The 276,650-nt window shown below is 42.0% G+C and overlaps 1 protein-coding gene and 3 long non-coding RNA genes across 13 annotated transcripts; 3 read left to right on the top strand and 1 right to left on the bottom strand.

Annotated features, from left to right (window-relative positions):
* Nucleotides 1–45,858: 45,858 nt before the first annotated feature.
* On the top strand, nucleotides 45,859–228,752 carry CHD7 (chromodomain helicase DNA binding protein 7). Of its 10 annotated transcripts, XM_070221514.1 has the most exons (40): nucleotides 45,894–46,210; nucleotides 54,644–54,858; nucleotides 102,062–102,878; nucleotides 103,692–103,897; nucleotides 144,453–144,883; nucleotides 158,545–158,686; nucleotides 164,336–164,473; nucleotides 165,525–165,590; nucleotides 171,410–171,465; nucleotides 178,463–178,577; nucleotides 181,777–181,860; nucleotides 183,348–183,485; nucleotides 183,582–183,703; nucleotides 184,077–184,320; nucleotides 185,494–185,670; nucleotides 190,333–190,476; nucleotides 191,658–191,913; nucleotides 197,883–198,093; nucleotides 198,624–198,819; nucleotides 199,122–199,289; nucleotides 199,791–199,970; nucleotides 202,912–203,022; nucleotides 203,112–203,317; nucleotides 206,591–206,790; nucleotides 206,961–207,120; nucleotides 211,227–211,316; nucleotides 211,773–211,876; nucleotides 213,217–213,346; nucleotides 213,741–213,813; nucleotides 213,968–214,025; nucleotides 214,949–215,177; nucleotides 215,416–215,624; nucleotides 215,747–216,418; nucleotides 217,293–217,453; nucleotides 219,861–220,088; nucleotides 220,323–220,766; nucleotides 223,773–223,994; nucleotides 225,036–225,176; nucleotides 225,387–225,491; nucleotides 226,782–228,752. In XM_070221514.1, exons 3-40 carry the CDS (start codon nucleotides 102,236–102,238, stop codon nucleotides 227,694–227,696), a joined length of 8,175 nt encoding a protein of 2,724 aa, XP_070077615.1. In that variant the 5' UTR covers nucleotides 45,894–46,210; nucleotides 54,644–54,858; nucleotides 102,062–102,235; the 3' UTR covers nucleotides 227,697–228,752. The 10 variants fall into 10 exon arrangements, with proteins under 10 accessions (XP_070077614.1, XP_023504318.1, XP_023504319.1 ...); XM_023648547.2 differs by lacking the exon at nucleotides 54,644–54,858 and adding an exon at nucleotides 99,841–100,067 and having other exon boundaries at nucleotides 45,880–46,210; nucleotides 102,062–103,897; XM_023648546.2 differs by having other exon boundaries at nucleotides 45,885–46,210; nucleotides 102,062–103,897.
* Nucleotides 228,753–245,020: 16,268 nt separating this feature from the next.
* On the top strand, nucleotides 245,021–250,607 carry LOC111774943 (uncharacterized). The gene is made up of 2 exons (XR_002810295.2): nucleotides 245,021–245,141; nucleotides 250,100–250,607. It is a non-coding gene; the product is annotated as an uncharacterized lncRNA (long non-coding RNA).
* A 14,362-nt stretch (nucleotides 250,608–264,969) lies between these two features.
* Nucleotides 264,970–271,648, top strand: LOC111774941 (uncharacterized). Its single transcript, XR_002810293.2, has 5 exons — nucleotides 264,970–265,080; nucleotides 265,718–265,767; nucleotides 266,258–266,358; nucleotides 270,787–270,894; nucleotides 271,207–271,648. It is a non-coding gene; the product is annotated as an uncharacterized lncRNA (long non-coding RNA).
* Nucleotides 265,326–268,113, bottom strand: LOC111774942 (uncharacterized). Its single transcript, XR_002810294.2, has 3 exons — nucleotides 267,982–268,113; nucleotides 267,184–267,285; nucleotides 265,326–266,818 (listed from the first exon to the last, which is right to left on the bottom strand). It is a non-coding gene; the product is annotated as an uncharacterized lncRNA (long non-coding RNA).
* Nucleotides 271,649–276,650: the final 5,002 nt, after the last annotated feature.

The following is a 276,650-nucleotide window of genomic DNA, read 5'->3' as shown; positions in this document are numbered from 1 at the left end:
TGACTTCAACTCTCTTCAGTCTTCCCGGAAGATTCAGCAATGCTGTGTCAAAGCCTGGACACGACTTGTGGGAAATCACCTAGTGCATCTTAATTTGGCTTTGACTAGCTCCTGGAGGGCAGAGGGAAGGGTGAGAGGGAATCGAGTTTCTTGAATATTTTTATTATACACTTTTTCTTCCTTAAAGCGGTCATATCAAATTCACTGATCTTACTCCTCGCTCTCTTCAGTGACGTAGGAAAAGTTAAGACAACTAGGACTTGGTCTGCGCTATACCGAGAAGAGGATGACTCTTTGCAAATGGTTGTTTTTAAACTGCTGTTAACTTTTCCAGACGGTTAATGTTTATTTTCCATGCTGTCTCCCTTAATTCTTTTATAAATCAAGTATAAGAAGAGAAACTAATGGTACAGCAAACCAGCACATGTATTTTAATGCCCTAAGAAAAGATGGAGCTCTCAAATTACAGCTCCTACCGCAGCATCCGTCATCTGCTTGGTCTCGGGCAGCAGGGCCGAGTAGTGGACGTCTCTGTAGTTGTCACCACTCTCTCTACAAGTCTCATCTCCCGTGAAAGAATATACGGGATTTACGTCAGCTGACAAGGCAGTGTTACCGTCTGGTTTCTACGCTGTGCTCGTTTTATTATCCCTATCACAAATAATGTACCATTGGCACCTGTAATTGAATCTTTAATATTGTGTCTGAGTCTAATTGATCTTTGATCAATTTTTGTAGCAGCTGTAGACATGTTTTAAGAGCTAGAAAATCAGTCACTAAAAAAATAAATACAACTTTTAATGTCTCAAGATGTAACATTCCGAAGTTGTAATCTTCAAAAAGTCAATGTTACTGTTTGTCTTCTGAATTTAAGACAATTGAGGAAATTTTTGAAAGAGTAGCATATAATTAGACACACAATTCAAACAATATGTGGGAGCTAAACTGGATCTTCATACACAGTTTGTTTTTAATTTTAAAATAGCCTGTTAGCAGGAAAATAGTCCCTGTTGAATCTTCTAATAGTCAAGAGGATAGGAATGTAAATGATACTGAAATGTGTCTAATCACTCAAAAAGTGATCTATATCTGGCTTTGGGACATATTAAATATTCTCTCATATGTAGTAAAGCCCCATCTAAGCTCAGTACTGAGGTTGGCAGCATAGGGTTTGACTGAACTAAAAATTAATACAAAAAGATAACCCTGTTTCATAATAAACAAGATTGACTATACATAGACAAACCAACGTACTTGTGTTTCTTAGAAGAAAGGGTTTACATGTGCTTTGGTGTTCAAATGAAAATAGATCCTAAGCCCGTAGGAAGCTTCTCCTTGCATTGATGTATACTAGATATTGGCACTTGGTTCAAGTCATGATGGGAAACGTTCAAGTGCCAGTGTGTATATTTAGTATTCATTAGCTTTACAAAACCATGAAGCCAACTCTCGAAAATTGAAGAACATGAGACCAAAATCCTGATAGAAAATGGAAGAAGACAAGTCAATGAAAAGAAGATATAGAAATGTCTCTCAAATATATTTTAGAAATTCAAGCATAGAGAAATGCAAATTAAAACTGATAAACCATTTCTCACCTGTGAGGGTAGAAGAAAGTTAAAAGTTTGTCAACATTCCATTGGTGAAACACTCTCCTGTTGCTGGTGGAAGTGCAGACTGGTGCTGCCTTTCTGGAGAGGAACGTGGCAATACCTAATAAAACCAAATAGACTCACTCGTTGACCCAGCAGTCTCACTTTTAGGAAAATGCCCTGATCATCCCTCCAACAATGCAAAAGCACGTGTGCACAAGGTTGCTCGCTGCAGCATTGCTTGTAAATGCAAAATAATGGGACGTAATCTAAAATCTATACATAAGAGAGTTCAGTAGACTATGGTACACGGTGGAGTCCTACACAGGGGTGAAAAGTATGAGGAAAAGCTCTGTGAGCTCATGCCATGATTTCCAGGATATATTGTTAAGTGAGAAAAGCAAAGTGCAAGAGTGCCTACGGTTTAACTTCCTTCATGTAATAAATATCTGCCCATCTGTGCAAAAGAAACACAGGAAGAATAAACTAGAAATTAATGAGACTGGTTACCTACAGAGGGTAAGTCCAGAGTGCAAAGTAAGGAGGATTGGGAATGGGGTATTTGGGCTAAGTGACACCTCGCTCAGATACATTTTTATTTAACTCGTCTCGGAATTCTAGTAATGTTCCACATACTCCAAAAAAGAAGAAATTAAAATCAACCATGGTGTGCAGGGAACTCAAAACGAAATAGAAACTGAGCAAACCTACCTAAATTACAAATGAGTGACATTACCACACTGAAGGGGTCAAAAAAAACCAGGGCTGGCCCGGTGATGCAGCAGTTAAGTGCACACGTTCCACTTCGTCGGCCCAGGGTTCACCAGTTCAGATCCTGGGTGCAGACATGGCACTGCTTGGCAAGCCATACTGTGGCAGGCGTCCCACATATAAAGTAGAGGAAAATGGTCAGAGATGTTAGCTCAGGGCCAGTCTTCCTCAACAAAAAGAGGAGGGTTGGCAGCAGTTAGCTCAGGGCTAATCTTCCTCAACAAAAAAGAAAAAAAAGCAACTTTGGAAAAGGGGATTTTTGACTGTATAATGTAAAGCTAAAGATGAACTGTACACAAATATACTCTGGCTAGTAAAGAGATGTGGCTTAGCAATTCTAAAAATGCCTTTTGCATGTTAAGCAAATAAATATATAGTGGACAATGAAAGATCCATAATGAAAGCAAAGCTTCTCATTATTGAGAAAGTAGTTACAAATAAAAGTTGGGAAAGTCTAGAATGAACCCTGTGGTGTTGGATTGGAATTGGAAGTGTTAGAACTCATGGCTTTTCTGTGTACAGATGGATGAGAAATACAGAAAGCAGAATGTATGAGTATACATACATGCTTTGTCTACTGAGAGGGGCTAAAAGCAAAAACACCGTGGGACCGGTGAGCACAGCTAGTGCTCAGTTATTGGTTTCTAAATACCATTCTCATAAAGGGAACTAGCGCTCCTTGGAGAAATGATTGATTTCAGGGCTGGGGCAGGAAAATCAGAAAACGAGCCTGGAACACCTTGTGATGCCAAAAAGGGAAGTGTCCGTAAAATGATGGGGCCGGGGGAGCATAACAAAGGACACAGGAGGAGCCAACTTGTTGCTTTTGATGGCCAACTCTGGGACGATTTGAAAAAATAACTAATGCTATCAATGGATTGTAAACCATGAAATAAAATATCCATGATGTAAATAAATGATTGAATAAATAAATGGGGCAAGGGAGCACATTTCCTCACAGGAGAATACCAGTTACTAGAGGTAGAAGGCATGATGTCATCAGGAAATCATTCAACACCACAGTAATTATTAACGATGGGAATCATTAGTGAGAGCTAAATGCAGTGGGCAAAAGCGTGACAAGAAAAAAGACGTGTGCATTGTCTCAGTGTATCCCCACAAGGCACTATCACAGAAGGAAAAATACCGACTTGGTTAACTTGACATCACCTTCCTCAGGTGACCAGCAAGACATGAGGCCATCATGTGCCAACTAATGGGATGCACTGAGAAGGGCGCAGTTCTGTGGGATTCTTGCCAAAAATGGAAGCTAATCATTAGGAAACCTCAGAGAAACCCAAATTGAGGACCATCCTACAACGTAAGTGTCCAGTACTCTTCAAAAATGGAGAGTCATTTGACAAAAAGATAAAGAATAAGGAACTGTCACAAACTGGAGGAGACAAGGAGATGGGACAACTAAATGCAGTGTGAAATGCTGGAGGAGGGTTTCGCTGAAGGAGGGGCACCGGGGGCTTCTCTGGTACGAGCAAAATTCTGTTTCTTGACCTGAGTGGGAGTTACGTGGATATTGCTTTCTAATTCTTTAAACCATACCTATGCATTTTGTGCACTTTCTTGTAAATAAGATTGTCTTCATTAAACAAAGAAACATGCTGCCTTATGAGTTGCCCTCAAAACTTAAATGTGTCAAGTTTACCTTATCCCTTGTTTTGGGTTGAATTGTGTCCCTCTCAAAAAATATATGCTCAACTCCTAACCCCCAGTACCTCAGAATTTGTCTGTTTTGGAAATAGGATCATTGCAGATGTAATTAGTTGGGATGCAGTCATACTGGAGTAGGGCGAGCCCCTACTCAGTATGGCTGGTGTCCTTGTAAGTAGACAGCCGTGTGAAGACACAGAGGCACACGGGGAGAAGGCCAGTGACCACGAGGCCCGAGACTGAAGTCATGCAGCCTCCAACGAAGGAAGGCCAAAGATGGCCAGCAAACTGGCAGCAGCTCGGAGGGAGCGAGGAAGGCTTCCCCTCCGGGTTGCGGAGGGAGCACAGCCCTGCTGACATCGGGACTTCGGGCTTCTAACCTCCAGAACTGTGAAAGAATAAGTTTCTGTTGTTTTAAGCCACGCAGTTTGTGGCACTTTGTTATGGCCACCCTAGGAAATTAATACATCCCTTATACCCTATGAATGAAGACACTTTTGAATAGGTTGTCTGTGTACCTTCAGTGAAATGCGGTGTTGAAGTGGGCGAATGGGAAGGTGGCAGCGGCTTCACTGCTCACACACGTCGAGCTCATCCTCAGAGCAAAGTTAATCTCTAGGAGTATTCTTTTTGCATCCTCCTGCCTCAGAATAATTTAGTTTACTCATCAAGTTACTATTCAGAATATGAAATATTGGTCCATAGAGGTTTTATGAGAAATCATAGATACAACACACATAGGACTTTCTTGATACAACACTAAAGATAGAATTTTTAATGTCACTGATGCCCTGACGTCAGTTTAAAACTGAAGCAGGTGTCAAATGTATACAAGTGTGATCTTATGACAATTACGATGATGACAATGAAAGTGGAGATATAACATAAATTCCAGAAATATCCTTCCTGTTGTGGGAATAAGCCAGTAAGAACAAATCAAAACGTGGGTGCAAGCTGACTAAGAGGGGTTGTGTTTTGGGTTTGAGATACTGAAATCATTCACGGTAATTTGAATATTGCTAACAAAGTACAGAGCGTCGAGGACAAGAGTTAGGGCGACTAGCCTGAAGCTGAGAGACTCACTAGGGAGAAGATTCCAGTCTTCTTATGTTTGACAATTAATTTTGCATTAAAATAGCCACATACCAGGTGCCAGGAACCGCTGCTGCAGAGAATTCACATTCACAAGAACTGAGTAAACGGCTAGAGTCTTTCACATGCGCCAAGGTGCGCATTGCGAGCTGCCCAGGTCCAAGTTATGTGCACCTTGTTCTATGCCTTTCCCTGAAGCAGGTGGAGATTTATGTCAAAGCACTGATACTCAGCATCCTCTGCAATCAGTATCATAAAAGCGTTTACTAAGGACTGTGATCGTAGATGGTTCTTCCGGGGCTGTGGCCACAAAGTTATTTATTCTTGGGACTTGTCCTGTGGAAACTTACCATCTAAAAAGAGCATGAGTTTATTTCATGTGACCAGCCACTATACGATGGGTGAGGTATTTATGAAGGTGATGTGCATTTCGAGGGTGAAAACGAGGATTATTATACAATGTTGTATTAGTTTGCTAGGACTGCCGTAACAAAGTATTGTAAACTGAGTGGCTTAAACAACAGAAACTTATTGTCTCACAGTTCTGGCGGACAGAAGTCCGAAATCAAGGTGTCGGCAGGGTGGGTCCCATCTGAGGGCTGTGAGGGAGGGATCTTTTCCAGGCGTCTCCTTGGCTTGTAGACGGCCATCTCATCCGTGTGTCTTTTCCCATCGTCTTCCCTTTCTGTGTGTCTTCATATCAAATTTTTGGCTTTTTATAAGGACGCCAGTCCGTACTGGATGATGGCCCCCCAATGACCTCATTTTAACTAGATTGTCTCTGTAAAGATTCTATCTCCAAATAACATCACATTCTGCAGTGCTGGGGTTTAGGATTTCAACATGAATTTGGGAGAGAGGACAAAATTCAGCCTGTAACAAATATGGTCATGGAATATGGATTTTAGAGGGTAAGAAAGGAAAGCACTTGGCGCTTTAATCAGCCCAGTGTGTGTTTGTGATGAAGCTGGCATTTGGGGAACACCACATATGATATGAACAAGCTAGATGTCAAGAGATTTTAAAGGACGCTTTCTGAATGTTCCTTGTTTTCGTCTGTATCTACTAAATCTAGGGAAAATCTCGGCACCTGCAATACTCCCCTTCCTGATTTTGAATGTCTCACTACTTAAGACCCATTGGAACCCTGCCCTTTGCCGCTTGAGGCTCCACCACTTTGTGGGGCTGCCACACATGTCTCCATGGTGTCACCTGGTCTGAGGACCCTGTGTCATCCTATCAGGCAGCATCGCCCGTCTGCGTAATAAAATTCCTGAAAACATAATACATGCAGTGGTACTGAGCATCCTAATTCTTCTTGCCTTCCTTCTCCACTCCTTTCTCAACCTGCATACTTTTTTCTTTCTTCCTTTTTTTCAAACTGAGGTGAAGTTCACATAACATAAAATTAACCGTCCTTAAAGTGAAAAATTCAGTAGCATTTAGTACATTCCCAATCTGTGCCACCACCCGCTCTGTCTAGTTTCAAAACATTTTCATCACCACAAAGGAAACCCTATACCTATCAGCACTTACTTCTCATGACCCCCTCCACCCAGCCCCTGGCGACCACTAATGAGTGACCTACCTATTCTAGATGTTTCATATAAAAGGAATCATACAACATGTGGCCTTCTGCCTCTGGCTGTTTTCATTTAGCATAATGTTGTCAAGGTTCATGCACGTAGGGTGTATCAGTCTTCGTTCCTTTTACGGCTGAATAATATTCCGTTGCGTGTATAGACCACAATTTGCTTATCCATTCAATCACTGGTGGGCATTTGTTCTCTTTCCACCCTTTGGCTATTGTGACTACTGCAGCTGTGAACAAGTGTGTACGTGTATCTATCTGGCTATCTAATACTACTTGTCACCAACCTAGTTCTGGTTTTTCTACATTTAAACAACCAAAACATTTCTCCAATGTTTTATTAAAAATTCAGTAAAATTACGTATGCACACAGTTCTTAAAAAGTTGGATCGTATTAGAAGGCTTACATAAGAACTGCCAGCCCTTGTCGAGTCCATTCGCATCTCACAGTCTCCTCCCAGAGTTCTCAGCCCTGCTCCTCACCCGCTCCTTGGTGCCTGGCATCCCGGCTCAACCTCCAGCTCCCGCGCAAGGAAGCACGGAGGTGGGACCCTGGCTATGTGGTGCTGAGAGGTCATGTGGCCAGCCCCTCCCTCCAGCTCACCTTCCCTGGTGACTGGCTTCCTGTTCACAGATAGTCCACTCTGCTAAGTCCATATATCGTTAGCCTTTCTTGGACACTATCATCTCCTTCCCTACTCTCTTTGCCCTTGTGTATTTGTACACTTTATTCCTTTGATGGCATTTGTTGAGGTATCCGGAAGGAGACAAATGCATGTGTTCAATCCACCTAGTTTAACTAGAAGTCTAGTAAATACCTTTTAAAAAAAAACACCTTGTCTTTCTTTATAACTTGTCAGAATGCAGTATATTTGCTACAGAAAACATAAAGACAATGTAAATGAAAGGAGAAAAATTTAAAATGCTCCACATTTGGACTCCCCACAAAGCCAACTCTGAGACAAGGTTTCAGTGCAACTAATTTTGGGGGGAGTGACCCCAGGGGCACCATGAGGGCGTGCGGAAATGAGATAGGGCGAGGAGAAGAAAAAGCTAATGAAGGTGCGTTATCAGACACGTTACCGCTGTAAGTACCCCTGGGCTTGTTCCCACTGGGGACCCTCTGAGAAACTGAGAAGGACACACCCGGAAAAGGCTACCCTCTGTCATTGGTGGGCTCCTGGGACCTCAATTCCCTGGCACTCTGGCCTGCCCTGTACACCGCCAGACACACTCTTAGGCAGAGAGACTAGGAAACTCTTGGCCTGTAATAAAGGACTCAAGGTGGTGACTTGAGGGTGGTGACCAGGGTACCAATAGCATCTGCTCAAATCACCTAGAATCTCAGCATCCAGAAAAAACGATTTAACATCTTGCTGTATTTCCTGGTTTTTTCTATGGTTATGTATACATGTATTCTTTCTTGAAAATGGGATCACACAGTGGATACTGCTTTTTTTCACGCATTCTATTTTATAAATCTGCCAATGTTGTTACATACTCTCCTTAGTTGTAATCATTAGGAATGGGAGCTCAGGAGCCCCACGATCTGGTTGAAATACTGGCTTTCCCACTTACTAGCGAGGGATTGAACCACCTCATCTATAATATAGAAGTATAATCGCCCTGTCTCATACAGTGGCGGGAAACACTATCACATGTAAAGTTCTTAGAAATTTGGGGGCCGGCTCCGCGGCCGAGTGGTTAAGTTCGCGCACTCTGCTGCGGCAGCCCAGGGTTTGGATCCTGGGCGCGGACATGGCACAGCTGGTCAGGCCACGTTGAGGCAGCGTCCCACATCCCACAACTAGAAGGACATGTAACTAAGATATACAACTGTGTACGGGGGGGGGGGGGGGGGGGGGGTTGGGGAGATAAAGCAGAAAAAAAAAGTTCTTAGAAATTTGCTTGGCACATAGTAAGGACTCAATAAATCTTACCTCATTGTTTCTCTACATAATTTTGATGGCTGTGTACTATTTCCCCGTGTGGATGTGATATAATTTATCTCATCATCCCCTTCTGTTGAAGGTTTGTAAATAATTTAGACACAATAATCAACACTCAGTTATCCTTATAGCTAAATCGTTGGGCACATCAACAATTATTTCTTCAGAATACGTTCTTAGAAATGGAATTACAGGTTCATAAAGTACAGACATTGTTTTAAAGATTTTTTAGGTGTAATTTCCCTCCAGAAAGGAACCGATTTATATTCCAACTAGAATTTGAGAGTGTTCTGTTTCCTGTACTCTATTACCAACAATAGGAATTTTTATTTAAAGAATATTTTTGACAACTTGATGGGCCCCCAAAATCTTTTGCTTCGGTGTCATTTATTACGCAGTTCCTCTTTTCTGCATTACTTTTAATTATTTGATTTCAGACACAATTTTTATATGCATGTTTGTACTTGTTTCTGACATTTTTATTGCCTCACAGATTTCTACATTTCTTTGTTAGCACCACCTCTCAAAACCTCCAAAGTTCTATTGGGATTTTTAAAAATTGTGCTAAATATTTAGTTTAATTTGGGGAAAAATTGATACTGTTATCATCCGAAAACAAGATATGTCCGTCTGTGCCAAAAAGACTTTAAGATAATGACATTCATTCCAGAAACAGAGTTTTGAGGAGCTCAGTTTGTTTGCAAAATCTAAAATTAGTCTTACTTCTGCATTTTCGAATTCAGTGCATTTTAGGGAGGAAATTTCTGCCCATTTTGCTTTTCGTTTGACCAAATCTAAAGCATTTTACAATTTCTACTAATTATTATCATTTCTTACCTATTTTTGTTTTTCAACTGCTTGTTTTCTCTTCTATACATCACTTAGTTTGTTATCCTAAAAAATAGCCTTTCTGTTCTTTTAGCTATAAAATGTAGTCCAAAAATAAACAGGAAATATCCACTCAGTACACATTTGATTCAATCCAACATGAATGAACATTCAGCAAACACTGAGTATTTGCCAAGTAAATATAGTAAATCACATTAATGTGCTACTCGAAAATATAATGTGATATTCTTTCATATTTAGCATCCAGATCATTGAAAAGTAATGACTATCTGAGTCCTTGCTCGTGGCTTCATAATCAAGTTTTCCACATGGTATCCTGCCCAGCGGGCTGGCTCTTCTCGACTTCTCTTAACCTTGTCCTCAAGACAAATTGCATTTGAGTGGCTCCACGGTGTGTTCCTTCCACCTAAGAGAGGCTGTGAGGGTGCGTTCTTTCTGTAGACGGCCTACATCCCACCCTAGTGCCCTCAGCCCTTCTTTCTCTGGCTGTTTTGGTACTTCCTGCGGACGTCCTCATCCCTCTGAACCTCAGTTCCTGCCCTTCTCTCCTTCGGGCTTCTTGCCGTGTCCCTGGGATGTTTATTACAGCACTATGTGAAACAGCAAAACATTGAAAACAGCTTAAACCTATCGATAAGAGAGTTTTAAAATAGCATTTTAATCTATTTTGCAACTGACTAGCAGTGTGATCTTGAGTAAGTTAATTAACCTTTTTCTACCTCAGTTTCCTTTGTAACATGGGGATACCCCTAATACTTCTTCCATGGGGTTGCAATAATGATGAAATGGGCTAGTATTTGTGAAGCACTGGAAGGGTTCCTTGTGCACAGTAAGCAATGTATACGTGTTGATTTAGTAGAAAGAGAAAAAAAGAAAAAAACTTCATGGACTACTGAACAACGGTAAAAAAAAAAATTCAGGGTTCTGTATATATTATTAAGTAAAACCGTATATACAATATATAAATCTCTATATAAAAAACATACTGTTAAGTAAAAAGTGTGATGCAGAATAATCCATATAGTATGATCACATATAAGCATCTGTACATATATATGTGTATTATATATGTACATATCACACACAGAGAGAAAATTAGGCAGAGGAATACTTCCCAAACTTTTGACAATGATAACTAATTTCTGGATGGCGAATGTTTACTTTTAATTCTATACACTTCTATACTGTTTGCCATTTTTTTTTTTAAGATTTGATATTTTTCCTTTTTCTCCCCAAAGTCCCCTGGTACACAGCTGTATATTCTTCTTTATGGGTCCTTCTAGTTGTGGCATCCACCTCAGCGTGGTCTGATGAGCAGTACCATGTCCACGTCCAGGATTCGAACCAACAAAACACTGGGCCGCCTGCTGCGGAGCGCGCAAACTTAACCTCTCGGCCACGGGGCCAGCCCCCTGTTTGCAATTTTTAATGATGATATTACATTAATATATTACTTGTATAAGTGAAAAAATATTTTAAAAGAAAAAATAGGCAAAGGGGATGAACAGACAAAAGTAGAAATACAGCTGTCTCCAAAGCTTATGAAAAGATGTTCAAGATCAGTAAAATATAAGTTGAAACAAAGAGATGCCAATTTTTTTTTTTAAAGATTTTATTATTTCCTTTTTCTCCCCAAAGCCCCCCGGTACATAGTTGTATATTCTTCGTTGTGGGTTCTTCTAGTTGTGGCATGTGGGACGCTGCCTCAGCATGGTCTGATGAGCAGTGCCATGTCCGCGCCCAGGATTCGAACCAACGAAACACTGGGCCGCCTGCAGCGGAGCGCGCGAACTTAACCACTCGGCCACGGGGCCAGCCCCAAGAGATGCCAATTTTTGCCTATCAAATAGGCAAAAAATAAAAATGCTTCAGAAGATCCAGGCTTAAGGACTTACTTGTTCATAAAATGTTGATGGAATTTAAAGGGGAAATTTTATATATGAGTGTGTGTGTGTGCTGGCACATGTGTATAAAGTGACCCAATGTTTGTAATTCTATATTTCTGACTATCCTACAGAAATTTTAGCACACATGCATATAAACAAATGTGTAGAATGTGTACTTAAACAAGATTTGTAATAACAAAATCACTTAAATTTCCATGCTAGGAGAATGTATACATTATGGAATACTATACAGCCTTTTAAAAGAATACATTTTTTATGCACTAAGCTGAAAAGCCCATAATATATATATTTTTAATTATGCAGCAGGGGCCCTCCAGGTGGCACAGAAGTTAAATTCGCACGTTCCACTTCTGCTGCCCATGGTTTGCGGGTTCGGATCCCGGGTGTGGACCTGTGCACCGCTTGGCAAGCCATGCTGTGGCAGGCATCCCACATATAAAGTAGAGGAAGATGGGCATGGATGTTAGCTCAGGGCCAGTCTTCCTCAGCGAAAAAGAGGAGGATTGGTGGCAGATATTGGCTCAGGGCTAATCTTCCTCAAAAAAAAAATTATGCTGCAGAACAATATTTATGGTAGGATCCCACGTTTGTAAAAATAATAACAAAAAATGAAAAACCTGCTTCAGCATAAATATGCTTTCAAACCCTAGAAAAAGGATGTCCACCAGTTTGCAGATGAACTGAGTGGTGACCAGGGTCAGGATGGGAGGCAGGGAAAATGATAATATTTATGCTACACAGGTCTGCATTGCTTGTTCTTGTTTCTGTGCACTTCCATTACTTTTGAATTTTAAAGTTGTGGGTTTTTTAAAAAAAAGAATCAACATTTAAATTAACAAATCTATGTGTAACTGTATTTTCATAAATGACAGCATTGAAAAACAGACATGGGGGTAGGGAGCATATGGGAACCTCAATTTTGCTTTGAACCTAAAAATGCTCTAAAAGATAAAATGTTTTTTTAAAAGCCAAATGCCAAAAAAAAGTTATGCAGGACATTAAAATTTTTAACTGTGTATTGTACTGTCAAATACAAATTCCTAAACTGATAAACTCCTATCAAAAAAGAAATTGCAGGGGCCAACCCCATGGCCGAGTGGTTAAGTTCGAGTGCTCCGCTTCAGCGGCCCAGGGTTTTGCTGGTTCGACTCCTGGGTGTGGACATGGCACCGCTCATCAGGCCATGCTGAGGCGGCGTCCCACATGCCACAACTAGAAGGACCCACAACTGAAAATACACAACTATGTTCCCAGGGGGCTTTGGGAGAAAAAGGAAAAACAAAAAAATCAAAAAAAAGAAATTGCATACAATATTTTAAGATAAAATGTCATGCTGCATTTTATTTTTCTGCATTTTAAATTTTACATAAAGGGAAGAGTTTCTTGAAGGAAAAATGTAAAAGTTAAAGTACTCTTCTCATATGATCCTGCAGTAAATCCCCTTAGTTTTTACCCACGTAAGCTGAAAACTTATGTGCACGCAAAAACTTGCACACGAATGTTTATAGCAGCTTCATTCATAGTCGCCAAAACTTAGAAGCAACCAAGATGTCCTCTAATAGATGGAAACACAAACTGCGGTCCGTCCACAGAACGGGATAGCATTCTGTGCTAAAAAGAAACGAGCCATTCCCAGACACGGAGGCAATCCAAGTGGCCGTGGATGGATGAATGGATAAAGAAGATGTGGTACACACACACACACACACACACACACAAGGGAATACTACGCAGCCATAAAAAAAACAAAACCATGCCATTTGTGACAACATGCATGGACCTTGAGGGTATTATGCTAAGCAAAATGTCAGACAGAGAAAGACAAATACTATATGATTTCATTCATATGTGAAAAATAAACAAACAAACACATAGATGAGGAGAACAGATTGGTGGTTACCAGAGGGGAAGGGGGTTGGGGGAGGGCGAAAGAGGTAAAGGGGCACATAGGTATGGTGATGTATAAAAACCCGACTATTGGTGGTGAACACAATGCGGTCCATACAGAAATGGAAATATAATAACGCACACCTGAAATTTACACAACGTTATAAGCCAATATCACCTCAATAAAATAATTTAAAAAAAAAAGAAATGAGCTACTAAGCACGAAAAGACATGGAGGAACCTTAAATGCATATTGTTAAGTGAAAGAAGACAACCTGAAAAGGTACATACCAGATGGTTCCAATTATATGACATTCTGGAAAAAGAGAAAACTATGGAGACAGTGAAAAGACCATTGGTGGCCAGGGGTTTGTGGGGAGGGAGGGGTGAATAAGCAGAGCACAGGGGACTTTTAGGGCAGTGAAATTATTCAGTATGACACCACCATGGTGGATACATGTCATTATGCACTTGTCAAAACCCACAGAATGGACAACACAAAGTGCAAACCCTGAGGGAAACCACTGACTTCAGTTAATAATAATGTATCGATATGTATTCATAAGTTGTAACAAATTATCACACTAATGCAAGATGTCAATATTAGGAGGAATGGGGATGGGTGAAGGGATATATGAAAACTTTTCTATAAACCTAAAACTGCTAAAAAAAAATAGCTATTAACTTTTTTAAAAACAAATCAAAATGCCTGAAGATTGAGGATCATGCTTCTCAGTTAATCTCCTGATGGGCGAACCCTGGGCAGAGCCTCAGTACTTTATCACAGCTCAGCTGCTGCTCCGGCTCAGAGGCGTGCCCAGAACCTTGGAGAAGGGAGGAAGCATTCAAAGGGCAGACAGCTTTAGCTGGTTTCTTTGCCTGAACAGAAACCCCATCAAAAAATTTAAAATTACTCTCTTCTCTGCTCCTCGATATTCCCCCCACACACATCCTTGCCACGCATCTCTTGCATTTTTACTCACACCTGGACCAAATTCTACTGTCACACTCTGCTTCTCTAGTCCTGTTCAGACCCGGGCACAAAGACCTTCAGTGAGTCCTACCGGCCCAACCACTGATCAGTCCTGGGCGAGGCAGGTGGGCTGTTTCTAAACTCATGCCCGTGTTCGTATCCCATGTGCCTGGAGTACAACTGAGTAACTCCCAGCCCACTGAGGCATCCTCTTCCTTTAGCTTCTGTCGGCTTTTCCCAGTTCATTTACCTGGACTTCTGCATCCCAATATCACATTCAGTTCCCACAAGAATGTAAAGTCCAAGAGGGCAGGGAACAGTGTTCTCACTGTTTCGTTCTCTGCTGTAACTCCTGCTCCTAAAATAATGCCTCATTTATAAAAGGAGTGTAAAAAATACTTGTAGAAAATAAATGGACGAATAAAGAAAGGAAAAATATATACATAAAATTTTCCCAACTATTCTATTTTTGGAAAAGGCTTTTTCTCTAAGATTAAGTCCTTCCTACTTTGGTGTTAAAAATGGCTTTTCTTGGGCCAGCGGGTGGCGCAGCAGTTAAGTGCGCATGTTCCACTTTGGCAGCCTGGGGTTTGCCAGTTGGGATCCCGGGGACAGACATGGCACTGCTTGGCAAGCCATGCTGTGGCAGGTGTCCCACATAAAATAGAGGATGATGGACACTGATATTAGCTCAGGGCCAGTCTTCCTCAGCAAAAGGAGGAGGACTGGCAGCAGATGTTAGCTCAGGGCTAATCTTCCTCAAATAAATAAATAAAAATGGCTTTTCTCCAGTAATAGTGGTTGCCTCTGTGAGAGGGACATTTACTTTTCACTGTCATCCTTCATATCTTTTGCTATTACTTATTCAAAAATAAATAAATAGGAATTCAAAATAAAATAATTTAAGTGTTTGCTTTTATGATGACTTTTTTTTAAATGTCCATAACTGCCAAAATAAAAAAATGTTAATTGCAATCTTATATTTATTTCCTAAGTTTATTTGTTTTGTTCTGGTTTGTTACTAATAGCAAAACCTCCAAATACCAAGCACTGAGTACAATGTTTTGCACATCCTTGGCACTCAAATATTTGATGAGTGAATAAACCACCTCTAGTTTGAAATGCTTGAGGTTGTATATGGACTTCACAACAATGAAAGTGTCCCTCATGACACCGTTAAGGGCCCTTGTCACCTGTCTCTGTACTCTAACAGCAAACTCCTAATTGCTTTCTCCACGACTTTGTGCTCTCTGCTGGATCCATTCTCACACTGCCCGCATGGGCCACAAGCACACTCGGGGGCCACTCCGGCAGGGTGCAGGCGCAGGCTGGGAGGGATAGAGACCTCCGCAGCCATCCTGATGCCTATGACAGTGGGTTGCAAGGAAGATTGTGTCTGCCTGTGTCAGAATCCCTTGGGGCTTGTTACAAACACAGGTTCCAGGGCCATGGAATCAATGGGAGTGGGAGGTGGCCCAGAGTCTGCTTGGAAAGACACCCTGAAAGCCCCTCCTGCTGCTACACCCTCCCCCTGACTTGGATCCCCTCCAGAGGCCACGTCTTCCTCATCTTAGGATCCCCAGGTCTAGCAGAATGCGACCTTATTTGGAGATAACATCGTTGCATGTGAGGTCATACTGGAGTTGGGGGGAGAGGGGACTTCATCTGATATGACTGGTTTCTTCACAAGAGGAAGAAAACACCATGTGAAGAGGCAGACACCCAGGGAGAGTGCCATGTGCTGCCACGGCAGAGACTGGAGCGCTGCAGCTGCGGATGCAGGACCCACAGAGCTAGGAAGGGGCAGGAAAGAGTTCTCTCCGGGGTCTCAGAGGGAGTGTGGCCCTGCCGACACCTGGATTTCAGATGTGGAGGCTGCAGAACGAGAGAATGAACTTCTGCTGTCCCCAGTCTGTGGTACTTTGTTAGGACGGCCCTTAGAAAACTATATAGACAGAAAATACAAGACTTCACTGAAGGACAATCACCCCCACTATAGTTTTTCGTTTTATTGTGTTTTGTTTTTACCTTGAAGGTGATATTATTTGAACTACATGTATTGACTCAGCTCTGTGAGGTAATACTCCTTTTTGATTCCCCCCCCCCCAAAATCTTCCACTCCCTGGAAACTTATGCTAAAATGATATACACAATACACAAGGCGGTTCCCAATTCAGCTGCTGTGGGCGCTCCTGCTGCATCTTAATCTGGACGTTCTAAGCCAGGCTTCTCATGCCATGTGAGCCCACAGTGCCTGAGGACCTTGTTAAGATGCAGATCAGATTCCAGAGGTCCAGGTACAGCCTGAGCATCTGCATTTCCAATACGGCCTTTGGACACCTGGCTGCTGCTGGACCTCAGACACACTAGGAGCAGTGAGGCTATTGGTTCACAGCCCATCCAGGTCCTGCGGAAACAGGGGGCTCTTTTAGAAGAGAACGAGGTCCGGATTCGGCGAAAGGAGGAAACTGGCTTTCCAAGCCTGGGGTGTGAAACAGGGCCTAGACCCTGGCCAGCTCTGGGATGGTCGCTTTCCCAGTGACGCAGGGATTACAGCCCTTCTCCAGGGTATTTATTTTTTACTGCCAAGGTCTTATCTTCTGGTTTCCAGTTTCCTGATGAAGAAACAGTTAAAATGCCTTGCGTGAAATCATGGAACTTTTGTCATCAGCTCCACAGTCACCTGCTTCTCAGTGCCTCTGACTTCTCTCTGGGATTTTAAAGCTCTTCCTAAGTCCGGGTGCTCTCAACATTTAGGGAAACTTTAATAAGAACAATCATAATATTTAAATTAAGTAATAATTTAAAGGGAAGTCTGAATTTTTTTTCACTTGTCAAACATCTAATTATTAAAGCAGAGAAATTTATTGTTGGGACCCTTTACCGCCTTCTTAGGAGTGATGGTGGGGTAGGATAAAACATAAGCTAACGTTGCTTTTTTATGTTAACCTTTGACAATGTGAGAAATGGATTTCCTCAGATCAAGAACAGCCTTGCCGATACATGAGAAGCATGTACCTCGAATAAGCTTTTGTTCCCTCTGAGGACACAGCATTAAATTCAACCGTAACCTCCCACTTACATCACTAGTGAGGAGTGCTGGCCGCGGAGATGGCCACACTGTCCTGGGACGGCCTCTGTGCAGATAAGGCTCGCTGTGCAAGCCATCGATTGCATTTCTTCAGTGGGTTTTATTACTGTGAAGAAAACCTTTTTATTTCTACCACATGATTTGACACTAAAAATTATGAAAAAGAACTTAATGAAACCAAAGCCACAACAAGAAAGCAATGTGTTGTGTATGTATCACTTTTATGCTTGGGACTGGTTTTATTATTTTTGGAACTAGTACAAGACTTCTGTTAAACATGTTGAATGGTAAGAGGAAACAGACTCTTGGCAAATGTGGAAAACCAATTACAGAAAACGTCTCTGCTAGAGCTCGAGAAACACAAGGGAGGGCCCGGAGAAGCCTGTTCTCCCTTCTCTGACCGGTGAAGACACGGACGGCGGAGTCGCCTTGAACAAAAAGACAACTGTTACATCGTTGTCTTTATTTTTATATTTACAGGCAAAAGACAGTAAAATGATACTTCTTGGTTAAATCTACTTATAATATAGTAGAGTACAACATAGAATTACTTTCCTTAAGACAAATCTGATGAAAGAAAAGTAGTATTTCCGAAATAACCTAAAGAATGACTATTTGCTATACAAAAAAAAAAAGCTTCACCACAAATAAAGACATCAAAAGACATCAAATTACCTCAAATTTTAAGCACTTGAATTAGAAATATTACTCAATTTTTGAGAGCATATCTGTTGTATACAGTGTGGTAAAAGCATGCTATCATGTAAATATTAATTAAATGATATAATTTTATCTGTGTAAATACTGACAAGATGGGGATAAATGAAACTTCAATTTGGAACTGATTAAATTTTGAAAAACTAGAAAGTTGGGGGTCAGCCGGGGGCTGAGGGATTAAATTCACACGCTCTTCTTCAGGGGCCTGAGGTTCACTGGTTCAAGTCCTGGGCACAGACCTAGCACCACTGATCAAACCATGCTGTGTTGGTGCCCCAAATAGAAGAACTAGAATGACTTACAACTAGAATGTGCAACTATGTACTGGGGCTTTGGGGAGAAGAAAAAAAAAAAAAGAGGAAGTTGGCAACAGGTGTTGGCTCAGGGTCAATCTTCCTCACCAAAACAAACAAACAAACAAAATCTAGAAAGTTGATCTAGAAAAAGAATCAATAGAGGAAATAAAACTTATTTTCAATTATTATTTAGCTATTATTTCGTGATGTTTTCCCATGTGTGAGGCACTGTGCTAAGCACCAAGACGTACAGCCGAATAAGACATGACCTTTGACCTCAAGGAACTTCTGGTTTGAGAAAGCAAAGCAGCAATTCAAATACAATGTGGTAAATGCAATAAACGAGGCAGCCCATGTGGAAGGAGCCCGGGGAAGTCTTCATGCAGTCTTCTTGACAGAAAGGACAGCATCCTCAAGGGTCAAAGTGTATGAGGCGGAAGGGAGGAGTCTGCTGCATGAGAGAACAAGGAGGCAGAATGGAAAGGCCACAGCCTGACCTGGAGGTGTGGGTGGGAGCCAGATCAGGATGGGTGTCTGAGGCAGGTGCCACAGAGGAGGAAAGGAGAGGCACATTCACCTGGGCTTTTCAAAAAGACTTTTAAGAAGCGTAGGCAAAGTGAAAGGAATCAACAAAATAAGGCATCCGAGGACCAGCCAGCGTGGGAAGCCACCACCACTGCGGGGCTGAGGATTAGAGGGAAGATGGCATTACCAGAATCTGGTGGCCTGCTGGAGCCAAGGAGGAGAGGTGGCCACCTTTTGAGTACAAAGATAAACAAGAGTAGGTGCTTATCATTAAAGTATTTTTACACATTTGTAAAATCTTTTAATATTTGGATTTGAGAAATATTAGATGGTAAAAGCTCTATTATGGAACTTGGTAAAACAAAATAAAAAGACAACCACTGGTTAACAAGAGGCCATGTAGTTCTCTTTAGTCGGGCCTGCCTCTCTGGGCCCCTCGGGTGTTGAGACACCGCGCAGCCAGGGCTGTCACCCACTGATGGCAGTGGGACTGAGTCAGGCTTGCCAGATGCTGTCCTGTCCTCCACGCTGCTCTGGGGGCTTCCCTGCCAGTGTTTCACGCGATGGAGAACCACTTGTTGGCCAAGGACAGAGCGCTCAGTGCTAGCGGCGGGTGTGGGTGGGAGTGGGAGGATGGCCGAACACAATCCTTTTATTTCTCTCAGCCCCCAGAACATCAAATCCTAACGCTGATCCTTAATCACAAAAGTTAAACAGACTTAGCCAACTCAATTTTCAGTGATAATGAGCATCAGAAATCACATGGATTAATGAGTCACAAATGATCCTCTTCAGAATAATTTTATTTCTAATTTCTTAACCCTCCTGATTCTGGCACTGCGAACCAGCAGTGACAGGGATGGATTTGAGACTGACTGCCCTCTTGCCCCTCTCTGGCAGAACTACAGATGAGCATGATAAGGGCCACCAACTACAGAAACAATGGCTAAAGGGACCAAGGTCAATATGAGGGCAGCAACCTTTACCCTTGATCGTCATTAAGGGTACGCCGCTTCTCAGCCGAAGGTACAGACTGAAGAAGAAAAGCAAAAAAAATGTGTGAAGGGCACAGTCCTTTGTCTCATCTTTATGCTACTGAATCCCCAAAATTCCTGTCTTGCATTCTTGGTCCCTCCTCCCTTCTCGATCTTCTGATGGACCGGGTCTTGTAAGCCTTCAGCCAATAACTGAATGACTGAGTACGCCAGCACCTCTTCTGGGACTGACACTGAATAGATGTAGAAAACACGGCCAGCAGGTATTATAAAAGTCCTATGCAGCGATGTGTCTGAAAGAAGACAAAGAGGGAAAGAGAAAAGACGGAAGAGCGGAGGGCCAGAGGACCCACGCAGCGCTCTGTCCGTGTGCGTGTCTGTTTAAAAGAGAACAGAAGATGTAAATTTAAGGGAGTGTTTCTGTTAAAAAATTATAGGCACGCTTGACTTTCTGTAGCAAAATAAACACAGACAGCAACCTCATATCCACATGGCCACCTGAAATGGAAATGAATGAAAGGGCGAATGCAAAAATATGTAAATTTGCAACTGTCGAAAAGATCCGATCAAAAATGGATTAATAATCACATCCATAGAAATAAGTAAGTCTGCTTAGTGAGTGATCAAGAACACAGACACAGGGCTGGCCCCGTGGCCGAGTGGTTAAGTTCGCACGCTCCACTGCAGGCGGCCCAGTGTTTCGTTGGTTCGAATCCTGGGTGTGGACATGGCCACTGCTCGTCAGGCCACGCTGAGGCAGCGTCCCACATGCCACAGCTGGAGGAACCCACAACGATGAATGTGCAACTATGTACCGGGGGGCTTTGGGGAGAAAAAGGAAAAAAATAAAATCTTAAAAAGAAAACAAAAAACACAGAAACATGGCTTTGAACAGAGTCAGACAGAATTAAAGGCCTGATTCCCAGCTCTACACCCATCAACTGCCTGACCTTGAGCAAGCTACCTAACCTTTAGAGCTTCAGCATCTGACTTTAAAATGGGGATGAAAATTGTGCCTGCTCCCTCGGATACTTGTGACTCTAGAAGATACTGAGAATGATATTTGGCATATACCGAGAGTTCCATAACTCTATACAGATTAATACACAGCAATTTATTAATACAGTTCCATTACTCTGTATAGATTAATCTATAGTTATAGTATACTGAATACCAACGCAAAAATCCTAAGGAAAAGACTTGCTGGAAAAGTCTCAAACTTCTCTGGCAAGACATTTCCTACCTTATAGACTATATTAGATCACCTGCTGCTCATATTTACTATCAATAACACTTTTAGTTCCCTCAGCTTAATCTCTAAGTTTTAATCATTTATTCAATAACTTTTAAGTAAAATCCGTTGAACGGTAAAAATCAACAATTTAAACGCTAAAAGTTTAAATAATCAAAACTAAATTTGCTTCACTCACAGACATCCACACAACTATGCACGTTTCCCTTCCAGAGACAGCTGGAACCTGTCTGCTGATGACTTCTGCTTTTTACTCCTATATTATGCTGGGCGAAGACGAGGAGCCTGGAACCACCGTCATTTGAGGAAGCTGCAACAATGTTTTAAAATTTTCCTTGTATCCCTTCCCTTTTTCATACCCCCCTACCAAAAGGACATATCAAATTAGTATAATTTTGAGGAAAGTCTGTAAGATAAATTTATTTAACATCAAATCTGGTTTAGTGGAAATCCCTCTAATAAGGAGTGAGGTCATGTCTCTTGCAATGAATCATGTCCATTAAATTTATCTTCTTTTCTGGATGCTTTCCTTCCTTCATTTATTTGTCATTTCCAAGTCTCTAATTCTTGTTGATTGCTCAATTAAATGAAATCACTGATTTTTTTTTTTTTAATTTTGAAGAGGGCATGAAACTGAAGCCACAAAATATTATCTATAGCAACACAAGTCTGCTTTTAACTCCACAATACTTTCTCCTACCCAATTTTTTAAAAAGCAAATGCCAACTTTATTTTATTCAAAACGCTCCCAATATTTGCATTTGTATATCTCTTATTTCATACGCGTCTTCTCTCCTTTGCCATCTTCCTACCCCTTTGATACTGGGAACAAAATAGGAAAGATGGCTATTCTTTATTATAATATTCCACTACCTGGAAAACTTCTTTAGGATGAAAGAAAACCCTCCTCTCCACATTGACTAATTACTGATTGATCTTAGATTTCTCTACTGCTCTCATTTTCCTTTACTCCAAAATTATACACTACAAGATCACAACTCTACTCAACTCCCACATATTTGCAAAGACAATCTGAGGAGATCTATAATCTCCTCAAGGGCTCTTTAAAAAGTCTCATCTATTCCAGGGCCTTGAGATACGATCCGATATAGGATATATCAGGATTTGAAGTCTAGAATCAGAATCAGTGTGAATTTAACAATGGAAGCAAACTTGGACAGCTCTCCAGTCCAGCGTCCTCCTTTTACACACGTGGAAACTAAGACCAGAGGGGCTGGACTGTCTAGGACGTTATTTTACTTAAAATTTCATAAAGGATATTCAAACGAACAATCATAGATCCTAATTAAAGAAATCTTGAAGACAAAAGGTAAGCCGTGTTTATAACAGTTGGCCTTTTTCAATTACTTTAAAATATTTCTCATCTCAGAGGAAACCTTTAAGTCAAACACAATGATTTCATTTCCTCGTTGAGAATGATTTCGTATTTTGAAACTGCACCTTTATGCCCTTCTCAGCATCCGTGATCTGTAAAAGTTACGCTCTCCCACCGCGGTGTGCCCACCGTGGACAAGACCCCCGGGCCGGGGGAGCGGGCGGGCCCGGGCCCTCGCTCCGCACCCATTTTGATCCGTGCGAGGGTGGCGGGCAGGGACAGAGACGGCCGCGACCAGACAATGTCCTGCATTCACGGCGGCCTCGGCCAATCACAGGCCGGCGCCTCCAGGCCCCGCGCGGCGCTACCGGCCACGGCTCGGGCCAGAGGAAAACCTGGCCTCTGGGCGGCCATCTGCGGCCATCCGGGGGAGGGCGCGCCGCGCTCCGATGACGCCCGGCCCTGAAGAGGGGGCTCGGGGCGGCGGCGCAGCGGCCCCTCGGGGCAGGGGTCGCGCACGGAGGGCAGAACGCAGCGCCCCCTCTGCCTCGAACGGGGCGCTGTCCCTTTAAGACAAGCCTCCTCCCGGGGCCGAGAAGCGCGTCGGCGGCCCCGCCGCGGGGGGCAGCGACATCCGGGCTACCGGGCTGGCGACGACGACGGCCCTCGGGCAGCTCCCAGTCCTCGCGGGACGCCCAGCTGGCCGCGGCTGGGGAGCGCCGCCGAGGCCGTGGCAAGAGGGGGTCCTCGGCGGCACGCGACCCCTCAGCCTGGGGGCGCCCAGCCGCCGCCTGCCCCCACCTCGCGGACGCCCGGGCCGGGACGCCGAGGCTGGCACGCGGGTCACGGACGCTCCGCCCGCGGGCCCGCGCCGCGCGCGCCTGCCTCGGGCCCGCCCCGCCTCCTGCGCGTGCACAGGGGCGGGGCGCCGAGGAGACAGCCAATCAGCGCTAGCCGGCCTGGGACCGCCCCTAAAGTCCTCGCGGGGGGCGGTGCGGGAGGGAGAACTTCGTTGGGGGCGCGGCGGGGTGAGGCGGGCGGGGAAAAGCTGGGGTGCCCGAGGGGCTGGGCAGCTGGGCGCGGGGCGGACCGGCCCCGACTCTGAAGCTCCGCGGAAGTGAAAGGGGCGGGAGCGGCGGGGAGGGGCGCGGGCCGCGCGTGAGAACCGGCGCGGGCGGGCAGGCGGGAGGAGGGGGGAGGCGCCGGGAGCAGGTGGTGCGGCTGGAGGGGGGCGGGGAGGAGGGGGAGGAGGGGGAGGGCGGGCAGGGGCGAGCAGGCGAGTCCTGGAGATCGGAAAACCAGGGATGGACAGGCCGAGTTAATGAGCGTAAAGCCAGAATCTGTCAAGGTTAATTTATGCAGCACAGAGAACTTAAAGAAGTTCTATGCTTACTGGTAGAGATTTATTCTAAGATTTTCGTCTGTCCAAGTGGTTTTTTTTTTTTCTTTAAAGGAGAGTGGTTACATATTTTTAATGTCTGGTGATATGTATTAAAATTGAAAGTTGATCACTTAAAATTTTTCGTGAGGCTTGGAGAAAGAGGAACAAAAGGCATTTAAAAAGCGAAATCCATTTCTGTGCTCTACCAAATATATGTTTCAGCTATCGGGTATATTGAGTTAATTTGTAGGGAGTAGGGGGTGTATTGGCTGGGAGACGAGTTCAAGATTCACTGCCGGGTGATCATGAACAACCCCCAAAGTCTCATTTTCCCCACCTGCAAAATTAGATCAATGAATTCCCCTACCTACCTCGCAGCATGTTTTGTGATTCAATGGATATTTGAAGAAAAGTGGAATATAAGCATTGTCTCGCCATATGGGTAGGGTTCCCTGGGGAACTGTCCTGGGCCGCCTTCTCCTCTGTGCACGCTCTGGATGGTCTCGACCACTCGCAGAGCGTCATCCTGCTTTCCAGACCACCCTGCCCTGAGGTCCAGGCATATTTAACTTGAATGCCACAGAAATCTCATAATTTGTGTGTCTTAAACGGAACTCTGCACCTTCCCTCCAAACTTCCCGGGTTTCCCCTCTCAGTAACTGCATCACTACACTTAGCCATCAGCCTCCCACCCCATCCTCCAGTCATTAAGCCCAGGATCAATTTTACTTCCACAGTTCTTGTCTGTTGTCGCTCCTGCCACTCTCTGACTACCCGAGTGCAGGCCACCAGCGTCTTCCACCTGGATTAACGCAGTTACCTGCTCACTGGTCTCTCGGCCTTGGGTTTTGCCCCTCCCCCATCTCGACATTGCAACCAGATAGATTATTTTAAAGTAAATCCGATCATGTTACTCCCGTTTAAAATCTTTTAGGGGATCTCTGTTGCCCTCAAGATAAAATCCTCTCTCTTTAATTTTGCTTTATAAAGCCCTGCTAATCCTGTTTCCGTTTACGTCTCCAGCTGGGTCTTGTACCACGGGCCACTCCTCCCTGAGTTCCAGTCTACCTGATTGCTTTCACTTCTCTAAACGTGCCGAATCCTCTAACTTCTGCAACACTGCCCTGTCTCCTTTCCTGAGAGGTGACTTCCTTCCTTTCCCTCGCCTCTCTCTCCAAAGTGGGGATGAGGGGCGCCCATTGCATTCCTTCCTCTACAATGCACCCTTGCCTTGCACCGCGGTCGCCTGTCATCCTGCCTGGGTGTTACATCCCACGCCTTCGGAGGAAGCAGGGACTGCATCCTGCTCACCCTTGTTCCCAGTTCCCACGATGGTCCTGACGATGTTGGTTGGAGCCCAATAACCCCCTTTTAGAATACACATTCCTGGGTGCAGGAAGCCAAAAATAACAAGCAGCCTTAGATGTCTACTGAGAGTCATTTTATGTATTGCTGTACTTTTCAGTTTTGTATTCCTCCTCTCTTAGTTACGTTTCTCTATAAGAATAATGTATTTTAAATATATATTTATAAAATAAATTTTACTTAAACCAATCTGGTGTTTTTGTCACAATTAACTATAAATCTCTTTTTAGCAGAAATAGTGTGTGTGGTTTGTGAAGCGAAATTCTGGAACAGTGGCTGGCTGTTCAATGCAAATGGGCAGAAATGTGCATTTTAAGCTCAGACTCTCAAACTTTAAAACTGAGCTGAAACTAATGCCCCAATAACGACTGAGGGAAAGAGTGGAAGGAAAGAGTATTAAGCCAAGAGTTCCGATTCCTTGTTTATTATTATTAATTTTTAGGGTGGCAATTATCAATATGTTAAGAAATTGCTCTGATACGGACTTTGAAAAAATCCTGATACTCTTGATATTTTTCTTTTGTTTTTCTTAATGTTATTCTTTGTTTACATGAGATGTCAGTGTAACAAATTGAAATTCTCATTTTCCTTGTGGTCACTCACGGCTAGCAGTCCTAACATATGTACATTTAGATCTGTAGTATTTCTAAACACCACTCTTTCCAATAAAGTTAAACAAGAATTCTTTGTTGAGAGATGTAATATTTAGAGGGGAGGATAGGGGAATAAATCTTAACTACTACAAATTGTTTCCCTTCAGCCTCACTCTGAAGGAGATCCTTGTTGGTTTTCTCATTACTGTACAACCAGTGTGTTGACTTTGTTACACTTTGGTGGAAGGGAGTAGAATTTAGTAAGAAATAAAAATTTTTGAAAAGAAGGGAGGGAAAGTTTGTTTATCTAGCAAAATAAGCAAAAGCTAGATGAGATTATATAAAAGTAAAAGCAAGTAATGTGTTTAAAGTATTTAAAGCAAAATATATGCATTATAATTACTTACTGTTTCTACAGAGAAGTATTCTCCCAGTGTGTATCACATCTGTTTACAGGACCTGCCAAATGATTATTATAAACAAATGATAAGGGAAAAATAAATGCTGGAGAAATGGTTCCTCTTGTGTATGTAGGCTTGGATAATTTCGAGTTTAGAAAATATTTTAGGAACTGTGATTAGGATAAAGTCCTATTGTACACTTTACTTACATTTTAGCTAACTGTATTTCAGTTTTTAAAGCTTTTTCAAAATCTTATTTCCAAAGTTTATGGAGTGGTAAAGGATTTTTCAAAAAGTTTTAGTAAACATTTTTTTAAATAGTTGATTTTAAGAGTATGTCTACAATGAAATACATTTCAGCCTTAATTAAACCCGTTTAGGTGGCCACTTGAAAGAAACACACATTTAAGATGAGATCTAAGATTGCCGTTTGCTACATTTGTTGGTTTTAGCGGAGATTTCGGGTTAATTGGGCATTGAAAATAAACTGCCAGTCTAGTAGAGATATGCAGATAGTGATGACGAGCACATTGTAGAGTGGAAAGAGGGTGAGATTTAGAATTAAAAGACTCATGTCTAAATCAGCTAGGTTTATACCTTCTCCAAGTTATATCTGAGACTACGTTTCCACATTTATGAATTGGTCCACTATTTGCCATCTTAACCACCTCGCAGTGCTGAAGTGAGCATCAAATGAGGATAATGTATATACTGCCAACCTTAAAGTGTTGGACAAAGAATAGCTATCAGTACTCTTCCACACATTCTGCTTTGGACTTGGAGACATTTGGTTTTCATGGAAATCATAAAAATAATATCTATATATATAAATAATATGCATATAAAATATAAGCAGTATGAAAAAAAATCTAAGAAGTTATTTCCTTCTTCATAGTTATTACGTTTTCATATTCTGATTCCCTAAGGGGGATTCATATGGACTTGCTTTTGTTCATAGGTAATAGCTGATGTTAGAGACAGTAAATGCACTCTCTATAAAAAATAATCATTGTAGTAAGTTTACAGAGGATTCTGGGATAGTCTAGATTTTGTTATGCTCTACGTGTTATACAAGAGCAAGGTGACATTTGTGTGCGTATAAAACTAATAAAAGTGGATATAGAAAAATAAGGCAAATATTTCATGAAGGATATCTTGTTCAGTGCTCACTGTAGAAGGTTGAGAGTTGAAGATATTCTTCAATGACAATATTTGTTTGTTATTATTGACCAAGGATAAATCTGAAGGATAAAGTAGCAAAGTAGCAACAAAAGCACTTCTATCATCCTTGACTCCTTCACCCAAGTTTGAAGTATTTGGCCAGCAGCTTTTCACCCTCCCAGGTTTGACTGAGAACTGTATTACGTGCAGAAAGCTTTGGTGCACGCTGTATGGATGGTAAAATAAATACAAGATGCATTTTCTCTCAAGGAAGCTAAAATCGAGTTCTGAGAAAGAAAAAAACACAAAGCCCTAATACGTTTGTGAGCAAGCCTTCAGTCTGCAAGAGGAGGAGAGCTTGGGGGACGGGGGACAGGGGGCAGGGAGGCAATTCCCCAGCTGCCTCTGTTTGCAGCCTTCTAACAAACCCCACCAGCAAGCAGAGGAGGTGACTCCTGCCTGAACATCACCCCACCCTCTGCCATTCTACCATTAGAGTCTCATTCTCTGAGGTCCTAAAGTTTTCAATTTTCTAAAGTTGCCCCTTAATATATAAATCTCCCTGGAGGGGGTGTAATGTGGTACTTTAAGCTAAGACCTGAATAATCTTTTTACCTGCTCAGCAGAGACTGTTCTTATCCTGCTGAGATGAAGAAAGGGAGCAAGATGGATACGTAAGAGAAGAGAATGTGAACAGCAAAGGGAGAAAGGGAGAAAGGATCAATGACTCCGTGAGGAAGGACCCACAAACGCTTACACAGTTTTGCCTGGAAACAGTCTCTCCAGCTCCATTTCGGTGTCCGTGTGGCATCATGCCGTGGGATTCCAGCCTCTGCTCTCAGGCTTCCAGGAGCTCTTCGTCTGGCCCTACCCATATTCCTTGTGTGTTGTGGAATTCAGTTGAATTCAGACTAGCCTGGTGAGGAACATGGTACTAGAAGGAAAAACCCTCCAAAGGTTAGTAGACTTGAGTTCTTTGTGAACTGAGCCATTCAGACCTTCTACAGACTTCCATTTTCACACTTGTAAAAGAAGAGGGTGGATTACATTTCTATTTTGCTCTGAGTTTCTCCCTTTGCCTGCTAACTTCTCTCCCAACTCTTTCTGGGGTAATTAAGCCTCCACCACAGGTGATAAAAAACATGGCAGCTCCCAAAAGGTGGAAACCACCCAAATGTCCATGGAATGAATACATGGAGTGAATACACAAAATGTGGTATAGACATACAATGGAATATTATTCAGCCTTGAAAAGGAGAAATTCTGACACGTGCTACAACATAGATGAACTTTGAAAACATTGTGCTAAGTGAAATAAGCCAGACACAAAAGGACAAATACTGCATGATCCCACGTATATGAGGTACATCAAGTAGTCAAATTCGCAGAGACAGAAAGTGCAGCAGAGGTTGCTGGGGCTAAGGGGGCGAGGGAATGGGGAGTTAGTGTTTAATGGGGACAGAGTTTTAGCATGGGATGATGAAAAAGTTCTGGAGATGGACAATCGTGATAGTTGCACAACAATGTAAATATAATTAATGTCACTAAACTGTACACTTAAAAATGGTTAAAATAGTACATTTTATATTATATATATTTTACCACAAAAAATATTTTACGCAAACAAACCTGAAAGTCCACTGTGGGAACCCTGGCTGAAGACCTGTTTTGTGTGGTCTGCCTAATGCCTTGCTTTACCTGACTTTTCCGTGCAGCTGTTTGAGTTATGACTCATCCTCAGTGTCTCCCTGTGTGACAGGATGCCCTCCATGGTCCTCTGCAGAGAATGCTCCTCGTTCTCCCTCCACATACACCCTCCAGAACCTGGTCTAGTATCTGCATGCCCCCAGCTTTTCTCAAGCAAAACTCTCTGCTATGGCCCTCTGCTGCCCCTCTGGAGCTGTCGTTCCAACCCTATGTCTTGCTCTCCCACGTTCCCTAGGGAGAGTGCCTGGAACTGCCCCACTTCTGAGGTGCATCCATGTGCAGCCTATACCCACAGCTTCCAGCCTTCCCCATGACTCTGATTTTGTTACACCTGCTCTCCAGCCTCACAGGGACCCCATTCCTTCAGCCTCTCCCTAGGACCTGCCCTGTCCTGCTTCCCCACCATTTACTCCTCCCTTCTCTGTCCAGCCTCTTTTTGCTCCTAAACGCTACAAAGTGGTCACACAGTTGTGTGCACTGGCGCCCCTGCACATGTCTTATTGTCTGCAACCCAGACTAAACCCAAAGTGAAGTTAGCAGTCCTTTTCTGTAAGTCTAGTGGTCACTTCCTCTTATGTTCTTTAAAACTTCACTTCCTTTAAGCCTTATTCCCTATCGCTTTAGGCTGCTACGAATGCCATGTAATAATAGCACACCGGTTTGTCGTGTTCCAGCATAGTTCTGCTTGAACAAACCTTGTTTCTAATTGTCTTTCTTGCAGCCCTCCAAAAGGACTATGCTTCTCTGTTCCAAGTTTCTGCACCAGCAGATCCCACTGCCTGGCATGCTGCTTCTCTCCTCTTCTTTTTCTGACAAACTCCTATTTGTGATTCAGGTCTCAGCTGGGACCTCCTCTCTGAGAAAGTATTCCCTGGTCCCTACCTCAGCCTGCAGGAGGAGGGGACGTGTGCCCGTAGCACCCTCTGCTTCTTCCTACTAATTGTCTTACAATTTCCCCAGATGTGAGATTCCTACTAATTGTCTTACAATTTCCCCAGATGTGAGATTCATGAGAGCAGGGGCTGTGGCTTACTCCTCATGGCATCCTCAGAGTCTGATACAAGGCCTGATGCAGCAAAATAGGTTCAATAAGTCGCTGAATTTACTTTTAAGAATACATTGTTATAGATTTGGTCTAATTGATGATAATTTGGCTTACAATTTTACTTCTGTGATTTTATTATATTCTTATAAACATCAAGTCATTACCTTTTATCTTATCTCTTTTTTGTTTTTACCAACAGCTAGTTAATTTTACTACTTTGTACATCAATTAGGATTAGGTTTGGCTGCACATAACAGAAAATCTTCAAATGGCATTGGCATAAAGAAACCCGAAGTTTTATCCCAATCTTGTGCAAGTTCAAGGACAGACAGTGTTAGGCTAAAGTGTGTCTCACTCCAAATCTTCAGGGATCAATTCTCTTTCAGCTTCACTTCCCCATCTCGAAGCTGTGCTACCGTCTTTGTGGCCTAAGATGAAAGCTAGACTTGAATTCCAGGCAACAGGGTGGAGGGAGGAAGAAAGGGTAAAGGGCAAGCACGAACTGTCTTTCTGGAAGTTCCTCAGAAGCTCACATCCAGCATTTTTGCTCACGTACTATTGGGCTGACTTAATCACACCCGTCTGCGAGCGAGGCTGAGACACACAGTCTTTCTTCAGAGCAGCCACATACCCAGGGAAAGATTCTATTAATGTCAAAGAAGAGGAGCAATGAATACTGGGGAGCAAAAAGAAGGCAGGCCATAGCTAAGTTGAAAAAGAGATATATATGTGTCACCACCATAATCCAGATGAATCTAGATTTCACGTGTATTCTTCCCAACTCTTAAGCTCCTTTGTCAGAATGTTATGACATTTAGACTCAGGAGTTTTTATACCAAGCAAGTCACTAAATTTCCAGGTTTTTTCCTATTATCAGATAATGTAAGAAATAACTAGTCCTTAGGATGAGGCTCAGAGATGAGGTGATGGGCAGTGGAGGTGGAGGTGCAAGCAGGGTGAAGGGCTCAGTAATGGCAAAGAAGGATTTGACATTTGTGTACTTCTAGTGTGACAACCCTTGAGACTCGCTGGCTGGGTTTGCTTTGTCCTGTGTTTTTCCCTGGCTCTCTGGGGAGTGGTCATATCTCTTCCCTTCATCTAGCACCTGCAGTTCCACCCCGGGAAGCTGGAGGTCTCTATTCCACCACGGGCCACTGGGGATGCAGATTCAGCACCGGGTGTCAGTCGATGCCCTTCTCTGATCACCGAGAGGAGGTGTCATCCAGGCTACAGAACAACCTCTGCAACAGCACAGAGTGCAGGTGCTGCCTGCTCAGGACCCCAGGCTGCACCCCATCAACTTGCTCCTGATTAAACCAGCCTCGTCGTCCTTATCATCCTCAGCCACGAGCCCAAATGTCAAGGCCTTTACTCACCCATTCTCTCTTTTCCCCTCCTTCCCATACTTCTCTGTGCTTCTCCCTTCCCCATCTGATCTTTTTTCCTTCCGTTATTTTTCCTCCTTCACAATCCCTTCCAGTGTTCTCGGAAACCCTGATTCCTCTCGTGGCTTTGTCCTGTTTTTATTCTCTAAAGCTATTCCACTGTGCATCAACTTCCCCAAATCTCTAGCCTCACCACAGAGCTGGCCCTCCATCTCTCTTCCTCAGCTGAGGACACTCTCCTCCTGGCTAGCGTCCCCCATCGCCCCCTCTCCATGGCTTCCTGCTCTCTCCCTGCAGACTTGCGAGAGCTCCCTTACTTTGAGAAAGGGCTCCTGTGTCTCTGCTGCTCTATCCCTGTCCTTTCTTTCATTGCCAAATAAGGAAGTACACAGTATCCCCTGCTCCCATTGCTTCACCACCGCTCCTAGCTCATCCTGGTCATCGGGTTGCACTCGTCTCATCTTTATGAAACTAGCATGTTGACATCGTCATTGACCTCCAAATTACCTAATCTGGTGAAGGCATCAGATTCCTTGATAATAATGTGACATGTGACACCATTGTCCTTTTATCAAACTTTTCTCTTGCCTTCTGTCACGCTACATGCTCTGGTTCTTTTCTTACCTTTTATGACCACTCTGACCAATAATAAAACAACAGTGCTAATAGCTAATGTTTAATGAGCACTTTTGTGCCAGGCAGAATGTAAGGTGCTTTATATGCATTATTTCACTTAACCCTTGTATTAACTCTATGAGGCTGATGCAATTATTATCGCCACTTTACTGATGAGGAAACCGAGGTTTGTAGGCTTACAGAGGTAAATGATGTGCTCAAAACGACAAAGCTAGTAAGAATTAGAGCTGGACTCAAAGCCAGGCTTGTTGAATTCCAAACCAGTGCTTTTTTGCCAGCAGAGCATACTGCTTCCACTCTCCCTGCTGTTCCTCTTTTCGTGATTTCACCTTAAACATGAGGCCTTCCAAGGATCCTCTTCTGCACTACCTGCTCACCCGTCTATAGACATTTGCTTTCACAAGAAAGTGTTTGACTTTCATTGGGTAAACTCCCTCCTTTATTTCTTTCTTTATTTCACCTATTTATTATGTAACATTTTAAACATACTCAAAGATAGAGAGAATTGTGTAATGACCCTTCCTCGCCCCAGAACCATCACTCAAGCCCAGCAACCATCCATTTATGGCCACTGTTGTTTCATCTGTACCCCGCGATTCCTCATGCCCCAGCCCCTCTGGATTATGTTGAAGCAAATCTCAAAAATCATATCAGTTTATCTATAAATATTCCAGTATGCATTTTTTAAAAAAGAACTCTTTTTTTTAAAAAAAGGCTTAACCGCAAAAACATTAGTATGTCTAAAAATGAAAAAGAACCCTTAATATCAGCAGGCATCCAATCAGATCAAATTTCTTCAATTGTCTCATAAATTTTTTAAAGAATTGGTTTGTTCAGATGAGAATCTAAATAAGGTCCACAAATTGCACTTGTTGACGTTACTTTTTAAATTGCTTTTAAACTTTAGATTCTCTTTCCCTCTTTTTTTCCCTTGCAATTTATTTACTGAAAACACCAGCTCCCTTGTCCTGTGTAATACTCCATATTCTGGATTTTGCTGATCACATCTCCACGGTGTTGTTTAAGGCATTTGTTTCCCCTCCCCACCAAATTTCCAGTCAACTATAGTTAGATCTAGAGGTGTGATCTGATTTAAGTTCATTTTTTGGTAAGAAGATTTCATAGGTGAAATTATATATTTCCATAAGAAATCTTGTTTATTTAGATCGCTTCTAAGTCTGTATTCAGCTTCATTCCTTTATCTTTAGCTAACTGCTAGATCATTTCGCTTCTGCCATCATCTCAAAATCAAAACGTCTAAAAACAAATTTATCTTCCCCTACACAAGCTCTCCCTCTTGACACCTTCTCTGTTTCTGCCATTTCTATTGTCCTTCTTAATCACTTGCGCTCCAGATCTCAGAGCCATCCTCCACTTTTCCTCAGCTCCCATATTCAATCAGGAAGACCAGTTCTCTCTCTATGGTTTAGCATCCTTTCCTTTTGATTCTCACACCTGTTACCCTAGTACAGGCTTTAAAAGTATTGTAATACTCTCCCCACACTGGTCTCTTTTTCCTCAGTTCCACTCTGTAAACTGCAACTGGATTAACTACCGATACATCGTGTGCTCCTTTTTATATGCTTTCTACTCACAAGCCTTCAGTGGTTACCCATTATTTATGGAATAAAGTCAAACTTCTGAGAGTATTCCAGCACAATCTGGTCCCAACCTACGTTTCCAGCCTGCCTCACACAGTTCATATTGCTCAGCATTAGATGTTTTCTCATAGCTGTGGAAACCAATTGACTTGAAGATGTTTAGAGCAAAGTCATATCTGATGTCCACTTTTAGTGTTGAATATTTAAGAGTCAAATGAACAGTTATCTAAGCACTGGAATAAGGCAAAACTTCTGAGATAATCCTGGATTTGTGTCAAGGGACACCTGTGGTCTCACACTGGAGGAAGGGGAAATTGCCTGTCACCCTGGCAAAACACGGTTTGCTAGCTTTCTCAATGTTCCTAGTGAGATGTTCACACATCTACCTGTTTGGTCCTAAACGTGTGACTGGCCCTCAACCAGTAATACAGAACGTCAGCCACCAAGGCTCTGCCCTCAGGTCATCTGCTCTCTGGCTCTCATGATAAGCCAACTACACCAACACCCAACAACACAAAGCACTCTCAGCTGGGAGACATGATATTCATCCACTCTTTCAATAACTTTGCTAAAGTAGATCAGTGAACATGAGCATCCTGGATGACCTTCATCTAAGATGCCCTTGAATGTTATCCTGGCTTACACTGATCCTGCCCAGCGCCATAACTCACTGTCTCCTATGTGAATTCCCATGCGACACTTTCTTACAAGATTTTACAGAAAGGACTGGTACTCAAAGAGCTGGTCTGCCAACCCTTATTTCACAGGAAAAAACTATGTATTTCTAGTTTTCCTTTTTACTCTGGCCATCAGGAGGGTCAGATACAACTGCAAAGCTCAGTAATTGGTTAATCCTTTTGGATAGAAATTTTATATTTTCCCATAGGTCCTGATTTCAGGTTCTATTTCTACTTTAATAATTTTGTGTTGTTATTCATCTTATAAACTTCTTTAAATGCATTTTGGAATGAGCTGGTGTATACATTAAGCAAATAAAATACTACTACATTCCTCCACCCAGGCAAAGGTCAATTGATTTACCCCATACGACTCCAAGTTTGCTTATTCTGTGCCTTCTACTTGGAATACTGTCTGGCCCTCTCTCCCACCAGCCCTCCCTCTCCTCAGAGGCACCCAATCTGTATAGCTCAGTTCGAAGGCTCCCTCCTTCTCCATGAACCCTCCTGACTGCCCCAGCCTAGAGCAAGCCTTCCTTTCTCTGAGAGCCTTTCATGTTGTTTGTATACTATTCATTTACCACTTCCCACACACTGTCTTTTACTGTTAGTTTTATAAACATTGTTTAAATTTGAAAGTAATGTGTGCACACAGTAGAAAATTTAAACTGTACAAGAGTGCTTGCACAGGAAAATGTTCTGTCATCCACAATTGCCTCAGAGGCAACTGCTATTGCTAGTTCTTTGTGTATTATTCCATACATACCTATGCATTTACACACACACACACACATGAATACACATATAATACATCATTAAAACATATACATGTAGATACATGTGTGTGTACTTGTAAATCCTTCCATCTTTTTTTTCCACAACTATCAACATACTGTATACATTCTTCTGCAACTAGATTTTTTAAAATATATATGACAGTATAACTTGGAGATTATAGCACATTAGTACATAAATATCTACTTCATTCTTTCTAATACCTGTATAGCTTCTATTGTAAAGATAAGCAATAATTTATTTGGTTAGTTATGCCATCATGGTCCACATCTCTCTGATTAAATATGCTCTTCTGAGGGCAATGGAGGGACTGTGTCTAAATTTAGCACATTCTCCCACAAACCCATAGTGCTATAGACTACAGTACTTCCCACATAGGAAAAGCTTGAGAGATAACTAATTGTCAATTTTTGTCAGTAAATAGTCAAGTAATTCTATTTTATAAAAGTATTTTAGGAGTAACTGGAGGAAGTCTTCTAGCTTGTCTAATCAGCCATGTCTGTCTTTCACTGGAATTCCCCAGGTTATAATGTATCTTTGTTATTATGCACAGCACGTTTCGAAGGGCTTGACAAAGTTTCAGCTCATGAAGACGAGGGCTGAGGGGGCCCGATCCTGTGGCAGTGGCTCCTAGGGAAGACACTGGGTCCAGCCAAGTTCCCACAGCTAGAGACAGGAGCAGAGGATGTGCAGGACCAAGAGACCCCCTCCAAGGAGAGAGCACAGCAGCACACAAGGAAGCTGGCCTCAGTTCTGCTTACAGGAGGTGAGGCCTTCACCATGGAGTGGGCAAAGGGACAAGGGGAGCTGGTGTGGACCCGTCTCAGGGAAGGAGGTGTTATGAAGTGCCAGGACCTTGGTTGGATGGGTCCTAGTCTTTGAAAGGATGAGGCTACATCCATATGCATAGCAGCATTATTCATAGTAGCTACACGGTGGAAACAGTCCAAGTTTCCATCAACAGATGAATAGATAAAGAAAGTGTAGTATATAAAGGAAGGAAATTCTGACACATGCTACAACATGGATGAACTTTGAAAACATTGTGGTAAGTGAAATAAGCCAGATACAAAAGGGTAAATATTAAGTGATTCCATCTACATGAGGTACCTAGAGTTAGCAAATTGATAGAGACAAATGATAAAATAGAGATTACCAGGGGCTGGAGGGAGGGGAGAATGGGGAGTTCATGTTTAGGGGGTACCGAGTTTTTGTTTGGGATGATGGAAAAAGTTGTGGAGATGGACAGTGGTGATGGTTGCACAACCTTGTGAATGTACTTAATGCCACTGACTTGTGCACTTAAAACTGGTTATAATGGTATTTTTATACCATGTATATTTTATCACAATAAAAAAAGAGAAGGCAAGGGAAATATGTACACTCCAGAACGTGGTGTTGTTCCCCCAAATCCAGTCATTCTTGTTCTACTACTGTGATTGGTGCCATCTCTGAGCCCATATGTACTGTTTTACCCTTGGTGACTCAGGTCTGGTAATATTACTTTTTTTTTCCCCTGAGAGAGGTAACAAATAGGCTCTTGGCGAAACATGTGAAACCATACTGAATCAACTTGAGACCCAGGTGACTTAAGAGTGCCTCAAGGTCAATGGCTTGTGAGGGCCCCACAAAGCACTGTGAGGACAGGAATGGGAACAGGGTGGACAGTGGGCAGCTCTGCATCCAGCCAGCCTGTGTCTTTCTGATCCCATGCAGCTCCACGCTATGAACCGAAGTTAGCAGCAGCATTCCATCCTGGAGAAACTCCAGAGAGGAGCTTAGGAGATGGGTTAATATGAATTCTTGCTAGCTTTCTAAATGAAGAGCCCCAGGATAGCAGCTCAATCATATTATAAACACATTATAAACATATTAAAAAGTAATTACTTTGGAGGAAGTTAACTGTGTTAAAATACAAATGAAGATAAAATTAAGAATGTTGCTCCTTCCAGATTCAAGTACGCAGAATAGTTTTTAAAAATTATTTTTGCCTTTCTGTATCCCGTCATCGAGTGTCTTAAATACAACACTCATTCCACGGCCGTTTGCCTCCTATATGCCAGGCGCTGCTGGCGTGGAACCAACCACTCGCGGATCTGCGTGGTGTGCTGAATAGGTGGGCCGTGTGACTCCCATATTTCAACGTGGAGCAGCCAGGCAGAGTGGAGTTAGTGTTTCCACCCAGGAGAAGGGATTAACCATAAATGGTTGCATAATTCTCAAGTCAGTCTCATCCAGAGCTGCAGCCTAAGGCAAGATCTTATGAAAATCAGGGTGCAGACTTGTCAGTCAAATGTGACTCTTTCCCCTTTAATGCAGAGGAGAGTGTAAACAATTGGATGTAAGGGAGTTCAGTTCCCAGTGGATCCTGAGAAAGACAGCTAGCCTTTTGGCAGTTAGTAGATTTCCTTTTGGGGAATAGCACTGATCAGGGGTTGAGAAGACCTCGGTTGAGATCCCATCTCTGTCATTCACAGCAGGGCCCCATCTCAAGCCTCAGATTCCTCATCTGTAAATGAGGGTTGTATGTACACGATCTGCAAAAACCACATCTACTATTCTATCTCCTGTGAATATTTTGACTACGGAGGAAGAGGACTGGAGTATCACCTGCTAGCAGTCGTTATTGGCAAATACCTAAACCAGAGTTAAGTGTAGGAGCATCATGAGTTCTCCCGCATGAGATATGGAATTAGGCAACCTTAGATTATGACCTGTGCTCTTTTTACATATCGAAGTGCAACTTTGAGTTTGATATAGTTTAGCGTAGAACTGTCCAAGAACTTGCAATGATGATAGTCTGTCCCACCGTATGACACTGACCCTACTAAGATCACCAGAAGAAAAACAGCACCCAAAGCCTTGGCCTGGTTAACCCGGGAATCCAACCAAATGAGCCAACCAGCCACCTAGGGATCTAATGGAATAGAAGGAACAGGAGACATGCTTAGTTACTTCTTTCTTGTTGCTGACATATTTATTTCCAAAAAAAAAAAAGGATGTAAGATGGCCAGAAATCTCTATATATCATGTTATATCCACATACAACTCATGTCCTGCATTTAAATAAAGAACCTGTGATTGTGGCTACTTCGTGGCTCCAGGTAACAACACAGCCTGATCTTGCCTGGTCCCTGGCCAACGATGCTTCTGTGTCTCCCCAGAAGTGAATGACTCCCCTGGGTGAATCTGGTAATTCACCATTTGTACCCCTTTTTCCCAGGGGTGAACATCACTTAAGAAAGTTGCATAACGGGCCGGCCCAGTGACACAGCGGTTAAGTTTGCACATTCTGCTTCAGCAGCCTGGGGTTTGGATCCCGGGTGTGGACCTACACACTGCTTGTGAAGCCACACTATGGCAGGCGTCCCACATATAAAGTAGAGGAAGATGGGCACAGATGTTAGCTCAGGGCCAGTCTTCCTCAGCAGAAGGAGGAGGATTGGCGGCCAATGTTAGCTCAGGGCTAATCTTCCTCAAAAAGAAAAAAAGAAAGAAAGTCGCATAATGACTTAGTGCTGCTACAATCTCAGCTTAGGACTCCAGGAGTCTCAGGACTCAGTGTGAGTTCTTTCACTTTCTTTTTGCAGCTTCTTTCTTCCTCAGGGGGACTATTCCAAAACTTGAACACTTTCCTCAAAACTCTTGACCATCCATGAACATTTCAATCTCAGTTGATGATTAACTGCTGAATTAATAAGAAAAATAGAAGCTATTATAAATGAGTTTGCTTAACTTTCTGTCATCTCTCTCTACCTCAACCTATAAATTGACTGCCATCTTCACCAGCCTCTCCTGGGTTTCAGAAAAGCAGGTGTCACTCCCATCAACCCTGTGCTTGACCACGTCCTCGCCCAAGCCTCGCTCTCCTGTGAAGCTACCCTCTTCCTCTCCCAGCTCCTGTCTCTTACTCTAAAGCAATGCCTATCACCCTATTTTTTTAAAAAAACAACTACTACCCCCTCTTTAATGTGAGTTCTTCTCTAGATATTACACCATCTCTTTCATTTCATAACCAGCTTCTAATAAAAGTGTCTGAAGTCGACACCAGCTGCTTACACTTCCTCAACTCCCATTAACTTTCTCACCCTGTGCGTCCCAGCTTTGACCCTCAACACTTGAAACTGAAAAGGTTAACAAAGAGCAAATCCAATAACCACTGTTCATTCCTTCCCTACTTGTTCTCTCTGTGACATTTGACACCGTTGCCCCTTCTTTCTGGAAACTCTTCTCCCTTGATGTCTTACTTTTCCTTTCCGACTGATCTTCGTGAGTTTTCTTCAATGGCTTCTCTTTGGATATCTCCCTTTATTATTTTTTCCGCCTATCTCTTAAACTTGTGTTTTACATGGATAAGTAATGTTCCCCATTGAATCATTCCTCTGGGCAGTCATGCAGTTTCCTGCTCCTGTCACATTGATTCTGGGCTTGACCATGTGACTTGCTTTGGCCAGTCAAAGATGAGCAAACATGAAGCCAGCAGAGTCTTGATAAGTGCTTGTGTTTTGGGGCTTGCCTTGTTGGAATGCTCCTCAGCGTTTGCTATGTCATCCGGATGACTAAGATGAAAGACCAAGTGGAGAGAGAGAGAGAGAGTCAACTAACCCAGGTTTTCCAACTGAGCCCCACATCCAGGCAACCCACCATATGAATAATAAATTTTTGCTTTAAATGACTAAGTTTTGGGGTGGTTTGGTATACAGTAATAAATAACTGAGAAAACATGGTATTTTAAGGATTCCTGTTATCAGCCTGCTTTCGTTTCATGTTGCATGTTTTCCCAAGCAAGGTCATCCATTCCAATGGATTTAAGTACCATTCATACCTGTAACTCTTACACCTACATTTCTAGACTAGATCAATCTTCTAAGTTCCCATCTTACTTAATGGGCATCCCCAATGAATATTCCACAGACCACCTCGAATTTCCCCACCAAAGCACTGTGTTCTTCCACGAACTGGTCCTGCCCTTTATTCCTTATCTTGGTTAATAATGCAACTAGTTAACAGTCACTCAAGGAGGAAACTTAGAAATGAATCTTCACTCCTTCCTTCCATTCACTTACCAACAATTAATCATTCACCAAATCTTATCAAATATGTCACCTAAATATCTCTCATTTTTATTCCTTTTATCTCCATCACCTCGAATGCTGCACTGGTCAAGAGCCCTGCCTGTCATGTTGTCCTTTGACCATCACTCATGTCTATTCACTGTCTCCTTGCTCTGAGGTTTGGTCCACACAGCCAACACATCCATATTTGTCTTGATCATTTTCTTGCTGACTATCTTTTCGGGGCTCCTTATCACCTATGGAATAAGGTGAAGGTTTCTTAATATGCCACAAACCCTTCCTGACTTGGCGATACTTACATGTCCATCCTCATTTCCTGCCCTTTCCCTGTGTATGCTGTGTTCTGGGTCAAATTACTTACAGTGCGGACACTAACCATCTGCCCCATGGGTGTCTGGGACAGTTTTCCTGCCTGGTATACCTCCCCACCTCTGCCATCTGCAGAGTCCTTGAAGACTCAGTTTAAATGTTACATCCTCTGTGAAGCTTCCCCGTCTATCTGGGAAGGAGCAAAATTAGTAGTCCCTTCTTCAGAGATATCACTGTAGCCAATAATACCTCTCTTGTCAATATGTCAATGTAATCATGTGCTTAAATGTCCGTCACCCATAATGAGCTCACAGGTCTCCACCAGGACAGGGGTTTGCTTCAGTTTTGTTTTTGTAGCACCCAGCACAGTGTGTGGTGCACAGCAATTGCTCAATAATTATCGAATGAATGAGACACTATATTTTCCCACTTTAAATGTCTTGTAAAAGTATCTTATTGTAATTAACTAAGTTAGCACTATGAATTTCCATTTATTAGTCTAGAAATGGAGAAAATGAGAGATTTTAGGTATTGCCTAATATTACTCAGGATAAGTTTGGTGACAACAAGTCATGGAATATTGGAGCTGGGAACTGAGGGGAGAAGAGGCGAAGTGGCTGTTTCAGGTTGGCAACAGGGCCACGTTGGAACCATGCCTTTCCATCCCCATCTGTCCTCCTTCCAGATGGAGCACTGCCTTCCTCCACCACAGGGCAGAGTGGTTCTTCAGTTCTGCCTTGTCTTCCCTGTGGGATGACAGGCCACGTGACAAGCATTTAGTAGTGTCTTGAGTCTGAACAGTACAAAGAAGTGGTAATTGCTTTTGTAGCCGCCTTTTTCTTCTCTTAGGAGGTTCTCCTCACCCCTCTCTGCTTCAGGCCTAGTTTCCCACACTGTTCACCTTATCACAGAGCTTTCTAAGTACACATCTGACTTGTCACTGTCTTGCTGAACTCTTCAAGGACTCTCCAAAACCTTTGGGGTGAAGTCTAGAACTTTCCTTATCTCTATCTACTTCTTCAGTCTAATCTACTATCTCTCCACCCTCACCATTTATATAAGTATGGAAGCATTTACCAAGCATCTTATCCATGGAAGGCTCTACACCAACTGGAGGTACTAAAAGACAAGACACAGTCATTGTCCCCAAGTAGTTCACAACCTAATGAGACGATAGGACAGGACTTAATTATAATTTAATGTAAACCAGTACAGATGGAGATGAGCACCTTTGGGAGGACAAGGGAGGGACAGCCAACTTATTCTGGGGGGAATCAGAGAAGACTGAGGAGGGAGATTGGCTCATCCTCCACGTTCCACTCAGGGTGTACTCACCAGGCTTCGAAACCATGGACCTCTTTGTTGTGTGTCGGGAATGCCTCTGGCCCTTCCTGTTCTCATGAACTCCTGTGCCTCAAGATCCAACTTAAGGCTCCCTTCTTCTAGGAAGCTTGCTCTGCTGTCCCAGGCAGCAAGAATCACTCCTTTCTTTATGATGTCACAAACCATGAGCTCCTTGAAGACAGGGAGCTAACCTTGTCCTCCAACGCTAACAGAGAGCCTAACACTTAGTAGGCATTCAATAAATGTCGCCTGAAGAGAAGTAGGCATTCAACAAAATGTTTGCTAAACCTTAGCTAAACATGCTGTCTTTGGGAGGGGTGGCCTAACTGTAGCCCTAGTGGCTGTTTTTTCACCTGATAACTTGACCTTACCAATCCTGACAGTTGCCAGCAAAAGCTCACGGCAAGCGGTTCCATTACAAGTGGAAAATGGAGGGTGAGCTTACATATCGAACTGGATTCCTTCCATTATGAAAAAATTACAGAGGAAGGTTATGCTTTTATTCCATCGATGGAGGAAATGCTTTTTAGACTTTTCTTTCTGGTGCTTTCTTCAGCATTTATAGCCCACTAAATGTCTATACATTTCTTTTCTAATATTTTCAATGGCAGTAAATCTTCATCAGTTAAAGGCAAAATATATTGTTTGGAGCATGCTAAAATGATTTGGATGCAATTGGTAAATGACGAAGTAGGATAATACAGGTTTTAGTGGAAAAAAAGAGATATGGCTCTAAAGAGAGTTATTTTCTGACTTGCAAACTGATTCTGAACACAGTTTCAAAAGATGAGTTCCAAAAATGCATCAAAGTACAATCTCAACACTGGAATTAGTGTAATTTATGTAATATTTTTAAGTTCATAACATTTGGAAGAACAGATAGGGCTCCAGTTTTAAATAGGAGGTATTCTAAAGTTTGGGTAATTTTCGGTTATGTTGGATGTACAACTTATCCTCCCCTTTCCTCTTCCCTCTCCCCTCATGGAGTATTCTAGGTTGATACATTTTGGCTGTGTTCCCAAACAGAGACAAATATTTATTTGTCCAGGCAGTAATGTAGCTGAACTATAGGTCAGTTAGCATTAGTTTGAGTTCTTGGAAGAGACTGTTTTCATTCATTTCATGGCGCCTAGAAAACCTGTCTGTAACAGATCAAGTTATCTTTGGTATTTTTCTCAATTGCTTTCTGCTGGCGCCCCCTCCAGCCTTTAATGCCCCACCTCTCAGGTCCCTATTACCTTTCCATGGCCCTCTGGCTACAATGAACTCAGACCTATCCTGTTTCCCAAGGGCTCAGACTCCAAAATTACCATTTTCTCTTATTACTAAACCAAAACTAAACCAAAACTACAGTAGACTGTAAACTCCAAGAGGGCAGGAATTTTGGTTTGTTTTGTTCTCTACTGTATCTCCAGCATCTAGAGCAATGCCTGAAACCCCTTAGGCACTCAGTGTTGAATGAATGAATAAATCTCTAAATTTGTTAGTTTCAGCTAGGTGTTGGGAGGAAAACAATCCATTGAACTAATTTACACTCATCTGTGAATGACCAGGAGCCCCTTATCTCTCTCTAAGGTATTTACATACTTAAAGGGAAAGCTTGTGAATTCAAATTATTCTCATTTAGGAAAACTTCAATAGTGAAGCAAATGGAGAGAAAACATTGGAGGCTAATGGGTTGTGGGGGCTGGGAGTTAGGACTTAAGGAGGCCAGAGCCGCCCAGGAGTTTGCCCCTTGGCTTTCTGCTTTTCAAGGCCCCTCAAGCTCTGCACTGGTACGGTACAACTTCTAAAGGCTTACAGACTTCTCCATCATGGCCGTCAGGACAGTGGTGGGGATAGGGAGGGAGAAGGAATCAGAGAGGGGCTGCAGGACTGTTTGTTTCCACTTGGAGTTTTATCTGTATTATTTTACCATTTCTCATATGTTTCAAAGGGAAGTGTCCTAACTTTCCAGTTAAATATACAAGGGCACAGGGGAACCTCCTCATAGTCACTTAATACTATTTGTTGATTAAAGGTTAACTAGTATACTTTCACTATATGTAGATGTCATTGTTTTAGATCATAAATTGCCTTGAAATATATGCACATCTGACAATGAGCTGGGCTATACTGCAAAAGATAAGAAATAATTCCTTTTATGCCACTTTTACCTCCTCTAATATAGTCAGGTGCTAGTGATTTCTTTGTAGACATCGTGTCCTGTCTTGAATATCTGTCTTTCTCTCTCTCTCATACACCCCCCCTCCCCGGTATGCTTTCATTGAGAGATATAAACTTAATGGAAATGTAAACCTAATGTCAGAGTTCTGATTCTTGGTTCATGATAGGGGACTACAAAAAAAGGTAAAAGTTGATTTTAGTGTTTTCCAATTTTTTCATGTCAGAATTTTCTGTAGTGTCAATCTTCTTTCTGCTGTTTATCTGTAAATCCCTTGAATGAAACATTTATCTCTTTTAAAACACCATTCAAATATATGAGGAAAGAAAGTCAAAACCAGTGCATTTCAATAGACGACAATATAACGTAACAAATATTTACAAAATTATTACTGATATTAGGAAATGTTTTAGTGATTAAGTCCAGGATAATAAACAGTTATTGAATAGTTGTAGAAGTTAAATAAAATATTTCTGATTAATCTTTTGTTCAAATATAAATATTGTGATTATAGTCTTAGCACTACAGGAGGCGAGTGTGGAGAAAATACAATTTGCATAGTTTTGCAATTCTCTCAGTTTATTTTGGAGTCCAGTAATAGCAAGTAGCTTTACTCTGTATCTATTATAGGACTATCCTTGGTTCATATAATTTCCTTCCTCGATTTAAAAATAAACGTAATCTTTAACTTAATGAAATCATCATAAAGTGTACAATTATTGATGGGTTAAAGGAATTACAATTGCTCAATATTTTGCACATAGAAGGCGCTTGATAAATATTTGTAGATTTCTCTCCTAAAAGGAAAATTAGTAAAAAACCAATCTCTCCATGTTTAATATTCCTATTTGTACCGGGAAGAGAAATAGAATAAGAGGCTGGGATATTTAAGGCTAGGATATATAAAAGTGCCATTTTGGCCAAAGAATGATTAAAACATTCTAGTCCTGACACGTTTAATAATGGGCACACAATCTATTTCTTTGTTTCATAACCATTGCGCTCTCTCCCTTTTTTGGCACGGGAACAAATTCAACACGATCAACGCCATCTAGTCAAACTTTTTGATTTAGTAGTGGATCCGGCTGTCCTGTCAACGCGGAGGTAGGAAAAGCAGTGTGGACAGGCAGGAGAAATCTATTTGAAATGGAACGTGTCCATTCGAAATAATTTCATGTGGGAAAATCATTCCAAGTTGAAGGATAATTACAGAACAGACATCCAGCCCCTTCGAGCCGCTGCCGTCCGCGTCGCGTTGGAAGCCCTCGCCGCGGCCGAGGGGACCGCAGCCGGCTCCGAGCCGCCGCTTCCTGCCCCGGGGCGGCGCACCCTGACTCCGGGAGGGCGCTGCGCGGGGAAACGAGGCACCCTCTCCAGCCCGCGCCCCGGGCGCTGCCGCGGCGGCCGAGCGCTCCGATCCGCCCTGCCACAGAGGCGGCGCGGCGGCCGCGCACCGGCCGGCGGCGAGTACCGCCCGCAGAGCCGGCGCCCGCCCGGGGACGGGAAGTGGCGCCCAGCCCGCCCTCCGCGGCCCGCGGCCCCGCAGCCCCGCGCCGCCCCCTTTCTCTCGGCCTCTCCCTCGGCCTCCACCACCCCGGCCGAATTCTTGCATAAATTATGCCAGGCGCGCCTGACGTCAGGTGGCGGCGCGCGGGCGCGGGCGCGGCGCGCAGGGAGCCGGCGGCGGGCGCGCGCGGCCCCGCGGCCTCGGGCGCGCGCGGCGTGCCGGGCGCGCGCAAGCGCTGGCGTGCTGGGGCCGCGGCGGCGGCGGCGGCGGCGGCGGCAGCGGTGGCGGCGGCGGCGGCGGCGCGGGGGTTGAGCCGTGGTAGTGCGGACGCGCTCGTGCTCGGGAACTATCGGATTAAACTTGAATCGAGTGAAATTACACAAAGGAGCGCCGCTGAGGAGGCGGCCCGGGGACCTGGAGACCCTGAAACTCGCCAGAGCCCCGTTCGCCCCCGGCCAACTCCGCGCCCGTGGATTCAGCCCCCTGGCCGCGGCCGCCGAGCCAACTCCGGAGCCCGCTCTGCGTTTTGTTTTCCCCTCGGCACAGGGCAGCGGAGGAGCCCGACCGACCGACCCGGTGAGCGCGAGAGTTCGCCGGGCGCCTCCGGGAGGGGCGGCGGCGGCAGGAAATCGCTCCGGGCCGGGGCCGGGGCCGCGCGAGGAGTTGGGAGCGAGGAGTTGGGCGTGTGCGGGGCGCGGGGCGAGGGGCGAAGGCGGGCGGGGGCCCCGGCCGGCGCAGGAGCGCAGCGCCGCCCGTGCCGTGTCGCCGGCGTCGCCGCCCGCGGGGCCCGAACCCGCGCCCCGAGCGCCGCCCGGCGCCCCAACTTTTGCCTGCGTCCGCGGGGCCGGCGGCGGCGGGGGCGCGCGGTCCGGCCGAGGGTCACTTCCTCGCATGTAAATGGCTTTTTGTTGTGCTGCCGGCGTGGGGGGGGACGGGGGACAGGAGGGAGCGTGTCTGCGCGCAGGGGAGCGCGAGCGCGTTTCCTCCCGCCGGCGCCGAGCACGAGTTGCCGGCTCCATTCGAAAGAAAAAGGAAGGAGGAAAAGTTGGGCTCCAACTCAAGAGCGAGTGGGCGATGGGCGCGCGGGCGCGGGGCGGCTGAGCGGCGGCGGCGGCGGCGGCTCGGGGACGGCGGCGACCCCCGCCTCCCGCCCCCGCCCCCCGCTCCGGACCGACCACGCCGCGCTCGCCGGGAGCGGCGGCCGCACCGGCGCGAACAAAGTGCGTCCCTCCTGGCGCGGCGGCGCCGGCCCGCGCGGGGACGGCCACCGAGCGAGGTGGGTCGGCGGCGGGGAAAGTGCGCGGGGCGCCGCGTGGGGCGGGGGCGGCGCGAACACGCGGCGCGGGGGGCGTCCCGAGCCTAGCCCGTGCCGGCGGCGGGCGCGGAGTTGCGAGCCCGGCGCCGGGGGCTCCCGGGGCTCCCCGGCGGCTCCCAAGTGCGCGAGGACGAGAAGAAAGGGAGCGGGGCCGGGGAGAGCGCGGGGAGGCGCGGCGAGGAGGGGACCCCACCTTGCCGAGCTGGCCGGCCAACGGCGGCGTCGGCTGCATAATAAAGACTTTAACCCCCCGGAGGCAACTCGGCTTCCCCGCCCCCGAGGCCGCCGGGGGTCAGCGCCGCGGGGGGAGAGTCACCAGGTGGCCCCCGAGGTGGCCCGGGTGCGCTCTGCCCCCGCAGGGCTCCGCGGTTCGGAGCGTGAACGGCCGAGGTGGCTGGAGGCCAAGCGGTCAGCGGGGAGAGGAAGGAGGGCGGCGGGGGACGCCTTGTTTGTTTGGTTCGCACCGGGGCTGGGCTCGTCGGGGTGCGGGGGCGCGGGCACCCTGTGGGCTGCGGTGCGGGGCGGCTGCGTCCGCGCGGGGCGAGCGCGGCCCCGGGAAGGGGGGCCGGCGGATCACAGGCGGGCGGGGTGGGGGGGGGGGTGTCGGGAGGCTCCGGGGAAGGAGCCGCCGGCCCCGAGCAGCCATCATTACCGAGCCGCCTTTCTCCGGATGGCTCTGCCTCGAGGAGCCCCGCGCCGTGGGAGCGCACCCCAAACTCGCGGCCGGCCGCCCGCTTTGTGAGCGCCCCCGTAGAGCGGGCGGCGCGGGGAGTGCTCCTGCAGTGGGTCGGACGGTTTTCCCGGAGGTCACTTTTAGAGACTGTTCACGCCTCGGTTTTAAACTAGTTTTTTTTCCCCCCTCTTCTGAACAGACAATGGACAAAAGAAAAGTAGCAACCCACATGGAGAGTTTCCTTTTGAATTGCTAGAATTAGATACACTATCCAGCTCTCCACTTGCGAAGTATACTTTTTAGTTTCCCATTGTACATTATCCAGCAATCGATTTAAATAACTTATCTTGAAATGTGTCCATCCTCTGGGCTTGGTTTCTGGGATATATTAAACATTTTAATTTGTTTTTAAGGGATTCTGTGAAGGCCTTGCTTTTTATTTTCTAAAAATACTAATTTAAGCCGTCTTTGCCGTGGGCAATACCTTTCGAAGAGGTTGAGTGTATTTCCCCCGAATTCTCTCCCCATAAGGGTGGGGGGAGTACTCACTATACGTAATAATCAGATAGAGAAAAGAAACTTCCCTTTATTTCCTTACACATCTTTTCTAACGATGACAAAAAAATCTTAGTGACGATGACCTTAGCAGCATGGGAACCTGATTTATCACAGTTATAATTCCATTTAGATTGTAGTAATGTGTAAGTAGTAGCAATTCTTATTTCAGAAATAACTTGAGCCGTGATTTTATGAAGTTGAATCCGTCTCCCAGCCCCCGGAGTACATCTGTCGCAGAGTGTTTTTGTCTTGCTGTTGCACAACAGAAGCCCTCCAGTCTTTACCCTAAAATGGCAGCTTTCATTTGACTGGGGCCCATTCATTGACAATGATAATAAAGAGGCTGAAAGCTAGATGCTTGGGGCACCGAGCAGGACTCGGTTTGCCTTTCTAGGTGATAATAAGTAGGAGACATTTTATGTCTTCCAGATTTACTCGGGAAAAGTTTATTTTTCCTGAAAAATCTGTGCTGTAGAAAAAGTTACAAAGTAAACAGCATTTGGAAGTAGAAAGGGGCTTGCAGCAAATTTTAGGCACTAAATTTTCTTATTTTGGGTAACAGTGGAAAAATAGCATTCCCCCCTTTTTGGTAACCCGATAGAGGGACATAATGGATTTTTGTGAAGCTTGTAACAGGTGAATTTCCTCACCGTAGCACTCAAGAATTGTTTCTAGCCCTATGAGTTTTATTATTTATATTCTCTTGATATTTTCTATTTTTTTCTGCCTCTGTGCAAGCCAGTAAATTGAAGCTTGATGAATTCTCTTCTGAGGTTTCCAAGATTCAAATGAGTTTCTAGATAGGAAATGATTAATAATGAAAAAGACTGGCATGTGAATTCCAAACTCTAGTTAAATTGGTTTAATCAGTGGATTTATTTTTAAATTAATTTTAAAAGTTACTTCCTTTTCTATCAATGTGGAAGTCAGGATAGAGCAATGATACAGGATGTACAGGTGACAGTGATGGTTAAAAACTCAAACATTATTTTCCTCTTTTGAGGAAAAATTACACTTTTTTCTCAAGTTGAAAATATAGAAGTCAAGTTTAAAATAACGCCTCTAGTAACTTAGTTTTAAAATGGTGCTTTTATAGGTTCACCTGTACTCAGTCTAGTTTTTAATCAGTTTGACTTATCGGACCATTTCCAAAACTTTTTTCATGAGAGTCTTAACTTTTATTGCATTAAAATGAATACCATGAAGAGGACCTTTATAGTACTGTAGCAAAGAAATGTGACAACTTTTTTTCATACAGATGCAGTCAATAATGTAATATGTATAGCATAGTTTTTAAGCCATTAGGTAAAAAAAAGAATATTTTCATTTATGTGAGAATACAATCTGAGTGTTTCTCTGTACATGCTGTGTAACCCACATGAACAACGTAAGTGCCAAGTTTCGAGTAATTTCAAACCTGGGCTTACTGCACTTTATTCCCTGTGCTTGAGAAAGTTTGCTTTCCATACAGTTACCATGCCTTTAGTTACTTTTGATTCAGCAGTCTTTGGCAAGCGCTCAGTGTGTAAAATGACCAATAAGAGGCAGTGCTTTCCCTCAGTTTACCAGCTAGTAGGAGAGAGAGTTCTTTTCGTAACTAAATACTCACATTTAACTTCTAAGATTAACTTTGGAGGTAATGGTTGTCTTTCTTCTTTTATTATCCATGTATGGCCTTTCAGGTTTGATAGTAGACACCATGGCTAGCTTATAAACATCTCCTATAAATAAGGCATTGCAAGAACAAAAATGCTTAGTCAGGCCTGGGCGAAGTGTGTGACTACAAAAAATGGCCCTTAAAACTTCAGCTTTGTAATAAAGTGAATCACTTCCAGTATTCAAATGGTTTCTAGATGTAAACAAACAAACGCTTAAGTAGATTTAGGTCACGTGGCTAAATCCACTAAAAAGATGTGGAGGAGGAACATTTTGGGTGATGTTGCGATGATGTCCGGAACATGTTGGCCCTGGGTGACTCTTTGTCTTCATCATTCACTTGGACACATTTATGTACTTTTTTTAAAAAGCTATTTTTTTATGCCATAGAAATTCAGAATTTAGTATTTTTATATCTTAGGTTTGTGAAACCATTATAGCTTTATTGGTTTGATAGAGAAAATTTTCCTTTTTCTCTAGAAAACTATTATTTTGTCTTAGTTCTAAAACAAACCTTTGACATTCAAAGGTGGTAGATGATGTTAAAATATAAGCGGGATTGAAAGTAACCAATCACTTAATTTTTCTACAAAAAATATGAACATGTAATGATTTATTTTAATTTGGATATTCACAGGTTGGGTTGCAATTATGGCAGAAGTCCATAACTGATTATGATGGTAGTTAAGAGCGGGGAAGGTAATTAAAAACATTACTACTGCCCTTTTATATTTTACTTTTATCAATATATTAAAATTTTTAAGTGAAACCACACTTGTGTGATAAAAATAATAAGTAGAAATAGGAAATCATAATGGTATTGTCAAGTTGAAATTCATCTTACAGTCATTATTGAATCTTTGGCTATTTAGAGCGTGAGGACCTTAGAGATCTAGTCTAACTTTCTCATTTTGCAGCTTAAGAAACTAAAGCCCAGAGAGATTAATTAAGTGAGCTCCCTCTGGCTGGTCACCCGGTTATCGCAGAGCTGTCTTGGTCATGACTGTCTCCTTGGTGCCTAGCTCGGTGTGGCTGTGTGGGAATTACTGGGTTTGTCTCTGTTGGAGGACTGAGCTGGCTCTGGAAGGGTCTAGCTCTCCCTCTTATGTTCTGACTCAAAAGTGTCTTTTGGCTTAAGAATCCTACAGCATATGCTCACATAGCTCTTAAAGGTGTTCTTAAGCCAACAATAATTTATTTGCCTCTACTGTGTAATGGTTTGGAGGTTTTTTTGCGGGGAGTGGGGAGCTATGATTATCCATCTAGAAAAATGCAGAGATAATTATTCCAAGATTTGATTACTGTTTTCATTTTGGAAGCATGTATTCATTACCATAGCTAGATTCCTGTGCTTTTTAACTAATGTTAGGTGACTGCAAACATGATTGTTTTCCCAGTGAAGTACTTTTGGAGCGTTCTGTTTTGTTTTTACTTTGAAAATTAAAAAGTGTCTTTTAAAAAGTAGAAATAACGTAGAATAGTGATGAAGAAGCATGACTTGTAGTAAAAGGCTGCTTGGTCCTTGGGCTTGTTTGCTCATGCCAATATGGAATCACAGACACCTTCCTAGTGGCCCTTTTATTTTAGCCTCACACTACTGCTGTCGGTGTCAGGCTTGGCTCTAGTGCAAGTGACTCTGGACTGCGATCACTTTCTTGTTTCATCTGTTTTCTTGTTCATCGATTCAAGTATTTATTGGGTACCTGCTACCTGAAAGGTGCTGTGCTGTGTATGAGTTAGGAATACAGTGGTGCCATGAGAAGACAGGGTAGACCCATACAAAAAAATAAACAGCTTTTGCAGTGTCGTAGGTGCTATGTGGTGGGTACCGGTAGGACTGAGAATGGCTTGGAGATTCAACCAGTGGTGTGGCACATCACCTCTTAGGAAGTGGCCTTAGCACTGCCATCCAAATAATGGTAGAAGAAGGGGCAGCAGTAGCCAGCCTGGAGGGAGGCAGCACATTTGAGGTCTACAGAGAGCAGCTAGATGAGAGTCAAGAGGCAGGCAGAGGCAGGGCTTACAGGATATGGAATTTGGGCTTTTTAAAAAAGCAGCAGAGCCACTGAGGAGTGTTAAGCAGGGCTTGACATGAGTAGACTTGTGTTTTGAAGAACGTTGAATTGGTGGGTGAGGACGAGGAGCGAGAACAGGTTGGGAACAGCATCCTGCCTGCTGCTATTGTGGTCCAGGGATGGGGAGATAACATGGTTTGGACTAGATTGGTGGCCATGGGGATGGAGAAGAGTGGACAGATTTGAGAAGTATTTACGAAGTTCAATGAATAGAACTTGAGGATAGATTAGTTCTCAGGGAGAGGAAGGTGTCAGGGAATGTAGGTTTCTAGTGTATTCCCTGCCTGGCTGGCTGGTGATGCTGTTCACTGAGGCAAGGAGCATCTGACAGGGACCAGGTTTGAGGAGGAGGTTCATAAGTTCTTGTAGCATGTGACTGAAGTAGCTGATAAGGGACCCTGATACCATTGTTTCAGCCTTCTTTCCATTGCTAGTGGTATTCCAGAACTTTCCAAAATAATCTGCTAGCTTCCCCCAAAAGATATTGGTGTATGGTGAGCCCACCAAGGATTGCTTGCTGCTGCTGGTGGTGGAGGTCAATGAAATGGAAGAGGGAGGGAACGTTTGTTTCTTGCCTAATATGTAGCACTTTGTATGAGTTTGTTCATTTTAGACTGAGAAGAGAATGCCGTAGTAAGCAGACTCTGCCACGTTTTGTTCTTCTGGATCTCCACATTCCCGACGCTTCTTTCTGTTGCTAGTTATGTACTGAGACAAGGTCCTTCAGCTCCCAGCAGATAGCTGGTGAGTCCCCTGTGCTCTCAGTGGAGGGAGTTAGCTGTATTTTGGGAGCTGGGTGCAGTCATACGTGGGTGTGGTAGAAATGAATACATTACTGAAATAGTTGTGGAGAAAAATACCATCATTGGTCAGAATACTTACCTGTTTTTTAGTGGAGTGTGTGTAAACTAGTTTAATATGTAAATTATCTTAAAAATCACCTTGTTCAATTATTATAAAAAGTGGTTTATATAGCATGGTTGGGAGCAAATGAGAATGCTAACTGATAAATCCAGAAAAGCTTTTAAGTTCCTCACTTTAATAGTATATGAGATCAATTATGAAAACCCTGAACATTTATCTTGAAACAGTTTTGGGGGAGAAGTATTTGTATTTTTGTTTTTTGCCAGTTGATAGAGGTAATGATATCATCCGTTTATTTTTGTTATAGGTCAGGCTTTGATCTTGGTGTGCGTAAAGATATTCTTCTGGGGCCTCGTTGTCTTTGGTTAGGGGGTCTGTTCAAAGGTGCTTTTATTGACGTTGTTCCTCATAGGCCTTTCTGGTGGCCATTGTGTCTTGGTCAAGTCCACCAGGGTCCTTCCTGTCTCCTTCAGGGTAGGCAGGAATGTGTGGCTTTACAGGTTAATTCAGGGACTTCCATTGGCCGGAGGTTCATCTGAAAGTCTTGCTCTCACCTCTAGTGGTTTTGAGGGATTATGTGGATAAACTGAAAATTCAGGAGTTCCCATGTGGTGCCAACTACTCTGGCAATTTGCTTCTAATACTGTTTCTTCAACTTGCTAGTTTTAAAAATATGTTCTCTTGTTTGGCCCTATCAACAGTATATTCTTCGGTTTAGGAAATCATTGCCTGCTCAGAGGTGTAGACACTAAGTGGAAAGCTGCTTGCAGGTTCCTGTGATGTGGGTTTTAGTGGAAGAATAAAGAGGATGTTTATTTGCCCCCCTCCCCCACCTCAGCAGTGGCCTGTGAGGAAGCAGATTTGAGTTTTCCACCATGTATCTCATCAACATGGGGGGCAGGGGCGGCGAAGAGCCGCTCTTGCTGAGCACATGGGACCTGGGTTGCCACACCAAGCCTTTGTGTAGGGAAAGGCAGGGAATCAGACACGTGTGTTAGTTTTGATATGTCTCGTACTCTCCCTGGTATCCACCACTTAGAAGAGGTTTCTACACTGTATTTGCAGTACGTCTAATAAAGGGTACATGGTGCCTCGGTGATTAATTTTTCCCCTAGTTCTGCAACAAGTTGGGGGGACTACTTTAACCAATTGAAGAGTCCGCTTTGTTTTCTTTTTATCCTTCTGAAAGAAACCATAAACATTTTAGAATCTGTTCCGTTGATATTTAAAACATAACTAGCAGATATACGTATTATTGCAACACACCTAAAAACTATCGTCTTTAACATGATACTAGGCAGACAAATAGTGAGAAGTCCCTTGTAGAGTTATGAACATGCCTTTAGTTTCCAAGGCAGCGCCTGCCATGGCACTAAGTGAATAATAAAATCAATTTGAGCACAGTTAGGTGTACAATCAAAAATATGCCTCAGTTGGTGAGTATTTTAAAGTGAGTGGGTCCAGAAATTACTTTATTTATGGATGGGGCTAACAGAATATTGAAACAGTTAAGCCTAGATCCTCAAGGTGAACTTTTTTTTAAACATCTCTATTGCAGTATTTTATAGTCTTGTATATTTGACCTTGTTTGTGCTTGAAATTTTGCTTTGGCCAATTGCAGGTGTATTGATCTTGTCAGAAAAATTATGCAGACTCATCTTGAGAGTTTAAAGTCTTGATTAGATTTAGAAAGGGTTTATTTTCTCTATTAGGTGTATGTTAGGGCAGTCAACTAAAATAGTGCAGAAATAACACAACGTTAAAAATAATGGTAATAGCCATAATGCCTGACAGTTAGTTATTGAGCATTTCCAGTCAGGTAGGTGTTAAACTAAGTGTTGTGATGGGTTGTTTCATTCACTCCTCAGAACGACTCCAGGACGCAGTAGACTTATCAGCCCCGTTTTGCAGATGAGGAGACTTGGCCTGAGAGGTGAAATTGCCAGGGCCGTACAACTCTCGCAAGTGGTGGAGGAGGAATTTGACTCCAGATTGGCCAGTCTCCGGAATCTGCCTGCATAACCCCTGTGCTACCTCACCACCTAGAGCAGCTCTCAGGCTTGCATCATTGCTGTCTTAATAGGTAAAGGTCCATTAAAAATACTGGCAACACCCTGCAACCCTATTTCACACTCTCTTACTATATCTCTCAGCCCTGGTTATTTCTGTCTGCACCTCCTTGTTTGCGCCTGCTGTATTTGTGGGACCTTATGTCTTGGGATGTCTTCCACCTAAGATGACCAGGTTCCATACCTTTCGCTCTTAATGCCCTTTCTCTTCCATCGAGATGAGAACAGTTGTTCTTGTGGAAGTTTTCTTCTGTGGTGGCTGAGAACTTGAGTTGTGACATCAGACAGATCAACAAGTGAATCCTAAAAATGGAAATAATAATACCATCAACTACCCAGGGTTGTGGCGAAGAGTGAGTGAGATATTCCACCTAAAGCATGCAGTGTAGCATTTGGTATCATATTTGAGTAGTTGTTATGATTATTAGCTCACTCTTAATCATTGAACTTGCCAAACCAGGTATCTTAATTTTATTTTTAATTAAAAGTGTTTCCATAATCCTAAATTATGACTAGGAAAGGATGAGTGGCCTGAAATGGTGATTGGCTACACAATTTCCACTTTTTCTCAGGCGTAGACATCAAAATGAATGTCTGTATGTGCGTTTGTCCAGGTGTAGATGTGAATTATCTAATCTGCTTGTTGCTTATGCAGAAGTCATTCAGATATCCCAGATACTAAAAATGACAAATTTCAGGGAGCACTTCTTCATTTCTAGCTGTAAAGATATTCGTCTGCTAACTGAATTATGGCTGTCTTGCTGGTGGACCAGTCATTCCTTCTTTTCTCCAGACCTGCAATTTTCCAAAAATGGTGGGTGCTGTTATCCTAGGTGATCACTGGTGGGGCATATTCAATCAGTTCTGGAATATTAGAACTTTCCTGTATAGATCAGAGAGGCACAGAGTGTTCTGAAAATCTGTAACTGTAGGTCCTCAAACCTCTGAACGTTGGATTTCGTCCTTTCCTCCCAAATTCCATTTACTGCTTGAGGAAGAGACAAGATGGGATCAAAGTGAGAGTAGGTGTGGGGTTGGATCTGGGATATGAGGAGCAACTAGAAGATGAGAAGGTGCCCTTCCTCTGGAAAGTTGAGACTCTGGGGTACCTTCTTTGGAACTTCACCTCCATCCAGATTGGCATGAAAATGGAAGAGAGGAAGTGTGGACAACTTTCATCTTATTTTATTATATTTTATTTTCACTTAAAAGTGACTTTAAGGGGAAAAAAATGGGGCACAGTGTAAACAGTTGATAAATATGGATATATGAGATTTTCTTGTACTGTTCTATCTTTACTCCAAGTTTAAAAAATTGTGTCAAAATCAAAAATTTCTTAAACAACAGTGACTGAGGGCTTGATCTCAATAGCTAACATTTATGGAGCATAGACTTTATGTGAATTTGCATTTTGCTAAACTGGTTATTTACATGGACTGTTTTCACTGAATACCAAAGTAAGATTAATCAAAATGCTGAAGTAGGAGCAATAATTGATATTTTATAGGTGAGGAAATGGAGTTTTAGAAATTGTTTAATAAATTTACCCAAGATCACAGCTATTAATGGTGGAGTCAGGACTCAAATCAGGACAGGCTCGTTTAATAGCCTGTAGCATTAAACTCTGCAGAAACTGCTTTGGATGGTCTCATCAAAATGACCTAGGCCTTAGAAGGGTAGGAAGAGCATATATCAAGATCTTACACACCTGTGCTTTCAAGGGCTCGCTCCTGGGGAGAAACTGAGAAGCTCAAAGGGGTCTATTAATGGATTATAGTCCAAGAGGCTTCTTTTCCTCATATGTTGTATCTTATCCAGTGCAAACACTTTCAACCTAAAAGACACAAGACTTACTGTGTTCCAGCGCTGTTTTCGTTTGTCAATCCAAGGAATAGCCAACATCAAAATAGCTTGCTACAGAATTGGCTTTCCTCGAAGTTTCTTTCTAGTTTTTATTCACTTAGCATCTTTTTCTCACTACACAGGACTTGAGTTGCCCAGGAAAGAACCCAAGATGGTGCTTAAGGTCACAGTCATAGCACTCGTTCTGCATAGATACAGTAACTTGGGTGAACATGCAGCCTCTAGGAAGTACTTGCAAACTGCTGCTGCTGAGGCGAGGCTGCAGGCCCCCTTCCACAGCCATGCTCGATGTGCTTTAAGTAGTGTAAAATCTGAAGTATAAATCAGTAGACTTACATGTTATGGGGTGGACATATCCTTTTTCAGAGGCTTTAAAAAAATGATAACATCCCACCTCCTAGTACTACTTTGCCTCATAGAAATATTCTGTAGTGTCTAGAATTTGTATATGTTTATGGTTTTTCCCTTTACAATTGAATAAGCTGTCAACTAGCCTGAGTACAGTGAGCTTCTAGTTAAAACTTCAGTTTTGCTATTTTTGGCACTAAGAATTTTAGTTTTTCTTTTGATTTAGAGCTAGGTTTATCACCAGAATTAGCATTTTAAGTTTTCCATTTTCCCTCTCATTAGAAAACAAAAATAAAAATCCGGGCTGGTGTTTGTAACAAACTTCAAGTTTATGAAGAACTTCGTGGCTAATATGGGCTGCTGAGAGCCATTGCATTTAGGATCCAGCAGGATAAGGACAACTCTGTCCTATGTGCTGTCAGATACTTTCATCAGGACTCGATACAATAACGTAGTCAGGTAACTTCCCCACAGGTGCTGACACTGCTATAACTGAATTGCTGGCTGGCAGGCTGTGCCACCATGCTACAGCTGGAAAATATGTCGCAGTGTTGTTGACTGTCTCGGTGTGGTGGACGAAAGGCAGTGTACCGTCTGAGTTGCTGCACAGAAACCCAGGCTTTTGCTGGCAGAATGGTTGACATTGAGGACGGGCTGTCGTCCTCTGCAGCTCAGGCTTTCAGGGCTTCGGGAGATGCGCACATCAACGGCATTATCCTCTATGGGTCACTGCCATGATAATAATAACATTAATAATAATATCTTCACTTGGCAAGCCTGAAAATGACTCTTTACTACCCTCACCTCCTCTAAGAAAGACTGCTTGGGCTGGCTGTTGAGTTTCGTGAATGATTTGATTTGTTTCACCTACCAGCTCTAAACTAGAGCTGAGAAAATGGGTCTTTGATTCAAAGAATTACAGCGCTAATTCGTATCCTTATGAAATTTTTTTGTATATATCTCTTACTCTTCCAGTATTCTTTTTTCTGAAAGGAACTCCAGCTTCCCCTTTTCTCTCTGTTGTGAGACAGTAGCATAGAAAATGCTTGTCCGTCATTCCCGGGGAAGAGAAGCTAGGGGAATAGTGGCTGCTTGTTGCTGGGGGAGGAAGGAGCAGCCGGCGAGCTGGGGCGTCTCCCTTGATCTGCAGCTTTTCAGCAATGTTCTTATCCCTCTCCCTTCCATCTCACCAGGATTCAGTAGGTTCAAGGGGGTTTTGCAGATATAATGCATCCATTGGTCTTTAAGGAAGAATAGAATGGTGAGCTGAACTCAGATAGCTTTTTCATCTGTTGTCTCTGAGGGACCTGTAAAATGGGTCTGTTTAGATGCCTTTAAGGATCTTATGTAATTATTTAAAAAGTTCATTTGGTAAAATTAGAGTAACTAATAAAATAGATATTTATTGGGCCTTAGACTTAACATAGTCAGCTGGGGTACTTGTTAAAAATGTAGATTCCTCAACTCTGCACCAGGTTTGCTCTGTGGGCCATCTAGAATCTGAATTTTCATCTAGGTGCTTCTCATGTACTCTAAAGTTTAAAAAGCCAGATGTTTAGACCAATATGTTGGTTATATGATAAGCATACTCCGGAAATACAGAACAATTTAGAAAAATGGTAATTCATATTTTTGCAATATTTCTTGGAATTTTGCAAGTAATGTTATTCTTTTACATTGTAAATGAGTGAAATGTAGCTGCTATTTGGCATGCCAATTAATGTAAAAGGTAAAAATGGACAAACGGTTAAGAGTTTGAAAGCATAGTCCACTTTAAAGGTGGTGTTAAAAGGGATGGAGAATAGCATGTTTTGTATTTATTAAATTTTATTTTCATTTCTGCCACAGAATAATTAAAAACTTGTTTTATGTGTAGTTCTAGTTTATGTGGTGTGAAAAACGAGTAGATTTAACATGCAGCAGTAACTGTTTTCGGGCCACTCATTTCAAGCCGATATTCCTTCCAAGGGCATGTCATAAATTTAAAATGAGAGTCGTCTCAAAGGTAATTTGGTGAGGGGGTTAGTGCTGTCTTTGAAGACTTGGTAGCATAATTCTCTGTAAGAGACAGGATGCTCCTGTGGAAGGTAAAAGGAAGCATTTACGCGGAGCTCTTTTCTCAGCTCTCCTTCTCCCTCCCTTTCTGATTTATTCCTCATCACCACCCCATCCTCGTGACACTCGTCTCCCTGGACCTTGGCACCAGGCACTGTTAGGGTCCTGTGCCCTCCCTCCGATGCTCTCTCAGTTGCTCATTCCTCTTCCTAATCACTAAATGCAGCCTTGACTCAGGGTTGTGATCTCGGCCTTGTCTGGGGTCTAGTTCGGGCTCACAGCCTCAGCTCCTGTTTCCATGTGGTTAACTCCTAAATCTGTATTTTCATTTCCAGTATCTCCCCCGCACTTCTATCCTTAACGTTCGCAACCTAAAACCCAAGTCTTCCTAGCACCTCCTCCTTCCTGCCAAAGCGTAACAAAAGCCGGAACCGCCAAGCCCAGCTCTGTCTCTTGAACCTCGGCTCTGCTTCTCAAGCCTGCACTGATGTCGTCGCTTCCTGGCTCCCTGGGTTCTGGCTGTTGCTGGTCTGTTGCAGGCTCCTTCTCTCCACTGGACACCACATCCTTGTGTCCTGGCTTCCTTGCTCCTTCCATTACATTGCACCCTCCCTGACACCCGCTTGGCTACTAGAACGCAGTCCCAGGCCTTCTGGGCCATTGCTGTCATTGTTATTTGCACTGGAGGAGAGTGGAGCAGTGACCAGTGTCTGGGGCAACCTCCCGTCCCTCCCTCCCTGCTCTTCTGTGTCCTCCTTCAGTGCCTGGGCAGTCACTACCTCCCCACCCTGACTGTGAGTTTAGAGGGACCCGAGCTCCTGCACCGCAGCCCCTGTTGGACGCGCTACTGCTTGTGGGGCAGCCTCCGGGAGCGGGGCCTTCGCCTGCCGCTGAGCCTGACCAGGTTAATGTTGAGGCTCTGTCTTGGGCAGTGCAAGGTTGCCCCGTGCCTGAGGCCTGCTCCTCTCCCTGGCTTCCTCAGTGACGGGTCCAACTCCTACTTGGCTGTCTCCCAGTTAGTTCAGAATGTGGGTGGGAAAGAGGAGGTGAAAGTTTTTCTGGCCTTCTCAAACCCCATTACCATGTTCCTGGCATTCGAGGCGAACGTATTTTCCCATGGTAGCATTGTTTTGATAAGGTACTTAAGATGTACTGTGGCTTAATCCACTGCTTTTGTAGGTTAGCACAGTAATGTCTATATTATAATATTGTGTTGGACGGCAAAGTATTAACTTGCAACTGAAATCCTTTTGGGAGGGAATCACTTGCTGAAGAAAGCATGACCTAAGGAACCGTTTGGTGACACTGGAATTGGGGCAGATGCCTGCCTTACAAGCCCGCTGTAGTCCAGCAGGTTTTCAGGAAACTGGACCTATCCAAAGTCATGTCAGAGTGAGCTTTTCAGAAAGGGCCATACCCAAGGCAGCCCCAGGAAGGACTTTGTGAATGCAAAGACATGGCCTGTAATGACAAGGAAAAGATTCGATGATGTTTTCAGATTTACATCTCTAAGGAGTAAATGGCATTCAGTGTGTGAGACTTATAATAAAATCTTTTTGGTATTTGGAAACGTGGATGTGCCTGGTGAAAGCTGTTATTTTATTAACTCCTTTCAAAGATAGGCAAGAATTAAGAGTGTGCTGATCTTTAGAATATTCTTACTAACTTTTGGGTATGACTTTAATGTTTGTGATGTTGTGCTTGTGTAAAACTATAGCTGCTAAGTTCTGTGGCAGATACTAAAAATGTTACCACAGCTGGGAGATGCAGGTTAATACACGTGACTGTGGAATAGGGCAGCACAGTATGTCATCAGTGCTGAAAAGGGCGATGCTCTCAGTATGTTGCAGCTGGGAGCGGCCAGTGCAGGGCTGGGTATTAGAGAAAGAAATCAGGAAGTATGACTTACACACTCTCTTTTGATAGGTGGGAGAAACTGAAAAATAACATGAACAAAATTATGGAGATACTGTGGGCTGAGGGTCCTGGTAGGAAACAGATGGCCAGGCCAGAGCAAACTGCGGGGCCAGGACAGGGACCTTCTTCTGCAGTGCCCTCCCAAGGAGAGCGGGAGCTGGGGGAGAGGCACTCAGCCACTGCCACACACTCGCCCCTGCCTCCTCTCAGCCTCCTGGGACAATCAGCCTGGGCTCAGGCAGGATCAGAATTGGCTGGGAGGCAAGGGGCAGGAGTTGGAAAAACAAGAGAGGGTGGGCTATGGTGAAATTGGAAGTTCAGACAGTGATATCCTGACTTACATTACGTGATAGAAATGGAGTTGAAAGGTTAGTTTGGCAACGTGTGATGAATTGCAGTTGAAGAGGCAAAAAGTCAGAGGCTGTTGAAGGAGCCCAGCCAGCAGGCAGGGAAAGTTGAAGAAGAGAGGGAGAGACTCATGGAGAGCGTGGGGAGACGGGATCAGGAACAGGTCATTCTCAGGGGCCCGGCATGGCGCTGGGAATGGTTTCGAAAACTCTTTTCAGGAGAACTAAGGTCTGATATTTTGAACTTAGATTAGATCCAAAAATAGAACACATCTGAGGAGGGTAAGATGGGTAAAAAGATAAAAAGATCACTTTAGAAAGGTTCCAAAATAAATCTACTTCACTGATGAATTTGTGCAACTTGCAAGTCAAGAAATAGCAAAACATTAAACTCTTAAAAAAAGATAAAGTCAGGATCTTTTAGAAATGATTTTGGAACTCTGAAAATGTAGTTTTACTTTATTTTTATAAATATCCTCAGAACACGGTCACAGTCAGAATAGTTTGACAGAATTCTGTAGAATATTAACATTACTCTTTTGGAATCAAAACAGCATAGTAGTGACCAGATTGGGAGTATGTATGAGGGCTTTAGAAATACAGTTTCTACAGAGTTTATCAGTTTATTACAGTTCAACTTTCTTTTAAATGTGCGTATTCTGATATTAGGAAGACGTGTCTCCTGTTTTATACTTCAGCCACTCTCCTGTGTGCATGTGGGTCTTTTAAAAAGACACATCTACATGTTCTGTGAGAGAATACAGTCGAGAAACAGTTGCCACCCAATAGAAAAGCAGGAAAGGATATAGGTAGATAATGTATAGAAAGAAAATTTAATTGCCAATAAACATGAAAACTTACAGATTATGGAATAATAAAAGAAATGAGAATTAAAATGAGACACTTTTTTTACCTTATCAAATTAGCAAAGATTTAAAAAAAAAATTTTTTTTTGAGGAAGATTAGTCCTGAGCTAACATCTGCCACCAATCCTCCTCTTTTTGCTGAGGAAGACTGGCCCTGAGGTAAGATCTGTGCCCACCTTCCTCCACTGTATATGTGGGACGCCTGCCACAGCGTGGCTCAACAAGCAGTGCGAAGCTCTGTCCCTGGGATCCGAACTGGCGAACCCTGGGCCGCTGAAGTGGAATGTGTGAACTTCACTGCTGTGCCACCGGGCTGGCCCCTTAAAAAATATTCTTGGTACTGACAGAATATGATGAGACTTGTCCATTCACTGGTGTCTGAAGTTCAATAAGTGCAAACATTTTGGGAAGAAGTTGGAGATAATATGTATCAGGATCTTTATAAATAGTTATTCCAGTTGTATCAGTCATCTGTGCTAAGGAAAAATCTGAAATCTAATCAGCTATTATGAATAAGAGGTCACAGCCTTTTTTCTGACAGTGAAAAATTGAGAATGGTTAAATTTGTGCTATATTCATATCGTATGTTAGAATATTTTGCAGGCATTACAAATCATGTTTTTTAAAAATATAAAGCTTAAAAGAATAGAGGACAAAATAATATATTAACTATGGTCTCAATTTTATGCAAATTAAGTCATAAGCCCAGGAAAGGACTAGGGAAAAATTCATCAGTTTTAAAAATGAGTAGTTTCAGGGATTAGCATTTTCACTTAGTTAAAAGCTCTGCTTTCAGAGTTAAACAGATCTGGTTTGAATCCCTGCCCAACCACTTACTGGCCATGTGACTTTGGACAAGGGTTTCCCAGCTCTGTGACCACTGGCCAGTGTTTTAACTTCTCTGAGCTGTAACGGGGATGATAACAGTCCGATGTCTCGGGCTTATTTGGATTAATGCAGCAAGGCATCTAACTACTTCACCCAGTGCTTGTGGCATGTTAGCACTCAGTAAGTGTTAGTTATTTAGATTTCAGGTCGTTTTTATTTTAATCTTTTTTTAAACAGTATTTTGTAAACGTCACACTGGAAGGTACTTTTACAATCAGGAACACCCCCACCCCCGAAGCTCTCTGGTACCTTATGTGGAAGGAAGGACTCTGACAGTTTTCCAGTATTTTGTAAGAACAGGGTCATCTTTTTAAAAAAGTGTTCTTAACTAGTTCTATTTCTGAAACAAATACTCTCAACTTTTACCTCTTAGGATTTTCTTTTTTCTGGATCACTTAGCAGTTCTGGCTTCTTTTTTCTGTGCCAAAGAAATTTTGTTCTACAGTAGGTTGAATTTAAAAGACACCCCCCCTTTTGCTTAAGTTTTCTGAAGTCAAAGAAAACAAGAATCGTCTTTTTAAAGATTTCTGTAGATGAAATCTGAATTTGGTTAATATTAACTGCACATTTAGCACTCAAATTTCAGACATATTTAGTGCTAGCTTCTGTACATCTCACCTAATTGTTTAAATATGTGAGCATGATTTTGATATTTGGGAGGTAGGAGAAAACCCCGTGAGACTTTCGAGCTTGAGTTAAAAGGCTTATTGTGTCTTGGAGTGAGTTGATGTAAGCTGGTAGGAAGACTTTAGCATCTGGAACTCTTTCACCTTGGAAGTGTGTCTTTCTCATAGAAGAAACACATTTGGGCTGCATACAGCCTGGAGAGACTTTCAGGCTATATTTTCTTCACAGGAGGGTAACAGCTTTGCACTTATAATAAAATAGCTTCAAAGCTTTTGTTTCCTTGAAGTTATGTTACCTTTCATTTTTCTCAAACATTCTTTATTATATCTTCTATGGCAAACAGAGGAGGATAAGGAAAGGAAAAACAGAGATGAGCTGTTAACGTTGTCCCCTAAATCAATTATGAATGAATGGATTGATGGTAGTATAAAACTTGGAAACCATAGAATCCAGATTACATGTAACTACATTATTATATTTCTTCAAATCTAAGATGATATCAGTTGTAACATAGATCCTTTTAATGATATATTGAAATGTGAGAAAAGTATGTCTTAGAATCGATAACATATAGTAATGAGTAAAAAATCAAGAAACCTTCAGTTTGCAGTCACTTGTGTTTTTCAGTTTTGTTTACTGAACAAAAAGGAAAATCACCAGAATGCACCTGAAATTGGAACTTAAGCCTTTAATCTTTATAGAAAAGATTTCACAGCTGTGTGTCACTTTAATCACACCCAGTGCCACCCCTTACACACCTTGCTCCATACCTGGTGAACTGCACGTAGAATACAGCGTAGATGGACTCATGAATCAGGAATTTCAGCATTGGACCTAATGTAAGCAGACAGTGGGCAACTTTAATAGTGTTAATCTGCCAGACTGCTGTCAACACACTGGGTGCCGTAAAGCAGTGTCACCAAGACTGTTTCACAAGAGTCATGCCAAAATCTATTAAAACTCATAGTAAAACGAGAAATGTACTGTAGCCACTGAGAACCTGGTGACAAACAATCAAGTATTTGAGTGTAGATTCTGAATTTAGTACCATGCTAATGTGTACATTGTCCACGTGCAAAAGCAGTGAAACGGATGGTTCTTGTTTATAAGGAGTTTAAAACCTGATTACTCAGTGATACAAAGCAAGCAAGGGTCCCCTTTGTTTATTTGTATCCAGGATAATTTGAGAGGATTTTGCATCAGATAGTGTGAGGCCAGTATGGAAAGAGTACAGGGTAAGTAGGCTTCTCCAGACCCGAACGTGGACCTCTTATAATGAACTCAGAGATTCCTCCTCCACCAGCCATAGAAGGAAAAATTTCAGATAAAATGATAGAAATTTAAAGAATCCTTAAATAGAGAGAGTCAGAAAGGTAGCATGGTGTAAAGGTGAAAGCCAGGAGCTCTGGAGTCAGATGGCCTGCGTTTAAAGCTGAGTTGCAACACTTCGGGACCTTGTCAAGTGAATTAACCTCTGTCCCTCAATCTCCTCACTTATGACATGGGTTAATAATAGTGCCTTCTTCAGTGCCTGGCACATAGCAGTCACTCATTAAAATGAGCAATTATTAATACTGTTATGGCTTGCCTTGTTTCTTGGTAAAGAGAATATGAAAGTGAGAGGTGTCAAGATTTGAGCGCCTTGCTGACTATTAGTATGACTGTGGCGGTTTCAAATAAAGATGGTAGATAACGCCTTTCTTGGCGTCATGGTGAGCATTGTGCAACTTGAGAGCAATTAGTTATTAACATCTTTAAAAGAAAAGGTGGAAAGTATGATTGTGGCAACTACCTGTAGAACATTTTGCTGGTAATATCTTGGTCAGTGTATTCTGGATTTCCTCGTGTGTCGTGTAGTTAAACAAGGAATGGTTTTAGCATGGCAGTGTGGATTTAGGTTATGATGATGTGTAGGAATTGCCCTTCGTACAACATAATGGGCTTCTCTGTTTTATCCCATAGATTCCTAAATATATCTTAGGTCATATAAGCAAATATTTTAATATAGCCAAAAACTTATGGAAGAAAAGTCAAGAAGAACTGAGATGATTTGAAAATTGCCAAGTATTGGTATTTCAGTTGTTTTGTTTCTAGTCACCTAGAGTCAGCCAGGGTTATGTAATAGGTCCTGTTTTATGAAAAAAGCCTAGGATAGCCTGTTCTGCTGTAGCCAGCACAGTGTCTCCTTCCTTGCTGTGGAATATGTCCCAGCTCCTCTGTTTCCTTCCCAAGAGCCTCGTCTCCCTTATTGGATGGGGGGAGGGCAGAAGAGGGAGAGCATAGAAAACTAGAATAAGAAATAGGGCAAGACTTTAAGGAGCTTATGGTTGGGTTAGCTTTCATCTCCTCTTTACTCCTGTGCTCCACTAACTTCTAGGATCGTCTCTCACATTAGACTCAGCCACATCATGGGTTACATGAAGTGTTGTTTTTTTTTTCTTGTTTGCTGTTGTTTCATAGCTAGAGATTGTTTCTGTGGAAATATTTAGATATCGAACAGCCAGATTTGAAAAGAATAAAACTAAATACTAAACTGATACTTGGTGATTGCTTGCTTTAGGCTCTTTCCAGCCATACCAGCAGTTTTTCACCTTCACAAATTGAAGCTAGGACATTTCTAGAAGCTTAGCATCTTACAGTAATTATAACAGTTAATGGCCATTCCATAGTAGATATGTGCTATCTAACAGGTTATGGACCTTTTCACTTAATGCTGTATGAGACTGGATAGTGACCTGACGAGAACCAAGGGTCCATGTATATCTCAATCCAAACTAGATGAAGACAGCATTAAACCCAAAGGAATCAGAAGCATAGAATTAGGAGAATACTGTGTTTGACCTAACATGGTGAGCTGATGCCACATGAGGTGACTGAATAGTTGTAGAAACTTAAGAATATTGCCAGCTTTGGTGCTGGCTAGGTACCCATTTAAACCAATCAAATGGTCTGTGAATACAAGAGTTTCAGACACTAGGTCTGCTGTCGATAACCATTGGAGGCAGTATAACCTAACAGTTAAGAGCGTGGGTTCTGGAGTTAGAACCTGGTTCTAATTTAGACTCCTCGCTGTACCATGTGACCTTGGGAAAGCTACTTACACTCTCCAGGCTCCGTTTCTGAGGAGAGGCCAGTGCCTGACGTATGCGCTCCAAGCAGAGCCACGGGGATGATGACGATGAGGATGACGGAGTTGCAGTTTTGGCAAGTCTGTCATTGCCTCAGAAGGCAGTGCTTTCCGGAAATGGTGGGCTGGTTTCACAGATTAGAACAATCTGTTCATTTGAATCTTGAGCTGAGTGAGGCTTGTGAATAATGTATGTTTGGGCTGGAAAATAATCTGATGGAAAGTGAGCACACATATGCATGCAGACATAAACCTGAGGTAATTCAGAATATCTTCTGTGATAGGACCAGATATATAGCTGCCGTTCACCAAGTCGGCAGACTGTAGGTAAAATTTAAAAAGTCACAGTTATGCATCTGTATAAGCAGCAACCATGGTTTAGTCCCTGTATGTGGGACAGCATGTGTACGATGTCCATGAGAGTATCCAGCCCCGAGGACTCGATAAAGTGCTCGGGAAACGGTAGTCACGGTGGAAAAGATGGGCCTAGAGAGCCAGGCTTTTCAGCATGGATTCATTAACCTGGAGGAAGTCTTACCTTCTCAGTATCTGCAAATACCTAAAGAAAAAATAAAAGGGATAACTGTCCCTTTTATTTCCTCAAATAAGTGTAAGTCCCTTAAGGTGAAGTGGGTTATTTTTTCCTTCTTCTATTTCTCTGTGTAGTTATATTTGGGTAGGTGGTTGGGAATGAATGGGATTTGCTAGTTAGGATGGGGCAAGTGCTTTTCACCCAAAGATGATATTGTGGCTGCTCCACATATACAGTCATTACAGTATGGACTATATTATTGTATCATAGTTCTTTCTTTTGTGTAGCTGTCTACACTATATAATGGGACTGTTTCTTAATATAGTGATTCTTGGAACAACTTTTTATAGGTAATTACAACTTTTAAAGAGTGGATTTTATTTGGAAAGGTGGGTTTGGGTGAGAAAAAAACTCTGCTCCTTTGAAAGGTATTTTGTTTAAAACAGCTCCCTGGGAACGTATGAGATATTTTTAACATTCCTTGGGATTTTACAAGCTGCCCCCACCCCCACTCTTTGGAGAGGAGGCGCCCATCACCACGGTGGCTTGTTTGGCTTCTCTGTAGAGGATGTTTACCCTCCCGTAGGGTTGTTTTCTGCTTGTGCAAATCCTTCAGCCGCTGGTGTAGGGCTCTGCACGGAGTCGATGGGAGCAAAGACTTGTGCTTTCCCCCCTGTGATGTGGGTTTTGGAGACAGGATAAAATAAAGGAAAAAGCAGCTCCTCCACTCCCTAGTTTTGTGGTTTGGAAATTGCTTTACTTGCTTTGATTTTGTTTTCCTCACCTACAAAGTATGGGCAGATAATACTTCAGAGGTAGTGTGAGGATTATATGGGTGGGGGGGGGGTGTGGTGTGTAAAGCACTCAGTGAGCTTAGTGCTTGGGCCATAGTGAGCACTTACTAAATGGTAGTTACTTTTTTCACCTGCTTTAATGCTAATTTTCCATATGTGGTGGGTGTATAATCCGGGAAATATAGGATTTTTTAATTCAAATATTAGGCTTTTTTTTAGACTAGGTATTCCTCCTGATTTCTACACAGATAAACATGGTTATTGTATCCATATTATACCTCGCCGCTTGTAGCTCTTACTTTGGTTTCCTTTTCAACTTGACTGTCCATTCTAACTTTATGGAATAGCTGGAATCTGTTTAGTCCCCTAACTAAAGGAAGCTTTTTATAATAAGACTTCCCAGCCACAAGCTTGTGAGAAGGTGGAAACTGTGGTTTTAGTTGTAAACTTAAAATCTCCTATGTGTGTCCTTTCTCCTTGAAAGCTTTTCATTTGTTGTGAACAAAACGTGAAAGTGGCAAGGAATTAGCTTATCCTCTTAGATGCCTCTAACTCGAGTCTCATAGTGAACCTGTCAGTATCCTCCCCCATGGCCAGGCAGTGTGGGAGGGACTACTCAAGGGAGGTGTGAACAAATTGGGGCCATCACTGCAATTATCTTCCACAGTGAATGTGTATATCTCTTAATTCTTTTATAAAATGCCTTTGGCCAATTGACTGGTGATAATACTGAAATGAAAGGACTAGAGGAGAATGTGCTAGAATTTCATTGCTTTCTCTTCCTCTCTCATTGGTCAAGGTAGGGTTATGGGTAGGAAGCAAAAGAAGAAAAAACAAGAACAGGAGGCTGTTTGTGCTTTCATCACCACCTCCCCCCAACCCCCGGCCCTCCATTTTACTTAAATCCTAGAAGCTGTTTTAGGATAAGTTCTTGAAATCCTATTTGGTTAAAACTCTTGTCAATTCAAATTACAGTCTCTACTCCATTTCCCCCAAGGAAAAAGATAAATTCATGATGCTTTAGTAACTGAAACCACTGCTTCAGCTCTCATTTTGTTTAGCTGTGTCATAAAATTTATAGTGTGAACTGAATATTGTATTGTTCCACCCCTCCTAGAAAGGCTGTCCCACCGTCCTGGTGCCATGTTGGACAACTTCAGATTTTGATCTCCCAAGCTGCTCTCCTTCCTTACATTTGGCCAGTTGTTGAGCGAGGTCTCTTGTTGTTCTGCCTCATCTCTGCAATAGCTCATGACTCCTACCCCTTCCTGTATCTGACTTCATTCTGCCAAATTAGTCTTGATTTAAGCATGTCTCAGCTCCTGGATCTACAGTGTAAATTTTCACTTACTCTTTCAAGGCCCTCCTCTTCTGTCCTTCCTTCTGTTCCGTTCTCCCTTTCCTTGCCTGCACGGCCCCACTCCACTCGCCACTCATGCTGTTCTCTGAACTGTGCCCAGCCTTAGGGCCTTTGTTCCTGATGCTTGTCTCCCCTCCCCCCCCTTTTTTTATTTATTAAACCCACTCATAGTGAAAGTTCTCCCTTGTCCGAGTTTCTGCAGTACTCATGTACTTGATTGTATGTTTTATTTCACTCTCCCTAAGGTATTGGCTATAGAATTAGTTGTTTCATGTTTATTTACTGATCCAAAAAGTGATTATGCGTCTTTGAGGGCTGGGCACCATGCTGAGTGCTGGGATAGGGAGGTGAGCAAAACTATACTAGGTGCCCGAGGCTAGTGAGATAGGTGGATATTAGTCAGATGATCATACGAACATGTAAAAGTGCAACTGTAACAATTGTTTTAAAAAAGGAGCAGAATGTGATGCTATGGAGTGGGTAACAGGCATTTTACTTAGATGCAGAAAGACTGACTCACCTGAGGAAGGTAAGCTTGAGTTGGGGTCCTCCTGCCTGAAGACTCAGTGGCCGCACTGGGGAGAGCTTGGTCTGTACCCCAAGAACAATGGGGAGCAGTTACGTGCACATGGATTAGAAGGGCTGGAGGTGGTGGGGAAGACTACTACCTAGTCCACTGAGAGGGAATAGTGATTCGATCTAGTGTGGTGGTCATGGACATGGACAGAGGTGGATGAGTCTGAGAAAGATTTAGCTGATAAAATCAGTATGATTTGATGACAGCTTGGATGTGGGGAGCCGTAGGAGGAAGAAGGTGTCCTGGAAGACTCTTGGGTTTCTGGTTTGCCTAAATGGCTAGCTGGGTGACTGATATTCATGGGGCCACTCCTAGCTAGCCTACAGGGTGCCTGCGCAAACTAATAAGAGATGCCCTTTCTCTAGGACATGTGGCTTGGCTAGTGGAGTATTGGCTAGAATTTTACATCCACTTGCTTCCCCAAGTCCCTTCTCTGGTCAAAGGACTGTACAATATCACACCTGACTGTCGCAACCCCTGGCCAGTTAACAAGAGACAGGCTCACGAGCTTTTTTCTCCCCTCCAAACTACTTTTTCTTTTTTTGATCAAATAGCAGAGACTTAAGTGTGTAAAAGCAAGTGGGAAGGACCCAATTGAGAGATGGGCTATGTGGGTCTGTATGGGAGAGCAAAGGATAATTGATGGAATAAGATTCTTGAGAGGGGGAGAAGGGAAGAGTCCAAAGGTAGAGGGACAGGCCTTAACTGGGAAGAGCATAGCTGCTCTGTGGTGGCAGGAAGGCAGGAGCAGTGGGTGGGTATAGATGTTAGGGGGCATATTTAGCCTTTGGAGGGCTTCTATTTTCCCTGTGAAGTAGGAAGTGAGACTGCTTATTTATGCCTTGCCCCTCCACCCAGAGTGTAAATTTGTTGAGGAAAAGAGGTATTTATGTATAAACATGCTTATTTGTTTCTTTTGTAGCACGCAGGTTGGTAGTTAAAATTGTTGAGTTTCACTGAAAAATTGGACTTCCTGAAAATTTAGACTTGTTACTTAGGGTTAAATATGAAATTATATGTGAAAGATAACTCATTATTTTATCAAATTTGCAAAAATATTAAATCTGTAAAGATATGCCGTACTACATTATTCTTAACTACTTCTGAATGTTGCCAACTTACTTTCTAATAAGGTATCCGTGAATAAACCTCATAGAGTAAAAATGGCAGGATCTTGCTAATGGTTTGATGCCTGGACTGTAGAGAAATTCACACCACCCACTCTCTGAGATTTAGATATAAAGTACAAAGATAATGGGGACACATGTAGAAGAGACAAGTTACATGGGATAATCGTTCTTTGCTGGAACCCCTACGCACTGATCAACATCATATAGTAAAGTGAATCACATTTGTACCATGTTGTATTGCTTACCAGGCACTTTAACACTCATTGGCACTGTAATCCATGTGTCATTTTATAGAAGAAATTTAGGATTTCTCCAAAGCCATATGCATAGTCAATGGATGAGATATACTTGATTCCAGTCTTTATGACTCCAAAACAGAATCAAATGCCTTTCCACCATGGGCATCCTGAAAGGATGAATTACCCTTTTTCTTTGTAGACTCTAGCTGTGCAGTTCCAAATATCATAGAGTATCTAATACACACACACACACCTTTTTATACTGTGGTGATTATGCTCATTTGGTCTCATTGCTGTTGAGTGATGGAGCAAGTTTTCTGATTATTTTCTAATTATGCCTGTGCAGAATTATTTAAAATGGTTAAAATTTGAATTCAAATTAGGTTGCTGAGCTATTATGAATTGTTTAAATTGGTAACATTCAGGAAGTAGTGGGAACAATTTAGTATGGCACATATGTATAGTTTTTAATATTTTTAAACATTTGGTAAAATAGTTTTATGATACCAGGGAGTATTTTTGTGCTTGACTAGAATTTCACATATAATTCTATAGAAATAATTTAAACAGTATGCTAAAATGAATGCTGAGCAATATAGGTGATGGAAGAATAAAGAGTGATAGATCACTTGCTATGTGACTGCATGTTCTGGAACTTCTTGTTAATAGAGGGTCTTACTTTAATTGTTGAATAGTCATAATAAAAAGTCAGAATTAGAGTTGTAACATGTGAAAAGATAAATTAGAGAGGTAAAGATTTATCTTCAAATTATGAGGACAAAAGTATAGTAATTTAGCTATGATTTGATGATTTAAGAAGTTTTAAATGTATCAGTTAAAATATTTTGCCCTTTACAAAAAGTCAACATGCCAAAAGTTAATCTTCATATATGAAGAAGAGAGAAGTTCTTTTTTTTGAGGAGGATTAGCCCTGAGCTAACATCTACTGACAATCCTCCTCTTTTTGCTGAGGAAAACTGGCCCTGAACTAACATCCGTGGCCATCTTCCTCTACTTTATATGTGGGATGCCTGCCACAGCATGGCTTGCCAAGTGGTGCCATGTCCGCACCTGAGATCTGAACCGGCGAACCCCAGGCCGCTGAAGTGGAATGTGCAAACTTAACTGCTGCCCCACTGGGCCGGCCCGGAGAGAAGTTCTTTTAATATTGTTTACTAATCTACAAAGATCTTTAAAAGTACATATTAATATATTAGGATTCTGTATAGGAGCTCTGAGTCTATGATATAGAATCTGGTAAATGTTAATAAAAAACACCTTTGATGCTGTCTAGTATCATCTTGGAACTTGATTATTCCTGCATCCACACAGGCTGAAATATGCAAATATTGACAAAACTAGATTTATCGATAGTGATTTCAATTACAATATTGTGAGTCTGTGCCTCCAGGAGTCTCCCTTGACTGGCAGCTCTCTCTATGGAAAGAAATTTGACTGCTTTCCCCGAGTGACTCTTCTCTAGTCCTGCTAAATTTGAAGATTGTGATTTACTGTCTTAGTGTTATGTCAAACACTTGTTCCCCCTGACGTGGTGCAACTTAGATACATCTTTCACCATAATGGCTGTCTCATAGACTGATTAATGTATTAGATTAATGAAAAAAGTTTCCAAGTTACCCTTCTATAAGAGTTCGCTTTGGGGGATTTTAATAGGAATCATGAAGAGTTGATTATCGGAATTGGGTATCTATTGATAGATAACTCACCCAGTACTTATTGACAGCCTGCTGTGGCAAGGCCAGGTGTATACCAATTCATATTTGAATTAGACACTAAGGGTATAGTCCGTCAAAGCATTAAGACCTTAAATGTTTATAATGTTTAACCAGTTAAAGTGTTGGGGAGAGGTCCTGGAGGAATTAGCTTTTGTGCAGCATTTAAAGAATGGATGGTAACTGGGGAGAGTGGTGGTGGAAAGGGGAGGAAGAAAAACGTGAGGAAAGCTGCAAAGCATTGTATTTAGGACACAGGAAGAGTTTGGTCTGGAGGAAGTAGAGGAGATGTGAAGATTAGCTTAAGGAGGGCTTTTTGAGTGAGCCTGGCTTTATTTCATAGAGGGATCCCTCCAAGTTCTTCACACTAGGGTGGAGGACATCAGACCTGTGCTTTGGGTCAGAATCACGTCTGGCTGAACCCCCAGTGTGCTCTGAGTCATCCAGGAATACTGTCTGCCTTTCGCTTTCTTCCACTTTGACTTTGTCCTTGCAATCCTCCTTGTGCAGAACGTTGGCAAAGTTTGTGGATTTGTAGATTCTATCTCCCTGACATGGCTTCTCAGACCCTGCCCATATTTCAGTGTCTCCTGGCCTTCTGTGTCGGACTATTGGAAAGACTTCTTACATGAATTCTTTGCCTGTGCATGCTCCGGAAGGCTCTCTAATGCCCACATCTCCTCACTTCACTCTTCTGTATACGCTTCTTTGTGTTTCCCCCTTGAAAACCAAATTGACTGCCTCCGCCTGGCACTCAGATCTTCGATTCTTAATGCCAACCTAACTTTCTAACCATAGTATCTACTCTTCTTTAAATGTATCCTGTAATCAGACTTAACTGGATTGCTCATGGTCCCTAAACACCCAGTAGTTTCCCTCTTCAGTGCCTCTGCTCTTGCTTGCCCTATTTCGAGTACCTTTTTGTCCATTCAAACCCTTTTTGCCTCTCAAAATCCTGCTCATCTTCAGATTCAAAGTTTCAAATGTTACCTCTTCTGTAAAGCCATTTCTAGTTCTTTTCAACTGAATGCAACTTCCTTACTTTATATTGTCTTCTCTTTCTAGTTATTTGGGGCGCATGTCCCCCTTGTAGGCTATTCAGTCAGCAAACACACAAGTGAGGTGCAAAGGTAAATATGGCAACATTTTGCCCCCGTGTCACCAGGGTGTCCTTGTGGAGTCTTTGCTGGCACTTTCTTCTCCTGGCAGGACTCCTAGGCATTGCTCTATCCTTGGTGCTCTGTCTCTGCCAGCAGCAGAATTCTACTGCTTTTGCAGAATTTCTAAGATTATATTGCCCTTAAGTATCTACATTCTTAATTTCTTCTTTTACATCATAAGCCCTTGAAGGCGTTCTAGGGCTATTTTAATATTTCTTGTTGGTATTTTCCGGATTATGCCTATTAAGGGTTAGGGTCTGATTTCTGAAATGGGTAGTCATATAGTACATTCTCTAATAGATAACCAAGGAGCTTTTGTATAGCTTGTAATATTTTAACTTGGTAAAATGGTGGATTCCTTTAAAGGAGGGAACCCTGTGTATGCTTGACTAGAATTTAGCGTAAAGTTAGAGGAAGGTGGGCAAGGTCAGTATAGTGTGAAAATCACCAAAGCTTATTCCTTATTTTTGTATCCTCATAGCAGCCAGCAGGCAGCCTCTAGGAGTAGATTTACAGATTTTGGTGTAATGAAAAGTTAAATAAAAACTCTTAGGTGGCAGGTGTTATCTTATAATTCAGTTATTCTGGTGCTAAGTCACATTGTGTCACTGTTATTTTCTCTTGTTTGTGCTTTTGATGAGATTGAGTGCATCAAGATATTCTTCCTTCCTTTTTATTCATAGGGCCTAGAACAGTGTCTCTCGCATCCTATACACATTTGAGTTTTTAAATAGAAATTGAAACTGTATTTAAGGGTGAAAGGAACCTGATTACAATTCTTGTGTCTAATAGCAAGGATAATAGAAATTGACACTTAAAGATGTAATTTTTTTATAGAGGAGTTTAAAAGGTGTCTCATAGTAATCATTTGTATAAATTCAAGTATTTTAAATTTGTTATTAGTAGTAAGGTATTTAAGACTGGAAATTCATAAATAAAGGTTGGTAGAAATTGTTTTGGAGATTCTTTTAAATCTCAGGTTTTAATTCCCTTAGTAACGTTGCTTATGGTAGTTCTTGAAGTGATTACAGAAATTCACTCTTTAGTTTTTGTGAGAGAATTCTCCAAATAGCAAAACAAGGTTCTTCTTTACATCTTGTGTAGATGAAAGGTTCTCTTATGTTCATAAAATGGAGGGAGAGGTGAGATCCTTGAAAGAAATTTTAGATATCAGAATACATGTTCTTTATTCGTTATAACCACATAGACGTTTTAATTGTTAAAATTTATCTTTGTCTTACTGATGATGTTAGTTCCAGCAGCAAGATTCTTTTCAGTAACACAAAACAGCACTCATCCTTGAAGCGCTAACCTGGTGGAGGGCTGGTGCCATGCCTGCCACGTGGTTAGCCAAGTGATGAGTTAACTGCACTCCAGATGCACCGCGGAGCTCCTTCGCTGCCTTGTGGAAAATGACGTCTTGTCTTTCTTCACGGCACCAACTGCACTAAAGTTGGTGAATTACCGTTCTAACATACAGTTGATTTTGTCAAGTTTAACATCAAGTTCTAATGAAGACTCAGAAACTCAGTGTCTTCTTTTGTTGAGAACATAGATTTGTTTTTATCTGTTCTCCACTCTTCTTGACATTGTTTTAAGAATCATATAATGCCATACCTAAATCCTTAATCTTGAGGTATTTTAAATGGGAATATTTGTGTCATGGATGATTAGCCCAAAACTTTCAGGATTTAAGTGGTGCATTTTTCTAAGACTAGAATGAAATATGTCCCTCAAAGAACGGTGTGGTTGCAAGAAGGCGACACTAAAACTTCACTCAGAAACGGCTCCTTCTGAGATGTTAGTAGATGTCTCTCATGTCCACCTCCTAGATTCCTGCTTAAAAAAGGTTGGAAAAGTATGTGATGTGTGCAGACACATCTGTGTGTGCTCATGTAGACGGGAAAGGATACATAAGAAACTATTCGGTTGATAATCTTTGGAGAATGAGACTAGGGTTGATGATGGAAGAGAGAAATAAAAACTCATTTTTCAGTTTTTACTCTTCTCTGCATAGCATAGGTTATTTTTACACTAAATAAAACCAGTTCACCTCTGGTGAAAATGATCAGTGATAGCGCAGTGTCTCTTCAGTTCCGCTCCATGTAGTCCCTCCAAATTCTTGTCAACAAAGGGGAACTGTGAAAAGGCTGCTACTGTTGAGCTTTATGGTAAGGTGTAAAAATTGAATGCTGTTTACGTTGCATTAAGGACTTACTCATAGACTTATGTACAGTCCCACATCACAATTTTAAAGGAAAAAAAGGTAGCTCCTGGGGAAAGCATCTCTGAGGCTTGCCGAATTCCGTTTACGTGTGGCTGAGACGAGGAGGTTATAATGGAGTCCAAAGCAGTTTCAAGGCAAAGTGTGGCAGCCTCATCAGATACAGCTTTGTGGCCTAGTGACTTATAATGAGGGTGGCATGTAATTAGAAATTGTCCCTGTCTTTTCTGAGTGCTGATGAAAACCATGGCGCAGAGGTTAATTCAAATAATAATTAATATTGGTCTCTGTCAGCACAGGGTGGTAATGAAATCTTTCGTTATTTGATGACTTTGACTTTAAATGTTGGGCGAGGAGTGGAAATGGTTTCATTCCTCACATTAATTGTGGGGAAGCTCCAACAACTGAACACAGGATGGTAAAGTACGCTGTTGGGAAGGTGTTGAGCACAAAATTTCTTTTTAGCCTGTAATTGCCTACAATAGAAGCGCTAACATGACCCAGAGATATTGGCGTTATTTTATTTCCTAAAGTGATAATTATTGAGAGTGAGATATTAGGAAGGCACCAGTAACTGATCTGCCACCGTGGGCTGAGGATGCTTTCCTGGGCCTTCACATTTCCGACTGTATGGAGTGTACGTGGAATGCAGAATTAAATCACCTACTAAATCTTAACAGATTACATATGCACGTTAATCTAAAGACAAGAACATCAAGTGGCTGGTTGACTAGAGAACCTCAAATGTCCTTTTCAGCCTTGAAAGTCAATGATTCCATAAGTCGGTGCACCACATTTACTGAACATTTTTCATATTTCCGGTTGGGAGTCACAAATGAAGTAGAAGATATATTGTTGATGTAAGAAGATTATTTGGAAATGGGTAAATATCTGTGAACACAAATCAATGGTAGCTTACAAAGCTGTAAATGCCAAGTAGAATTATTTGACTGAAATAATTTTGGTGGAAGGAAGATGTTTAGGCAGGACTGTTTTTAAAAAATAATTACAAGTGCTTCATTGAGCACCTTGTCTAAAATCTGAGTTTTCTTTTTTGAAACGTTTGTTGATGAATAACTCTAGCCTAATCTCTGAGGGTTCTGTTTGGCATCATTCTAAGCAGCAGCATCTTTTATACGGAAAAGTCACGGAACAAAGGAAGAGAACTTTATACAAAGTTTGGGGGCTCTGAGATGCTTCAGCTGCCCGGGTAGTAGAACCTTTCTGCTAACACTGTCTGTCACACAGAGGTGGACAGAATAGTGGAAGCAGCCGTCGTGGACCCTTCACCGGCTTCATGAACTCACAGCCTGTCGTGTTTCATTCCCATGCTCGCCAGCCTCCGCCATGTTCTGTATTATTTAGAAAGAAATTCCAGCATGTTATTTTATTTTGAAATATTTCAATATGTATCACTAAAAGGAAATGATTCTTTCCAAATTAAACAGCTATAGAAGTTTGTGTGAACATTTTAAGCCAGTTTTTTTTGTTTTAATTTAAAGGCAGTGCTCTATTTGAGGAGCGATTTGTAAGGATGTTTTCTTAGCTAGAATATAGTGGGTGATAGGCAATTGTTGTACGGTTAGTAGGTTTAATTTGGTTTCAGGAGCAATCACAATTCTGAAATGAAAACGACAGGGTCAAAGCCTTGTTTTGTTTATAAAGGCAGTGTTACAGAGGGTGTGGGAGGCCAGGGGCTCTGGGGGAGCTGCTGAGAGTTGAAGGGGAGCTATTCTGGGGCTGTCGCTATGTGGGGTAAACCAGCAGAGGTTCTAGGAGGGGGAATCCAAGAAGGGGCATCACACTATCATCAAAGTGACCTTTCCCAGAAAACCCTGATCTTACCTCTTCTTTGCTTGATGCCCTATGTCAGCTCCTCATTGCCTTCATACAGACCAGGAATTTTGACGTGATTTCTAAGGCGCTCTCACTCTTAGCCCCTCCAGGACCCTCGTCTTGTCCCTTGGCCTTTCTGGTTAGCTGCACTGCCCTCTTTTCTCATTCTGCTGTCTCTCTGCCTCAGGTGCTATACAGGGCACTTCTTCCGCTTAGAGCCCTGCCCCCTGCCTTCCCTCACCTGCTGGCTCCTGCCCCTCCTTCTCACCTGGTCATGGCTCAGGGAGAGCCGCCCTGGCTGCAGCCTGGTTAGGCCCCCTTCTCTCAGCCTCAGCTGTCATAGTCCTCATCCCGCTTGTAACTATGTTTTCCATGTCTGCCTGAGGGGAGATGGAAATCTCAGTGCCTAGAACGGGCTTCGCTTGTCAGAGATACGCTCAATAAATGAAGGAATGGAAGGACTTAACAGGCTGGTAAGGGTGGTGAGGGTGCAGGTTGCACAGTTTTGGGGAAGGGAAGGCAAATTCTTCTGGCAGCAACAAAAGAGTCAAATATTCTGTCTAAAGCATTTGTTTTTTGTGTTTTTGGGATAGCTAAATGCATTTCTTACGTGATCAGTGAGAAATGTGACTGGAGGAAGACATTAGAGTTTTTTTACAGGTGTTAAGAAACAGAAGCAACATTGACGTGATTTGCCTCCGAAAAGAGATCAGGGTGAACAGCGGACAGCTTGCGGCTAAACTTTGGAGTGCTTTTCTGATTAATAGGGATGGACGAACCGTTACTGTTCTTCTAGTTGAGTGTTTCCGTTATAGAATCAACTGGTCTCCAGCCGAGTGAGAGAACTCCTCAGCATACAGATGGCCCCACAATGACCAGCTTCTGTCTGGTAAAGGGAGCTTTCCAACCCCTGGCTGCAGATGAGTTCACATTCCAAGCTCTTGGGAGCAAGGTAGCCTTTGTAACACCCTAGAAAAAGGCTTCTGCATTTTCTCTATATGGGAACCCTCTATCTTACGAAAATAAATGGAAAACAAAAAAACAGCCATATGATATAATGGAAAAAACCCTAAACCTGGGAGGGAACCTAGGCTCCCGTTTTGTTTCAAACACTACTGCATGTGGACAAAACACTTACCCCTTCAAGCGTCCTTCCTGTGTTTGTGAAAGGCGGGAACACTGACCCTTCACGCGTCTCGCAGGACCGCAGTGCAAAGTGAGGTGGCGTCGGATAAAGTGCTTTCCGACGTCAGCATTGCTCTCAGAACCTTCTCACACTGCAGGCCTAGATGGAAACCTTGGGACCTCTTTGGCACCTCTCTTTCTCTCACGTGCTGCATCAAATTTGTCCTCAGATCCTATTGGCTCTACCTTCAAAGTATGTCCAGAATGCAACAACTTCTCCCTCCACTTCTACCACCCTGTCCGGTGGCCTGCTGGTTTGCCTTGCTGGTCTTGCCGCGGTAGGTCCCTCGTTGGTCTCCCCACCTGCCCTTGCTCCCTTCAGCTTTCCAACGGAGCAAGGTGTTGAAGCTGAGTCAGATCGTGCCCCTCCTCTCAAAGTGCCTCTGGAGACCTGCTCCCTCAGGGAAAGCCTCAGGCCTCCCAGAAGAGGCCCTTCCTGCACCCTCTGCCCCTGCCGCCCTCGGGGACACTCCTGTGGGTCCTTGGGATATGGGAGCAAGCTGTCCCCTGGTCTCTGCACTCACTATTCTCCGGGAACGTTCCTCCCGGGCCTCCCTGCTCAGCTCCTTCCATGGCTTTGGAAGAGCCTTTCCCCTGGGAGCCTTCCCCGAACCACCCACTTTAAAATCGCATCCCTTCCTTCAAACTTCCTGTCCTCCTTTCGTGCTGTAGTTTTTCTCCTGTTTTATGTTCTAGTTACTTATATTTTACTTATTTACTCTCTTTGACTCTCTCCTCACTAGAATGCACTTCAACTCCAGGAAGGAGGGCGTTGTTGTCTGTGATGGTTACTGATGCATCCCCAGTGCCCAGAACAGTGTTTGACACGTGGCAGATGCTCAGTAAATATTTGTTGCATGAGAGTATATGGAAGTTAATCATTGGGAAAACATCATCAGTTTGCTTCTTTCTGGTACATATCCTTTGGCAAGGTACAGCAGATGAAACTTTATGAAGGAAATTAAATACTGTTATACGATAGTGGCTTTCAGAAATTAGACATCTTTTCTCTTTGAGATGGTCAAAATAGCAACCTAATTAGCAAATTAGACTTTTCTCCCTCCTGTCTTGCTTTAGGTTAAGCCTTTTCTTGCCTGAGTGATGCACAGGTGATGGTGTGTCTTTCTTCCGGGCAGCATCTCGGGGTGCATGACGTCTCTGTCCCGTTGACTGGTGATGTTTAGTTTGATCATTTGGTGAAGGTGACACATTCTGCCTTGAAAAGGAAATTGTTAGAATTTCACTCATAACTTTATTGTCAAATTAGAATTCTGGTGATTTGCCTGCTTGAAAATCAAAGTGTATCATTCTGATATTTTCATTTAGCTACTTGTTGGACATAATGTAAATGGTTTGGTTAGTTATTAGACTTGGCAGTATCTTTGTGTAGAACTTTTTCAAGAGCTCAAAATTATTTCACGTTTGTTATTTCACTGTATATTTTTTGTTTCTCTAGAGAGAGAGTTACTATGGTCTTGATATACATGGGGTCTTGGCAATCGTACAGGAATTAGCCCCAACTTCTTCTCTTGGTCATGCTGTCATTCATGTGGTTATGTAGTTAAGTCTTAGCTATGTTGGCAATGGGTGGGTTGGATGAGTTGAAAAGTGTAAAGTAACTAGGTGTAAAAGTTGACTGATTTAGGTTTGATCTTATGTTCATGTATAGCATCTTGCATTCTGCACTGTCACTTGAGTAATGCATACCACTATTTGGATATGGGAAAGAATTTGTCACCCATGGGGTAGGGAACTTTAGAGATGACAGACTTCCTTTTTGATTCAAATAAGTCTGAATTATTATTTCAGATGAGTGGACTGGAAAATATGGACATCTTTCATTTTGAACTTCCACAGTTGTTAGGAAATTTAGGTAGGTAGATCGATTTTATACCTTTGAAATATTTGGAATGTGTGTGGGGTTTCAAAGATTCATAAACTTTTTTCCAAAATTCCCTTGAAAGACAAATATATATCAACGTTGTCTGACACATTATTGTATTGATTAAGTATGCTAGCTATAGATTGTCTTGTTCATAAATTACTTGATCAACTCTCTGTACTAGGCACTCTGGGGGGCCCTGGGATAATGAGGGTGCACAGGGCACAAAGCCCCGCCCTCAGGGAGCCCCCATCCCTGCAGAGCCTAATCACAGCATGCAGGGTGTGAGTGCAGCTCGGGTGAGCGCTGTGAAGGAAAGCAGAGAATACATTCCAAGAGCAGACAACAGGCGTCCTCCTCCCATGGTTGCTCCTGCTTACCTTTAAGGAAATCGAGGCTTTGTGAAATTTCATCACCCGGCCAGCGTTACCAGCTAGCAGAACTTGGATAGAAGCTAGATAGTTTGACATAGGAAAAAAAAATTGCGATAAATTATTTTTCTGACATCTGGCTGATTGTAAGTATGCTTATTCCAAAACATTCATACTGTAAAACATGTATAAAGTGGGAAGTGAAAGCTCTCATCCCCAACAAACTCTGGAACATTAATTATTCCTCTAAGCTTTTTAGCGGGAGAAATGTTTTCAGAGGGCGAACATATACGTATGTAACTCCCCTTTTTCAGAATACTGTGGCTGATCTTCTCATATCAATACATAGAGCTCTATGTTACATTATCTTTTCAAATACCTCAAACAATGACATCTTGTTTCCTATAACGTCACTAACCTGTCCTCCTTTAACAGACATTTAGGTCATTTCCAGTGTTTCACTATTGAAGACGGTGCTGCCGTAAAGGTTAGCCCTTTAAATACATCTCCTTGGGCCTTTAGGATACATTTCTAGAAAGGGGTACTATGAGTCACAAGCTGTGTTTGTTTTCTGTATGGTGCATGTTCCTGGAGTGTCCTGAAAGGCCATATCAGTTCACAGTTCTTTCAGTGGGGTGGGAGTTGCCCCTTTTTTCTGGACTTGCCAGCTTGAGACATTATTGTCCTTCGCCAATTTGGTAGGTGCCCTAATTTCGTTCTCAGTGAAATCGAATATCTTTCCAAGTATGCGTTGGTCTCCTGTGTTTCCTTAACTCCTGTCCTCTACAGCATTGTGCTGTCTGGCCTCCAGCGCCTGGAATTGCTTGCTCTCTGTGATGGAGGGTTGACATGAGCTTGTGCTCCTCTTCTCTCCCTTCTGGTAGAGAGTAGAGGTTAAGACGGTGGCTCTGAAAGCAGTCTCGGAGATTATTCCCATTGCTGCCGCTTGCCAGCAGTGGCTCCTTGGCAGGCCACTTAACCTTTAAATTCTTCGTTTCCATTCCTGTAATGGGGGTAACAAGGGTTAAACGAAAGAGTGCATTTGAAGCCTTAGCACAGGGCCTGGCACAGGAGGAAATGCTCAGTGTTTGCCACTCTCAGCATCAGACACCAGTGTGGGAAGTGACTTTCCCTCCTTCCTCTTCCTGTGGGAATCTCCTCAGTCCTGCTCAGCTTCTTTGGATCCCTGTCCGTGCTGGAATTCCCTTGACAGAGGGGGAATTCCCTTTCTCTTTGACCCTCCATGTCATGGGTTCTGCAGGTAAGGTCCTGGACCAGCAGCAGCAGCCTTGACGTGGGGCCTGAGCATTTTCCTTCTGAAGTTGGTTAGGGACAGTGTTCCACCAAATTCCTATGTTGAAGCCCTCATCCCACTGTGACTGTATTTGGAGATAGGGCCTTTATGAAGATAATTAAGGTTAAATGAGGTCATATGGGTGGGGCCTTAATCCCATAAGATTGATGGCTTTATAAGAAGAGGAAGAGAAAGGTTCTTTTCCTCCCCCCTTGTGTGCACAGTAAGGTCCTGTGAGCACACAATGAGATGGTGGCCAGTACAAGCCAAGAGAAGAGGCCTCAGAATGAAACCTACTTTGCTACTTCCTTGATCTTGGACTTCTAACCTCCAGAACTGTGAGAAAGAAATTTCTGTTGTTTGAGCCACGCAGTCTGTGGTGTTTTGTTATGACAGCTTTAGCAGACCAATTAGTTGTCTTGGTGGATGGGTGCCTGCCTGGGGTATCATTATTTCTAGGCCAATGGTTCATACATCAAAATGACGTGGAGGGCTTGGTAAAACACAGATTGCTGGGGTTCACCCCAAGAATTTCGAATTTAGTAGGTCTAGGTTGGCCTGGGGAGTCACATTTCTAATAAGTTGCCCCGTGGTGCTGATGCTGTAGCAGCACACCAGGAGAAACTGCTGTCTAAGTAGTGTGTGGAAGAGGTTTCAAACAGGAGCCCAGAAGACTTGGGTTAGGGGTATTGGTTCTCCCACCCAGCAGTGGAAATCTTTGAAACACTTAGAGACTGTTTTGCCATCTGTACAATGGGAATAATATTTATACTGCTTGTCTCATCAGGTTATTCAAGTTCAGATACAGAAATAAAAGCTGTTGAGTTTTCCTCTGATCTTCATACAAAGTGGTGAGAGTGGGGATGGGGTGGGGGATGTGGCATTCTCCTAAAAAGAGAAGAACAAATGGGTGGATAGCAAAGTATTTTAATAGTAAACTACAAAGCAAAGCAAAAGTAAGCTATTCCCTTACTTTCTCCACTGAACACTGCCTGGCCATTTGATTTGCTGGCTGCTGGAACTTTTTCTTTACCCACTTCTCTTCTGTTTGTTCCCCACCCCAACTTCTTTTGGAAGCCAGATGTTTTAGCCAAGTAGCCTTTATCATAGAGTCGGTGGCTCCTTAGAATGGCTCTCCCCGTCAAGGGTGTCTGTGGCTTTTTTGGTGGTTGCGGCAGTGGAAATGACTGAGTTTCTTGTTCTTCATGGGTAACTTGTGGCCCTGTTTTCGTGTCCAGGGTAATGTGTTTTTTGGTTTTATTTTTTTAGTTTTATTTTTTGTTTTGCCATGTTTAAAATGTTTTATGATGTAAAAGTTTTAAGCATATATATAATTATAGATATATTACATTTTCAGCAATGTTGTCAACCAATAATCAGGATGCTAATCATTTAGAGCTATGGTTCTCAAATTTTGTGATCCCAGGGCCACTTTATACTCTTATTGAGAACCCCAAAGAACTTTTGTTTATGTGGGTTATATCTATTGCTATTTACTGTATTAGAAATTAAAACTGTTTAAAAATTTATATAAAAATAACATTAAGTCCATTAATGTTAATATAAATAATGTAACTTTTATGAAAAATAAATATTTTCCAAAACAAAAGTTTAGTGAGAATGAAGGGTATTACTTTTACATTTTTGTAAATCTTTTTAATGCCTGGCTCAAGGGAAGACAGATTCTGATAGCTGCTCTGCCTTCCATCTGTTGTAATATGTTGTTTTGGTTGAAGAATGTGAAGAAAATCTGGCATGCAAATTTATAATTGAAAAGGGAAGAATATTTGAATAGCCTTTTCAGATAATTTGATACTGCAGGGAAACTGTAAGGACTAGTTTCTTAAAGGTTAGTTGCAATGTGGAATCTGAAATCATAGCAGTAAAATTTTTGTACTTGGTTTCATTAAAATTCATTGTGTATCTTGCACTTTGAATGGATCTTTTCTCCATGCATTGTTTTGTAACATCATGCATTGATAATTTGGAAAATATTAGTTCAGTGAGTTACATAAATCTTTCAAATGTTGACACATTTCATTATACAATATGTTAAAAAATCACAGTTGTGAATATTACCTCTTATCTAATCAGAAAAATCTTTTAAGTATTGTCACGTTCATGATGGATTCAGATTTTCCAAAATTGTGATTTTTGCTTGAAAGCTCAAATTTCATTATTGGCAACAAAACTGTCAATTGTTTTCCTTGAAGTGACAGACTTATTTTGTTCATTTTTGAGAAAATGCCTGCCAAATGCTCAAGTCTGAATAACCATAGCTTGTTGGTCGTTTTTTTTCCCCCAAGTAAATATGGTGTTCTTTGAAAAAAGTTTGCAATTCAGTTGCACAGCCTGTTGCTCCATTTACCTTGAATCAAATGGTTTCTGACATTAACCACCATCTAAAAGGATGCAGGCATAGAGGAATGATGGCAGAAAGGGCATCTTTGTGTGTAGAAGGGCTACTCAGAGACATTTTGGGGAAGCAAGTACTCTGCTGGTTAAAAGAAAAAAATTTTCATAACATAGTTGACTTAATACACCAGAAATTATGCAAATGAATGTTGTTTCCTTCAGCATAGTGACCTTGGAGACAGAACACCACATTCAGTGATAACACCAACGGTTAGAATGTTTTCAGAATGCCACCTTATTTGGAACTGCTTCAAGTTGTGACTTTTGCTTACTCCATAGATTGTTTTTGGATGGTACTGTTTTAAAATTGTATTGCTTCAAATATCTGTTAACATTTTCCCAGTGATAAATAAATACAGTTGTCTAGTCTGAGAGGATGCTGTTGCCTAACTGAGAACAAGTAAGATACATTCTTTAGCAGTTTCGGGTATTTATTACAGTAGGACCCGGTACTAGTCTTGAAGTCTGAGACGTGTGGCTGAGTCTTTGCTGGAGACGTGTGGCCGAGTCTTTGCTCTCTCTCTGACTAGCTGGATAACCTTGAACAAAGCATTTACCTTCTCACTGTTTGTCTGTAAGGTCAAGTACTTGGATTAGGTCTTGAGTCTTTTAGTGCTCATGTTCTGTAATTCCCAGATTGTGGAGGCATGAAAGCAAGATTCCCCTCATTGTCCTGGAAGGTGGCTGCTGAGGGACTGGCTCTGCACTCTTCCCATCCCTTCCTGCTAGCTGTGTCTCTGCCCTAGCAAGGTAGCAGGCTTCCTATGGTTGTGAATTTTAAAAGGAGTTTTGATTGTTAGTAGGGCAGAAGAGTCAGACCTTGGTATAACACCCTTTGGGTTTTGTACTGTCAGCTCCTGTAGTGATGTGCAGTATATTTGGTGAGTGAAACTGGGAGCAAGGAAAACTAGATGACTGGGTTGAGGTCAGTGCAGAATGGGGGGGAGAACAACTGACGTTACCCTCTGTCTTCTGTGTGCAAGGCATTCTGTAATGGCCCCTGGTAACAGTTAGATGAAATCACTATTAAGCAGCCCTTTGAGGGAGGTGATGGGTTACTTATTTTCGTAGGTGAGGAAACTGAAGTTCGGAGAGTTGCTTTAATTTGCCTGAGGTGGAATGTTTGAGCCAGGTCTAGCCGGCTTCGTCACTGTCCCCACGTTTCTAGATGCTGTTCTCTTCTACCCTCCTCCCCATCATGATGTTTCTTTCTTCATTTTTTCTCTATGACCATTGTAAGCTTTTCTAAAGTGTTGAAGAGATGTCACAATTAGACATTAATCTTTGATGAGAGGTGGTGACTTTATAAATAAACTTTTAACTTTTATAAACTTAATTTTTGATATTGGTCAATAAAAGATAAAGAGGAGAAAATGCTGATGTGACATCGTAAGCTTGTGTTGAAATAGGGTCTGCACAGGCTTTGTGTAAAATTGAGGGCAAATAAGCTTTGGGGTGAGTTCAGAACAAATGTGCAAATACAGTAATCACGTATGTCCAATTTGCCTTTCCAGAACTGGAAACTCAAATTTTTATGGATTATTTATTGAAAAAGAACTCTTATTTTTTATTCCTTCAGCAAGCGTGTTCATGCACCTGCTTTATCTTAGCCACAGCGAGAAGTACTGGTGATAAAAAGTGGAGGTGTGAGCAGACCTCGAGGTGCACAGAGCCCAGGGGCAGCGGGCACAGGGTCTTGTTGGCGGTGGCAGAGGTCTCCCAGCTCCTCGCCGTCTCCAGGGAGGCCCTCTCCCGTGGGCTTGCGTGCGGAATCCTGCAAACCACAGATGCGGGCTCTGCATTCCACATAGGGGGTGATGTGCTGATGGTGGGTTGTTAGGGAGGGAGATGTTTTAAAGAAATGTTCTGTGATCTCTTCTGAAAGTTTTTAAAATTGTGGAAGCCTAGATCAAGGACGGTTTGAAGATGAAGTGTTTTGTGGTTTCTGATGAGAGAGCTCTTCATCTGCACAGTCAGGAAGTCTGAGGAAAGAAGAGTCCTAAGCTAGACCTTCAAGACTAATCATAGTGGAGGGTAAAAAATTTATATATATATTTTTTATGTTACGAAGCATATTTTTAGTAGGAATTAGAAGTAGTTAAGTCATCCTCACAGCATCCCTGAAGATGACAGTTGACATTAACCTATCATGTTGTTGGAAAAGGAAATAAAAGAGATTACTTCCCACTCCAGTTTGTTCGGCAAATAAATGGGAAATGGAAAGAGTATGTTTAGCGTCCAGTTCTTACTTCGGAGCTTTATAGGATGCCTTGTAGCTATGTTCTGAACTCTTCAATTGTGAATTTAATGGAACGATTCTAGTTGTGTGGCCAGGAGCTTGTATTGTTGGTGATTAAGGAGAGATTGTTCACTGCCAGTCCTGTTTAGGAGCAAAGGTAGCATGAGGTTTTGCTCTTCTGAGAAAGTTGCGTCAGGTGACTGCTTGGTCTTGGACCACCGCTCCCGACATTGAGGAAAGGGCCTGGGAGGCGTCTGAGGCCTGTTTCATAGAGGTGGTGCCTGCAGGTGTCCCACTGCCCTGACTTCTTTCTCGGTGGGCTGAAGCAGAGGGATTTCCTGTGATGCCCCTTCGTAGCGTTACAAATGAACACGTTCTGAGGAATGATGGTTTCATCATCTGTGTAAACCAGGTGCTCATTTACCTTTCTGAAGAACAGTTACTTTACACTTACCAGCGGTTCCTTGGTAATTTTACACTTAAAACTGAAGCTTCACTGAATTATTTATGTGCTATATGTGTTCAGTTTGTGTAATCACTTTTTATCAATTATCTCTGCTACTTGAAATTGTGGTTATTTTTCTGTCATTAGAAGTGTGGATTCCAGAAGAGGACAGGTATACTTTGCATACTTCTAAGTGCAGAGCTACTTAGGTTAGTGTCCTAGAGTGGAGGGATATTCGCCATTTTGTGCAGCCTTCTCTCCAACTCCTCACTCTACAGATGAGAAACCAAGACCCAGAGAGGCTGAGTAACTGCATCAAGGCCTCACAATCTGGTCGACATATTTGGCATATTTAAATTTCTCAGGTTAAAGGAAAAAAGTGTTTAGTCATCTGCATTGTGTACTAATTATGTGCCAGGTGCTGTGTTTAGTGCTTTATCTATATCTAAATCTAATTTAGTCCTCATGAATTAGAAGTGGATGGTATTATCTGTATTTTACAAATGAGAAAAGGACATTCTAGAACAGGATGCCATTTCAGAGTTGGTCTCGGACCTTAGTGGGTTCATAGTGCCCTCTGTTTATGCCACTTTGTTCTGTTGATTCTTGGGGTCTTTTGTGGTTTTATACAAATTTTAGGGTAGTTCTATTTCTGTGAAAAATGCTGTTTTTCTTATCTTGGAAAGATAGAGGATGCTTTTATCTTCTTTCTCTATAGCGTTTGAACTTGTTGATCACTTCCTTCTTAAAGCTCTTTCTTAGTATTTGCTTCTGTCTTGCTGGCTGACTCTTCTGCCTGCCCTCTGTGCTGGTATTCTTCAGGATTCTGTCCTTGTTCTTTTCTCTTGTCACTCTAATTGTATTCTCTGGGTGATCACATCTACTCCAAGACTTTGCCTTCCTTCTGTTTATCAATGAGTTTAATAGCCATATCTTCAGCTCAGCTTTCTCTCTTGAGCTCTTCACTTTTATATTGTACTGCTTAGTGGATATGTCTATGTGGATTTTCTCTACAACTCTCCTCCACCCCTCATAAACTCTACTGCTCTTCTCCATGTTTCAGTGAATGGTGTTACCATCTGCTCAGTTACCCAAGCCAGAGTCTTATCATCCTAGACTCTTCTTTATCCTCCAATATCCAATCAGAAACCAAGTCAGATAGTTGGGTAGTTCTGTTTCTTGAGGGCCATATCTCTGCCTTCTTCTTTGCTGTACCACTGTCTCTTACTCGAATTCTTGTAAGAGTCTTCAAACTGGTCTTCTTGGCCCTAGTCTTGTACCATTCCCACCCCTCCCAATCTGTGATCAGTATTTTAGAAGGGGAAATTCTTTCTAAAATGTACATCTTTCTAAACAGCATAGCTTAGACTCTTTACGGTTACTTCTCCATGAGTTCAGAGTGAATTATAAGGCCTTTCATGAGCTGACCTCCACTTAAACCATATTGAAGTATTTGCAGACATCTGAGTATGTTCTGCTTCCCAGAGCCTCAGGATTGGATTTTTCAGTCCTCTCTGCTTCCCTCTTGCCTAGATCCTCTACCTGCCAGTCTCCTATTTGCCCTTTAGGTCTCAGCTTAGACAGAGTCCTCTAGAACAGCATGGCCTGTGAATTTTCTGTCATGATGAAAATTTAACTGAGCTCTGTATTTGCTGCATTGGGTCCAGTAGCCACTAGACACATAAGGCTGTTGAGCACTTGAATGTGGCTAGTGTGACAGAGGAACTGGATTTTAACATTTATATAATATTAACTGATTTAAATAGCCACATGGGGCTAATGGCTCTGGTACTGGAAGCATGGGGACTGTTGGGAGGGGTGCCTGTGTGCTTCTCGGCATTCTGTTATCTCCGCCAAAGCACTTTCCCCACGAACAACAAAACAGCTGATAGTATTGGAGGGGCCAGAAAAAACTCACAAAAAGCAAACTGAAGAACTCAAAGTGTATTTATATGAGGACCTAACAATATTATAATGCAGAAAAATAATCTTACTGAAAAATGATTTTGATTTATCAAGAACTGTTATTTTCAGCATATTCATGGTTACTTGTTTTATACTGAATTTACATCTGAAATGCTTAAATTTAAGCTGTGAACCAAAGGAGCCAGGTGAAATTAACAATCAAAATTTATTTCAAACATTTAATTGTGGATGCCAGATAACATTATACTTGATATTGATACTTGATATTGGATTGTTAGCAAATATTAATGGAACCTAAAATAGGCAAGAAAGCAGTGTTTAGAGAACTTTGGACTTTTTGGAGAAAGGGTGTTCAAGTATAAGTAATAAATAGCATTAATGCATTTCTTTCTGTGCAGCAGAGTATAGATAAAACGTAAAGTGGGGAGAAGACCTTGCTGGGTTCTTTGGACCCTGTTGTGATGGGAAGTGCCCCAGGCCACATTGCTCTGGGAGGTTCTCTCTGAAGGCTGGAGTGACTCATTACACAAACAAGGAGTTATAAAGCTAGACAATTGTCCCCAGTATGCTGTTCTCCTTGTTAATGGCACAGGATCAGTGGAACGATGGAAAGTGCTTTAATTCCCCATCGCAACCCAAGCCCCTCTCCTCTCTCCTGTGAATAAGTCTTGGGGAGGCAGTGCAGTTTACTGACTCTCCCATGTCTATGTGGCTGGAAGAGGGGCATTAGTAAGAATACTGAGATATTATGTAATGGCTAATTCCTTAAATATTTTTGAGGCACTGGGTCTGGCATTGTGGATACAAAGTGATAGACTTAAATTGCAGGGTCTTCCTTGGTGCCCTCAGCTCTCTGGGCACATGGGGCGTATTTTTGGAGTTGTACTAGGGGAACATTTAAATGGTTCATGAGGAGAGAAATACTGAAATACAGTCTAAATTCGTAAGTTAACCTTTCAACAGGATTTCATTTATTCCAAGAAAAATTGGAAAAATGGAAAGAATTCTTTCAAAAGTAAAGTAACAGAAAATTTAAATTCATCCTACAAAAAAGTTATAAATGATTCTGAGCTACTAATGACCTAGTTTATACACCACCAGTAAAAATTATTCGGATACTGATTTGGATACTGATCTAAACAATTTCAAGTACCATATGGCATTTGAAAACTTTTACCTTTCCCACTGTGAGAAGAAAACGTTATTCTTGCCGTTGTAGGATGGCAGAGTCAGTGCCCAGGAGCCTCGGCAGCCGAATGTGCAGAGCTCTTGACAAGTGACCAAACCCGAGCAGAGGGCTTGTAGGTATATTTTTGAGTAGAAACTTGAGATACGTGGTCTGTCAGAACATTTTTTGCTCTTTCTAGGTGTAAGATCCAGTCTGGAAGATGTAGTGTAGGCAGTAAAGTTTTCTATTTAATGGGGCACCTTGATTTGCACACAGAATCTTTAAGGCTGTTTTAGAAAATTTGAGGTATGTTTGTCATAGCCACTGGGCTTTAAAGGCACTAAACTCTTGGTAGCATAGTTAGGAATCTGTATTTGTATTCTTCAGGATTGTTTTATAGGAAAAATTGTGACTACTTTCAAATCCTCTCTGAGAAATGGGCATAAAGTAGAGGATTTGTTATGTTCAGAGATGTAATAGATATGGAGAGGAAACTTGAAAAGTGTGGTTAAGTATTATATGGTGTAAATATTATCACAGATGAGACTTAATTATTTAGATATCCTTGTTTGATCATAATTTTGTTGGTAACTGAGACGTAGTGGGTAAGTTCATTAAAATCTCACGAATGGGTGGCTGTGGCAGTCTGAGGCTTTAGTAAGCCCTGTATTTTAAAGCTGAGCAGGTGTCTGGTTCTTTTTGTATTCTTTGATTAAACCGAGTACAAAATTCAATTATAAGCCTTCATGGGTAGCCTTAAATTATCTTGAGCATCCTCATAATGCAGAATAAATGTTGCACCTGGAGTAGCTCATCTTCTCACTTTGCCTTTTCTTATTTTACAAGCTCTTTTACTTGCTAACTTGAGGTGAACTTAATATTGATCTATGAGCAAAATGGACACAATGTAGAAGTTTATAACTACATAAGTAGGATCCCTTTTCAAACTGAAATAGAAAGTTTACCTGCAAGTTAGATTGATATTCTAATAACAGTAATCTTGTACACTCATGTAAAAAGTACTTAAAATTAGAATTGGCTAATTAGTGATTTTTAGGGGAAATATTTGAGGCAGAAACAGATCATTACAATCAGCTTTCAATGCTGTAGAATAGTATGGTTGTGCAGTAAAATAATATAAGAATTTGTTATAGAATGCACTGTCGATTTTTTTTGAAACAGATTTAGGTTATGAATTAATTTACTTAGTATAAAAGGTATTTCATAAAGTTAGTTTTCCCCATGGAGCACAGCTGACTGGGGGAAGGAAGCTCTGCAGATTTTCAGGTAGCGAGGAGAGGGGCCGGTTGAGGGCTCAGCCTTTGCTGTGGATGCAGGAAAATGGAAAAGTTAAACATACAGAGTTTGTGGATAAAACTTTTGTCTTTTACCCTATGCTAATATGAATGAAGACATTTAATTTGGCTAAAAGATATATTAGGCTTATTTAGCTGCATGAAATTGATAGTTTTGATTATTAGTAGTTATTTTAATAGTTTTTGATAATAGTTTTGATTATGGTCACGTTGTAGAACCTACTGGCATTTATGATAAGTGTAGGTATAGAAAAAGTGTTTCCAACTGTGTTATAAGTCAGAATGATTGTGAAATAATGGATGTGAAACTGTTTACTGTATATTCCAGCCTTAATTCCATTTCCTTTGTCAAGTATAATTTATTTGAAATAGAAGTTTGGTACTGTAGTCACTGAATACATTACATTTGTTCCCTTTTTTTCCCTGTGGATTTACCTTTTTCATACTATGTGCAGTTTTCCAAAATACTTTCTCTAATACTCTTCTAAAGACTTCCTCAATCTTCCTTTACAGTTCTGTTTCGCTTTTATATTGCTTGCTTTCTTGATGGAAATTTGCATTTTTATAATTCCCGTGTATTTCTCTTTTGCATTAAATATGGCTTCTTAGAAAATTGTCCAGGTTACTGTGTGACCTCTGCCCTTGGTGTCCTGTGACACTTTGCCTGTCTTTATGCTCAGGTTTATTCATGATGAATAAGGCTCCCTTCTCATCTCCTGTGCTCTGCTCTAGCAGAGAAAATAGAAAAATTATTTTCAGCTCTGGTGTTGCTGAAGGTTTTTTTTCTTTAAGGAAAAGAATATTGGTAGTGTGTTATCAGAGAAGACTCAGAGGAGTCTTCTCTCCCTGCATTTCAAACCAGGCAGAATTTGGTAGAGTTTAAACTCCCCTTGGAATATGAGACAAGATCCCCTTTTCTGCTTTCCGGAACCTTTAAAATACAAAAGAATGTAGGAAATTGCCAGATCAGTTATTCAGTGACAACTGTAGTAAGTATACAAAAAGGATGATTCTTACAAGAGCAGTTGACTGCTGTTTCCTCAACTCCTCAGCATGTTGCTCTTGTCCCACCTTCGCATCCTTCCGTGGTTTAGGGTCACCTTTATAGGAGTTTGTGGTCGCCAGGGTGTCCCTAGACAGAGGGTGGCCCTGGGCAACCCCTTCCTTCCCTCCTACTAGCCTTTCTCACTTTTTGTAGGCTTTGACAGTCACCCGAGACGTGTGTGTGTGTGTGTGTGTGTCAAGTCAGTAGCTTGAAATAGGTCTAGAGTGAGTGGGAAAATATATTTTCAAATGATGATTTTTATTAGGCTAATAAACATGTGGTGTCATTTGCCTTTGTAGACCAACCAAGTTTTGTTTGTTTAAACTATCCCAGGATATTTTACACTGTTAAGCAGGATATACTAGCAATCACCAAATTTTGTAAAATTTATGTTACTCTTCCATTAGTCTGCATTATAAACATCCTTGCCAGGTGGGTTGAAATACATTTCTGAAGTTTAATTTTTCCCTGTCTTAAATAAATTACACTAAAAATAATTTCCATTATTTCTGGACCTGTCTTCATTTGCTTTCCCCTCATCTAAAATAAAATTAATTAGGATAGCATTAAAAGATATGGGATAGATCCACATATTTTACATAGATACGTATCTTATTTACATATATAGATATGGTATTACAGATGTGTATGTAGATGTTTGTCCTCATTTCTCTTCTGCCACGTAATACTGAGTACTTTCTGTGTTATTAGAACGTGTCCTGGTCTATTGCTGAGCCATGCTAAGTTGTGGATGGGAAGATCATCGCCCTGATGTGTTTTCCTAGTGTCTCTAGGGGGATAAACAGGTCAGCTGTCTGCTGCCTGACTTCTCAGTGGGCTTAGTCTTTGAAGGAGTTAATTTCAGTGTTGAATTGCAGAGTGTAAAGGTTGTTTCCTAAAGGATGTTGATTTCCATGATTCTTCTGCTTTAGTGGCACCATTTACTTATAGGACAATATGCGTCTTTTGATCAATTTAGAAAAAAATTAGTGCTGTGGCCATGCACTTGGTATAAACTGTTAGCTGAATGCTAATACTCAATTTCCTAAGTTGCCTTGGAAGAAAACATATTAGCCCCAGCACTTTTATGTAGAAAAAACTTGTCTTTATCTGAAAGGCAGCTCAGAATATTCAACTCCTCAAAGTTATGTAGAAATAACTGAAAGATTTCTGCAAGAAACCTGTGAAATAGTGTGTTATGTAACATGGCATTAGATATTAATGTTAACTGCATCTTTTTTTGTCTTGCAAAAATGATTGGCAAGCAGATGGTCGTATCTTTAAAATTAAACCATTTTTAGATGTCTACTCCTTGTGAACCGTTACAAGTGAAAATTCGTCACTAGGGTTATTCATATTTCTATGGATGAAGTCATTATTTCTTTATCAGTCACAAATGTCAAGACTACCTTTGCTTAAAATAAGATAGCATATCTTTGTATTACTTGCTTTGTAATTCTTTGGGACAAGTTATTTGTTGTCAGTTATTCATTCTTAGGTTGACTGAGGAGTAGTTGGAGCTATGGTGCAAGAGGAGCTCAGAGGCAGAGCAGGACTTGCACTTCCACGTGGGCAGGAATCACCGGAGGTCTTTGCTAATAAAATGCGGATTCTGGGTCAGGAGGTCTGCAGTGGGCTCTGGATTCTACGTCTCTCACCTAGGGTTTGCCATTAGTCCCAGGACCCGTGTTCAAGTGGCAAAGCTCTTGTCTGCAGGGAGAGGCAGGTAAACAGACAAGAACAACAATGCGCTTGGTGCTTTGGTAGCTCTTGCCCCTAGTGCAGTGGATATGCTAGTGAGGGCTTCTGAATCAGCCCGAGGGTCAGGAACCCTCACCAGATGGGCGGTGACAAAGGAAAAGAGAGAAAAGAGGCCAGACTTGCACAGTCAGGGGTTGAGGAGGCAGGTGTAGGCAGGGAGGGTGTGAGGAAGTGAATGGATGATTGTTGGTAAACTTCCAGTGGTTTGACAGACCTGGCCTGGGTATTTGTGAATGTTTCAGGGGGCAGACGGAGGGAACTTGGGGAGGTGAGAATGGAGAGGTTGACCAGGACCTGATTACAAAGTGCCTTCCACCCTGCTGAATGGAGCATTGGGACTTGATCCTGAAAGCTGTGAGAACTCCTTTCAGGATTTTAATCAGGGGAGAGACATGATGTGTCTTGTGTTTTAGAAGATCATTGAGTCAGCTGTGTGAACGTGTTGAGACTGGACTGGGGAGAACTATTCAGCCTTTAATGTTTGTCCTGCACTAAACCCTGAAGCCCAGACCACTTCAGAGACAGTCTGAATCCCCAGGAGGAGGAGACTTGTGAGATACTTAGGAGGCAGAATTAGCAGTTTGGTCCACGGGTTGAATATGCTGGATATCCGAGGGGGATTTATTAGAACGGCAAGCTGCACAGGGCAGGGGCCACGTCTGTTCTGTTCGACTCTACACCCAGTGTCTGTTAAATGCCTTATGCAAAGTAGGCACTCATTAAATACTCTTTAAGTGAATTATTGTCGGGAAGAGGGTTATTTTCCATCATTTGACTGGGTTGAAGGGGTGGGTGGAGATAGCATTAGCTGCTATAGGGACTGCTGACTTACAACATCGGTTCCAAGCATAGTTTTCCCTGTAAAAAATATATAGCTCTTCAGTTACTATGAGCAGAATTCGAGGTTAGTTAGTGATGTAAGTGGAAGCTCACTATAAATGCAGTTCTTATGACTTTTGTAACTTTTTGTATTGTACCTGGACTGCCATAGACCTTCGGGAGGTCTTCACATCCTGTTTGGTTCTGTCTACATACTTTTCTTCCAGTAAAATAGTGAATGAAAATAATGCACAAAGCCTATAAGAAAAATAGTGGCCTTACTATAACTATGTAAATTTTTGGTTGTAAAAATTAAACTTAAAAATACTTTATTAAAGGGCAATCGTAATGTGGCAGTTATAAGGGAAAAGGTTTGAAATTAATTATTCTGAAGTGTCAAAACTTTGTATAGTTGACAATCATTCCTAACATAAGAATTATTTATTAAGAAATAGAAATATATGTTGGGAGATATTACAGAAAGGAGAAATTTTATAGGTTGAAAATATAGTTAATTAACATAAAATATGATATATGGAAAGACTACTCTAAATTTCATCACCAGGGGTAAGTATGGACCTTTAAAAGAATACTAATCTCTGAGCAGGAGAAATATTTTTCATCAAAGAGAATTGCTACTATTTAATATTGTCTTTGTCTAAAAACGTTACTTGTAAGAAGAAATATATAGCAGCACTGTCTATAGAAGTTTCTGCACGGAAATGTTCCATATATGTGCTGTCCATATATGCACAGTAGCTGCCAGCCACATGTGGCTGTTGGACACTTGAAATGTAGCTTGTGCGACTGGGCATCTGAATTTTAAATTTTATTTCGTTTTAATTAATTTAAATAGCAACAAGTGGCTAGTGGCTGCTGTGTGGGACAGCACAGTCATAGTGTTTCGGTACTGCCTTGCTGTACTAATGAGGAAGAAAATGTGGTCTTGTTCGGGGGCCGGGGCAGGAGGTGGTGGTGGTGAGGGGGTGTCCAAGAAGGGCATCATTCAGTCCATGAGGCAGATCTGGAAGTGACTCATGTTGGTAACTTGGAGGCATTTCCTGATTCTTTATCTGGGTCGTTGTCCATTGGATTGATGCCTTCTTCCACAGCAAGCATTGGCCTGGCTAGACTTACCTCTTTCCCAAGTGGCTCTTGGGGGCCTTTGGTGGGGATCGGTGTCCAGAGGTCTCATGATCTAACTGAAAGGACTTTCACTGTGAATAGAAGCCCAGCAGTGCTGAGCCCTTTATCTTCTCTGTATTCACTTAGCAGCTTGTGAATCCTTCCCCCTCTTGATATGATTTGTGACCTTGATGATCGACAGGCGTCTTCATGGGGTGTGCTGAGGGCGGTGATGTGTGTTTTTCCCACTGCTAGACGCTCCCTTGGAAATGCTGACACATGCTTCCCGCAATCCCAAGATCATTGTCACGGTTATGTTGTATACCCCAGGCTCTTCGGAGCAGGAGGAAAGAGATTTAAAGAGAACAGTTGCAAATCCAGCTATATAACAGTAAAATAGTCTCCAGCATCTAAAAGGCAGTCATCCTTTCACTTCATACTCGCCCATATTTATTGGATATTTATGGAAAAAGTCTCTTTAGATGGCCTCCTGCTTAGACAACTGGATAAAAAGTGGTTGACTCTAGAAGTATTTTGCACGTGAAAGGTGTTTTGTCTTCACCTATCTCCTTGCTAGCGGTCCAGGTAACTGTGATACCAGGTCAAAACTTGGCTACACCTATGCCTTCCTACTTTGAGGAGAGCACAGTAGTTAAGCATTGTTTATGCAAGTTTTGAGAGGTTAGAAATTCACTTCAAAGTATTCTTAGATATTTTACACAACTCCTTTCTTCCGTCTCAGTTTGGGTGCACTCTTTGCGGTTGTCCCTGATTCTCTGTGTGCCATTTACCTGTTTTTTGGATCTACCTATTTTTCATCCTGCTTATTCCCAATAAAATTAACCAGTAGCCTCAATATAGTGCTAATATGTGCTTGGTTCCCAAAAGTTACAAATAGTATAAATAAATGTTTTAGAAAGGAAACTCTCTTCTCTTTGCTGGTCTCAGTAATTGTTTTAGTGACTTATCTCTAAGTAAAATGAGCCCAGTTTGGGCCTTTCATATTTTGCCACCACTAGTAAGCTGCCGTTTCATCTGTACATTTCTCTTTCATCTTTGGGAATTGTTCGTCATTAACGTATTTTGTGGAAGAGGTTTACTCCTCTCACTCTCTAAAAGAGTTGTTTTCATCTCTTAAATGAAGAGGGTGTTGGATTAGAGAGTCTCCGAAGTGCTCGCCAGCTCTGAAGTTTCCGTCATGGGTTTCACAGTGAGTCTCTGCATTGTTGATGATTCTCTTCCTTGAGCTGCCCGCTTGTGCCCCTCCTCACCCTCAAACACAGGCACCTTCTGAGTGTCCTCCTCTCAGAAAATACTTGCCAGTGGGGCACTGAACAAAAACTTAAATTACTGTCTCTTCATTGTATGTATCTGTACTGTTTATAGTATCACAGTTAAAACAGTTGTCATCATAAATTATCAATATTTTGTAAAATGGTATCCTAAATTTTCATCTTTCTTCTTTTTAACAATCTATGACTGTGTTGTCCAGTATGGTAGTCACTACCCCCATGTACACATTCTTGACTTGCAGTGTGGCCCATAGGAATTGAGATATGCTGTAAATGTGAAATACCTGGAGGGTTTACATTTTTTGGTACTATCTAATTCATTTTTAAATATTGATTGCATGTTAAAGTGATAATATTTTGCATATATTGGGTTAAGTAAAAATTATTAAAATTAATTTCACTTTTTGGGGGGATACTTTTACATATGGCTATTAGAAAATTTAAAATTACATCTACAGCTCTGATTCGATGGCTCATTGAACAGTTGCTGATCTAGACATAGAAAGTGTGGATACTGAATGTAGAGAAGAGGCAAATTTCCAAAAGGAGTTTTAAATGAATATCTTTGATAGAAATAAAATTATATATTGCAGCTGTGACTTGGGAAAGTGGGTATTCAAATGGTCTTGATCAAATTAAAAAAGACCAAAATAAATTAATTAGATTAGCTTAGATCAGAAATATGAAATCCAGCTACCAGATGGATTCCTAGCATTGTCGCCAGCTAGTCTTGAGGTCAGATAAGGGGCAGGAAGGCAGGGGTGGCGGTCTGAGCAAGAGTGAGTGGTCACTAGTGACAGACGAAAGCCATAGTTTTTGAACTTCTCTGCCCGGGTTCACCTGATTGTGGTTGCAGTTGTGATGGGGGACGTCTTCACTTGATACCAGGTAGTGCTGTCGTTTTTCGTGCTGCTGGGCGATGGACTGAGTGGGAAGGAGTAGGGGACTGGAATCCCAAGTGTCAGACAGGATTCCTCTGAGTGAGTGTTCTGTTTTGTCCCTTCCCCTGCCTTCGGCAAGTTCTTTTCCCCCTTCTGCTCAGCCTTAAGCTGATAGAAAGTAAGCCTCAACTCTATCTCTGCTTCTCCAGGCTGCCTATGCCTCTGCCTCCCGGCTCAGAGGACAAGCTGTGTCCCCTCTCTGGGCTCCTTCTCCCAACCCCGCTGGAGCTGGCTGGGAACCCCATCCAGTCAGTAGCATTTCCTCTCGTGACATGTGGTGGAACCTAGTGGATGACGCCGTTATCCTGTAAGACACGGCCATCCAGGACATACAAGTAGACGCTACCTTCCTAAGCTAATCGGAAAGGTTATTTTGGTAAGTGGTTAGTCTGCACGGCTGGTTTAAGCTATTATCAAGTCCATTCCAGTAGTTATTTCTTTGAAAGCTAGAATGAGCCTTGAGTAAATGAAGATTGACTGCTTAGGCTTTTGGGGATTAAATTCAATTTATAAATATTTGTTTCATTTGGCACTGGAGAGTTCTCCTTCTCTGTATTTTGGATTTTAAAGGAGTTGTATAGTAAAGCAGCATGTCTGTAAATAAAGCGGCTTTCATGCTCACCTTATTTTCACCCATCTGACCTCTGTTTTCGGAGAAAGTCGATCAGAAAATTCATGGCAGTTAGCGGTGGAGTGAGGAGACCTTTGACTCTAGCTGACAGCTGTCACCTGAAAACTACAGACCTAGAGACCCTCTCAGGTGTTATGTCTGTAGTTCTGACAGCGAACAGGAATGTTGTTTATATTTTCTGTAAGCAAAATTCTCCCCTTGTTAGGAATATATTAGAACAGAGCAGACAGAAACTGAGTTTTTATCTGTCTTAAGTTCTCAGCAGTGTTGGTTGGCCCATTGTTCGTTCCCATGCTCATATAGACGTGTGTCAGTAGAATTTATGACTGAGCCTGTTTATAACATCACTCTGGAAATTCTTCAACAAGACATTGTTTTTTCAAGTTGGGCAGTATCACACAATGCTTAATGTGCTTATGAAAGAGAAAAAATGAGTTAAATTCCAAAGATGTTTAAGATTTCAGACATTTTTCCTATGTGAATTAGTTCTTTATTAGGTTGTTGATTTAATTAGCATTCAACAAAACCACTTTTCTGTTTTGATTGTCAAAACAGTCTTTAAATTGGTTATTTTAATCTGATACCAAATCTGTTAGAAACTGTTTGAATAAAATGCGAAGCATTAGGTAGGGTATACTATGTTCCGTAAACAGGATGCTGACGAATATGTCTACCCATTGTCCCCCCACCTGCCTATGTCCTGCTTTTTCCCAAAAGAGGTTAAGGCAAAGGTGAGGGCTGCATGGATATTTTGAACTTGATTCTGTTAAAATAATTTTCAGTTTTGACCGGTTTGAGGGAAAGTTTTCTGCTCGTACTGATAAGAATAATTATCATCTAGAAACTGCCCATCCAGCCAGAGTCTCTGTAAGTGGTCACATGGGCTCCTGGTCCATCACCAGAGCCCGGCCGGCATCTGTGGGTGAATAATGAACCTGTGATTGGACTTCCTGTGCCGGCAGCGCAGACAGGGTCTGCGGTGGGCCCAGAGCCATGAGTGAAATTGGTCCTCTTAGAGAATGAACGCTTTCTTCTGGTCCCTTTCTGAGTCTTGTATATTCCTGCCATTAAACATAATGAAATTATGAATTTATTATACTGTTTGTGAGCTTGCTTTCCAGCAGCGTTATGGATGCTTTCTTGTTCGACGCCTCTGTTGCCGTTACATAGTTATACGTGGGCCGTAAATATCTAATTTGTACGAAATGACTGATTTTGGTATTTGTATAATCCTCTAGTCAATTTAACTAAGTTGGGCTTTTCACAGCCCTCTGTGCTGCGGCTGCTCATCTGATTACACTGCTCAGGGGAATAAGGTTAAGGGCGGGCTGTTGGTAACCAGAGCATTTCCAGGGCTTTAGTTCAGCAGATGGGCTGCTTGGCTATATTCATACATCTGCTTGCCTGCTGTGGCAGCTGCTGCTGCTTCATGTTGTGTTCTTTTGTTCTGTTCCATCCAAGAACGGAACGCTAGGAAGTGTAGTGAATGGATTAATTTAAGGTTAAGGTTAGTGTTTTGCTTGCTTTCTAAGTAACCGATCATAATAATGCTTCTGGTAGAAGCTAATGAGTTTCTCTTAAAGTGAACTAGATTTATAAAATACAGCTCAGCGAGGGGGCTAGATTAGTATTGTTGATGGAAACCAAATTCACATGCATAAAATACTGGCAGTTTTTATCGTTTGTTCCTAATTCTTTGTTTTCTTCCTTCCTCCTCCCCACCTCCCACTCCCTTCTAGGACCTCTATCCAGACTTTGCCTGACACTGCAGGGTCCAAGAGAATTAAAGAAATATGGAATGACATGAAGAAGATTAGTTAAGGATTATAGGCTTTGAGGACACACACCTCAGTGAAGTGAAGCACAGACAAGCTCCTGAGCTGTAGTTTGGAGGAGCCGTGTGTTGGAAGAAGATGGCGGATCCAGGAATGATGAGTCTTTTTGGCGAGGATGGGAATATTTTCAGTGAAGGCCTTGAGGGTCTTGGAGAATGTGGTTACCCTGAAAATCCAGTGAATCCCATGGGTCAGCAAATGCCGATAGACCAAGGCTTTGCCTCCTTACAGCCATCCCTTCATCATCCCTCCACTAATCAAAATCAAACAAAGTTGACCCATTTCGATCACTATAATCAGTATGAACAGCAGAAGATGCATCTGATGGATCAGCCGAACAGAATGATGAGTAATGCCCCTGGGAACGGACTCGCGTCTCCTCACTCGCAGTATCACACCCCTCCCGTTCCTCAGGTCCCTCATGGTGGCAGTGGCGGCGGTCAGATGGGAGTCTACCCTGGCATGCAGAATGAAAGGCACGGGCAATCTTTTGTGGACAGTGGCTCCATGTGGGGCCCCCGGGCTGTTCAGGTACCAGACCAGATCCGAGCCCCCTACCAGCAGCAGCAGCCGCCGCAGCAGCCCCAGCCGGCTCCGTCGGGGCCCCCTGCACAGGGCCACCCTCAGCACATGCAGCAGATGGGCAGCTATATGGCACGTGGGGATTTTTCCATGCAGCAGCACGGTCAGCCACAGCAGAGGATGAGCCAGTTTTCCCAAGGTCAAGAGGGACTCAATCAGGGAAATCCTTTCATTGCCACCTCAGGACCTGGCCACTTGTCCCATGTGCCCCAGCAGAGTCCCAGCATGGCACCTTCCTTACGTCACTCAGTGCAGCAGTTCCACCACCACCCCCCTACTGCTCTCCATGGAGAATCCGTTGCCCACAGTCCCAGATTCTCCCCTAATCCTCCTCAACAAGGGGCTGTTAGGCCACAAACCCTTAACTTTAGTTCTCGGAGCCAGACAGTCCCCTCACCTACTATAAACAACTCAGGGCAGTATTCTCGATATCCTTACAGTAACCTAAATCAGGGATTAGTTAACAATACAGGGATGAATCAAAATTTAGGCCTTACAAATAATACTCCAATGAATCAGTCCGTACCAAGATACCCCAATGCTGTAGGATTCCCATCAAGCAGTGGTCAAGGACTAATGCACCAGCAGCCCATCCACCCCAGTGGCTCACTTAACCAAATGAACACACAAACTATGCATCCTTCACAGCCTCAGGGAACTTATGCCTCTCCACCTCCCATGTCACCCATGAAAGCAATGAGTAATCCAGCAGGTACTCCTCCTCCGCAAGTCAGGCCCGGAAGTGCTGGGATACCAATGGAAGTTGGCAGTTATCCAAATATGCCCCACCCTCAGCCATCTCATCAGCCCCCTGGTGCCATGGGAATTGGACAGAGGAATATGGGCCCCAGAAACATGCAGCAGTCTCGTCCGTTTATGGGCATGTCCTCAGCACCGAGGGAGTTGGCCGGGCACATGAGACCAAATGGTTGTCCTGGTGTTGGCCTTGCAGATCCACAAGCAATCCAGGAACGACTGCTACCTGGCCAACAGCATCCTGGTCAGCAGCCGTCTTTTCAGCAGTTGCCAACCTGTCCTCCTATGCAGCCCCACCCGGGCTTGCACCGTCAGTCTTCACCTCCACACCCGCATCACCAGCCTTGGGCACAGCTCCACCCTTCACCCCAGAGCACCCCGCAGAAAGTGCCTGTGCCTCAGGTAAGGGAACCCGGATCCTCCCTGCTTTACAGGATAAGTGTAACATTGTGAATTTACCTAGAAGGATTTTCCTTCAGACTTCATGAAAAGCTTTCTCATTATGAGTTCCTTAGTTTTTATTTTGTAAACTGCCCCAGAGTCTCACTTGTTTCTATTACTCCCTTTATTTACTCTGTCACTTATTGGCTTCTGTGTTTATTCACTTTTTCAAAAGTCTTGCATGCTGCTGTCTCAGGAGTTGTGCTAGGTGCTGAGGGTGCGTAGCTAACTGAGCTCGAGCCCCTGTCTGCAAGGAGCTCTGTTGTCACTGCCAGAGGAAGATGGACTTTGGACTCAGAGGAATCGTTTTTTCCTTCTCTTTCTTCTTCTTTTCTTTCTCTTTTTCTCTTCCTCTCTTTGTTTTAAATACACACTGAAACTTGGCTTCCAGCAAAGTTTTATGTTGGTGGTAGTCTTTCCCACCACTTCTAGAAAATTATAATTTTTTTCTTTGGGAAGTTGCAAAATGTGTTCTTCTGTAATATTTATTTTACCAACTCTTGAATGTTACTGTGAACTTCAATTTCAAACTGTGGAAAATCACGGTAAATAACCCACAGAAAGTGTTTGGTCTCTAAGAGGTTTTGGTACCCAGCACTGAAACAGGAATCTTCCTTTACATAAGCTGAGATTTTCGTTATCCTGCAGAATTTATAAGCAAACAGATTTAAGTTTTAAGCTCTCGTATTCACAGAGACATCTTTCCATTATAAGTGTTGGTGTTTGTGCCCTAGGTCTAGGAAAAATAAATTAATACCTGTATGTCCAGATTATTCTGGTGGTTATTCAAAAACACGTATTGATCTTACACTCTGAGTTTGGGTGGCACAGTTGGTGATTTTAGAGCTATAAGGCACCAGTCTTGTTTTTAATGAGCTTTCAGTCAGTTTGGGGAAACGTGACCAATATGTGAAAATATAAAGCAGAGTAAAAGACCACGCTTGGTGATGTGACAAATGTCCAGAGACAGGAAGTACCCGTGGATGAGGGTGCTTGGAATTTGGCTGGGGCTTAGCCAGGAAAAGTGAACCAGGGATGAGGACGACATCTCAGGTTGGGGGATAGTTCCTTAAATGGGGCACGGGATGCTGAGCTTGCTGCAGGACAGGGCCAGATGGTAGAGGTCTTGTATTCTCTTTTAAGGAATTTGGACTTCAATGGGGAGTCTGTGATATTGATTAGACAGTCTACAGGATGGCTCGGGAACCAGAAGATGAATTGTGAGCCAGTGGTCCAGGCCTGTGAGGACAGTTTGGACCAGGGATTGGGGAGTGGGAACAGAAGGGATTGAAGCAGTGTGAAAACAAAGGGTTTGGTCAGGAGACAAAGCCGTTGGGGGCATCCCCAGTGGAGAGGCATTTAGAACAGAGACTCAGACACTTCAGCCTTGGTGGGACAGGGGAAGTGGAGGTCAGGAAGCCTCCTGGGAACCTCAGGACACAGGACATGTAGGGATTTGTAGGCGTTTTGGGGAAGCTGCCCTCAGCAGTCCAGGACACTTGGAGATTCTCAGGAGGGAGAGGAAGGGATGGAGGGAGGAAGGGAGGGGCCGGTGGAGAGACACCCTGACCCCTCCCGGGGTCTAATCTGCAGCCAACAGGATGGAACCTGTGATTCCCAGACCATGAGAAAGGGGAGGTGAGAAAGGCAATCTGACAAGATGCTGGAGAGCAGAGGGCCTGGGGGAAACTTAGGCAAAGGCGTGAGTGGAGATCAAACCCAGCTAATTTGTTTTCCCTGCTATAACTTCAAGGCAAAATGCTCCCCCTCAGAATTGACCAAAGGTGCTGTCCACAAGCCCGGCCGACCTGGGGGGTTCTAGGGCAGAATTAAATGTGGCTTAGTTCCCAGAAATTATTTTTTTCTTATTCCGTAGAAAGTTTCTTATTAAACAAGGCATCTTTTCAGAACAGTGGTTCTCAGACTTCTCCTTGCCCAGCATCTTCTGTCTTCAGTGGAGGGTAAGCCCAGTTTGAGGGAGACGCCTGTGATTATAATCTGGTCCCTGGATGGGAATTCGTGGTCCCCTCTAGCTTCCCCTAGTGTTAAGAGTGGATCCCAGTATATCTCAAGGGCATTTCAGAGGACGTGTATGACTATGTGGCGTTTGAATCACTGAATGCTGGATGGCTCCGTATGTGCCGTCTCCTGGCTAGACGGTGGGGATACCAGGTACATTTCTACTTTGCTCCAGCTTCCTGAGTGTGCCGTTATAGACAAACTTGGAGTCGGTTAAGGGAAATGAGGTACTTTCATCATAAATACAGTTGCGTTTTTTTATTTCACTCATGGTATTTGATTTCTTATTTCTTCTTAAGTTTGCATCCTCTTCAGATTTTGAAGCACTCAGTTTTGAAGATAATACTAGGGAGGTGTAAAGTCTTGGGAATAGCATGGACTTTAAGGTCAGAAAAGTGTCTGAATCCCAGCTCTATACTTATTAGCTTGGTATCCTTGGGCGACTTACTTAACTTCTCTGAACCTCAGATTCTTCATCAGTAAAACAGGAAAAATAGTACCCATCCTAAAGAGTGTTGAAATTCAGTTGGGTAATATATACAAAGTGCGAAGTATACTGTTCAGCCCATGGTGTACGCTCCTATGTTCATTCTCTTCTAGGTTTCAGTTTCTCATCTCCTGAAATGCAAACCTTGCTTTCTAGTTGTGTCATTTAACGTGTAAACATAGTGTAAAATTATTTTAAGGAACAGGTAGATATTATGAAATATAGCCCTAGTTATGAAACTAAATTTCATTTGTGCAAACACTGCCCCCTTTTAGCCCATATTGCAGTGTGTGATGAGGATAATCGTATGGGTGATTCAAAATGCTGTCTCAGAATCCTAGAGATCTCTCTCCCTCTGGATGACTCACCTGCTACTCTAGCAAATATATCTATCTAATCATGTTTTGCCTTAGAATTACTAAAATTATTTTGCATTTCTTGTATGATAGAATGTTGGTTCAAAACCATGCTGTGTAACAGAACTACCAGATTAAGTCGAAATATTGATGTGATTTGCTGAGTTATCACCATTCAGATAGGTTTGCTGACTTTTGTCTTGAATTTTTCACTTTTTAACAATAGATGTTATGCTTTTTAAATGTTTCATAGGTTCTGAACAGATACTTCTAAATTATATAACACATTTAAGTATCTTTAAAGATAAGTATATTGAAGAGTCAACGAAGGAAAATATCAGGAAGGCCAGAGTTCATCAGACCTTAGTGCTCATTGTGGTGTGTGGACATATTCTTTAATGGAAGCTCTGGACCATCCTGATTATTTGATAAAACTTACAGGGAGAGAAAAACCCTTGCTTATATTTCTTTCCAGTAGCTGATTAGAACAGTTGTTCTTGAACTTTTTCATCTCAGACCCACTCTTAGAAATTATTGAGGACTCCAGAGATCCTTGTGTGGGTTATATGTGTTGATATTTACTGTCTTGGAATTTTAAACTGAGGGCAGTTTGAAATATTTATTTGTTAATCATTTAAAAATAATAAACCATTATATGTTAACATAAATAACATTTTTAAATGAAAAATTACTGTTTTCCAAAACAAAAAAATGTAGTGGCATTGTTTTACATTTTCTCGAACGTCAGGTTCTCACGTCTACGTCTGCGTACAGTGTGCACACAAGTCCTGAGCCTCTGGAAAAGCCAGCCGTACCTTTGGAGAGCATGAGAGGGAAAAGCAAATCGCATCTCAGTGTCATTATAAAAACAGTTCTGGGGGCCGGCCCGGTGGCATTGTGGTTAATTTTGCACATTCCACTTCGGTGGCCCAGAGTTTGCTGGTTCAGATCCTGGGTGCAGACCTACGCACCGCTTGTCAAGCCATGCTGTGGCAGGTGTCCCACATAAAATAGAGGAGGATGGGCATGGATGTTAGCTCAGGGCCAGTCTTCCTCAGCAAAAAGAGAAGGAATGGTAGCAGATGTTAGCTCAGGGCTAACCTTCCTCAAAACAAAAAAACAAAAAACAGTTCTGACCGCCCAGAGCCCAGGGCCCTGGACTCCTCTCCTTTAGAACCGCTGGTACGAGGGGAAGAGTGCAGGCTTTGGAGTCTGTAGCTTTTGAGTAGAAGCACCACCAACTGGTTACTGACTCTGTGACTGTGGGCAGGTTACTTAACCTCAGGGCCTCGATGGCCTTATCTCTAAAATGAGGGTTCATACACCTTCCTGGCTAGAGGCATAGTGAGATTAACGGTAACGTCTTTTCTTTTAAATACCTAATGTGGTGTCAGACGCATGGTGGGGACTCAAAAATGATATGTTATCATGGGGGAAATGTACAAAATTGCCTGTTGCAAAATTTTAAAAAATAATCTCAAGCACTTATTTTAATGTTAGCTATTGTCAGAGTTGTTTAGCTTCATTTCTTTGGTGTCAGGGAACAGTTATTAAATATTGAGGCTCCCTGTATGCTACTCATCAGGAGAGAGAGAAAGATCTTGCTGGGGGCAGGGGAGGTGGTGCAGGCCAGGATCTGCCGTGGAAAGCACAGCTCAGAGAGAAGCACTGCAGACTTTGGGGGCAGCTCCTAATCCAGTCTTAGGGTGGGCGAGGCTGGGGTCTGGGAGGGTGTTCTGGGGGGAAGTGATGTCTTTGCGGAGGTGTGAAGGATCAGTCCAAGTTGAGAGGAGGATGGGTAAAGGCAGAGGGATAAGAATTTAAAGCTTAGGAGATAATGAGTGTGAAGCTGAGAGAGCCCGTGGGCCCCGAGTTCTCCTCAGTGTTATTGAAACGTAGGAGCTTGGGCATGGGAGAGAGAAAGTCACGCAGTCCCCCTGCGGGACCTTGTCATCATGGTGTCAAGCTTCGGCTGTGTCCCATGTCCATGGGCTGCGCTGGGTGGTTTTCGGCGGGGACATGGCACTGGCAGGGTGCTCTGCAGCACCTTAGGCATGGGGAGAGAGCAGAGAATAGAGCATTTCTCATACATGCTGGACGTAGGTGAGAACAACCTAGAAGGAGAGCACACTGTCAATTTTGTTCTCTTAAAGAGCTTATCTATGAAAGACTGTGGTTAAGTGTATTGTCCTTCAGGTTATAGGCAAATCTCCGAGTTTCTGAATAATTTATACTGCACACATCTACGCAGCTATCTCTGTGTTCATGGATAACGCTCTCAGATGGGCAAATTCTGATGGAATTTTTAGGATCTGCAGCATTGTATCATTAGAATAAGTATGTTTTGGATACATTTGTGCCCCATTCATTAATTTGGTCCTGAAATATAGTCATGGTGAAAAAGAGCAGAGCAGAAAAAATTTTTAAAGTACAGCTAAGATCGAGGTGATGGGTAATAATTTCTCTGTGTCCTAATTTTCCCTTGGGAGATTAAGAAAAAAAATAACCTAGAAGAATCAATGGTGCAACTTTTCCAGTTCTTTCTCTTTAAATAGCCTTTCTGGGAAAACCTTTTCCTGGTAAATCTCAACCAGAGTCAATATTCTACTGAAATTCTCTCAGTTCCCCCAGTAAATACAGAATTCCAGACGTTAGCAGAGCATTTGGCAACTACTAAATAAATTTTTAGGGAAAAAGTGGCCATGCATCTCAAGCCTCAATTATGCAAATTGTGATCAGAGGTGGAGAAAAACGCCTTTTTAATAGAGAGTGGATGTATCCATATGAATACTCCTCTTGATGTACTTTCACACCCCTGAAGATGTCTGGGAGAGACGGGGAAACAATCTCCCTAAAGAAAGCCCAGCTTTGACCTCAGTGGCATTCCAGAGCTGTTCTAAGTGTACCCACGTTCAGAGAACAGGCACCCTACTTGGACCTCGTTGGAATAGGCTGCCCCTCCAGTGCTCCCAGAGGAAGGTCAGAGGAGTTACCACTTTCCCCTGTGCTCATGGCTCACTGGTTATTTCTCCACGACACCTTTGGTTGAAGCCAGCCATCCAGCCCTGACTGCTCTCTCCTTTACTGGTCGATGGGCAGCCAGGGGTTTTTCATGAAGACTGTAATATGTTTCTTCTGATCACCTTAATTTGTATATACACAGCTTAATGAGCACCTCCCTGCATTTTCCTTCAGTGTATCTGGTTTATCCCAGAGATCAGAGCCTCAGTGGGTTAAAATGGAAAATACCAAGTGTGTAGTGTTAAAGTAAAGGAAAAATTTCTACTCCATCTATTTTTTCACCCCAGGATCTGAAAGCATGAATGAGCCATGTACTACATGGTAGCCTTGCCTCTTAGTGGATTTTATTTTGTAAAAGAGTGTTGTTTTCTATGACTATTGGAAATATGTGGGCAGCAAGAAGTTAGTTTTTAAATTTGCTTTCAAAGCCTGGATATTAGCCAGCTACTAAGTGTCCCAAGTAGCTAATGGATTTTCTTAACTTTTAAAAAGCCACTTTTAGATACTACATTTTAATCTTGTATCTTGGTTGCCTCCATTCAACTACAGTCAGGAATTATTTATTGCCTGTTATGTGCCAAACACTATATTAGGGACAAAGATTGGTGACATGGTGGAAGGTGGTGAGGAGATCAAGACCTTCACTAAGGTGGGTAGGGAATTTTGTTAAGTGTAATCTTCTGGCCATCATGTCTTTGTTTACCTACTATGTTCTGGACCAGTGCTGTCCAATTCAAATATAAGGGGAGCTGCAAATACAAGCTACATTTGTTGTTTTAAATTTTCTAATAGCCACATTAAAAAGAAAAAGAAATGGGTGAAATTAATTTTAGTAATATGTTTAACCCAGTATATCCAAGATATTGTTCTGACACATAATCAGTATAAAATATTACTTATGAGATATTTGACACAAGTATTTGGAATCTAGCGTGTATTTTACATGCAGAGCCCATCTCAGTTTTGTTGAGCTGCGTTTCGGGCATTCGGTGGCACTGTGTGGCTGGCTGGTGGCTGCCATATTGAACAGCACTGTGCTGGACTCTTTCCTTAGCAGTTGCTTCAAATTCTTTTTGAAAACAAGTCAGAGTATAAATTTATGCACCTATAAATAAATTAAAAATTGCTTAGTCTAATTATGACAGTGAACCTCCCAGATAGGTGTTAGCACCCTCATTTTGAGGTTGGGAAAGGAGTAGCATTTTTTTAGGTATCAACAATACATGTAGTGTTGGAGGTGTGTGTGTAGTATCAGTATCAGCTCATGAAAAGACAGATTACTGAAGTGAAATTTCATTTGTTTGGGTTTCTTAGAAGCCTGTCTGAATGTCTTTCTATTCTATATGGGGAAAAAAATGAGTTTCTGTGAAAGGTGGATTATAACCATTTTCAAGATTTTAATTTCAGGTTGTTTTTGGATACTTTTAGTAGTTATGTAGTAGTTATTTTTTCCCCCTAACTCAGAATCTCTCTTTGCTTCTGTCACTAATGCTTGTTTCTTTATGAGATTGATTCTCTGAGGATAAGGGAGAAAGCCTTCATTTTTGTTATTATGCATGCAGGGGCCTCCCCCTGCGTTTTTCCGTTTCACCTCTTTCTTCTCTGCTGCTTTCTTCTTCGTTTTATCACTCATTCAGAAGAGCCATGTCTGGCACTGCGGGCAGTCGTTGTCTGGGGAAGGAGATTGGGAAGGGGGTCAGGGGACTAGGGGAGAAGCTTCACTAGACCTCATGTGGAAAACTCACCACAATCTTGACATCTGCATATTAATCTCCCTTCTTGGTAGTTACAGCTGTCAATCTACAGATAATCTCTAAGTAACCAGAGAGATGGCCCTTGCTCTTCCTTTGTCATTGAACGCAGCCACTTGTTCTTGTAGCAACTTGTACTTGTGCTTTTGCCTTGCAAAACTAGTCAGTCGGAGCATCAGCATGAGTGAGGTGTTGTGTTTTCTTCACTTAGTGTAAAAATTATAGGAGAACCTTCTAGGGGCTGGGGCATGGCCTGGAGGTGGCGGTGCTGGTGGAGAATTTAAAGGAGGTTGGCAAAAGCCAAGAAATTGGCGCCATTTAAAAAAGTCAAAAGTCAACATACATAGAGGAGAGGCAACCCGTTATCCTGCTTGCTTTTTTCCTGGTTTGGATTGGATCGTACAAGTGATGGTCAGGTAAGGCTGGAAGGTGTTTCCTTCTGTCCTCTTTTAGTGATTGAATCAGAATCATCACCCAGGCAGTTATTTGAAGGAAACATGCCATTTCGATGCTCCTTCATGAAGAGCATAGTATTTCTGATCTGCTCTGTAGTGTATTTGGCCTGTTCTCCTCCACTCCCTTCTGTGTTTAATTCTAAATAGTTCTCTACCACAGATTTCAGGAGAACTGTTAGACTTTAACGCTGTGTGAAAGCAAAAACAGTTGTTTTCAGCTGGAAGTAAGAGGCCTTAATCTCGAAGGCATTTTCGTTTTGTTCGTTTCCTTTAGCCATGGGCATAAAGTGTGGGAGAACATTTTAGAGGTGCAAGTAGGGATGTTGGAAACCTGTTGAGAGTTTCTCAAATGATGTTCTGCTTAACTTGTGCCCCTGCTTTCTCTTCCTGGGATGGCTGGAGCAGGTTTGCAGCATTAGCATAAGAATTCCCCCCTCCCCCGTGAGGTGGGGACTTACTGTAGGGTTAGGGGCGGGGCCGGGGCTTTCCCTGCCAGTGAAGAGGCAAGGACTTTCAGACCATCCTTTCTCTGAAACTTTTTTTTGAAGTTTCTTTTCTGAATGTACTTTTTAATGAAGGGGCAGTGTATATAGACTTAAAGTTCTTATTGAGTATGGGAATCTTTGAAATTAAAGTTTAATTTTTAGATCATGCTTTTTGATGGACTCATAGCCTGAACATTCTCTTTACCTTAAAAAAAATCAGACAATTGTGGGATTATTCAGTTATGATATACTTTTACTGTTAATGTTAAAAATAGCTCAAAATGTCAGTCTGAAGAGATGGCCAAACTTTAATAGCACTGTGGAGGTTGGCAGAAATGGACAGTGGGGACTAATGGAGAATTTACCTTAATCTTGGCATTTTATTGTTACTGTCCATTCTCTCTAGTTACAGCAGTGAATTTACAGATAATCGGTAAGTAACCACAGGCAGGGGTGGAACTGGGGCAATAACCAAATAGGATGTGCTGACGATGCTTTAAATTGGCCCATTTCTAAGCTGGCTGCTCCAACAACGCAAAGGTATTTTCACAAAGGAGAGCTTTGTGAACTGCATGGAGGCATAGCTTGGATTAAAGCAGGTAAGTGAGAAATCTTTGGCGGAAAAGTTTGATGATATAGGAAGGAGTTATTTAGTAAGTCGTATTTCATTTTTATCAGCTACATCTCTGAATGTTTTCTCTTCTCACTTTAACTGTATTCAGCTGAACAATGGGAATGTTAATTCACCCTCCAGGCTCTTGTCCTCAGTGTCGCTTATAACCCAACTTCTGATTCAACCAGGTGTCCCTCTTACTTTGAAAGAATGATGGAAGACTTAGCTTAAGGAAATATTCCAGGATCTAATTTGGGAGCCGAGCTTAAAGCTTACTCACAGCTTTAGTATTTGCGAAAAAGTTAAAAACCAGTATTTACATATAAATAAGGTCTCTAAGATAGAGTATCGTTGTTGAGGGGGAAAAAACCAGTAAGAGACTAGTCGTTCGTAGAGCAAAAATGATCAGTTTTAATAGGTTTCCCTCGTTGAAGACTTAAGTGAGAATACTTTAAATGCCATGCCATGTTAGGAGCTAGGTTAGTTAGTATTTCATATCAAATAGAAATGTAATTTCAAGAATAAGTTAATGGGAAGAGGTGAGTGTCAGTTTACTTTCTCATTTAGTGTTTTTCTTGTCATTTTTTAAACATCTCACACCCCTGCTATTCTGTCTGTGGGCACACACGGGGTGCTGTGGCCAGGGCTCAGCCCCTTGCCGCTGGCAGGAAGAGTGCTGGGGAGACAGGAGCGCAGAGCTGGGAAGGCCCTCAAGACCTGCATTTGAATCTCACTGTTTTGACTTAGGAAAAAATTGGACGCTTACTGAACTTCTCTAAACCTTAGTTTCCTGAGGATAGTAATTATACCAATTGCACAAGATTGTTATGAGAATTAAATGAGATAATGGCTGTAAAGTTTGTAGCACAGCATGTAGCATGTGCTGAGTCCCCAGGGAATGTTAAATATTTTATTATAACTGTTGTTAATGTGGTTGTTGAAATGAGCTCTTGGAATTCCCCCCCGCCACTTTCTACTCTTGTATCTTAAAATAGAAAAACTTTCTCTTATTTTGTAAAACAGAACATTATGTATCAATGCCTTAAAAATCAAATTATTAGAATCTCCATAAAGCAAACAGAAATTCATAATATTTTTGGGGAGAGGCTAAAATTGCTACCACACTACTGTATTTCTTCTTAATTGAGTCTCTAGGAAATGGGATACAACGTATAAAATATCAACTTGTTTCTCAGTGTTTAACTTCTCACTTTCAACCAAAGTGAAAAGCATCATTTAGTTTTTAGAAACTTCTAGTGGCAGAGGTGAAGTTGGCATCCTGTTTTGTATTGTGAGGGAGGTTTGCTAGTATTCCCTCCAGCATCCAAGAGGTTAACCCACTGAACTATATATGCACCTATATATAGTAAGTCTTGACGTTGTTAAATATAAGTTTAAGCTTACAGCTGTTAACCACAAATTCAGTGATCGTTGTTTTTGCTAGCATCTTCCTGTATGTTCAGGGTGTGCTCTCGCACACCTTGAGGTGGTGGTACAATTTTATTTAGTACGTGTGTTCCTGCTAAGTAGCACTGAGGGCAGTTTTGAACTCTGTTGGTTTGTGAGGGCCATACCACTTAGGATCATTGTAATGTTTCTTTATCCTAACCTATTTTTTCTTTAAAAAATAACTTTTTATGTTTTAAAGTGAGACAATCACAAAAGAAAATAAAAGGATTGTTGCAGTTAGATTTTAAAAATTTTAAACATATTGCTAAGGAAGGTGATTCACATTTTGAGTATGTGAGGTTTACAATTTTGTAGATAATTTTTATCCAACTCGTAACACTGTTACCACTTTCTAAAGTTTACTATTTAGAGCTGTAGAATTTTAGAGCTAGAAGAGGCTGGCGTTAGAATTGAACCTGGAGCCCACAGTTTTGTTCTTCTGGAAGGATCACAGTTATGTCTTTGCTCCAATTTGAATATAAGGGAAAAGGCCCTTTGCTTATCATCTTCTAAACACTCAAGTTTTTTCCTTTTTATAAAAATACTGATGAAGAAAACGAGATTAAAAAAAGTAAATGGAAAACCTGTTATTGTCTAACGTCCACAAGATATAATGTTTACCAAATACCATGTATAATGTTTATATATGTTACTTAATTGAACCATAATCGATAGCCATCTGTGTACAAAATTAAATGCTCCCTTCGTATTATGGACATACCACAGAAGGTTGCATTCCAGGCCTGTTGTATACTTTCATTTAATTCAAAGTTTAGGGGAAGAATCTTTCTAAATATACTTAACTGTAACTGAAGTTTGTCAGAAAGTATCTAATGTTTTCCAAACTATTTTTCAAAGAAAGTGTGCATGTTCTTTATATCACACAAATAGTGTGTTTGTGGAAGATGTACGACCCCTTACTGTCCGTGAACTTTCTGTGATGATGAGCAGGTTCTGTATTGGCTCTGTCCAGGGCAGTAGCCACTAGCCACGTGTGGCTGTTGAACACCTGAAGTGAGGTAGTGAGTCTGAGGAACTGTAATTTTCCTTTTATTTGATTTTAGTTAATTTAAATTTAAATAAGTATATGTGGCTAGTGACTTACATATTGGGTGGCTCAGGTATAACCAAACAAGACAAATGATTGAAATCACCAGAACATAAGATGTTGACCCCAACTAGAACTAGACAAGAGAGTGTTTTGTTGTCCGTGTAATCAGTGCACACTTTGTGTTTCTACTCTTATTCTCTCTCACCTCTGGCCAGATGGCCTTACAACCATGCGTATTCCGTATTTTTGGCCCTGACAGAAAGTGATAGGATATAGGGGCCATACATGGCAATGCTGACACAATTCACTTTGTTATTTTGGGAATAAATCTTTGCTGTGTACCAGCCAGTTGTTGCTAAACACAGCTACTATTTTAAGTAATGTGAATAGAGTCTCTTGTTTTAAAGTATGTGATATTTCAGAAACTTATTGTTTAAATTTTTCTTCCCAAAGAAGTCCTAGTCACAAATGCTTTATATAAAACATTTATTATTATTTGGTTTCATAAGTTAAAAGCTATCACAGTTGGTAAAATAGTTTTTTTCCTTGAAAAAGATTTCTCACAATTTGGTATTAAATTCAATCTCCTCAGTCCTCGAAGAAAAAATTTTAAAATATTTTCTCAAGTGCTTATGGCTGACAGCTGTATCTTCTTTAGTGGTCTCCTAAGCTACACTTTTCGTATTTCTGGGTCAGTGTGTATACCTGTGTGGATGGATCTCTTTAGATCAGAAGGTGTTAGTGTCTTTATTTAGCATTGAAGACAAGCAGAGAAATATTAGTTGTTCTAAGACGGTACTTTAGGGTGAATTAATTAGTCCTATACTAAGACTGATGTTGTTGTCCCCAAGTATATGACTAGTGGCAGAAGGTAAATGGAATTAATAAAAATCTAGGTTATACTCCTTAGTTGATAGTTTTCACAAAGGATTTGAGAGAGAGAGAGAGAGAAAGAGAAAGTGCGTGTGTGTTAAAAGAAACAGGAAATTGGGTCCTGGAATGGAAGAGCAAGGCATATACTAATGATGGCCTTGGTTACTAGGACTGAGCATCGAATTATATTCTGAGATTCCTGGTGAGTGTGCACAGTGAAACATGGCAAGGTTTATAATTCTAATCATCAAAAAGAAGAAAAACTTTTTTCTGAGAGCAGTGTTTTCTTTTTTCTGGCATCAAATCCTAGAAGAAATTGTGTGTGGTATATTTTATATGTAGGAGCTATTGGCTGGCATCACAAATACTTTTCTTGACAAGAGTAGTTTTACAACAAATGTAGAAACAGTTGTGGGTTTTTTTTTCATATGACAGTTCCTTCTGTGCCACTCGATGAGTCCATCTGAGGGTGTATCACTCAGGGCTACATGATGATGGCCGTCCTGTGAGGGTTGCATTGATCCGGTCTAGGGTGCATCCCAGAGATCCTGCTTCGTAAAATAAGTGGACTGAAGATGCTTGAGGTGGATGCATTGCATGCCTTAGGCAATCTCCCCTAGATTTTTGGTTTACTAATTAGGTCATGGGTAGAACCTCAGTAGAAGAGGATTTGACAAGTTCTTTAGGTCATCAAGAGTCTAAATTATTGTGAATACATTAAATACCACTGAAGTGTTCCCTTTAAAATGGTTAATTTTATATTATGTGAATCAACTCATAAAAAAAGTCTAAAGTACTAATGTGGTATCTTATGACTTGTGTTGGTTGTTAGTATCTTCTGCACACCAGGGTCACCGAAATGTTATCTCTCCAAAGATGCCTAAGCAGCTGGGTTGGGCCTCATGGTTTGTGTTGTGAAGAAGCTTCTTCGGGACTCGGGTGTGCCTCAGCTGGGAAGGGCTGCCTTAGGGTACAGTCAAGAGAGTTTGGGCCTGAAAAAACTTCAGAGCAGGTTTTACCACCCACTGTGCGTCTGTGTAGAAAATCTTTCGTAATTTTCCCCTAGATTGTTGAGTAGTATAGCCTGCTAGTACATCTACTAGGTGAATTAATAGAAACTAGACCCAGGTAACTGAACAAGTTGATTTACTGTATAGACTTATTTGGTACAGAATTATTACCTTTAGAAAATAGATACCAAGGATGTCAGTGTTAGTTCTGGTAGAATGTATTTTGAACTATTCTCTTTTGATGTTTAGATTTCAGTATTATTGTAAATCATAAAACATGGTATGAGCATAAGAAAGAACACTTATCTTCCTGTTGCCGAGGCAGGAGGCCATTCATCCAGATCATCCAATAAATGATACAGATATCTACAGGTAACTGCTCATCTATTTACAGCTCTGTTTTGTTTAAAGTAACACTCTTAAATATTGAGAACCTCAAAGAGCTTTTGTTTATGAGGGTTTTTTTAAAAGATTTTATTTATTTATTTATGTATTTATTTATTTTCCTTTTTCTCCCCAAAGCCCCCGGTACATAGTTGTATATTCTTCGTTGTGGGTCCTTCTAGTTGTGGTATGTGGGACGCTGCCTCAGCGTGGTTTGATGAGCAGTGCCATGTCCGCGCCCAGGATTCGAACCAACGAAACACTGGGCCACCTGCAGCGGAGCACGCAAACTTAACCACTCAGCCACGGGGCCAGCCCCTATGAGGGTTTTTTCTATGCATCTTTAAGACATCAGAAATTAAAATTTGGAAATTTAAAAATCTTTATTAGTTCGTTAAAAAATAATCATAAACCCATTACATTAACATAAATAACATATTTTTTTAAATAAAAAATAATTATTTTCCAGTAAAAAAGTTAGAAAGAGCAGTGGCATTGTTTTGTATTATTTCTAATGTTTAATGTCTAGTGTAATAGAAAACAGCTGGATCCTGTGTCTGCTGCTGAATTCAGTCTGTGGCAGTCTGTTGTTTTGCTTGAAGTATGGCAAGATAATCTGTCCTCACACGTATACATAGTAGGAAAAGAAGGAGTATTTTAATACCATTTTAGATAATTATGGATATTCTTTAATACTACACCGAAATTCAGCAAGTGGTAGTTTCTTAAAGGTTAGTTGGAATGTGGGATCTGCAGCTTTGTCGGTTAGCTTTTCACACACTGTTACATTAGAATCCATGTACTTCAGATAGCTCTTTTAACCGTGCATGATTTTGTAACATCGTACATTGATCATTTAGAAAATATTGGTTTGTTGAATTATGCCTATCTTCCAAATATCGACACATTCTGGTATGCAGTATTAAAAATCACATTTGTTAATCACTGCCATCATATCAGAAGTCTTTAAAGATTGGGAAGTTGTCAAGTTTATTGCTGTGGTCACAGGTTTTCAAAATTCTGGATTTTGCTTGAAAGCTCATATTTTAGCATTGGAAATAAACACTGTCAGTTACTTTCTTTGAAGTGACAGGCTCAGTTTATTAACTTCAAGAAAATTACTGGCAGATACCTGCCTCTGAATAACTATGGTTTGTCTTTCATTTGTTCTTTCAAATAAAAATAGTTCTTTCAAAAAAATATGTCGGGTCACAACTCAGAACCATTGCACGGTGCTTTCCTGGTGATAGCCTTGGAGCTTCGCTGTGCGGCAGAAACCTTCACCTGTGCTTGCCGTTCCTCTAGAAGATGGAAAAGATGTGTACTCAGGGTCAAGAATAATAAAGATCAGTTTTTGCTGTTTCATTCAGGACTTTCTTAAATGAACTGCTCTTTTTTTAAATGTGAGTTTGTGGCCATGAAGTAATAATGATTACTAGTACACTTTGCTGTCACTGCCTTGATTGTGTTGATCCCATCAGTGTAAATGTCAACACAATGAAAAAGGCAAAGAATGTCTTAGTATGAAATAGTTTTGACTTTGCAGATGTCCTGAAAGGGTCTTGGGGATTCACAAGGCACCAGGGTCCACACTTTGAGTATATCTGGTTTTAAGGCAAATTCCAAATATCAGCTTTTCCTTATAAAATTGAAAGTCTTTTTATCCAGAAATAAATCTAAACTGTGTTTGGGAGTGGGAAGGTAAAGCGGCATCAGGGTACTGACCGTCACTCCCAGGTCGTGTCTTGAGCTGGAGTGCGTCTGGTGCCTGCGAGAGAAGGGAACAGATGGGTGGATCTTTGCCTTCGAGGGACCCGCGGTCTCTAGCGCTCTTAGCTTGTTTTTTACAGCCTTTTGGTGAGAGAGCATTTATGTTGGACGCTCACTTTAAACTGGGGCCTGGCCGAGCAGTTGGAGAGCATTTCTATTCCAAGGTAGAGATGAGCCCTTCAGTGACGCAAGCACCCCTGCTGCCCCGGGGAAGTAGAAGACTCTATAGCTGCCTCTGTTCTTAAGTCTTTAGCATGGAGTTAAAGATTCTTCTTGTGAAAACCGAGTGTTTAATAGCTTGTTTAAGCTAGAGTGTGAAGAAATATGGCTGTTGAGAAAGGAGGATGATTGCCCAGGTGGGCCTCAGAGGATGGCTGAGTGTCAGTGGGTCATTGGCTTGTTCATTTGTTCATTCATTCATCACATGTTTAGCAACTGCCTAGTATGTGATAAATGCTGAGAATGTGAGGATGAATGATTCCTTTTTCTTGCCTCCGAAGACCTCAGTTGTAGCTAGCACCAAGTGGTAAGTGTGCCTGTATTGTATGTAGTAAATGTTGGTGAAGAGCGAGTGCCAGGTTGAGTTATGGCACACGGATAAACCATTCTGTTTGGGTTAGACAGGGCTTCACAGAGGTTTCCAGCTTTGGCAATCTGGAATGCATCTACATCCAGCGTTGATTAGCTTCTTTGGGATTGACTCGATAAGACAGTGCTAGGACCTGATGTATGAAGACAGTGGATGCCTCTTTTTGCTGTCAAGTTACACGACCGCCCAAATTCATAATTAGACCTTGTTTTATGAGAATGCAGTAGGAACTGAGGGCGTTGATTTTCTTGAGGTTTATTTTATCTGGGACTTTCATGCAGGCTTCCGTGTTTCTCTGTCCACACAACAGAGCTCTTCTGGGTTGACATTTTTCTTGTATCCTCTGGACTCTGTTGGCTAAATGGCTAAATTAATGTTCTTTGGGCCCCTGGCAGACTATCCTCCTCCTGATAATACCATCTTTCTCTTTTTTTGGTTTGATAAAAGTGATTATTTGTGCAACTTTTAATTTATTTTTCTTGAGTGCACTTGCCGGTTGGTGTTTCAGAAACTCATTTAGGTACCTTGTTACTATTCTTTAGGGTATGTTGCTTTGGCAGATATTTCTATCATCTATTTGTTTTTATTATTTCAATAACAGCAAATATTTATTAACTGCCCATTCTTTGCCAAGAGTTGTTCTAGGCATAGCCGTGATCATGGAGCTAACGTTCTAGCGAGAGAGGCAACCAGCCAACTAATGAAAGTTGTGTGTGCATGTGTAATATTAAGTAATATGAGTTATGAAAAAATAAAACTGAACGAGGGGATAGAAAGTGATATTTTGAGTAAGTTGGTTAAGGAATGACACCTTGGGAGGTGACACAAGCAGAAAATCTAAATAAAGTCAAGGGAGCAAGTCATGCAAACATCTAGGGGAAGACAGTATAGTCTGTGCAAAGGGCGTGAGGCAAGAGTGTATTTGTTATGTTTGGGGGCCGCAAGGAGGCCCATGTATTGGAGTGTAGTGAGTGAGGGGGAGAGTGGTGGGAGCTTTGGTTAGAGGACTAGCTGGGCGTCAGCTCAAGTAGGATATTGTAAGCTATAGTAAAGAGTTTGAATTTTACTGTGAGTGAGGTGGACGACTATGGAAGATTTTAAGCATAGAAGTGACATGATGTAGTGTGTATTTTAGCAGGCTCTCTGCTCTTCTATGTGAGGAATAGGTGGGAGGGTGAATGTGGTGGCACAAGGGGACAACTTGTGGTAGCACAAGTTCATCAGGCAAGATATATAATGGCTTAGACTAGGGTGGTGGTAGCAGGAAGTGGTCAAGGTAGCGCTGACAGGATTTGCTGGTGGATTAGGAATGGATTTTGAGAGAATGAGAGCTGTCAAGGTGTTGGCTTGAGCAGTCACAAGATCTGGAACACTGGGAGAAGCAGATTAGGGTAGAAGACTCAAGTTTGGTTAATATGTGTTAATTTGGAGTTGCTTATTAGACTCAAGTGGAGATTTCAGACAGGCAATTGGCTATAGGAATTTAGGAGAGAAGTTGGGCTGGAAGTATGAATTTAAGAGTTCTCATCGTATAGATGGTATGTTCTACCGTAGTCCCGAATGAGGTCATTTAGAGCGGATGGGTGACAGAGAAATGTGTGTGCAGTCCATCCTTTTGTGCTCTAGACTAGAGGATTCAGGAAAGCATGGTGAGAAGAGCAGTCAGGAGGAAGACCACCGTGAGGTTCCCGGAACCCAAGTGAGGAAAGAGGTGCAAGGAAGGAGTGATCGATTGTGTCAGAAGATGCTACTGTGAGGTCGAATAAGGTGAAGACTGAATCTCACCAGTTTCGGTCTCAAAGGTTAACCTTTTTCATGTTCTTACATGCTTCCCTACATCATAACAAATTTACTCTTTTTTTAGTTGTTGAATTTTAGAGGAATTCTGAATTGGAGATAGCAGTTCACCAAGAGATAGTTGTAATAGCAGTTAGCATCTACCGTGTACCAGGCTGTGTTGGCGCCTGAGATACAAAGGCGAACGAGAAAACCCTTGTAAACTTCCCACACTTGTAATCTTAGAGAGAGAGCATTGAAGTTTTCAGTGCAATGCTTGGCATGATAAATATGTGAAGACTGAGTGAACACTGTGGAGAAGCCAACGCTGAAACAGTTGCAGCTAGTTGGTGGCGAGACCAGTATTAGAACCAAGTCATTGACTTTCAGCTCCACTCTCCTTCCTCCAGCTGGCACCATCTTTACATGTGTGAAAAATAACCAGTCTTAAAGCTTATGAAGATATTTACGGGAGGATGTCCACTTGAAAAACAAAGTTACTGCACTTCCAAAGTACTGTGCTTCAGTAGATATCTTTCAAGTCAGGATAAGAAACCAGATTCTCAGGAGGGTCATGGATAGGGGATCGTATTTGTTTTTATGTCTTGTTTGTCCCACATTCCTACCATGTGCCACCACTAAAACTAAAAGCAAAGAAAAATGAACCAGTGTGTGGGTGTGGGTGTGGGGGGGGGGCGGTGTCTGTGGTGTTCCTTGAATTGGCAAGGTAAGCATTTCTTTTAAATCCCGCGTTTCATCTGACGTTCAGGATAAGTCCTGCTGGAGGAGGTGCCTTCTGGGCTGACTTGTACCTGGTGGGTGGACTAAGGGTCCCTGGGCAGCAGCCTGGAGGTCTCTGGGGAAGGTGGACAGAGAAGATGAGACTGCAGAGGTGAGGCCAGCAAAGAAACCGAAAGTTGTCCTGGGCAGTGCCGTCCAGTGGGAACAGGTGTGAGCCATATGTGTCAGGTAAAATTGTCTAGTTGTCACATTAAAACAAAAAGAAACAGTGAAATTGGTTTCAATATATTTTATTTAATGTAATATATTTAAAATACTGTTCCAGCATGTAGTATTTTAATATTCCTTCAACAAACAATATTTAGTATAAAAGTAATAAGATAGTTGACTTTTTTTTCTTTTGGTACTAAGTCTTTGAGATCTGGTGTGATTTTACGATTCCAGCACATCTCAGTTCAGACTGGCCACACTTCAAGTGCTCCGTAGCCACATGTGGCTGATAGCTGCCACATAGACAGCACAGCCCTTGGGAAAAGACAGTTGGGAGGTAATGGGTCTTGAATTAAGGCAGCAACAGTGTGGAAGGAGAGAGATCGAGGAGATCAAGTTGGACCACCGTGTTTCTCAGTTGGTTGCTAGGCGAATGATGGCCTCTCAGGTAGAAGGATTCAGGAAACAGAGCACGAGGTTTTCTTGTTTTGTTTCAGGAATAGAGTGGCAGGAGGCAAGGTGGTGAATTAAGCTTTGGAGTTTGAGGTTTAGGTGGATGGAGGTAGGACATTGGGCTTCACAGATGCGGAGCTTGGTCGGGGCTTTATGATCTTGGGGCCTGGGAAGTGGGACTGAAGCTCCTTAGACCCAGCACGGACCCCTAGGCTGTGGATTCCCCTGCCAGCTGACTGCCCGCTCAGGAATCCTCTCTCTGGCTCCCACCCTTTCTCTGGTTCCAGAGTAAGATAGATAATCATCCCTCCACCCCCCCCAGCAGATGGGCTGTGGTCAGAGCAAAAAGGAGAGGCTTGCATGCGTCAACATTTGCAAGCGTGCCTTAACCTTCCATCTCAAGTCACTGAATATCTCACAGTTCATATGCCAATAGAATTTTAAAGTTTATTTTAAAATTTACCTATGGTAAAATCATAAGCCATTTTGATAAAAATATATCATTATTGTAGTTTAACAGTTACTGGAAAATGTCTTTCTTTATTTTTGGAGGTCAAATTCTGAGAACTTTTTCTAGGTGTCTTTCCAGGGAGTGCTTTTGCTCTCCAGTGGGAATGAGATGAGTGAGGGTAAGTAGCTCATGGTAGATAGGCAGCATTTGTTGCCTGCTGAGTCTTATTTAGGATATTCAAAGATGAGGTGAGGCCCTCATCCTTGCATTCATTCATTCATCCATCCATCTATCAACATTTTGTTTTTTTATTTTTTTGAGGAAGATCAGCTCTGAGCTAACATCCACTGCCAATCCTCCTCTTTTTGCTGAGGAAGATTGGTCCTGAGCTAACATCTGTGCCCATCTTCCTCTACTTTTTATGTGGGGTGCCTGCCACAGCATGGCTTGCCAGGCGGTGCCAGGTCCGCACCCAGGATCTGAACCGGTGAACCCCAGGCCGCTAAAGCGGAACGCACGAATTTAACCACCAGGCCGGCCCCCAGTCAACATTGTTGAGTATTTACAGTGTGCCTGTCACTTTGTGAGGTTGTGAAGGTATAAATATGAGCTATTCTCCCCTTAAAAAAATCCCAGTTATAGTGATGTAACTGCAGTGAAAAGTGAGGGCTTGTATGGGAGGAGACATGCAACTTAATTATTTGCAGGGCCAGGTAGACAGGCGATACCTGAGTCAGGGAAAAGGGGTGATGAAGGGGAAATTTGTGCGGGCACAATGCAGAACATGGTCGTTGGGAAGGCTGGCAGATGTTTCACCCTTGCCTTGGACCAGTCAGCAAAATGTGCGTTCGTTTACTTATGCGTTCATTAGTTCCGCAATGGTTTAAGGCCCTCTTCTGGGCCCCTGGGAGGTGCAGCTGCTGCAAGGTGTACGTGAATGAGGCAGCAGGCGTGCCCAGAGAGGACAGGTGTGAGCAGGACATAGGGTGGAAATGTGACATGCCCGGTAACATTTGAAGGAAGCTTGGGGAAATTCTCATGTTTGACCAATGACTACTAAGCCCACAGTATGTATAGTCCCTGCTTTAGGTGTTGGAGATTCACACGCACACAAATATACATATTCCTGTATAATTATACTCCAGTATATATATAAACAGGAGTCTGATGTGCAGCTGTCCTCCTAGGGCCTCATGGACCAGGGGACTAGAAGGATCTAATAATAAACAGTCGAGCAGTGTGGTAAATGTTACCTGTCCTTGTGAGCGTATGTGATTCTGCCTGGAGCAATCAGGGAAGGCCTCAGGAAGAGGTTCCGTTGTAACTGAGTTTGAAGATTGAGTAGGGTTTAACTGGGAGGAGAGAGTAGGAGGGGACATTCCAGGCAGGAGGAGTGACATGTCCACAGACACTGAGTTGGGAAAGAGCAAAGCGCCTTTATGTGACTGCGGTCCTTAGGCTGTGGGCCAGCGTGTGTGGTGGAGAGAGGCAGGAGGACGGACGGCTGGCACGGTAGGCCCGGGAAGACCCGGAGCAGCCACGCCGGGAGCCTCAGTTTTCAGTGTAGTTGGTGAGGAAGCATTGACAGATCGTGCGAAGGAAAGCAGCACAGGCGATGTGCGTTTTAGAATGATCTCTTTGCTACGATATAGGAAGTAGCCTGAAGAAGGCGAGCCCAGTGGTAGGAGGGCCAGCAGAGAAGCCCTTTGGCACAGGCCTGCACTAGAGAAGCAGTCTTAACCACCAGTCGGATGTGGCCAGTTAGGGGGAGGAAGAAACAAGGTTGGGTGACTGGGAATCGCAGTGACGTGAAACAAGATGGGAAAGCAAGGTTGCTAGTGCAGGAAGGAGATTTGACGTTGGGGCTGCTGACCCTAAGGTGCCGGGAGAAATATCCCACCTCAGGTGGAAACAAGCATCTGGGTCTGCTGGACTACGTCATGCGGAGGATGGAGTCCTGAGGAACACCAAAACCTAGGGGAGGACATAGAGGAAGAGAGTCAGAAAGGGGCGGATGAGGGAAGACTGGTCAGAGACAGGGTACAAAAGAGAATAATGCTGTGGTAGCAAAGAGGTTTTCCGCCTCCAACTTTGATTTTTGAATCTACAGAAAAGTGGAATAATGCAATGAACACCTGTTTATCCTTCACCCCAAATCATCAATTGTTAGCATTTTGTCACATTTGCTTTAATCTGTTGCTGCCTAAGCCTTCTTGAAGGAAGCAAGGGAGGCAGCCCTGGAGGTATTTGGGTGAAAAACTCTAAGGGCAGAGGCAGCCTGTGCAAAGGCCCTGAGGTAGAAGGGCCTTTGCCCTTTGTTGTTTGGCAATAAGCAGGAATCACTGTGGTTGGAGTGGAAAAGAGCAAGGGGGAGATTTGTAGATGAAATTAGGGAGGTGGTAGGAGTCTGGATCATTTAAGGCCTTCTAGGCCATGGTGAGGACTTTATATTTTACTATAAATGAAGTGAGAACGTACTGGAGGTATTTGAATAGAGATATGACATGATCTGATTTACATTTTTAAAGGATCATTTAGACTGGGGTGGAAGGCAAGGATGGAAATCAAGGATCAGTCATAGGGGTTGTGGCAGTAGTCCAGGCAAGGTCTTACGGTGCTTGGACCAGCATAGTAGTGGGAGAGGTCCTCAGAGGGTATTTCCTATCTATAGTGAAGGAGGAGCCAGCAGGATTTACAGATTGGATTGAAGGTGGCATGTGAGACTAAATGCAAAGGTAGGGATGACTCCATGTTTTTGGCTTCTCCTGCTGGTGGAGTAACAATTTATATAGATGGTGTTTGGTGGAGAAATCAAGAATTCATTTTAGAATGCATTAAGATGCCTATTGGGACATCCAAATGGATATATCAAGTGACAGCTGGCTAGAGAAGTATCGAGTTCAAGAGTGTGGTCTGGGCTTGAGAAGGAACTTTGGGATCCACCAGCCTGTAGGTAGGTAGTATTTAGAGCCGTGATACTCGCTGAGGGAGGAAGCATAGAGCTGAGATCCAAACAGGAAGGCTTGGAGCACCTCAGAAGTTATAGGTCGAGAAGTTGATGAGGAACCAGCAAAGAGTCTGCAAGGCAGGAGAGGGAGTTGTCCTGGAGGCCACTTGAAGAAGCAAGGCGTGCCCAGCTGTGTCAGATCATGTTGATAAGTCAGGAGCAGCGAGAGGGAGAGAGGCGGCCATACAGGTGGGCTTAAGGACAGCCATTTTTGTAGACTATTGGTGTGGTTGGATAGAACAGATTCCAGAGTGAATGGGAGGAGGAGAAAGAGAGCAAATATTGTCACTCTTTCAAGCATTCTGCTCTAAAGTGGAGCAAAAAAAGGTGTCAAGAGCTAGGGGAAGAAGTGGACGTCAAGAAAGTCTCGAATATTTGAAACACAATGAGGATGGAAGTGGCATTGTAGGTGGAGAGAACTGTGGAGAGGCAGGAGGCAAATCCAAGAGTAAGTTGGTAGATAAATTTGGAGGATATCGCTATTTAAACCATTCCGTGGGGTAGACTTGTTTTAAATTGCTGTCTTAAAGAGTGTTGCTACAAGGGTGTCATTTGTGGGGTGATTTGAAGCCAGTGAAGGGTCTGCTGTGGCTGGTGCTCCTCGGCACCGAAGCTCATCGCACTGTGCTGGTGAGTGTGGTGAGTGTCTCTGCACTGCAGCCCTCGCTCTCAGCTGTGCCGGGAGGAACTTGGGTCTCCTGAAGATTCTCTGTCCTCGCCTCCCTGAGTTCAACACTGCCCCACTCGAGAAGTCTCAGCAGACCTCTTCTGGCTGAGACAGTTCCCTGTCCAGTGGGTCTCGTGTGTGATTTCTCATGGTCCTGGGGCTCGTGCTGAATGACTTCTGTTTTCTGTTCTTCTTGCCTTTCCTTTGTTCTTCCCCCTACCCCCTCACCTCGCTGTCATCTATTTGGTATGGATCTGCAACTTCAGAGGCTCACAGACATGAATGAATTTTGTATACCTAAGCATTATTATTGTGTGCATCCTAAGATGTTGAGTAAATAGTATGACACATCCTTTTGAGCAGAGACTGAACTTACTGTGAGAAAATCTAGTAGATGATAGTTATGTATCTGCGAAATGAGATGATGTGCCTTTGGACTGCTGTTCTGAAAGTGCTCCTGTTTTTAATGGGGAAAGTAAATTGTGTATTTTAAGATTTTATTTAGATTTCTAATTCTGGTATATCTTATTTAATTTGGGGCTCTCTATTGTAGGTTTTCAAGTCAGTTTTATTTTTTTGTGTTTATCTGAGAAATTTCCTTAATACTTCTCTCTCAAGTACTTCCCCACTCCACCTTACAAGCGCTCATTTCTATTAATTGTGTGGGGTAGTTAACATTTGAGGAGGACTGAAGCCAGATTTTTTTTTCTATTTTTATATTTACTTTGTCAGTTATTTGACTGAGGTCATATTGGTTTATAATGTGTAATTTCAGATGTACATTATTATATATCAGTTTCTGTGTAGACTGCATCGAGCTCCAGCAGTAGTCTAATTTTTATCCATCACCATACATATGTGCCCCTTTACCCCTTTCTGGGATAACTGAATCACATGGTATTTCTATCTTTAATTTTTTGAGAAATCTCCATCTTGTTTTCTGTAGTGGTTGCATCAGTTTGCCTTTCCACCAGCAGTATATGAGGGTTCCCTTTTCTCCACATCTTCTCCATCATTTGTTATTTTTTATCTTGATAATTACAGCCATTCTGACAGGTATAAGGTGATATGTCATTGTAGTTTTGATTTGCATTTCCCTCATAACTAGTGATGTTGAACATCTTTTCATATGCCTGTTGGCCGTCTTTTTGGAAAAATGTTGTATCCTCAGCCGATTTTTTGATCAGATTGCTTTTTTGTTGTTGAGTTTTATGAGTTCTTTTTATATTTTGGAAATTAACCGCTTGTTGGATATATGATTTGCAAATGATGTCTCCCAGTTGGTAGGTTGTCTTTTCGTTTTGTTCATGTTTTCCTTTGCCTTGCAGAAGCTTTTTAGTCTGACGTAGTCCCATTTATTTTTTCTTTTGTTTCCCTTGCCTGAGTAGACATGGTATTCGAAAAGATGCTGCTAAGACTGATGTCAGTTTACTACCTATATTTTCTTCTAGGACTTTTATGGTTGCAGTTCTTATATTCAAGTCTCTAATCCATTTTGAGTTAATTTTTTGTATATGGTGTAAGATAAGGGTCTACTTTCGTTCTTTTGCATGTGACTGTCCAGTTTTCTCAACACCATTTGTTGAAGAGACTTTCCTTTCTCTGTTGTATGTTCTTGGCTCCTTTGTCGAAGATTAGCTGTCCATAGATGTGTGATTTTATTTCTGGGCTTTCAGTTCTGTTCCATTGATTTCTGTGTCTGTTTTTCTGCCAGGAAGTACCGTGCTGTTTTGATTACTATAGCTTTGTAGTATATTTTGAAGTCAGGGATTGTGATGCCTCCAGCTTTGTTCTTTTTTCTGGGAATTGCTTTGGCTCTTTGGGGTCTTTTGTTGTTGCATTTAAATTTTAGGATTCTTTATTCTGTTTCCATGAAGAATATCATTAGGATTCTGATGGGGATTGCATTAAATCTGTAGTTGCTTTTGGTAGTATGGACATTTTAACTATGTTTATTCTTCCAATCCATGAGCATATAATATCTTTCCATTTCTTTATGTCTTTGATTTCCTTCAATAATGTCTTATAGTTTTCAGTGTATAGGTCTCAGTTAAGTTTATTCCTAGATGTTTTACTCTTTTTGTTGCGATTGTAAATGGAATTGTGTTCTTGATTTCTCTTTTCTGCTACTTTGTTATTATTCTATAGAAATGCAACTGATTTTTGTAAATTGGTTTTGTACCCTGCAACTTTGCTGCAGTTCATTATTTCTAATAGTTTTCTGGTGGATTCTTTAGGGTTTTCTATATATAGAATCATGTCGTCCACAAACAGCGAGAGTTTCTGTTCTTCCTTTCCAATTTGGATACCTTTTATTTCTTTTTCTTGTGTAATTGCTCTGGCCAAAACCTCCAGTTCTATGTTGAATAGGAGTGGTGAGAGTGGGCACCCTTGTCTTGTTTGTGTTCTCAGAGGGATGGCTTTCAGTTTTTCACCATTAGGTAGGATGTTGGCTGTGGGTTTGTCATATATGCCCTTTGTTATGTTGAGGTACTTTCCTTCTATACCCGTTTTATTGAGACCTCTTTTCATAAATGGATGTTGAATCTTGTCAAGTGCTTTCTCTGCATCTATTGAGATGATCATGTAATTTTTATTCCTCATTTTGTTGATGCAGTGTATCACATTGATTTGCAGATGTTGAACTCTCCGTGCATCCCACTTGATCAGGGTATGTGGTCCTTTTAATGTATTGCTGTATTCGGTTTGTCAATATTTTATTGAGGATTTTTGCATCTATGTGCATCAACGATACTGGCCTGTAGTTTTCCTTCTTTGTGCTGTCCTTGTCTGGTTTTGGTATCAGGGTGATACTGGCCTCATAGAATGAGTTAGGAAGCTTTCTGTCTTCTTCAATTTTTTGAAATAGCTTGAGAAGGATATATATTAAAAATCTTCTTTGAATGTTTGGTAGAATTCTCCAGAGGTTCTGCACTTTTAGTTTTTCGGAGGTTTTTGATTACTGTTTCAATTTCTTGTGATTGGTCTATTTAGATTCTCTATTTCTTCTTCGTTCAGTTTTGGGAGCTTGTATGAGTCTAAGAATTTATCCATTTCTTCTGGGTTATCCAATTTGTTGGCACATAGGTTTTCATAGTATTCTCTTTTTTTCGGGGGTGGGGTGGGGGAGGAAGATTAGCCCTGAGCTAACATCTGCTGCCAATCCTCCTCTTTTTTGCTGAGGAAGACTGGCCCTGAGCTAACATCTGTGCCCATCTTCCTCTACTTTATATGTGGGATGCCTCCCACAGCATGGCTTGACAAGCAGTGCATAGGTCCCCATCCGGGATCTGAACTGGCGAACCCTGGGTCACCGAAGTGGAACGTGTGAACTTCACTGCTGTGCCACCAGGCCAGCCCCCATACTATTCTCTTTTAATCCTTTGTATTTCTGCAGTATCCATTGTAATTTCTCCTCTTTCATTTCTAGTTGTATTTATGTGAGCCTTCTCTCTTTTTTTCTTAGTGTGTCTGGCTAAGGGTTTGTCAGTTTGTTTATCTTCTCAAAGAAGCAGCTCTTGGTTTCATTGATCCTTTCTACTTCTTTTTAGTCTCTATTTCATTTATTTCTGCTCTGATTTTTATTATTTCCCTCTTTCTGCTGACTTTGGGCTTTGGCCTTCTTTTTCTAGTTCTGTTATGTGTAGTTTAAGGTTGCTTACTTGAGATTTTTCTTGTTTGTTGGGTTGGGCCTGTATTGCTATTAATTTTCCTCTTACAACCACTTTTGCTGCATCCCATGAGTTGGTATGTTATTAAACAACATGTTCCTGAATAACCATTGAATCAGTGAAGAAATCAAAGGAGAAGTCAAAAAAAATACCTGGAGACAAATGAAGCCAGATTTTAACAATAGAGACTTAGAGTCTTAGAGTTAAAAGGGCGTTTGGAGATCAGCTCATCCAACTTCCTTATCTTACCACTGAGGAAGTTGAGGCATCTTGAGATGATTGTCTTCCCACTTGATTGTTAAAGCTCCTACAGAGTAAATGGTTGGAACCAACCCTAATAGTGAATGCTTTAGTCCATTGTCCTCTTCTTCCATTTGACAGCTTATCTAAAAAGAGCTGTCAGCACCTAGAGGAATATATCCAAGTGAGTGTCTGGTGCTCTCCATCTAATGCTAGTGTACTCATTGGGAGCCGCAGACCCACAGAACTCTTAAGAGTTGGAGACCTGGGCTGCCTTGGTACCACTGGGCCAAGGCTGCTCTGTGGCTGCCTCCCCTCCCTGTTAGTCTGGTCCTTCCTGGTGGGAGGTAAATCTATTCTTCATGTTGCTTCCTGTTTGCCAGCTGTCCTGGGGATGGTGATGGTAAGAGATACAAAAATTTGTGAGATTATTACCATGATAATTTCTGTTTACATTTCTGAATTTGCTAGAATAGAAGCTAAAGAAAACATCTTTAGGTTCTTGGAATTAGAGAAGTGATTAGTGTTGGACTAGACGTTAGATGATTATTAAATGTTGCAACTACAGAGCTTATTATCCTAATACTTTTGAATAATAATGTTAAACTATCCTGAAAAAGCCCCCTCCTTTGTTTTCTGATATTCATTTAAATATTCCTGAAATACACCATTTATTGTGAATAATTACATTCTTATTCGTCCCCCCCTAAATCATATGTCAAAAGAGAATAGGCACAAACGATGATGTTTTGTCAGGAGTCACCTTAAGTTATGCATTTTCAAAATGGATAAAATTTTTGATATAAATATTATAATAGAAACAAATTACTTAAATACAAATCACTACATAGTAGTGTCTTTGTAGCATTTTCAAATTGTTCACATATTTTCAAACAAACACAAGTATCTAAGAACTGTAAAGAAGCCTGCCCGAGAGGGTGTCGACGTTAAGGCGCAGGGTAAATCACGCAGCCGTTTAAGCTAAAACAGCTCAGTTCAGAGGCTGCTGCTGTTTTATAACCATATTTAAAAATCTGTTCCTCTTACTCCCTCAAACTGAGTTCAGGGATATAATGGATCCCATTATGGGTAAAAGGTCTGTGACTCAGCCATCGAGCTACTCAAACTCTTGGCTGTTTTAATTGCCACCATTAAAGCTTTAGTAGTTTTATCTCATAAAAATAGATATCATTGATGTAAAATGTGTGCCTGTTGAAGATACATCTGTATCTCTGCCCTGATGGTTAGCTAATCACCCATTTGTGTTTGAAGTTAGTTAGGTTTTATGCATGCAAGAACTTGACATCAATCGCAAATATGTTCTGATTTAGTGATTTAATTAAGAAAAAATTTCATGTAATAATAAGGGTAACATCTAGCTAGAATATCTTCCAAAAAGAAACTTACTTTGTTTTGGTTTGCATTTTAACTACATTTAATTGATAGAAGGATGGTGGATTTTTACCAAGCTCATTCTTGAACCGGAGTAAGTAATAATATTTCTGATTCTAGTACTGTGACTTCAACAATTTAAAGGAAATATAGGAATCACTCTTTTGTCCCTCTGTGACACATCATTGTAAACTTAAGTATGGAAATTGGCGGTGTTTCTCTGCCTGTTTTCTGCAGAGGGGAAAATACCAAGGTGTGAAGGAAACTCCAAGAACATAGTGGGAGCTAAATGTTAAAACGTGAAAAGCTACTTTGTTCTGGGCTTTGCCCGCCAGAGTGCTAGCGAGTCAGTCATTCATTATTCATGTCGCAGTGCACAAGGTAAAATGTCTCTAGAAGAGATCTAAAATGAGTTCATCTCAACAAAGTTTGACTTCCTAGCCACCATGTACACATTTATTTCTCTGTAGTAAAAATGGAATAGCAAATAATTGGTGGAGTAGTTCATTAAGTTATTTTCTGTTCTGCAGTTGTAATTGTGGAGTTGTATTCAGATAAGAGGAAAAAAATCTGACTATAAAAGGGACTCAAATCTGAAACAGTTCTAAAACTAAAACCTACCCACACTAAGCATTGTGAACTAATATACATAACCAGGCTTCTATTCTTGCCCAGCTGTGTAGATTCAATTATAATAATTTTCTCAGTTGCATAACATTGCTGTTTGTTTATTACTGCGTTATTAGTCAGTGAATGAACCTCCCTCTTTTTTGACCCCTCAGCAGTGTTTATATTAATTGCTTTGGTATCTTCTGTTTCATGTGTAATTCCAGCTGGAAGGAGTCATGGGGACACAATCCCCTTTAAGTGTAACTGACTGTTTCTAATGTACAGTAAGCTTACTTTTAAAATAAGTATCAGGAACCTTTAATATTGCTTATAGTGCAGTTTCTTTCTTTCTTTCTTTTTTTACGTGAAAATGAAAAGATTTTGTTTTAAAAATCCTCTCCCTGTCTAACAATGTCAGGCTCCAGCTTTCCTGTAACATCCACACCCTTTAATTCATCTGGTCTCACTGTCTGAATGGGTCCCACTTCCGTCCAGTTGTTGCCTTACACCCCGCTTTCTTTGTCGGCACATCTTCCTCCTCTTTGTAGAAGCTGCAAGAGGAGTGCATGAGCTAAGCAATTAGCTGGTAGGCATAATGGTTGAGAATGTGGTCTCTGCTGAGGGGTTGGCTGGGTTGAATCCTGACTCTTATTATAACCAGCTTTTTGTGACTTTGGAAAAATTTATAAACCTTTGTGTGCCTTAGTTTTCCCGTTTATAAAATGGAGATAATTTCATAAGGTCATTGTGAACCTGGAACAGTGCTTGGCACAGAAGTGCTCAATGTTACCAGCAGCAGCAGCAGCATTACGAACATATGAGGAAATACTCTTGTGCTGTCTGTGTCTATGTGGAAGGATAAATGTCTAGCATGGAAAGGAAGATCCTGGATGAAAAGAAAGACTGAACAAATTTCAGATGAGAGTTTCAGAGGATTTTAAGGTATGCAAGTTGTTTATTGCTGTGTAACAAATTACCAGATTTTGTGGCTTAAAACAGCGTCCCTTTCTTATGTCCTGGTTTCTGTGAGTCAGGGTTTGAGCACAGCCTGGCTGGGTCCTCTACTCAGGGTGTTGCAAGCCTACAATCAGGTGTCAGGACTGCATTGTCATCTGGGGTCTGGACTGGGGAAGAATCTACTTCCAAGTTCATTCGGGTGTGGACAGAATTCATTTCTTGGGTCTGTATGATTCATGGCTTTAGTTGTCACTGGCTGTTGCTCAGGGCCACCCTTTGCTCCTGCAGTCTACCCACAGTTCCTTACCATGGGGGCTTCCCCACTGCAGTCGTTTGCTTCCTCACAGCCAGCAACAAAGAGAGACTCTCTGGCCCTTGAGAAGGGCCCACACCCTCTCTGCAAGTCCCCTTGATTAAGTCAGGCCCACCCAGGAAAATCTCCCCTTTGAGTAACTTAAAACCAACTGACTTAGGACCTCACACTCGTGAAACCCTTTCACTTTTGCCATGTTCCGTTGGCTAGAAGTCACAGGTACCCCACAGTCAGGAAGGAGGCACAGATCATGGGGCCATCTCAGATTTCTGCTTCCTATAAGACGTGAATGAGTCTTTATAGGACCAAAGTAGTCCATCAATAAGCACTTATTGCTAACTAAATTTGCTGGACTCAGGGTTGCCGAGTCCTGGAGAACTTGCCTAGAGTGTGTAAATTAGCTTTATCACTAAGCTCCTTATAAATGAATTTTTTTCCCCCTCAAAGATTGTTCTATTTCCATTTCTACACAACCCCCTGGGACTGTTCAGTGTTAAAGGCACAGCTTCTTTTCAGTCTATCGAAGTTTGACTTTTAAATTCATAGGAATGGCATTGTAACTTACTTTTAATGTTGACCTTTTTAAAATAGTGGAAACCTAAATGCAAACTTGGTATCAATTGCTTTTCCAGAGCCAGACTCCATGCGTTGTACCTTCCCAACTGAAGAATCAGATTTGCTCTTAGGTGTGCTAGTGATAGCAAATACAGTGTAAGTGTACGGTAAAAAATGGTTGAATTGAGCTAAGTTATTTTTAGTATGTAAATTTGGTCTTTGTCTTTAGTGTCTTTGAATAGGATCTATTTATGTGAAACATTTTGACTGGCCTGGAAGCACTGCTGTCTCGTGTTTTGCTGAGTTTGTTCCCTGGTAAGCTGGGTAGCTTCAGGTCTGGATGTCTGCTGCCAAATTCAAGCGTCCAGACACCCCTTGAGAGCGATATGAACCTTAGAGCTAACTTGAAGTAAGCCAGACAAATGCCTGTGAGCTGGGAATTGGTTCTATAGATTCTCATTCGCTGCTCTTTCTTGAGTGGAGCCTACTAAGGGAATGGCACCATATGCAACCTTATGTGGTGAAGAAAAGAAAGAAAAAAGAGAGAAGGAGAGAATAAAAATGACTTTGTTGAGGCTCCTGAGTGTATTCATTATCTTGTCTGTTTTTACTTCTAGAAAGTAATGTCTGGTAAAAGATAGCACTTGATGATTTACTGCCTTAAGGAACTAAGAAATTCAGAACAGAAGGGTGAAAGTATGACTGTATCTCAGATTCCTCTAAGGAGTTCATATTTTAATTTGCTTATTGTAAGTCAGAGGCACGATGACATCCACATTGCAGACCCTGCTTTTTCGTGGGAGGCTGCTGTTGGAAGAGAATGGGGGTGTGGTGTTTATAGCTAGGCGGGCCTGCTGCCTACAGGGGGCCACCCATCTGCTGGTGGCCCAGGAGACCGGAGAAGTTATTCACTGTTACTGTGATAGGCTTTGAATTGTGTTAAATTTGTGGTTGTTTCTGTTTCTCCCCTCCCAGAAGTAGTGATGGGTTCTCGTGGCCTCTCTACATTTCTCTTCCGTCTACTTAAAGTTCTTCAGGAATAGGAGATTCTCCAGATCAGGAACACAGTCTGATTACCTGCATGTGCTTTTTGGAAAACTAACACATACGTGTAAAAGCATCATTCAAGTCTTGTATAAACAATCAAGCTAATTTTTCTAGGCACTTATGGAAAAACATCAAAAGTATGTTCAATTTAGCCTCAGTTCAGCTCTGTGCCCTGGGGGTGTGTGTGTGTGTGTGTGTGTGCGTGCGCGCATGTGCGCGCGTGCGCAAACACATCATTTCACAACATGGACCTTAAATGTGTGCCTTCTACTTCATCTGGTGCTCAGAAGTAGAATTGATCTGTTACCCAACTGGAGAAAAGGACTGACTATGTTAGATTCCTTAAAATAGAGTAGATCGCATTAGAAAAAATCGTCTAAGCTGTTCTTTTTAGGTGGTTTTGGGAGAGTTTTCAAGGTAGGGCAGGAAGTGGGCTTATCTTTTTCTGGTTCTGGAAGACTCAGTTCAGTTCCTGGAACAAAGCAGATTGATTGATTTGAATTCTACTTCTATCAAAAAGGGTGATTTTGAGTCAAACTGGATAACATTTGCTAGCCGCAAAGCACTATATGAATACCAGTTCTTACCCACATTTTTATGTTTCAGTGAAAAGTTAGTGATTTGTCACAGCTTTAGTTTGGAATTAAACTAGAGTTCTCCTGTAACCCTTCAAAGGTAAAAATTCTAGATTTATATTCAATTAAAAGCCATTTAAAGCTGTAGATTAGGGTTAGGGTCTTAGAACTAAGGCCTTTCTGGTTTTGGAGAAAGACTGCAGGCTGCTCCCCTGGCTTGTGCTGTGACCACAGCTGGGCCTGGAGGACGCCTTGCCATCCCTCTGCAGCATGGATCATGGCTCTGGGTGCCTGATCACATTCACACTGATGCTGTAGCTTCATCTCTTGGGTTAGGGTTCCAGGTTTGCCGTTTTCTAGCTGTATAACTTTGGGTGGGTTCATCTTAAATCTTCAGTTTCCTCAATTATAATGCGGCAATAATATCAGCCACCTCACCACCCTCATGGGGTTATTATAAAGACTTGAAGGTATGTAAAATGCTTAGCAGAGCACACGGCACATCTAACTGTACAATACGTGGTTTAAAAACATCCTTCAGTACTGTGTCGCAGGGTTGCCTCTGGACTTCGTGCAGGTGGTGGTGTCGCCTCCCTAACACCAGGGCTGTTCGCTGCACCCTCTTCACCCTTGCCGAGAGTGGGGCCAGGCTGGGGGCAGCCTTGCAGGCTCTGTAGCCCGCAGAGCTGCACCTTCTGGCTGGCACCTCCCATGGCTGCAGGGTAGCACCCAGCCCAGGGTGACAGGTGGGTAGAACAGAGACAGGGAAAGGCAGAGAGTGAGGGACAGTGGACAGATGCCTGTTCTCCTCCACAGGGATCCACTTAGGATTTCTCAGACACTTAGAAAAGGGTTTGGCATTGGTGGAGTTTCACTGCTGTGTTGTTCTAGTCAGACTGACTGTAGGAACACCACACCACCACAATAGTGTTTCACACATGAAACATGTTGTATAACAGTTCCTGTGACATAGTTCTACTTCTGAATATGTAGAAGATGGTCAGCATTCAATATCTGATGTGAAAGTGTTTAACATTAAATTTAACATTACCAGTTGGTTCATTATTTTGGACTCGACTAGTTAAAAATGTGTATAATTTAGATGCCATGAAAGTGGCTTGTATTAATTTGTAGCTGTTTAAGATTTTGTTTGTATGGCACATCTATTCTAAAACACAAGCAGAAAACCACAGGTTCAAATATGCCTTCAGATGATTGTTTTTAAGTCTTCAGCTCTAAAATTTAATAATTCTGAGGTACACACTAACATAAATTATGTCATGATATTTCAAAGTATATTTTATTTATCTTGGTAATTATCTTGGCTATATTATAACAAATTGTGTAAGTCACTGTTATATGATTATACTAATATTCCTATTTGTTGCTACACATGAGCATAAAAGAAACTGCCAATTCAGTAAGCTCTTTCAGTGCATTTTACATAAAATTATATTTGTTCATAGTCATACGCTGTCTTTTAAAGCATTTGATAACCACTGCTTTGAGACAGTCTCTCTCTTTTTCTCTCTCTCCTGTCATCCCCCTCCACAGAGGTGATGGATTTGCCCTGCTTTACCTCTGTCACTATCCATAATCCAGAGTATATTTTGAAGAACATTTTTATTCAAGAGATTCTTGGAAAAAGGATGCTGTGGCTAAGTACCTGTAGGGCACACTGTGTACCGTCCCCCTCAGAGTGCAGTAAGGGCTTAGAGCTTTTGGCAGTAAACAATACTGTTTAACTTTGGTTAGCCTTGAATTCTCAAAATTCATGTGACCCAAGTCCTCTTTTCATGTAACACCTTTTAAAATCCTAAACTTAAAAAATGTTGTTCTATACTTTTTGCCTTCTCAAGTCGTATAAGCAACAAGCCTGATATCGTTATTTTTGTTTGTCTTCATAAATATATTCATTCAATAAATAATTTTTCCTCAAAATTATTAAGATCGAGCTGAATAAAACTAACAGGCATAGAAAAGGCTTGGACTTGAGGCCCTGACTCTAATGCAGTAGTCCCCCCTTCTCCTTGGGGGACACCTGCCAAGACCCCCAGTGGATGCCTGAAACTGAGGATAGTACTGAACCCTATATATACTGTTTTTTTGTATACATACATACCTATGATGAAGTTTAATTCAAAAATTAGGCACAGTAAAAAATTAACAATAAATAATAAAATAGAACAATTAGTACACTGTCATAAAAGTTACTGTAGATCTTAGCAACCTCAGCGTATGATTTTTTTTCTTCCGTATGTTGAGAACTTTCACCTTTTCTCTTGAAGCACTTTGCAGCTTCTCTTTGGCATATTTGAAATGCCAGCATCACTTCTCTTGTGCTTTGGGGACTGTTATTAAGTAAAGTAAGGGGTACTTGAACACAAGCATTGCGATACCACGACAGTCCCATCTAATAACTGAGACGGCTACTAAGTGAGAACGGGTAGGCCGCGTCCACTGTGGATACACTGGACAGAGGCATGATTCACCTCTGGTGAGACAGAGCAGGACAGCGCGAGACTTCGTCACACTACTCAAGAGTGGTGTGCAATTTAAAACTTAGAAATTGTTTTTTTCTGGAATTTTCCATTTACTGTTTTGGGACCACAGTTGCCTGTGGGTGACTGAAACCGTGGAAAGTGAAACTTTGGACAAGGGGGAACTACTGTACCAAGCAGCAATGTTAGTCAAGCAGAAGATAATTCAGCCCTTGATTCTCTTCTTAAGAATGTTTCTTTGCTTACTATTTTATATCAAAGAATCAAAGTTAAAAATTATTTCAATTGACCATTCAAACTCATATCTCCTGATCTGGATCTACTCTCCCACAAAGAGTGTTTTAAAAGCTTGCCTGTAATGTGTTTTTATGCCTCTGTAACCCATTGTCAGGATGATTTGTTGTTCAGACTTGGCCCATTGAGGAAGGGACCCCCTGGCCAGCACCTGCCTCCCCAGCAGTCCAAGACTGGCTGACTTTTTTCAGGAAGCTTCCTTCGTGTTAGCCTGGATTAGGTGCTCTGATCTCTCTTGGCAGGTACTGTGGCTGCCTTGTTTTACTATTATATCCTCAAATATTTATTGAATGAATAAATGAATTTGGCACCAAATTGAATGCATCTTCTTTTTATCAATGTCATTGACAAGAAAAGATTGTTACAATCTGAATAGGACTTAATTGAACCTTTGCTAAATGCTCTTTGACCCCTTGTACACTCTTCTGAATGAAGATTGAGCTTCAATTGTCATACTTGAATTCCTTTTTAAAAGAGTGTAGATGGATCACAAACCTGGGGAATACTGGAAAAATAAAAGTGAAGAATGTCAGTAAGAGAGATATGTCTCCAAAACTGTTACAAAACCAAAACACAAGTAGTACTTTTCAGTCTTACTACTTAATATTTGTATTTTTACAGGCCATTTAAATCCTGGTTTAGTGTGTTTTAAGCTTGTGTTTGTTGTTACTTGTGTCTTAGTTGGCCTGCCACTTTTCCACCAGAATCTTACTTTCCCCGAGAGCACAGGTGCCTGTTGAGCTTAATTTGTGGGGAGGGCATGTCTCCCAGAGTTACCATGTTACTCTTGTCCAGTTGGCAGTATCTTTTCTTTATTATAAAGAAGTATTTTGATTTTAGACTTGTTTGTATCACTCAATAAAATAAAATGTTTGCCCATAAATGTCTTATGTTACAAAATGTTGGTTTTGCAGAGACTACACACATTGGAAACATTGCACACTCTTCTCATTAGGTTGCTCGCTTACATTACTCGACATTGCCAACAGGTTGAGGCTTCAATAATATAATTAAGGCAAAATGTGATTAAATAAGATAACTTTTTAAGCCAGAAAATACTGATGAATGTTGGAGGGAAAGCATGCTTCAGATAAATGGTGTTCCTTTTTACATACTTTTCATTTTCTTTTGATGAATGCTCCTGAGCATTTTGGGTCGCATTTGCTTAAAGATAACACAGAGATTGCCCTTACTTCCCCCACCCCAGCTCTCCTTTGGTTAAATTTGCATCCTGTCTATTCTCTGCTGTTTTATACAAGATAACTTGTTTGTGTGTTTGTTTAATTTATGTTATGAACAGTGAAGTTAAGGATAAAAACAATTATCTTTAGTTTATGGTAATTTTTTTGACAAGGTACACTCATTGAATCATTTTTATTTATAGTTTAAATATCAGTCATTCTCTTGTAATTCCAAAAGTCCGTGGCACACTCCTTATATACTCCATAATGATCCAGAAGGCATATGGAATTATGATAGAAAATGTGTCAAGCAGAAAGTCCTATAGGGTGTATTTCAAAATACCTTTGGTGTCTAACATTCTCCACGTTTGCTCTAATAAATGAGAGGTTTTAGGAATGCCCTATATGGTAATATCAGATGCTAATGGCATTGATTACCTGCCAGGCAGTGGGAATTGATGGGAAAATGTCCGCTGTAAAATTAAATAGCATTAGAGGAGACTGTACCACGAGTGGTGGGGGGCACGCGGGGCCTGGGAGACTGTCAGGGTATTACTGTGAGCTCCAGGTTTTTCCCCCACATGATTAAGGCAGGCCATCTGTTCTTTGTTAAATGTTTACAAAAACAGCTTTTCTCTAAAAGATTTAAGGAGATGTGGGTCTGGTAAACACTATAATATTTCTGAGCACCTTTTTCACCCTATTCCAAATAGTAGCAAAACATAATTCTGTGTATCAAACAGGATTAATATCTTTTTTGTATTTAATCTTTACTTTTTTTCTTCTTATGGAAGATTAAATTTTTAAGGGATACTAATTTATGGCTTCATTTATTACTGAAAGGAGCATCTAAAATGATTTGTATGCTAAAGTGTGTAGATAAATTTTCAGTCATTTTGTATTACGTGTTATATGCTTTTTCTAAGTCCTAAACGTGTGCCAGGTATCTCTCATTAGGACCTGGCACTTTGTGACTGGAGTTAATGCCATGCAGATTAAAGAAAGGTGCACGTACTTGGAATTAATTCACTGTTCTAAGCTTTAAGCATTGTTTACTGGTAGCCTTCCTTCCCATTCCAGGAAATCCTTTTTCTTTCATTTCCTGAAAAATAACTTGTCCCAAATAAGTTTGATCTCTGTGTCCCTCATAAAAAGATATAGCTTTTTCCTACATTAGGAAAATGTAACAATTAACTTGAATTCAGCAACTTAAATATAATAAAACAGTTAAATCAGACCCCATTAATTCTCAGGAAATGATAATTTGGACAGCGCCTGTTGACTTTTTTTTTAAATTGAGGTTGTGATAGTTTACAGCATTGTGAAATTTCAGTTAAACAGTGTTATTTGTCAGTCATCTTATAGGTGCGCCCCTTCGCCCTTCGTGCCCAACCTCCTCATCCCTTCCCCCTGGTAACCACTAACCTGTTCTCTTTGTCCATGTCTTTATCTTCCACGTGTGAGTGGAGTCTGTTGGCATTTTTTAAGAGAAATTTTGAGGGAAAAATAGAGGGTGGGTGCGAAACTTTTTTCGGGGTTTGGTTAACTGTGTTGTCCCTGTGTGGAAACCTGCTCGTGAAGATGTACATCCCTGTGTTCTTCCTCAAACTTCTGCCCTTGCTTCTCTCTCTTCTTGTGTATCCTTACTTCTTGCAGGTTTTTCTCTCTCAGCTATCACTAAGAAAGGCCAATATATATTTTAAGATTTTCTAATAGCCTAGGATTTTGGAAGAGAATTTGGAAATCATGTAGCCCAAACCCTTCATTTTGCAGATGAAGAAAGTGAACCCTGGATGAGTAAAATGACTTTCCCCAGATAATATAGCTAATGGCAGGGCTGGAACTAGAATTTTTATCTCATACCTCATAGTCCTGGCCTCTTTCTTGGCTCTTTATCACAAGTACTAGTATTTGAACTAGTGCAGATGAAGAACTGAATGTACAGACAGTGATTTTTTGAACACTTTGGAAATCAAATGAAACCCATGGAGCCTTTCTCAGCAGGATGCCCATGTGTAAGATTTCAGGAGATGGTCAGGGCCAGAAAAGGACTGGATTTAGGAAACCTAGATTCAAATCTCAGCTCCGTCCCCTCCTCTGTGGTCCCACAACCTCCTCACACTTCACTTTCTTCCAGAAAGATGGGGGCTTATTGTCACACTTTGGTAGTGCGAGTCAGGTGAAGCAGTCCTGAGAGCACCTGGCATGAAGCAGGTGCTCAATCAGTGTTGGCGGTGCTGGAATCTAATTTACAGTACTTTGCTGATGGTGAGCCATGGCTTCTGGGTTACTCTTGAGTCCTCTGCAGACCTGGACCTGGGCTCTCCTGCCTGTTCTGCTTTTGGAGGTGGTGTGATGAGGGGCATGGGCTCTGCAGCCATCAGCCAGGATGTCAGTCTCTGTTCTGTCACTTAACCATCTGTAACTCCCTGGGCACCTGACTGCATCTTAGAGTATCAGTGTTCATACCTACCTCTTAGGGCTGGAGTGCAGATTGAATGGTGTCAGGGTTGTTAGCACATGCCTAGCACATAATAAGAATGTTCAGTAAACGCTAGCAGCTGTTATTGTTGTTGCTGTTTATATTATAGTTACTGTTAAGTGTCTGGAGAAGCATGTGAAAAGGCAGAAATGATTGACATTTACAGATAAAACATTTTCAGGTATTGTGTTGAAATGTAAAGGTACATTAGACGTCATAATTTCTAGTGAAGAGGATATGCCAGCCCTGCTCTGGTTTGGGTCTTGAGCTGCAAGGCTGAGTTACTGGCTCAGTCGTTCAGCATCCCATCCCAATTGTTGGTATTCTCTACTGTATTTAAGACATCTCTGGGTATAGTCCTAGTGAGTGTCAAAAATCTCCTGCAAGACATGTCAGCTTGACTATTTGACTTCTCTCTTCCTTGGTGAAATTTGGAAATGTGGAGGTTTAATATCTTAAAACACTATATGCATTTCATATCAGTACAAGAAATTTAACCAATCCAAAGTCAATAAGTTTGGTATCTGCTTTTAATCTGATGTTTTGATCTCACTTAAATCAGAAATGACTTGTATTGTGTAAGATTTATTTGTTTACACTTTGATTCCCAACTTTCGCAGTACTTCAATCTTACAATGCTGAGTACTTGTTCTTTTTAAAAGTGCCTTGATTATCTATCTTTAATTTGAGTTCCTCTTCCCTCATGGGGAAAAGAATTCCACTTAAATTCATTCCTTGTGGTTTAGCTTTTGCTGTTGTTCTGTCGTTCACTGTTTCCTACACAGGCTGCTAAGAAAATGGACAGTGTCTTCAGCTAAATGACAATTTTTTCCTTCTTGAGTGGAACTTTTTACTGTATTACTAAGTTGTCCTTTTTAACTCTGTTTATTTAAAAGCTTTCTTGTTAAAGTCATATTTTTTTTGGATGAGAGAATGATATATTTTACCAACTATTCAGTTGTAAAATCTTTGCTACCTTTAGTATAGGGTAAGTTTCAGAAACATCAGCCACTAACTTTCAGTTCCTTTCTTCACTACGAAGAATGGTAAACTAATTTCAATTCCTATTTGTGTCTCTTAGCATTCTCCATCGGAGCCCTTTCTAGAGAAACCAGTGCCGGATATGACTCAGGTTAGTGGACCGAATGCTCAGCTAGTGAAGAGTGATGATTACCTGCCGTCAATTGAGCAGCAGCCACAGCAGAAGAAGAAGAAAAAGAAAAACAACCACATTGTTGCAGAGGATCCCAGTAAAAGTTTTGGTAAAGACGACTTCCCTGGTGGGGTTGATAACCAAGAACTTAATAGGAACTCACTGGATGGGTCCCAAGAAGAAAAAAAGAAAAAGAAAAGGCCGAAGGCAAAAAAAGATCCGAAGGAACCGAAAGAACCCAAGGAGAAGAAAGAGCCCAAGGAACCCAAGACCCCGAAAACCCCCAAGATTCCCAAAGAGCCAAAGGAAAAGAAATCAAAAACTGCCACACCAAAACCCAAATCCAGCAAGAAGTCAAGGTAGGCTGTGGGCAGAAACAGCTGCCAACATCTGCAGTACAGAAGTGAGCACTGCACAGTTACAGCCCGTGAAGTGGGGGTGGGGGGAGCACTTGGATTTTTGTCATCATTGTTGGGCTTCTTTCTCTAATATCCAAACTAAAAAGTTAGGGTTTTTATGCATTTTGAAATTTAGGACTTAGTTATTATAAACCATTGACTTAGATGGTAGATTTTAGAGCCTTACTAGGTAAAAATTATTTATTATTTTAAACCTCTTTCTTGTATTTTTGTGAGAATTTGTCATTTAACAAACAGAACCAAGTTACCAGCATAATTATTTGTAAGCATAGACCAGCAACCTCATCTTCTGTGACAATGCGAAACTGGGGAAGAAGGATTATAGAAGCAAGACAGGTCACTATATTTCACTAAGCTTTTCAGTCCTGTTTCCCAGAAGTTGAAACAGGAGAATTAATTCTCTCCACTTGGCGTAGTAAGACTTCCAGGGGAAGGGTTGAAGTGCCATGGGCTCTGCGGGAGAAATCAGTGGCCCTTATCTATTAGATATGCAAGAATAGCATGAGTTTTGGGTTCTAGGAAATAGCCTCCTCCACTCCATATTTCCCCTCCGAACTTCCCCCACCAACTCTCTGGCCTCCCAGAAGGCATATTTACTCAGTAAGAAAAGCTGAGAGGAGAAGACATTGAAGACTAATTTTTTTTCATTTGTACTGAACATTTCTTACAACTGTTCTGAACCAGTTCCAAACATCTGAATCTGTTTTTCAGAATATGGCTCATGTTAGAAAATATAGTTTCCAGATGGAAATATGGTCAGACTTGGTTAATCTGAACCTGTTTGCAAACTCCATTAGAAAACATGCTCCACCTCCTGCCCTCATGTGCATATGCACACACGTGTGTGCACACATGCATGCTCAGTTCTGCAGTTGACATGCTCAGTGTGAACTTTCTGAGCTTGCTGGCCTGTAAACCTTTCGCTTGTAGCCTTTTCTGTGTGTGCATGTGCAGGTACGCAAAGAGAGGACATGATTTCTGTGACTAGAGAGACGCTGCTGCAAAGCGAAAGAACCAACTTGGATTTTCAACTTCCTGCTAAAAATATCTAAACAACCCCAAATATGTTTTTCTGTAGTGTTTTGAAAATTTGAATCATAGTCATTTAAAAATGTTTACCATCAGTACTTTTTATGATCCCAAAATAACTGAATTATATTCAATGACTCAATCTTACAGGTGACTTAATATTTGCATTTACTTATGAACATTCTCTGACATGTCAGAGTGTGGTCTCCTAACTGAAAATCATTCCTTTTTTCTCCTTATAAAAACTCTTTTAAACCTACAACCCATTGTAAATTCTGTCTTCATCTATTTAAAAGGTATTTTATTAGGTGCTTACTTAGGGATGTAAGCAAGGAGGACATGGTTAGAAGTTCAGTCTGACTTATGAGGGGTTTTAAAAATATGTACTTGCCTAAATCGAGATATTGTGCTAAATCTAAGTATTTTGGTAGGAGGAAACAGGTACGTACTTCTCCCAAGGAGAAAGAAATCAAAGTAAAATTTAAACAATATATTCTTTTTTTAAAACTTAAAATGGAAGAGTCTCTGTTCTAAAAAAGCTTTCTAGAGCTCAGAAAATACATCACCAAGACTAATTTTAGCCTCAAGATATATCTGTCTTCAGTTTCTACCTTAATTTTTTGAGTCTATCGCCTAATGATAAAAATTGATAAAAAACAGAAAAAAACACCACACTATCTTGGATCTTGTCATGAATTTCCAACTATATTCTTTTAAGTTCTGAGTCTACATCAAACTTGCCCTATCTTTAAAAATGTTCTTTAGCATTCCCTACCTCCTGTAGAATGCATCAGGGGCAGACATTAAAATACTGTATTTAACAATGAAACTTGCTAAAATTTCTCTAACAACCATAAACAGTAAACTGTAAATTATTAGGAACTTGGGGCATCAAATCCACCCAGTCTTGGGCGCCCCATGCCTTCTTGGTACAGATACAGACCCTGTCTTTACCTGCTAGGGCAACCTTCAGCTCAAGCCTCGTCTCCATGCTCTCAGCTGCCCATGCTGCAGCCTGAACCTTCTCTGCAGACTGAGCATTTGGCATTGCTGAGTCTGAGTAATGGCTTTGCACTAGAGTCACACGCTTTTGGCAGGAGGATGATGTGTAATTATTTTCTCCCAGGAAGAAAGTCCAATACTTTTTTCCCTTCTCTGTTGCTTTTGATTCATAGTCTCAGTTGATGCCTCCTATGGTGATAGTTGTTTGTCCCCAAGTGGTGTGCAAATAATTGAATGGAACACTTGTGTTGAATATGGAGATGCAAGTGAAAAGGGAGCTGATGTAACGTGGCCCGGAGACTTGGGAGCTCATGCTGAAGGGGCACCGAGAGTGTTTGTGGCACCTGTTGCCTCTGGTCACTTGACCACTCGTAGGGCCTCTGGCTGGTTTATGATGAAGTGTAGCAAGGACATTCCTGAGAGGCTTTTCTGTCGTTGGTGGTCAGATGGGATGGCTGTCCAAGAATACGGTAATTGAATAGAGATTTTAGGTAAATTAACAAACCAATCCATTATTTTGTTGAGCCACAGTGTTTCTGTTGGTCAGATGAATTGAGTCTGTCGAGCTCTGGTCTCATTGTTCTGCTAAGTCTAGAAGGGAAATAGCGTCCCCGAAGCAAAGATAAGTAGAATGCATACAACTACATGTAAATTCTGAATAGCATCGCAGAATAATTATGTAAATTGAATACGTAGTGATGAAGGTAATAGGGGGTTTGGGTTGTGTTAGTACTAGAGTTGAATTGCCGTAGCAGTTTGCGTTTAAGCACTGGAATACAGCAGTGGCAATTTTGTTTGGCAAAATGTTATGTGATACCAGTTATTTCCATCCTTGAATAAGTTAACTTGATGAATTTGTTTATACAGAAAATAATTTTTCCACAGAGGGCTGAAATAGAGGGAATAAACAGAAATGAAATGAAAAATTAGTGTAGAACTACGCACGTCTTTCCTGTTCAGCCTCATCATTGGTGAGGTTCTACAAACAAACGTGCTGTCCTTTGAGCGGGTGGTGACGGAGGTGACCCCCCGGCGGTCTGGGCTTGTTTTGCATTGTATCTGTGGCGGGGAGACAGCTTGTTCTGTGTCATTCACTCTCAGTAATAAAGGACATGAGAAAAGAAAGGACGTGCTGTCGTCAGTGGGACCAGTTTTCCTTGTTTGCCTTTATGGTGTCCTCCTCACTATGTGTCATCCCACCTTGTTCCATAAAGTGGCTGAGGCTTGAATTTGTGGCCATTCCCAGAAAACTGGCCCTTTTGACAACCAAAATATAATTACGTTTGTCTTGCCCATGCAGGAGAACCTAAAAGAATCTGCCCAGAGGCTGTTACATAGAATGCATGTGAAACAGAAAAAGGTATTCAGCATTTCAGAAAAAGATGTTTAAAATCTTAAAGATAGAGGCCGGCCCCGTGGCCGAGTGGTTAATTTTGCACTCTCCGCTTCGGTGGCCCAGGGTCTCGCCAGTTCAGATCCTGAGCGCGGACATGGCACTGCTCGTCAGGCCATGCTGAGGTGACGTCTCACATGCCACAACTAGAAGGACCCACAACTAAAAATAGACAACTCTGTACCGGGGGGCTTTGGCGAGAAAAAGAAAAAATAAAATCTTTAAAAGAAAAAATCTTAAACATGAAAAAAAATGGGCCACCTGCTTCTTTTCTATTAGAACTGCATCTTTTTCCCCCCTTTCGCTTTAAGTTAAATATATATTTTTCTACCTGTTTTTCTAGTGCTATTCCCAAATGTCCTTATAGCTTTCAAATATTGGCAGTTAATATTGAAAATAAAAGCTAAGGCATTTCTGGGCTGGAGAGGATGCCATTTTGCATATGGAAGGATTCGTGGAGCTGAAATATGAGGATTTGCATTCTCCTTTTCAATGTGTTTTCTGTTGTGTATGCACGGGCCTTGTGAAATGAGAGAGAATTCGGAGGAAGTGCTTCCTTTGAATGGCTCTTGAAGGATTTAGTGGTCCATTTAGCTATATAAAGATTCTTTGAATGTACATAAAGAAGGGAACTTGGCCAAAGATTGTGACTTGACTACTGAAGCGTCAGTTGAATGAAGCCATGGAGACTTGCTTCCAATGTAGTTTTTGGGAACACATCTTGTTCCTCGCTCTGTTCTCCACCCTCACTATTAAAGTTAGTAGAAAACTAAAATGCTGCTTCTCAATTAAGAGTGAGGACATTCTATTTTAAACTGGAAAATAAGCACACTCCTCTTACTTTAAAAAACATATAAGGTACTGAAAACATATAAAGTATACTTTTTGCACACACATTATTATCATTAGTATTTATGTGGCAACTTTCTTTTGAGGAACTTAGCTTTTCAGGTATTGTTTTCTCAATTATGATATAAGTGAGTAGCAGCATTTACCTGAGAAATACTTTCATTCAGCCGGCAAGCCCAATGGTGGTGCATGTTGGTACACTAATGCATGTTTTATAATGTGCTCTTATATATGTAAGACTTGTCGGTAGAGATTAGACACAAAAGCAAACCATTAAACTAGTTTTGCTAATAAGTACAGAAAACCCAGATAGTCAGCTATCTCCCTATCAGGTACACAGGTAATAAATTAAACCCACAGCTTTTCCTCTTTCTATTTTCTTCTTCTTTCTTTTATCACATGCTATGATTTAGTCTTGACCCAAGACACTGGATAATTGGAAGGACCGAACTAAGTATTTTGGACACTGTGCCTGCAGAAGAGGGTATAGATTTCTTTAACGTGTGGTCATAAAATGGACTTTTGAGACCTTTCAGTGTTGGAGAGGAAGAGGGAAGAAAAAGCTCCCATGAACATTGTGTGTCTTTCCCATTGGTCTGCCCTGCCCGGTCTCTGTTCATTAAATGGAAGCTCCAGGTCAGGGATGGGACCACGTGCCACCTTTCCTGCTGGTCTCAAAGGTTATCTTCTCTTTGACGAAGGGGCCATGGGGTCTTTTTAATCCCAAATCCTTTCCTCAGGATAACCACCTTAGAGCCTTTCCATTGCCAGTGACAGGCCACATTGTGACCCTTCCTCTGTCTGATTTGTCTTAAATCAGCTGAATGAGCAGGGGGGTCATCATCAGTCACTTTTTAGTACAGAACCCGGTATCTTTGACAACATGTGGTTCAATTTATACTCATTGGGAAAGGAATGCCTAATAACATTTGCCCTTAAAAACAAGTTTTGCTAATTCATGCTCTGTGCTAGACACAGGAGTGGACCACACTGGTCCTGCTAGGAATTTGTTTCTGCCTGTCCAGTGAGCGGCAGTGGATTTCAAAGCAGCGGCCTGCTGCCACTTCGGTTTGTGTGGGAGAGGGTGATGCAGAACCCACTTTCAACTCTCACTGCCCCCCTCAAATGAGAGTTGAGAGGTGATGAGGCCATGGGCAGCAGTGGGATGTTAACGGGGGGAGACATGTTTCTCTGAAGTCTTTCTTAAGAGGAATTTTAGGTGGAGCATATGTGCCGTAGGAGATGTGGTTGTGATGTTAGAGTTGGAAGATAAAGACCAGAAATCATAGACTGATTTTTAAAATTATTATGATAAACGTCTATATATATGAAAATGCTTTGGGAAAGTATGAATTTCTGTATAAATGCAAAATTTGTCACGTGACATATAAAGCTCTTTTTGCTAGTTGTCTTCTGCCTAGATAAAGGCCCTTTTGTATCATTGGATGCTTGTGCAAAGCCCCACTGTAAGAGCATCAGTCATCTGGAATGCCGGCCCCCAGTTCAGCCACCTTTACATAGAAGTCTATGTGGCTTAGCTTTAAAATGTTAAATAAGGAAATAGTGTGAATTAAGAAAAGATACACTGTTCTTTTTTTTAGTGTTAGAAAGACAGCACCGGGCCGGCCCACTGGTGCAGTGGTTAAGTTTGCACATTCTGCTTCGGTGGCCCGGGGTTTGCCGGTTCAGATCCCGGGTGCAGACATGGCACCACTTGGCACGCCATGCTGTGGTAGGCGTCCCACATATAAAAAAAAGAGGAAGATGGCATGGATGTTAGCTCAGGGCCAGTCTTCCTCAGCAAAGAGGAGGATTGGCAGCACTTAGCTTAGGGCTAATCTTCCTCAAAAAAACAAAAAAGAAAAAAGAAAAAAAAGAAAGACAACACCCTTGAACTTCCATTAGAGTACTAATTTTGTATGTAGCCCTGATTCCTGTAGGAACAATATAATTTCCTGGGAGTTAGGCTTCACCTGTTAGGGTGAATGGTGATATGTTCTCCTTGTTGCTTTTATCATTTGCTCTGCCTAATTCTCCACCTACCCATAGCACCTGATGAGTGTGTGGATGGGCAGCATGCCTCATTTGTTGTATTAGCTACCTGGAGGATCGGAGAGGATAATGATGAGTCTAGGGAGTGGGGTTCTGACTGCCACAGTCACCCTTGCTTGTCCCCCTTTCTGGGTCCTGGGAGTGCGTAAATAAGAGTGGCATCGTAGAATTTGGCACAAGCAGCCAAATATTTGCCCTACTGTTTGGCACTTAGAAGAATGTGCGATGGTAAAAGGGCATGGAAAGGCATACGTTGTGCATCTGTTTTGTAGGGTCTACTTTATTCAGTTCTTTATGTTGCATTACAGTGCCAGGCAGTGCCATGTAGTCAAAGGGTCTAATGTTTGTGTTGAGCTTCTGTGATAGATAACATTGGATAACGTTCGCTAACTAGGCTTCTTTTCCATCTTGCTTCTGGCAGATCTTAATTCAATCCATAAAACTCAATAACCTTTATATTTTCAGTAATAATTCTTGACTGCGTGATCAGTCTTTTTTTTCCTCTAGAATATATTTGACTCTTTCAAGAGCGCTTTCTACTGTACTTTCTCTTTCTTTCATCTTTTGATCATCATTCTATAGAAAATGGTCAACATTGTAGCTATCTAATCTTATTGAAAGGCTACCCAGGGATGATCCCAAGTAACAGAAGACATTCATCAGGAAAGCTTTCTGAAGCCTGAAGGACACTGCACAAGGCCAACTAGCACTGGACTCCTCACGAGCTCTCCACGAGGAGGGTGGACACCTACAGGCTAGTCCCAGGACTCGAACGTGGGCCCTGCACCCAGGCAGGTTCCGGCTCCCGTCCGAGGACTGCCACTTCTTGGGCTGAGCATGTAATCTCTTTGACCTCAGCTTCCTTTTCCTTAGAAAGTTTGATTACAAAATGTAAAGGTGAGGCATGTTCTTTTAAAATATACATTTTATATGAAAGCGAATTAAATTTCTCTATCTTTTCTAACTTTCTTTGCTATTCCTTTCCTAAAGATTTACCGTAGTTAATGTATGTAGGGAATAGTTGATGCCATAACAGCTACTTAAGGTAACAATTTAGATTAAATTATTTGTCTTAGAGGTGTTCCATCCAGTGATTTTCAGAGAACTTAAAAAAAAGGTCTACTAAGAATAGATTTTCAATTTGTCATTGAAATCATACATTTGTTGTTCAGATGTAAAATAGAATCCCCACCCCTTCTCTCTCTCTCTCTCTTCCTCTTCTCAACTCTTCTGCTTTCTCTTTCTCAACTAGAAGAGTAGGGTGAAGCATTTGTGGGTGGAGTTTAGGAGTTGGGGGTGGCAAGACACCTGCTTGGAGCGAAGCATGTGGGCGCCAGGCTGGGCAACTCGGAATACCCAAAGGCTGCCTGTGCCTGGAGCAGGTAGAGCATGAAGGGATCTGGCCAAGGGTTGTGCCCCTGTCCCCCCCATCCTGCTCAGGTGGCCTTGTGGAGAATGTCAAATGTTCGGGCAGTCTGCTGAGCACTCCTGGGGCTGTTGCCTAAGGAGCTCTGATTGTCTTGGTGTGAAGGTGCTGGCCTTTGGTTTTATTATCTGGCATGCAGAGTTTGTTTTGTCTCTTTCCTTATTAGTTTATTGTGTCACTTGCCTTTTATTACATTCTAGTTTAGCTATTAAATAAATTTAGTCTTAGGATTTTATTTAAGATTTTTATTTTATTTTGTTGGGTTAATTTTACTTGATGATGTATCACATTTTGTGTTGCCTTAACTGATCCTTTTAAACTTCTAGTACTTTATCTTGTCCCATTTTAGTTTGCCTCTTTATCTTAATTTTCTTTTTTATTGTTTAAAAACTTAGAGGAAAATCTTGTACTCTTAAGTTGAGAGGCTAGATGCTTTTCTCTCTACCAGCATTGGGCCCTTGACCCTAAATGCTTATTCTGTGGTTTATTATGGCTGGCTAGATCTTTTAGAACTTCAGTATGCCACACACATCTCTCTCACTTCTCACCCAGTAGGTTAATACTTTATTAAAAAGCCTTTGAGCATATGAAATATAAGGGTATGTTTTAATACCTTTGCTCTACTTCTAAAAGATTATAGTGTGACACTTTGGCTTGAGTCCCTGAAAACAAATCTATTTAATCTTCATGACCCAAGCCTCAAGGTTGGTTTTCCCTAGTGTGATGAGAATGGTTAATAACTATCCCATCTGAACGGTGTGTGTGACTGAGAACTCCCTCCCATTGTCCAGACATCCATTAACTGTGGCCATATTCTTATCGTCAAATTTGGTTCCACAATATGGTTCCTTTTCAGACTTCTTTCTTTTGAGGAATTAGTTACTTAGGCTGATGCTAATAGATATTTAACTGCTTTCTATTTTGTAATAAATCAGGGCAGCTAGCTGGCTTTCTAGTAAGTTCTGCCCTTTGTATAAAGCTTTGTTTAAAAATCCTGCACTCTTTCTCACCAAAAAGAATGTTATCTATCTGCTGGATCTTAGCTGGGATGAATTCATCCAATCCCATTTCAGTTAATATCACTCAGCCCATCATTGTGGACTCTTACAGCCAGAAGCTGAATATGAATCTTTCCATAAGGGTGGATTCCTTAGAATGTTCCTCCATATGACAAATATTCCTCTCTGAATACAAAGTTTGTCTTCTCCTGATGCTTCTTTCTCAGAGTTCTCATCAAGGTGGTATTTACTTTGATCATATTGGGGACAATCGCAGAACTTTAGAGCTTGATCTGGCAGAGGTGACCTAAGTGTCACTTTGCTAAGCAGATCTGACTGCCCACCAGTAGTGACCTCCTCTCATGACAAAATGTGAATGTAAGTAAAGCTGGTGGAAGGACAGTGGCCCTTCAAACAGCCAGCAGCATCCCCAGAAAAATGTGCTCCTTCCTGGGTTACAAGGGCTTGTGTGGCTTCAGGAGTGAGTGGCTCTGCATGTCAGTCGCACCAGCAATGATGGGAGATAAGGATCAGAAAAAGAAAGAGCTTTGTGAGTAGGGAGGAGAAGTAGATAGATGTGCAGGTTTGGAAAAATTACTAAGTTTCACTCTATTTTGGTAGTACTTGAGCCCCATTTTACTGAGTTTCATGGTGTTTCATCATAAAGATAGTATCTGTGTGGGGTTTTCTTAAACGAGTTAATGAAAAAAGCACTTTGAGTAGTGCCTAGCACTGTATATGTGCTGTCTGTGCATTTGTTGTTGTCACTGTTAACAGGATAGTTGGAGAAAGATACACATTTACACACAACGTTGGTTACATTACATTGCGGTAATGTTACCAATGAATTCTGTGTATTTTAAATATCCCTTGTGTGGGGTGCATCCTGTGGCATGGAGGTGGAGGGAGATCTTACTAATCCAGACTGTGGTGGCCAGAAAATGCTTCTGTGAATGAATGATGTCCAAGTTGAGTCTTGCAGATGAGTAGACTAGGGGGAAGTGGAGGTAGTTCTGTATGTCTGCAGTGTAAGGGGTGAAGGGTTTGGGATGTGAGAAAAGTAGAAAAATAAAGTTAATGTTGCCTGTGGCAAAAGTTGCAGAGGGCCCTGTATGCCAATACAGAAAATCTCAGATGCTAATATACATGGAATTAGACTTTAAGCAGAATGATCCAGTCACATTTGCATTTTAGCTGGTTACTCTCGTGACACGTGGAGGCAGGGTTTGTCGGGTGATGTTTCGGTGGCAGGATCGTGTTGCTGAGCTAGGGCATGTGTGAGGCAAAGCAGGTCCAGGAGAGGAGAAGGGCAGACATGCTTTCTCCAGGGCCGAGGCGGTTCAGAGCTAGAATTAGAAAGTGTTGCCCACGCACGCCTGCTCTCTCTCACGATGCTCACTCGGAGGTCGCTTTGCAGGGCCAGCGTTGGCTAAGCCTGTGAGTAGCCATTGCAGCAGCTCTTGGAGGTGTGTTGAGATTCACTCTGCACCGAGTAGCTCAACAGCCTCATCCTCAATGTTGTGGTGTTGGTTTAAGCGATATTCCTTATTAATAACATTCTCTCATTCCCAACTGAAGAGCTGCCCTCTTTGTGCATTCCAGCTTTCCAAATTATAGTGTGAAAGAGGACTGTCTGTATGGTGGCTATGTTTTGGCTTTGACATTATAAAAGACTAGCTTTGAATCTTAAAGATTTAAATAATGACTATGGATTTACAATATGTGTCCTTTCTCCAGCCATTTAATAGTAGGTAACCCTGCCCATGGATTGTGAGGATGATGAGGCAGTGGGGAGGCAGTTGTAATAGTCAAAGTGGGAAACGATACTTGTCCCAACTAAAGCAGTGGTTGTGGCCATGGGGAGGAGAGGCCTTTGGGATTGGTTGGTTGTTTTTACAGCTTGTGTTGAGAACTGTCGATAAAGGAGTTATGTTCATGTTGCTTAGATGAAGTGGTCATGATGAAGAGGGGTCCTGTCCATAAGTCTCTGCGGTTGATTCAGCCCAAGTGAGTCTGAGCCACAGCCAGAGGATATGTTTTCAGACTTCCCAGAATATGTTCCCAGCTGCTTGCCTTCCAGATGTGTGTGAATACTGGCCATTTGTCCTGGATACGCCAAGGTTTTCATCGATTATCTCATTTAAACCTTGTAATGCATCTTGGAGGAAGATATAATTACTAAACTCATTTTATAGCTGAGCAAACTGAGGCTCAGGGAGATTGGCTTATCCAAGGTCATGGACAGGTTATAAATGGCAGAGTTGGAGCTTGGACAAGGTCTGTCTGACTTAAATCAATGCTCTTAACCACACTTCTGCATTACTCTCATTTGTTGAAAGAAACATTCTGACGTTGGCTTTTTTTGGGCAAAGGAGTTTTAATGTAACAGTTGAAAATCCAGATTAGCTTATTGCAAAATAGTAGCAAAGGCAATTTAATTTAAATAACTATATCATAATGTCTTTGGGTTGACCTTGAAGATTTTGTAGCTTTTCTGACTTAGTATGTTTTTGGTTTGTATATTGATGTCATGAGAAGATGTTAGCATGGAAGTGCTCAGCTGTCTCTGAGCAACATTAATAGTGCAAGGTCTAATAAGTTTAGAAGTCTTTCAGTAATCAGATCTGGGATGAGTGCTTCCCTTGGCTACAGGCTTTGTGTCTAAGCATTTGGAGAGGTCCTGTCTGAGTTTTAGCTGTCTTGGATGTTCCACACAGTTCATTCTTGGGAAGGGCAGATGGAAAATCATTAGCACTTCTCTCCTTCGGCAAATTGGTATTTCATCAAACTTGGCCTCTGGTGGGCTTCAAGACAGTCAGCCTTTTCCTCGTATAGGATAGTTCACACAGGGTGCAGTAACCCCACTAGATTAAATTGTGTACGCTGCTCTGGTGCAGAGAGGTCACTGTGAAAAGCACTAGCTGCCAACTTACTTTACCTGGCAGTGGTTCAACTCTGTGACAGGCCTACCTCTGATTTAAACAAATTTGAGAAATATGTAAAGTTTTGGAAGCAGTTTTGCACTGATTTGATAAAAGAAACCACAAAACACTGCAGCGCAGGTGTTGAGAATGTTTGAAAGCTGATTGAGGGAAGCAGATGGCTTTAGTCAGTGGCATCCAGCCAAAAGAGCAGGTGCTGGTCATGTGACCGCTGGTTACCAGGGTAATCTGATTGCTCTTGGCGTGCAGATGAAAGGAAAGGGGCCCAGCGTTCAGCTGTAGTATTGTATAATTTGTGGCAGTTAGAGCGGAAATAAATGCTGGAAATGGAGCCTCATAGTAGGGGAGACTTCTGTCCATGTGTAGCGTAAACACTGGGACAGTTGGATGAGGAACTGTTGTATGGATTTTTTTTTTAATTTAAAAAATATTATTCTTTCCATGGATCTTTTGAGGACTTAAAGTTTTTAGGACACTACTTTTTTTAAAAAAATAAAAAGAACTCTTTAACCCTAACTGACATTGGCTATAAACTTGAATTGTTTTAAGTTGTTTCCTTATGTGGCTATTTACTGTGCTAAAATGTTAACAAAACAAAGCAAAAACAAGCTGTGAGTATTTAACTGGTTTAAGATGATCAAATATTTTATTTATTCACTCCAAAAATATATTTTAGGTGTGTGATGGATACTATATTATCTTAAAAAAATACTTCTGAAATATTTTACATGACACATGCTTTACTTAAAAACATATAGATATCTTGGCCTCTTTTCCTTTTGTAGTAACTGAGGCTGAAAAGAATGCTGTTTTAATGCATTCTTTCAGCATAGTTTTCTGGCAATTTAAAAACTTCAATAAATAAATTTTTAAAGGTTTTTGAAATGTATCTTTTGTTTTCAGAATTTATTAGAATTTTAGGCTCTCTAGAAATAGTAAATATAGTCATTACTGAGGTTGGAGTATAATAAATGTTGGATAAGAAATGATAATTGATAGTAGAAAACCTTGGGGCCGGTTTGGAAATTGGAATGGAAAGTAGCACCAAGTGTACATTCTCAAAGAACGTCGAGTGGAGGTTCGAAAGGTGATGCTAAACTTAAATTTAAAACATTTTTTCGTCAGAGTTTATTCATGTCTTGTGACGTATGTAACATTCAAATCCTATTAACATTTGACAGAACTATACTATGGAACATGTACTTTAACTGTTGGGGTTGCTTTGCTATCTTTTTGTATTTCAGAGACCTAGCTTTTAAAAAAGAGCTTGACATGATTACCTCAGCAAATGCCTAACACTAAAATAAAGCTTATTTTTAGTTAAGAACACAGCATTAAGTAGAATTATGTAGAACAGGAAATTGCTATATATTTTGTTATATTTTAAAAGATTACAAATTGGATAAAAATGTAGCTGGATGATAGAAAAGAGGACACCTGGTAGTACTGGTCAAAAAAAGGACTTCCATAGGAGCATTTAAAACTATCTTCGAGAGACATGAAGAAATGATCGTTATATTCTACTTTTCCCTGACAGTTTTTTAAAAACATACTCTGCACCTTAAAAACTTGATGGCAAAAGTACTGCTGAGTCTGATTTTTCATTTTTATTTGGTGTTTTGGCAGGGATTTTGCGTTGCTTAGATGAACTAATGTACTCTCTGTGGTATTAGGAGTTTTTGCATGCAATTTCTTTTTAATTAGGTCAGATATTTGCTAAAGGTCATCAATATGGGGTTTTGCCATAAAAACTTAATTGAGAGTGCCGTTTAACTATAAATGGCCAACGTGCATTGATTTATCAATTGTCATTGTATTTTAGGGATATTAATGTGGGAAATATAAGGCATGGGGCATGTGGAAAACCTCATTAAAAAGTGATCACTAAGTGGATCCACTTTGAATTCTAGTAATAAGAAACCTGATTCAGAAGCAAGTGCTTTGAAGAAAAAGGTCAACAAGGGAAAAACAGAAGGTTCTGAAAATTCAGACCTGGACAAAACGCCGCCACCATCTCCTCTTCCTGAAGAAGACGAGGACCCAGGTGTTCAGGTAATGCCGTTCTTCTGGTCCCGAGCCGTGCTTGTTTAGCGTGGGTAACTTTAGCCGCATGTCAAGTGCACCGACCTGCCCTGTCTTTGTCGTAGAGCTGCTTTCGAGATGGCTTTATTGTTGCCTGGAACATTAGATCCAGAGCGATGAGCGCTGGGGGGCCAACACGGAATTAAACTCCTGACTTCTCGGTTTTGCCATCTTTGACTCTGTGATATATAAAACTGAGAATCTTCATGTATTTCTGTAAATGTATCTTTTGCTGTTTCTGTATATGTTACCGTTAATATATTGTTAATGCGTCGGTTCATTTAAAGCTTCATTCACATTTCTAATTTTCTCTGAAGTTTGGTGGCTTGTCACTTCTTTTATTTTGCAGAGCAAAAAATCAAGATGTAATCTGTAGCCTGTCTTAAGCTTTCTAACACTGATGGTCAGAGTTAGGATGTATTCATGTAATACTAAAGTTTCAGTGAACAGGTCACTAACTTTCTGGATGACGATGCTGCAAAATTTTCCAGTGTTAGATTCTCCTGAGTTTTGGAGAATTTTTTAGGAATCAGTTTGAAAAACTAGCCCTAAAATAAACGTTAGGAATTACGTTCTTCTGTGTAAACCACACTGCCTTCTCTGATTGGACTGTAAGGTAAGGGACCCTTCCATGTGATCACTAAAAATTGTTTTCTTGTTACATTCTCTGGAAGCATGCCAATGTGGTCCACTGGGATGGCTGGGAACGTAGCTTCTTGAATGACATCTAGGTTATTATGGAGCAGTTACCAAGGGGTCCTGCTAAAATAGGAAGTCAGCCCCTACAAATTTGCTTGACTTTTCTAATCATTAGTGCACACTGAGTACTTTCTACTGATACCCCCTACCAATTTGCTTAAAAGTTAGAACAAAATATTTGCAATATACCATTCTATTCTAAAGAATTTAAGATGGGTTTGTGTGTGGGGGTGTTTAACTGCCTGATATCTGTAACTTCACAGAATGGCCTAACCTAAGAGGACCTAAAAGGGAGAGGAGAAAGAGAGAGTGTGAATGAATGTGTTTTGGTTTGGTTTGATTCTATAACTAGCATAGTGATAGCTCTGGTAGTTTGGGTTAATTTTGTAATTTCCTTTTATTTTACATGTCAGTGAAAAGATACTGGGAAGGTAAGTAGATATCTATTTTTATTGCTTAGGGAGTTTTAAACTAAAGTTTTTTTTAATGATTTTGAATTTCATTTTTCTACTCTACGGTGTTTTTTCCTGAACCATGTTTGTTTTGACTAGGACCTTTATGACAATAGTATTTGGATAGTATTGAGAAGATTTATTCACACAAGTCAAGAAAATTCTGTTCTCTCACAAATGCTGCTGCTGTTTTTAAAAGTCTCGCTGTATTAACGCAGACTCAAATGGACTTTATGAAATACCGGTGTTTTTTTCTTCTACATTTCAATTATAGAAGAATGCTAATCAATTCAAATGAACATCGCTGCATCCTCTCTGATTGGCAGTGCTTAACTCTTATGGGTTGAATAGCTCATATAAGTAACCGCACAAGCAGATCTGACTCTGAAGGCACGCCTTTCTCAGTGTCTCTGACACAGGAAGTGATGTGACTGCTTGTTTACTGTGTTTCTTCCTGTAGCACACGCATGAAGGGCTTACAGTTACAGTTCTTGAGTCTTGCTATTGATTTGTTTAAGCTTTAGTAAATGCCATGTAATTTTAACAAACTCAAAATTGTGTCACAAAGTACTGCAATGGTGAGACCATGGAAACACGTTTAGATCTTCTCTTCAGTATGCTATTTTTAACTATAAGTAACTTTTCTAAAGCGACCCAAGTTTAACAAATTGACCTATTATTTTAGTGTCAGTTCAGAAGTTTTGAGTTATGGTTTAAATGCAATGCTTACGTTTCATTTTGATTCATAACAATCTTTCAAATAATAATAGTTTAACAGACTATAGAAGTTTAGTATGGTAAGCCGTAATAGAAGTATATTATGTAGTAATTGTATTTTATATTGTGAAATTATAAAAGGAACCTTTGTTTTCTTTTACACGTGCCCTTTTACCCCTTTCACCCTCCCCCAAGCCCCCTTCTTTGGTAACTGCCGATCTGTTCTCTATATCTATGTGTGTGTTTGTTGTTCTTGTTGTTTTGTTTTTAATCTTCCACATATGAGTGAAATCATACGGTATTTGGCTTTCTGCATCTGACTTATTCTAAAAGGAACCTTGATGCCCAAAATAAGTGAAATTAAGATCACTTCTTACTTAGAAGGTAGAGAAGCCGTATAACATTTAAAAATTTCAGAAAGTTGAGTTTTAATTGTATTTTGGGGTTTTTTACTCTTAAGAAGTGACCTCGTATCCACTACTAACTCACTCCATCACTGTTGCACAGATTCATAACACAAATTGATATGAGGAGAAATTTGTGTTATATGTTATATCCACCAGTGCATAAATTTCTATTTAAAAAAAGAAAAGCCCCCTGATTTATTGTACTGGAACATTTCTTTAACATCAGAGTGGGGTTTAGTGTAAAGTGGATTTGTCTGAAACTCTGTCCAAGGGTGTTTAGTTACCTATGCTGGAAAAATACTGTGACAGTGTGGCCTCAACCATGGGAGCCTGATAAAACATCACAGATTGTATCATTAGTAGCACTTTCCTCCTTATAGTAGTGACATAAAGATGCAAATATAGATTAATCCATTTCACTTTAGTTAAATCAATACATCAAATGAAATACAGATATGCTAAATTTCACAAAATTAAAATATTGTTCCCGATGATAGCCTTTTATGTCTTAAAGAAATTGACATTCAAGAATGAGGGATGGTAAAGTGGGCACAAGAGGAAGAGCTGTGTAGATCAGCTTTGGGAAGAGAGAACGGAAACTGTACACAGTAGTCAGGCCTTGCAGCCTTATTGCTTTCTGATTTTTCTTTGGAAAGGTGGAGCTAAGTAATGATGGGTTTAATCCTACTGACTGCATTTGGCATTAATACGTACCATGCACTCTTCTGAATGCTTTAAATGAATTCCCGTATATGATCTTCACGGTATATTTATCATGCAGTTACTATCATTAATCCCATTCTACAGAACAGGAAACTGAAGTCCACAGAACAACTTGGCCAAGGTCACATAGTAATAGTCTAACTGAAACACAAGCAAGTCAGCTCCAGGGTTCACAAGGTCAAACTACCTCCAGTGATGTGAGGAAGGGTTGAAGATGGCAGAACCCCTGCTGCTTTCTGTACCACCTTGACCTGGACTTGGTTATTCTGGGCAAGGCTGAAGAGGAGAGGAAGGGCGCCGGCCCTGTGGCCAAGTGGTTACCTTTGCGTGCTCCGCTGTGGTGGCCCAGGGTTTCACCGGTTCGGATCCTGGGTGCAGACGTGGCACCACTCATCAAGCCACGTTGAGGTGGCGACCCATATGCCACAACTAGTAGGACCTGCAGCTAAGATATACAACTGTGTACCAGGGGGATTTGGGGAGATAAAGCAGAAAAAAAAAAAAGATTGGTAACAGTTGTTAGCTTAGGTGCCAGTCTTAAAAAAAAAAAAAAGAGAGAGAGAGGATGGTCAGAGGAGGGACCTCTGGCCCATATTGCTACTCCCTCTGGTCTAAGCCACTAGAACGTCTGTTAATAAGATGTTAGCCTGAGTACCTCATGTCTGAAAGGTGCTGTGTGCCTCTGCAGCCATGACTGTGTAGGGCTAAGAGCTCACAGTCTTGAACAACCCACTTGATGGTCATATTATACCGAGTTGGTATTGTGAGCTGCCTCAAATCTGCTTTTTTTCTTTTTGAGGAAGATTTAGCCCTGAGCTAACATCTCCCAATCCTCCTCTTTTTGCTGAGGAAGACTGGCCCTGAGCTAACATCGTGCTCATCTTCCTCTCCTTTATATGTAGGATGCCTACCACAGCATGGCTTGCCAAGCAGTGCCATGTCCGCACCCGGGATCTGAACCGGTGAACCCCAGGCCGCCGAAGTGGAATGTGCAAACTTAACCGCTGCACCACCGGGCCAGCCCCTCAAATCCGCTTTTGAGAACAGAGAGAGCAAACTTAATAAAATAAAAATCAGTCAGTCCCACTCTTTGAGACAACGTGCTGGGGTTTATTGTCCTGACTTGAGCCATGTAGGTGCCGTGCCTGTCACTCCTTAGGGCCACGTGGTGGGTAATCTGCCTCTCTCTGCCTTACTGTCCCAACTTTAAAATTCACGAGGCTCTTTTAAAAGTTTTATTTCATAATTCTTAGAAAAAAGTTCATGAAAGTGTTGCTTTTGTTGGCATCCTTTTATTTCTCCTGTGTGCTTTGTGAAGTCATCTGTAGGTTGTAACCTTGCATTTATCAGTGATTTAAAACTTACGTGTGTCATTATAGAGTTACCCTAGTTTTATCATATACACATATTAATGAAAGATTATTTTTCCCTGTTTTTAATTAACTGACAAAACCAATTCTTTATTAATTTTGAACAAAAGGTGCAAAATGTCTCCTTCTGCTCTGTTCACTTCAGTCCCCAGAGTTAATAGCTATCAATGTGCTTTGTGTTTTTTCAGATTTTTTTCTGTTATTGAAAACATGCATTCATTTTTTTAGCAAATATTCATTGAGTCATAGAGAAGTAAACAAGACGTACAGTGTCTTTCTCTTGAGTTCATATGTTGGTGATCCACACATACAAACATATCCACAAGGTTTTTTGTTATCTTAAATAGAATTATAAGCTACTTATTGTTATGTGACTCGCTTTTCTTTTTATTTCACAATTTATCTTGCAGATAATTCCCAAGATGCACCATGTACTAGAAGTATAATTGCTGGGTCAAAGGGTGGGCATGTTTTAAATTTTGATAGATATGACCATATTGTCCTGCAAAGGTGTATTGAATTCTGTTTTGACCACTGGGGTGGGAGAGGACCCATTTTGCCAATAATCCTAATACTAGTTACTGTCAGTCTTTTACATTTTAGTCAGCATGGTAAAAATTAAATTAAAAAAGTAAAATTACTTTTCTTTGCCATTTATTATAAATTCAGCCATTCAATCTTTCTTAAAAAATGTTCAGACTGTTTATTTTAGGGCCAAGATTAAAATGCAAACCTAATTAAATGGCCCTCTGAAATATTATTGATACCTTAGATAATATTATACCAGTATTTATATAGATGTTATATAGAACTTTATGATTTACAGATTATCTTCTAATGCATTCTCTCTTTTGGACTTTTTATTATGGGAAAAATTTTAAAACATGCACAGGTAGAGGGAATAGTATAATGAACCCCTATATACCCATCACCCAGCTTTAATATTGCCTTCACTTTTGAGTGACGCACTGGCCGGGTGAAGAATAAAACTTGTTGTTATTTCCATTTCCCAGTTGAAGGTCACATAGCTGGGAGTGGCAGAGCCACAGCCGTCCCAAACGTCTGACTTCAGATTTCCCCCCATTTCCATTATATTTGTTACCACTATGATCTCTTGTGTGATTTACAGGGTTAAAGCTATCAGCTTTTCTTTAAGATAATTTAAAAAGATATATACCTTACCATTCTGAGAAGTTATAAAGAGCGTCAGCAATTGCTTTCGAAACTCACTTTGTTCGGTTTTTGTTTCAGAAGAGACGTTCCAGCAGGCAGGTGAAGAGAAAGCGATACACTGAAGACTTGGAGTTCAAGATTTCTGATGAGGAGGCGGATGATGCGGACGCTGCTGGGGGAGACTCCCCCTCCAACACCTCGCAGTCAGAGCAGCAGGTGAGCGGCCAGATGTGTGTGGTTCTCGCATGTATTTTGACAGAGGGACTGGAAATTTTATAGCCAGAATCTGAAAAGTTCAGTTCAAGCGCTGGACTTTGAGCCGGGAACATTCATCTAGCGTTGGCTAACGTGCTATAGGAAATCAGTTGTTTAGCAGTATCTTTTAAAAAGCCCTGTTCAGTGCAGTTTATTTTTATATGTGCCTGTGCTATGTAATTTGACACAATTTTGGAGAATTAATGGTCTATGTTGAGGAAGAGTGAGAGCTAGGATGCAAGGAGGCTGAATTCACCTTAGAGAATTCAGTGCTGTAGCTTCCGGGACTTTAATAAACCACTCAAGCTTGTCTCCTGCTGTTAGGCACCGTAAGAACCCCTTTATGAAATTACTGCCTTGTAGTACCCGGCAGGGCACACTTTATTCTCGGTGCAATGTAAATGATGGATAAAATAGTTTGTATAAAATATGGGTAGTAATGTAGGATTGATTATTGTAAAGGTCTTTTTTTTTTAAATGCCCTTTTCTTAGCATTACTGTACTTTAGTTAACAAACTGGTAACCCCTTGAAAAGTATATTAAATGCAGTTTTGTATTTTATTTGGTAATTTGTGCTATGTTAAGTTGTGATAAAGCGTTTTATGTGACCTCCGTAGATGAAAGCTGCCTACAGTAACAGGATGATGAGTGTATTTACCCCATGGGTGTAGATGAGGGAGCGTGGTATTTTTGACTGCATCATGCAGAGATTATTTTCTCTTGGCAGCTGGAGTTTCTGAATGCTCTCTAGCTTTAGGGACCCATGCTAGTCCACATAATTAAACCACATAATCATGAAGTGATAAACACAGATCTTCCTTTTGCCTTTTTGTGGAGTGAGATTTTTGCTGTTTTCAGTGGTATTTCCTACTGGTGACTTTGTACCCAGTGACTTAAAGGGTATGAATCTAAAGGGTATGGATGTAAATGCAAAAGGGAATAATTTCTTGCTTTTATGGCTCAGAGTGAAATGTTTTCCTTTTGGGTTGATTTGCTCTACTTTATTTTTTAGGAATCTGTTGATGCAGAAGGTCCAGTAGTAGAAAAAATCATGAGTAGTCGTTCAGTGAAAAAACAGGTAAGCACCATTTGGAGAGATCAAAACCTATGGTGTATGTATGACTCTTACATTATTTTTTGTTCTATAATTTCCTTTAGAAATTTCACTGTTGTAAAGTAAAACTTGTGGTGAGATTTCTAATCCTGTCTGATTTATTAGCCTAATATAAATCTTTGGGATAGCCAGCCCCAAATGAAACTAAAATATATCAAATATCAATACTTTATTACACTATTTAAAGTAGGCAAGAAACTCAAAAGTCTCCGAAGAAATGTGTGGAACTTTTAGAGTTATAGGCTGCCTTTTTCATAAAAATCGTGAACATTTAGCTCTCGTCTCTCTTAGGAAGGCCCCCTCACCCATGGAAGGTTTAGCTAGTAGGTGTTTTCTCATACTTTTCGTAACATTTTTTCATACACAATTGAAATGATCGTTAATATCTTTGTTGTCAGTGCAGAGGTGAAATACAGAGGTATTTTCAGTGTAATTTTTTAAGATGATATGACTTATTTTTCAAAGATTTTCAGAATTCACGTTGATCTGCAAAAGTGAGCTCTATGTACCTGTCAGTAGCCCGATGACCTTGTCATTGAGGAACACATATACTTTGTGACAAAGAATTCCAGTGACACTGTATTTTCTTTTACTGATGGAGATCCCCTTTTTCATCCCAACCATTTCCCTTCTTGCTGAATTTGAGATTCCAGGTGCGTTTACATATTCTAGCGTACAATTTGCAGTGTCTCTAGAAAGTGGTCTTCTTTAGATGTAGGTGTCTGTCTTCCAGCTTGAATCATTCTCAAAGGCACGGTTCTTTCTTTTTACTTGCTTTCAAGGTGGGTGGAAATACAACCTCATTGTTTTGACATGTAAAGTAAGCTTTTATTTTTTTTAATAGTAAATTATATACCAAGTGTAACTTCCCAGTGAGAGAGATGAGGAATGGAGGAATTATGGGACTTAAAGTGAGATCCCAGGCTTATCAAATAGGAAACTTTTACTATTCAAATACTGCTATCTAGAGATCCTTGGAAATGGTATTGCACCAGCAGTAAACTTCTCTTTACCTTTGTTGCAATACTGTTTACTTTTCTGTTGTGTTATTCAAAGTGTGGATTTTTATCAGGATGTACAACTCTAGTTCATATGAAAATAATCACGAACAAGATGTCAAGATATTTTCAAATTGAGTGTAGGGCGTGGGGGATGTATGGAGTAGCTGTCTGGTGACTCTTTGAGGATTCCCTCTCTGATGAATTAAATGATAAAATCTCAATCAAATTTCCCACCTGTTCAAGCAGAAATGAGCACTATTTAACTCATTAGAAAGGTTGCATTTTTGTCCTACTAATGACTCTAGAACTGTTAATTTGTAAATTGTAGATATATGGTAAAATTTAGATACTTGACATGCTTTAAAGAGTAATCCCCTTCACTGAATTGAAGTGACTTGTTTGAGTAAATAGCATGTGGTTTGGAGGGGATATATTAATGTTCATTCAATTGATAGTGCTTCAGCAGGCATACTCAGCAGGTTTGGGGTTGCAAATTATAATTAGTTCTATTATTCAGAGCTACTTAGACTGTGTATTATTAGGACGTTGCTTTTTCCTTCTCTTTGCCCACTTTAGGGCTGGGTTTTTTTTCCCTTTACTACCCTTTAAAGATAGGTACCCATGATCTAGGAAATAGGTATACTACCATTTACAGACGACCAGGTTTATCTTATAGGAGATTAAAAATCACTATAATTGTACATGAGGATGGAGTATTTGTTGAATTGGTGAATTTTAGGATAGAGAAAATTAATGGAAAAATTTCTCTGTAAGAGGAGATATGCCTTGAGGTATGATTTAAAGTAAGGAAGAGAGGTGGAGCTCATTGAATTGCTTGCAGGTCACTGTGTTTGATAAAGGGCAATGAAAAACCATCAGGAGGTTGTCGGCATTAGCAGGTATTAACTTTTTAAGCTGCTGATGTTCTTGAAATAGTTACTTTAGTTATCACCTTTAATAACATTGGAGGAAAGTGTGACAAACAGAAACAAAAGGAAATTTGAGCTTTTACTGTGGATTCTAGCTATGCCTGCTGGTCTGTTTCCTATTACCATGAATAATTGAAGAAGTGGCTGTGAGAGGTGCCCTTATCTCCCACTGGCCACACCATAGAGATTGGCTGTGAGCTCTCCGAGCCTCCCCTGCACGGTGCTGACACATAGTGGGGACTCAGTTAATGGTGTGCAAAGTCAGTTGGCCTCGTCACTGTAGCCAAGAAGGAAATCTGTTTTGATGGGGTCGTGCAAACTAACAGAACTCCTGGCAGAGCCTCCCCAATTCAGCATCTCATGTTAAATAGGGAGGGCTCAGGCATTTATGTTGTTCTAAACCCAGAATGACATGCGTGAGACCCAGTGGCAGGGACATGGTTGATACTGGTGTTTGACTTTTGAGGTAGATTTAAGAATGGATTTTTGAATTGTGTAAAGGTTCATTCTTTCATTGTCCACATTTAGGCATCATGTCATCTTTCGGCTCTGAGCTGTCTGTTTTTGGGGAACAATTCAAATCCTTTTTGTATTGGTCAAAATAGTTTTAAAAGAGAATTCTGACTATATTCCCTGGAATTCTTTATTTTTCTTTAAGTTAACTACATGTAAATTTCCTTTTTAAGAGCTCATTTAAAATTTCAGTGTTTGTTTTAATCCTCTTTAGCTGAACCCAGTAACAAAAAAAAATACAATGTAAGGAAGGCAAAACTCTTCATCTCGTTTGTTATTGTCCTTCTTTTCTCCCTAAGTGAACTATGATTTGGTATCTCTCGTACAGTGTACAGTAGGTTGGGCCAGAACAGGAAGGGATTCATACCTTTGCCTTATTGATATCTTTATTGAGGTGCTTTCTTGTTTTCTTGTGCATTAACAGAATTTTCCATTTTTTACACTGTAATTTAGCTTTGTTTCTCCAGTGTGACTGCTTAATTTAGTAATAGAATGCTTGGGAAAGATCATTCTTTCAGGCTACAGGATTGTCATTTGCTGGATGGCAAATCTAGGTGACTGGAGGAGTCTATTTATGGACTGATAAAGGTTTCTGGTTCATATGAACAGTTGGACAAGTATGGCTTAATGTGTTTGAAACTTTAAATATTGTATGAATAATAAGGGTTTTGATAGACTGGTTTTGGAGTCTAATGAAAAAATATACACATTTCTAAAATTATTCTGTTGAACACATAAAATTACTTTAGAGGGCTATCAAATTTAATGATAGCTATCCCAGAAATAAATTTGAGTAGATTTTTTGCATAGGTAGAAGTAATGGGTCTTGACTCAGTTATTCATTGTATATGCCTATTATAGAATGGATTCTGAAAACTGGGGCATAGGGTGTAAGGGTTGGTACTGTTTTCAACTATCACCAGAGGCTGGTCAAACTGACTGCCATTTAGTGGATAATTAAATTGATGCTCCTGAGGGCTTATGAATTCACACACTTTTGTTAATTATTTTGCTATTAGTAAAGCAGAAGAGGTCAGCATGATCATATTTATGTGAAATGGAAGGGTGCAAAACAACTCTACTTAAAATTCTGGGGGCAAGAAGGTGATCTGATATGTGTAGTCAGTTAAACAAAGGACAGGCTTATAGTTTGGGACATCCAAAAAGGGCCTGGGACAATTCTTCAGCAGCTCCAGGTGCTGCTAAATGAGGTCCCGGAACCTAATGGCTTCCTCCCAGACAGCTCTAGACCCCCCTGTTAGGCATCTCCACAGCAGGCTCCCAGAGGAATAGCTGATCATGACAAGAAAATGGGTATTCATGAGAGTCAGGGACAGACAGTCGATGGCTGTAAGAGTCAGAGCTTTCTAGGAACAGAACTGAGACAGAATGAAAACTGTCTCTATTATTCAAGAGTTGATCCTGTGTGCTTTGGTGCCCACTTAGAAATTGTGTGATGGTGAGACCACTTAGAATGAAATGGAAAGGACAGTACAGGAGGACAAATTGGGGAAAAAGGAAATCAGGGAATAATAAAGCATAGAAATGATAAAGCTTATCTTTTTGCCACCTCAAAGATAATATAATTTTGAAAAACTCTTTCATAACTGAAAGAAATATACTTAGCAGTGAAAGAGTAACAACAGTAGATCAGACGTCTGAATTCCATTGTAGGTTTGAGTTTCATGATGTGCTGTGGGAAGCATCAGAAGATCTAGGCTCATCCTGGTTTCCATTTTCACTGGTCATGTACTGTCTTGTCTTTGCCTTTCTACCGGAACCTCCAGTTCTATACAAAGATAATGTATCTTGGAATAACTGTTGAAATGTGGGAGTAGATTGGGGTAATATTGGGGTTAGAAAAAAGTAAGTTGGGTCCTGGGGATTGTCTCCTGAATTGACTAGAATTTATTTCTAAATTAATTCCAGGTTTATGTTACTGGCTCTTAAAGGCATCCAGCAAACATTTCTTTCCATTTTGGACAGCTGAAAATCTGGGACATGGATGGTGTTCTGAATACATTGGTTTAAGAAGCTGCTTTTTGCTTATGACCGTTCATAGATCCATTAGGGCAGAACCAGATATTAATGGGTTTTGACCACACTCCTGAGTGTCCTGCATTCTTATCGGTGATCTCTAGGCAGGTGGAAAAACTGTTTAAAATTTAGGTTTACTGATACACGTGAGAGTTTTGAAGAAAAGTTTAAGTTCACAATCTTTGACAGTAGTTTGAAGATTAAGGATTGAGGGAAAGTGGTGTTTCCTTGAGCAGAGCCTGTGCCAATCAGCCATGCATTGGAAGTCTTTGCTCCTTTGTCTCTCCTCTGCCGTGTTCCCACTTGCCTTCATGTTCTTTGCAGCATCTCTGAGGCGGCTTAGCAGCCAAATATGACCCTCCAGGCAGGCTTGGGTGCTCTTGTAGGAGCGTAAAAGCAATCCCTAAACATCTGTAAGTGGTGTTTATGTTTTACATCCCTGATTTATCTGATCAAATGTTTCAGAAGAAAATTACATATTACAACTTGTTTAACCGCCTAAAACCAAAAAGGAAAAAAAAATATTGAAAGAGATGCTTAACATCATACGAGCGGTGTCTTCTGCATACACTGCAGTCGGTAGGACCAACGGAAGTGCTATGGAGACTCTCACCACTGAGCTCTTGATTTGGCTGACGTGCATCACAATTTTAACCTCACCCAATGTAGTATTTGGAGTGGGAATTTTATTTGGCTGCTATGCGTGTGAGACATCTTGTCTGAGAGATTTTAATTGTACCATTGAGTAAAAATAAAACTGTGAATAGTGATGCACTGAAATTACAGCGTAAGAACAAGGTTTAGTTTTATATGGTTTCTTGTTTAGAGTTATTAACTATATGGAGGAATAAATGTCTTTTAAATATTTTAAAACATTACAAAACCCACAATGTAAAGTTGCCATGAGGCAGCCAAAAATAATACATATGGCATTCAGGAGAGCAGTTGCTAATTGGCTGCTGCCTGAGAAAATGGTACACTTGGCGTCTACTTAACACTGTGGGTTTGGCAGAAAGCCAAATTTGGGGTCAGGTTGTTGTGAATGAAGCTGCATGTGGTTAGGGAGGAGTTAAAATGATTCATGTCTTAGAAGCTGTAGCACGTTGAGTAGCATGCATGGGCCTAAGGATGTAGTCTTCATCTCACTGGCCGCCTACCAGCTCCCACCGTGGTCATCTTTACAAGAATGTCCTGTGCTGCTTTTGTCATCCCTATTTTGTGTTCATATGGGAGTAAATCATTACTTTTGGAATATTCTCATAAATGGTTTTAAGTATGTGCCTGAAATTTTCTTTTGTTGCAGAAGGAATCTGGAGAGGAGGTGGAAGTTGAGGAATTCTATGTGAAATACAAAAACTTGTAAGTAGATTGCGATCTTTTTAAAATCAGGGATTATGTTTTTAAAGTACTAAACAATGATTTACAAAATAATTGGGAACATAAAAAAATAATTGGGTATTGGGAAATTTTGGTCTGGTTTATTTAGTGCTTTGGAGGCCTACTAACTTTTGTAGCTTCGATGTTTTATGAATTCAGTTTTTCTGGAAAATGTGTAATTGGTGTAAAAGTTGACTTTCACGTATAACCAAAAACTTCTTTTTAGAAGGGATAAAAACTCATACAATAATAGAGAAGTGCGTAAATTTGCCTTTGCCTCCCCTCTGAGAGTGAATTTTACTCTGTGGGCCGCTCTCCCTCCCCTCATCCATGTGAGGGATGCCGGGCACTTGAGTGGAGAACTCAGCTAGGAGCTGAAGGCTCTGGGGAATCGTGACATCACTCACATTTTGAAATGCAGTGAGCTATGATTTTGTTTGTCTGCTTTTGTTTCTAATTTTTGTCTAGTGAATTTGAATTGCATATCTTTTAAAAAACAGAATTGAGAAACATGGTGCGTTGTTGTTCTGCATTGCAGATGTAGGCAGTATCCTAGGACCAAACACACACGTTGATGAAGCAGCATAGTTTTAGGGATCACTAGTCATCCTACTGAAGAAGAGGCTGTTTTCTAACCTAAATAACAGTCACAGAGCAAGGTCAAAAATACTCGATAACATAAAAATTAAATTTACTTTAAACTTTTTAAGGCAATGAACTCAAGTACCATATTAGTAAATTCTAGGGTGTAAAGAGAAGCTTTTGGGAGTTGTTGCCAAAACTGCCTAAGAAAGTTTACCCTCCCCTAGAAAAGAAAAGCATCAGGCCTCGTGGTTTCTGTCGTTCTCCCTTGTTGCAGTCGACACTGTGTTAATAAATTGATGCACTTCTGAAGTTTTGTGAGCAAAACCTTTTACCAAGTTAAAAAGATGAAGCAGTTTCTTATTTGTGTTATTGTGGAGTTTAATGAAACACAGAGTCTGGCAATGAAAATGCTTGGTAAATATTAGATATCATCTTCATTTTATACTCAGAGCATGATGAATTGACATGTGGAGTGATGCCTGTGACATGATTTCATGTCATTGTATAAGGAGAGTGGTAAGGATAAGTAAGGAGATAGCTAAGTAAGCCGGAGAGAGAGTGCTCTGGGAGATTTATCAGACTTAGAGCAAAAAAGTTTAAATACAGATTGCCAAAAAATGGCACTACTAGATAGGCACCCATCTAATCCAGCATGTGGCAGTGGGGTCTGAGGTGCTTGATCCATGGAAACATCTGGTCCGCCTGCACCCGCCCCCCAGAGGAGGGCACAGTGTTCCTGACCAGGTACCGCGGCCAAGCCAGGAGCCGCCGGTCATCCTTTGTCAGTCAGTGAGATAAGACAGAGGTAGGTCTTAAAAATAGCTTTCCTGTCTGATATTATTGAGACCTAAGATCTAAGGGAAATAAAAATTTCTGTAAAATTAACAGGTTTTGTAACCTTTTATTTTGATGTAATTTCAGATTTACAGAAAAATTGCAAAAGTAATACAAAGAATTCCTGTTTTTCTTTTTGTAATTGAAAAGTATCTTGTGGAAAGATATTTGGAGACTATTAAGTATGAAGATGGCTGCTAAGTGGTGATTTGCTAATTCCATCACTCGTTCTAAATGTATTAGTTGGGTTTCTACTGTAAGGAAGAGCTTTACCTTCTTACCTATTTGCTTGTTTATGGCTGTGTAGACTTGTGGAGTGTTATTTTGTTCAATGGGTCATAATTCTTTACTATCATATCATTATTTACTTTGCTCACATTCTCCCAGATTTGGCCAGTGGGGGCCTTCAAGCTGGTCCCTCTCTCCTTTTGCCTTGTCGCCATCCTTCTTTAAACTCTTCCTCACTTTTTGGCACCAGAGGATGTTCCAGACGCCTCTTGTAATTTCCCTGCTTTAGGTGGAATCAGTTATTTCTCCAAGGAGCTTTGGTTGTTTTTACCAGAGAAGAGCATTTAGAAACCAAGATTTGAGTACCAGGTGTGCTCATTGCTGCTGGGGAGTCATTGTTCCTAGGCCGTCTCAGTGGGTAGGGCTAGGAGGGGCATGTTCACTGTGCATATATGTAGGCACACATGCACACACATGTGTGTGTATATATGATACATGCACACGTGTTACACACACATATGTATTACATATATGCATGCCCTTCTACCTACCTACCTACCTAACAACAACAGTGAAAAACAATGCCTTTAGGGACTGGCCTTGTGGCATAGTGGTTAAGTTTGGTAGACACTGCTTCAGCAGCCTGGGGTTCGAGTTCAGATCCCAACCACAGACCTACACCACTCATCAAGTCATCAAGCCATGCTGTGATGGCAACTCACAAAGTAGAGGAAGATGGGCACAGATTTTCGTTCAGGGCCACTCTTCCTCAAGCAAAAAGAGGAAGATTGGCAACAGGTGTTAGCTCAGGGCCAGTCTTCTTCACCAAAAAAAACCCCAATGCCGGGGCTGGCCCCGTGGCCAAGTGGTTAAGTTCGCACACTCCGCTGCAGGTGGCCCAGTGTTTCGTTGGTTCGAATCCTGGGCGCGAACGTGGCACTGCTCATCAAACCACGCTGAGGCAGTGTCCCACATGCCACAACTAGAAGGACCCACAAGGAAGAATATACAACTATGTACTGGGGGGCTTTGGGGAGAAAAAGGAAAAAAATAAAAAATCTTAAAAACAACCAAATAAAAACCCAATGCCTTTGTATTGATACTTCCAATTTTATTTCAGCACCACAGGGTTCATTCTGTCCTTTCCCCTTCCAATAGTAATAACTCCCTTCTTCGACTACAAGAAACCTGGCTCTTATTATCCATAATATATTTGCTTCTTTGTCAATCCTAGAATATACAGGAAGTGGTTTCAGAATTACCAGACCATATTCCTGTGAAAAAGATGCCTACTCACTAGAATTCCTTCAGTCAGTATTTGTTTAGAGTTTTTTGTCTTTAGCCTGAGGGTATAGAAGCTAAATACTTTGTTCCAAATTTCCTTGGGTGGGTTCTTCTCTTCCCCGTACCCTTTCAGTATGGTTGTGTTATTTATTTGATACTCAGTTTGGTTCATTGGTTTCTTTTTGTATCTGTATTCCGTTTTAGTTCCTCTTCATCCTCGTTGACTTTCTTTTTTTCAAGTTCATTGGATATTCACATGGTTTAAAAGTCAGAACTGTATGCAAAAGGATACTCAAACAAGAAGTGTCCTTCTGCCTTCCTTTCCACCCCATTCCTACGTACCTTCTCATTGATCCTAGATTTATCTTTTCTGAAATTTTACCATGAAAACGCACATATACACAGACAGACACATTATACATATATAAATTTTACATATATAAAATGTAATATATCTTATTTCTCCTTCTTTTTTACAAAACAATAGCATACTATTAGTGCATGTTTCCACTTTGCTTTTTTCGCCATACTACATCCTGGAACTTATTCGTTGAAAAAAGTTCATAGGCTCTTGCTCGCCTTTGTTACGGTGGCACAGTGCTCCATTGTGTGGCTGCACAGCATATCCAACCAATTTCCTATGTATGTGGGCATGTAAATGGCTTCTGATATTTTACAGTTACAGATAATGCTGCAATAAATATTCTCATGCCTATATATTTTCAAATTGTTAGAAGCGTAGCTTCAGGGTGAGTTCCTAGAAGTGGGATTGTGAGATCAAAATGCAAACATATATGTAGTTCTGTTACATGTTGCCACATTCCCTTCCATAACGGTTGTGGAGGTTTGTGTTCTTTCCAGCCATGTATGAGAGCACCTATTTCCTCACAACCTTTCCAGTACAGTGTGGCATTTTACTTTGTGTGAGAAATCGTATTTCAGTCTAATCTTAATTAGCGTTTTCTTTTACTGTGAATGAGGTAGAACATCTTTTCATAAGTTTAATGACCATTTTTATGTCCTGTTTTGTCAATTGGGTATTCATGTCTTTTGCCCATTCTTCTGTTGTGCTTCCCTCAGTTTTTCAGAGTCCTTTATAGACGTGGGTTATTCGTCTTTAATCTGTGTTGTGCTTTGCAAGTGTCTTTTCCCAGTTTTGGGTGGCTTTTGACTTTATGTTGTTTATTGCATCGGGTATTTAAAAAATTGTTTTATATAGTTAGATTTATTCATCTTTTCTCTTATTGGATCTAGTTGGATTAGATGAGTCATGTCGAAGGCTTTTTCCCACACCAAGGTGAAAGAGGAATTTGCCATGTTTTCCTCTAGTGATTTCGTGGTTTTGTTTTCTGTGTTTAGGTGGCCGATCCACTTGCTGTTTACTCTTGTGAATGGTGTAAAGCAGGGGTCTAATTTTATTCTCTTCAAAATTTTGTTGTTCCAACATTATTATTAGAAAGTCTGTCTTTGCCTCAGTGATTTGAAATGCATCTTTTATCATATACTACAGTTACATGTTTATTTGCATCTATATCTGTACTTTATTCTAATTCTTTGATCTGTCTATTCATAAGCCAGTAGCATACTATTTTACTTAGAGAGGCTTTCTAATGTATATCTGATGTATGTAGGTTCCCTTAAGAGCTTTTCCTTTTTAATGTTTCCTGGATATTCTTGCATGTTTGTTGTTGTTGTTTTGGTGAGGAAGATCAGTCCTGAGCTAACACCTGTTGCCAATCTTCGTCTTTTTGCTTGAGGAAGATGGTCCCTGAGCTAACATCTGTGCCAGTCTTCCTCCACTTTGCATATGGACACCACCACAGTGTGGCTTGACGAGCAGTACATAGGTCTGTGCCTGGGATCTGACCACATGAACCCTAGCCCGCTGAAGTGGATTGCGCAAACCCAGCCACTCTGCCACTGGGCTAGCCCCACATGTTTATTTTTATCTATAAGTCCAGTGTTAACTTGACTAGCTCCATAGAAATGTTTGTTTATATTTTTATTTACATTGTGTTAAATTTACAGATTTAGGATTTATGTTGTCATGCCATCCAAAAACAAGGATGTCTTTCCAGTTGGTTCAATTTGATTTTTGTGTCTTTTAAGAGGGTTTTAAGTATTTCCTTATATAAGTTTCACACATTTCTTATGAAATTTATTGCTAAGTGTTTTATCTTTGTTGATATTGTGAAAGAGGCATTCTCTAATATCTTCTAACTGGTTATTGTTTGAGTGGAGACTATTGACTTCTGTATGTTAATTTTATATCCTGCTACATTACTGAATTATTTTATTTTATTGCTTGATTTAGTTGTCTGATTGATTCCTTAGGGTTTTCCAGTTATGCAGTCTTATCTGCCAATAGACATAGTTTTACTTCTTATTTTCCAATTATTACTCCTCCTGTTGCCTTCTCTTGTTGGATAGCATTGGCTAATGCCTTGAATATGATATTGAATGATAGTGAGAAAGTGGGCATCCTTGCCTTGTTTCTGATCTTGGTGGAAAAGCTAGTGGTTTTTCTCCATTTAGTAGTTTTTCTCCATTTAGTAAAGCAGAATCACCCACCGGAAATTTCAGCCCAGGTTATGAGGGAGAACAAGCCTGGATCCACTCGCTAAAGCACCTGTGTCTACCTCACGGCCACGATAGTGGTGCTTTAAAGGCGTGTGCACCTCAGTCAAGTACTACTGCACGTGGGCCTTTTTCTATTCAATAATTAGGAGACTCAAATAGGTTATTTTTATAATATTTGTTTCTGATTATAACAGTATTGAGTATTATTCATTGAAAACTTGGAAAATACAAGTTGAAAATAGAAAATACAATAGTTGCAATCTTGCCACCCAGAAATGATCATTATTAACATTTTGATTCATTTTTATCTTGCCTGTTTTCTATATGTATGTGTATACAGGGTTTATATCAATTCATATCTGTATAAGGCACATGTATTTAAAGTTCTTATCTCCCTCAGTTAATTGTAGGACTAAGTCAGTCCTACCTTTGAAAATGCATGTTAGACATTACATAAATATAAGTGATATGATGCTTAATATCATGAGCCTTTTCCATATCATTGCAAATTTCCATATCATTGCCCAATTTCTAAGAGTAGTAGTACTTTGGTTTTGAAAGAGTTATGTATTCAAGCATCTCATTTCTTTTTAATGTCATCATCAGAAAGAGAAGTAAGAGTTACTCGAGGCTATCGGGGTCAGGGAGAGGATGATGGTACAAAAAAACATTGAAATACCAAACAAAAGAATGTCAAAGGTACCATAAAACATTAACTATATAACTGTGAGTCTCAGGGAGAAAGGGAGAGTAGAGAGCATTCAGTTTAAGGTTGGAGAAGACACAACATGTGCTCACAACAGGCAGCTGGTGAGCCCGAAGGGGAGGAGACTTGCCCAGCGCAAGGACAAGGTAGATTTTAAGGAGTGAAGAATTCACAAGGGACCAAGGGACATCATTTCAGAGCTTCTGGAAGCACCAGGCCGGGAGAGCAGGAACTGGTTAGGAGCTGGGGGGTGAGGCGTGGCTGTTCAGAGCGTGGATGCTGGTCCTTTTCTCCCCAGTTGCTCTAGAAGGATTAAGTTAGGTTTACCTTTGCTATTTTAAGTTTGAATTCTTTTAACTTAGTAAGAACCTTTTATTTCTCTATTAATGATAAAAGACTCAGAACATAAATTCGTAATTAAGACCTCCCTGTTGTGCTAATTGTTTTATAGTGAAGTGTACTCCATTCACTTATGAAAACAGCTTGTTATCAGTTCTTTCTCTTTTTTTTAATGGCAAGCGGGTAAGAGAGCTGGAGGCTCAGGACAGCAGGCAAATTTTAGGCACTATTATTGATTTTCTTATTCTCAAATATTAGTAATTTTGTTGCTCAGCAGCCAATTAATTCATTTAATTAATGAATAATTAAACAGGTTATTTTGTTAAATATTTGTTTAGTTAATTTTTTTGGAATGATAAAGGACATATATAATGAAGGATTAATTATTTCCCACGTTTCAAGTATATTATTTTATTCTTTTAGCTCTTATCTTCATTGTCAATGGGCGTCTGTAGAAGATCTGGAAAAAGATAAGAGAATTCAGCAAAAGATTAAACGATTTAAGGCAAAGCAGGGCCAGAACAAATTCCTTTCAGAGGTATGAAATACCTGGTTAATTTTCTAAAGTATTTACTTTGTTAAAATGTTCTGAATTTTGAATTTTAGTTCAGTAAATTATTAAGAAAAACTAGTTTTCCTCATTTGGTGCTGTTACTTGCATATTGGTTACTGGTTATTGCTAAAAAAATTTGTAAACAGGAAATTTCTCATTCTTCCTGTTGCTTAGTCTAGAAGACACTGGTCCTTATGATATTATGTGGAAATATGATGGTATGATTAAAATCTTGTCATGAAAGTACAATTAGTAGATGGTGAAAAAAATAAGTAGACGAAAGTTCTGTTAAGATTTAGAACGTTAAAAACTCTAAGTATTAAGTTACATGTAAGTTCTAGGATATAAAAGTTTATTTCTATTGGGGAAGATATGTGGCAAGTTTCTTTTGTTCAAGTCAATGCCTGATTACAGAGAGTTCGTGAAACTCATTTTCACAAATGATGTGCTGTGGTGTAGAAGTTGGTACCAATATCTTTGCCTGTCCACCTTTATCCTCGGTTATCAATGATGATGAAAAGGTAACCATACCTAGCTCAGGAAGGAAAATCTGCATTTTTTAAAGTGCCGGTTTCCCCTCCAGCATAGCCAATTACATTAAAAAAATGCTTTCACAAACTGCTTACTGGAGTCTCTGGACTTTCGATCACCAATTTGGTTTTACTTACAGCCTCACGTGGAAAGATTAAACTTGCCAATTTATTAGTTTTCCTCTCCATAAAGGAGTTCACAGAATGTAAACTGTAAAGAAGTGTGAAATTTGATGCAAAATAATCCCTGTTTAACAACCTACTTCACACCCCCCAGCCGTTTTTGGAGGCGGAGGGTGGAGACAGAAGAGTATCCACTACTTTTTTGTCATAAAATCCTTATAATCCCAGGTGACAAGTCTGTGTTCTCCTGGAATCTGATTTCCATGCTCCCAACAGGCAGACTGTAAAGTCTGTGTTAGACGGACGATCAGGTGGTGGTTTTTACTAGACACATGTCTGTATCACCACCTCTGTTATTCCAAGTAGTCAGCGTCTTTGCAGTGCGGTAGTTAGCACTGAGGGGAATGGAGTTACTCGAACGTGACTCACTCTTTACATCTTGGAGAATATTTAGGTGATTTCTTTGAAAGGACAATTTCTAAGAAAATACTGGGAAGTTCAGATTTTTGTGCCCTTCTTAGTGAAACTACAGTTAAATGTGACATTGGGCAAGTTGAAATCATTAGCTTCCTTTTAGAGAGACATACCATATGTTCTGCTGACCTTTCCTCTGGATCAGTGGCAGGGAAAAGGGAAGGGCGCAGTGGTGGGGCCTCCAACCCCAATCCTGAAATCCTCGTTCTGTTTATTACATGTATCTGGAGACTGTTTCCTGGAGTCAGATGCACTGTAGGGACTGTGTCTGGCTCTAGCTCTGTAGCCTGTCTATCTGGGTCTATCTGTGTGAATCACCTGTTCCACGGTTGAAATATATTATCTTGCTGGTAACTTGGCAACTAGAAATCTTAAGTTTTTTCCTTAATGGAAGTAGCATAAACTTGAGTCTGAAAAGAAGATTCAGGGTTAGCAGGATACCAATTACCTTCTTCTCTTTCTCTTTTTACACACACACACCCCCACACCCCCACCCCCACCCACCCCACCCCCCGTCTGTCATAGCCCATAGATGGTCCTGTGAGATATTTCGTGGTTCTGCTACTTTGGGATTTTCACTTGTGACCACTTTTGCATTCTTTTTTTCACCTTGGGCTTCCTTATAAGTTTGCTGCAACTAAAATCTGTATTCAAAAAGGTCATTGAAACTGGAAATTCTATCACATGCATGATGGCGTGGCCTACTCACTTTAAGGATGGAAGTGTTTAGGAGTAAAGTTAAGGATTTTAATTCAGCAATGAAAACTTCTGTTTCAGAAAAAGTTATCTTAAAGAGCGCTTTTATCATCAAAACCTAGTTTATGAAAAATTTTAGTTTTATGCTGTATATGAGTAGTACATACATATTGTATACCTAAATCTAGATGCTCTTGACGCAACCAGTGCACTAGTATAAAATGTTAATATAGTAAAGCACTGAACAATAAACATTTCAATGAGTTTCTTGACTTACTAATCAACCCTTAAAGGCCTGAGGCAGTTGAAACACATTTTTGAATTTCTGATTTTTGTTTCACAATTCACATTTCAAAGCATCCAAACCAGGCATTTTAGATGGGCACAGCAGCCCAGAGAATGTTTGTGGTCCTTGAGCTGGCTGTGACTGAACACCGTTTCAACCTGCATTTCAGGGGATACAAATGGTGTCTAAGTGACTTCTAATATGTCTTTGCAAAGCATTTTAAGGCAGTTATATGGCTGATAAATTAATCTATAAGAACACAATAATGTGTCTTTTGTTTTCTAACTTTCGTGACTCTAGCTTCTTTAAAGTATGGCTTAGTCTATAACTTCCCTTTGAGCCATATTCTGTCCTTTTATATGAGATAACTTTGGAAGTAAGCACTGTTACTTTGCTTTTGTAAAGATTGTTAATATATTGGCTAAATAATCCAATTATTTAAGCCTCATTTCTTTATTCTTAATACTTTTAGCCAAATGCCCTATGTTCAGTACAAATAAATCATTAGAACACTTAGATTAACGACCACACCATATTCAAATAAGGTACTAACATTGATTGGCAAAGATGACCAAACGTCATAAACTTTGTTCACATTAAAATACGAAATTCAGTGTTTTTAGCTTTTGAATAACATTCTGTAAATGATGCTATAAGGCATCAGACAAATCCAGTAGTTATGAGTCTCTAATAGCACTCACTGTGCATGGCTCTGATTCTTTATTGCACGCTGTAGTTTCAAGAATGCTAAATGCATTGCATGCTGTAAGGCTTTTGGATTGCTCATTAGTGAATTGTAATTTCACACTTCATTTAAAATATTCTTAAACATTCTCTCACAGTAAAAAGGTTTCACACAGTAATTAAAAGACCCAGTTAACAAAGTCTGAGAAGTTTGATTTCCTCATGGGGAATGGTTTTGCTAAATTGTAGCATTTCAATTAATATAATAGAATTTGCCAAATATAAATTTTGTATTGCTATGACCCAAAATAGTATTGCCTGGCGAAAAGTGAAATAGTGTTTACTCTCAGGAATTAAACAAACATTTTAACTTTTTTCTCCTTTGGTTCAGATTGAAGATGAGCTTTTTAATCCAGATTATGTGGAGGTTGACCGGATAATGGACTTTGCACGTAGCACAGATGACCGGGGAGAGGTAACAGAAGATCATTTGTATTAGGGGGCAGTGACTCAGACAGCTTATGTGTGTTTACGGAGAACGATTGTGGAATCCTAAATCTGGTCCTGGTTGGAGCCTTGGATCTGGACACACTTGGTCTAAATTTAACTGAAACGTATGGACTTACTGTTAGTTTTATGACTTAATAATAGCTCAAGATATGTTTTATGTTTAGTCTGAGAGCTTTTTACAGGAAATCAATTTTCAATATGAAACAAATACATTGACATTTTGCGTAATTCCAGAATATGATTAATAAAGAATTCACTAGATTTTGGTATAAATCTATTATGTAGCACTAATTTCCCTTGTATAATTAAGAGTGTTTTTGTAGCAGAGTGGAGTTTAATGTTGTTTAACATTGAACATCCTTAGTGAAGTTGATGAACTTTATTTAATGTGGTGCACAGAGGATAATATAAAATATTTCTCTTTCTGAGACCCCCGTCTTGGCATTCTTATGTTGCTTTGCAAAACCATATGAAGTTGTAAAGCACGGTTGATGGGGCAGTGAAGAGTAAAGACAAGTCTGGTGACTTTCCTGGGCTTTGTGTCTTAGTAGTAATCTGCCCACTCATCGTGAGTTCTGTCATTCTTAGCTTCTTTGTGTAAATAAATTTTATAGGAAGTGTGTGGGTGTTGCTTGTCTAGTGAGTCTGCTGTGAACTCCCATTTTACTCCAAACGTCCATATCGTGAAGTTTGTGATGTTTCAAAGGCCGTATCTGTTAATGGGATGTTTACTTTCGTAGTTTTGCTTTAGTTGTACTTAAAATTGTTTCATAGCATATTTACATAGTACAGCAAATGTTTTTAACATGACAACCAGGTCAGTGTACCTTGTTCCTGAAATGAAGGTCACCAAACCTAAGCGTTTTCCAGAAGAAAGACAGAGGAAATCCTGTTGATCTGCATGACCCAAAATATTTTGCTCTCTAATCTTCTAGAGCTCAAACACATTATTTTAAAGTGATTTGGATACAAAGAGTATCTCTCCCTTTAAGAAAAACCTGGAGATCCTAATAAATTCAAACCTATTTCTCATTATTTAAGAAACTAGCCAATTATGTAAATATGTAAATACACTAAGATGATTTACCAGCTAAGTCTGAATAGACACCTGATGAATGATTTGCACAGATAAGAGTAAGGCTCAAATTCAGCTTTGTTATTTACTAGCTATTTCTTTATACTTTTTGGCTTTTGAACGTTAAGTTACCAATGACTTAGATAAAAATTAATTTATTCTGATAATACTCAGTAATACTATTTCCAGTTTAGACTTGAGACTCAATAACTGGGGACTACTGTTCAGTGGTCATAGTCTTCAAACTTATACCAACTCAGCCTTACTATTGCTGGGGTAGTGTCTATCAATAAATGAAGGAGAGCACGTGTTTTTCCTTTATATATATATATGTTGGTCAAATGAATCCAACTCTGATTTGTTTTCACCTGGCCCAGCCCGTGACTCACTATCTGGTGAAGTGGTGTTCACTGCCTTATGAAGACAGCACGTGGGAGCTGAGGCAGGACATAGATCAGGCAAAAATTGAAGAGTTTGAGAAACTGATGTCCAGGGAGCCGGAAACCGAGCGTGTGGTAAGGATTGGCTAACAGTAGAGGATTTAATTTGAAAATAGCATAGCAGTGTGGTCTTTGAGAAACCACTAATGGGATTTACTGTATTTGAAACAGGAGCGACCTCCTGCAGAGGATTGGAAGAAATCAGAGCGTTCCAGGGAGTATAAAAACAATAACAAACTCAGGGAATACCAGTTGGAGGGAGTAAACTGGCTGCTTTTCAATTGGTACAACATGTATGTAAAACATGTGTTTCTTCACTTTTAAAAAAGTCTACAGCTCTTTTCCTTTGTAGTTAGTGAAAATATTAATCAAATGTAGCCTACTATTTTAACTCTCTAGTAAGAATTATAAAAAACAGCAAGCACTGGAAGTATGCTTAATACTTGTTTAGTCAACAGATATTAATACAGAGATTGATAGCAGTGCATAGAAATAATTTTTATATCTTAGAGGATTTTGTTTGAAAACATATTTTATTGAATCTAAGAGAACATCTAAGATATACATTATACATTTGTGAGTGCAATAGTATATATTTTGTGAAAAGAAAGCAGTATCTAATATCTGTACTTACTAAACTTCCCTTGTTTTATTTCCTTTCCAAAGGCGAAACTGCATTTTAGCAGATGAAATGGGTTTGGGAAAAACTATCCAGTCCATTACATTTCTCTATGAGATATATTTGAAAGGAATCCATGGCCCTTTTTTAGTAATTGCCCCATTGTCCACAATCCCCAACTGGGAAAGGGAATTCCGTACCTGGACAGAGTTGAACGTGGTTGTGTATCATGGGAGTCAAGCTAGTCGTCGGACCATTCAGTTGTATGAAATGTACTTCAAAGATCCCCAGGTAAAGTGACACAGGTGCTATTCGTTATGCTTATTATGTGCATTTTAAGTCATTTGGTATTAAAATGGTCTCAGACATTTGGGGGGGGGTAACGCCTAGATTTTGCAAAACTGAGAAATTTGCTTTAGATTTCTTACCCATTTTTGCTTGTATTATGTTTCCGTATCTTATGATTATAGCTCTTTATTTTTAAAACTGGTCATTCTCATTGTTAGAGTAGGACAAATGAAATTTTTTTTACTGTGAATGACTACTGAAAATCATTTACTGTGTTGATATACTAATTGGTTTTATTTTGCAAGCCTTAGAGAAAGCTAAACAAAAAGTGGCATTATTAAATGTGAATAGAAAGAAAGTTTTGTTATATTGTTACTAGAAGTGAAAAATATTAGGCATGTAATATTGAATGACACATTGAATGAAATACACCCAAAGGGAAGAATTTATTCTTTGTCCCTTAGTAGCAATTACTATGATTTTTTACTTATTCTAGTTACCTGTCTGCAGTCATTCTGATATTGACAGAGAAGCATTATAAATGACAAAGAAGGAAGGATAGTGTGTGCTAAAATAGTTGTAAGCTCTCAGTGGTAAATGGAAGTCCTGTAACTGGAAAATAGGACTGAGTTTTGTTTTACATGTTTGTTTGCTTTAAGTGTAAAATCTGACCTACAAGCAAATACTTAAAGGGAAAATGTTGAAATTTATTTTGGTATTTATCTTTAGATTAGGAAAATTATTGTAAGTTCTCTCCTAAGTGTATGTTTTTTCATTTTAGCACTTTAAAAGTACAAAATAAGTTACAAGAGTAAAAAATTTTTTAAAAAGTTAGCTTAGTACATAATCCCTTTGGCCTTTCGCCTTTTGGAGTCTGTAGGGTGTAACTAGGATGGACACATTTAGTGGCACTTTACTGCATGTGATCTGTAAGGAAATTGGACCAGAAATTTTACTAACAATTTTCAAACTTCCTTTAAAAAAGAAAGATTTTAAAACACTGTTACACAATAATAGCTTAAAGCCTCCAGAATACCTTGAAAACAAAATATGGGCTACCTAAAATAAAGATGTCCCCAAACAGATAAATACATATGTGTTAATGCTATTTATTCATCCTCAAAGTTATTAATGTAATACTTAATGCTAAATAGTAATTCAGAGTTGTTTTTGTAGGGTCGAGTGATAAAGGGGTCCTATAAGTTTCATGCCATCATCACTACGTTTGAGATGATTTTGACTGATTGCCCTGAGCTGCGGAATATTCCATGGCGCTGTGTAGTCATTGATGAAGCCCACAGGCTGAAGAATAGGAACTGCAAGCTGTTGGAGGGACTCAAGATGATGGACTTGGTCAGTGATCATATCGGTGATTCCATTGAAGCCCTAATAGATTTGTTACTGACTCAGTATTCCTGCTGCTCTGAATTTGACTGATACCTGTGAAGGATGTTTGCAAAGCCTGTCAAATATTGTGATATATCCTCCTAAGCTTTCAGTCACTCAAAAGTTGCTGCTGTCTTCCTGATTCTTACATTGCTGGCTGGTCTCTTTGCGCAGTTGGATCACAGCAAAGTGTAGTCATGGTGTTGTCACTGAAATGAGTTTCAAGTATTTGCTTTTCCATTTTGTTTATAAATACTGGCATTTCATAAGCTGTTGGGCCCAGCGTTAGCTCAGTGATGATAATCCAGTTATATTCTAGGGCTCACAGGTTTTGGCATACTGGAGCCAGTAGAGTAAGACTTATAAATGCAAGTGCTCAGTAAGTTGAGTCACTATCTGGAATTGGTCCAGTCTGCACAGACACTTAGAAGTTTGGAGCATTACATGATCTTGAATTTGATCTGGAGTTTTAGATCACACCGATCCCATACCTTCCAGCTTCCTAAGAGAAGCTCAGTCTTCCTGATTATACTTTTCTAGATTGTTTTTCAGTAGACGCGTCATAGGATAACATGTTGTAGAAGTGGTAGCATTTGATTGATCCTCCGTTCCATACTGTTGTGTGTATGGTTTCCTAGTGGAAATTACTACATGACTTCGGTCATCCTCATTCTTTTCACTCTGTAGTTTACAGGGTGGGTTTTGATCACTTGTTTTCATTTTTAACATACATTTTAAAAGCAAATTATTGTCATTTAGTGTGTCTTGAATGTTTTGATGAGGTTTTTTAAAGTACTAAAAAAGATTTTAAAAATGCCTTTAGTGTTGACTTCTGTAGATTAATTTGATCTCGTTAATTGAGAGTTTGAGATGGGAAGGAGTATTCTATGTTCATGGCTATAGACTTTATACTGAAGCCTGGTACTACCAAAAGAACACTTAAAAGCTTTCTGTTGCAGCTGGTTCCTTGAAGCAGCTTCTTTTATTCTTAAATTAATGGGATTGGATTAGCTAACTATTCTTTTAATTAAAAACAAATCTAGTTTTGTTTAGAGGAAAAAGTCTGAATTATCCTATTTAGGGTGGGATTTCCCATCCAAAGACCTTTCTCAAAGCAGTTTATGGTATTTGGTGGCCAATCCACAAAACAAATTAGAGCACCTAGAAATGGTGAGGAGGTTTGAAGACGTGGGTAAACGTATGGAAGAGAGAAACTCTGTGGCTGTGTTTGGTTTCTCCAGGTAATACTTTAGCATTACATTGAAGTAAACCTGTATTTGCGGGTAAACACTCATGCTCATGAAATGTCTAACTACATCTTCTTAGCAGGGACCCATCTTCGCAGTGGTCCACGAAGGAGACAGTTATAGCACCATTTCCTGAAGGCTTAACTAGTCACCTGATGGAGTTTATCTAAGTTGTTTTCTATTGTTGGTTCATATGTTCCCAGATAGTAGATTCTTACTGTAAGATAGTCCTCCGTTGGTGAGTACAGATTAGTTTAACTCAGTCAGCATCAAATAGTCTAATTGTCATTGGGAGACTTCAGAGGATTTTCTATTTTTTTGTAGTAACATTTCATTAATGGATTAGAATCTGTTATCCAGGTAATTTTTCTGTTATATATTGCAGTGTTTTCTAACCTTTTTCATGTAATGGCACATATAAAAAATGATAGTATTTGTCACACTAGGGTAAGCAGAGAAGGCTGCCCACTGCCACAGGTCACCAGTCCTGGGATCCTGACTGTCACAGCCCTGCTGGCTGCCCCAAGGACTTGGCGTGTCTGTAACTCATTCATGGCTTACCAGCTGGGAAGCTCCGATTAGCAAATGAACACGATAATTGTTTTTCTGATGATCAGGAATCTTTATCTCAGAAGAAATGTTTTCAAGATGGAACACATTATCTTTGTTCAGAATCAGAATATGATTGTATTTATCCAGTTCTGAACAGCTCATTGCCTGCTCTTTACATCCTTACTTAAAATAAACAGCATGAGAACTTATACACTGGCCACTTTTTATTCTTCATTCTTAAATTAAGTCATGGTGAAAACGGCAAATAACTATATCCAACTACAGAGCAGGTCACAGGGAACTGCTGTTGCCTGCACTAGACTCAGTTGTGATGAAATTGCACTTCGTGAGGATTATCTTCAAGTGCATTCTCAGAAAGGAAAGACCAGTGAGTGTCTCCAGCTCTCCCATCACAAAGGAAATACTTGTGAGGATGCTATGTTGAGGGACATTTATGGTCTGCACTGTCCTCCAGAGGACCTCTGGAAAGCAAAGCTGTCTCCTTGTCCCTCATCGACAAGGAGGGGATTCTCTGGAGGTGTGGTCGTACTTCTTCATTGATTCTGTTATCTCATCTTTCATGGTCAGGAGGCCTCACACAAAGGGTCTGGTGAAATGAAATTAAATGGACATCACTCCATCAGAGCTAAAAAGAATGGTAACATTTTCAAGCCAAAAGCCTGTCTGTTGGCATAGTTGAGCTTGATAAGCTCGAAAGCCCGAGTCTCTCACATGACGTTTTGTGATGCTGTGTCCATTAATCATATGTTATATAATAGTTACTTTCAAATGGAAACCTAGTTTTATTCCACTGCTCATATGCAACCTTATAAAAGGGTTGTAATCATTTGGTATAATTGGCTTTAAACAGCCCTTGAGGGACTGCAGCATAAAGAAGGAGTTCCTTCCCTTTTTTCAAGTAAGTTTATTTTGAAATAAGTTAAAAGGCTATTTCTGAAGTATTTGGCTAGAGGCTCAGGATTTAACTCAGTCATGAAGGATATGAAGAAACTGAGAGACATTATTTAGTATCTCCGCAGCTCTCTTCCACCGCAGTAACGCTTTTCCTGAATCTATGACAGTATTTTTAAAAATTCTTGGATAAAGGGGCTGGCCCCGTGGCCGAGTGGTTAAGTTCGCGCGCTCTGCTGCAGGCAGCCCAGTGTTTCGTTGGTTCGAATCCTGGGCGCGGACATGGCACTGCTCATCAAACCACGCTGAGGCAGCGTCCCATATGCCACAACTAGAAGGACCCACAACAAAGAATATACAACTATGTACTGGGGGGCTTTGGGGAGAAAAAGGAAAAAATAAAATCTTTAAAAAAAAAAAAAAATTCTTGGATAAAGTAATTCAGAACTTGAGTATGTCAGGGATTGGGGCCCACGTTACCCACCAGTATGGTTTTACGTTAGAAAATCTTGAATGGATGTGCAGACTCCTTACTCTTTATGAATTTAATGAGTCTGAAGATGATGGTGGTCTGCGTATCTTCCTGAATCAAAGGGAGAAGAGGAGGAATAAAAGCAAATTCAACTGCTCCACCTTGCCTTCGAAGAGCTTCATTGACAGATAAGACGTTGGTAGATATTTAGAAATTAGCCTGCCCTTAGTTCTGTCATTCATCTTGTATTTGCTGAGCATGTACTGTCTGCTTGGCAACCAAGTCTTGTCAGATTCCAAGTTAAGTCAGAATATTGCTTTTAAACCTACTGGTGGTATAATTACTTTCTCAATTAGTTTTATTAGCTATGCTATATGTCAAATAGCCAAATTAAAGTTGAAAATAATAAGGCCCTTAAGATTAATAAACTGACTATTGTTAAGACTGGTCACTGCAAAACAGCTTCTTCATGTTGGACATGTAGAAGTAGGACATGGTGCTGGACCCGGGGACAAGTGGTTAAGTTCACGTGCTCCTCTTCGTCCGGCCCAGGGTTTCGCCGGTTCAAATCCTGGTTGTGGACATGGCACTGCTCCTCAGGCCATGCCGAGGTGGCATCCTACATAGTAGAACCAGAAGGACCTACAACTAGAATATACAACTGTGTACTGGCGGACTTCGGGGAGAAGAAGAAGGAAAAAAAGAAGACTGGCAACAGATGTTAGCTCAGGTGCCAATCTTAAAAAGCAAAAAAAAAGAAGGACAAGTGTGCAAATACATAAGGAAAGCTGGAGAAAAAGCTTGTAAACAGGAAGAATTATTTTAAAGAAATACCTAATTTGGTTTAAAGAGACAAAGTTAGAAATAGCATCTGTTAAAAAAAAATGATTGTGGTATTTAAAACCAAGCTGACCTCTTTTGCTAGTTTGAAATTTTTGCAGAACAAAATCGTTTTTCATATGCTGCTGCATGTAGAAGAACTTCTTTTGTCTCTAAAGTGAGTCATGCAGGAAGCAGATGGGGAGACGAGGGCACTGTCGATGTAGAGAAAAGAAAGAAGCATGTAAGCTTTATAGGAGTCTAGGGATTTTAGGAACAATCTTAAACTTTGGTGGAGAAAAAAGCATGGAGACTTAGGGGACTTGCGAAGCCATGGCACTAAAATGTTGACCTAATGATCCCAGGAAGACATGAAATGGCAAGACACATTTACAGGGTCTGCAGAATTCCAGTGAGGCCCTTGCATGTTATCTGTCTGAAGCGGGGACCGTGTTTTTCTTGCATCTTCGCTTTTGTGCCTAATTCCTGTAGTTTACATAGAGTGCATGCTGCGTTAATGTTAGTGAGTAAAAGTAGGAACATGGGTATCTATCTAGAGAGAGGCTTTGGTTTCAAGAAACTGATTTTGTTGGGACTTGCTGAGTTGCTTTCCTTGTATTCCTGCAGGAGCATAAAGTGCTGCTGACGGGGACCCCCCTCCAGAACACTGTGGAAGAGCTCTTCAGCTTGCTTCATTTCCTGGAACCGAGTCGTTTCCCTTCAGAAACCACCTTTATGCAAGAATTTGGTGATCTGAAAACAGAAGAACAGGTACTTATGTCTACTTTGTATTTTAGTCATATAATTGAAGATTAACCCATGAAATGGCAAAGCATTAATATTCAACTACTTAAAAGTATAAATTATATCAGTTGTTTCCCACCTAGTAGACAAGTGAGCTTTCTGTCTCCTTTCCTTGCACATTCTGAGTCTTCACTGTGGAGGTTTTCTTGGTTGGTTGTCTGTCTGCCCTCGTGAAGGGCTGTGAGATTTGTAGAGAGGCTGCGTACCTGTTCCTGTAATTTTCAGAGACTGCCGTGCTGTTCAGGGTTGTGGGTTTGCTCTGTATACTTTTGGGGATAATGTCAGAAGCCACTGGCATTTGTGGAGCTGTTTGCCTCCCAGAGTTGAGGTTCTAGTCTTATTTCTTAACTGTATACCTGGTCATATTGCTTACTGTTCTGAGTCTACATATTTTCCTTTAGAAACTTGGGTCATAACTACCCCACATGATTTCTGTGAGAAATAAATGAAGTATTGTGTATGAAAAGGGATTGGTTATTTTATGCATTGTAAGAGTTATATGTTGTTTGTTGTCATGCTGTATTTGAAATAAGTATGGAGATATGCCTGAAATCTTGGTCTTTATGTCCCTCTTCCCTCAACTTACTGTCTGCAACCTCTTAGTTTAGTTCAAAGTGAAGTCTTTGTTTTGTTTTGCTTTTCTTAAAAACTATCTGGTGCGCTGTGTCCTATTTCCAGTCAGCAGAAAAGAGAACCACAGAGACGTCTCTGCTTGCTCGCTGGTGCAGGGACTCGATGACTCCTGTCTTACTCATTCTGTGAGCTCTTTCTAGAAAGGACGAGAACTGAAGCGTAGCACTCCCAGGGCACCGTCTCCTCCCTCTCCCTCATCGTCCCCATGGCTTAAGACAAACAGAAGGGAAAGCTAAATGAATAAATTGGGTTCTTTTCTGCTGTGTATTTTTCAAGCCTTCTGGCTGTTCAGGACTCCTGGATAGATGAAATAAGTCCATTCGAAATGGAATCATTCAACCTTCATGCGCTTCTGTTTTGAAAGTTGAAAGATTAGTGCCTTCATACCCTGACTGGGTTTTGACAAATGAAAATGAACGGTAAATAAATAAGATAATCCTGATTTTTCATGTTAGGATATGTTTTGACATGCAAGCAAATCACGATACCAGTATTTACTTAAGGTCCTTTTTTAGGTGCAAAAACTCCAGGCTATTCTAAAGCCAATGATGTTGAGACGTCTCAAGGAGGATGTAGAAAAGAACTTGGCCCCCAAAGAAGAAACTATTATTGAAGTTGAGCTAACAAACATTCAGAAGAAATATTACCGAGCCATCCTTGAGAAGAATTTTACATTTCTTTCCAAAGGTGGTGGTCAAGCTAACGTCCCTAACCTTTTAAACACTATGATGGAATTACGGAAGTGCTGCAATCATCCGTACCTTATTAATGGTAAGCCTGCGCACTCGCGAGCTTGTCTAAGTGACCCTCAGAGCATCAGACATCCCTTTCTCCCAGGAGACTGAGAATTTTATGGTTTGTAGTCATTCCTGTATCCTGTCATGTCAATGTTGCGTTTCACCGGCTTCCTATGCTTTATGATTTGCCTTCTGTGGTGGTTGAAGGCCAAGGACCACTGCCCCTGCCGCTTCCTGAATTCGGACCTCACCTCGCCGTCCTCTTCCTTCCAAATAGCCATGTCTCACCCTGTGAAAAGAAATGTTAGTGCTCCGTGGCCAGAAATCATCGAAGGTGCAAACAGCTGAAGAGAAGCTAGCCCCTGACTGAGGTTTTCTTGCTCTGTGTGTTTAAATCAGAGAAGTCAGAGGGGAACTGTGGTGTGAGAAGGCAGCTGTTAGCTGTCTCACGACTTCGATAGGAGGAAATTTCTCTCAGTCTAGAGGCCTGTAGTACCTAGTCCCTAAGAATGAGAGATTAACTTAAAGCTTTGATGATAGTTTGTCCCTTTTATTGATGACTACTTCACGGTCTTCCTATTTTCCTAACTAAATTGATAGTGTTATGTAACTGATACTAGTAAAAACCTCTATTAAATACTTACAGGAATCATTAGAGGAACAAATATTTCACGCCTATGATGTGTAAGATACTCTGGAGAATACAAGACCTTCAGCTTGTCAGGGATTGGGATTAAAAAGGCCGTTAGAAAGCGGTGGCCTCGAGACAGGCCTACAGGGGCAAGAAAGATTTTGCCAGTCAGGTTAGAAAAAGAAAGGGCATTTAGGCTGATGTAGTATCATGAACAAAGAGAAGGAGGCAGGAAAGCAGAGGGGAATGTGCCCAAAGTATAAAGCACATGTGAGGCAGTGGGACACCAAGCCTCGGACCTGCTGGTCCGTGCTCTGGAAAGCCCTCAGTGTGGGATATGGGATTTTGGCTTTCGTCTGTAGGCAGTGGAAAACCTTTGGTTAGTGTTTGAGCTGAGAAATGATTAGAACTGTGATTCAGGATGATTGATCTGGCAACATCATCTAAACAGATGGAGTAGGGAAAGACAGGACAAGCAGAAAGACCAGTGAGGAGGCTATTGCTGTCGTCCAGGCCAGAGTTAATATGGGGTAAAGAAAGGTGATGGCTGGCTAACTTGGAATGCTGGTGTGCAATTGTAATTGGCCAGTAGTGCAATTAGGTTCCCTTCCAGGGGAGAAGGAACAAAGCCTGGTTTTGTCTTCATCACAATCTGTGAGGTTCAAGGGCAGCTAATTTAAAGAGTTCCTCATCTTTTTCCCTTTCGTAACTTACCTGTCAGCCACCTCAGATCCAGAAGTTCCTGGTACTAAATGACGAAGTGGCCCACGCCTGGAAGACAGTCTCAGCATAGCACCTGAGGTCATTGCTGTGGTGAGACATCAGTGAATTTCCGTTCCAAACTGTGTGCTTTTAGCTTTGTCTTCCAGAGCATCGTGTGTGATTATTATATCTTTACTGCTGCCAACCTGATAGTCACCATGCATTTAGGAGCCTGTAAGGCTCTGATGGTGAGTGTCAGCCAGCCTGTTCCGGACTTGGAGAGATGGAGTTGAGGATCAGGGTGATTGATGGTATAAGTAAGGCACGCATTGTGTGTGTGGTGTTTGTGTACATGTACTCGTGTGACACATGCACACTTTTGCATTTACTATCTGGTAGAAAGAAAATGAAGAATAGTAGCCTCCAAGGGGAAAGAAAAGACACTCACAGAAGAGCTCGAACGCTGTAGCAGGATGTGTGTGAAAGGGATGACTTCAGTGACGGTCGTTAGACATCCGCTCTGGGTCCCATCAAGTTTACCTTGTTTGGTTACATGCTAGTTATGTGCATTGAGCATTGCAGGTGGGAGGTCCCCCCAAAACACAGCTAGTGGGTCTCTTCCCTGGCTGGCTGCTCTTCAGGGTCATCCTATATAATTCGTTGTTCGCCGGGAGGACAAAGGCTTGCATTTGTGGCTGTGTTCTAATTGGTCACACCTTGAGCTCGGCTTTTCTGTCCTGATGACAAGTTGTGAAGTGTCTGTTAAGTGGGTATCCTTATATGCCTTTATATTGGGAAATTGTAGTAAAAAAAAATACACATATATAGACACACACACACATTAGGCGTTACAAGCACCCAGATAACTTATGTAGATGTTGTGTTGCCCAGAGCTTGCTCCAGGGCCGGTACTGCCCATTCTCATCCACAGTCTAGAGTAGAAAGTGTACTGAGATGATGCTGACTGTACACATGTTTATTGAGCAGTTACAAGTTCATTTTCAATTTTGGAGGTTAAATTGAAATTTGCCTTGGGTGTGGCAGAGGAAAGCAGCCCCAATCAAATGGAAGTTCAATACAACAGTGCACATTTCTAATTGTGGAAAATAGAAGCAACTATATGTATAAATTGAGAGTGGTTACGTAAGCAAAGCAGATGAAAATAAATTAGAGGTGATGGTAGAACAAACTATGTAAATGAGAATTTTTTTTTAATTTTATTTTTTGTTTTTTGTTTTTTGTTTTTTTTTTTTGCTGAGGAAGATTAGTTCTTTGCTGAGGAAGATTAGCCCTGAGCTAACATCTGTGCCAGTCTTCCTCTATTTTGTGTGTGGGCCAACTCCACAACATGGCCTGATGAGTGGAGTAGGTCTGTGCCTGGGATCCGAACCCAAGCCACTGAAGCAGAGTATGTGGAACTTTAACCACTTGGCCATGAGGCCAGCCCCGCTGAGAAATGTTTTTAATGTGTGTTAATATTTTTCCTGAAGTGCTTAGAACAGTGTTTGGTGCACTGTAAGCACTTGGTCAGTTTGCTAGTTGTTTTTCTTGCTAAAAGGTAAGCAGGTAACTGCATAACATAAGTGGAATTACTGTTATTGGCCCAAGCTTTATTAGAATGGAATGTCCAATTTTAGTTTCCCTAGTGAGAGTAAAAATAATGTTGAAACTTGGTCCAGGTCGCCTCATGATTAGGCGTGACCCGAGAGTCATCTGTTGTTGTTGGGCAGCAGGAGTGTGGGGAATAGTGGGCAGAAAGGAAGCGAGGCTGAAGCCGACACGATGGGATGAATTTCAGAGAGAAAGTAACAACTTGTTTTTTTCTGGTAATCTTCAAAAGAAAATAATTTCTTGTCTGTGGCTAATATAGCTAGGTAACATTGCAGTTACTGCCCTCACAATGAGCATCTGTGGGAGTGAAAAGACTTCCACTCTTATTTCAAGTGAATACACACATTTCAAATTGTCTTTGATACATATGCACACACACGCCTACCTTTTTAAATGTAGTACAAACAGTACTTTAACTAAGAGCAGTGCCAACAACGTATCATGGTTTGTCATAACCTATTTCTAGTTCATTTTCTGATTGATATTTACAAATCTGACATCAAGGTAAATCATTCATTGGTAAACTTGAAAATTTGGGACATTAGACATTGCTTTTCTCCCCAACACCTTTCCATCCCTTCAGTATTGCCGTAATAAATACAGTGCTAAAGGGATCATGTAGGAAATATGTTTGCTGGGTTTTGGGGGGTTTTTTTGAGGAAGATTAGCCCTGAGCTAACATCTGCTGCCAATCCTCCTCTTTTTGCTGAGGAAGACTGGCCCTGAGCTAACATCCATGCCCATCTTCCTCTACTTTATACATGGGACGCCTACCACAGCATGGCTTGCCAAGCAGTGCCATGTCCACAGCCGGGATCTGAACCGGCAAACCCCAGGCTGCTGAAGCGGAGCGTGCGAACTTAACCACTGTGCTACTGGGCCGGCCCCTGTTTGCTGGTATTTTTAAATGAAGTGTTTCTAGTATAAACTGCCTGCCACTTTAAGAACCTGAATTCATAACAAAGAGCTGAACTGATTAATTCAGCAGTAGCTTTTGTCACGTAAGAAAGAATTTACTTTTATTTTTGGCTGTTCTTTATAAGATGAGAAATTATTGGTAGCATTGAAAAAGCAGGAAAGTTATTTTTCTTGTCTCTGAATAAATATAAAGTTAAAAAAATGTCTCCCATTTGACTGAATTATTTATATTTTCAAGTATTTTGCTAAAATAATTCAAACATGTCTGATATTTATTTTATCAAAATGATTATTTCATTTTGAAAACTCCTCATTGACCATTAACTTGTTTTAAACTAAAATAGTATATTTTATTTTGATTATGGATTATAATCTTAATATGGATAAAAAATATCCAAATATTGTAAGTAAAATCTGTCTATTTCTGAGTTGGAAAGAGCCGATAGTATATTGCACAGCAGGAGCAAACTTTTCAAAAAGACCTCATGTAATATGTGGAATTCTTGTCCCGAATCTAGAACCTAGATTTCTAAATTTCATGTTTTGGAAAATATTATTCAAGAACATTCCTGCTAATACTCGTAAACAGCATTTTGTTTTTTACCTTTTCCTAGTAAAACCTTTGCTTTTTTTTCCACTTAGAGAAAAGTCCTGAATCTTATTAGCCTTTTATTCACGTGGAAGAGGAAGTGAGAGCCTAGCAGTTCTGGCCCAGCTGGTGTTTTCTGCCAGTCCCCTTCCGAGCAGTAACAGTGTGCTGTGCAGAAGGCCTTAGTGCTTGGGGAAGACGCTGAGTGACTTTAATCTGTTCTTAGTAAGGTTCTTTGTTGATTAATAATTAACAAGCTGTATTTCTGTGTATGACCATGTCATAAGTTAATTTCCACAGTGCCCTTAAAGTGGAAGTAGGATGGCACTTTTGTTACATCTGCTGCTGCTTGCAGAAGTACTGTCTGAATGGCTGTGGTGGCCTAACTAACCTGATCTTTAAAAACCTTTTTGAGGTTTATATATCCCCATCTTGTATATAGTTAGTTCACATTTAAAACCAGTGGCAGAAAGAGTAGTTCAAAGTTTCTGGCCCAGTTTAGGGCTGGAACCTATCCCATTAGATGGATTTGTTTGTTCATATTTTCTAAAGGATAGGTGACCATATCCCCTGTCCTCAGGGAGAGGCACTGAGCACAGCAGCCATGCCCTGATTAACCCCAGCGATGGGAGGAGGCCAGACTGATGCTGCGTAATTCCAGTTAAGCCACCTAAGCAGTCGTAGGAAGCTTAGCCTGCTGCTTCCTGAGTAGGCGTGTGTTTGGGGTCAGGGGAGGAAGCGGTCAGGACTTCGTTCCTTAGGAAGATGAGGCTTCTCTGCAGCACCCAGGTCTCTGAACAAGCAGAAATTCCTGTGGGGCTGTGAGATAAAGAGGGTTAGGCGTAGAGGTCTCACATGAAACACTTAGAGATTGTTTTGTTTTTAAACCTTTGGATAATTTAAGATAGAATTTTAGTACCTTAGGAAATTCTCAGATGGGAATGAATATGGAGGGAGATTTAGAGAGTGCAATAGAAGATGTGTGCTCAAGTTCCCCACAAAAATATCTAAAAATTATCCTGAAGACGGAATTGGCTTTCCTTGCAGTCGTTTTGGCTGCATTAATATGTGATTATACACACAGACTCCTGCCCTTGCCTTGGAATGGTGAGAGCTCCACTCCCTTGTTTCTTAGTTTCTGAACAGATTTTGTTGTTTTTGTTTATATTCAGCTAGTAAACAGTTCTTCATTTCTTTAGCAATTTAGGTTCCAAATTTTCTGTAGGTATCTGGCCCTTGGCTTGTTTCTGCCACTTCTGGCTTGACAGTCTGTTGTTGAAATTCAGTTTCTACAGACAGCAAACATTTGTTTGCTGGAAAATGTGGTCCCCCCCAAAATGCCTAAATGTGTTGTGCTTAAAACTTTGATCCCTTTTGTATCGTCATAATTTTGTGTAGACCTAACTTTGAGTAAGTGGATGGATTCATGTTCATAAACGTGAGTATGGTGTTCTGGTTCCTACAGTTTGCAGTGGGTTTTGAAAGCAAGTTCATTGTTTTAAGTAACAAAACCCTTTTACAGTATTCACGTTATGCTGTCCAATCTCTGCAGGTGCTGAAGAGAAAATTTTGGAAGAGTTTAAAGAAACACACAATGCAGACTCTCCAGATTTTCAGCTCCAGGCGATGATCCAGGCTGCTGGCAAGCTAGTGCTGATTGACAAGCTGCTGCCAAAACTGAAGGCTGGTGGCCACAGGGTGCTTATCTTTTCCCAGATGGTGCGCTGCTTGGACATACTGGAAGACTACCTCATTCAAAGACGGTGAGGGCCACTGTACCGTAAGAATAAAAAGGAAATTAAAAAATGACCTTTTACTGGGCTCCAAGAGCTTTACCTCGAAGTGACATTTATGATAAAGGGGATGAAGTGGGCAAAATGTGTCACATCTCTTTTTAAAAGCTGTAGATGTACACGACAGTTATTCTATGTGATGACTACAGTAGGATGCTGCATACTTTTGTGGGCAATTTTGTTTCCCGTTTCTTTCTTTTCACTAGGTGGGAATAGTTCTTACCTAAAATTGAAATTGTTATTTTACTGTTAAGAGGTGTCAGCTATTTTTAGAGTTTAGATATTTCACTGGAAAGGAAGTAAAATAAAATTTAATCTTTGGGTGTTTAACCAATTGTATAAAAAGCTACAAAACATATTTGCTTTGAAATTATTTCTGATAAATAATATCATTCTGTTAATATATGTCCCATATTGTAGTACTTTCTTAAAAATAAAAAAAGGAGCAAGTATACTGTAGCCATTTGTTAGGCCTCCTTGTTAATACTGACATTTTCTAGGTACCCGTATGAAAGGATCGACGGCCGAGTAAGAGGCAACCTCCGTCAGGCAGCTATTGACAGATTCTCCAAACCTGATTCGGATCGGTTTGTTTTCCTCCTGTGTACACGGGCAGGAGGGTTAGGCATTAATCTTACTGCTGCTGATACCTGCATCATCTTTGATTCTGACTGGAATCCCCAAAATGATCTCCAGGTAAACAAGAAAATCTTCCTGGTGCCTTCTTTCTTTTCTTTTCTTTTTTTTTTAAGTCATTCGTCTATGACAGAGAATTGCTGGTCAAACCAATACATTAAAGTCATGTGGTCACTCAGGCAGTGTCCTATGATCGGGGCAAATGAACCAACCAGTAATCAATTCATTAGTAATGTAAAAGCAATTTCTTAGTATGTTAACCCTCTTCTAAACTGCACCTCTAGTTATTGGAACAGATGCTCCTACACTGACAGTTGAGTCTTTTCTTTCTTTGGTAGCCATTAATTTTCTTTTTCTTCCAGGCTCAGGCTAGATGTCATAGAATAGGACAGAGCAAATCTGTGAAAATCTACAGGCTGATTACAAGAAATTCTTATGAGAGAGAAATGTTCGACAAGGCTAGTTTAAAGCTCGGTCTGGACAAAGCTGTGCTGCAGTCCATGAGCGGGAGAGAGAATGCCACCAATGGGGTAAGCCACACTTGCCCAGATCTTTCATTCATTCTGCCTCCTGACTTCATTTAGCTGATAGTGAGAAATTATCCAGCATCTGATTATTATTTTTTTTTAAAGATTGGCACCTGAGCTAACAACTGTTGCCAAACTTCTTTTTTTTTTTTCCTCCTGCTTTTTCTCCCCAAATCCCCCCAGTACATAGTTGTATATTTCAGTTGTGGGTCCTTCTAGTTGTGGCATGTGGAATGCCACCTCAGCATGGCCTGATGAGTGGTGCCATGTCTGCACCCAGGATCCAAACCAGCGAAACCCTGGGCCACCGAAGCACAGCGCGTGAACTTAACCACTTGGCTACGGGACTGGCCCCTGATTATTTTTTGACATCAGTATTTTAAGCATATTTTGTCACATTTCCCTTTGTTATAACTCAGGTTTACCCTCTTGAGAAAAATAAAACATTTGTGTAGTCTACAAATATTTCAGTTCTAAATTATTTTGAATATTTCTCTAAAACAGGTACAACAGCTTTCCAAGAAAGAAATAGAGGATCTTCTACGAAAAGGGGCCTATGGTGCCCTCATGGATGAGGAGGATGAAGGGTCTAAATTCTGCGAGGAAGATATTGATCAGATTCTCCTACGGCGAACTCATACCATCACCATTGAGTCTGAAGGAAAAGGTTCCACATTTGCTAAGGTGGGAATTGATCTGAAGAGGCAGGTTATCTACGGACATGTAATAGAGTTTCCTACAGAAGTGTAATAGTGTGTTGTTCATCTTGTAAAGTGCTCATAAGATGCATGCATAATGTTTACTTTATATTGCAAATTAAGAAATTAATTATTACCTCCCTATGGAGCCCCTAATGCACAAGACATTCTTTCTTTGTGCTTTGGGTTCTCTTCTGTGTGTATGGCACCAGTCAGGGCCCTCACCTTGTCCTCATCCCTGCTGCCCAGCTCCCCAGCTAATCCTTTACCTGTGTTCTCGACCCCATCCTCTCCATTTCTTGTGCTCCTACGCCCTCATCATCTTCCTTTTTTCCTGAGATCCTGATTCTGGCAGAGCCTCTAAGAACAGTCAAGTCACTCCTATCCTTAAAAAGTCTTTCATCTGTTTTCCCCTCTAGTTACAACTCCATAACTCTCCTTTGGTAGCTAAAATCCACACAAGTGTTATTTACACCAGCTGTCTTCTCCACTGCCTCCCTTTCTACTTAATTTTCAGCTTCCAGCTTGTACCCCTCCCTGACCTCTCTATCAGACCAGCTCTGGCCAAGATGGCCACTGAGCACCAGGCCACTCTACTGAGAGCCCCTTCTGAGGTTTCACCTAAATGTTTTTCCACCCATTCACACCCAGGCCCACTCTACACTTTTATTTTTAACAGCTTTATTGAAATGTAATTTACTTACCATAAAATTCACCTATTTTAAGTGTACAATTCACTGCCTTTACCATATTTATAGACTTGTGCAGCTATCATCACATCTAAGTTTAGAACATTTCCATCATCCCCAAAAGATCCGCTTTCCCATTAACAGTCAGTCTTTCCCTCCCTCCCCTCCTCTTCTCCTCCCTCCCCTCCCTCGCTTTTCCTCTTCACCCCTCTCCCCTCCCCCTATAAGGCCTTGGCAACCACTAATCTGTTTTCTGTCTCTATAGATTTGCCTACTCTGGACATTTCATATAATTGGAATCATACAACACATAGTCTTTTGTTTCTGGCTTCATTCACTTAGCATAATGTTTTTGAGGTTCATCCATGTTGTAGCATGTATCAGTAATTCCTTCCTTTTTATTGCTGAACAATCTTCCGTTATATGGCTATGTCTCATTTACCAGTTGATAATGGACATTGGAGTTGTTTATCCATTCACTAGTTGTTAATGAGACTTGAGTTCTTTCCACTTTTGGTTATTATGAATAATGTTATGAGTATTTGTGTGCAAGTTTTTGTGTGAAAATATGTTTTTATTTCTCTTGCATATATACCAGGAAGGGAATTGCTATTAACTGCATGTTAAACCCTTTAAGGAACTGCCATACTGTTCTAAAGTGACTGTACTATTTTCCCTTCCCACCAGCAGTGTTTTTGGGTTCCAGTTTCTCCACATCCTCACCAACACTTTTTATTGGCTGTCTTTTTGATTATAGCCTGTTAGTGTGAAGTGCTGTATCGTTTTTGGAAAAATGTTCAAATCCTTTATTCGTCTTTTGAGTTGTCTTTTTATTATTGAATTTTAAGAATTCTTTATATATTCTGGATAAAAATTCCTCATCAGATAATATAATTCACAAATATTTTCTCCTAGTCTTTTCTTAACAGTGTTTAATTTTAATGAAGTCCAGTTTACCCATTTTTTCTTTTATTGTTTGTGCTTTTGGTGAATTGTTTAACCTAAGGTTACAAAGATTTGCTCCTGTGTTTTCTTCTAAGAGTTTTATGGTTTTCACTCTTACCTTTAGGCCTGTGATCCTTTTTGAGTGAATTCTTGTGTGTGGTGTGAGGTAGGGATCCACCTCCCTCCTTTGCATGTGGGCATCCAATTGTCCCAGCTACTTCAGTCCTGAAAGCTCTCCTCCTCTGGACGCTGTGGCCCAACACCTTCTCCCTCAGCTCTTTCAGCCTCTTTTCGGGTTTTTTCCTCAGTCGGCACTTCAGATTCAGTATGTGCAAAACCAAATTCATCACCCTTGTCCCTCCACCCTCTGTGTGCGCACACACACCCCTGTTTGTTAACACTAGTTGGATGCCAAAGTTGGATGCTGAGGTTTTTCCTAGCTTCCTCCTCCTCTGTCCTGCTTCACATCCACCCGGATTCTAACTCCTTTAAAATACCTTTTAAAGTATATCTTTCTTGACTATCTCCTGTTTTCCATTTCTGCTATACCTATTCTCAGTCTTCCTTATTTCCTCCCTAAACTACTACAGTAGCCTGTTCTACTCTGTTCTACCCTCCATGCTCCAAGACATCAGTGTGATCTAACAGGTGACTTTGGATATGGTCATATCCATCTTGACATTATTCCCATTTTCAAAGAGTTGACTCATGTTAGAGTTTGGACTCTGTTAACAGGACATGCAGGGCCCTGCTTTACCTGGCTTCTGCCTGCCTCGCCAGCTTGATCTTTGACTACTCCCCCGACTGCCCTTGTCCCTGGCCATGTGACATGATTGCCTTTCTTCTCCTCTCTACCTTTGCACATGCTGCGCTGTGAACATTTCCATGTGCTTTCCTGTTCCATGAGCTTTTAACATTCTGGTCCAGGCATTATATTCTGGAAAGCCTGTTCTCTCTTCCCAGCAATGCCCTCCCTCCACCCCTACCCCACCCCAACCTGCACCCTGCCTGACGGTAATTAGGGCCCTCTTCTGTATATCAGTTGCGTCTGATCAGACCTTTCTGGCCTACCATTTATTACGCTGCACTGTCATCTTTAGTTTCCCGATCCATCTCAGCCCCTGGATGGTGAACTACCTGAGGGACAGTCTTTCATCCCAGTCTGTCAGCTGCAGCGTCTGGCTCACAGTGGAAGAATGCGTACATGTTTGAGTGAATGAATAAACGAAAGCTGCTTTGCATTTTGCCTCTGAGGAAAGCATCTCAAAGTAATGCATGTTTTTTCCCCTTTAGGCCAGTTTTGTTGCATCTGGAAATAGGACAGACATTTCCTTGGATGATCCAAATTTCTGGCAAAAGTGGGCCAAGAAGGCCGAATTGGATATTGATGCCTTAAATGGGAGGGTGAGTGAGAGGTCCCATTCAGACCCTCTCTGATCTAACCCAAAGGTCCCCTTTTCAGAAGTTCCAAATGTATCTGCTGTCTTTTTTAGAACAACCTGGTTATTGACACTCCAAGAGTGAGGAAGCAAACCAGGCTGTACAGTGCAGTGAAAGAGGATGAGCTGATGGAATTTTCAGACTTGGAAAGTGATTCTGAAGAGAAGCCTTGCACAAAGCCTCGGCGGCCCCAGGACAGGTCCCAGGGTTATGCGAGGAGTGAGTGCTTTCGAGTTGAGAAGAATCTGCTTGTCTATGGGTAAGTCTGACTCATATGAAAGATGGAACTTTATTTTAAAAATAGTTAGACTTGCACTTGATGTAGGAGCGCTATATCTGTGTGTGTGTTTCTGTGACTCCCCATGGCACAGTCAAGCAAATGGTTTTGCAGCATCTCTGATGCGGCCCAGGGTTGTTTGGTTAAAGTGCTCAAAGTTGTTCAGATCCTCTTGGATTTGAAGGGGTACAAGTTTGTCCCTTAAGGAATTATGTCAGATCCAAATTCACTTGTTGATTATAACTCAGAATAAAGTCTCAAAATTACAGAATCTTTTTCTACTTTGCCTTCACATAAAATTTACAACTCTAGTAATCTTTTAATATTTTTCCGTTATAAAAATTTGTTAAAGGCAATCATCTGACTTGTAAAGCTCTTCCAACTCTTCTGAAACATGAATTGATTGTCATTTCAGTTCTGAATGTGTTGTATTTCCTCTGCTGGACTACAAGTCCGTGAAAGGCAGGGTCCACATCTAAGTCATGTCTGCCTCTCCATGGTGCTCCCCATGGTGCTTTGGATGGCAAGATGCTCAGTAAATATCTGAATCTAAATAAGAGTTCTCTAGCATATTGTGAGACTGTAGGCAAATTCCATTCAAATAAAAAACTGCCATCCAGGGGCTGGCCCCGTGGCCGAGTGGTTAAGTTTGCGTGCTCCGCTGCAGGCGGCCCAGTGTTTCGTTGGTTCGAATCCTGGGCGCGGACATGGCACTGCTCATCAAACCACGCTGAGGCAGCGTCCCACATGCCACAACTAGAAGGACCCACAACGAAGAATATACAACTATGTACTGGGGGGCTTTGGGGAGAAAAAGGAAAAAACTAAAATCTTTAAAAAAAAAAAAAAACTGCCACCCAAATAATATTTCTGTAGATCTGATGATATCCTGTCTTTGATTATTTCTTCCAATGGATCATCATTAGTTTCAGAATAAATATGAATATTCTGTTAACATGGCATACAGGGCTCTTATCTGGCCCTTGTCTGTCTTGTCCTTTCCATGGGGAGTCCAGGCTTCCCCTTTAATCTATCGTACTCCATCTCATCTGTGTCTTTCCACAAACTCTACCCACCACCTAGAGCAACCCCCTCCCCCACAAGCCACTTTTCGCCCACACACACCCAACACTCAGACTTGATCTGGGCACCATCTCCTGTCCTTAGACATCCAGGGCAGGCGTCACCTTGGCACCCTGTGCCAGAGAGTCTGGCCTGCACTTTCCATCACACTTATCACGTGGTGTCTTGACTTTGAGTAGTCAGCCTCTCCTGCTTGAGACCCAGTTAGCAGCTCCTTGGGGACCGGGGCTCTTTCTTTGTGTCCTGAGGGCAGAGTGCAGTGCCAGCAGACGCACAGTGAGTGCTGAATCACCGAGTGTTGATGGAGTAAATGAAGTTCAACTGAAGCCCATCTCACGTCTCAGCAGCTGTGTCACCTCCGCTAATTATCTCTGGAAGCTGGGCCATCTTTTCTGTCTGTTCTCACGTGGCAGAGAGGCTCTCCCCACCTAAGCCCTTTGCTACTTGCACCTGCTTCCATGTTTCAACCTAATGATCAACGTGGGTAACTTTAGAAACGCAACATACTAACTCCAGAAGGGAAGAAGCATGCGTAGGGCACACCGTCTTTCAGCAAAGCCCTTCCCTCCTGCCATGGGTATCACTCCGTATGGAACACCTACTGTTTGCTGGCACTGTGTTGGGATGCTCTCAGACACCAGATGCAGCTGTGAGCGGGGCTGTCACAGTGCCCACCTCAAGGCAGGCAGGGTAGCAAGTCAAGGTGGCACTAAGCTGTGACGATACTATGGCAGGGAGGCACTATGCAAATGGAGCACAGAAGCATGTCTCCTTTAAGACCCAGCTCGGGTATTATCTCCCCACTTCCGGGGCTAGAGGGAATAAAGGAAGGAATCACAGAAGGTGACATGTATGGTCTGCGATTCGATGGAAATCATGAATTGGCCAGGGTAAGAGGGAGTGTCGGGAGTTGCGTAGGGAAGAGAAGAGAGTTCCTGGCAGGGAGAACAGAGTGTACAAAGGCCTAGAGGCGAGGGCCAGCCTTGCGATTTGAGGAACTGAGAGAAGTTCATAGAAGCCAGAAAGGACCAGGCCGGAGCCAATGACAGGGCCTGCTGGGGCGTGTGCTGTGCTGCTTGCAGCCGAGGCCTCCCAGCTGAGCACAGCTCTCAGTCCTCGAAGCAGGCAGTGGAGGGGCCGTTCCTAGCCGGAGTGCCGCCCTGGTGGCCCAGTCGGCCATAACCTGGGGCAACATCTGCCTAGCTGCTGCGTGCTCTCGCTGCACAACAGCCAGATGCAAGAACACAACACTGTGTTTACCTGGGTTGTAACCCTAAGTAGACGGTTGAGGCTCAGCAGTGTGCTGTTTGGTTCTGCCCACAGTCTGTTCTCCCGCCCATTTTCCATGAGGACCTGGCAGTTGGCTGAACGTTTTTCCTCTCAGTGCTGTTGGAATTGGGATTTAGCACTCCCTGTTATAAAAGGAAACTCAAACCTGTTGACAGTCTTTGATTAACTATCATGGCGTCCCTTTGAGGTGGATTAAGGCAGCTGTCCTCGGTACTGCATCCTTGATTCGGGGACAGTCACACCCCCTTGAGTCACTGTTCATCTCAAATGGTTGGTCATCATCAAAACATACAAACCATGACAGAGAAGCAGAGTATGAAACGTCCAGGTGCCGGCTTGCTCTCATATCCTAAAAATTGCTGCCATTATCTGACTCTGACTGGGAAAGCCTGTGTCAGCCCTGTGGGTGTTACTTCAGTGGCAGTTCAACCCCTGCTAGGGGAGCAGCGGCCTTATGGCCTACTCTGTAACGGGTGTTTTTAACTCTTGCACCATAGATTGCCTTCCCATCACCTGTTGTAAAATATTGCTAGTTTTTTTTGTTTTTTAAAGCTTTTATTTTTCCTTTTTCTCCCCAAAGCTGCCCAGTACCTATACCAGTTGTATATTTTTAGTTGTGGGTCCTTCTAGTTGTGGCGTGTGGGACACTGCCTCAGCATGGCCTGATGAGCCGTGCCATGTCCACGCCCAAGATCCAAACTGGAGAAACCCTGGGCCACCACAGCAGAGTGTGCAAACTTAACCACTCGGCCATGGGGCCAGCCCCTCAAAATATTGCTAGTTTTGACCCAAGATTTCCTAACACTGTGGCCTGACTGTGAAAGTAAAGCCCCAAATCTAAACTGAAGGACACCATCTGCATGCTGAATATTTGCTTTGCAGCTGGGGACGATGGACGGACATCCTTTCCCATGGACGCTACAAGCGTCAACTCACTGAGCAGGACGTCGAGACCATCTGCAGGACCATCCTCGTGTATTGTCTCAACCATTACAAGGGGGATGAGAACATCAAAAGCTTCATCTGGGACCTGATCACGCCCACTGCTGATGGCCAGACACGTGCCTTGGTCAATCATTCGGGTAGGTCTGCTTCATGCTCTTCGTGCTGCAGGGTCACAGAGAGCCACCGGGGACCCTGGGGATACAACCGAGACCCCGTATTTCCCTGCCTCGTATGTCAAAATATCTAACTCTGGTACTATAGTTGGGATTGTGAAAAGCTTCTGTCATTATTATTATTACGATTCTAGGTTTATCAGCCCCCGTGCCGAGGGGAAGGAAGGGGAAGAAGGTGAAAGCCCAGAGTGCACACCCGGTGGTGCAGGATGCTGACTGGCTGGCCAGCTGCAACCCAGATGCCCTGTTCCAGGAGGACAGCTACAAGAAGCACTTGAAGCACCACTGCAACAAGTGCGTCCTGAAAGGGCCGGCGTACGGAGCTGGCTTCCCTCTGTGTTCATGCGTATAACTAAGGCCATTCAACTGTGCTGGCTGTCTTTGCACAGGCGTGGCCCAGTCACATGACAGCACACCTTTAGATGACTGATACTGTTTTTTATTGTGGTAAAAGATACACAACATAATTTTACCACTTTAACCATTTGTTAGTGTACAAGTCATTGGCATTAATTACATTCATAATGCTGTGTACCCATACCGCTGTCTATACCCAAAACCTTTTCACTGACCCCAATATAAACTCTGTACCTATTAAGCAATAACTTTCCCCCTCCCACCCCCCCCAAGGCCCTGGCAACCACCATTCTACTTTCTGTCTATGAATTTACCTATTTTGGATGCAATCATACAAAATCTGTCTTGGTATGTCTGGCTTATTTCACTTAGCATAATGTTTTCAAGGTTCATCCATGTTGTAGCTTGTACCAGAATTTCGTTCCTTGTTATGGCTGAATAATATTCCATTGTGTGTGTATACCACACTTTGTGTATCCATTCATCTGTCAGTGGACAGTTGGGTTGAGGGACACGTTTTGGCTGTTGTGAATAATGCTGCCATGAACATTGTGGACAGCTAAGTTTTAACCAGTGTGTCTGAGAGAATTATAGGTAGCTTTCTATGATCCTGCCTTCAACTGAGTGCTTTCGGTGGAAGGACTGGGGAGTTTACATGCTGTTTTTTACTTAATACCTCAGTTGCTAGGTCCTTTTTTTTCTACTTAAGAGCTTAGAATCATATTCCATACCTTTATTTTTAGGACTGATTATATATAATTGAAGAATATTGAATCTATCAATTTATTTCATTGCTTGGTGCTCTTTTATCTACATCTTAAACAAACATTTACACGTTGATTCCTTCCTTGCTCTGTGCCTGTGTTTTTCAGTGTCAGTAGTACCAGCAGCCCTGCCTCTGACCAGCTGTATCACTTCCTAGCTTTGTGTGACCTTGGGCAAGTTCCTCAAGCTCTTTAAGACCCACTTCCTTCTTAGTCACACAGAGCTCTGCAGCAACTGAATGAGCAATTGAATGAGGCCGCATATAAATAAATGAATGTGTATCTCTCTCTGAAAAGTAGCAACAGAAGTCTGCACAGAGAACGCTGGCAGCGTGCCAGGCGCTTCCTGTGGCTCGTCTGTTTGAGGTGTCGAAGATAAAGGGTGCCGTTGTATCCCCATTCACCTGACAGGGAAGCTGAGACTTGGGCTGAGTGATGGCTAGTTGAGGAACAGAGTAGATTGGAAGCCCAGACCAGGTGAGGGCAGGGCCCTTGCTCTCAAGCACCCTGCCACTCGGAATCCTCCTTCCTCCTCAGGACTGCCACATGCCTCACATGAAATGACGCCTGGAGAACACCTGGTCCCCCGGGTTGCACTGACTAATGGTTCTCATCCCTTTTTTAGTCACGATGGTGCTTTGACTGACAAATTTTTTTCCTTTTTGAGTCTTCAAAACCATTGCCTCAAACTATTGGTGCCTCAGAAACTTGTTAGTGTTGTAGCATAGTAGTTTTCCCTAAAATCCTGCCTTGCTTGTAGCTATTAGAAAACTTCTGTTTCCTTGTGGTTTCTGTGAACTTTGGGTCAATAGCCTTTTGAGTTTTGGAGTCAAACAAGCTGGAAGTGAAGTGGTTTAGCGTGGGAACAATGCCTCCTGTTCCCGATCCCCGTGCCATTGTGGTGGGTTTTAATTTCCCGTACTAATGTCAGTAATAGACTTCCATAGGGTACCCTCTCTAATTAGTATGTGAGAAGAAACTAGTGTTCTTCACATCTTTCTGTTCGGTCTCAGAAGACTGGCAATGCCTTCCATCTCCTCTGTGGGACAAGAAAGTAGTCCACTCGGTCTTCCTAATAGATCATGCCCTGAGAATTCTTGGCATCTAAAGTGAGGAAATATTTATGCCTGGTAAGTTAGAAATGAGAGCCAAATAGGGGGACCTCTTAGAAAATCATTGGCCACTTCTCTTCAAATGTTTCAAGATCGTGAGAGACAAAGACAGAGGAACTGTCTCGGGTTAAAGGAGATGAAGGAGCAGGACGGTTCAATGCCATGTATGATTCTGGACTGGGTGCTGGTCTAGAAAGTGATCTCTAGTGGGACAGCCAATGAAATGTAGCTGAGGCTGAGGGACTTGTTAGTAGTCATGTCTGTCTGACCTACCAAGTGCAAATTCCTTAGGGTCAGAGGCCACCTCCTGTCCATGTCGTTATCCTCCGGGTACCAACTGTGCCTTCCACAGCAGTGAGTGCTCAGCTTACCAGTTGCATGGGTTTGAATTTTTCCTCTAGAAGAAAGGTGACATTTACTGTTAGTTCATAAAACTTTCCACTTAACTAAAGTTCCTCTCGAAGAAGAAAACTTTGTCTTCTACCAAAAAGGAGAGAAACCATTAGGATCACTACCACTATATGAGTTTTGCTGTGAATAAAAGAGAATTCAGCCGAAGATGAAGAATATTTCCTTTGAAACTACGCTTTCTGAGCATCCTTTTTGTATAGAGATCCTGGCCAGCAAGTTCTTCTTTAACGAGAGAAGAAACAAGATACCAGCCACAGAGGCCTATGCTGTCATTTTTCTTTAGTCAGTTCAGTGCAGCACAGGCAATTTTTAATCTTATCAAAAGAAAGAAATCTGAAAAAATTAAAATGAGTTATCCAAAATGATTGCTTACCTTGGAGCATTTTCAGATATTTATAGCCTCACACCTTGCCCATCTAGAACCCACACTCGCCAGGAGCAGACCCCTGGTGGAGAGGGAGGTGTGTCATGGGGTACGTATTCATGTATTATCAGGACTATCCTGTTTTGGCGAAGCTGCCCCAGGTGTCATTTTGATGTTTTCAAGGATAATTGCCATGTCCTGGAAAGACAACGTGAAGTGGTGGAGTCAGAAGGCCTAATTCCAAGGACTCTGTGACCTTATGTATGTCACTTGTCTTCTATTACCCCAGTTTTCACATTTGTAAAGTGGAAATTATAACTTGCCCACTTCGTGACAGGGTTATGGTGAAGATCAAAGAAACTAGTTTCTGTCAATATGGTGCATTGCTTGTGAAGTATTCTGTAAGTCTATCATGGGATTATCTAGCTTGGGAAGTAGCACTCGGTATATCAGCTACTCACGGCTGAGGAGGTAGGCTTCAGCTGTCAGGCCTGAGTGTGCACCAGGGGCTACTCCGCAGGAGATGCTGGACTCGGAGTAGACGCAGGCCTTCGGGACTTACCGGGGGGCTGTATTGAAAGAATTATGTTTTAAGCCATTGAGGCAATCCAAGTGAGATTGAAAGTCTGGCTCCTAGAATTCTAAGAATATTTAAAAACTGATTCCTTGAAAATAGTTAAGAACTTCAGTGAATTAGGCACGTTTTAATCTTCTTTGGAGTGTTTTATTATTATTTTTTAAGCTACAACTTAGGCTTCCAGATAATATAAACTAGAAGGAATAAAATATGCCTTCTATTCCTTAAAGGAGAAGAGCAAGGACCCACCCCTGTCCCAGCCCCATCGCCATCTTCCTTTCTCGGAAGCAAAGTTGTATAATCTGAACAACCTGACATTCCATATTGAGGGTTTATTGTAAGGTAGTAAAACCAGATTTTATATCTCGTTTATTCCTACAACTTCTGATGTGCTTCCAAAAATGGTATTAAGGCAGCAGCTGAGGAAATTTTATGAGATAATGAAGCAGAACAGTTACTGAAAGCCATCTGCTCGGTTGTTTACAAACTTGCTTCAATACTTCAGAGGCAGTGGTAGGGTACGTGTCTAAACTTCACAAGCTGCACTAGGTAGAACTAAATGAAGTGCGCCTGGGCCGGGCTGAGCTCGGTCCCTCTCTGTGCAGTGGGAGCGGTTGCCAGGCAGGCCTGTTGGAAGCCAGCAGAAAGCACCACACAGAGGTGATTATGTGCCACCATCTGTCACGCTTCAAGCCTACCATACAGCATGGCTAATCAGCCTTGGCAGGATGACGGATGAGCAGCAGCAGCTGCCAGAAGCCACTGTTGGCAAACAGTCCTGAAGTTAAGAACTTTCCCTCTGTCTTCCTCTCCAGGGTCCTGCTGCGTGTCCGCATGCTGTACTACCTAAGACAAGAAGTTATAGGAGACCAGGCAGATAAGATCTTAGAGGGTGCTGACTCAAGGTTAGTGCAAGCGCACGTTTGTTCTGTACCTCCCTGCAATAATCCGGGTAGTCGGCAAACATCATGGATTGTGTTTCAAACCTTCATAAACCATGAGTAGCACATCTCCTTCTTTGTATCTTGAATGCACTGTTTGTCTATGAGCTTGGGGATGTGATGAGAATCGGGAAAAGCCTCTTTATATGTATGTGTGCACAGATAAGAAGGTGTGAACTAAATTGCTGGTGTTCTGAGATGACCTTTGAAATGGGACACTGTGTGATGAAGTTCATTTCCGGTCACGGTAGAAAGTGACTGACTTGTGCCCTTTCTTTTAACCTTTGCTCATTCCTCCACGATGCTCAGGTGCTTATCGTGGGAAACGGGCATGTGAGCACATGGATCATGTTGGTCACTTGGAATTCTTTTTTAATACCGGTATTTGTTTGAACTATTCTGTACACGGTGTCTTTCTAGTGAAGCCGATGTGTGGATACCTGAACCTTTCCATGCTGAAGTCCCCGCCGACTGGTGGGATAAGGAAGCAGATAAGTCCCTCCTAATTGGAGTGTTCAAACATGGTAAGTGACATTTCTGTTTGACCACATCTTGACTGTGTGGCTTTGTCTTTATTTACAGCTTTTTGCATACTCTTTTCCAAAGTCATAATATTAATGAGGATAGTTCCAAAGGGCTCTTGGCGTCTACCATTTTCCTGTACTAAAAATCTAAGATGAACTGTAAATATCAGATGCTGTTTTTGAATGTTTGTTGAGTATTTGAGAAGAAAACATTTCTCTCTTGGCTGTAAATAAAGCCAAAACCATATTTGTTTTAATAATAGCCAAGTTGTCCTATAGCTCTCCCTGAACTTTGCTTCCAGCACGGCTCCCCTTGCTAGCTCTGCCAACCTGTGTCAAAGTGGACGGTGGGCTTAACCTCTGCTATTAATCTGTACAAGTGCCTCCTGGGCTTTGTTCCAAGCAATATTTCACAAATGTCAGTGCTGAGAACTCGCGGCTCCCCTGAGTGGGATGCAGCCTTGTTAACTTTGAAAGGCTGGGGATGCAGAACTGGCATGATATATACAGTGAGCGATTCCTGATTATAATCCCAATTCTCTGGAGGTCGCGGAGGTATTCTCAGCAGCCCCGCCTGACTAAAGGGGAGAATGATGGCTTATAAAACCTTTCATGATTACAGCTTGGCTTACGGCTCTACAGCAGTTAGGAGCGGTGTGTTGTAGTGCACATCGTAATTGAATTGTGCTGTTCTACCTGTGTACTGCAGCCGCGTTTTGTGAGCTCAGCCTAAAAATCATTTTCCCGCAGTGCACTGTTGGGATCTGCCATTTTCCATCTAGTCAACTTGGGCAGTCAAAAAGCAAATTGCAGTTTGAAAACCATAGAGGGAACAGTGTCATCTTACTGACATGCATCATCCTAAACCTAATAAGACAGGTTCGCTGGCCTTACGTAGACGGGGATTTTTCAGCCAGCGGTGCAAGTTCCTGCAGGACTGAAGCTGTTCACGAGGAAGATGGGGTGGACGCGGAGTACCCCCGCAGAGGACATAAAGGAGCATTACAAAGCCTTTTAAATGTCAAGCAAAATTAGATCTTGGGGAAAACAGGGTCAAAATCTTCTCAGGCGTCTTGCAGTTACTCCGAACCTGTTTTTCTGTTAGTATTTGTGATCGTTCAGGTGCTATCCCTGAAATGTAACTTGGTGCCCCAAATCTGCCCTGGAGTGAGTGTGCCGTAGAATGCTCTACTAAGGCAAGGTTGGTTTGAATACATCATAAGTGATAACCTCGATTAAGAAATGAAGTTCGCGTGGTGCAGTAGTGCTGTGATTTTGTCAGTGACGGGCCTTCCATTGTTTCTGTGTGTGTCCTCCTTGGGCTGGTGGGGATGGCGCAGGCTATGAGAAGTACAATTCTATGCGAGCTGACCCCGCGCTGTGCTTCCTGGAACGAGTCGGTATGCCCGATGCCAAGGCCATAGCTGCTGAGCAAAGAGGAACAGACATGCTAGCAGATGGTGGTGACGGGTAAGAAGGACATTGTACAATTTTAATAAACTCTATGTCAGTATCACATCTATTGGCAGGGTTCAGTTCCTATACTGCACTGTGCACTACATTGCGTCCCATTGGAACTTAAGTGATTTTTACCAGTATAGTCTGTTTATGTATTGTAATGACTAAGCACAATATGTTATCTAAATAATCTGAAACTTATTTGTCTTTTCCAAATGATGACACTCTCCTGCCCACCCAACACCCTCCTCCTTCCACGGCTGTACATTTTAAACACTGATAGAGTTGCTTTTGATGTCAGACCCAGAATTAAAAGTAGCACTAGGCAGATTGTTACTCTTTCCCAAGCCCCCTTCAGTCTCTTGCTTATCAGTATGATTTAAACATTTTTAAAAATTTTATATAGGGGAGAATTTGATAGAGAAGATGAAGACCCAGAATATAAACCAACCAGAACGCCATTCAAGGATGAAATAGATGTAAGAACTTGAGTATATTGACTTTTACAGCACCCGTAAAATATTATACGCCCGTATAAGACTTGTTAAACTTTATAGATAAAAGATATCTTAAAAGATAAAGCAAAAGGAAACCCCAAATTAAGATAATTCTGTTTCTCTCTTTGCTTTCAAGGAATTTGCAAATTCTCCTCCGGAAGATAAGGAAGAGTCCTTGGAAATACGCACCACAGGTAGGGCTCCGTGAAGCCCCTGGGACAGAGCGAACAAGTGCTCTGCAGGCACCACTCCCCGTTCAGGGACTTCCGCTGCTTGAGGATAGTAGTATCTTAACACGGTGTTTCGTCTACACTGACTCAGCTCTTTTGTAAATAATTTAAATTCTTGTTTATTGTTGGTTTTTCATTACATTGAATTTCTTTGATAAAATCATTTTTTTGATTATGGTCATTTATATACTTATGTTTTACACCAGTTAGTGAAAACTTTTAAGCATCTTAAGAAATATATCTCTTGGGAGTAGAGCGTTTGTTAAGTATCTGAAATATTGCCAGTTTATAGAGAATACTGACATTTTGCCTAACGTAAAATTGTTAGCTAACAATTATGTGGTTATTTTTTATGTTCACGATTGTTAATCTAAGTACCTTACTGGAGATTACCCTTATAATGTAGTTCATGGAGTAAAGTATGTTTCTTTACGTAGGATTGATAGATAAATTTTCTTTTCCTCTAAGGAATTAAAACATATATAGTTTAGGGGCCAACCCCGTGGCCGAGTGGTTAAGTTCACGTGCTCCTCGTTGGTGGCCCGGGGTTTCACCCGTTCGGATCCTGAGCGCGGATATGGCACTGCTCAGCAGGCCATAGTGAGGCGGCGTCCCACATGCCACAACTAGAAGGACCCACAACTAAAAAAATATACAACTATATACTGGGGGGATTTGGGGAGAAAAAAGCAGAAAAAAAATATATATATAGTTTATAAGTTCCATACTAATATTATTCCTTATTTATATTTTAAAAATGAGGGCTTACAATTCCCTTTCCCACACTGTCATTTGAATGTTAATGAGTCATCTTGTTTTGATGGAAAATCCAGTGTATTGCAAGATTGCAGCTACACATTTCAAAAATATTCTTTCCACTTCCCCAGGCAAGCACAGTGAGAGTAATGCTGAGTTAGGCCAACTCTACTGGCCTAACACCTCAACCCTGACTACCCGTCTGCGCCGGCTCATTACTGCCTATCAGCGCAGCTATAAAAGGCAACAAATGAGGCAAGAGGCTCTAATGAAGACTGACCGGCGGAGACGGCGGCCTCGGGAGGAAGTGAGAGCACTAGAAGCGGAAAGGGAAGCTATAATATCTGAGAAACGGCAAAAGTGAGTTTCAGGGTTTTACTCAACTCCTGGTACATTCCTCTCTTCTGTGCTCTTCTAGGCCTACAAAACAGGAATCACCTCCAAGATAATGCCCACCAAAAAAAGCCTCACCACATCAAAGCAGTCTGTGCCCCAGCCCCAAAATAAGTACCATGCATTAAGTTTAGGGCAGAAGAAATAATAAACTTTAAGCCTTTTTACTCAAGTACAGTTCAAGCTAATGTCTTCTTTCTAATAGGTGGACAAGAAGAGAAGAGGCAGATTTCTACCGTGTGGTATCCACTTTTGGAGTTATTTTTGACCCCATGAAACAGCAGTTTGACTGGAACCAGTTTCGAGCCTTTGCCAGACTTGACAAGAAGTCTGATGAGAGTTTGGAGAAGTACTTCAGCTGTTTTGTGGCCATGTGTAGGCGTGTATGTCGAATGCCCACTAAGCCAGATGATGGTAGGTTCGCTCAGTAACAACAGGTCCATTCCAAAGGCCAATCAAGTGAAGAATAAGAGAGTGAACAATTTAAAGCATAGTTGGGTCTTTCCCAAGTAAATACAGTTGTTTTCCTGTTACAGAACCACCCGACCTCTCCTCCATGATCGAGCCAATCACAGAAGAGCGTGCCTCCAGAACGCTCTACCGCATCGAACTGCTGCGGAAAATCCGAGAGCAGGTTCTTCATCACCCTCAGTTGGGAGAGAGGCTGAAGCTCTGCCAGCCGAGTTTGGATTTGCCTGAGTGGTGGGAATGTGGAAGGCATGACCGAGACTTGCTGGTCGGTGCTGCTAAACATGGGGTCAGTCGGACAGATTATCACATCCTCAATGACCCCGAGTTGTCCTTCTTGGAGGCACACAAAAACTTTGCTCAGAACAGAGGGGCGGGTAACATATCTTCCTTGAACCCGCTGGGAGTTGGATTTGGCCAGACTCCTGCTGTCACCTCATCCGCTCACGTTCAGGATGAAAAGGCGGTGGGACAAGCTGAGGGCAAAGCGGAGGAGTCAGAAAACACGGCTGCCCAAGAGAAAGCTGAGGGGAAAGAAGAGGAAGAAGAAACCGACGGTGGGGAAAAGGACAGTAAGCGGGAATGTGGGGCCGAGGCCAGCTCTGTAAAAACTGAACTGAAAGGTATGGAGGTCAGTGCAGATACAGGGCCCAAGTCTATTTCAGAAAAAGGTTCTGAAGAGGACGAGGAAGAAAAGCTGGAGGATGATGATAAGTCAGAAGAGTCTTCCCAGCCGGAAGGTAATGCCTCGCCCTTCAGGCCCCTCTCCTGGTTCCTCGAGGGCAGTTGTGATGTGCAGTGTTCTCATGTCACATGACAGGGCTCTTTTTTTTTTTAAAGGGTAATTAATGTATTATTTTCTTCTACGAAGGGATAAGTTCAGGATATGCTTAGATGTATGTTCTGCTCTCATGTGGCGAACATGATATTTCGACAACTTAAACTCTCAGAAGAGTTTTACAGGCACATAACAATTTCTGCCTTAAGGATGGGGGTTAACTTGACAGTAGTGTATTAAGAATTCCAAGTGATTTTAATTCAGACAGTTAAATGTGAGAAAGAAGAGTGATTCACTGAGTAAATATTGGTAATTATTTTAAATGATGCTTCTTTTATTTAATTTTAATTCAGACGTAAAGGGCAGGAGTAGAATCTGAAAATAGCCAGTTTTCTCTCTAAGTCACAGTTAGGTTGCTGAGGCCGGCACAGAGTCAAAATAAAGCTCCTTGTTGTACTGTTCTGGTGGAGCTGCCGCTTTGAACTTTAGCCAGCACGTTAGCCCTCTTGCCTGTGTGGAGGGACATAGGCTCTTTTGGGTCAGAGACTTGATTGTCATTCAGCCCCCCTCCAAGATACATGCACACTGACTAGCGATGTGACCTCCCTAAGCCTCTGCAGCTTCATCTGTAAGATGAGAATAACACCATCTGCGTGAAAGGGCCATCGCAAGCTTGAAACGAAAGATTTGTAAAATGCCTAATACCATTCTAGCCATATAGTAGGTACTCAATAAAATGGAGCCGATTGGGATTCAAATTTTAAATTGCGTCCTTTCTGAACTTGGTTTTCAGTGACTTTCTGGTTGTGAGTAATCCACATTAACTCATCTCTCAGCAGGAGCTGTCTCTAGAGGGAAGAATTTTGATGAAGAGAGCAATGCTTCCATGAGCACTGCTAGGGATGAAACCCGAGATGGATTCTACATGGAGGATGGAGACCCCGCAGTAGCTCAGCTCCTTCATGAGAGAACATTTGCCTTCTCATTTTGGCCTAAGGTTCGTGGGGTTTTTTATTTTGTTTGTTTTGTTGTCCAAAAAAGAGTGGGGTGGAGGAAATCGTTCTAGCTTGATTTTTCAAATAAGTTTAAGGTAAACTTTAACACAGTGTATGAAGACTGTAGATTTTTCTCATGTTTTTAAAAAATGTTCTGGAAAAGTCCAAAGAAAAAATTCTGTACAATACTTTTGTGATAGGGTAGGAAAGGTGACATGGAGGAATGATAAGAAATAGGACTGTGTGTATGGATCTTTAGCTCCTTGAGATTTTTTAGGTTAGTAATCATATTGTCCAGTATAGTCTCTGGGTTATTCTTTCAACAGACTCACCGTTTGGCAAAATAAAATGTGTGGATCTTTTTAAAAAATATTTTTATTGTGGTAAAAAACATAAAATTTAGGATCGTAACCATTTTTAAGTGTTTAATTCAGTAGTGTTAAGTATATTCACATTGTTGTGAAACAGATCTCCTGAACTTGTCCATCTTGCATGACTGAAACTCTGTACCCATTAAACAGACCCCCTTTCGCCCTCCCCCCAGCTCCTGGCAACCGCTATTCTACTTTCTGTTTCTGTGAATTTGACTACTTTAGATATCTTACATAAATGGAATCATACAGTATTTGTCCTTTTGTGACTGGTTTGTTTCACTTAGCGTAATGTCCGCAAGGTTTATCTGTGTGGTAGCATGTGACAGGATTTCCTTCGTTTTTAAGTCTGAATAATATTCCATTGTGTGTATTTATACACATACGTTTGTGTACATTTTCTTTATCCATTCATCCATCCTTGGGACATTTGGGTTCTTTCCACCTCTTGGCTTATTATAGTGCTACTGTGAACATGAATATACTCGTATCTCTTTGAAATCCTGCTTTCAGTCTTTTGGATATATACCCAGAAATGGGTGGATTCCTGGAGCATATGGTAGTTCCATTTTTAATTTTTTGAGGAACCTTCATACTATTTTCCATAGCACTTGCTCCATTTTACAATCCCACCAACAATGCACAGGGAAAAATGTGTGGACTTTTAAAACTGTGTTGTAGGGGCCTGGCCCCGTGGCCAAGTGGTTAAGTTCACACGCTCTGCTTCAGTGGGCCAGGATTTCGCTGGTTCAGATCCTGGGCACAGATATGGTACGGCTCATCAAGCCATGCTGAGGCAGCATCCCATATGCCACAACTAGAAGGACCCACAACTAAAAATATACAACTATGTACCAGGGGACCTTTGGGGAGAAAAAGGAAAAATAAAATCTTTAAAACAAAAAAACAACTGTGTTTTATTTAGTTTTTTAATCCGAAGCAAAGCTTTCAAATTTAAGACAACTCTATGTATGTGGAAACCTATAGTCTTTTTAACTCAGGAGATGGTGTGCTGTTGACCCATTTGCTCCAATACATTATGAAATAATTCCAAATGTAGTTATCTGTAACCAAAAACAACATGGAAATTACTTTTTTGCCTAACTAGGATAATTTTATAATACATCCCTATGTAATTTGGGTCTGGTTTTCAGGGTAGGGAAATAATCATCCTAATCACCATAACAGGGCTGTCTGGTTCAAAACAAACAACACAAAAATGGCTTCAGTCAGCTCATCCTCAGGCTGGTCTTCCATGGTGTTAGTTGTGTAAGAAACGCTGTGAAATTTTTAACTGAAGAGTGTACTATCAAAGAGGTTTTTTTTTTTTGTATACCCCGGGTTCCCTCGTTATGCTAATCTCCCTTATTGAGTATAGAAGGGAGTTTCCCAGATCACTCAAAAGGTCTATAGTGGCAGGCACTTTTAATCTATGGAAACTGGGTCTAAGAGCTGTAATTAGAAATTTTTAATGTACACGCTTCAATGAAATTTGAAGTGATAATAGGTGGGGAATGCAAATTGACATTCCTTAGGTGTTCCTGGGTTGGTGCCCATTTCGTAATGCTGAGCTTTATTAATAGTGACGCTAATGGTGTCCACTTCCTGGGACAGACTGCAGTCCAGCCTGTGGATCTGAAGCACCAGCGCATCGAGCAGCTAAATGCAGGGTTCCATTGTTATCTGCTGACATTCGCCAGCAGTTCTTTAGCTTGAATAAAAGTTACTTTTAAGATATGGGGACATTTTAGAGGTGGTGGTTATGTAATGTTTTCTAATTTATGTGATTCAGTGTTTGTCATTGAAAAATATTAAGTTTTCTGGATTGGAGCCACCTTAGGACCTTAAACCAGAGCAAAGCAGTTTTGGTGGATTTTGTTTATTTACTTGTTTATTTGTCTTTTGTTTTCATTTACTTTTTGTCCACTGATTGACTTTGAAACCTTTTATACTCTTTAGCCTCTTGATGGAAATATTTATCTAGTAATTTTCACCAGGTCTTTGTTACGGTTTCGTGTGACTTTTCCTCCCCCTCCAGGATCGAGTAATGATAAACCGATTAGACAACATCTGTGAAGCAGTGTTGAAAGGCAAATGGCCAGTAAATAGGCGCCAGATGTTTGATTTCCAGGGCCTCATCCCTGGTTACACGCCACCCACCGTGGACAGTCCCCTGCAGAAGAGGAGCTTTGCCGAGCTCTCCATGGTCGGCCAGGCTAGCATTAGTGGGAGCGAGGACCTCACGACTTCTCCTCAGTTGTCAAAGGTAAGTTAGAGCAGTTTGTTTTTGCATTTTAAAGGTGCGCTGTCTAAATCTTAACTTAGTTCGAATGCCATGTTTTGCTAGTTATGCTTAGAAGTAAGATGGCCGCTGTTTCCTGAGCTGTTTTCAAGAGTCATGAATGTTTAATTTCTTAAGCTTCTAGTTCTTTATTTCTGAAAGCCAGCCGGTACAGCAGATACAGTTTTGGCTCATTATTTTGTTGGAAATTTTCAATAGGAAGATGCCCTCAACCTCTCTGTCCCTCGCCAGCGGAGAAGGAGAAGGAGAAAAATTGAAATTGAGGCCGAAAGAGCTGCCAAGCGGCGAAACCTCATGGAGATGGTTGCCCAGCTGCGGGAGTCTCAGGTGGTCTCAGAAAATGGACAAGAAAAAGTTGTAGATTTATCAAAGGCCTCAAGAGAGGCAACAAGCTCTACCTCAAATTTTTCATCTCTTACTTCAAAGTTTATCTTGCCTAACGTCGCGACACCAGTGTCTGATGCCTTTAAGACTCAAATGGAACTGCTCCAGGCAGGTCTGTCACGCACACCCACGAGGCATCTGCTTAATGGCTCCCTGGTGGATGGAGAGCCTCCCATGAAGAGGAGGCGGGGAAGGAGGAAAAACGTGGAGGGCCTTGATCTGCTTTTCCTGAGCCACAAACGGACGTCATTGAGTGCAGTAAGTTGAGGAGCTCACTCCCATTGTGTCTGCCCACATCGACAGCCGGGGTCCCTGCACTGCTGACGAGGCTGGGCTGTGTCCCTCTCAGTGAGGTGCCGTTAAAGCTGGCTTCTTCCACTAAAAAGTAGCATTACAGTGCACGAGTCAAGGTTCTGAGCTGGAAAATTGTGTTGAACATTGATACAGATCACTCGGCCTGAACCAAATGTAGCTAGAGGATCGATTCTTCCCAAGATTCTGATGTATTGATATTCTCAGAAGACTAGCCCAAAACAAAAACATGTTCTTCTGAGCCTATGATCATTATCTCTGAATTCTTGAGGTGGAAAAAGCTTCTGCTCTTAAAAATATTGATATGTTTTGGGCCTGCCGTTTATTAGATTAGTATAAGTGTTTAGTTTCAGACTTAAGATTTATGTTTGTATGCACAACCCAGTGATTGCAAATTCTCCTCTCTCCATGGCTAGATATTTAAAAAATCTCAACCTGGCTGTGCGTGTTTAGGCTTGAATGCAATGTATGTGCCAATGAATTTTGACATTTTCTTTTTCAATTCAAAGGCAATGAGTGCAGTGTAATCAAAATACCCCTCTTCTCTAATCTGCTTCAACCACACCACCTAGAAATGTGCCACCTAACTGATGACGAGGTTTTTACCCACAGAACCTGATTACGTGCAGTCCCTTTTTAAAGGGCTAATTAGTACTAGATATCATAAGCCTGTCGATTTGAAACCCTAATCAGCGTAGTAATGCTGGGGCTCGCTGTCTGCGCCTGAGGAGCCGGCGCCCCAGGGACCGTGGGCCTTTCCCCTGGGCAGTGGGACACAGTTTAGGAAGCACTGAAATTTCAAGCCGAGGGGAGACATTTGTTTCGGTATGTTTTTCCTTATTCCATCCCTATTACTATTTATTCATTTTCTATTTCTTGAACCTAGAGAAGGCTTGATAACTCAAAAGGGTGAGAAAAGGTGTGGTTGAGTTAAAGTCTGGAAATGACAAAATAGCATGCACTGGAGTTGGCCACCTGGTGGGATCTGATTAAAACAGAAGCATCCAGGTGGCTAAAAGTTAATATGCCGGATTCGTTATCAGTGCATCAGTCATAATAAGGGTCATTTTTGATGAGCATGTCATTACTTTTAGAATCCTGTGAAAATACACTTTGTAGTGCGTCAGCTGTGACTGGTTGTTCCAGAAGTTAAAAAGCCGTCTCTGGAGTGTGGTCCTCAAAGTCGCATCACCAGTGATTAGCCTTCCTGCTTAAAACCACCTTAACACTTTGATAGATTTTGTTCACTGGAAATCCTTTCTCCATAAACAGCAACAAATTGGGGAGTTTCTGCAGCTCACACCTCTTTTCATTTACTATTGTGTTTAATATTTGAATCACGGCACGTACTTGTCTGCGGACCAAGTGTCAGGAATTGTTAGTGTGACCCACGTGCTGTTTTCCTATTGCAAGTACACGTCCTGTATTAAACTTAAGACTGCACATTCATTTCACGTATTTTAAGCCATTGCCAAGAATTTATTGATATTTTTCTTTTACCAAAGTCACATTGAGCAGCCCAGCTCAAGTCTGAGAGAACTCCTAATAGATGGAGAATGTATTTTTAAGTTTTTGGTGTTTTTTGTTTTTTGCTGTCAAATGTTGAAATTTGGGGATTCCTCATTTGGTGTTGTGGAGGGTTATGTGTGTGCACATAAATACAAGGAAAACGCTGGTTGCTTTATAAATAACCTGAGTAGTGAGGAGGTAAAAGGGTTGGGAGTGTTACTTGTTTAGAACAAGACAAATCCTAAAATCTTGTATTATGGTGAGCACTCAAACTGGAGACCACTTTGTGCTGCCATGAAAAGTAAGGGTGCAGTCATCATGCATTCTGCAACATCGTAGGAGTTGTCCCTGCCCCCTGTGCCAGGCACTAGGATGCGAAGAATAAAGGCCTGACAGGTGCTTGCACTAGAGAACTCAGTGTTTAAGATGGGTGACAGATAAATAATAATATATCATAGTTGTGGGGCATGCCTGGTGTACTTTGTGAGCCCAAAGGGGGAATGGGAATGGAGGGAGGAGGATATGGGGAGAAACAGATGAGGAAGTTTCCCTAGAGATGGTAGTACTTCAGTTAAGTTTTGAAGATTGTGTAGGAGTTGGTCATTTGAAAAGAGGAGGCAGGGAGAGCATGTGCAAAGGGACTGAGGCCAGAGAGAGCCTATCATGTTCCATGAACTAAAATTATTGGCCAGGGAATTTGGTGAGAAGGCGAGGTTCAGCAGAGATGAGCTTGGAGACAAGGTAGGATGCAAATTGTGGAGGGCTTTGACTACTGTGCTAAAGAACTTGGATTTTATCCTGAAGGTGATAAGGATTCAATTATCCAGATAGTTTAAGTAGGGTAGCGATGTGACCTAATTTTTTGAACTAGGAAGAGTGTATTTTAGAAACAGACTGCAGTATAGCAGTGTGGAGGTTGGATTAAAGCAGCATGGAACTGGAATAAGGGAGAGCGTTCGGAAATACTGCAGTGATGTGGGTGGGCAGTGATGAAGACCTGAACCAAAGCTGCAGCAGCAGGTCTGGACAGATGACTGACAGAGAAGATGTCTGGAGGTTGAACTAATAGAGTTTTGAGGACCAGTAGCTGGATGATGGTAGAGTCTAGACTTCAGTTAGACTTGATCTTTTTGGTGTTGCCACACATCCCTAATACAGAATATTGTACTACCAAACTACTAACAAAATTGTACTGTTCAGTGCCAAAAAGCTACGTATAAACTGGCTTTTGGAACAGCCCAATTACTAATTCTACAGTGTGAAGAATGATATTAAAGTTTCATTTTCTGCTTTGATAGATGTTCCAAAGCTGACATTGTTTCAAGTAATTTTTTTCCCTTTTTCATCAAAGATCCATTGTGCTAGGATAGCATTTTCTTGGGCTAGGACATTGTCAGAATCTCTCTTCATGTGAGAATTCAGACCCTTGTCAACTTTCTGCAGGAAGATGCTGAGGTGACCAAAGCTTTTGAAGAAGATATAGAGACCCCACCAACGAGAAACATTCCTTCTCCTGGACAGCTGGACCCAGACACGCGGATCCCTGTTATAAATCTTGAAGATGGGACTAGGCTGGTGGGGGAAGATGCTCCTAAAAATAAGGATTTAGTTGAGTGGCTGAAGCTGCATCCTACTTACACTGTTGATATGCCAAGTTATGTACCAGTAAGTATTACAAAGTTTAGAATTGGGGGAATCTTGCTAGGATAGTCCATTACATTCTCCCATACGACGTAGAAAATCCTCGGTCCCTCTGCCTGTTGCTTGAATGTCTCCTCATCTCAAACATTTCCCAGTTTTTGTCATTGTATATTCTTCATGCAAGAACCTGACTCCAGGTCTCTCCTACATGAAGGGCAGCCTTGTAGTCATCGGAAGATGCTTTTTGCCTATCATGCATTTCCTTACCTTGTCTTTCTACCACCAAATAGACATGATTTCTTCAGTTAATCGTTACATGACACGATTTCCAGGTGATCTCATTTTTAAGATAATACTCATGAATGCACTTTAGTTGGTCTCCAGACCAGGTCTCACCAGCAGAGAATACTATGAAGCTGTTACTTGCAGAGATTTGACCAGCTAATGCAGCCCAAGACTTTACTAGTTTCTTTTTTAAGCAACTGCACTTATGCCTTATATTAAACGTTAGACAATATCTCCAGATGATTTGTTACATAAACTGTTTGCTAGCTGGCAATGCAAATCTTGTACTTCCTATACGTAAGGAAAACTTAAATGTAAGATTTTACATGTTATTTTGTTGAGTTCAGCCTGAGTTGAGTTCCTGCCACTGAGGATGCCACCTTCTGCAGAGGTCCTTGTATGCCTTGGGTCGGTTCTTCTCGTGTACAGTCTTGTGTCACCAGATGTGATTTCATTCATTCAAGTCACTGACTAGAAATTAGCAAAGGTATTAGAAAAAGTTTCCTTAAAAAATACCAAGACTTGGTTAAACACTTGAAGAAAAGACTTGAAGTGGGTTATTGATAGACAAAAGAAAAGCAAATTCTCAGCTTACATGTTCTTTTAGTTCCTTAATGTATAGGAAAAAAATAGGAGTTTTTCCTTACTAAGAAAAGTATGGTTTCTAATAATTAAAACGATTTTTGAAATTTCCATAGTAATTAAACATTACTTGACTGTCCTTTTTGTCATTTATATAGGAAAGGGTAAGTACTAAATATGTATTTTTCTTTTTTGCAGAAGAATGCAGATGTGTTGTTTTCCTCATTTCAGAAACCGAAACAGAAACGACACAGATGTCGAAACCCTAATAAATTGGATATAAACACTTTGACCGGAGAAGAAAGGGTGCCTGTTGTCAATAAACGAAATGGGAAGAAGGTAAACTTTAGGAAAGAGAATTGATCGCTTTGTGATTTCTTATCCCAGAGAGAAGTGTTTTATCCTGACATCTTTTATGGGGAAAAAGAATCATATTTTTTCCAAACTATATGTATATGTGTGTGTGTGTGTGTATAGATATATGGATTGGGGAGGGAAAGAGGAAGAATTTGTATATTTTTAAGTCATTTCTCAAATGCCTCTCCCCAGATGGGTGGAGCTATGGCGCCTCCAATGAAGGATCTGCCCAGGTGGCTGGAAGAAAATCCTGAATTTGCAGTTGCTCCAGACTGGACTGATATAGTTAAGCAGTCTGTAAGTACAAACTCTGCATTTCTGTCAAGAAAGATATCTATAGAAAACTGTTTTCCTGAATTTTTCTGTATTTTTCTATTGGTTATTAATTATTCAGTTCGAACTTATTCTTAGCTTAAAGGAATTGACATAATACATCATTTTCAAACATCATTAATACATCATCATTTCTTGTGTCAATACATCATTAATCTAAAGTGGATTAATTTGGCAGCTCTGATTTAAAAGGATTGTATGGCAGTGTACATTCCCAGTCTTGGAGGTAGGCTTCCTATGGGTGGAATGCCCTAGGTAAACCCAGTTAACAGCCCATCTCTGGAATGGAGTTTATGGTGGTTGAGATAATTAAGATTAACTGTAATTCTGATTTTAAAATACAATATATAACAATTCTGCCCAAAATATTTTTTTGTGATCAGTTTCTTTTTAAAATTAATTTGTTAATGATGTGTTGATTCTTTTTTGTTTGTTTAAATTATGCAGTGAAATTGCTTATTTTTCTTTGGGTGTGTAGTTCTACCAGTCTTAACCAGTCTTAACACATGTAGTTTTGTGAACTGCCACCATAATCGGAATGCAGACAGTCTCTTCACTGCCCCGAATCCCATTGTATTCTTCTCTTCCACTACCTCCAGCCCCTGGCAATAGTAGAGTTTTGTCCTTCTGAGGATGTCAGATAAACAGAGGCATAAAGTACGTCACTTTTTTGAGATGACTTCTTTCACTCATCATACGGAGATGCATCCAAGTGGTTGCATGTGTCAAAACCCTGCTCTTTCTCATCCCTGAGCAGTCCTCCACTGCATGGGTGTCCGCCCGGGTGTAGTTACTCATCACCTGTGGAAGGACATCTGGGCTGTTTCCAGATTTGGGAAGTTATGAGTAGAATGCTATAAACATTCATGTACAGCTTTTGGTGTGAACATAAATTTTTGTTTCTCTAGGGTAGATACTAAAATGTAACTTAATTAATTAAATTTTCCATGTTTTCAACCACCCTGATATATTATTTCTCAAGTTAGTTATAGATGCAGATAACTTGACATTTACCTCACTGATAGAGTAGCCTTTAACAATTTTTCTGCAATTCACCATAGTTCAATGAGCTAATGTAATGCTAAAATACAGAATTTTTGCTTTCATAAGCTTTATCATTAAGCCTTTAGAATGGAAGTAATTCTATATTTCCATTGACAATGTTAATTTTCAGATTATCCCAAAGGCCCACACTGAAATTTAGTTTCCCTTAGCAACTTTTATAGCCACTGCTTGCGTCTGCGTTTCCCTCAGGGTTTTGTTCCCGAGTCGATGTTTGACCGGCTTCTCACTGGACCCGTGGTGAGGGGGGAAGGAGCGAGCAGAAGAGGCAGAAGGCCCAAAAGCGAAATCGCCAGGGCGGCCGCCGCTGCCGCTGTGGCCTCCACTGCAGGAATCAACCCTCTGCTGGTGAACAGCCTGTTTGCTGGAATGGACCTGACAAGCCTTCAGAATCTCCAGAATCTCCAGTCTCTCCAGCTGGCAGGTCTCATGGGCTTCCCTCCAGGACTGGCAACAGCTGCCGCTGCCGGAGGCGACGCGAAGAACCCTGCTGCTGTGCTGCCCCTGATGCTGCCGGGCGTGGCGGGCCTGCCCAACATGTTTGGATTGGGTGGGCTGTTGAATAGCCCTCTCTCCGCTGCTACTGGAAACACCACTACTGCTTCGAGTCAAGGAGAACCGGAAGACGGCACTTCAAAAGTAGAAGAGAAAGGCAATGAGAACGAGGAAGAGAACAAAGACTCTGAGAAAAGCACAGACGCTGTTTCGGCTACTGACTCTGCGAATGGATCTGTTGGTGCTGCTACTGCCTCGGCCGGATTGCCCTCCAACCCGCTCGCCTTCAACCCCTTCCTCCTGTCCACCATGGCTCCAGGCCTCTTCTACCCATCCATGTTTCTACCTCCAGGACTGGGAGGGTTGACACTGCCTGGGTTCCCCGCATTGGCAGGACTTCAGAATGCCGTGGGCTCCAGCGAAGAAAAGGCTCCCGATAAGGCCGAGGGGGGCACCTTTCAGGAAGAAGAGAACCTGGAAGGCAGTGATGCCGAGGAGAACCTGGATAAGACTGCAGAGTCCTCCATCTTAGAAGACGAAATAGCACAGGGTGAAGAGCTAGACTCACTTGATGGGGGGGATGAAATAGAAAACAATGAAAATGATGAATAACCAGTACCAGTTCCAGTTAAAGTGTTTAAAACTTTTGACAAGTGGTAGTCCTACTGTTTACACTCACAGTTAATGTTCATACCTAGTTTTATAAGCTGTTCTGTAACATAGTGTAGCAAAAAAAAAAGTCCAAGTCATGTTATACAGGTGTGTCAAAAGGTATCTTGGTCATTAAGTATTGTGCAGTGCATTATTTATTATCCCTAGGAGAGATGAAATTTGAGAGGTGATCATGTCTTTTTAAGGAAACTTACATAATGCTCTGCTTTTTTTTTTCTTTTTCTTTTGGTACCATTGGTATTATAATACAGAGCAATTTGTAACTGAGCGGCACTAATGGAAGGAGGTGCTGCTCAAAGGAAGTATGAAGTTATATATTTAATTTTTTAATTTTAATTTTTTTGCTGTGAAGGTCAAGATGAAATTTGCCGTACATATCATACTTGCTCATTTGTTTCCCTTTTTGACTGTATGGGGTTCCCACACTTGTGCATACACACACATCCATACACTCTGACAATCTCCACGTTAGTGTGAACGTCTCTGTCTCGAGGCGCAGCAATAATAAGGCAGCTGTTGAATGTGAAGGGTCCCTTTGGAAATTAACCTACTGGAAGGGTTCTTGCCAGACAGAACTACAGTTCCATTGTCTCGTGGTCTTGTAATGCACTGGTATAAACAAAATAAATAGATGAATGAATAAAGAGTGAGAGAAGAGAGAATCAGGTACCTTTTTTAAATTAAAGGACTTTGTTACTTTAGCCACAAAGCTAAAACAGCATTACCTCAGCTCTAAACTAGCCTTGAAGTTTACAGACATGACTTTGTAAATGTATTGTTTTTCTTTGTTGTGATGTCCTTTTATTTTTTTCTTTGAAAACTGCTATCATGTAAGATAAAATGTAAATTGCTGCCAACTGTAGTAATGATGCTTTTAATAAAAGTGACCCATGATATGCAGAGATGTAATTATAGAATGTAGTATGTAGGGGAACTGGTGTTCACTCTATTTTTTGTATTCGCAATAGATGCAAATACAGCATTCTGGCCTTTGTACGGTTTCTTGATATATCCTCTTGTACTAGATTAGCTGTTAGTAATACGCTAAACTGATTGTCTTCAGACTAGACGGGAAGAAAAACCTTAAATTACCTTCACATAATTCCACTCCAGATATCTCAACAGAACCACACACAGAAACCTCCTATTTAACTCCCTCGAAAGGGCATCTGAGACTGAGAATACTTAGAAATGTGTGCAGCGTCTGATAATGTGGTACACTAAAGAACAAAAGGGCAAAAGAAAAATGAGGCTTTAATAGGCACAATATCTGGGTCATTTATCCTTGGTTAATGGGTAGAAAAACACAATGCCGGAGTGTCAGCAAGGGACACAAAGGCACTCTGGTGTCCTGCAGACCAGTGCTTGATGCCAGAAACTGTCTGTGGAAAACCCGTGTGGAATTAAAAGGGACCCACTTAAGCGTGCGCGTGCGCACATGCATACACAGGCCTGGGAGCTGCTGGTTTGTGCACCCCTTTATGACCTTTGATATTTGAGGTAAAATATCATTTGAGATACACTGTATTCACCTTTTTATGTCACCTGGACAAAGCCACGTTTCCAGGCTGTTTAAGGGGAGAGGGAGAGATGTGGATGGCGTTGTTGTGTGTATGCTGCTTCCCTCCGCGCCCTCCCCCTGTACACATGCAATCCATCCCTCACCCAGGTGTTATGACACAGGTTGTCTAAATTTGTCTTAGACAGTGAGATTCAGTTAATTTATATCCCAAGATAAAAATGTACCCATTATGATCCCATTATGAAAGGAGCAACTTGAAGCTTCCACTCTGGCCAACCTATGGCAGCTTTTATCCATTGTCTTTACTATTATCTCTTGAAAGTTAACAAATGGGTGGTGTGCATTGTAGGGAAGTGCCTTTAAGAGAATATCTTCTGAAATGGAATTCTTTGAATGGAGTTCCAGATCTGCGCAAAGTATAGGGAATTTAAGTATTTAAATAACCAAGATATTTTAAGCCTTAAAATAAGACTTTAGGTAGGGAGAATGTGTTTAATAAAATGAGTCATAAAAGGGTCTTTTTCTAAAATTCTTTATGGTATTGGAAGTTTTCCTATGACCTGTGAGTTGAGCATACCACATGACTCTGTCTCTGTTAGAAGAAAATGCTGAGAGCAATGATCTTCAGAGCGAAGGCCTCGCTTGCTTGTGGCCAGAAGGAACCCTGAGTAGACAGATGGATCAGTGGGCAGCTCTGCACTGTCTGGGTTCATTGGTCAACCCGGCTTTAAAGTCACTCAGATTTCCATGTTGGAAACTGCATTTTCTTTTCTGCTAATGGAATGAATTCTTGATGTTAGGTCTTGAGTTTACTTAAGTAGGAAATATTTTAATCTAGTCTGCTACTTAATAACGAGTGTTCACTGTGTGTTGGTGTAAATTAAGCCCTGAGGTGCTAGGGCTGCTCCTGTCTCTTCTCTGGCTCCTCTGTCAGACGGGCTGGTCTTCCAGGAGGAAGCGGAGACCTGGGGGGTTGAGTAACTGGCCAACAGGAAATACAGGAACTGGCTTTGAACCCAGGCAGTCTGACCTCAGAGCCTACTGACAGTCTCCTAAAATACTGCACTTGTAGTCTCTCGCAGAAAATTAGTATATAACGATGATTTCAAGTGTTTGGGGCTTCTATATTTTTACGTTTTTTTTTCCCCCTCAACCCTCTATAAGGGATCTGAAGTTTCAGGTTGGAATTGAGAGAAAGTCCATATGAAGTAGAGCCTGGAACAGTATGAGCTTTGCCTGGGGAAACTTGAGTCCCAGTTACCTCATTTATATTAGGTTTATCTTGCCCCATGAATATTTCTGTATTCGTTTCTATAAAGAAATGAAGTCTTTAAAAAAGATGAGCTTACTCAAATAAGCCTCAGAGCTAGTAAATTGCAAACTAGGTGTTGAACCAGAGCGATGGAACTCCGAGACCAGGCCCTTAACCGTGGCGCTGGTGTACTTCACATTCATCAAGAAACATTTGTTGAGTGCCCTGCGAGAATATAGCAAAGAAAACAAAGCAAAAATAGACTAGTTCCCTGATGTCATGGAGCTTATCTTCTAGGAGGAAGAGACAGGTGGTAAACAGATTATAAATAAAATATTTGTAGATGGTGGTGGAGTGGTCAGGGAGGAGCTCTCTGCGGAGGGGCATCTCTGCTTACCCCTGAGTGATGAGAAGCAGTCGCCAGATGAAGAGCTGGCTGGAGAATGTTCCAGGCAAAGGAAAGAGCTAATGCAAAGATCCTGAATAGAGAGCTTGGAAGAAGGGAGGGCAGAGAGCATCTGCCTAGAAGAATTGGGAGGCAAGGGACCAGGATGGCCCTGGTGGAAGGTTTGGATTTCCAGGTAAGGGCCGTAGAAAGTCCTTGGAAGGTTTTATGGAGGAAAGCGATATGATTATATTCTTGTTTTTAAAATAAATAATCACTATGGCTCCAGTGAGAAAGAAAATGGTTTGTAAAGAGGAGTCAGGAATTCCAGCTGGGAGACGACTGCGGCAGCCTTAGGTCAAGGTCGTGTGGGTAGTAACGGAGATGGAAAGCAGTGGGTGGGTTTGGGATTTGTTTTAAAGAAATAGAACCTGCAATTTAAATTGTGTGAATAATTTGAATTAACCCTTCAAGATTACTCCTACTGATAATACATCCAAAGGTAAAAACAACAGATGAGAAATGTTTGCTGTTTTTTGGTTTTTGGTTTTTTTTTTAAGAATTCCATGATTAGTGTTACAAGGAAAGATACTGGGAACAGAAATTTGTCCTTCCATTCCCTGTTACAAAATTAGCTGTTTAGTTCAATGAAAAGTATTTGTTAATTATCTTTGGGAAGACGTGTTAGAAATTACTTCTAACCTCAGGTAGCGGAGATAAGAACACGTGTGCGTTGCTGAAGTGATTGTGTGTGGTGACCATCACTGGGTCTCTACAGCCGTGAATAAATTTAAATTAGGAAGCAAAACAAGGTAAATGACTTCTAACAAGCACTTAAAAGTTAGAATATATCTTATTCGTTCAACTTGGCGCTCTAATGAGCAATTTTATGTATTTTTCTTAGCACAAATAAGATTTACCACCGTTTTATGGACGTTTTATAGTAAAGTAAACTACATTTGGCAAAATAGATGAATAAATTGCCTTTTAGAATATTTAATCTAATGTAAGACTCCTTCAGTGAAAAGTTTTTCATCACTGAATTTTTTGTTGGAAGAGTCACCCAATTTGGAGACTTTTTTGGTTGGGGGTTAGGATGGGGATTTTCAAAGTATTTTGGACTATTAAGTCATTTTTATGTTTAAGGTTTCTGCTCAACTTTTCTATTGCTCCCATTCTCATTTCTGAGTCTCTAAACCAAAAATTCCTTGTATGTATGTGTTGGCAATGGAGACCACCCTCCTAATGGGTCTGTTGGTCTGTAGATCATACTTTGGATCTACCAATGTCGAGTTGAATTTTAATTTGCATTTCCATAATCAATGAATGCATACCATGTAATTTGAATGAAATTGAAGAATAGGGTCATGACAGAATTTCAAATATTCTTTCATCTGACATCTTTATCTTCAGAACAGTTTACTCTTATAACTTGTTTAGCTCCTAGGCAGGTTGAAATTTTCATCAACTGAACAAAGATGGCAGAATCTGTCTTCAAAAGCTAGCAGACATGTTATTTAAGTGTAGTGGAGCCTCTTGTCAGTAGGTTTCTTCCTGTGAGCCTTTCTTAGTCCTGAGGTCTTCCCTGGGCTCCGAGATGAATCTCTCATGGTGCATTTTGAGTTATAGCTGAAGGACAGCACAATAGATTTCTAACGTGTCATAAACAGAAACTAAGTCAAAACGTTGCTCAAGAAACACTTAATATTCTGCTTTGGGTGGCTTCTTCCATTGTCATTTGACCACCTCTGCATTTTGATCTGAAAGCTCGGTTTGAAAATTACAAATAAGAGAAAGCTGCTGCTTTTCTGTGCCTGGAGCCGGGTACTGCAGTGGCTTCACATCTTTGCAACCCAAAACCATCTCAGTCGTCAGCCACAGTTCAAGAAACTTCAACTTGGATGGGGGCTGAATAACTGAAACCGAAGCTGGCTGTAAATTTAATAGTTTTGGGAGAACACACCACATTTTAGAAGAGAACATGCATCCTGTTCAACATGTTTCACCATGTTTCACTTAGTCAGGAAGCTCAATATTTTAGAATTCAGCATTTTTATTTGTTAATAGGCACTTGTGAGTTAATCCACACCACACCCAGTGAGTTAGGTCCGTGTTCTCGCCACCACTCCTTTACCTGGTGAGGCAGGGTCACTTGCCCAAGGCCACGTGGTAAGACAAGTGTGGTGGAGAGAACTAGAATTTCGATTTCTCCAGTGTAAGCTGTGTCTAGTGGTGAGCTGTCTTTAAGTATAAACCTGCCATTCACCTTGATTCCAGTCTACAATCTTAAACAGAAACCCAAAACCTAAAATAGAGTACACTACACACTTTTTTAATGACAACCTTTGTTAAAATTTGAAGAACAAACCAGAAGGTTCCAGAATCTCATGCTACAAGACAAAAGCACTAATGAAGGGTGGTTGAGAGATATTCAAATTTAAAAAGTTTAAGCAATTACAAGCATGCTTTACATCCATGCTGATTTTATGATATAACCTGTGCCACTGATAGTCTCAATAATTTCGTACATTATTGAAGGTTATTCTCTAGGATTTTTAGATAGTGAATCTTGTTTCTGAACAGCCCTAAAAGGCACTACTAAGTCTGGAACTCAAAGTTCCTGCAGGAATGGGAAATAGCCCCAGCAGAACAGTGTTGCTTCATCAGTCTCCACCCACAGGGCTTTTCTGGGCTATGGTAGCGCTCAAGCCAGATTTGCATATCTGTAGCTGCGGAGCAACGTTCTCTCCCTGGGCTTGGGGGCCCTGTGAGGCAATTCCAGGATCCCTTCCATCTTATTGTAAGAGTTTCTGGAAAATGAGAGGCGGCCATTGTGTTGACTGTGGAGGCATTGTTCTTCCCTAGAGGAAGCTGGCCTATTTCTCAGCTCCTGTGTGTCTGCTGCTTTAGCCATAGCTAGCTCCTGAGGAGCAGCTGGCCTGACTCAACAGCCTGAAGGGTTACATAAAACCATTTAGAAATCTCCCTTTCCCCCTTTCTCTCCAACATGTAAAGTTACAAACCCCCAACCCCCTTTTCTTTGGAGTCCCATTTTGTACAGAACCTGTGTGTTCTCAGAGATGAAACAGAGAGTAATGCAGCAGTGGCAACTTAATGCCGGCGTGCAGGGCTCTGCCCCTCGGCCCCCAGCCCACTCCTGAGGAAAGAGCTCCATTGCCCATCAGAATACATGGCAGCGGGCAGGGTGAATACCATCACAGCTGAAAATGTTCCTTTGCCTTTCAGCCAAAAAGCTGTGCATTGATAGGAGATGTAGAGTTATCAATTGTTTATTACCATTAATATCCTCCTGTTGGGGATAGTTAGTGCAAAAACCTGAATACTGTTTTTGAGGTCAGGGAAATAAAAGCTTTTGCATTTATGTTGTTTTTCAACGTGGTTTGGGAGTAGGCCAAATGAGCAAAACCACGCTGACCCAGGAAAGGTGGCAAGGACTAGGAGACCAAGGTGTAAAATACATGCAAGAAGAAAAGCAACTTGGAGAACCATTTGTTGTTTCTCCTTGTCTTTAGAGCTCAAATGACTAAATAGCTAAAAACTCATCTCCAGTTGACGTCCTTCGAACACGCCTGTCCTTATTTCTCTATGTATGTTCGCGTGTATCAGAAGGCCTACTTGAGGCAGTTTCCCATTGTACTTTGTGGTCTGGTGTAGCATCGGGCATCAAGGAGAGGAGTGCCGGGATGAGAGGACGGATGGCAGCGCCCTGCTACTGGACCCGCCCCCAGGTCGCAAACGCACATCGATGTGGCACAGTCATTCTCACAGAGTGTACGGAGCCTGATGCCCCTCGCTGCCCTCAAGGAGATGCTGAAATCCCCCAGAACTTGAGGCTCTAGACAGACTTCCAGTTTTAATAGCTGTTACAAGTACAAATTATCCCAGGCAGATGCTTGTCAGTTGTGGCTAAATGTACTGAATAATTAAGAAGGCCTTGAGCCTATAGATCCTGGGAGAGGGCAATGACATGATCGGTTGTCATCGGCTCCAGGCAGTCTTCACTCCCTGCACCTGACAACCTCATCCAGAGCACCAACAGCTTAAACTAATCTTGTTTTACTTGAAGGCAAGGCCATGTAGGCTTCTGAGCTATTGTCCCCAAAAAAGTGTAGAAACTTGAGTTAAATGACTCATACATCAGCCTCTCCTACATGAATATGGTCATGATGCCACTTCTCTTGAATGTGCCACCAACAGTGATCTAAAAATGGCAGCAGAAATAGCATCCCTGCTGCCAATGTCCACAAGTTGATTTCCTTCTGGGCTTGGACACTCTTGATGGATTCAAGGCAGCCATTTTGTGCTTTGGGCCTTCCTACATGAGGCCTCCTCTCTCTCAAGGACAAATGTCAAGGAGTCTTTTTGTGTATTAAGGACACTTTTTTTCAAGCTCGCTAGAGAAAGAGAATAATAGGCATCATTCTTGTCCTGAAGCAGCCATCAATTGGCAAATATTTACTGTGCAGCTGGAGGGTATGCTGGGGGGTGGGGGTGAGGAACAAAGAATGTAGTCAGGGTCTTTGCTTTCAAGGGCCGTAGCATGTTGCTGATGTACTTTATATAAATAACACATATCTGCCTGCAGTTTACAGATTTCAAAGCATTTATGCATGCATTATCTCCACTGATACAACCTTGAAACCGCAAGTTAGTTGTGACTTTAGAGATGAAAGATATTGAGGCTCAGCCATCCAAGGTTAGCCAGTGGCCTAGTTGGGTCTTGCGGGCAGCTCTCTGGATTCAACCCAGAGATCTTTCTATCACATTATGGCACCAAACAGGCAACTCCCTGCACACAGTGTGGCAGCCCTGTACACTATTCTCTGAGCCTCCCCTTCCTCATTTGTAAATTTGGAATGATAATAATTAATAATACCAATCATGATAATGCCTTGTGTGAGGCATTAGAAATAGTGGATATGAATAGAGGATTGGAAATAGTGAAAATGCAAAGTCCTTATCATCTGCTACTGAATTAACACTCAAGGAATGATGACTTTAAAACCATCATCAGCGAATGAGTTCCGGCGCGGTGGCTAGGAGAACGCGGTCTAAGAGCCTGAGGAAGTGGCTGGGGTGATCTGTTCTGTAAGGCACGTTCTACAGACATGAGGCTGGTGCCAGTCCTGAAAACAGAGAGCTCTCTGTTGACGAGAGCAATGCAGAGCCTGGAGGGGGAGTCAGGATGGGCATGAGGCTTCCCAGAGCACTGGTTCTTGAACTCTAACAGAAATACAGTTAGCCCTGGGACTGGTACGTATTCATATTTGGATATGAGTTTTTTTCAAAACTTGGTAAAATACAATATATTCTTACTCCCTTGAATACACTCTCATCTTTTCTACTGTAATCTATTTCATTAAAAAATGAATTATTCCCCTCTAGATTGATTTCATGATTCAATAATGGGGAGTGGCCTGCTCTTTGAAAAATAGTGCTTTAAAACAAGAATTCTTAACTTGGGTCCATGGATGGGCTTTATGGGAGGGAGATGAAGCTTGCCCCAAATCCCCTGGAGTTGGATGCACAATTGTGTGTGTATTTTTCTGGAAAGAGTCCCCCCCAAGTTTCATCTGGTCCTCAAAGCATCTATGACTGTGTCTTTGAGAGGATAGTAGGAAAGACAGTCAGAAAATTAGATTTGAGTTGATTGGGGATCGCTTTTAATGCCACTTAGAAATGGAAAACTGATGAAAGACTAGTCCCTGGAGAGGAAAAATCAGTTCACAGTTAAACTGAGTATTCCCCCAAATGCCTCCTAGACAGGGGACTTGTCTCTCCGCTGGATAACAGCCAGCAGTCATGGCTGCCTCCCTCTTCTCCTGCACACAAAGTGCGGATGGTAGTAGCAGCTACCATATAGGCCTGTTACGAAGACCGAATGAGACAATGCGTGAAGAACTACGGAGCAGAACTGGCACAAAATAAACACTTTCACAATGCCAGCTATTGTGCATACTGTCCGAGCATGATGATGGTACCACAGAGAAGGTTGTCCCCATTGTATCTGCCCAGTCCTTGTCTGAGTGTATGTGTTTGTTTTTAGTGGATGAATTCTGTCCCTCATTCATAAGCATAGAAATTCAGGGCAATCCAACAAACCTCTGAGCCCCTCCCCTTGGTCCTCACACAAAGCTAGAAGGCAGAAATGACTCCTTTTCTCCCTGGCTGGCTTCTGGGAGCTGGCCCTGGGACCTGAATGGCATCCCTGCCAAGCTAACCCACGTTGCTGGTCGCCCAGGTGTGCCCGCCTCTGCCAGATGGCAGACAGCGCCGCGGTCACCACTCCCTCTGCGCCGGCACGCTCAGGCCCCGCACCGGTGTTCCTACTCGCCCTTCGGGATATAAGTCAAATCAGAACAAAATAGGCCCTGGCCAGTTGCCCTCAGCTTTCCATCCCCGTGAGGAAGAAGGTGAGGTGGAAGGAAAAAGGTCTTTCGGCGTTAGTTGCTTGCCTTCTGAGGAGTTTGCATTTCTGTCTTCTTATTTACGAAGTCCACCACGTTGTTTGCTACCACGCTGCTCAGTCTTGAGCGCTGGGCCCACCCAGCAGCGCCTCCTCCGGGCGCCGCAGCGACGGATGCAGCGGGCTCGGCTGTGCTGGGCGCGGCCGGAGCGTGGGATGCGGTCCCAGGCTCTGAGCAGAGGATGAAACCAAGCAGACAAGGCCTGCGCCAGGAACCAGCCCTTCTCCAAAGCTTGGTTTGAAAGGACACAGAGACAAAAGGTTTGCTGATGTTAACAGCTCACACCTGGTAAACAATGACGACTTATACACCTACAAGAACTAGCCTGTTTGTTTTTAACCAGGTGGGGTTCTTTGGGTTTTGTTTGTTTGTTTTTGCTTGAGGAAGATTAGCCCTGAGCTAACATCTGTGCCAATCCTCCTCTCTTTTTTGGTATGTGGGTCACTGCCACAGTTAATCAGGTGTTTTTATGTGTAGGTTTTCCACTAGAAAAAGGCATACTGTGTGTTACAGGCTGAATTGTGTGCCCCCGTCCCCCCATGTCTGTCCTCTCCCCGCCCCCCCTCCCCCACAAATCCCTGTATTGAAGCCCTAACCCCAGGCCCTCAGACTGTGACTGTATTTAGAGATAGGGTCTTTAAAGAGATATCTGAGGTAAAGGCGGTCCTGTGGGTGGGCCCTAATCTGATACAGCCAATGTCCTTATAAGAAGCCGAGATTAGGACACAGACCGAGGGAAGACCACGTGCAGACACAGGGATAAGGTGGCCATCTACAAGCCAAGGAGCGGGGCCTCAGGAGAAACCAACCCTGCCGACTCCTTGCTCTTGGACTTCTAGCCTCTAGGACTGTGAGAGAATAAATTTGTCTTTTTCAAGCCACCCAGTCTGTGGTGCTTTGTTACAGCACCCCTAGCAAACTAATGCCCTGTGTTTTTTATGAATTCGTATAGTAGTAGTTTACAAGTCTGGCCAACCACATCAGAAAAGGAAACAGTAAAAAACCGCCACGTGGAAGTAAAAAGCTGTCTAATGTCGTGGTTAGCCCGCTTGGCCAGTTACCAGTGGTGTGCCCCTGGGCAGGCTGCTCCGAAACCTGAGCCTGTTTCCCTTGGTGTAAAGTGGAAGCGATGATGCTGGCAATGGTGCCCACTGGAGGAGCCTGCAGAGAGGGTTCAACCAGGTAATGTGTCAGCCACGTAGCACTGTCCCCGCGCCTAGCAAACCGCTGCCTGAGCAGTTATTCTGTTATTATGACAAACCTGTAACACGGCTCCAAACCTGGAACCTCCTCTTCTCCAGATGGGTGACCTTGAGGAAGTCACCCCCTCCCTGGGGCTGCTTCATTTGCACAGTGAAGACTCAGTGACACCTGAGGGCCCTTTTAGCTTTAAAATTTGATTATTCTAATAAATGTTGATATGGACCATTTTGCGGAGAGTAGAGGAACATTTTGGTGACTTGCGAGAAGCATAACACTTTTTGGGGTTTCTATACTCCATGCGTTTGTGGTTGACAAATCCGAGTAAATGGGGATGCCTTTAAGGAATGACCTTCCAAATGATTCCCTTAAAAAATAAATCTGTACCCTTGGATTCTATAGGCATTGACACAAAAAACAAAAAAAAGCAAACTTCTACTTTTAAGCTGTGCAAAGTGACTGCAGTAAATCTGTGTAGGTATCATCGTGTTTGACTTTAAGAAAATGGCTGAGCTATGGGCAAGGTAATTCAAGAAGATATAAATGGCTGCATTATAATAAGCAGACACCTATTTTAAGCATGATCTATGTTTTTGAGAAAATTCATTACAATGAGTCTTACAAAACCAACCTCTTCAATGAATTTTTCATGTCTGCATACCAAGATATATATAAAACGATCGTAATCATATACCTTTGGGGCAATGCTGAGCGCCAGCTGTTTCGGCGATGATTTATAGGTTGCCATGCTCAAGGTTAATAATCAGGAGAAACAGGTTACAGTATGCAATGTATTTATGTCAGGTTAGAAGTTCAGTTATGGAGATAGCATGTTATAAGGAAGCACACACTTTTAATTATTTTCTAGCCACCCACACACACACATTTCTCTGCAATAAACTAAAAGTAAACGATGTTTTACATAGGGAAGGCCCTCTGCCAACCAGATCCTCTGGTTGCTGTTGGCTTTATTTAAAGGGAAACCGCAGCTTGGAATTATTTGCGGTACATATGAAAACAGCTTGAAGGTACTTAAACATCTGTGCAATGGGCCTACATATAGGGTGTGATGGAATTTTATAAACATCGAGGTAATTATGCCCTCATTGAATGGCCAGATTTGCTACTAGCAGGATTTCTAGCAGGATTGTCAGAGATGCGGCACACGCAAGCCACAAGTCAACCTCCCAAAGCGCTAAAATGTAACTTATCTCCCTTTGGAGACAAAAATTATGGCATCTGTTTCATAAAAGTCTCAGCAATGTTCCCTTTTTTGAATTGAGACAAAAATTTATCTTGTCCCAGGAAACTTTGTTTTTATGATAAATAAGGAGAAAATAATTTTTTTCTGTATATTTGAGTTCTGTGTTCTTGTTTTCTGTGTATTGAGTTCATTGTGTCCGTCATTCTTCGTGGATCTATACAAGTCTCTCTCTTCTTTCATTTCTTTCTTTATTCTCTTTTACTGTGGTTCTAGTCCCTCAGCTCTGAACCATCTAGAAGACAGCTTTCTAGTGTTTATCATATCATATATATGTTTGTATTTAGTTTTGCTTGTATTTTTTCAAAACGTGTGTTGTTTTGTGTGCACATACATATATTTAGTTATGTAAATGGTGTTTTGTTATGTATCCCATTCTACTTTTTAACTTTTTGTGAGTTTATCTTATTTTTAACATATTATTTATGCCTTATTGAGGCATAAATCTAAACATGTTTGGATAAGTTTGGACATCTGTGAAACCATACTCCACCACAATCAAGGTGATGAGCATATTCATCACCCACCCCCCAAAGTTTCCTCTTGTTTCTTTGTAACCCCTCTTCTTGCCCCTCCCCACTCCCTTATCTCCAGGCTGCCACCGATCTGCTGTCTATCACTATAGATTAGTTTGCATTTCCTAGAATTTTACATAAATGGAATCATATGATCTGTATTCTTTTTGTTGATCTGACTTCTTTCACAAGCATAATTGTTTCTGAGATTCACTCATGTCATGTGTATCAGTAGTTCATTTCTTTCTGTGGTGGAGTAGTATCCCATCGTATGGATATACCAGTTTATTTACCTAGTCACCTGCTGATGGACATTTGGGTTATTTCCGGTTTCAGGCTGTTACAGATAAAGCTGCCATGAAGAGTCATGTACTAGTTCTTTAATAGATGTATATTTTTGTTTCTTTTGGATAAATGCATAGGAATGGAATGTCTGGATTATATGGTGGTTGTATGTTTAACTTTTTATGAAGCTGCCAAACGTATTTCCAAAGTAGTGTATTATTTTAGTTTCCACCAGAAGTGTTTCAGTTCTCCACATCCCTGCCAACACTTGGTATAGACAGTGCTTTTAATTTTAGACGTTCTAATAGGCACAGAGTAGTATCTCCTTGTGGTTTTAATTTGCATTTCTCTGATGACTAATGGAGATGAGGATCTTTTTTATGTGCTTATTTGTCATCTGTATATCTTCTTTGGGGAGGTGTCTATTCAAATCTTCTGCCCATTTGTGGAGGAAGGTGTTTGTTTTCTTATTACTGAGTTTCGAGAGTTATTTTTATAATCTGGATACAAGTGCTCCATCAGATACAGAGTTCATAAACATTTTCTCCTACTCTATGGCTTTTTTTCCACTTTGTTAGTAGAGTCTTTTGAAGAGCAGAAGTTTTCAGTTTTGATGAAGTTCAATTTATCAACTTTTTTTTAATGGTTCACACTTCTGGTGGTGTCTGTGGACTCTGTATTCTGTTCCATTGATTTGTTTGTCCTTCTTGACGTCAGAACCACGCTGTCTTGATTACTGTAGCTCTGTAAGAAGTCTTGAAGTCAAGTAATATAAGTCCTTCAGCTTTATTCTTCTTTTTCAAAGTTGTTTTAGGTGTTCTAGTTCCTTTGTAGTTCCATATAAATTTTAGAATCGACTTGTCAATTTCTACAAAACTCCTGCTGGAAATTTGATTGGGATTGCATTGAATCTGCATACCAATTTGAGCAGAATGACATCTTAATAATATTGTCTTCCAGTCCATGAACACGATTTTTTTTAAACTTTTTTCTCTTAACATTGAAAATTTTAAGATTAATTTATGTTGCTATGTGTATATTTGCTACGTTGCTTCTAACTTTTGTATAATCTCAGCGTGTATTAGTTTCTTTTGCTGCTGTAACAGATTATGCACACTTAGTGTCTTAGAGCAGCACAAATGGCTTCTCTTACTGCTCTGGAGGTCAGAAGTGTGAAGTCAGTTTTGCTGGGCTCAAGTCAAGATATCAGTCAGACTGGTTCTTTCTGGAAGCTCTGAGACGAGAATCTATTTCCTTGCCTTTTTCAGTTTCTGGTGGCTCCTTGTATCTTTGGCTGTGGCCCTTCCTCTGTCTTTAGACGCATCGCTCCAACCTCTGCTTTTGTCCTCACATCTCCCTCTCTCACACTGACCCTCCTGCCTCCCTCTTATAAGGACCATAGTGACCACATAAGGCCCACCCAGTAATTCAGGATAATCTCTCCATCTCAAGATCCTTAACTTTATCACATCTGCAAAGTTCCTTTTGCCATATATGGTAACAGTCACAGGTTCCAGGGGTCAGGACAGGGACAGATTGGGGAGGCATTATTCAGCCTACCACATGTGCAGGCACCCCCCACATTTTAGGTACACACTTTCCTGGTGATGGACACCAGGTTGGCCCCTACCACAAAGAATGCTGCAAAGAACATCCTCATTCATGTCTTCTTATGGACTAGTGTGCCAATTTCTGTAAGATTTGTACCCAGGAATGAGACTGCAGGGTCACTGATATGTGCATACACTTATTGTGGCTGAGCAGTGACTGGTTGCTCTCCAGGAAGGCTGTACCAGTCTACCCCCCAACAGCCAGGAATGAACATTCTTCTGTCTCCGTGTCCTCATCAACATTTGCCATTGTCTATCTTTCTAATTGTTGCCAGATGTGAATTTATGTCCTGTGGTTTTCTTTTCATTTCTCTAATTACCCAAGAGTTTGAGCACCTCTTCATGTTTATTAGCCTTTTTGGTTTCATTTTGGAAATTGCCTCTTCAGCTCTTTTGCCTATTTTTCCAGTGGGGTTGCCCTTTTCTGGTTAATTTGATTTTATTTAGAAAGTCAATCTCCGAGCCTATATCAGAGAGGTCTTCTCCTAGATTTTCTTGACTTTGTAGTTTTACATTTAGGTTTTTGTCCATCTGGATCTATCTACCTTTGTGTGTGCTGTTCCCTAAGGATGCAGTGCGATTTTTCTCCAGACGATGAGCCAGTTTCCCCATTACCAGCTACTAAAAATGCCATTCTTTCTCCATTGGTTTGTAGTGCCACAATTATCACATTTAAAATTCCTCTGTGTGTGTGTGTGTGTAATATTCCATTAGCTTCTTTGTTCTTGCACCAATATCACACTTTTTTGTTGTTGTTGTTACTATGCTTTACGGTATGCTTTACTATCCAGTGTGGAAAATCCTCTCTCTTTACTGTTTTCAAGATGAATTTAGATGTTTTATTTTTCCACATACATCTTAATGTAAGTTTCAGTTTCTCAAAAACTGGCTTTCAAACCATGATTATGGTTGCATTGAAATCGTGGGTTAATTTAGAAACATCGACATACTTAAAGTGTTAAGTCATCCGTCTAAAAGCATAGGCTATCTGCCCACTTTTTCCAGATCATCATCTGTGTTCTTCATCAAATTTAGGTTTCTCCACAGAAGACTTCAGGATTCTTGGTCAATTCATTGCCACTTCATAGATTTTGTCGTTATTATGAATGAATGATTTTATTTTTCATTAAAATTTCTCCTTGGTTGTTTTCTGGTCTGCAAAACAGTTATTGATTGTAGTAGGTTCATCACGCTCACAACCTTTGCTGAACTCTTGGTTCGTTCTAAGGGCTTATTGTTGATTCCTCCCCCCCCACCCCCAGTAGATGATCATATTGTCTCCAAAAAAATGCCAGTTTATTGCTTTAGAAAACAGTTTTTCCCCCAGAATCTTATGAAAGCATCATGGCCTTAGTTAGGGGGTCCTTCATTCAAGACATCTCTCCTATTCTTAAGTGTAATAACATCTGAAACGTACTTAATGATCACTCTCTTACTGTCATTTCAGTATACCTCTGAGGATGACAAGAATAGAAGAGTTGTAATTTACAAAGATGTAATTACTTAAAATTATTAAATATACACTCTTTGCTGGGCCTTTCTCTTTAGAATTCTTTGTTTAGTCAATATGTTAAAATTTACTTAGGAAATATAGTGAGAGGAATAAAATTCAGAAAGCTTTCAGAATTAAAGATAAAACATTTACAGTAATGATTTCCTGTCCCAAGTAATTATCCTGCTTTCAACATTCTGGGGATTACTAAATCCTTTTCTTTTTCCTCAAGTTATTTTTAAATTTTTTTAAACTATTTTGCTTTTTCTCCCCAAAGCCCCCTAGTACATAGTTGTATATTATACTTGTGGGTCCTTCCAGGTGTAGCATATGGGACGCCACCTCAGCGTGGCCTGGTGAGTGGTGCCATGTCCACGCCCAGGATCCGAACCAGCAAAACCCTGGGCCACTAAAATGGAGCACGGGAACTTAACCACCCGGCCACGGGGCCGGCCCCTCCTCAAGTTATTTATTTAATATAGTCAGTAATAAAGGTAGGGTCATTTTTTCTAAGTCAGTTTCAGATCTTATTTTTTAAAAGGAACAAATAACTTGGAAAACTTTTTGCACTCCACACATCCAGGATGTGTGTGATACCGTGGTTTATACTTTCATGGCCATCCCAAAGTTGTTCTAAGTATTTGCTATATCTTAGCTCAATTAAAAGTTCTGATTCTTTTGACTGAAACATTTGAGGGGAACTGTTATTAGGTCTGGTGCTGGTAAAATTTGGCATCTGAATAAATTTCCATTTTATCCAACATCTATCAACTACTTAATTACAAGGCGTATCCCAGAGATATGAGGCTCCAGGAGAAGTGAAGCCTATAGTCCTCCCCTTACACACTGAGCATGTTGGAGCTGGGAAGAAACTGGAGGAAATCAAGTCCAACCCCCCGACGTTACAGATGAGAAAACTGACTATTTGCAGCCCAACAGCTAAAGGCAGGTATTAATACTCAGGTGCACTAGCTCTCACCCCAGTATTCCTTCCACCAGCACACAATATGTCCTTCCTCCCACCTTTATACAGGTGAAGTCCAGTTAAAGTCATCATCAAGGATGACACAGAAGGGAAAAGAAGGGGGCAGATACATCCTAAATAATAACTGACACTGTATAATTTTAGGTATTTTTCCTTGAGTTACATCAATTCAGAGAAAACAGAGATAATGATAGCTAACATCGCTGATCCTTACTGTATGCATTTAATGTGTGTTATCTCATTTAATTTCCACAAAGCCCTCTGATATGGATGCTATCATCGTCATTCCTCATTTATAGATGCGAAACCAGGTCGGAAATGTTAGCTTGCCTAAGATGCCACAACTAGAAAGTGGCACAGCAACGACTTGACTTAAGGACTCTCTGGTAGGTAAGTCTGTGTCTTTATCCATTACCCTGCAGGTGGGCAATTTTCTTACCTTCATTTTACAGCTATAGACCCGACATGCATCCCAATGTGGCAGATTTCTTAGTTGCGAGTCATAGCAGCCAATTTTGGCTCATTTAAGCAGGGAGAGAAAACTTCTCAAAACTCATGGACTCTAGGTTTCGAGAACATTACAGTCCTATGAGGCATCTCAGGGAATTTCCTGGATCCCATCCATACAGGATGCCATGTTGCACTCTGGGGCAACAACTCCATTTCCACTTCATAAGCAGATCAATTACTTTAGTCAAAATCCACAACACTCCCACCACCACCATGACCACTACACACACACACACTTTTTTTTTGGTCTCTTCCCCCAGTTCCAGGAGGATCATGAAATGTCCAGGTGTGACAAATACATGTCCAAATAAAATGGAAGCTTTGCTGCCTTGCTTGGAAGAAGCATGCTTCCCTTGTTTTTTTTTTTTTAAAGATTTTTATTTTTTCCTTTTTCTCCCCAAAGCCCCCCGGTACATAGTTGTGTATTCTTCGTTGTGGGTTCTTCTAGTTGTGGCATGTGGGACGCTGCCTCAGCGTGGTCTGATGAGCAGTGCCATGTCCGCGCCCAGGATTCGAACCAACGAAACACTGGGCCGCCTGCTGCGGAGTGTGCGAACTTAACCACTCGGCCACGGGGCCAGCTCCATGCTTCCCTTGTTTTTTAAGACCTCTAAACAGAGCCCAGAGCAGTAGAACCAGAAAACAAAATGGTTGCAGGTGATCATGAGGTCATGGCATTCCCAGGTCCACCCTATTTACAGGTGAAAGTGTACCACATATTGATGGCTGGCTCAGCACATTCTGTATACCCTAAGCCATTGGTTGACTGGCATGAACTCACCACTTTTCTAGGTTAAAATTGGTTGGCAATGTCATTTGGTTCAATTTAAGAGCAAGGTTTTTTCCCCCTACTTTTACTGTGGCTGGAATGGAATCATCAATAGATTATTCTGCTATTCTCTAAGGGCAGCTAGTTCTGAGAAGCGGGCTGCACGGTAAAACTGGCAAATGTCATGAACATCAGCTCATTGTCTGTCTTCTTTCATTTAAAAGTAAGTGCTTTGGTGAGAAGTTATTTTATGTGAATGTGAGATACCATCATGATTATTAAGGCATTCATTAAGACTGTGTGGTCATGTAGAAAGAAGGAAAGAAACACAATCCAAATCCAGAATAAGTGCATATCCCAGTGAGCATGATTTGTTACCTCTTCAATTATGGAAACAATCCAATGTAATTAACCAGCTACCAGGAGGCTGGCTGCTCCTCCTGGGTATGGCACCATATTGACACTTAGTGTTTGTCACTGCTGCAAATGAGTTGGATACTCAGCCAGCTGAGGGCATGCCCATGTTTTTGAGTTCAAGCTCAGCTTCCACCCTCCATGACTACTTACTTCATGAACCGGTTGAATAAGCACCAGGTTGCTGGGGATAGCGGTTGACTGATACCCAGAGAATAGGTCATCACACCCACCTTATTAAAGAGAGCCTCCTCCACCGTGAGGAACTTTTGGTGAGTATTTACATGGCCTTCTCTGTGCTTATTCTCAGAGGTCAATCTATATTCTTTCCCTAATCCGGTCAATAATTCTTAAATCTTACTCTTTAATATATATTTTTTTTTACCATATGCCCAAACAATGAACTATTGCCCATATAGCCTGACCTCAGCTCCTGTCTCCTTTGAGATAAAATAAAGAATGAAAAGAAACCAAAGTTATACTGACTGGGAAGATTTCTTTTCTTTACCGATCTTCAAGGCCTCCCCTGTGTTGGGTGTAACTCTTCAGCAGTTTCTTTTTGGCTGACACCAGCGTATTGCACAAAACCATATATGTACAGATCAATTTTTTGCATTTTCAGTCAACTGATCAGGAGAACTCTCCATGAGGCCAGGTGTGGGCTGAGGGAGGGGAGGTCATAATGTAGCAGGAGGACGGAGACTGGGAGTGGGAGCCATCTGCTCATTTTCTCCTGCCTCCAGGATCTGTTCAGCTTGGAATGATGGGTGCTTCTGGGAATGCCTAAATTTATGGCCAGGAGGATGCGAGAAAACTCACTCCGTGATGTGCAGTTCAGGTTTATCTGGATTTTCAGCATCCATCAGAGTCCGGTAGCAATGCCTGTTTCTCAAAAGAAAGATCATTCTTGCCAAGAGATTGTGGTTTTTCTTCTAAAACCTCACGGCCCCTGCTGTGATTCTATATGGAGGCTGCAGAGGTCCATATCGTACCCTCATCTGCTACTGACACTTTTTGGAACTATTGGATCCACTGTCATAAGGCTCAAGTGGATGGGCTGTTTCTGCTGCAGACTCATCCAGTTCAAGATGAGTTGGGCCCTACTGAAAGCTAGTAGCCTTTCAAGTTACCTGGTACACAGGGGAAACAGCACTACCAAATGCTGCATATGTTGCCTCCAGACTCCAAAGAACTTCACAAAGCATTGTGTTTCTTTCTTAGGGGCTGCAAGGTGCAACAATTCGATATTCACTTTTGAGAAGATATCCCTTCATGCCCCCATGCACCTCTCAGAAACTTTACTAATGTGGCCTTTATTTTCATGGGATATATCTGGTACCTTTGTCTCACCATAACTTACCAAGACATCTATGGCACCTGCTACTTCCTGCTCTCCAAGTTCTGCTCTTATGGTATTATCAGTGTAGTAGACTAGCATGGTGCCTTTTGGGAAAGAGAGATGATCAGTGATCCTTTGGCATAGAGCCCTAAAGCACGATGATGAAGAGGTCCTGCTGCCCAACCAAGCAAAAACAAATTGCTCATGTTCTCTACTTACTGGGGTGAAGAAAAAAAGCATCTTTTAAGATCAGTAGCTGGATAGAAAGTCCCAGGGGCTGTGTTGATTTATTTAAGTAAAGAGAGACCACATCTGGAAGAGTGGTGGCAATTAGAGAAACCACTTTATTAACTGTATGATAATCTGCTGTCATTCATTCTCCCAAACCCATCTATCCTCTGTATCACTCTGAGGGCTGTTGCCTATAACCACTTCTGGTTCCAATTGCTTTATCAATGGGCATCCTTTGTGAGAAGCAACAGAAACTGGCTTTGGCTGATTTTTGTACTGTACAACCCCCACATCTTTGGTGAAAGAACTTATCTCTGCAATTCTCCCAGAATAAAGCATACTTTGGTTTAATATTTGCTAGGGACAGTCAGTGTGCTTCAGGGACTTCCATCCAATTCTTTGACCATAGTAGCCTTTACTCTACTTTTAAGGGAGAGCCAAAGAGAGGATTCTACTAATTGTTGAGATGACGCACTTGGTAATAGAAGGGTTTAAGGACTTGAATCCATAAACCCTTGAAAGAGAACTTTGGTCAAAACTCTATTTCTTACCTCATTCTCCAAAGGCTCCTTCTCTGACTAGAGGACTACAGTGGTGTCCTGTGTCTCCAGGGGTGGGTGTTTTCTAAGACTACCAACAACCCAGGCTATAGAAAATGGCAACCCTAGTGCCATACAAAAACATTGGCCCTCACCTCACCCATGCATTCCTTGATGCTTTGATGAAGAGAGTGTTTCCTTGGGGCCCTATTTGGAGACATGATAAGGTTTGAGGGAATGTGTTTCACCTATTCACTTATGATGAATCTGCTCCCAATATTCCTCTCTCTCCAAACTCCAAGTCTTTGGATTCCTTCAACTACATTTTATCAACTAATTACTGGCACCTCAATCTCATTCAGCAGGGACTATTAGTGAGTACAGACATCAGTCAACTAAACAAATAAACAACTGGAAGTGTTCCCAGCTGCCTGAGCTAACTCAAGAATCCAGACTCTCCAGAAAATTCTCCTATATCAATTAATTTTATTTCAGTGTACAGATATGTACTTCTTTCCTCGATACATCTCCATATGTATTTGCCATATTTGTGCTGAAATAAATTACTTATCTTGGTGTGTAAGTCTTTTCTGCTTGGGTTTGGTGTTATACTTGACCTTCCAGAACATCCTGGGACCTGACTCTAGTTATGGAGCTAACTAGAACTCTAACAGTTGTAAGTGTGGGGCACAAGGACAATTTTTGTTCAGATGAAGTCCTTGGGGGGTCTTCCACAAGGCAGCAGTTGCTTTGTTAGAGAGGAAAGGATGGACCATCCTTGCCTTCGTGGAAGGTTCAGGGGGAGCCGGAAGATCCTAGGACTCAGAGCCCGTTGGGTCCTCCCCAGTTCTCCATTCCAACTCCTAGGCTTTTATTCTTTCCTAATCAATGCCCTAAATTTTGCATAAGAGACCTAGTAAGGCAATGAATTCAACTGGCAATGTAGTTAATCGGCCTGCAGGATCCAACTGTGATTTTGGCTTTTGGCTTCCTCAGATATATGGGATCAAGAAATAACAGTCTATTTTAACAATCATAAAAGTCCCACATTTTCTGACTATGCTTTGGGCCAAGAATTTACATATTTGAGCTTTCTTTAATTGTCCAGCCCCTGAAGAGATAGCCACCCCACCCTTAGATCTTTAATTCCTTATGGCCTTCATGCCATTGTTTGGCAGCAGTCATATGTTCCCCTGAAGCCTGCTACGAATGGACACTTTATTTGGAGGACAGCAGGTCACAAGGAATCATTTTGCCACCATGTTACAGGACCTGACAGAGTCACATCCTTACCTGCACTTTTTTTCTGCTCTCCCCCAACTAGGCCTGATAACCAATCCCAGATTTCCCTCATTACCTCAAGGTCTGTTTCCTATAAGCACCTCTGGTTCCAATTTCTCCATCTGTGAACATTCTTAGTTGTAAGCAGCAGAAACTTACTGTGCTTGATTTAAGCAGAAAAGAAATTCATTAAAAAGATATTGGGAATCTTGGAGAATTTCTGGGAGGGTGAGAGAAGGAATAACACCTCCAAATTACATTGCAGAATCCATCCAATGAGGACCCCATGGTTATTGTCTCCCAGTACTATCTGCTGCAGCTCCTACCTTCCACACCATCGGCCGCATTCGTGAGACACAAGAACCAGCCCTGTGGAATCTGCTTCCCCAGGAACTCAACTTGCTACAACTGTCACTGTGCCAGAGAGAACTTCTGTACCTCCTCATATGACGCACTGTGAAGGACGCATCACCTCTGAAGTGTCCTTCCCATCATGCATGACCTCAGTCTAATCATGGGCAAACATTAGGCAAAGCCAAATTGAGGAACATTCTACAAAATAACTGCCCAGCACTCTTCAAAAGTGTTAAGGTCACGAAAGACAAGGAAAGACTGAGGAATTGGCCCGGATTGGAGGAGATAAGGAGACATGACAACTAAATGCAATGTGGGATGCTGGATTGGGTCCCAGAACAGAAAAAGGACATTAGTGAAAAAACTGGTGAAATCCAAATAAAGCCTGCAATTTAGCTAATAAAATTGTACTAACGTGACTTTTGTAGTTTTGATCATTGTGTCACAGTTAGGTAAGATGTTAACACAGGCAAAGCAGTATGCGGAGTATGTAGGAACTCTCTGCATTTTGGTGGCAGCGAATCTGTACATCTAAAATTATCTCCAAACAAACAGTTAAAACGAAAAAACAAACAACATTATGCCCTATAACCAATGGCACATTTGGATGAAGGGAAATGTTACATTTTCTCCTCTCCAACTGCTGCTTCCCTGAGTTATTACATCAAGGTCACTAGATGCCAGCGATCAGCAGAGAGAGGAGGAAGTCGGCAGTGGTGGGAGGAGAGTGAGAGAGGTGGGCCAGAGTGGGTGGGGGAAGGATTTTTAAGCAGGCCTTTGGGATGCCTTAAATTCTGCCCAAAAATGACTCTGCTTATGGGACAGCTTCGGAAATCATGATTTATCAATCTGGGATTAGGAGGAAGAATACCCCCCCACAGAGTAGCTGGTCTTGGGCATCTGAACTAGTCTCTTATTTAGAAACGATTTTTCTCCTAATTACAGCACTGTCCAATAGAAATTTCTGTGATGATAGAAACGTTTCATATCTGTGCTGTCCTATATGGTTGCCAGTAGCCACTTGTGGCCATGGAGCACTTGCAGCGGGGCTCCTGTGATGGAAGAACAAGTTTAAACGTAAATAGCCACAAGTAACTAATGGCTGCCGGATTGGACGGTGCAGCTCTAGTAACTGACTTAGGTTTTTTCCCCCTGTTCCTCATGATATGGCTGAATACAGGCAAAGAGATATAATTTTAAAGATGCCTATGGAGGTATGTAATCAACTACCCAAACCCCAAAGACATGTTGAAATAAGGACTAGCTGAATGAATAGTTTTACAATTGGCAAAGTGGTAAATGGTGGAATTGCATAGGTGGGAGAGACCTTAGAGCTGGTCTGTTCCAAGCTCCTCATCTTCCTCCTGGGCAAGTTGGAGGCCACAGACAATATGTGATTTTCCAGGGTTAAGGATGAGGTAAGGGCAGGGGCAGGATAGAACCAGGTCTCCCCAGCCCCTTCCAGGACTCTGCAGGGCTGCACATGGCCTCACCCTCCTAGAACTAGAGATTGCATTTGCAACTCCATTCATGCTAAAGCTGTGTACATGCCCACAAGCTACAGGCGCAGCCCTCCACTCCTCTCTACCCACCTTGCCTCTCCCCAGCTCCCACTGTTGAGCCTCATCAAAATGTCCCAAATTTGATGTTTGAACAACAATTCCTTTTTAACAAAAAGTGGCAAAGCCGCTGTCTTTCAGCTACATAGTCTGTCTTCTGGCCCCAAGGGAAGGGGAGGACTAAATAATCAATCCTCTAGGGGATACAGAATCAAGGACACCAGAGAGCTTTCTCATAAATTGCCTCTCCTTTACAATTTGAGTATATTCACAATGGAGAACTCTAAATAAGATGAGGGAGAGGCTAATTCATTTTATAAACAGCGTTTTAAATCTCTTCATGTACCTGAGCCATGAAATTAATTATGACTGCGAGGAAATGGAAAAAAAAAAAAGAATTGTTTAAAACTGTAATGAATATTACCAGAGCTACTTTCTTAACCAGTTTACTTTCCAAAGATGAGTAGATGATTTCATGAATCTAAATCTTCTTATGCAAAGGCAGAAGATGGCAAACCACAATTAACTGGGTAATTCCGCAGAAAATATATGGCATATTCTCATCATCAAGGGCTGTCTCTTTGTTCTTCTAAAACAATCAACACAGTTTAAGTGCCCTAGTGGGGCAAACAGTGGGAAAACCCACCCTCAAATGGAAGTAGGAAATTGCAAAGATAAGTAACCATTTCTCAACCAGTTCGTGTGTGACGGAGTCTGCTATGGAGATATTCTAGAAGTTTTCTTTCTGGTGTGAAATTGGGGTCCTTGAAAAGACTTTTCTTCTGGAAGGTAAAGACCAAAGCTTCTACCTGATTATCAAGGGAGACCATTCCAAGAAGATTCACATTTTATGCTACTTCATTTGAATCAGAGCCCACTTTGGTGAAGATTCACATTCACTTATTGACATTGAGTGCTTTCTCTTCTTTTGCTCAAGGTCTTTCCTAAGCAGGACCCTGAAGCCTATGGTAACTGACAAATCTAGTATGCGAATTAATTTCTGCTGACTGTAAATACATACAACACATCAGAGTGACATCCTAAGCATTCTGTACAGCCTCAGGATGCCCAGAGGAGAATGGTGCTTTGCCAATAATCTATACACATGTCAGTTATCGCAGGCACTGCATAATAATTTAGGATGGGAGAAAAGGTACCCTACCAGCGACTAATATTTACCGAACATTTTCTGTGTGCCAGGGACTTTCCTTCCCTTATCTCTTGTAATCCTCTGAGATGGAAAGTATTATTATCATCTTCATTGATGAGGAAATTGGGCAAAGAGAAGTGATATAACTCGCCCCAGGGCATAAAACAACCAGGTGACAGAGTCAAGATTCGAATCAGAGTTATTGGATTCAGATCCTGAGCTCTTAACCATTGTATTGGTCTGCTCTCTTTTGGAGGAAGGAGGAGAAGAGAACCAATAGTTAATAGCGTCCAGAACCAATAGTTAATAGGGTCCCATGCCTTCCAGAATGTTCCTTGGCTCCACTCACCACATCACCGCCTAATTCTCCCAGATGGCCAGTGTGGCTCCAGAAAGTTGATTGGAACATTTGCCTTCAATGACTTTCACCCCTTATTCATGCTCCTTCCTTTCTCTCCCATCCCCATCCGCCCATACTCTGTGGTCTCAATTTTTCTAGGTCCTCCTGCACCCTCTCAAATCATATCATGTCTCTGTCCCGTCTGGGTTCAGTGTGTAAAGAAAGTGCTAACTGAATCATGCCTCCTCCTTTTAGATGAATTGTAGGCCCTGAGGACACAATACCTTTACTTCTTGTGTGTCTCGAAGGTGGGCATATTCGCTACACTGTTTTTCTCTGGGCAGGGCTCCCACAAAAGTGCTCACTCGGTGGTTGGGGAGGAAATGATACCGTGTTGGCTTTATCATTGACTATTACAGTTTTCTTGTGAAAGCCAAACCTTTGCATTGCTAAACTCTTACACTTTGAATTATCCTAGGACTATTTTAGAATTACCATAAAGCTTGCTTGCTGAAAATGCCTCCTTTAGCTTTCCTAACATGCTGAGGAAAAGACAATCCAAATGTCAAAGTATTTTCCAGATAGATTGACCTGGCAGTTGATATTTGGGTGGTGATCCACATAGTATGAGATTTGATGGTGATAACTTAGCCCGAATTGATGGTAATATTATCGTCATATGCGCATCTGTCTTAGTAGGTTTGGCAATAAGCCCTAAGGCCAAAAAAAAAGAAAGTTGGGAGGTAGAATAACAATATCCTAGTGTGGACAATGTTATCTGCCTGTCCTTGAATGAGCTACGCCCCCAGAAGGCTGAGATGGGAGTCAGAAGTCTGTCATTCTCTCAGTGGGTCTCGGTTGCCACGGGCCTTTGTGGTAAGATCTCTGTCACTCTGGCATTTAAAGAGATGGGTTCTCTACAAGCGCCCACATCTAAACCCACAATCCCAGGTGGTGCTTTGCTGAAGAAGCAGTGATTTGTCCAGAAGTAAGGAAAATCTGGACATATTGGACTTTGGAGAAACTCTTCCTCATGTGGCAGCTTCCTAAGGGATTTTCAAGGGTACTTTTGAAAATTTGACTTTGCCCTGAGAGGCTGAGATGGGACTCCAGTGGATGATAATGAGTGTATCACGACCTGATAATAATAACTATCACTTGCTAAGAAGCAATTGTATTCCAAGCTTCTTTCTTCCAGCAAGCATCGCGTGAGGTTTATATAGTATACATTAGAAATAATGAGGGCTGATCCTTAAAGCTGTACCCAGTTATGCCATTGTCCTCAGCAGCAAGCACCCGGCCTGGCAATACCTACTCTGCGGGTGCCCCATTGTGATGCATGTACTGTATCAGAGAGGCCTGGAGCTAGGCCTTGCTTTCATGACTCTGGCTTTCTCCCTCTGCCCCTTGGCTCTACTTTTCTCTGGGCTGACTTCACTTTGGGGCCAACCATCTCTAAATGGCGACTCCTGGCAGTGTTAGCGTCCCAACTGCAGCAAAAAGAGCTTCCCTTTGCAGAGAGTTATAGTAACAGTTCCAGAAGGCAGTTCTATGGGCTCTCATTGACCTAGTTTGGGTCACAGGCCCATCTTTGCACCAGTCTTTGTAACCAGGTGGATTTGATGCTCTAACTGGCCAGTCCTGGTGCTGGAGCTCAAGGTAGAGCCAGGTTCAGTCCACTCCCTACGAAAACAAAGAGACTGGCTGCAGGGAGGAGAGGTGCTCCAAGAAAAATCATGCTCCTGCTGCTTGAAGAAGGGACAGTGGATGCTCACAGGCAAACACAACCCTTGTCAGCTTCTCAGATTCTCAGTCCCCTGCTGCCATTTCTCCTGTCACTACCATCTAGTCTCTCCTCCTCCTTCCCTCTACCTTATGGCTTTTCCTGCCTCCCAGCTTCCACGCCTTCATGCCTTCTGTTTACTTTCTTCTCTGGACCTCTTTACATCTCTGCTTACTCCACTGTCATTGTTCCTTTTTAAATATCTCACACAGCAGTTCCTGGAAAGTACATCTAATTGGGTTTTTTTGCATCTAGTACAGAGCATCCACATTAAGCAGCATGGTCATATCAGGGCACATCATAGCCACCAACCAGCCTGAAGATCGTTTCCTTTGCTCAGACCCCTTTCCCTAAGACAATCCTCCAAGATAATAGAGCCATGTGTTGTGTTATGTGGAAGGTACAATCTTTGGCTTCTTTGCTCAAAGAGCACAGCAATCAGAGCTTTGTGGTCTAAAGAACAGATTTAGCATTTTTCCTAAAGGATCGGTCCCCTTACTTCCAGTATATGCTATATGAACCTAAAAAACATTTGCTGAAAGAAAGATCTTTGTAGAGCAGAGACAATTTTTTTTAACTCTAGGTGATACCACTGTTGGGTGAATGACTAGATGGAAACTTTAGAAACCTACAATCTCAATGACTAAAGGAAAATGGGTTTGATAAGAAAAGGTGAAAGGGGTTGAGAAAGACTACAAAGTGACCATGAGATATTTTTAGGGAAAGAAAGGTTAAAAAAGACATTACTCAGCTCTTCCCCATGTACAGAGTGTGCAGAACATGGTGGATGGGTTTCAATAGTAGCAATAAACAACCTCATTAAACCACAGATTGCAGGACTGAGAGAAGCTTCTAAAAGCTTCTGAGAGTGAGGTGAGGTGATGGAGGAGATGCCTAACTGCTTCAAGGGAGTTAGGGGATTACAATTTAGAGTTTTGTCATTTGGAGTCTAAAATATAATAGGAATGGGAAGCCCAACGCTTCTTTGATTTTGTTTTAATAAAAGAGCCTTCATTTTATCGACCATTGTGCCTTCCACGCCATGGTGATTACCAGTGGGCCAGAACCAGGGTGAGGCAAGCAGAAAATTCAGGGAGGCCCTCCCTCTCAGCTGCCAGCCCTGCACTCGCCCGAGCCTGGCAGCACGCGCCTCTTTAAATTTTGTGCCCTGGTCTCCTGGCTGCCTCGCCTGAGACCTGGCCCTCGTCGTGGAAGTGCGGTGGCTTCACTTTCCTAAAAGCAAAACTTTCTGGAGTTTCGATGAGATCAATCACTTTATCCTGCTCTTTCTGATCCAGGTTAACGGACTCAAAATAAGAATGAAGAATTTCATTTGTAAGTGTGTAAGACAGAGAAGGTAGAAATGCAGATTTTTCTAAACATAGAAACAAAACAAAAAAATGATTTCATTTTAGCTCAGTTTTTTCTTTCCAGTCCCTGTGGACTATCAAAATCCCTCCTCTCCCAGCTGGACTCTTCCCCGGGGCTGCCAGGTGGCCACGTCTGCTCCAAGCATCTTCGTATCAACAATCTGTTTGCGATAGTCCGAGCGCTTCTCCAGACATCTCATGTTCACCTGGCTTATTAATAATTGGCTGCAACCTTTTCAATTTTCCCCTCTAATAGGCTCACAGAGTTATGTTACTTATCGCTTTATGAGCTCAATTCTTCTCAATTTTTACATTACTCCTCTAATGCCTTCAGGTAAATTGAAGGATCACCTGAGTAACTTGATGCTGATGAGGATGGCTTTGAGGCAAGCACCAGCCCAGACGGGACCAGGATGTTCTCTGAAAACCCGGCTTAATTGTCTCCAGGCTGCTTGACATATTGCATCATGCGTGGCTTTCCTCCAGCGGTGAAAAAAGTTCTGTGAACAAGTATTTCCCACAGAAAACAGTGGGACTGGTTTTCCTTCATTTTCTCACTGTCTAAGTGGCACCCTATTCATTCATTCATTTATTCATTCTTCCACTTCCTAAGAGGCCTCACTCTCTAGATTGAGTGTACCTCATAATAGTAAACATCAAATTTCCTTGGAAAATATTCCAGGCTTCTTGCCCTGCTAGAAATAGTTACGTCCATTCAAGAAGATTCTTCCTCAAACATGTATTCCTGGATGGAAAATCCCTAGAAACCTTGACTTTGGGGTCTTTATTTTCAAGACTGCATTTAAAAAGAAACTTCTTTTTGATTCATAGTTATAAATCATGTAAAAAATATTACATGTTAGTGTTGCAACTCTCAGCGTGGGGTGTTGTGAAGACACAAGCACATCCCTCTCATGGGTTCACAATGTCCTGTTTTGTTTCAGTTTATTTGTTTGTTTGTTTCTGTTACAGTGAAGCTGGAGATGTCATTTAGGGGGCTAGGGGCTACACAGCCAGTCAGCTAGTCTCCTGGGGGGCACTGCCAGGGGGAGTCCCCAGTCTGGCCCTGGGCTTCTCAGGGCAAGAAATGATTAGTTAGGGCACCCAGAAGTGTCTGGCTTACAACGGCCTCTTGCTTAAGCAAAACCCACGAGAAACTGACATAGCAACCATTAGTCCAGTTAATTCATATTTAATGCAAAAGATGTCAACCAAACGGTCAAGAATATGTTCAACAGTGGTGGCTGCTGACATCTATCCACAAATGCCTCCCGCATCCGTCTCCTGGCAGGGAGGTACATCCCAGAGCCCGGAATGATATGGTTCACTCTTCAAGTCGTCTTCTTCCCATTCCCCTCAACAGTGTTGGGGAGAGAGTGACAATTTCTGGATCGAGTTTCTTTTTAAAAGTTCCTATGCTGATCATGTCAACTCTTTAAGAGTCTTACTTGAGATCGGTTCGCTTCATTCACTCACTACGATCAACCCAAGTTCCTATTTGGTGACTTGATATTACCTTCCTGAGACTGTTGGCTCATCGCTCTGTGGGCCTGGGGTTCTTAAATTTCTGTAAGCCATCCGGTCACCGACTATCCCGTAGAGAGACCGTCTATCACATCTACAGACAGCTGATCTTGTCCAGTACAGTAAGGCTTTCCACACGTCACAGGGGGCCTTCCTGAAGGGCTGAAGGGGCCCTGTTGTTGCCTCCACGTACAGACGATTTTTGCAGCAACCACACAAAAGAGAAGAAATGATTGATGTATCTATAAAACCAGAGCAAACTGAAGGTTCATTTACTTACCTCTGCTGAACTTCAACTCATTTAAGTATAACAGCAAATAAAACTTACATAGACATCTCTGGGACCTGCCTGGTGGGTAGTGGTTAAGTTTGCGCTTCACTTTGGCAGCCTGGAGTTTGCAGGTTCGGATCCCAGGTACGGACCTAGCACTGCTCTTTGAGCACTGCTCGTCAAGCCACGCTGTGGCAGCATGCCACATAAAGTAGAGGAAGGTGGGCACAGATGTTAGCTCAGCGACAATCTTCCTCAAGCAAAAAGAGGAAGATTGGCAACAGATGTTAGCTCAGGGCCAATCTTCCACACACACACAAAAAAGTTACATAGATGTCTAAAGATTCAAAAAGTCCAGCCCCCAACACACACACACACACACACACACACACACACTTCAACATATGAAAGAGCGAGTGAACCAGTATATATAATTGTGTGCTAAAAAACACAAAGTACATAAATCTCCCTTGCCTGTTTTCACCATCAAGTTTGGATGTTACAAATTTCTCCTATAAATTTCAATTTGGTCTGAATATTTATATTAAAAAACCCATCAGAGAGAAAGGTAGCTGGTGTCTCATTTATGCTCTGAGGACGTGCTGAAAATGCGCACCAATGCCGGTCTGTGTGGGCAGGCTAAACTCTCACAATCGCCAGAGATGATTGATAACAAGACCAAGTCTGCGTTGTTTCTCTGCAGCCCACCTTCTCCTCCCCTCCCCCTGCAGTCGAGGTCGGCCTTCTTTCACAAGCATGAAGACTCAAAGTAAAAAAAAGGAGCATCGGTTAGTCAGAATGCTCTCCTCACTGGAAAACCACCACTGGAGGGGCCAGGAAATGACAATGTTCAGCCTGCCGTGGTACGTGAATTATAAACCATACACAGAGTCATGGGAAACTCATCTATTTCAGGAAAATGTCCCCCTTCCCCTGGGATTCTTGTATTTGGTTCTATGTGAATCGAATTCCTGTGTTTTCCTCCCAAGCACCTCTGGTTCCTGCCGGAAGGAAACAGAAGACTTCAGTTCTCTGAAGGGAAGCCGCTGCATGTCAGCCTAGGGGCCTTTACTGGAAGCCCTGCCACATTTCCTCAACAGGACACTCAGGTTTATCAAAGCTGTGAAAGCAACACAAAGACAAGACCAATGACGTTTTCCTTGTTACAGAAAGGCTGTCCGCTTACCGTCTGCAGAAACAGGGAATCCTTGGTTTTGCAGGGACTCCAGCAGTTAAGGATGAAAACATCCCTTCTCTTTTATTTGAATTTCGCCTCTCCCTTGGGTGAGGGCTGCTTATAAGCTGTTGGAAGATTTAGAAGAGCTAGAAGAATAGGTCACTGTGTTTGTGGCTACATTTGGCTCCACTGTTGTGCAACAAAACCACGTTCTGCTGGTTTCCTTGAGTAAGAGCAGAAATGACTCGATGGAATACCCATTGGCCTGTCCTATGTGAAGACACACAGGGTAAATCCTCCAATACTTTGCACTTTCACAAAATTCAAAATAGGAGGAAACATTGCATCTGAAGTCACACAACATTTTAATGTGTACCTGTGTGGCTAGAATAAATGTGCAAGGTGGTGTGTAAATCTCTGATGTATTTGGAAATATTGCCCTTATGTAAATTTAAATTGTTCACAAGATGAGTTCATTTTCTATAGACTCCAATTTGATTTTTTTTTGTTTTGAGGAAGATTAGCTCTGCGCTAACATCTACCACCAATCCTCTTTTTGCTGAGGAAGACTGGCCCTGAGCTAACATCCGTGCCCATCTTCCTCTACTTTATATGTGGGACACCTGCCACAGCATGGCTTGCTAAGTGGTGCCACGTCCACACCTGGGATCCGAACCTCGAATCCTAGGCCGCCGAAGTGGAACGTGCACACTTAACCACTGCACCACTGGGCCAGACCCTCCAGTTTGATTTTAAGGTTTCTTCATGATCATGTGTGTTTGTTTTTCTGTTTTTGGTTTCAATCAATGCCAACGATCCGAAACAGTCATTGGACCATTCCAGGTCCAGCTGTATCACTTTTGGCAAGTTATTTAACACCCCTCATCTCAGTTTCTTCATGTATAAAGTGAGGGTAATCATAGTATTCTCCTCTGAGCGTGCTTCTGTTTATTTATTTCACAAATATTATTGCCTGTCCCAGAAGCACTGGGCACTGAGGATGCAGCAAATGCTGAATGTGTGTCCCTGTCCTGCTGGCTCATGGCTCAGGGAGGGAAACAAACAAGTGAGCAAAAGTAATTTTATATGTTGGGTGCTATGAAGGAAAATAGAGTGCTAGGGTGATGAGATTGGTTTGAAGGAAGGTCTCCATGAGGTGGAGACATTTAAATTGAAGAATGAAAAAAAAATTAGCCAGGCAAAGGCTGCATATTCCAGGCAGAGGGAGAAGCGTGTGCAAAGGCCCTGAGGTGCTAATGTCTTTGATCTTCAGTAGAAGGGCCTGAATCAGAATTGGAAGACAGTGATGTGGCCTGCTGGAGTAAACAGGCAATAGGTTGGTCCAGGTGGCACTAGTTTGTAGGTCAAGGGAAGCAGCTGGAGTTTTCCTGAGAAGCCACTGGAAGAATTTAACTTAGAACAAGACTTGATCTCATTTACATTTCCAAAAGAGCTCTTTGGCTGCTTGTGTGGAGGGGAGACAGGGGAAGAAGGAGTGGAAGCTCAAGCTTTCCTTGTAAGGATTAAATGAGATAATAAATATTTAGCATTTGGTGCAATACTTGACACATAACAGTTGCCCAGTTCCTGTGAGGGATTGTTATTAATAATTATTATCAATATTAATAACAATAATGCTTCAGTTTGGCATCATAATCTGACGGTATAAATTCAACATGTATACCTGAAAGTAAATACTCTCTGATTTCTGTCACTAAAAATGTCAAAAAAGAAAAAAAATTAGCTCAGGAGTTGGGAAGTGAGTTTATCGGCCCAGCTGGGGCTCAAATGTAAAGTTAATTTTGATTCCTAAACTATTTACCTTATTATTGTCCATATAGTTAGTTGCATGTGTTGAGTGCAAACTTTTTAATGAGCAAGTCTGTGAAAACTTTTCCACTAATTAAGTCAGTATACCACTGTATAAAAGAAAGTGCTTCTTGAAAATACTTCATTTTCCAGAAACCATAACATTGACTTCTGTGAGCTCTAGTTCTGACCCAAATGAGGATATCACGGAGAGAACGTGCTTGGAAAACTAACGTTATGTACTAACTTTCAAGCTTTGGGAAAGAGTCTTTGTTGGCTCCAGAAAATCAGAATGTGTGTGCTCCATTCTCCTTGCTCTCTGATGGGTTTTTAGCCCCTAATGACGTCTCCTTAAGCTTTAGGCTGTAGGACAGAGCTCCAAAATGCTGAGTAACTGTGTGCCCTCTCCTGGGCCTCTCTAAGCCTCTTTTCTCATCTGTCACATGGTCGTAATAAGACTGCCCTCCTTTTAAGGTGTAGTAAGAGTGCCCTCCTTTTAAGGCTGTGAAGATTGATGGAGAGAATTCCATAGTGTCTGACACATAAAAAGAGCTCAACAATTAACTGTTAAGGTTATTGTTACTTTTTGAAGACCAAAGTACCTACTCTCCTTTATTTGACCCATTTAATTCCAGATGAAAAAGGATAGTCCGGTATTCCACGTAGAACTGCTTTGGTCATCAGAAACCTTTAGTGTGATGACCTTTGACATTTTATCTATGACCCTAATTTGACCCTTGAGCTAGGATGAGACTTGGAAAAGATCCCCGGACACTGGCTCCAGCTGTGAAATCTAGTCACAGACTCACAGCTCTGGGAGAGGTGGCTCTCCAAACGTTGCTGGAAATTACAGTTCTAATCTAGAGTTTGATAAGCCAAGGGGTCTAGGGTTTCAATTGCGTCCGTCCTCTGCTCTTCTAACGGGCGGTAATTATCTTTGTAATGCTCTAATGCTAAATAATGATGCTGCTAATGCACGCTGCATCTTCGCGCACAGGTGCCAGCTGTTCCCTCGCCGGGCAGCTGACCGTGTTGCGCACACTTAGGCGCGTTCGCGGGGCCCAGCCTCTGCCCACACAAACAAAACAAAGACCGCCCGGCCTTCCTACCGAGCCACCCGCCCTTCCCCCTCCGCCTGAAGGAGGCCCTTCTCGCTCCCTCCCAGCCCTCTCTCCCCCCTCCGCCCCTCCCTCGCCCCTTCCCCTCACTGCCCTCCCTCCCACTGGTGGTTTCTTCCTGCAACAGAAATCCAGGAAACCACCCCCCACATTTCCTCTACCCACAATTTTCTCCAGGGCCTGACTCACACACAATTCAGCTCGATTTGGAGTTCCCTTTTCTCTGCCCCATGAGAAACCCCGACTCTCCCATTCATTTCTGGGAGGACCGGCTTGCCAGATAAGGTTGCTTAAAATTTCTGTCTCATAATTGACCTTTCATCATTAAAAAAAAAAAAAAAAGGCATATTGAAGACAAATTACCAAAGAACAAATGTGAGGCTGTTGGCTTTTCACACACATACACACACACACACACACAAACACACAAAGACCCTTACACATCCGTCCATAGAGCCGCCTTCAGCAGACAACATCTGCAAGATGACTCGTTTTCTCGGTAACTTTAATCTCGTAATTCATTGTTTCTGTGGTGCCAGTTACAGTAGCTAAAAGGGCGGAACAGCAGGCCAATTTGGCACACAAACAAATTTAAATGTGAACCGGGGGTTTGCCCACCTTATGATGAGTGGTTGACTTGCTGCCAAAAAACAAAACAAAATCAAAACAATAGATGGGCTTGCTGAGGGTTGGGGGACAAGAGTTGCAGTTTCTCAACAGGGTGGGGGCTCCTGTGAGCTTGACAGCACGAAGAATACCAGGGGGTCACAGCACATCTGCTCCGGAGGAAAGACAAAGGGCCAGGTGGGGCTGCCGTGGCCTGCGGGGCCGAGCGGGGCGCAGGGTGCAGGGCGCGGGCGCGGGGGCCGTGGCTCCGCGCGCCCGCCGCAGCCCCCCCGCCCAGTTTAACCTTGACTTCTCCCTCCCCGCATCTGGCGCGGGAGGGAAGCCGGTCCAGATGGGCGTCCGGAGTGTGACGACGCCCCGCCGTACCCCCGCGCGCTCGCTCAGATGGCGCACGCTGCTCGGGGGCCACGACACTCCGCCCACGAAGGCCGCAGACCCTGTGCGCCCGGGGGTGGCGGGTGCCACCCGCATCTCTCCCGCGCGCCCCTGGTGTCCCCCGGCCCCGCCCCGCTCGGATCGGAGCGCCGAGCCCGGCGCTGGGTGCTCCTCGGGGGTCCCCGGAAACAATGGCGAGGCTGTGCTCGGCCGGCTGGGGGGGCGCGGGCCCCGCCGCTGGAGCGCCCCGCAGTGCCGAACTCGGGGCTGTCCCAGGGCCGAGGCCAGGGCGGGCGGAGTCATCCGAGGCCCCGGCGACCCGCGCTCCCGGACAACCGTGTCGCCCGCGCCGGGCAAGTCCATGGAGACAGACCACGCAGTGACAGGCCGGAGGCGGCTCGGGGGATCCATAATTTATGATGTTGTTCTTACCAATCCGGTTTGGGATTTCACAAGCGTTCCCAGCTTCCTTCCCATTTGTTGCTTCCATCCGTCCTTTTGGAGCAAACTTCACTTCCCCTCCCCGAGAATGTAGCAGTTACCTTAGTGAATTAATGTGATAAGAGAAAAAAAAGGTGGGTTTCTACTTGAGGGATTGCCTGAGAGGGGCGAAGGGAACACAGGTGCTGCGGCGGGCCTGAAAGATGGATTGCTTAGTCCACTGTGTACCTTCGACGAATTTTAGCCGAACTGCAGAAAAAAACAACCCTATTTCCAGAGAGCTGGGGTAGGGGCCTTGTGCGGACAGGTAGTGAGCACAGAACGTCCTTGGTCACTACCACCAATCATTTTCCTCATTTATAAATAAACCTCTTGGTCCTAAGTTATTTTTTTTTTAGCCTCGCAGGCCCGCAAAAATGATGACTAGCATAGCGGGAAGGGAAGGGGTTAATGGCCCCTCCACGCAGCGCCTGATCCGGACCCAGCCGGCAGCCGCCTGCATTGCTTGCTGCCCGGCAGACCTCAGGTGCTCCTAACTTAGGATACAGGAGACTCCCGTTGGCCAAGGATGCTCCTGTCCCGAAGATTCCTTACATTGCTGTAGTGACTGGGGAAAGATTTATGGATTTTTATCAAGTTTTAGTGCAATAAATAAGGGAAAGACACAACAAAGGACCCCACACTAAGCTGGGGGAAGTTTTCTTTCTTGTTACCTTCCCCCCCCCCCTTTTTTTTTTCTTGAAAAGGAGTTTATTCTAGGCCCCTTCTTTTTCTCTTTCGGACTCAGTGTTGCTAAATGGAATTCAGACCAGAGAGCAACTGTGGCAAATGCTTGCTGAGGCTGGAGCCCTTAAGGACTTGAATGAAAAAAGGTTGGAAGTGGTCAGATCCATTCCGATTGCTCCCAGCGGCCGGAGGCCCCAGGCCCAGGGCTGCTCCCCTTCCATCTGGGCTGAGAAGGGAATGGGCCTGGGAAGATCTTGGAGCTCCAGAGCCAGTAGCTCCTGCAGATGGCTGGGTCATTTTGTGGTTTACAAATGACCAAGTCAGGTTGAAGCCACAGTTGCTGTGGTTACAGGCAACCGTGATTAGTCACACAGTTAGTGACCCAGTTATGGCACACCCTCTTTTAAAAGGACATTATTCACTATCTTGGTAGCTTGATTTCAGAAATGTTCCATGTACACAAGGAAAACGAAGACTGCAGGGGGCAGAGGACGGAAATGTAGGGCGTGTATGCACGTATGCCAGGAGTTTGGTTTTCTGAAAAGGAGCAAATCCAGGGTGTGACTTTTGAGGCAAGTAGAAGTTCACTGAACGTTGACTAGAGACTGCTTTCCAAGTTCAGGTATGGCTGTTTCTGAAGGCAGTCTGGGTGGGGAAAGCAAAGCAGCCCCCAGGGACCCCGTGAGCTTTGACTTGGCTTGTATATTCGCGGCCATCTGTAAAATGAAAGTGGGGAGGCAGGAAGGGGAAGAAGAACCCTACCTAGGAGGCTCGTGTGGGTTTTTACTTTTTAAAAATAGCATTTCTTTTTACCACAATGGCACAGGAACTTGTAAACATGAATCCCCAGCAATAGTAAACAAATTAGTCTAGGTTCTTTTATCTGAGAAGTAAGTACAGCATGTGTCTGTTTCTCCGTCTCTTCTCTCTCCCTCTCTTTTTCAAGAGAAACATGCAAAACGCAAAATTCCCCCTCCTCTTAAAGGCTTCTTTGCTGGTGAGTGTTTGTTCCTAGCAACAAATAGTCTTTTATTCGAATGGTCTCCAAAAGTTCATAAGCGAAAAAAGTGTCCAACGTCTGGTTACCCACAATACAGTCTCTGGCCGCATAGTGAAGCTTTTCTGTCCTGAATTTGTGATCTGCTATCAGAGTCCTTTAATTTCTCTGAACAGAAGGCTCTTTGGGAGAAGAAAGCTTGGGGGTGGGGAGCAACGTTGGAATCCGTCTTTTTTCCCCCCCTTTTGCTGTTTTCTTCCAGTCAGCAAGTAGTGCTGGAAATCTTCTGATCTTTCCCAGCATCTTGTCGAGGTGAGAGCCAGGGAAGGGTTAACCGAGGCCGTGGGCAGGTTTCCCCGCTGGCCTATTTCACAGGGGAGGAGCAGCTGGCCGGGCACCACCTAGGAACTGTTCATAAAAAGGAGACGCCCTACTCCTGATGCCCTTTATCTCCTTTGGAGATTTTCCTTTTACAGCGTGTTTTGTACAATCTTCAGTTATGACCGTCTTTTGAAAGTCCTAGGTTCCCTTTAACCATTGGGAGTTTACAGATGTTCCCAACATCCCAAATGTAGTAGCTGGTGAGATGAAAGGAACGAAGCAAAGGATGAGGGGGAGGATGGACCATCATTTTGAAAGATGAAGGACAAAAATAATTATTTGTAACTGAATTTTAATCACTTACAAACAAATCTTTTTCTAACATTCGGTCATTTTTCGTGGGTTGAAGCTTCAATTCGAATGAATTCAATTTGACATACTTTTACTGAGCAAACTAAATAAAAGCCTGGTGCTTTCCTAGGTGTCAAGGATGCTGAAGAGAGCAAGACACCCAAGGCCAGGCTCTGGTGGACCTGATATCTGAGCTAATAAGTAATTCTTGAAATAACTTTTGGATAGGGGGTAAGTGCTTTGAAAATAATAAAACAGGACAGAGAGAAGGCCTCTCTGAGGAGCTGATAGTTGAGCTGAGATCTAGAAACAAAGGGAGGCAGCTATGGTGCCACTAGGGAGAAGCAGTGCGGCCAGAGAGACTCCTGAAGGCCTGCAGCTGGGATGAGCCCCTTGAGTTGCAGAGACAGGAAGAAGGCCCGTGCCACAGGCTGGAGAGAAGTAGGGTGGAGAGGAGGCTCAGGGTCCCTTCACTTTCAGATTCTTCCGTGCTTCCCAGAGTTGGCAATCTCCACAGCTCCGGGGGTGCTGTCCTAGCTTACAGCTTGCCTGCAGACAGCATCTGCCCTGATTCACTTCCACATGCAAACCAGCAAAGCAGCCGAGGGGTCAGACGCTGTCCCCTTTATCTGCCAATCTTCTTTGCCTTGACTTGAAAGCCAGCAATATTGATTAAAAGCAGAAGACACAGCTATTGTAGAGCAAAGAAAAAAAACAATGTCTAAGATGGGGGAGGAAGGGGTAGAGGTGTGTCTTGTGGAGTTGGACAACTGGTGGGGTTGGGTTGGGTAGTTCCGTAGGTTACATAGTTACATCGTTACATGGGTTATATAGCAAGACCAACATTTCCCCTAGGTGCCTGCCAGAAGCAATCCCCGCCGACCTGGGTGTGGCCTTCCTTTCTCCTGGGGCCTGACCTCCAGTCACCCAGATCTGCTTCAGATTTCTTCAGAAGGCCTGGGGCATCCCTCTCTCTCCCTCTCTCTGGTCTGTCCCAGCATCCAGGACGGGAGTTGGCAAATTTGGTTCTTCTGCCCCATAAAAGCGTGAAGTCACCTGTGAGCGCCCTGGGAAGGCAGCCCCTCTCTCTCCTCCCTTTCCTGCTTTTCTCTTCCCCAGATCTTGAGTTTTGATGGGCAAGGGTTTTCCAGTTCTTGACTAGAATATGAGGGTGAGAAAGAAATGAAGGAATATTAAATGATGCAACAAGAAGCAAATAACTAGACCTACAACTAGAATATGCAACTGTGTACTGGGGGGATTGGGACAGAAGAAGGAGAAAAAAAGATTGGCAACAGATGATAGCTCAGATGCCAATCTTAAAAAAAAAAAAAAAAGAACTAGGGACGTGGAGGTGGGGGGTGGGAGGACTCCTCTGACTTTATTCCCAGGTCTCTAAGCTTGGGAAGGAGTACTCTTTTCACCTGTAAGCAAACTCCTGCGCTCCTACAATTGACTTTTTCTGGCATACTATTTTTTATGGTCACCTCCCTCCCCTGCAGCTGTTGGCCTCAGGTGAGCCCCCCCCCCCGACCCCCCCACCCCCGCGGGGTCTCTAAATCGGCTGGGCTGCCTGCGCTCCACTCCTCTCAGGGCCTCTGCCTCCTGCCTGGGCTGCACGGAGTTTTGCCAGAGGGGCTCTGGGAAGTGGTGAGCTGGTCTCCATCTCTGCACTGTCAGCTCTCCCTGGCTCCTTGGCTGTTGGAAAGCATCCAGAATAGCAACCCTGGGGCTTTGTTTCCAGTCCGGCAGGGGAGAAGCTCCAGGGACGCCTCCCTTACTCAGGCCCAGGCAGAGGCAGCAGCCGAACAGAAGCAGGAATGGAGTTGCAAGGCCTGGGGCTCCTTCTCTCACCTCTCTGACTCTCTGCCTCTCCTTGCCTCCTAATCAGAAGGGTATCCAGGCTTCCCATCTCTTTCAACTTCAATTCTCATCCAGAATAGAGACCTCCATTTTGTTTTGTTAAGCTACCCAGGGTCACGGAACACTGAGACATCCCCTGTTCCACATTCTCTTCATCTCACAAGATCCAGCTCTGGGTTCCAGGACAACGGTTTGAATACCAGCTCTGCCTTTTACTGGCCATACGGCCTTGATAAGTTGTACGATTTCGCAGAGTCTCAGCTCATTTGTAAAATGAGGATAATAATAGCACCCCTCTCATAGAGTTGCTGCGAGAATTAACTGAGATCACTGATGAAGAGTTCCTCGAAACACACCTAGCGCGTGGTAGGGGCTCAGATAACATGATCAGCATCAAATACTGCAAACCGTCTCCTTCTTAAACTCCCTCCTCCCTTGGCTTTGTAACCTCACACGATGTTCTTGATTACCTCTGATTTCTGCCTTCTCTCTCTCCTTGAAGTGCTTCTCTCGGTCTTCTCTGGTCTTCTTGGTTTAACTGGGGGAGTTTCTGTTGGCACTGTATTTGGCTCGCATTGTAGCATCTCCCTCCTCCGTCTGGAACTATTGACTCAACATGGATCACCTCCAGATTGTCACCGCAGCCCTCACCTCTCTGCGGCTGACTTCTTGCGACTCTAAGTTCCACTTGGACTTCTCATGCCATCACAAACCCAATCTGTCTAAAAACCAAATTACTATTTTCCCTCTAAATCAGAAATCATCTTCCAACATCCAAATGTGTGACTCCATTCTGGAAGACACGCTGGTTCCATCTTCCCCTGAATACCCTTCCTCCCAGCCACTTTCTCCATCTTCTGAGACTCTGGGTCCAAAGCATCTTCATTCACAGCGTCTCCCTCTTAGAACCTCTTATTTCCTTTCTAAGACCATCATGCATGTCTAGTTCCTGAGCATTTTGTGCCTGTTACGTCCTCATCGCTACCTAACCTGCCCCCCAAGTCCAAGTTCTCCTCTCATCTGGGCTGTGATAGACTGATTGGCCCCCATAGGCAGCCTGTGGGAGAGGGAGAACAGTCTGGTCTCTTCTATTAGTCATCTCTGTGCAAGAACTTGGTTTCCTCATCTCAGTGATATGCTCCTGCACGTGTCTAGTAGAGACACTTGGCTTATGTCCACCTTAAGTTTGATGTTAGGAGGAGGGACTTCTGGAAAGTTCTGTAAGATTGATTTGTATGAAGACCCAAGAGGTTCCTGGGGAAGGACTCACCCTAAAGGCAAGGAGAGCTAAAATGTAATCAGAGTAGTGAGACTATAAGCTACTGGTCTTGTGCAAAAAGGGAGGGAAAATTTCAGGTGTGCTAATAATGGTAACAGTAAATATTATTATTAATGTTGTTCTCTGGCCTCATTTCCCACCTTCCCTTTTAGGGTCTTGTACCAGATTCTAAAAGAGTGTAAGCTATAAGAAAAAGGAGTAGAAGAGCTGGTTCGCTAGAACATCTCAGTGTTGTTCTGAGCACGTGCATTCATTCCTCCAGTACTTCCCAAGCATGCCCTGTAGGCTCTGCATGGGCGACACGCCTGCATGGAGTTTACAGTCAAGCAGAGAAGACAGAGGATACAAACAAGTAATGACCATGAAGGTCGGCACATGCTATGGGTGGGCAGGTCCAGAAGGTCACAGGACCTCATATTAGGGACACTTAACCTTAAGCTTGGAGTCAGATGAAGCTTTGTGGAGGACATGGAATCTAGACAAAGGAAGAGAGGAGGAGATAGCCAGGTAGAGGAAGAGTTCCACACGGAGGGCAACAGGGTACACAAAAGTCCTTCAGTCAGAGAAGCACGGCATTTTTGAGGAACTGAAAGAGGTTCAGCCTGGGCAGAGCGTGGGCAGGATGCTGAGAGATGAGACTGGAGAGGGTACAACGAACAGGGCATTATAGACAGTGCACGTAAGTTTTGATTTTACCCTAAAAGGCAAAGGAAAGCCATGGGAGGGTTTTAAATGCTGGTGTGTGTGTGTGTGTGTGTGTGTGAGTGTGTGTGTGTGTAACGATCAATCTTGAGTATTAGAAGGGTATTGGAGAGGAGCAAGACAGGCAGGGAATCCAGGTAGGAGGTTGCGACGTATCCCAGAGGCGAGGTGGTGGAGCCTGGACTGGGACAGTGGAGGGGCAGAGAAATGGATGGATTAAAGGAATATTTGAGAGGACTTGTAATAGGTTGGATATGGGAGGCAAAAGAGAGGGGAAGGTTGAGGATAAGTCCCAGGTTTCTTGACTCGAACAAGTCTTGAACAACTGGGAGGATATGAGTGACATCTGCTGAGTTTGGGAACACTTGGGGAAGTGTGGAGGGGAGGGGGGCGGTTTGCATTTGTGGCTGTTGTGTTTGAGGCTCCTGAGAGACATCCAAATGGATGAGCTTGGGAATCCTGGTTATCAGTGGCATGGCTAGGAGAGACTTGAGAAAATCATTCAGATAAATTGTGTGTTTATTTCTGCTGCAGTCTGAGATCTTTAGGTTGTCAGGAAAGAAACTCACTCAAACTAGCTCAAATAAAATGTGGAATTGGTGGGATACAGAGCTTCATGGGGCCTGTTGCTCACAGGAGAGCTGTGAGGACGGGAACAGCTTTTCTGGACTATACAGGGCAATGTGACTACTCATTCCTTCATTTCTGCTTCACTCCCCTCTGGGTAGAGCAGTCTTCTCTGCTCATCCCTGAGGCCTCCTTCCTCCATATCTTTGCTCTCTACAGAGCTGACTCCTGCTTTTGTCCCCCAACAGACCTAACATCTGAGTTGAAAAGCTTATTATGGACTTCATCACAATGTGTATATCTCTTTATTCAAATTCTTGAGAAGAGTGGATCTGATTGGCACTAAGAAGTTAATGGTATGCCAGCTTTGGGTCAGGTGATCATCCTTGGTCCAAGCAGTGAGAGCAATGTGTATGTGTGAATGTATATATATGTATGCATGCATGTATGTACATGTGTGTATATGTATGCATGTGTGTGTGTGCGTGCATGTATGTACGTGTGTGTGTGTGTGTGTGTGGAGGCAATTTTGTGTGAGGGGAGTGGTCAGGCCAGTTGTAGTGTTGAGTATAGAGCTGTTGGTCAGACAGAATATTGATACGTTCTTTATTTTCTTGTCTAACCTGTTAAATGTTAATTGCGCTGCTACTGTCTCTTCCGTGTGGCAGGAGGAAAGAGCATGGACAGACAAATGAGCCTGAATACCCCTTTCCCAGGACGATCGTGGGGCGTTCACTCTCAGAGCTTCAGTTTCTTACTCTGTAAAATCAGCGATACTCTCTACTTCCTCAGGAGAGAGAATGAAATGAGAGAGCACGGTGAAATGCTTGGTAAATGGCAGGAGGCACTCAGCGACCGTTCCTTCCCTCCCTTTCCTTCTCCTTTATGCTTGTTCAAGTCACTCCTTTCCCAGAAAACAGGAATTCTGCTTGTCACTTTTTTATAGTGATTCCTCTGCATGACTATTAACAAATGTTTACAGAACGATCATATATTTTACTCCATTAAAATGTAGTTGTAACCATTCAATAACATTTTTGGAAAATTGAGATGAGGAAAAATTGTCTACCCATAATTCTGCCATCTAAATAAAAACACGTAAGCTACTTGATTTATTTTTTTTCATTTTTTCCTAGGCATTTTTTTTGTTTTTACATAAATATAACCATAATTTACACACAATAAATCGCAGTGTTTTAAGATGTTTCAACATAAATTATTTGCAGAATGAAAAACATATACTTTAAAAGCATTTAATTTTCATAAATCTAGAATATTGATCGGCATCTTCCTTTAATTTCCTCTGTTTTGTCCAGAACGTCTCGCAATGGGGCAGAGTTCAGTTAGAACCGTATTTAATTCTACCAAATTACAAACATATTCCAGGCAAGAGCTGTGTGCATTCAAGGCTCTTTGATACATTAGATTTAATGCAGGGCCAATGAGGCCAAGCCGTAAGTTTCATCCTCACATGAGCCAATTAGCCTTACTAACTACCACAGCCACCCATTTCACCCCAATCTTGGTCTCCCACCTTGCAAATGAAGGGCAGGGGTCACCAGGGAGAATGAAAGCGAACATGAAGAGTTCAATGCAAATCCATTACCAAGACTAGACAGCCAACTTAAAGGCTTCATCTTTGAACCATTAGGTGAACTTGGGGGGAGGAGCCTTAATAGGCACAATTAGAATATTTCATGTTGAACAATGGTTGAATTCTAGAATGAAAGTTCCGGATCCAGCTAGAACAAAACTAGTCCAGATCCAGCTTTTTTCAAGGATGGTACATGAGAAAAGTCTCTCTAGCTTCAAATGGAATAGGAGTCAGCAGCTTCAAACAATGATGGAAACTAGAAAATTCCTTCCGCAGGCTTTTTTTTTTTTTTTTTTCAATTAATACCACCCGCTGGTCTGAGTGAGTAATTCTGAGAGAAGCAGAGTGTAGTTGCTGATTGTGCTATGACTTGAATGAACCTTGGAGAAGATCCCGGAAGGTACCTGTGAAAAATTGGAGAGATTCAAAAATATGCCCATGAACCTGTTTACCTGAGGTCAGCTCAGAGAAGACACACAAATTTCAAAAATTCTGTTTGAGAAAAATGCATCATGCTATTGGGGAAATTTCTACCGGGACACTAAACGTCTGAGCACCTGCTCTGAGCTTCGCCAGTCTCAGCTCCACCATGATGCACTTTCTGTGCCCTGACCGGCTTTCTTTTCGAGATGACTCAAACACACACCCACCCACCCCTTCCTGCAGCTCCATGGAGAAGATGTAAGCTGCTGAGAAATTCCTATGTGGGCTCTGGTGACCTCTTCCACCCCAGGGACAGGAGTTGGCACCATGTTGATGTTACACCTCACCCTTCGTGTTTCAATGCTAAGCCTGGAGAAGGCAGGGACCTTAGTTCTTCTGTAGGGTGGCACATCCGCCATGCAGGTTTAGCTGTACGTTCGGGGAGAAAATTTGTACCACCAAAGGTCTCGCGCTGCTTTTGTAGCATCTGGATTGTTTCCCTCCAAAGTCTTCCCTTCTCCTCTTTGGAAGACCAACCACACAATTCTGGCTAAGAGCTCATGTTTGAGGCCCTGTCGACTTGCTGCTTGATACTGTTCTTCCTCGTTACCACATTGGTGGCATCAAATGTCCTTATTGATTTTTTTCTGATTGGTCCACCCTAGAACAGGCTCAGCTTCATAAATGGGACATCTTGTGGTCTGAAACATGAGATTAGTTTTAACAAACCACTCTTAACCATGCTCTCTCCCAGGGAACCAAGGGAAAGCAATTGCTGAATTTCTTTCTGGCTGTCTCTCTGTGACCCTTCTCACTCCTGCTCACGCCCTGCTTTCCCTCCTGCCTCGTCCTCCCACCGCTTACAAACAAAACGCTGCAAACAATACTCACTGAACTCTCAAATCATTCCCTGGGCCCCTGAACCAGACAGAACTGAATCGTTCTGGCCTCTGCTGAGTGAGTGGAGGATGTTGAAAAAAAGTACCATTGTGCTAGTTAAGGAAGGGGTCAGAGAACCGAAAAGACTACAGCTGGATTAAAGGGCTTCTGGGCTGGAATTCTCCTTTTTAGCTATCCAGAGGCATAAATTAAGGACTGCAAACTTTAAGATATGGCAAATGAACAGAATGCTAGGGGGTTTTGCTGCTGTTGTTTTGTTTTTAAGTGAAATTGCCCTATCTTCCAGGAATTTCAACAAGAAGCTTACATATTTTTCATGTCAGTTGTATTTCCCCGCCACCTTTGTTTTCCAGCCTGCCTCCCCTTAACAGCTGGACACATCACCATTCCATTTTTCTATTGGTTGTGACTGAAGTAGCTTGAGGTCAATTATTTCCCCAGCAATTGACAAAGAATCTTGACGAAGAGGAAAGTGACATTGTCCCTTAAACAACCCGGCTCCCTCCTCCCTCTGCCCTCCCCGTTGAGAGCAGGGCAGACTTTCCTTTTGCAAGGAGCCCAGCAGGGCAGAGGCGTGGGGTCTGTGGAAGTGCGTGGGGAACATATGGCAAGTGGAGACAATATTTATATTCATGGGGAAAGAGCAGTAGAAGATCCAAAGAAGGTCATTCCACAGAGATTTCAAGCAGGAGACACGCGGCCTTGAAATTTTGTCTTTGGCCGGGATACAGCAGAGAATTTAAAGAAAGAGTTTTTGTTTTGTTGCTTTCTCTGCCACCTTCGCTCCTCTTAACAATTTTAATTGTTGGCAATTCGAAAAAGGGACTATCCCTCCCCCTAAGTTCCATGAAAGTACCACACTGGCCGGTCTCACCAGCTCCCACCGCCTCCCCTCCCCTGCCTCTGTCCCCAAGACCAAGAATTGAAAGCTGCCCTCTCTGGTTGCTCGTGCCTTGCGCCTGTGGCCTTTCTCCCCTTGTTCTTTTGACTGGGAGACCGGGTAACGAGCGCACAGGCGAAGTGGGCATTTGGGGCAACTGGTTCTTGGGGGAAGATATCAGTAATTAATCGGTCTTAGACTACTCTGTGATGAGCCACATGAAACCGCCGGTGACTTCTGCAGGGCTTGCCAGGCGGCATTTTGCATCACGCCTTCCTAAGCAAGGTAAAGGGCCCTCTTCTAGACCCCCAGTGGAAACCGCGCGCGGGCCCGCAGCGCCGCAGTCAAACGCGCGCGGGAGCGAGCGTCTGCCGTCTGGGCGCCTCAGGCTGCGGCGCACGCGCTCCCTCCGACAGACAGACACGCAGACCGGCGGACACATGTGCACATCCTCCCGCGTGGCCGCGCGCCCGTGCTCGGCCTGGCCCCGGCGGGGACGTGCGGGCTCCCTTGCAGGGGGAGGCGAGGAAAGCGAAGGGGGAGGGGCGGTTCCCATCTGGCCGCCGTCGGAAGTCGACGCCTCCCGCCTGGGGCGCGCAGGAAGACGCGGCCGCAAGGGCAGGGAGGTGTGAAGCGGCGGCTCTGGAGGGCACCCCCAAAGCGGCAGAGCTCTGGGGCGCTGCTATTTTAACTCCGGTTTGGTTCGGGGGCGTCATATTCTGCACTCCTCCAGATTTCCGTTCCCGAGGGGGAGGTAGATAGGGTACGGGTGCGCCTGGGTCCTCACGCGGGAGGGGTCCCCCAGGGTCCCCTAGTGAAGCAGCCCTAAACGAGCTCCCCGCTGCACGGAGGCCACACTTAATGGACTCTTGCAGATAAAAGAGCCGGGCTACCTTTCTTTCCTATAATGGCCCCTGAGGCTAACGTCTTAAAGAGGAAACAAAGGGATTGTTTTACAACACACGCGGGGGAGGGGAAGTGGCCCCTGTTTCTTAACTCTTCCCCTCCCGCGGCCGCTGGGCGCCCCGAGCCTCGCACGCGCCCCCACGGGCAGGAGCGCGGGGAGGAGACGGAGGGGCTGGAGGGGCCGCCCCGGACCCGGCCTCTGGATCAGGGGACCCAGGATTTCGAGCTGCAGTTTTGAAAGTTAAACCGGGGGGCACGTTTCTCGCGAGCCTGGGTGACCCCCACAGGATGCATGCGTGGCAGTGAGGTCAGGGCCCGGGCTCTGCGCCGAGGCCCCCGGTGGGGACCCCGGGAAGGCCTCTCCGAAAAGCGGCCTGCGCCTCGCCCGGGGTCTACCCCGGGGCCACTTTGCGGACACACTTCTTCAGGTATGAGTGGCCTGTATGCCGGCTGGCAGGGCAACTCTTACAGGAAGTTTACGTTTGAAACTGCGGAGGGAGAGAGTCCTAGTCGCATCTGCTTCCTGGCTTTTTGTTCTGGCTCCAGGAAAAGATCAAACAATAGTTAAATAGCAATTGAAGACAAGTGATGTAAGAAATAAACAACTCAACAACAAAAATGCCCATAGGGATGGTTTTTAAAACCCTTTATTGTGGAAATAGTCGCACAAACACTCAAGGAGAGAAAATGCTATCATGGAGTGGCTCCTAAATTTGAGCAAGCATCGGAAACACGGAGCAGAATCCTCTTGGGGGCTTATTCAGACGCAGATTGCCGGGCCCCACCCCAGAGTTTATTTAGTGAATCTGGGGTCTCCTGCTCCAACCTGAGAATTTGCAGCTTGGTAGAGTTCCCACATACTGCTGTTCCTGGTCTGGAAAGGGCACTATGAGATCCACTCGCATAATAAATCCCTTTGTGACCCTCACCCAGCTTCAATATGTGTAGCGTTTTACCCACAGTGTTTCTTTTATCCCCTCCTCCAACTATTTGGTTTGCTGGAGACTTTTAAGGCAAATCCCAACATCATGCCATTTCACCCATATGGATGATTTTTAATTCAGTAGTTAGTTAAGCCAAGAGGACTAAACGCTGTGAGAGTTACTGGAAAAGCCTTCATATGTTTCCAAGAAGTTCAGCCTCCCTTCTGGTCCTTTCACCCTGGTGCCAAGTCCAGAGCCATTCTCTGTAAAAACCACACCTGCATCTTGGTTCTGAGACCACCCTTCAGGAGTTCCTCACCAGAGGAGCCTGTCAGATTCCTGGAACGCTGCTGGATTTTCCAGCAGGCTGTCCTGGCCTAGGGCACCACCTGATCCCCACTCTCAACTTTGGGTCATTATCTGGTCATCTTGTACTCCCATGACCATCCTTTGCTCTCAAGTGTTTCCTTAACAAAGTATCTTCCC

This window comes from Equus caballus, chromosome 9 (assembly GCF_041296265.1).
Source record: "Equus caballus isolate H_3958 breed thoroughbred chromosome 9, TB-T2T, whole genome shotgun sequence".
NCBI lineage: Eukaryota > Metazoa > Chordata > Mammalia > Perissodactyla > Equidae > Equus > Equus caballus.
This window is presented reverse-complemented; position numbering and strand designations above follow the sequence as displayed.

Excerpts from the sequence above, each read along its gene's own strand:
- CHD7 (XM_023648545.2), top strand. The coding sequence starts at position 102,236 with ATGGCGGATCCAGGAATGATGAGTCTTTTTGGCGAGGATGGGAATATT. Across the intron at positions 158,687-164,335 it reads ACGAGGACCCAGGTGTTCAG|AAGAGACGTTCCAGCAGGCA; the intron begins GTAATGCCGTTC and ends TTTTTGTTTCAG. Across the intron at positions 203,318-206,590 it reads AAGAATCTGCTTGTCTATGG|CTGGGGACGATGGACGGACA; the intron begins GTAAGTCTGACT and ends TTTGCTTTGCAG.